Source organism: Notamacropus eugenii, chromosome 1, assembly GCF_028372415.1.
Source record: "Notamacropus eugenii isolate mMacEug1 chromosome 1, mMacEug1.pri_v2, whole genome shotgun sequence".
NCBI classification, from domain to species: Eukaryota; Metazoa; Chordata; class Mammalia; order Diprotodontia; family Macropodidae; genus Notamacropus; species Notamacropus eugenii.
In genome coordinates this window covers 478653271-478941628 of record NC_092872.1, presented here as the reverse complement: position 1 = coordinate 478941628, position 288358 = coordinate 478653271, and the positions used below count along the sequence as shown (strand labels likewise).

At 41.2% G+C, this 288358-nt stretch overlaps 4 protein-coding genes, 2 non-coding genes and 2 pseudogenes across 14 annotated transcripts in view; 5 read left to right on the top strand and 3 right to left on the bottom strand.

The window, feature by feature from the left end:
• Window positions 1–97673, bottom strand: part of STXBP1 (syntaxin binding protein 1) — a 103639-nt gene extending 5966 nt beyond the window's left edge. The window contains exons 1-19 of one of the 4 annotated variants that reach the window (XM_072632502.1): window positions 97430–97673; window positions 65590–65639; window positions 47108–47189; window positions 45756–45832; window positions 44797–44875; window positions 42550–42653; window positions 40382–40530; window positions 27627–27711; window positions 27109–27239; window positions 25297–25404; window positions 15309–15369; window positions 14342–14407; window positions 13561–13641; window positions 11464–11602; window positions 10532–10641; window positions 9346–9447; window positions 7749–7834; window positions 5796–5950; window positions 4011–4134 (exon numbers count right to left, since the gene is read on the bottom strand). In XM_072632502.1, the coding sequence (XP_072488603.1) occupies window positions 4025–4134; window positions 5796–5950; window positions 7749–7834; window positions 9346–9447; window positions 10532–10641; window positions 11464–11602; window positions 13561–13641; window positions 14342–14407; window positions 15309–15369; window positions 25297–25404; window positions 27109–27239; window positions 27627–27711; window positions 40382–40530; window positions 42550–42653; window positions 44797–44875; window positions 45756–45832; window positions 47108–47189; window positions 65590–65639; window positions 97430–97466 (1812 nt within the window). In that variant the 5' untranslated portion in view covers window positions 97467–97673 and the 3' untranslated portion in view covers window positions 4011–4024. Of the gene's footprint in view, window positions 1–4010; window positions 4135–5795; window positions 5951–7748; window positions 7835–9345; window positions 9448–10531; window positions 10642–11463; window positions 11603–13560; window positions 13642–14341; window positions 14408–15308; window positions 15370–25296; window positions 25405–27108; window positions 27240–27626; window positions 27712–40381; window positions 40531–42549; window positions 42654–44796; window positions 44876–45755; window positions 45833–47107; window positions 47190–65589; window positions 65640–73126; window positions 73296–81410; window positions 81578–97429 lie in introns of those variants that run through there. The other 3 variants (XM_072632504.1, XM_072632505.1, XM_072632503.1) reach the window with 3 other exon arrangements.
• On the top strand, window positions 66647–69756 carry LOC140529671 (eukaryotic initiation factor 4A-I-like; annotated as a pseudogene).
• Window positions 97674–133595: 35922 nt separating the features above from the next.
• On the top strand, window positions 133596–237946 carry NIBAN2 (niban apoptosis regulator 2). Its single transcript, XM_072632494.1, has 14 exons — window positions 133596–133861; window positions 192568–192698; window positions 204241–204369; window positions 205956–206061; window positions 208152–208319; window positions 221634–221749; window positions 224657–224761; window positions 225230–225392; window positions 226392–226579; window positions 227413–227568; window positions 229193–229309; window positions 229400–229507; window positions 230616–230727; window positions 236035–237946. Exons 1-14 carry the CDS (start codon window positions 133807–133809, stop codon window positions 236709–236711), a joined length of 2331 nt encoding a protein of 776 aa, XP_072488595.1. The 5' UTR covers window positions 133596–133806; the 3' UTR covers window positions 236712–237946.
• Window positions 237947–241236: 3290 nt separating this feature from the next.
• LRSAM1 (leucine rich repeat and sterile alpha motif containing 1) lies at window positions 241237–274363 on the bottom strand. Of its 5 annotated transcripts, none has more exons than XM_072632495.1 (25): window positions 274282–274363; window positions 272229–272334; window positions 269537–269593; window positions 268494–268538; window positions 267086–267163; window positions 265872–265940; window positions 262410–262494; window positions 260444–260565; window positions 259584–259674; window positions 258856–258986; window positions 258571–258600; window positions 257370–257492; window positions 255376–255515; window positions 254677–254721; window positions 254001–254071; window positions 252969–253068; window positions 252109–252196; window positions 251191–251265; window positions 248798–248878; window positions 246687–246782; window positions 245270–245368; window positions 244451–244582; window positions 243642–243723; window positions 242836–242981; window positions 241237–242609 (listed from the first exon to the last, which is right to left on the bottom strand). In XM_072632495.1, exons 1-25 carry the CDS (start codon window positions 274326–274328, stop codon window positions 242484–242486), a joined length of 2265 nt encoding a protein of 754 aa, XP_072488596.1. In that variant the 5' UTR covers window positions 274329–274363; the 3' UTR covers window positions 241237–242483. The 5 variants fall into 5 exon arrangements, with proteins under 5 accessions (XP_072488596.1, XP_072488600.1, XP_072488597.1 ...); XM_072632499.1 differs by having other exon boundaries at window positions 274254–274346; XM_072632496.1 differs by having other exon boundaries at window positions 274129–274332.
• A 21-nt stretch (window positions 274364–274384) lies between these two features.
• On the top strand, window positions 274385–278548 carry RPL12 (ribosomal protein L12). Of its 2 annotated transcripts, XM_072632500.1 has the most exons (7): window positions 274428–274576; window positions 275586–275659; window positions 275998–276096; window positions 277161–277242; window positions 277527–277613; window positions 278291–278403; window positions 278494–278548. In XM_072632500.1, exons 1-7 carry the CDS (start codon window positions 274540–274542, stop codon window positions 278497–278499), a joined length of 498 nt encoding a protein of 165 aa, XP_072488601.1. In that variant the 5' UTR covers window positions 274428–274539; the 3' UTR covers window positions 278500–278548. The 2 variants fall into 2 exon arrangements, with proteins under 2 accessions (XP_072488602.1, XP_072488601.1); XM_072632501.1 differs by lacking the exon at window positions 275998–276096 and having other exon boundaries at window positions 274385–274576.
• Window positions 277318–277449, top strand: LOC140521848 (small nucleolar RNA SNORA65). Its single transcript, XR_011973128.1, has one exon. It is a non-coding gene; the product is annotated as a small nucleolar RNA SNORA65 (small nucleolar RNA).
• Window positions 277801–277930, top strand: LOC140521849 (small nucleolar RNA SNORA65). Its single transcript, XR_011973129.1, has one exon. It is a non-coding gene; the product is annotated as a small nucleolar RNA SNORA65 (small nucleolar RNA).
• Window positions 278511–288028, bottom strand: LOC140518508 (coatomer subunit zeta-1 pseudogene; annotated as a pseudogene).
• Between the last annotated feature and the right edge of the window lie 330 nt (window positions 288029–288358).

Here is a 288358-nt window from a genome sequence, read left to right as displayed (position 1 = left end):
AATGTATACAATCCCCCAAAACATTTTAGAAGCAGAGGATACAAAATTTTCTCTGTGGCACGTACTCTGGTGGCAGTTATAGATCTCTGTAGACTCTTTAGCAAAAAAGATGTACTCTGCAAATGAAAGGCTCCTTCTAAGACAGAAAATTCTGTCCCAAGAAAATCCATAATAAATCACTATGAGGGAGTCACTGAATTTTCACTTCTTGTGCCCATCTTCCAAAATTCAATTCTCAAAAATTTGGGAGCTCTGATAACAAGAATTTCTTAAATCCTACAAATTGTTCACCACAGCTATAAAGAGCAGCTTCTTTCCAACACTCACCACCCCCAAAATCTTAAAATACAACTTGCAGCAAATGTTATCCACCTACTTGCCATCTGCATACTATATATCTCTGATTAAGAACTCATCAATGTATTTCTATAAACTAGACTTAAAATAATTGCTCCCATTTTCAAGACTACTGGAGGAAAGAGAATTAAGACATTTAGTAACCAATCAACCAATAACAACATAACCATCCCTGTTTTTCAGGATCATAATAACCTATTTCCATATTGTCTATGGTCTTAGAGTACCGCCAAACTTTGCCAGGACAACTGAGTAATAAGAACTGGAAGCTGAACCTCTTTATCTCAAGAACCACCTCACTTCTGAACAGCCTAGAGGTACAGCAGAGATAGACATGCTTGCAATACTTTTCTAACATGATTTACCTGGGGTATAACCATTTTCACTGAAAAGTGATAAATGGTAAGTGGAATTTGATGATAAATGCCAGGTCCTCTGTAACTAAATGAATGAATGAAAGGAAAGTGAATTACAGCAGAAAAGTCAAACATGCAGGGCCCTTGGACCATAACACTTCTGACTGCCATCTGAATCATATTACAGTATAACTGGGATATATTTGAGAAAATAATAAAAATACAGTAGAACGAGATAATGTTAATATATGGTTTTCTAAGTTAATAAGCAACTCACAGAGATTCTTATGGCTGGTAGTGGTCTTATTTTCTATTTTAGTTCGACACAGAATTAAAGCCTGTTAGGGCTTAAAGGGATTAAACCTGGGAAGCACTCCAGAGGTCATTTAGCCCAGCCTTTTCATTTTACAAGCATGGACATTAGGGCTCTGAGGTAAACTGCCTTGCCTAAGAAGGCACTGTAAGTCAGTAGCAAAAACAAGCACAGCCTCCAAGTTTCCTGACTCCCACCACTCACTCTTTGTACTCACTACTCCAGAGATGAGGGCTATTTCATAGCATGCTAAAGCTAGTTAGCTTCCTATACACTATATTCCAGCTGTAATAGACTAATCTCCCCAGCCACACAACAGTGGTTGGAATGGGTCTTAGAGGTCACTGAATTCAACCGCCTCATCTCAGAGGGAAGAGATGAAGGCTCAGAGAAGTGAAACAACTTGCTCAAGGTCATAAAAGTCAGAGTTAGATCCTTGGCCCCCACTGGAAGGAAGGCAACATGAGAGAAGAGCAATTTCGTGTAATTGGATTTTTCATGTGGCTAGAGAACAAAGAAAATATTTTTAATCTTCAAGAAATATTATGGGACAGCTAGGTGGTTCAGTGAATAGAGTGCCAGGCCTGGAGTTAGGAAGACTCCTCTCCCTGAGTTCAAATCTGGCCTCTGACACATATTAGCTGTGTGACCCTGGGCAAGTCACTTAACTCTATTTGCTTCAGTTTCCTCATCTGTAAAATCAGCTGGAGAAGGAAATGGCAAAACCATTCCAGTATATTTGCAAAAACAACAAACCAAAAAATGGAAACATCACTGAAATGACTGAACAACAACATGGAATCAATGTCTTAGCATTCTTCAGTTTAAATCCTCTCTTTAAACATATTCATTCTCTCACTTCACTCCCATCTCCAAGCTCTTGGCAAAGCCTATTGATTTCACCTTTGCAACATCCCCTGGATAAGCCCCCTTCTCTCCAGTGACATTGCCACCACTCTAGTGCCTGGATTACTGCCATAGCCTGCTGAGGAGAGGAGGGGGGTCTGTTTGCTTCATGTTTCCCCAGATTCCAAGCCAACCTCCATTCAGTTGTTAAGCTGATCTTTCTACAGCTAATATCTGACCAATTCACCTTCCCTTCCCTTATCAATAAACTTCATTGTTTATCACTATCCTATCACTTCCAGGGTCAAATATAAAATTTTTTATTTGGCACTCAAAGCCCTTCATAACCTGCCCTTCCCCACAAACCTTCCAGTCCTCTTCCACCTTACATCCCCCCCTCCCCCCACACACATAATCTGTGATCCAGTGACACTGGCCTTCCTGTGGTTCCTTGAACAAGATCCATCGTCCCACTTGGGGCATTTTCTCTGGCAGGCCTCCACACCTGGAATTCTCTCTCTCCTCAGCTCTGCCTTCCCTCAGGTCCTAGGTAAAACCACTTTCTACAAGAAGTCTCTTCCTATCCCCCTTAACTCCAGCGCCTTCCCTCTGTTGGCTATTTCCAATTTCTCTGTATCAACCTTCCTGGCTTGTCTACATGCTGCTCCCCGGTTAGACTGTGCACTCCTTAAGAGCAGGGATTATCTTTTGTCTTTCTTTGTGTTCCAGCTGCTTAGCACAGAGCCTGGAACATAGAAGGTATTTCATAAATGTTTACTGACTGACTGAGTGGTGTGAGACAGATTCCAGAATATAATTCTTCAGTGTTCTGAGGATTAGTGTTGGGGACAATCTCAATCTAGGGAGCTGGACTGTCAGAAAAGCAATCTAAAGCCTTGCACACTGACTACCCCAAACCACGGCCACTGCACAATTTCTTTCATCTTTCAGGACTTGGGAAACAAAGTTCTATTCAACACTCAATTACTCCTATTAATGGAAAGGGGGGGAGGGATGTAGAGACAATTGAAATACAGACAATATACCTCTGCCCAACCCAATTTTATTACAACTACTACTAAGCAACAAGATATATTTGAGTTTCAAATATGTCCTTTTCCATATTTCAGTGAATAACTCAAGGAAAAGGAAAAAAGCAAAGAATCTGGATCATCTACCAAATCAATAATATGCTTATAAATAATTAAGAATTGATTGTGCATCTAGGATTATGCAGGAGGATGAGAATACTTTTCATAACTATATACAGCCAAGAGAAAGACAGACCCTAAGACCTTTAAATCCCCAAAGGCTACTGAAAAATTTTCATAGGGTAGACAAACAAAATGGAATAAATATTGAGAAATTAAATGATTAGAAAAGTACTCCTTTCCCAGAAGAACATTACAAAATGAGAAACTACTACATTCACTACTCAGTATCACCAAACAACATGATGGCTGTACCCCCAGGTTACAGGTTCTTTGAAATTGTCCTTTGTGATACATGTCCATCACAAGAAAATAACATTTCTCTATACCAGCTCTGTCACCTACCTGGGTTCTACTATTTATTCTTTTTAATTCCAACAAACTCACTGGCCCTGTACCAATCTGTCTTATTTTTACTAACCTAACTATCTATTTTCATTGGTTCACAGGTCCGACTTCCTCCTGAATTAACCTAGACTTACACTAACAGTCATGTCACAATCAAGGGGTCATGGATTCTTCAGAGGCCTGCCCTATGCCCATAAACCCAGCCCTCAGTTTGGAGGCTAAGGTATCATGACTCAATTGCTATTACCTCCCAGCTCCCTCTACCAGCACTGGAATTCACATCAGTTAATTTTCAAATTAATTGTCAGTGGACTTCAGCTTTCTAAACTGAGCAGCAGGTAACAAGGTGTGAGGATGTTGGCAAGATTGGTCCCAGAGAGAATTTCATAGTGGGAGTTCATGAAGGCAGCACTGGACACATTTTCAATCGGTGTTAAGAACTGCAAGCATTTTCTAGTTAAAAGAAAACCAAATAAAAAATAAACTAAAAAGGAAAAAGAAAAGAAAAAGAGTGACGGAAGAATCAAAGAAAACCCTTCAGAACAGAAGAGTTTCTTTTCTTTAATAAGCTGCTTTTACTTTGTTCCTGGCTCTCACTCCATTGTTGGAGCCTGATCCTCAAAAGATACCCTAGTGGACTCCCTGAAGTCGGGGTGTCTCAGGTCCATGAGAAATTTGGTGGGAGTAAGAATGTGAGTAGAACCTGTGGGAGAACAGAGGCCAGCTGACTGCTTGAACAGAAGTATGTTACAGGAACATGCCAACTTAGGCCTATATTTTATGCAGCTGATGATGTGTGACGAAAGCAAGAGACACACAGAAATAAGAATACCTAAGAAAATGACACAGCATGCATTATTAGGTGAGCTCATACAGAGGACCTTCTGCTGTTAATGTTAGGCCTCCCCAGAAACTGGTTCAGTCAACCCAAGCTCCCGATTCCCAACTGAATACGTCAACTAAGCCTCTATTGCAAGAAGGAGGATTTAATACAAAGGCCCAGCAATAAACAGCTTCTGTCCAAAGGAATATTATTTGGATTATCTTCAAAGGACACTCATGCAACAATTACACAACAGAATCAAGAGCATGTTATTACTTAAATACTACATATCGATGAGGACATTTACACAATTTAAATGCAAACTTCAATAAGAAATGGCTGATCAGACAAATGAAGCTTTAGAAGGATTAGGAAAAAGGACAGGGAGGTATATAATTTATTTTAAAAGACTATTAAGCTATTAAGCATCTGAGTTTTTCTATCATATAGAACAAGGCACTTTCAGAGATAATTAATATCAGTTTTATCAGACCCCAAAGTGACAATTTACAAGTGAATTGGCCTTCTTGTCTAGTGGTCTGGCTAATACTTGAACTCAATTATCCTGATATAGAAATGCAACATGTATCTTTCCCTATTTTCGTTAAATACCGTTTGCATGAATGTAACTATCAGAACTACCACTAGATGCATAGTAGGAGAGATAAGCTTTACGTACTAATTTAGGTCAGTGTTTACCCTAATCCAACAACTGCCCTGAAAGGTAATATATACATGGACAGTAAGGAAACTCTTCTGAATGGGAGACTGATTTAATGCAACTCCCTTTCTAGTGTGACAGGTATTCCTCTCTCTAACATTTGGAATACTATCTGAAGCTTCATTCTAATGAATATTGCTTCTAGCAGGTGCTCAGCCATAGGCTGGATGGCCTCAGGGAAAAGGAAGAAGTAATTTTAGTGGAGTATATGCCAATGGAATAGATTGCCACTGAAAGGTACCCCAGAGCAAATTCCATTTCATTTTGGTAAGAAAGTGAATTTCGCCAATTTACTGTTCTATACCTGAACAATTCTAAGGGGCTACAAGAGCTCCTGAAAATCTGAGGGAAGAAAAAAATAGTCTTTCCCTTTGGTAAAGGACTTTTTTGCCCTCTGATTTGGGAAAAACCAGCAGGAAGCAGGCCAGTGAGCACAGCTAGGGGACAGTGGTAAAGAATCCAATCCCATGTTTCTCTACATAGATCTGGAAATAGATGAGGCTTGTTACACCTCATACTAATTTATACTGATATAGACAAAGGGAAAACCCCGGAAGTCAAGTAATAATGCTTCATGTCCCATCTTTAACTACAGCTTGCATATTACAAGATGTTTTCCCTTACTGAAGGGTAATGAGGAAAGATAATAGACATCATATGCAACCTTCCCCAAATTGTATTTCATGTACTGTCTTCTAGAAATTAGATTTTGCAGGGGAATTGGAGAAGGAGAGGCTGAATGAAACACAAAAGCATGGGATGGTGTCAGAGAATGCTATGAAAATGCCCCCTTCCCAATGGAAACTGCTACCCTACTCACCTATTAGCACCTCCCACTTTCCATTGGCTTGTGTCACTTCATAAGCACATCGCATCTCGTTCAAGCTCACACCCCCAAGGATGAAAATGATGAGGCGAGGGCCAGTTCTGTACTCACCAGGGGCCTTGTTCTTATGCCAATGTCCATAACGGGCACTACATAAGAGAGGAGAGACAGATGTGTGTGTACATATATGTACATGTATACATATATATACACACACAGTGAATGAGGGAGACAGAATAATAAGTGAAAACAATTAAGTTACAAATCTATCCCACGTCTCATGCTTTAAGAATTAACATGATCTCTCACTATCCCTTATACAGAATTGTATTCAACAAAACATTATCTACACCCCAGCAGAAGGAACAGATTCATTGAAACTGGAAGGTTTTGATGTCAAATTGATTGCTATAACTCTAGATATTACTGGCCTGGACATCTCTGGGCATGTGAAAACAATGGTTACTTTGAATCTAACATCACAGTGGTGTCTCTTCCATCATCCTTTCACCAATGTCCTGGCTGGACAGCTAGAAATATCTGAACCACTCTCTCTACTACTAGCCTGCCTTCTTCTTTTCACACAATTGTGGGTTTTGGTTGTAATCTGTCTAATCTAATTGTGGTACTGTTTGGGGTCTCAGATTCTAATCCAGGATTGGCTGACATAGAAGTTGGAAAACTTTTTAAAGTCAAATAGCACCAGAAAGGGTAAGTAATGCTTTGAGGGCTATGAAAAAACCCAAGGTGCTGACAGAGAATGGGAAAAAAAATAGTAGAGAGGAAAGGAGAGAGGTAAAAAAAGCAAAGACAAGAGAAAAGGAGACAGAGAAAAAAGGAGGTGTATGCGATGGGAAGTGATAAGGTACCACTAATAAGGTGTCAGGGACTAGCCACACTGTAGTATCAATGACATACGTTCTCTACCCATCTTGATTCTTCTCTTGAGATAACTGAAGTTATCATTATTAACAGAAAAAAAAGAAAGAAACACAGCTGCTACAAGGTTATCCAGGGTTTATTGCCTTTTCTCAGGAAAGGTAAACATACTTTTGGGACACAGGAATTAAAAGGCAAAAGAGACTAAATAGATAAGGACAACAGAGGAAAGTCTAGAAATGGTATGTGCTAAGAAAACATTAAGGAGTTTTAAATACTAAGTCTATTTGTCTGGACTCTAGAGCAAAGTAAAAATAGAATACAGAATGTATGAATAGATTAAAAATTAGGAACATCAGAACTATTAAAAAAAATTCAAGGAAAGAGTCATAGAAGAGTAGAACACATACAATGCTCTGAAGAGTCACAAAAACATAAGTAATGGGTCCCTCATTATTTAGGCGTTTGAGCCCCAAACACCAGTTAGTGAATGGAGGTCACTATGACACAAGCCCAGAAAGAAAACGGATAAAGAATGGACCCATAAGGTCCTGAGAAGGACTCTCTTCACCAGCCAGAGTGGCATCCTTTCTGCAGTTTCTAGCCTTAAAAGAGTGGTCTAAACATTGAGGCTAATTTATGCAGGGACACTGAGCCAGTATGTGTCAAAAGCAGGACTTGAACCCAGATCTATCTGGCTTCGATGCCAGCTTTCTATCCACTACATACCATGGTGCCTTTATGTCAGATGCCTATCCTCCCCATACACATATACATGTTAATTTATTTAATTTTGGGAAATGTTTTATTGATGTGTGCGTTTTTAAAAATATCCCTACCACCTCTTAGTGACTTCCCATCCATGACCCAAATCTAATCTATTTGGTTCAGCCATATTTTCATTAACTTTATGTATTCCAAGAAAAAAAAACATGGGAAAAGGACTCCAAGCAGAGGACAATGTCTTACTCTTCATACTTTAACAACAGAATGACTACATAGATGAAATCTCACTAGGAATGGACATTTTTTTTCTCTCCACTTCTTCCTGCAGGTGTTTTTACATACCTGACAGCAGTGGTACTGAAAGAAGCTGATGAGCGGGTAGAGATATAGGGGTAGTGCTTGGTATCAAGTTTATCATCAATAGTGTCCTAGAAAGAGAAGAGACAGAGAAATCAGTTTATTCAACCTGGGTTGTTTGTATTTTAAGTATGCATATAAGCACATATATACTAGCATATCACACACATGTATGTATATGTACAGTTATATCTACTGAACAGTCCATGCTCACGGCCAGGTGTACGGCCATCCTTGTGCAGTCTATGCTGATGTGGAACGGAAAAGCATCATTTTCCCTATTTCTCCCCATCTAAAATGCCTCAGTATTTTTCTTCTTGCCTCTATTCTTCTTTTGCTTCCCACACAAGGTTAGAAGAAACAGAAGAGAAAAGGCAAGGGAAGAAAGGAAGAGGGGCTCCTAGGAACAAATGGAGGAGGAAACAACCCACTCCACCCATGAGATCTCAACAGGTTCTTCTGCGGGAAAAGGGCAGATGAGCAGCTACTCAGGCAGGGAAAGCCTCAGGTCCCAGAAGGTTCTAGGAACTGAATTATCTAAGTGGGTAGACTGTTTAGCGCCTGGTTTTTCCTCCTTGCTGCCCAAAAATCCATACTATTTTTTCTGAAAGTCATGGCACATCTATAAATTCCATATGGCAGATTAGGAGAGGAGAAACTAGTTAACAAAGCAGATCTGAAAATGGAATTAAAACAGCAGAGGCAAAAAGATGGGCAAGGCACATGGGTGCCACAAAAACATAACTTGACCTTCATATAAATTGCTTCTACTTTTAGGGTTAGGATTTTTAAAAAAAGTAGAGTGGCTCACCAGATTTAATTCATTTCAACCAATATTTATATTAAGTACCTCCTCAATTCAGGGCACTGTTCTAGGCACATAGGATATAAAGACAAAAATGAAATGATTGAGGCCCTGAAGAAGCTTAGATTCTACTGGAGAATACAACACATGTGCACAGACACATATATATAAATGAAGCATAACAAGATATAACTAGAATGTATTGTAAAATTTTCTAACCCAAAATGTATGGATCATAATACTCATACTATATGCCTAATTCGCTGGGATGTTATGAGGAAATCACTTTGTAAAATCTAAGGGTCAGAGACTGTATTTTTTTTTCATCTTTGAATTCTCATGCCTAGAACAGTTCCTTGAACATATAGGTATTTACATATCTGTTGAATGAGTGCTGTCAGCTAACAAAGCACAAATAAAACATTTCTCAGTCATACTTCTCTTTTACTACTGTTTTTCTGATCTTGGGAGTGTACTTAGCTTTTTGTTTGTTTGCTGTTTTGAAACTGTCATTATTTGGGCCTCTGTGATTTGAAAGCAAGTTCACATAAACAGTCTAACAGACAAGGAAATCCTAAACAAACATAAAGCAGTATTTTGCTGCTATTCTTTAAGAAAAGAGTAGGTTAAGTGTGAAACAGGTGGAAAGGTTCATGTATCGTTGAATTCAAATCATTGTGAAAAAGATTTCATGTTCATTGGGGTATATAACTTTGCATCAACTACTAAGGAAGGAAAGAAAACTGAAAGTTGTGAACCATGCAGCCCATCACTGACCTCCATAATGTCTTTAATAACTGGAGTCCATCGTGAGAGCTGGTAGGTTTGCTCACTGATGCGTTCCTTCCGCTCTGGCTTGCTTCTGCGACGCAAAGTGGACTGAAAACAAAGTATTAGTTTCTCAGTCAGAGGCCCACTTTTGAATTGGATCACATAGAACTCTATGAGTATAGAGAACTCAGAAAAAGTGACACATTTTTGGTTTTGAACCAAAGACAAGGGTGGTCACTTTTTGCTAGCTGTTATCATTGAGGGATCTCTACAGAATAAATGTCTCTGACAAATTATTTAAAGATGATCAGCCTTCACGTAGAACTGGTAAGTGGCAATTGCTTCAAATGTATCCTTCTTGGGAACCTGTAGGGAATTTGACCCTGATATTCTAATCTAATCATCTAGGTATTATTGAGCATAAGGACCCCATGGCTATGACTTCAGAGCTATGAATAATAAGAAATGTAGGTCAAACACCTAAATCACTTTGTAAATTCTTATAAAAAGCACAAGCTGATAACCAATAATAATATGTTGTCAATTACCTACAAAGATGACACTATTGACTCATCATCAATAAGACCCTTGTTTTCACTTGTTTTTTCCACTGTTGAGGGTAGACTACCATGGGCCAGCCATACCTGGTCAACTGTCTTGCAAATGCATACCATTTGTCATGGAGTGAGACAAGAACAGGAGGCAGTCTGACTGTGGGATCCAATTTTTGTTTTTATACAGTTTACTGACCTTTTGCACTATGCTCTAGCAAACAATGCTAGTCAGTGCACAGAGGTAGATAACTATCTATAAATGTACTACAGGCAAGTCTGACAAGCTAAGTTCATAGGGGAGTTGGTTTTCTTTTTTTAAGTGTTCTTCAAGGTTCCTTGAGATCCAGTGTTTATCTGAGTACAATCTTATTAAGTGCATTCTGAAACCCTGACTTACTTGTGGAGATGCTCTTAAGGCTACTGCCAAGGATTTTCAACAGTTCAGAGGGTGAGAAATAGTATCAGGACCAACACTGGTAAAATTCCTTGATTCTACTTTTCTAGTTTTATCATTCAGACATTGCTGAGCCCGAGCAACCCTCACTCTTCCCCAAAGTGAGCAACGTCACAAAACCTCATTGCTGCCACTCTCAGAATGGGACATCAATCTCTAAGAAGTTGAGCAGCAGGAAACATACATCTGTAATGATGGGCACTCCCAGGTGAGCCATGTTGGTGATGATCTCACTGTCCTCTGGGGGAATCTGTGCATGCTGAATCAGTTTGTTCAGATTTTCTTCAGTGATGCCTAAAAGAACAGTGAGATCCAAACCCAACCATAAGACCAACCATACTGTCTTATAAACACTTTTTAAAAAGGAGACCTCTTTTTACTTCTAAGGTTTTTAAAAACATTAATTGTTTTGTTCTCACAAACTGCCTATGGGGGGAATAGGAAATAAAAATTAGCATACTAGATTTTAAAAAATGAAGTGTACAAAGTAACATACCAGTGATTAGTCAAAACTAAACAGTCTAAATTCCAAGTCCCCCTATTCTACACACTAGGTTAAAAGTTTGTAGGATATCACTACTGTTTCAGTCCAAAAGTACTCACTTTAACCTCTCCAAAATTTTTCACTATTACCATATAGCTCTACTATTTTAATAATTCCTCCTCCTACAGAGACAGTAGCCTAAATCTGGGCAGGACAGCTTTGTTGTGAGTACTTTTATTCTATACTAGGGATACTCAAATGTCGATAAAAATGGTTATATGAAAGCAGAGTCAGAATACATTTGAGATTTAAATTAAATACCCAGTAAATATGGAACTGATAAAGGCCTGATATATACTTCCTCATTCTCCCCCAGTACCCATTTCTCCACAACATCCTTATCATTAATATACACTCAAATTATCAGGGTTGCTTTAACTCTTTACTGGTAGCTAAATCTATAATTTTATTTTCAAAAAGGAAATAATTGGCTATTTCTTACTATTTCCCTTTTCTCTTCCATAGCTGCTGAACTATTTTCTCTCCTCCTTGCTTCCTCATGCCATGGCGGTCCCATTTTCTATTCTCCATTTTTCTTAGAAACTATCTGTTACTCTGCCCCCGACTCCTACCATTTTTCAAGAAGATGTAGAGAAGAATGATGCGGATCTTGTCATAAGTACTGACATTTGCATCCAACAGAATAGGAACGATAGCTCTCATGGGGTCCTTGATCTTCTCCCCTTCAGCATCAGTGCCCATTGCCAGGTCCTACAGAAAATATAGACCTTAATGGTGTTTTTCTCAGTCATAGCTTGAACACTACAATAATGGGGCCTTGGAAAGATAAAAACTTTGTAGTGGAGATGTTTAGTTTAAGTAGCCATGACTAATCTTACAAAATCACACTCTAATAGAATAATCTTTTCCATGGAATTAGGGAAGGTTGGTGAAATCTCAAGAAAAAAGAATAAATGTTACTTTCCAAGGCACTAAGAAGACAAAAATTATCTGCTAAGTTAATTGCTGCCAGTCTTCCATTCTTTCTGCTGAGTTCCAAGGCATTTACGCAGCAGCTCCATCAATCTTAGTTGGGGTTCCTCAAAGAAACCTTTCCAAAAAAGGCACAGAAACGACAGATTTTGTACACAAAGGGATACACTTTTTCACCTGAATGGCTGAGGTGTTTGCTGCTGTGAGGTTGCCATGCCTGTCCTGGTGTGCCTGTTCCTGTTAACTCAAACATTGCTTGACTTTGTGCTTGAAATCACTTTTTTGGGGGGGAGTTTTAGGTGCAGCTTCTATACCTCTAGTCTTTACTGAATCTTCAACTTCTCTCTTTGCAGTCAAGTTCTCTTGCAAACAATGTTTTGCGTGTCTCAGAATAATAGACTGACTTGAAAACGGCTCCCCCTGCCCAATACCTAGCATACACCTCCACCTCTTCTCTGATTGTTAAAACTCTGCTCAGGTAACATCTTCCACATGGATCTTTTCTTGATCCCCCAGCTGTCAAGACCCACCCCTGCCAAAGTGTACCTTGAATTTATTCTGTTTACTTACTTATGTACACATTGTTTCACCTGATAAAATTTAAGCTCCTTAAAAGTAGGGTCTGTTTCATTTTTGCCTTTGCATCCCTAGTACCTAGCACAGTGCTTGGAATATAGTAGTTACTTGACAGATGCTTACTGAGTGGGTGACTGACTGAAAGATCTCGTGTACTTTTGAATTAACATTGCCCCAAAGTCTTTCTGCTTCTTTCACCCATGAGGCTGTCTAAGCAATTTCCAGATGGGCTGGTCTGTTTATAGTATTTGTCTCTGACCATTGCATTCTTTGGGCAGGGTTGGACTCTATGACTTTTGAGGTCTTTTAACTCTAGGATTATGCAATTCTGGGATTCTCTAAATCCTAGAAAATAATGGCAAATGCTACAAGAAGTGATTTCAACTCCAGCACTTTCTTATCTGTGAAATTAGAAAGAGGTATATTTATGAGGATTTAGAATGCTCTTAATGATCTTCTCTTTCCCTGGGATCTCTCCTTGGAAGTCCAGAATGCATTTTGGTTAGGTAGATATTATTTAATAATGTCATATTTATACAGTATATGATTAGTTATTCCATTCCTTGGAAATTAAGACTGCATTTAGGTTAGGTAGGTGTTAACTTAGTAATGTCCTATTTATATGACATATGATTCCATGTAATTCATGGGTAATACAGTCATCCCAATTTTTTCTAAGAAAAGAAATTAGTTATCAATTGGTGGAGGTAGAATTAGAAATCTAATCTCTTAAGTCTCATTCTCAGGCTAAGTGGTCACACAGTCCCTCTAAGTCGCTAGTAGGCTACTTTCTGTGTCTCTCCCTCTGATTTTTTTCTAGTCATTGACAGCAGGTCAGGCTACAACAGAAAGAAAAAGAAAATCCAAATTCATAAAAGAAAGTCAGCTAGCACTATCAGCATCGCTTGCTAAGTTCACTCATCTGGCCATTTGGTAGCTTTGGAAGGAATCAAACATGCACTATCCAAACAGCACAGCACAGCATTCCAATCCAATTCAGGTCCTACCATTGAGAATGGAACTGTATTGGGTCCAAGGAGTAGAGACTATACCATCTAGTCTATTTCCCATGATTCTGCAGAATGTTGAAGGTTAGAAGTTAAGACCCATCTGATGAATGTATAGGATAACGGATTTACCAAAGGCTGAAAAAGGCCTACCTGCTCAACTCGGCAGAGTTTATCCACAGTGCCTTGGTAATGCTTCATACAGTCCTCAGCAAGGTGCAGATGAGTTGAATACTATAAGGAAGAATATAATACTATGAACAATGCTATGTAACTAAATGATTACTATAAACATCCTAAGACTTCAAATACTTGGGCTAGAGAAAGCAGGGAAACAAAACTTCTCAATTGGACACTTGTGTCCCACTTCAAAAGAAAAATGTCATGTTTCATCTTCTAACTTAACTTAGGGAAGCAGACAGAACCATTGAAATGCTAACTGAAATCTAAGGCCTGAACATAACCATGTTATAGCTACAATAAGCACTAGGAAGGAAAATCGTAGAAACTATATAGTTATTCAGAGTTAAGACACTCATTAATATAGATATCATCTACTTCTCTGAATTCTCCCTACCAAAGAATTTATCAAATTCTTTGGCTATATTAACACCATGGTAGGGCAAAGTAACGCCTGGAGGTACCACTAATTGTCACTGGCAGGCCTACTACATACTGCAAGGGAGAGAAGGAAGGAAAGAAAGAAAAAAAGAGAAATGAAAAATGAAAGGGGCATGGAGCAATAGAATATCACCAATAACTGCTTCAGGAGTCACTTTATGACACCTCTGCTTCTCCCCTAAATAACTTCTTACTAAAAAAGCCATAAAACCCAAAATTTCCAAGCATTTCTAACAGAAAATTAGAGTAATGTGGTTTATTAAGGAAAATAGCTCTACTAATGATTCACTTTGGGGTTTTTGGATCATCATACCTTGCTAAGTTCTTTCTGGTATTGGGGCATCTTCTTCAGCATCTGGGACAGGTCTCTCATAGTGGTCTGGAAGGAAACAAAAGCACAGTGTTTTGTCTACATTATTTACATACTATTTCTGTAAAACAGTTTTCTAATATCATACTGGACAACATATGATAATGGTTAATAAGATCCTTTCCTATTTTCAAATTTTGTGATTCTGTGAAACAAAATACATTTTTTTTTAATTTGAGGAAGTTGTCAACTAAAGGCATGACTCCATGAGAGTTTGATTTTTTAGCTTAAAAAATTATATAAATACTGTAGTTATCTTTGGGAAAGGGCTACAGGAACTCTAAAGTCCAGAAATATTTGGTACCAATAAGAAATATTATTTGTGATTTAGGGAACACAAAGTTTATACTTCAATGTATGAGATAATTCCTAATTGGATCATTCAATTCAATAATTCAACAAATATTTACCATTATGTATTACTAATAAATGCTTGCATAAAAGCCTAGTCCCACCCTGAAACATTCATAACCCATGCTATCTTCTACAGAAATGGATACTCTCATGAGTTCAACAGATTTGTCCACTGATATAACCACCAGCTAAAAAGTGGTAAGAAGGCTCAACACCACGAAAATTAAAATTTTTCATTTCTTGTCTTGGCAAGGACATTATACCTTCTCTTTGCTTTCTCTTGAATGATTCAAGGCAGTAAAAACTGGATTACAGGGCAATGAAAAGGAAACTAAACTTAGCCACAGACTGAGTGTCAATCTAAAACTGAAATTCAGAAATTAGTAAAATTAGAGATAAATAAAAGTAAATACACGACTTATCTAACATGATGAAATTCTCACCCTCATTTTCCTAATTCTGTACCTTTGTATCATCCCTCTTTTCTTACTCATCTATAATAAAGAAAAATTGAGGATTAACTTAAATTACATTTGAGCATCACTGATAGTTTCACCTTTTCTCCTGTGTTCATTCTTTTGCTGGAAGAAAAATCTTTCAGGGAACGGGTGACCTCTCTGGAAAAAGAGAAGGTAACTTTTAGAGAATGCTTCTATGTAGGTGTTATAAAAATACTGTGCTCTCTTTTTTTTCCTAACAAAATCCTGTTTGGCATTCAAAGCCCTTTTTACTATGTTCCTCCTCTCCCATCACACCTTTCCAATCTTCTTTTTAAAAATTTTATTTTAAAAAATATTCCAATTTACTATTTATTTTAAACATTATTTTCTTTTTAAATTATGAGTTCAGAATTCTCTCCCTTCCTTCCACCCTCTCCCACTCACTGAGAAGGAAAGAATGTGACATCAATTATACATGTGAAATCATGCAAAAATATTTCATTATTAGCTATATTTCAAAAAAGGCAAGAAAAGTAAAATGAGCAAATTATACTTCAATTTGCACGTAGAGTTCATCAGTTCTCTCTCTGGAAGTGGATAGCATTTTTTCATCATGAGCTGTTCGGAACTGTCATGGATCATTGTATTCATCAGAGTAGCCAAGTCTTTCACAGTTGATCATCATTAAAACATTGTTGTTACTGTACTTATTGATCTCCTGGTTTTTCTCACTTCACTTTGTCTCAGTTTATATAGCTCTTATGTCTTTCTGAAACCATACCCCTTGTCATTTCCCACAGCATAATAGCACTTCATTGCAATCAAATGTTCCAACTTTGTTCACCCATTCCCCAAATGATAAGCATCCCCTTAATTTCCAATTGCCACTATAAAAAGCTGCTATAAATATTTTTGTATATATAGGTCATTTTCATTTTATTTCTTTGGGATACAGACAGTAGGGGAGCCCTTTGGGCATAGTTCCAAATTGTCTTCCAGAATGGCTGGACCAGTTCACCATTCCATCAGCAGTTCATTAGTGTACCTATTTTTCCCTCATCCCCTTCAGAATTGTTATTTCTGGTGTGAAGTGTTACATCAACGTTGCTTTAATTTGACTCTCTAATCAATAGTGATTTAAAGAATTTTTTTCATGACTATAGACAGCTTTGATTTTTTTAAAAAACTGCCTGTTTATATCCTTTGACCATTTATTATTTGGAGAATAGCTCTTATTTTTATTAACTTGAATTAGTTCTATTCTCAGTATATTTTTGAGAAATGAGTCCTTTATCAGAGAAACTTGCTATAAACATTTTTGATATTACTTCCATTGTCTATGATACCTGTTAGCAAAATGTAGTTTTCCTGATTACCCTTTCTCATTAGGTCTATTTTTTATTTTGCTTTATCTGAGATCATGACTACTACCCTTGCCTTTTTTTTTTTTTTCAAATTTAGCTGAAGCCTGTAAGATTCTGTTATTTTAATTCTGTGTGTGTCATTCTGTTTCATTGAATCTCTTGTAAAAAACATATTGTTGGACTCTGGTTTCTAATCCATTCTGCCATCTGCTTCCATTTTATGGGTAAATGCATCCAATGCACATAGATAGTTATGATCACTATGAATTTCTCTCCAACCCAGATTCTTCTGTTTCTTGTTCTTTTCTCTCTTTTTATCTTATTCCTCCTCAAAATTCCATTCTGCTTCTAACCACTTCCTCCCTTAATGTGTCCTCTCTTTTATGACCCCTTTCACCCCACCTCTCCTTTCTCTTATCCCCTTTTCTCCCTACTGGGTAAGTTACATTTTTATAAACAATTGGATGTGCATATCTGTCTGTCTATCTGTCTTCTCTTTGAACCAAATTCTTTTTTAATTGTATTCATTTATTTTTAGATTTTGACATTCATTTCCACAAAATTTTGAGTTCCAATTTTTCTCCCCATCTCTCCCCTCCCCCACCCCGTAATACCTTGCATTCTGATTAGCCCTTTCCTCAATGTACCCTTCCTTCTATCACACCTCACCCTACCCTTATCCCCATCTTCTCTCTTTTCTTATAGGGCAAGACAAATTTCTATATCTTATTACCTGTGTTTCTTATTTCCCAGTTATATGTAATAATAATTCTCAACATTCATTTCTAATACTTTGAATTCCAACTTCTCTCCTTCCCTCCCTACCCATTCCCACTGAGAAGTAAAGCAATTCAATACAGGTTATCCATGTGTCATTTTGCAAAAGACTTCCTGTGTAATACTAACTATATTGCCCTCTATCCTACCCTGTCCTCCCTTTTTTTTATTCTCTCATTTGACCTTGTCCCTTTCCAAAAGTGTTTACTTCTAGTTACTCCCTTCTCCCATTTGCCCTCTCTTCTATCATCCCCCTCACCCCACTTGTCCCCTCCTCCCCTACTTTCCTGTAGTGTAAGATAGATTTTCATACCAAATTTAGTAAGCATGTTATTCCCTCCTTAAGCCATATGTGAAGAGGGTAAGCTTCACTTTTCCCCTCTCAACTTCTCCCTTTTTTCCTTCATTGAACAAGACTTTTCTTATATTTTAAATGAGTTATGGCCTGCCCCATTCCATTTCTCCCTTTCTCCTCCCAGTATTTTCTTCCCTCACCCCTTAATTTTTATTTTATTTTTTTATGGATATCATCTCTTCTGATTCAACTCAACCTGTATTCTCTGTCAATATATGTGTGTGTGTGTGTGTGTGTGTGTGTGTGTGTGTGTAATACCTCCACCTACCCAAATACGGGAAAGTCTCAAGAGTTACAAATATTATCTTTTCATGTAGGAGTGTAAACAGTTCAGCTTTAGAAAGTCTTTTATGATTTCTCTTTCCTGTTTACCTTTTAATGCTTCTCTTGATTCTCATGTTTGAAAGTCAAATTTTCTATTCAGTTCTGGTCTTTTCATCATGAATGCTTGAAAGTCCTCTACATTATTGAATAAACATTTACTCCCTTAAAGTATTATACTCAGTTTTGCTGGGTAGGTGATTCTTGGTTTTAATCCCATTCCTTTGACTTCTGGAATATCCTATTCCAAGCCCTTCAATCCCTTAATGTAGAAGCTGCCAGATCCTGTGTTATCCTGATTGTATTTCCACAATACTTGAATTGTTTCTTTCTAGCTGCTTGCAATATTTTCTCCTTGACCTGGGAACTCTGAAATTTGGCCACAATATTCCTAGGAGTTTCTCTTTTTGGGTCTCTTTCAGGAGATGATCAGTGGATTCTTTCCATATTTATTTTGCCCTCTGGTTCTAGAATATCAGGGCAGTTTTCCTTGATAATTTCATGGAAGATAACGTCTAGGCTCTTTTTTGATCATGACTTTCAAAGTCCCATAATTTTAAAATTGTCTCTCCTGGATCTATTTCCCAGGTCAGTTGTTTTTCTAATGAGATGTTTCACATTATCTTCTATTTTTTCATAAAGTCATTAGCCTCCATCTGTGCCATTCTAATTTTGAAAGAACTATTTTCTTCAGTGAGCTTTTGAATCTCCTTTTCCATTTGGCTAATTCTGCTTTTGAAAGCATTCTTCTCCTCATTGGCTTTTTGAACCTCTTTTGCCAATTGAGTTAGGCTAGTTTTCAAGGAGTTAATTTCTTCAACATTTTTTGGGGTCTCCTTTAGCAGGCAGCTGATCTGCTGTTCATGCTTTGACTTCATGTCTCTCATTTCTCTTCCCAGCTTTTCCTCTACCTCTCTAACTTGATTTTCAAAATTCTTTTTGAGCTCTTCCATGGCCTGAGCCCACTGGGTGGGCTGGGACACAGAAGCCTTGATTTCTGTGTCTTTGCCTGATGGTAAGCATTGTTCTTCCTCATCAGAAAGGAAGGGAGGAAATGCCTGTTCACCAAGAAAGTAGCGTTCTATAGTCTTATTTCTTTTCCCTTTTCTGGGCATTTTCCCAGCCAGTAACTTGACCTCTGAATATTCTCCTCACACCTACCTCGCCTCCTGATCCTCCCAGCCAGCGTTTGGGGTCTGAGATTCAAATGCTGCTTCCAGCCTTAGGGCTTTTGGGAGGGCAGGGCTGCTATTCAGTGTGAGATTAAGTTCAGGTGGTCAGGTCGGGGCAGGGTCGCCTCTCAGGCTCAGTTCCCTCAGGGGGTTTATGCACAGACCTTCCACAATGGATCCAGGCTCCTGCCCCCTTGGGGAGCCCCTGTCTGCAGCCGCCTCTCAGCTTCTACCTCCGGGGGGGGAGGGCCTGAGTTATGGGGGCACCCCACTCCCCTCTCAACCCGCCAAAGAGACTCTCTCACCGACCCCCGTCACCTGTGGGTGGAGGGACTTGTGCGGCCGCTGGAGATCCCGTCCCTGAAGCCTGCTTGGATCTGTATCTCTTGGTGCCGCGGCCGCAGCAGGTCTGGGCTGGGCTCTGCGTCTGCATCGCGACGGACCTTTTGCGAGAGGTTTGCAGGTCCCTCTGTGGGTGGAGGGACCTGCATGGCCGCTGGAGATCCCGTCCCTGAAGCCTGCTCGGATCTTTTCCTCTTGGTGCTGCGGCCGCGGCAGGGCTGCACTCAGCTCCCAGTCCCGGCGCCCAGTCCGCAGCACGAAGGACCCCCCGCGAGAGGTTTGCAGGTCTCTCCGGAAGAGAAATCTCCCTCGCTCCAATATTCCGTGGCCTCTGGGTGCAGAATTCGCCGTGAGTTACTTCCCTGTAGCCGTTCTATGGGTAGTGGGTTCGGAGCTATGTGTATGTGCGTCTTTCTACTCCGCCATCTTCTATCTTCTATTTTTTCAAACATTTGGTTTTGTTTTCTAACTTCTTGGTTTATGTCATAGCCATTAGCTTCCCTGAACTCAATTCTCTCTTTTAAAAAAACTATTTTCTTCAGTGAGCTTTTGAACCTTCTTTTCCATTTGGCTAATTCTGCTTTTTAAAGCCTCCTTCTCCTCACTGGCTCTTTGGACCTCTTTTTCCAGTTGAGTTAGCCTCTTTTTAAATATGTTACTTTCCTCAACATTTTTTTGGTTCTCCTTTAGTAGGCTGCTGACACACTTTTCAAGCTCTTCTATGGCCTGAGGCCACTTCATATTCATTTGAAAGTCAAATTTTCTATTCTGTTCTGGTCTTTTCATCATGAATGCCTGAAAGTCCTCTATATCATTGAATGAATATTTATTCCCTTGAAGTATTATACTCAGTTTTGCTGGGTAGGTCATTCTTGGTTTTAATCCCAGTTCCTTTGACTTCTGGAATATTCTATTCCAAGCCCTTTGATCCCTTAATGTAGAAGCTGCCAGATCCTGTGTTATCCTGATTGTATTTCCATAATACTTGAATTGTTTCTTTCTAGATGGAGGCAGAGGCCTTGACTTTCTCTGACAGTATACCTTGTTCTTCCTCATCTGAAAGGATGGAAGGAAACACCTGTTCACCAAGAAAGTAACCTTCTATGGTCTTATTTTTTTTTCCCCTTTTTGGGCATTTTTCCAGCCAGTTACTTGACTTCTGAATCCTTTGTCAAGAGGAAGGTCCTAGTGGTCCTTCTCTCCCCAGTATCGTGCTCAAGGCTGAGATTCAGATCAGCTGCTCAACTCCCCCAGGGGCTTTAGTTGGGGGTGGGGCTGCCACTGAGGGCTCAGGTTCAGATCAGCTGCTCTATTCTGCCAGAAGCTTTAAGCTGAGCTGCCTGGACAATGGACCTCTGTTCCCCTCTCTCCCAACTAGGAAAGCCCTCCTACACTGACCTTTGGAGCTTTCTTTGTTCCTTGTGGGCTAAAAGATCTGGGACCCTCTCTGCTGGGAATTCTTCCCTGGAAGTCTGTTCAGGTCCTGTTCCTCCCAGTGCCGTGTGGCCAGGGCTGGGCTCCACTCTGCTCAGCATCCTGTGAGATAGACCTTTCCTGTTGGCCTTCCAGCTTACCTTTGGCTGGAAACCTCTTTCACTCTGTTGTTCTGTGGTTCCTGCTGCTCTAGAATTTGTTGAGAGTCATTTTTTACAGGTATTTTGTGGGCTGTGGGAGAAGCGCTAGAGTATATGTGTCTTTCTACTCCTCCATCTTGGCTCTGCCCCCTCTTTGAACCAATTTCAATGAGACTGAGGTTCAAGAATTGCCCAACCCCATCCTATTTCCCCTCCCACTGTAAAAGTTCTTCCTTGTACGCTTCTTTTATATGCAAAAATTCTCCCCATCCTACTTCTCTCTTTCCCCTTCTCCCAGTGCATCCCTTTTTCTCACCCCTTTATTATTTTGGGGGTGGGTGGGAGATCATTCCCACAAAATCAACTCACATCTATGCCCACTATTTAAAATCCTTTTAACTGTCCTAATAATTATAAATTTCTTAGGAATTATATATATCACCTTCCCATATAGAAATATAAACAGTTTAACTTTATTGAGATCTTTGTAACTTCCATAGTTATCTTTTTATGCTTCTCTTGAGTCTTGTATTTGAATGTCAGATTCTCTATTCAGCTCTCATCTTTTCATCAGGAATACCTGAAAGTCCTCTATTTCATTAAATATCTTTTTTTTTCTCCTGAAGGATTATACTAAATTTTGCTGGGTAGGTGATTCTTGGTTGTAATTCTAGCTCCTTTGCCTTCTGGAATATCATATTCTAAGCCCCCTGCTCCTTAACATGGAAACTTTGAGTAATCCTGACCGTGGCTCCACAATATTTGAATTGTTTCTGACTGCTTGAGGTATTTCTCTTTGACATGGAAGCTCTGAAATTGGATTTCAATATTCCTGGGAGTTTTCATTTTGGAATCTCTTTCAGGAGGGGATTAGTGGATCTTTCTAATTCTATTTTACTCTCTGGATCTAAGATATCGGGGCAGTTTTCCTTAATAATTCCTTAAAATAGTCTAGGCTCTTTGGTTATGGCTTTCTGATAGTCCAATAACTCTTGTTATTTCTCCTCAATCTATTTTCCAAGTCTGTTCTTTTTCTAATGAAATACTTCACATTTTCTTCATTTTTTCCCATTCTTTTACTTTGTTTTATTGTTTCTTGATGTTTCATGGAGTCATTTAGCTTCTCATTGCTCAATTCTAAATTTTAAGGAATTATTTTCTTCAATGGGATTTTGTGCCTCCTTTTCTATTTGGCCTTTTCTGCTTTTCAAGTTTTTTTCTTCAGTGAATTTTTGCCTCTCTTTTACCATCAGGCACTTTTTGTACCTTTTTTACCTTTTGTTAGTTCTCTTTTCATAATTTCTTTGCCTCATTGTCATTTCTTTTCCCATTTTTTTCTCTACCACTCTTCTCTTTCTTTAACTCTTCCAAAAATTCTTGTTCAGTTTTGTCTTATTAGCACTTTGAGGCTTTGTAGCTGTTTTCACATTGTCATCATCTTAGTTTATGTCTTGATCTTCTCTGACACTGTAGCACCATTTTATAGTCAAATTAATTTTTTGTTATTCTTTGCTCATTTTTCCAGACTGTTTCTTGACATTGAAGTTAAAGTTGGACTCTGCTCACCTGGGGGTGGAGAGGCACTGTACCAAACTTCAGACTTCCATGCTGATATTTTCGGAACCTGTTCTGGGGGTCTGTATTTAATGCTTCCAAGGTAGTGTGATCCTGGGAGTGTGGTCACTGTTTTCCTGATCAGCACTCTGGTCTTTAGCCAGGATGGGCCCCTGGTCCCCTGCAACCACAAGCACTAGTGCTTTCTTTGCCTTGGAACTGCAACCAGGGCTCCTGTTCCCTTATAACTGATACCCCCATTTCGTGCTCCTCTCCACTCTGGAACTGTGACTCAGAACCGCATATGGGCAACAGTGTTGCCAATCAGTGGCAGCAATGGGTCCCCCTGTAATCTCTTCTCACCAGTTGTACAACCCCCTTATCATCTCTGGGCTGAAAGCAGCTGGGGCCACCCTTGCTGCTGCCTCATGTGTAGGCTCTGGTCAGACTTCCACCCCAATGTCACAAACTTCTGCCAACCTCCTAAGTTTTGTTAGTCCAGAAAATGTCTCACCCTGACATTTTATTGGCTCTGATGTCCCCAAATTTGATGTGAGGTGTTTTTTAAAAGCTGTTTGGAGGGGAGTGTTAAATAATTTCAGCTTGGGTTGCCTCTAATCTGCCATCTTGGCTCCACCCCCTCCTTTCCAGTCTCCTTACACCTTACTCCCCACCACATAACCTTCAATACCTTAACACTGGCTTCCTGACTATTCCAAGCAAAATCAGGCTATTCCATCTCTCAGCTCCAGGCTTTTTCTCTGGCTGTCCTCTGTGCCTGGAATGCTTTCCCTTCTCATCCTTGTCTCCTTGCTTCCATGGTTTACTTCAAGTCCCAAGCAAAATTCCATCTTTAACAGAAAACCTTTTCCAACTTCTCTTAATCCCAGTGCCTTCCCTCTGTTAATTATTTTCTACTTATCCTATATGTAGCTTACTTGTACATATATTTGTTTGCTTACTAGTTAGAATTGTACTGTGTGCCTAGAAGGAAAATGGACAGAAGTTTCCTACATAATGGCCTTTGTCAAGCTCTCTCAGGATCCCGTTCTCAGGAAATACTGTGAGATGCTTGTAGCTAGAACTGCTTCTCAAAAGGAGCAATGGGGGTCAACCAGACATTTTTGATGATCCCTCTCTTATGACCCTCAGAGCTTTTGACCCTCTCCCCGCTCCATAGCCCCAGCCACGGGTCTTGTTGAGGTATGACCTTCTGCAGCCCCTCTCCTTGAGACAACACCTGCTTAGGTCTCAGGCCCCACTCCCACAGCAATTTCTGGGTATCTTCCCCTCTGACCCCTTCCTCTCCCCAGGGGTCAGCTGATCTTTCTCCTTGCCAGCCTGATCCCCTGGCCTTGCAGACTAATCCAGTTCAGGCAGCATTCCCCAGCCCCTCCCTCACAAGAAGTTGGACTTCTATATCTCTAAGTCCCCATCCCCACAGGGTCATCAGGGCTTTTCCCCTGAGGGAAGTGCCTGCTTCTAGTGGGACAATGGGTTTTAGGGACATAACTCCCAGTGCATCCTGGGTCATCTCCAGTCATCCTGATGAATATTTGATCACTGGATTCAGATGGCTCTGGAGAAGAGTGAGGCTGGTGACCTGCACAGCCATCCCTCACTCAAAACAAAGTCAAGTGAAAGTCATGTTATCATTTCTCTGATGACATGGTCTTCTTTGGCAACGAACGACGAACACAACAATTTGCTTACTTGCTATCTGTGCCATTAGATTGTGAGCTCCTGTCTTTTGCCTCCTTCTGTATTCCCAGTAATTAGCATGCTTACTGTTTACTGACTAACTGGTCCACCATAAATAGAGTATATATATTGAGTTATTTTTTCACATCGTTGATGGATCTTCATATACATTCCATCCAGACTCTATTACTTGGACAACAGCATTTATGATATATATGTGATGATTACTCTAGTTTATTAGAAGCAGTCTGGTAAGTGAAGAGTTAACAGATATATGTGGGGTTTAAATGCATTTCCCTGGCCACATAAGCACCATGATCTACTCAAATGGATTAATTACCGTATCATTTTCCCACTCTCTCTTCCTATGTATGAACCTATGTATGAGATGGATTAACTATAGAGTCTGTTATTTTTTACTAAGCAGAATGGACAGGGAGGATTTCAGTAATGGAAACATCTTCAAGGTCTGACATACTTAAGATATATCAGCTACCTCTCAGAAAATCTGAATGGGATAATGAAAGGAATATCATATTTAAAATGCAAGAGATAAAGCAGAACTTAAAAGAAATTTGAATTGTGCTTGTTAACATATGGATCTTTCCAATAAAAATCAGACTTTAGTTATCACTTAATATACTTGTAATTTAATATTATATATTTATAAATCACTTGTCAAGAGCCCCAAATGATTTCTTACATTCCTAATACAGCACCAGTAACCCTAATTTTACAGTTGGTAAAACAAAGACTTAGAAATTCAACAGGCCTTATTCATACAAATCAGCAGTCTGACAGCTCAGTCAGGCAAAGAAGTTATGTTTAATAATTCTTAGCTCAGTGTTCAATCTACATTACCCAGTCTAAATACACTGCTGAAAGTTGATACACATAAAAAAATTCATTTATTGAGAACAAATGGGAAAAAGAGAAACACTTACTGGGATACTTCTGCAATGTGTTTGTGGCGCAAAGCTATCCACAGATCATCATCTTCATCCAGAAGAACTTCTTTCACTCGAGCTTCTCCAATCCCACTTGTTTCATACCTGTAGGAAAGATCTAACTTAGGTGGAGAAAGCTCTCACTCAAGAAATACAACTGTTCTTACAGCTCCTGTTCCCTGCTACCTCCTAGACAGTTTTCTTTCTCTCATTTCAGGGTAAGAATTTCAGTCAGGACATCTACCATACTAAGTTGCATACCCACCTGATATGTCACTTCTGGTCTATTACAGCAACATTCAACATAGGAGATAATCACTAGGGCATGGAGATAAACTGAAGATCCAATGAAATCATGACTTTAATTTTAAAATACCTTCAAAGTGTCAGCTTGTATGTTCTTCACCAGAACCTATTTTTAGCTACTTAAAGAAAACGTAAAAAAAAATTTTTTCTCCTCTGAATTTGTGAATAGTTGCCAAAATGTATGGTCTCCAAATAGCTTTCATTATCTTCCTGAAGCCAGCTCTGTGTACATTTTATATATGAGGCTATTAAGACTTAGTTGGGCAACAAATATTGAACAGCTGAACAAAGATAAACATAATTGAATATTATTCCATATAAGTAATGGCAAATATGAAAAATTCAGAAAAACATGGGGAAGACCTGTATGAAGTGATACAGTGTTAAGAAAGCTGAGACAAATGCATAATATACACAACTACAATTTAAACAAAGATAAAACTATAAGGAAACCAACTCAGGTCCAATGTAACAATGCTGGTACTATCCTATCAAAATTATGCACTCATGCTTTCTGTTAACAATCAGTAAACTAAAAAAATAAAGAGTGAGGTATCATCAGTCATTAAGTCTAATGCTTAACTGTTTTCAGGCAACATAATGCTGTGTATGTTTGGTGTTTCTTGGAAAGTGTGTTGTGTCAAAACAAAATATGTCAACAAAAACTATGTATGTATTTAGTCAAGAAAGATTTTATCAATTTCAAGACAGTAACTGAAAAAGGTAGAAATCATATTTTTTTTATCTCAACCTTCTTTAAAATTTTTATTTAAAACTTTTATTTCAACCTTATTAATTAATGATGGCAAGTAGTTTTAAAATAACAACATTGTAACAACATTCCATGACAAGAAAAGATTGGGTTTCAGAGTTCAGAAAGTCGCAAAGACAGCTTTATGCCTGGAAAAAAAAGATTCCCTTTTTGTGAAGGACAGAACCCCTTTTCTGTACTGAGGAATCGATAGAGGTTAGTTAATACAAACTTTGCTGAAATATTTTAGAGATAGTCCTTGTCCAATAATATTAATAGATTTTAACTAAAAATAGGATAAAACAACATATCATATTCATACAAATTAGCAGAGGACTACAGGTTCACTGAATAAAACACTATCAAATTTCTACTTTTCCTCTAATATGGTAAACATAACATGGTAAACATATGGAAATGCTGATTTTGTAGGCTTTTGGAAGACTCTACAAACTAATCAGCAAAACTGTGTTAGTGTTCCATCTTTTTCCAAGACTAAACATTTTCTTCTCTCTAAGCACTGATTTCATGAGCAAACCAGGAATTTACCAAGTATTAAGAATTAAGAAGGCAAACAGCTGACACAAATAACATTTTAAACCTGTCAGGTAGTAAAGAATATTGACATATCTTAAAGCCTATGTGCACATCAAGAGTATGGGTAGGCTGGCTATTAGTTTTAGTAGAATTAAAAGTTTACCCAGATTATGTGCAAGGCAGTCATACTTAAAGTCTATAATCACTATACTCACTTGTATACATCATTCTCAATAGGCAACAGGTCATAGCTCATAGCCTGAAAAGTCAATTCATGAAGCACAGGAGAACTGGGATCAAAACCACGATCCAGTATAAGGAGCTGGGAACGAGCCTTGTCTGGACCCTAAGAAATGAAAAAGTGAGAAACCTTGTTTTCACAGCCAGTCAAATGCAAAACTAGTATCTAGAAGTAGTATTATGCTTGCACAAAGGCCTTCATTTCAAACTAAGATATGAACCAAGAAGTTAAATCTCCCCTGCTCTTCCTCTCTCTCCTAATTACACCTAATAACCTTTTTGGAGCTTTTCAAAAGGCCAGTAGGTTAAAAAATGCATAAGGAACAATATGAAAATTGCCATTGTCCACAAGTTTTTCATTTATCTGATGTGTAGCATTTACAAGATAATGTGTTACAAGATAACTTACTAATGTAGATCTTTTGCATAGTATTTCTATTTTTCTCTCATTCAGCTTGTGTTCACTTAGGTAAAAAAATCAAGTAACTTTTACCTCCCCCATAGTTGGGTCATCAGCTTTGTAGGCATCTAGTTTGTCTTGAATTAATTGGGCCAACATGGCATTGTCTTTGTAGTCCCTGTTAAACACGGAACAAAAAAATCAGATACTGTTCAACATGATCTGGAACTTTCCTGATACGATCTGATAGAAGTTTCATTAAGTTAGATGTTCTTATAGACACTTTAAGCAAAGAGTTTTACGACTTACTGCTGACACTATTTGACCTTCAAATTCTATTTTGGTCAGTATGTCCCCCAAAAAATATAATGCCAGGGAATAATGATGTTGAAGATATCTCCAATAACTGAACCTCTCAATTCTTTGACCTCTTCCAACCCAATTCAGCCACAAACTAGCAAATACCTTAAATCTCAACTCAGACTGTGCCATCTCTGAGATCTAGAACTTTGAAGTTCTAGTCTCCAACCACAATTCTTTTTCCTTCTATTTACCCCTCTCGTTTTCTTACATTAAACCTACTTTTCTTATTGCAATCTGATTATCTCTTTCCCTATTTTTCCCCGATCCCTATATAAACTTGTCTTCCTTTACCTAATCATAACCTTCTATCATCTTATCTTTCTCGATGCCTTACAACTTCTACCACCGCTCTTCATTTCCAACCATGAGCTCCATTTCTTCAATCCCTCCATTTTTTCCCAGACCATTAGGCCTACATTGGCAACATTCTTCTCCCTTCCCTATCTAGACCATTTAGTGAATTAGTTCAACTCAAAACTATACTTTACTTTCAAACCCTTTATCCTCTTGTCCTATTAATGATCATACTTGGTCAAATCCCAACCCCAGATTACTCCCATCTCCTTTTCTTCTATTCACTTGCTGCTGATTAGTACCAGGAAAATTCATGAAACAGTATAGAGTAGATCCACCACAAATTTGTTACATAATCTCAACTGGCTCTTATTGCAATAAGGCAATCCATCTTTACCTCTCCTAGTTGATTTGCTACCCCTCTCACTATTGCAACTTTTCATCCTTTCTCAAGCTTTCCACCAAAATGCTTCCTCCACCCTCTCAGCTAAGGACCTAAGCACAATTATCACCAAAAAAAACCTGAGGCCATTTGCTGACAGTCTTTCTTCTCTCCTCATCTTCCAACACTCAGACATCTCTCCTATCCTCTCCATTTCTTTTTTTTAAGTAAGTTTTTTTAATGTTTATTAGTTTCTATAGTTACCCCTGGTATTTCTCTTCCTTTCAGAGAGCCATCCCACATAGTAAATAGTATTGTTAAAGACAAAAAAGGGGGGGAAATCAACATAACTGATACATCAAGAGTCTGAAAATATGTGCATGTGTAAACTCATGGATGACCCCCTTCTGTAAATGGGTAGGGTAGGAATGTCTTCGCATAGCTCTTTTGTCACATTCATTTTTGATTGTGTGTATGTCGTTGTTCTTTTTGTTCACATTGCTGTAGATTTTGGGTATATTATTTTCTTGGCTCTGCTGACTTCACTTTACATCAATTCATGTACATCTCTACATGTTTCTCTTTATTCATCACACACATCATTTCTTACAGGACAGTAATATTCTATTATATTCATACTTTATTTCTGATTCTTTGCATAAAAAGTGTTGATATAAACATTTTGGTATGTGTGGGGAATTTCTTCAATAGCCTCTCTGGGGTATAAGTATAGTAATGGTATCTTTGGGTCTAAGGATATGGACATTTTAGTCACTTTATTCATATAATTCCAAATTGTTTTCTAAAATGGCTGGAATGATTGATAGCTTCACTAATAAGGCATGAGTTTGCCTATCTTCTCATACCTCTTCTAACACTGACTATTCCCCATCTTCTGTAACCTTAGCCAATTTTCAGGGTGTGAGATAAACTCTCAGGACTGTTCTGATTTGCATTTCTCTGCTGATTCCCAAGGAATTCCCAAGCAAACCATCATATCTTCAGCAAAAAAGGATAGTTTTATCTCTTTTATATTTATCTTATACCTTTTATTTCTTTCTCTTGTCTCATTGCAACTGCTAGTATTTACAGAATTATATCAAATAATACTGGGGAAAGTGGGCATCCTTGCCTATTTAATGGAAAAAGTTCCAGTGTATCTCCACTGCATATGATACATGTTTTTGGTTTTAAATATACTTTTATGATATTAAAAAGTCTTTCTATGCCTATAATTGTAGGGATTTATTTTTAGTATAAGTGTTGTATTTGTCAAAGGCTTTTTCTGCAGATAATCATGTGATTTTTGATGTTTCTGTTTCTAATATGATTGTTAATTATTTTCTAATGTTAAACCATTCTTGCATTCCTTGTACACATGACTTAGTCAAAATGAATGATTTATTCGATAAATCATTATAGTCTGTCTGACAGTATTTAATTGAAAATTTTAATTCTATTCATTAATGATATTGGTCTGTTAATGATAAAATTCTTTTCCTATGCTCTATCATTCCTTGGTTTGGGTGTCAGGACTATATTTGTCTCATAAGAGGAATCTGATATGGTGCTTTATTTCTTAATTTTTGAGAATAATTTGTGCAGTATGCAGCAAGTTATTCTTTAAAAGTCTAGTAAGGTTTGTCAACCATTGTGGAATGTCTGTATGCTTTGGTATTGTCTGCCATGCACATGTCCCTGAATATAATAACCCATCTGTGAATATCTTAAATGTTGAAATAAGAATGAGAAATGTGCTGTTTATGTGATCCTAGTTTGATCATTTCAAAATAAGTGGGAAAAAGATAAAAGTCTGATAAGAATTTTCCTATGAATCAACAGGATCAGAAGTTTTTTCTTTGGTAATTCGTTTACAGAGGCTTCTATTTCCTTTTCTGGAACTGAGTTATTTAAGGTCCCTGTTTGATCTTCTGTTAGTCTGGGTATATTTTTTAAAAGGTATTCCTCTATTTCTTTGGGGTTCTTGTTTTGTTAGTATTTAATTGTGCATAACAGGTCCTAATTATTCTCTTGATTTCTTCTGGTTTTGTTTGCAATTTCACCTTGATTGTTTGATTTGATTTACTGTCTTCTTTTAAATCAGATCGGCTAAAGATTTATCATTCTTTCCAGACCTTCATTTCTATTTTGTTTAAGATACCCAAGATGCAATTGTTAATGTTGGACTAGAGCTCAGGACAGAGACTACGGCTGGATATGTACATCTAGGAATCATTTGCACAGGGATGATAACTGAACCTCCCCTATGGTGGAGCTGATGAGATTACCAAGCAAGACAGTACAGAGAAGAGAAGTCTAGGACACAACCTTAGGGAATCTGAATGAAGACCTGTAAAGGAGATTGAGAAGGGGTCAGACAGGTGAGTGGGGAAAGAGTGACAAGAAAATTACACAAATGCCTACAGAGAAGTTAGGATCCAGGTGATCAACAGTGTCAAAGACTACACAGAGGTGCAGAAGAATGAAAATTGAGAAAAGGCTATTAGATTGTGTAGTTCAGAGAGCAATCATAACTCTGGAAAGGGCAGTTGCAACCAAGTGATATAGTCAAAAGCCTGATTATAAATGATTTAGAAGTAATCAAGAGGAAGCTGTGAGCTCTGCCACCCAGCGTGCATTCATCTTCCCCCTGCCTCCAGGTGTGGCACCACCTCCTCTCTCTCTCAAGAGTTCAAACTTGCCACTTCAAAGTTCGCCATGGATGACGATACTGCTGCTCTCGTTGTTGACAATGGCTCTGGAATGTGCAAAGGTGGCTTTGCAGGAGATGATGCCCCTCAGGCTGTCTTCCCCTCCATTGTTGGGTGCCCCAGACATCAGGGTATGATAGTGGGTATGGGCCAGAAACACAGCTACGTGGGGGATGAGGCCCAGAGCAAGAGAGGTATTCTGACCCTGAAGTATCCCACTAAATATGGTATTGTCACCAACTGGGATGACATGGAGAAGATCTGGCATCATACTTTCTACAATGAGCTCTGTGTGGCCCCTGAAGAGCACCCTGTACTGCTCACAGAAGCCCACCTGAACCCCAAAGCCAACAGAGAAAAGATGATTCAAATTATGTTTGAGACCTTCAACACCCCAGCCATGTACGTTGCCATCGAGGCTGTGCTGTCCCTGTATTCCTCTGGTCATACCACTGGTACTGGGATGGACTCCAGTGATGGTGTGACCCATATTGCGTCCACGTATGAAGGTTATGCCCTTTCCCATGCCATCCTCCGTCTGGATCTGGCTGGCCATGATCTGATGGACTACCTCATGAAGATCCTGACCAAGAGATGGTACATTTTCACTACCACAGCTGAGAGGGACATCATGCGTGACATCAAGAAGAAGCTGTGTTACATCACCCTAGACTTTGAGCAGGAGATGGCTTCTGTTGCATCTAGCTCCTCTCTGGAAGAGCTGTGAGCTCCCTGATGGTCAGGTTATCATCACTGGCAACGAGAGGTTCCAGTGCCCAAAAGCTCTCTTCCAGCCTTCTTTCTTAGGTATGGAATCCTGTGGTATCCATGAAACTACCTTCAACTCAATCATTTGGATTTGTATGCCAATACCATATTGTCTGGTGATACCACCATGTACCCAAGCATTGCCAACAGGATGCAGGAGATTACAGCCCTAGCTTTCAGCACAAAGAATATCAAGATTATTGTCCCACCTGAGCACAAATATTCAGTCTGGACTGGAGGCTCCATCCTGGAGTCTCTTTCCACCTTCCAACAGATGCGTATCAGTAAGCAGTAGTATGATGAATCTGGGCCCTCCACTGTCCACTACAAATGCTTCTAAATGGACTGTGTTTTTTTTATTGGTTTTTTTTTTTTTTGTCAAAAGAATGTGACATGATAATTGCCCCCAAAAAAGAGATGAGATTGGCATGGCTTTATTTCGTTTTTGCGGGGGTGGGGGGTTGGTTTTGCTTTTTTGGCACTTGACTCAGGATTTAAAAACTGGAACAGTGAAGGTGATGAGCAGCCGAAGTATGTTGGAGGCAAACATCCCCAAAATGCGTCTTCAAGACTCTGATGGTACATTTTTTTAAGTCATTCCAAATATCATATAATGCACTGTTACAGAGTCATGAGCCTCCATGAAGGCTGTCGTCTGCTGGAGCAAAGGAGCTAAGTAACAAATTCAGATGGGGAGGTGGGGAGGAGGGGAGGTACTAGTATTGCTTTACATGTAAATTACTGTAACCCTTTAAAAAAAAACTTTGTATCCTCCGCCTTAATGCTTGTTCCTTTTTTTAAAAATTGTCAGCCATATTGAATAGCCTCCTAAATTCCCTCCCTGCCCCCAACATAGATGTGAATGAAGACTTTACAGTCTCCCTGTGAGTTTTATGAAATTGGTGCCAGTACTTGGGGGAGGGGAGGAGCTTTACCTGTACACTGACTTAAGACCAGTTCAAATAAAACTGTACACTTTAAAGAAAAAAAGGTAAATGAGAGGATAAGTGGAGATTCCTGGGTGAAGACAGCTTTCTCATGGAGTTTACCCAGGAAGGGAAGAGATACTGGAGAATAGCTAGCAAGAATGTCCTACAGACCCAAACTCAACATGTCCAAAACAGAACTCATTATCTTTCCCCCAAATCTTTATCCTTTTCCTAATGTTCCCATTACTGCTGAGGGTATCACCATTGTCCCAGTCACCCAGGCTCACAATCTAAGTGTTATCCTCCACTATTCCTTCTCTCTCTCTGCCTACTCCCATATCTGATTAGTTGCCAAGCCCTGCCAATTTTACCATTATAACATCTCTTGTATGTGTCACATGTCAAGTGTCCTCCCTCTCTCATATGACATTGCCACTACCTGCAGCAAGCCCTCATCACCTTGCACCTGGATTACTGCCACAGCATTCTGGTTGTTTGCCGTGGCTTAAATCTCTTCCCCACTCCAGTTTATGCTCTAGTCAGCTGTTAAAAGCGATTTTCCTACAGAGGCAGAGCCAAGATGGCAGAGTAGAAAGATGGATGTGTTCTAGCTCTCCCCTCATAGCCCATAAAATACCTGTAAAAAATGACTCTCAACAAATTCTACAGCAGCAGAAACCACAAAATGATAGAGTGAAACAAATGTCCAGCCCAAAACAGCCTAAAAGGCTGACTGCACAAGCTCAAAGCACAGTGCAGCCCAGACTGGGCCATGCAGCAAGGACAGAACTGGAAGAGGCTTCAGGGAGCAGAATCATGAGCAGCAGCTGTGGTTCCCAGATTTCTCAACCCACAAACGCCAAAGACAACTTAAAAGGTCAGTAAAAAAGCTCTTTCGACTGAGTGAGAGGGGAGTGAGATCTGGCCCCAGCTCTGGCCCCAGGATGGGCAGCAGCCACTGCTGCAGCATCATCCACTTTTGGAGTCCTTGGCCTAAAGACCCTGGGGGGAATAGAGCAGCTGATCTGGGTCTCAGTCTAGAGTGGTGGTCCTCAGGTAAGGAAAAGGGCATGGTGGAACTGGTGGTGGCTGTGGAGAGCGAATCTTATTTGCAGATCCTGGGCAGAAAGGAGTGCTTGGGGTTGCCCACAGGCTAGAACACAGGCCAGGAGAGCAGTAAACTCCTCTCCCTTGATTATGCCACCTTGAAGGAACTGAGGACTTACAGTTCTCTAGAAATATCTCAGAGAACAGCTGCATAAAACCTCTGAAGCCTAGGGTAGTACACCCGCCACTTGACTCAAAAGTCAAGTAAATGGCTGGGAAGATGCCCAAAAAAGGAGTAAAAAATAAGACTATAGAAGGTTACTTTCTTGGTGAAAAGGTATTTTCTTCCATCCTTTTGGATGGGGAAGAACAATGTTTACCATCAGGGGAAGACATAAAAGACGTATCCAAAACCTCCAAAATAAATATGTAATGGTCCCAGGCCATGGAAGAGCTCAAGAAGGACTTTGAAAATCAAATAGGAGAGATGGAGGAAAAATAGGGAAGAGAAATGAGAGAGATGCAAGAAAATTATGAAAAGCCAGTCAACAGCTTGCTAAAGGAGACCCAAAAAAAGGCTGAAGAGAATAACACCTTTAAAAATAGGCTAACTCAATTGGCAAAAGAGGTCCAAAAAGCCAAAAAAGTGAAGAATGCTTTAAAAAGCAGAATTAGCCAAATGGAAAAGGAGGTTCAAAAGCTCACTGAAGAAAATAGTTCTTTAAAAATTAGAATGGAGCAGATGAAAGCTAATGACTTAATGAGAAACCAATAAATTATAAAACAAAACCAAAAGAATGAAAAAATAGAAGACAATGTAAAATACCTCACTGGAAAAACAACTGACCTTGAAAATAGACCCAGGAGAAATAATTTAAAAATTACTGATCTACCTGAAAACCATGATCGAAACAAGATCCTAGACATCATCTTCCAAGAAATTGTCAAGGAAAACTGCCCTGATATTCTAGTCCCAGAGGGTAAAACAGAAATGGAAAGAATTCACCAATCACCTCCTGAAAGTGATCCAAAAAGAGAAACTCCCAGGAATATTATAGCCATATTCCAGAGTTCCCAGGTCAAGGAGAAAATATTACAAGCAGTCAGAAAGAAACAATTCAAATATTGTGGAAATACAATCAGGATAACATAGGACTTAGCAGTTTCTACACTAAGGGATCAAGGGGCTTGGAATATGATATTCCAGAGATCAAAGGAGATAGGATTAAAACAAAGAATCACCTACCAACAAAACTGAGTATAATACTTCAGGGGAAAAAAATGGAATTTCAATGAAATAGAGGACTCCCCAAGCATTCTTGTTGAAAAGACCAGAGCTAAATAGAAAAATTGACTTTCAAATACAAGAATCAAGAGAAACATGAAAAGGTAAACAGGAAAGAGAAGCCTTAAGGAACTCATTAAAGTTGAACTGTTTGCATTCCTCCATGGAAAGATATTATTTGTAATTTATGAGACCTCTTTCAGTATTAGGGTAGTTAGAGGGAATATGGGTATGTATGTATGTGTATATTATATATGTGTAGGTATGTGTATGTACATGTATGTATGTATACACATGTGTATGTGTGTATACACACACACACACACATAGACAGAGGGCACATGGTGAGCTGAATATGAAGGGAGAATACCTAAAAAATAAAATGAAATTTACTGTTGAATGGAATGTACTAGGAGTAATAGAAAGGGAGAGGCAGAATGTAACAAATCATCTCACATACAAGAGGGAAGAAAGAGCTTTTACAATGGAGGGGAAGAGGAGGGAGAAGAAAGGGAATAATTGAGCCTTTCTCTCATGGGATTTGGCTTAAAGAGGGAATAACATACACTCAGTTGAATATGGAAATCTATTTTACCCTGCAGGAAGGCAAGGGGAAAGAGGATATAACAGAAGAGAAAGCAAATTGGGGAAAGGGATAATCAGAAGCAAACACTATTGTGGGAAGATAGATTAAGGGAGAGAATGGAATAAATGAAGGGCAGGATAGGACAGAGGGAAATGTGGTTAGTCTTTTACAACATAAATATTATGGAAGTGCTTTCCATTGTTATACATGTATGAGCTATATTGAATTGCTTGTTTTCTCAACAAGAGTGGGTGGGGAGGGATACAGAGAACATGAAACTTGGAGCTTTAAGAATGAATGTTAAAAATTGTTTTAGCATGCAACTGGAAATGAAGCTATATAGGCAATGGAGTATAGAAATCTATTTTGCCCTCTAGGAAAATAGAGGGGAAGGGGGATGGAAAAAGGGTGAGTAATAGAAGGGAGGACAGACTGGAGGAAGAGGTGGATGGGAGTGCATGCTGTCCTGGGGTGGGGGGTGGGAAGAGATGGGGAGAAAATTTTGAATTCAAATTCTTGTGAAAGTGAATGTTAAGAACCAAAAAAATAAATAAATTATATATCAGAAAAAGTGATTTTCCTAAAGCACAGGTCTGACCATATCACCCCTCATCCTAATTCAATACTCTCCAGCAGCTCCCTATTGCTTCCGGGAGCAAATATAAATCCTGTTTAACTTTTAAAGGCCTTCAAAACCTGGCCCCTTTCTACTTCTCCAGCCTTCTTACACTTTATTCCCCACTCCACATACATTATGATCCAGTGACAATGGCTTCCTTGATGTTCCTCACATATTCCATTCCCCTTTTCTGTGCATTTTCACTGGCTGCCCCCTCATGCTTGGAATGTTATCCTTTCCCATTTCTATCTCCTGGCTTCCTTGACTTCCTTCAGGACCTAGCTAATATCCCACCTCTAGCAAGAAGCCTTTCCCAATCTCTCTTATTGGTAGTGCCTTCCCATTAAGAGTGTCTCTAATTTATCCAATATATATTTTATTTGTATATTTGTTTGCATGTTGTCTCTCTCATCAGATTCTTGAATTCCTTGAGAGCATGGACTGGTTTTTTTGTTTTGCTTTTCTTTGTATTTCTAGCGCTTAGCACACAGTAAATGTTTGTTGACTTGTTGACTGTAGAAATTTATTAAACTGAGCTGATTTATATTATTACAAATTTTTTACATTTGATCTCAACAGGGTCCTTTATGTTGTTGTTATGTTTGTCCTTCATTCTCGAAGAGGACCATGGCATCAAGATGATGACATGACTTGCAGCTGACTTTGATTTGAGTGAGGGAGAGCTGTGCAAGGTCACCAAACTCACTTTCTTCTCCTGAGCCATCTGGGTCCAGTGGCCTGATGATAGGTGCAGATAGCCCACAATGCCATGTGAGACCCTGGCCCTTTCAGGCTAAGGTCCTATTATAGCATTTTCACTTTGAGTGAGATACACCTATTCAATGAATAGGCTTCTTTAAGAAGTTGCTCAAGGGATGACCCCTTTAATAAAAAAAAAAATCAAACTGGGAGGAGAAGACCCTTAAGGTTCCTGGGTAAAAGAGAAACAATTACTATTTAGTATTTAATGACCTGCTGTAAGTATGGAAGATGAGACTAGGGCTAGGAAAGGACAGGAGAAAGGTTTGGAATATAAAATGATGTATGAGATAGGAAACTGGTAAGAGGAGATTAGGACTGCTGAGCAGCAATGAGGATCCAGCTGAGATTATCTAATAAATCTACTTCAGTGGGAGGACTAAAGTCGTGTAATCAACATGAGATTCCTCAGTACCCTGTATTTCACTATTCAAAACTTCAGAATCATCATCCCCTAGTCTCTCCTCTTCCTTTGGTTTCAGAAGAAAAGGTATCTATGCTAAAGCTAATTCCTCTGTCTGAAACCTAATCTTTCCTGACTCCTTCAGGATCCTGGTCCAACAATGAACCTTTCTTTCTTTTTGTATCTTCAATCTCTCCCTTTCTACTGGCTCCTTCCCATCTGCATATAAACATTAGCAATCTCTAATCCTAAAACAAAAACAAACAAAAAAAACACACCTCTTCTGGGGCCTTTTTCATTCTACCCAATAAATCTAGCTACCATCCCATTCTTTTGGATGTCTTTTACTGCTACTAGATTCCTTGAAAAACTTGTCTATGTCTGATGCTTTCACCCCCTATATGTTGGCTCCTATTCTTATCACTTCACTAAAACTTTTTTCTAAAGGTTCACCAGTGACCTCCTAATCATCAAATCCAATAGTCTTTTTTTATCCTTGTCTTCTTTGATCTCTCAATCCTTTAACATTAGTGACTTACTATTGCAAAAGGATACTTTCTCCCTTCTTTGCTTCAGTTACTCATCTCACTTAGTTCTCTTCTCCCTCACCAGTCCTTCTCTAGTTCCTTTCCTGGCTCCTTCTTCTCTTAAGTGGCCTGCCCAGTCATAAAGCTACTATGTGTATGAAGAAGGATTCAAATCCAATTATTCCTGACTCTATCCACTACGCCACCTAGATACCTCAAAAGCACAGACTTTTAATAGGTATATTCTGAAGTTGAAGAGTGTGACTGTTTTTAGAAGTGAGAAGTCAAGAGTAGTCAGTAACTTTGATGTTTACAGAAGTCTAGGAGATTAGGGAGATGGAGAGAGAGAGATGGAGAGATAGAGATAGAGAGAAAGAGAAAAACAACTGATTAGGGGAAAAGAAGTTTCTCCAGTTTATTAAACAAGTAATATTTAATAAGTGGCACTGAGCTTTGATAAAAATGGTTAATTTGAAAGTGATTATTTTAATCATTTTAAAAAGAAATATCCAAACATACTCCTGGATTATTTTAGAACTCAAGATGATGAGAATGAATATGCTAACAGGTTTAGCTGCAAACTGAAAGCGTGACAAATCTATGCAGAATTCACATGACACTGGTTGACCCTAAGATCTTCCTATATCTATTTATGTGTGTGATTATGTATATATGTAGGCATATGTACATATGTGTATATATATATATATATATACACACACATATTTGTATGTGTATATATACGTATATATACACACACATAAATACAAATATATATAGACATACCTTGATTTACTGAGCTTTGCAGATATTGTGCTTTTTGCAATTTGAAGGTTTGGGGAAACTCTGCATTGAACAGGTCTACTGGTGCCATTTTTCCAACAGCATGTGAGCACATTGTGTCTCTCACATTTTGATAATTCTCGCAATATTTCAAATTTTTTCATTATTATTATATCTATTATGGTGATATACGATCAGTAATCTTTGATGTTACTATTGTAATTGTTTCAGGGTATTACAAACTACACCCATCTAAGATGGCAAACTTAATCAATAAATGTTGTGTGTATTCCGATTGCTCCACTAACTGGCCATTCCACATCTCTCTCCCTCTCCTCAGGCCTCTCTATTTTCTGAGACACAATACTATTGAAATTAGGCCCATTAATAACCCTACAATGGCCTCTAAGTGTTCAAGTGAAAGGAAAACTCAATCACTGAGGCAAACTTTACTGTTTCATTTTAAGAAACTATCACAGCCATCCTTCAGCAACCACCACCCTGATCAGTCAGCAGCCAGCAACATTGAGGCAAGATTCTCCATGAACAAAAAGATTACAACTTGCTGAAGGCTCAGGTGGTGATTGGCATTTTTTAGCAATAAAGTATTTTAAATTTATAGTAAACATATTTTAAAGACATAAAAGTACTGCTAGGCTACAGTATAGTATAAACATAACTTTTATATGCATTGGGAACCCAAAAAATTTGTGTGACTCACTTTAATGAGGATTTTCACTTTACTGCAGTGGTCTGGAACTGAACCCACAATATCTGAGATATGCATATACACACATACACATATACACATTCACATACATGTATGTAGATATATATACATTTGCATGCATACATATAAATAGATAACATGTACACAGATAAATAAATATAAAATGTATGCAGCAAGGTTTTAATGTTGACCACTCTCACATGTAACCTATATAGAGTGGTCACCCCTCAATCTGACACTTGAATGATTACCATATTCATTCTCATCATCCTGAGTTCTAAGGTAATATAGAAGTATGCATGGACATTTCTTTTTTAATTAGTAAATTTGTAACCTTTACCTCATTAACTATTTCTCAGCCCATATTCCTGTTCATTAAATATCATACGTTTAATAAAGTGTAGAAACCTCTTTCCCTATAACCAATTGTTCATCTTTCCAAACTATAGCCATACTTTAAAAAAATATATCATATAGATGTGTCTATGTATATATGTATGTATGTATTATATATACTATAATAATTATCTATATGTGTACCTATGTATATTTATGTATGTGTATATATAAGTGTGTTTGTATAAAGAAAACTGAAGATAATAATAATGAATGGAGAGGAATCCCCTAACTTCCATTACAGGACGCTTAATATGCCATCTTACCCTCGATATCGTACAGCTGGGTATTCCTTCAAAGTGGCACACAGAGTTGCAATCTGTTCTGCAAGTCGTTCCAGGATTGGATTTTTCATCTGAGCCTTGTGTGGGCTGTAGAAGCTTTGAAAAGAATCAGCAGAGTCCAAGGAATATACCTGAAAAAGGGCAATGAATAGTACTTATATCCAGAATAAAGATTATTAGACAACATTCTTTCTGCCAATGGGGAGGAAACCTTAAATAAATAAAGATATATATTCATCCCAATATTTTCCAAAGAGTAAGATTTGAATGGAAGAACTAAAGTAGCCTTTGCATAAAAATGTAACAACAGTCCATACTCTATTAAAAAAAGAAAATAGAATGTAATCAGAACCATATTCTCTGAGCATTTAAATCTTCTCCTGAAATACTTGTTTAGTCTTTTGTTATGTGGATTCCTACTCCCTTATCCTCAGTTACTTAAAACAGATTGCTTTTAGCTGTAAAAACGATTAGAATTTGTTTTACTTTTTCATTTTTTTAAATCCTGCAAAATATATTATGGCTAGGGGCGCTAAAATAAGGCTGTGCTCAACATACTTTGTTTCAGGACTCATGAGTTTTAAAAAAAAAAAAGAAAGAGAGGGACAAATCATGTTGGAGAACAGAGCTAGAAGAAGCTGGGTGCAAAAACAGATACAAAAATTCCCCAAGAGGCTGAAAAACTTGTGGGGCCAAAGCCAGAAGGTTGTAGTGTATGAAATGTGATCAGGCCACAACAGCCTTGGGTAGTGATCTGAGGAGAGACTTCTCTATGCCACAGAGTTTAAAGGTCTTAAAAATTGTCTCACTGAACATGCCAAGAAGTCTTGAATTGAAGTATTAGGAAAGACTTTGTGTCACTAGAATTGAGCCTCACTGCCTATCAACATGAAGTCAGTTACCGATTTTATGATAACACCAAGGAGACAAAAACCTAAAAGTGAAAAACTCTTAAAAGTGAAATGAAAGTTTATTGTTTTTGTTTTAAAAGAAAACAAAATCAACATGATTAACTAGAGTAGTAGTACGAGTTATTTTGCAAACTTTGGACAAATAAAGATTTTGGTTAGAGTAGGATTTAATTAAAAGTCGAAATTTAAATTAAAAAAGAAAAAGAATTAAAGAAAACATGAACTGAATTTGAATGCTGGTTCTGATAATTCACATCTGTGTGACCTTGGGCAAGTAATAACCTCTCTGGGTTTCAGTCTCCTCTTTCATAAAATGGAAGTAACTATACTTGTACTTTTACTTCCCAGAGTAAAGAATGCTTTCTAAAAGCATTCTTACATTAAATTATATTATTATATTATTAGCATTATAATTCTCATTCAAGAGAATAGGTTTTCCATTCAAGACTGATGAGGAAGAAAAGAAGACAGCATTAAATGCCTTACGTTTTAATTTTTTTTAACCTTTGTAAGCAGAGCTTACTCGGTGAATTCTACAGACTGACCTATGGAGATTTAATACTTCCAAACCACTTATTCTGTGGTGTAAAAGATTTCAGAGATCAGTAAATTCTTTTTTTATTGGGTAAAGCAAGCCCCAATAGGAAACCAATTCTTGATATTCTCTTCTAGTACAACTTGACTTCAGTGTTCAACACAGTTATTGTCTCCAACCTCAATGCCTTATTGCTTGGACATCTGGCATTTAAAGAGTTAAGAGAGGGGCCTGATAACTGCCATCTGTTCCTTAGACACGTGATAAGCTGAAATTACTGCTCTGTATAAACAAGATCCTTTGCCACAGATGAGCTTGGTCAGATCCCCCTCTTGCTCTTTCTTATTGGTACTTCAAAAGTAGTGCTGAAGGACATTGCCAATAACTACCAGGAGTGTCTAGGAGGGCTTTGGGCACACAAACAAAAGTATAACGAAGGGTAAGCCTGACTTCAGAAACAGCCTAAGACTAGTAAGCAAGACAGGGAGGAGATGGTTATCTTTTTAATATTATTTCTGTTACATAAGTATCAATTCTCAAACTATCTAAATTATGAACCATGTAACAAATTCACAGGATGACTTCCTCAACTTCTGTAAAAGAATTTTTTTTCTGACATTTTCTGAGAATCTGCCAGAGGCTCTGATGAAGTAATAATCATTATAGTACAGTAGTTTTTATGTATAATTTCTGTTTGTACTCACCTGGGATTCATACGGAAGAAATGCAATGTTGATTTCTGTAAGAGTTTTGATGACCTTGGCAGCTCGAGATTTTACCAGCTCGTTAAACAGAGCATCCGGACAAGCTAAAAGAACAACAATAATTGTGTGTCACAATAATAAACAATAATTTGGGTTCATTCCAGGTGCTTCAAATGAACAGTAACGTCACTCAAGATTTAATATGTCACTTTAACATTTAATATCATTTGATAAACAACTAATATGTTCATCAGACCCTAAAAACCTAACATCCACAATGTATAACATATATCCAAATGGCAATAAAAACTTATCTATTGAGATTCAATGAAAATTGACTAGCATCAAAGATCAGAAAAAAGAACAGAAGGGACAGGGACTGGACCTCTGACGGCACTGGTATAGAGAACTCCTGGATAAGGACAAATACTTCTACCAATGCAGGTCAGCAAGCTCTCTGCAAATTGGTAGTCTTAGAACTAGTGCAGAGTGAAATGAGTAAAGGTACAATTTATGCAATAACAATACTTCTAAAAACAAACAACTTTGAAAGCCTTAGGAATTCTGATCAATGCAATGATCAACTGTGATTCCAGGGGACCAATGACAAAGTATGTTTACCCAAATCCTGACAAACAGGTGATGGATTCAGGGTGCAGAATCAGACATTTTTTTGGACATAGTAAATACAGAAATTTGGGTTTTTTTTTTTTACTTCAAATCTGTTATAAGAATTTTATTTTTATTTTTTTTCCACTGGTGTGAGGGATGAAGTGGGAAGAAAAGAAAATGAACTTTAATTGGGAAAAAAATAAAATCTAATTTAAAAAAACTTGTAGTCTTAGAGAGCTGCCTGATTCAATGAGAAATTAAATGATCTGCCTGGCCATATAACCATATGTTTCTGGGGTAGGACTTGAACCTCTGTCTACCTGGCTTCTAGGCCAGCCCTCTAGCTGCTATTACCAAGATGCAGAGGTAGTACTGGAAGAGGAATAAAGAAAAAATTATAATTTATAAAGAAGTGCCTGGCACATTACAGACACTTTGTAAGTTACTGCTGAGGAATGTCAACACCCAACAGTATTACAACACAGAATGTGGTAACACTTTAGTAATATCATTCAATCATTTCTTCCAAATACTAAAGAGCTAACCACTAAATACAAGTACAATCTGGTATTACTGATTATTGATTACTGATTATTACTGATAACTCTTTTGGTTTAAGTAAAAAATTTTAACTTCACAGAAGCAAGCAATAGGCATATAGATACAATCTGCCTGATGCCTTTCCCACTCATGTTCTGAAATTACCTTCTAACAATATAAAGTTGCTATGAATTTTCCATTTTCTTAGTTGCAGAGTTTTATTTCCCATTTGTGAATGAACTGGGCTAGTTACAATACCATGCCTTATGTAGGGACTGGAATAAAAATTGACATAATGCTTTAATGTAATCTTGGCACTTCATATCTAGTGTCTTCTTTTATCCTCACAATAACTTTGTGAGGTGGTTACTGTAGGTGTTTTTATTCCCACTTTACACATGAAGAAACTGAGATTCCGGGAGATTAAGTGATCTGCCTATGGTTGCAAAGCTAACAAATGTCATTAAGTAGAATATGAAACCAGGCCTCTCCTGACACCAAGTCCAACACTTTTCCTACTACGCCACACTGCTTGATATTACTACCTACCATTAACAGAATCCACAATTACATTATTTCTCCACAAGGCTCCAAGCCAAGTAAAGGAGAACAGATACTACCTGAATCAATGGATGTTCATTTTAGAAAGTTCATTTTAGAAATATCTCTTGTGCAATGATTTTAGAAAGTCTAGAAATAAACCATTAGAAAGTTGTAGTTCAAGGTGACATGGGTTTGTAAAAGAAACAATGAAAAAAATGCCATTAAAAATCAGACTGAGAATCAGGGATATTTGTGTCAATGTTAAATTAAATCCATTATCCGTAGAACTGGTATCCTGTGTATTAGTGCTGTAAGGAAGGAATAAATAATCCTGTTGGTCTCTTCTAACTTTTATGCCTAAGGTATCTTCTGAAGAAAATAAAAACCTAGAACAAAGAATGACAACAATTATCACTTACAATTTTGCATCATTTTAGTATTTTCTCTGCTATACAGTTTTGACATTGGATGAGAGGATTGCTGGTATACATGGTAAAGACAAACATGAAAGGGATTTTTTACTATTATTTCTTTAAGATGTGGCATACTTACAGTCAGTGAAAAACACATGTGCAGCCCTATACTTGGCAGTTGGTGGGTCCTTAAAGTCACTGATGAGTGAATGGACAGACTATGGGCAGGGAAGAGAAAGGTAATGAAAAATAAATTCTGAAGGTAAATAAAATATGTAACCGTCACTATGTAAAATAATAACAGGTCAGTGAATTTTCACAAATAAAGAATATTTAGTACAAAATTTTATATAACTAATCTATGTTAAATTTAGTTCTAAGACAGGGGTGGGAAACCTGCAGTCTCAAGGCCACATGGCCCTCTAGGTCCTCAAGTGTGGCCCTCTGACTGAATCCAAAATTCACAAAACAAATTGCCTTAATAAAAGAATTTGTTCAGTAAAACCTGGACTGGGTCAAAAGGCCACACTCAAAGATATCAAGGGCCACATGTGGCCTCAAGGCTGCAGGTTCCCCATCCCTGTATGATTCTCAAGAAATTTATCAAAAGCACAAAGAAGGCAAAGGCTTTCATTCTATTCTAGAACAATGAGGTCAAGAGTAAAGTCTTCCAATTCTCAAGAGCTGGTTCAGTTCAGAACATAAGAAATGTAAGCTGTGGTATTGTCTAGTAGTGGAATATTCCAGCTAAGGTGGCTTTTACTGCTAATACAACCCAGACAGCTTATACAGAAACTGAAGGAATTTCACCAACATTTAAAAAATACATAGCCTCTCTGAAAAAAAAAAAATTAAACAAATAAACTAGAACTGTGACAGCCCACCTATGGCTTTTTTAAACAGCTGCTAAATCTCATTAAGCTTACTTAAAACATATTACCACCACCCCCACCACCCCTCTTCTTACTCCTACTGATTTGTGGATTGCAAGCTGAATAAATGCAGTATGTTAAGTAGATGCTTAACCTAGAAATGCCAAGTAACTTATGCTGTACAGATATGAGACTTCGATTCAAACTTTTTTTGGGAAAGATTTACCTTCTCAGAGGGAGTGATGAGATACACAGCTTCCAGACTGGGCAGTGGCTCTCGACGCTTGTTGATATCTTCAACAACTAAATGATAAAATATAATTATCCCACACAGGAAATTGATATGACATAGCTTCATCATAGAACTGAAAACATTCTAATAGACTTACTTAACCCCAGTTACCTACCCTTTCCTCCCCTCTAAAAAAAAAAGCTATACTACCCTCTGATAATGTGTGTTTTTTCAAGCTTTATGCCTAAAGAGTCCAATAGATGTGAAGTAAAGGAGCTGTTTTCAATTTCTATCTCGCCTTCACACCTAGTACAACATCTTGCATACAGTCTGTATTTAATAGTTATTTACTGAATTAAATTGTCTCATCTGAATAATTCCTCGTGGAATTTAAGTTCATTTACAGAGGCCCTGTCCTGGATAACACCATTTACTTACTACCATCAAAGGTAATGATCTCAATCCAGAGAATATTATTATCTCTCTATTTCTCTTCCCCATAAAAATAATCCCAATTCTTCTTTAACATTTCCTTGTATAGTTTATTTCTTAACCATTATTTAATAATCTCATTGATCCCCTTTGGAAACTCTATAAGTAATAATCATATTCCAATCAGATTTAACATCACAATATTCCTCTAAGAAGCTCAAAGACTATCCCACCTCATTTTGTTAAAGCTTAAAGTAGGTGCTTTTAGAAGATCCAGCTGTCTCCTTTACCTAAAAGGAAGAGTTTTCTAAAAGCCATCACCATAATATAATGAGAGAGTTTAAGGTCCCATTGTATAGAAAGCAATAGAATTACAACATCAGCGCCATTCTTCACAGTCATATGATTGAAAATTACAGGCTAAATATCATTTTGGGGGCATCTCTCAATTTAAATTTATCCAAGTTTCTTATCCTGAAAAATTTCTAAATTTTCATTTATAATGTTATATATATAATAATACACTATTATATTTTACATATAAAATATTATTATTAAATTATATTAAATAACTGGGTATAAATAAATATTTAGAATTTATGTTATAAATTTAATTAATTTAACTAAATAATAATTTGTTATAAATTCTAAACATTTATTTATACCAAAAACAGTCAACCTGTTGTCTCTGGGCAGAAAAAAAAATAGTAGTTGCTATATTACACCAGTGATTCCATTAGACCTTTTTTAGTGGAGAGGAAAAGTACAGGTTAACTTCTTTTGGGGAAATGATCATTTCAAAATTAATTGCTTTTCAGCACAGTTTCATAAACTATTATACCATACTGCTATGAAGACCTTTACAATTAGAAAGAGACCTATAAATATTACAAATCTGACGTGTATATACTCACTTGTTATCCCTTCAGTCATAATGTCTGTCATCTTACAACAGGATGAGAGCATCCTCATGCTGAGTTGATCAACCACCAACACCTAGGAGAAAATATAAATCTTAGGACTGACTGGTCAAGGAACTTCATGGAAAATGCTATATGATATCATAACTTAGTGAATGTCATTGAAGTCAAAATGGGGCTTCAGAAATACTCACCGACTGCAAGTCAATGAGGTGAATGTTGAGCAAACAAAGTACAGAACGGTTGGTAGTTTTCTCAGAGAGAAGTATTAATCCATAAGTTTCAAGTCCCAAGATATAGAAGAGTTATACAAATTCTAACTGAACTCAACAAAAATCTTACTTTGAGGCATCATTATGGTGTAGAGCAATGTTGTCAAAATCAGTGAGAAATGGGGGGCACTAATCAATACACAGGTATTCCCTGCAAGTTGTATACTGATTTAGTTTTAAGATGAAATGTTATCTATGTTTTATTGTATTGTTATTCATTTTTATTTTTTATTTATTCTGGCAATAAATTCCATGACCAGCAGCATGGTTGGTCATTAAGTAATAAACCCTTAAGCCATAATAACCCATAAACAAATGAAAAATACAGTCTTTAAGCCTTTGTGTTCTCTTCAATAGCAGAAGAATAGTGTGAAAATGAGCAGAAAGTCCTAAGGACAAGACTATTTTTAGATTGGCTACAGTCAATTTAACTGCTGGCACACTAAATATGCGATGTTTGTCCAATATTCATTTGTCCAATTAGTTGATATACTATTAGTTGAAATGACAAAAGGAATAATAGATACAGAGAAACTCGATAAACTTGGCATAAGATCTATGTAAAGTGGTGCATAGCAAAAAGAATAAAACTAGGAAAACAATTTATACAATGACTACAACATAAAGGAAAATTACTTTGAAAAACATAAGACCACTGATCAATGCAAAGACCCAATCACTACTCCATAAAAGCATGTTTCTGACCTCTTGACAGAGGGGCAATGGACTAGAGATACAGAATGAGATACACATTTTGAGAGGGCCGTTGTATGAATTTGTCTTGTTTGACGACACTTGTTTTTTGCAAGGCATAGCTTTTAGCTGGAAAGCAGGGGGAAGCTGTAGGCAGTGTTGTGCTATTAAATGTCTAACAACTAGTTCTCAAAAAAAAAAAAGTATGCATCTATCTATCTACACATAGATATGGACATAAATTCATTATAAATTTTACCAATATAAAGGATGTGTAGCACACAATTTATAAATATTAATAAAACATGTCATATTTTATTATTTTGTTACATTTTATATTTTTATTTTATACTGTATTTTATAATATATACATATAAATATATAACTAAAATAAATATTCTTTATTATAAATTTCATATAGTCAACAGAATGCTTTTGTTGGTCTTTTTCCCCATACTCTTGTACTCATAGCCAACCTATAGGTGCAATTCAGACATGATTTGACAAGTGAAGTTGCATTCCAATCTTCTTACTCTTTTCCCAATAAATTTATTGTCATTAAATCTGACATATGGTCTAGTCTTAAACTATTTCTAGATGTCATACAAATTATACTAATTAAACTGAAAACTCAGTTTTAGCACTAGTGCTTTTAGCATTTTGTATAGCTTGTAAGGGATTGGAACAATGTTTGATTCCACATTAACTATAAAATCCCATAAATCATTCCAATCAATTTCATGTTTTGAAATTTCACTTAAATTCTACAATTTTTTCTTATCAACTATCCATGATTAAGTTATTTTTCACAAGGTGATTTAGACAGTTCTAATAAAATAATCTTAAATGCTTCCATAGTTGTTTCTGTTTGATAAAAGATCTAAGTTAGGTCAAAATGTATTTTCTAGTAACATAATCCTAAGAAGAGCATTCAATTTATTATTTTTATTAAATGGAATCTCCAAGCTTATCTGACTTAATCAAATATTCAACTTGAGATTAATGTTTTCTAGTATCAATCTTAACATTTTTTCAGAGATTTGATTTTAATTTTCATGCTTTCTAAATGTTAGTTGATTTTTTACAGAAATGCAGTTGAAAACAATGAAAATTCTTCAACAATATCAATCATTGAAAAAGGTCTTACAAGAAAATATAGTAAATTCTCAAGTTTTGTGGAGGTAGTGTTCGTAGAAAATGGTGCTAAAGTCAAAAACATAGCTGTTGATACACTGAACCTATGGGAAATAGTGGGTGAGGTCCCCACAATCACCATAAACTAAAATCTTTCACTTGAGATTACTGAAAATCTACTTTTCTACATAAAAGTCTTTATAACAAAATATTAATTCTGATAATATGCACTTTCCCTAACATAGTAACCATGAAATAACCCATAAAATGCACTACACAAAATAAAACTGGTAACATGCAAAACATTTTTTCTCACTAATAATTCTCTAGAGTTCTGTAACCTTTTGTACTATCATCTTATAAAAAATATTTCAGACATTGCTACACAGCTGTAAACCTCTCTACTTTGGCCTCCATCTGAACATCAAGGAAGAGGTTTCTGGGACTTTAGTCACTGCTATTGGAAGATATCAAGACTGGTGAGGTTTTGACATCACCTCCAACACTCCAAATGCACATGAAGTACTCATACAACAGTAGGATGAACAAGACCAGTAAAGCTCTTAATAAGGTACCAGATGCTCTACAAATTTGCATGCATAATGCCATTCTCATTTTTTTCTCTACTGTGCATAGCCATGAATGTGCACAACTGTCAATGCAAAAGTGAAAATGGGGTTATTAATAAAATTATGCAAGTGCTTGAAGTTGTACAAATTAAACACACAAACACTGAGGACTGACTGCAATCTCTTTGCCAAACCAGAATAAGGAAAAAAAGATAAAAAATACATATATAATGTACGGTGTGAGTGCCATACAGCAACAGCAGCTCATAAGCTACATGTTATACATCTAAGTCCCAATATTGGACAAATTTTAACAATTTTAACTTCAAATTCTTTAGCTACAGCTTCTAATATGGTTTGATTTTTTTTAGATTGGTAATAAGAAGAATTTTGTTCAAATATGTTTTAAAAATAAATTTATTCTGTTACAGAAATTGACTCACAACTGATAATTGCCATCAATGATTTTTAAAGGGCCAAATTATTTTAGGAAAAATTTCTAACAACTCTGAAGCTGCTTTGGACATTCTCCTCAGCATTTTATTAGCACTAGCAGAACAAAATGCAATTAAATTCACTTTCAAATATTCATTACTAAAGTCATAATTTAAAATGGACAAATGTACTGAAAATATACTCTGCTGCAGTTGTCACCAATACTTTTAAAGCAATAAATAACACTACTAGTGCAGAAGCTGATAGAACTGTGTTCTGGCTGTGTTTAACAACTGGTTCACAAAATTTCTGAAACAATTATTTCTTGCCAACTAATATGAGCTGGCTCCAGGACACCACTGATTGTAGGGGAAAGTAGGTCATATAATGCAAGAAAGGAAAAAGTATCAATTAAAGATTTAAAAAACACAAAAGAACAGAAGAAAATTTAGAAAAGTCAGATCACAGCAAGTTTTTAAAAAATATATGTAATATAAATTTGTAAATAAGCTGTACATAATTTAAGTTCACAGTGTCATATACAACCCTCTTTTTTTCTATTTTTCTTTTTATTATTTTTAGTTTTCAACACTACAAGATTTTGAGTTCCAAATTTTCTCCCCATCTCTCCCCTCCCCCCATCCCAAGACAGCATGCATTCTGATTACTCTTCCCCCCAATCTGCCCTCCTTTCTATTGTATCCCTCCCTTCTCTTATCCCCATCCTCTCTATTTTTTTGTAGGGTAAGATAGATTTCTATACCCCATTGCCTGAAATATATTATTTACCAGTTGCATGTAAAAGCAATTTTTAACATTCATTTTTAAAAGTTTGAGTTCCAACTTCTCTCCCTTCCTTCCTCCCCACCCATCCCCATTGAGAAGGCAAACAATTCGATACAGATTATACATGTGTAGTTATGCAAAACACTTCCACAGCAGTCATGTTACGAAAGACCAACTATATCTCCCTCCACAGTATTCTGCCCCCCATTAATTCTATTCTCTCTTTTGACCCTGTCCCTCCTCAAAAGTGTTTACTTCTAATTACCCCCTCCTCCCATTTGCCCTCCTTTCTGTTATCCCATACTCCCTACTTATCCCCCTTCCATCCAACTTTCCTGTAGTGTAAGATAGATTTTCATACCAAATTGAGTGTACATGTTACTCCCTCCTTAAACCAAATGCAATGAAAGTAAGGTTCACTCACCTCCCCTCTCTTCCCCTTCATTTGAAAAGCTTTTTCTTGCCTCTTTTATGTGAGAGATAATTTGCCCCATTCTATTTCTTCCTTTCTCCTACCAATATATTCCTCTCTCACCTCTTGATTTTATTTTTTAGATATCATCCCTTCCTCTTCAACTCACCCTGTGTCTTCTGTCTATATATATATATAAAATCCTCGACCTATCCTAATACTGAGAAAAGTCTCAAGAGTTACAGATATTATCCTTCCATGGAAGAATGTAAACAGTTCAACTTTAAGTCCCTTATGATTTCTTTCCTGTTTACCTTTTCATATTTCTCTTGATTCTTGTATTTAAAAGTCAAATTTTCTATCCAGCTCTGGTCTTTTCATCAAGAATGCTTGAAAGTCCTCTATTTCACTGAATGACCATTTTTCCCCTGAAGTATTATGCTTAGTTTTGCTGAGCAGGTGATTCTTGGCTTTAATCTGAGCTCCTTAGACCTTTGGAATCTCATATTCCAACCCCTTCAATCTCTTAATGTAGAAGCTGCTAGATCTTGTATTATCCTGATTGTGTTTTCACAATACTCGAAATGTTTCTTTCTGGTTGCTTGCAATATTTTTCCCTTGATCTTGGAGCTCTGGAACTTGGCTGCAACATTCCTAGGAGTTTTCCTTTTAGGATCCCTTTCAGGAGGTGATCAGTGGATTTTTTCAAAATCTATTTTACCCTCTGATTCTAGAATATCAGGACCATTTTCCTTGATATTTTCTTGATGTCAGCTGAAAGAACCAGAGGCCATAACACACAAAGGCTCAAGTTTTAGGCACAAGCACTGTGGGACAGAGTCCCCTGTGCCCCAGAAGTAGTGATCTACTTTAAAAAGGAAAAGAATGATCATCATGAGTAAGAAGCAAAGAAGAAAAAAAAAGACCACAGAATCTTTCTATGGGCACAAGGACCAAAACACGAATACCAAAGAGGTCAGCATTGAGACTGTACTCTCATCTGAAACTTCAGAAGGGAATATGAACTGGCCTGAAGCACAAAGAGCCTTCTTGGAAGAGCTCAAGAAGGATTTTAAAAGCCAAATTAGAGAAATAGAAGAAAAACTGACCAATGATTTTAAAAATATGAAAAAAGAAATCACAGAAGAATTAAAAAAGGACAACTGGACAAATGGAAAAGGAAGTACAAAACCTAACCAAAGAAAATGACTCCTTAAAAGGAACAACTGGACAGATGGAAAAGGGAATGCAAAAGTTAACAATCTGATAAAAATCAGAATTGGGCAAATAGAAGCTAATGACTCTATGAGACATCAAGAATCTGTCAAACAGAATCTAAAGAATGAAAAGACAGAAGAAAATGTAAAATATCTAATTGGAAGAACAACTGACCTGGAAAACAGATCTAGGAGAGAAAATCTAAGGATTATTGGTCTACAAGAAAGCCATGATAAAAAAAAAGAGCCTGGACAATATCTTCCAAGAAATCATCAAGAAAAATTGCCCAGAAGTCCTAGATCCAAAGGGCAAAATAGTCAACAAAAGAATCCACTGTTCACCTCCTAAAAGGGATCCCAAACTAAAAACACTAAGGAATATTGTTGTCAAATTCCAGAACTATCAAGTGAAGGAGAAAATACTGTAGGCAGCCAGAAAGAAACAATTCAAATATCGAGGAGCTACATACAGTCAGGATCACACAGGACCTTGCAGCTTCTACATTAAAAGATCGAAGGTAAAGAAGCTGGGACTACAACGAAGGATCAATTACTCAGAAGAGTTGAGCATAATATTTCAGGCAAGGAGATGGACATTCAATGAAATAAGGGATTTCCAGATCTTCCTGATGAAAGGGCCAGAGCTCAATAGAAAATTTGATCTTCAAATGCAGGTCTCAAGAGAGGCAAAAAAAGGTAAAAGGGAAAAAAAAACAAACAAAAAACTTGTTATTCAATGTGGGCAAACTGCTTATATCCCCATAAGGGAACATGATACTCGTTAATCTTGAAAATTGTATACTTATTATGATATATAAAAAGGACATATATAAATAGAGGGAGTGGTATAAAGTAAATGATGTCATGATAAAAAATGTGATTTAAGAGTGCGAAGGGATTGTAATGGAAGATGTGAAATGGAGGAGTCAGAAAAAAGTAAATTACATCACAGGAAGAGGCACAAAAATATATTACAGTAGAGGGAAAGAGGGGAGGAAGATGAGCATTGTTTGAGAGTTACACTCATCTGATTAGGTTCAAGGAGGGAACAACAAACTCAGTTAAGTATAGAAATACAACTAGCTCTATAGGCAGTAGCAGGGGAAGGGGGAAAGAAAAGGGAAGGGAGGCTAAAAGGGAGGGAAGAAGTAGCCAGGGAAAAGGGGATTAAAAGGGAGGGGGGTTGAAAGAAGGGAGGGAAGACTGAGGAAGGTGGTGGACAAAAATTAAAACTATTGTGGAGGAGAAGGGAGAACTAAAAGCATAAACGGGAGGAGGAGAAATTCACAGATAGTAATCATAACTGTGAATGAGAATGGGATGAACTCTCCAATAAAATGGAGACATAGAATGGATTAAAAACCATAACCCAATAATATGTTGTTTACAAGAAACACATCTGAAACAGGGGCATACACACAGGGTAAAGGTAAAAGGTTGGAGCAGAATATATTGCGCTTCAGTTGATGTAAAAAAAGCAAGGGTCGCAATCCTAATCTCAGACAAAACAAAAGCAGAAATACATCTAATCAAAAGATAAGGAAAGAAACTATATCCTGCTATAAGGCACCACAGACAACGAAGCAATTTCATTACTAAACATATATGCTCCAAGCAGTATAGCATCCAAATACTTAGAGAAGAAGTTAAGGGAGTTACAGGAAGAAATAGGCAGCAAAACTATACTAGTGGGGGACCTCAACCTTCCCCTCTCTGAACTTGATAAATCTAGCCTCAGAATAAACAAGAAAGAAGTGAAGGAGGTGAATAAAACTCTGGATAAGTTAGATATGTTAGATTCCTGGAGAAAAATGACTTGGGATAGAAAGGAATATACCTTTTTGTCAGCAGTATATGGCACATATACAAAAATTGACCAGGTACTAGGGAATAAAAACCTCACAATCCAGTGCAGAAAGGCAGAGATAGTCAATGCATCCTTCTCAGATCATAATGCAATAAAAATTATATGTAATCAAAGGCCATGGAAATGTAAACCAAAAATTAATCAGAAACTAAACAAATACCCTAAAAATAATTTCTTGAAAGATGATGTCCAGGTTCTTTTTTTGATCACTGCTTTCAGGTAGTCCCATAATTTTTAAATTGTCTCTCCTGGATCTATATTCCAGGTCATTTGTTTTTCCAATGAGATATTTCACATTGTCTACTATTTTTTCATTCCTTTGGTTTTGTTTTATAATTTCTTGATTTTTCATAAAGTCATTAGCTTCCATCTGCTCCATTCTAATCTTTAAGGAATTATTTTCTTCAGTAGCTTTTGGACATTCTTTTCCATCTAGCCAATTTTGCTTTTTAAGGCACTCTTCTCCTCACTGACCTTTTGGATCCCTTTTGCCATCTGGGCTAGTCTATCTTTTAAAGTGTTATATTCTTCAGCATTTTTGGGTCCCCTTTAGCAAGCAGTCAACTCGGTTTTACGATTTTCTTGCATCGCTCTCATTTCTCCTCCCAATTTTTCCCCTTTTTGAGCTTTTCCATGGCCTGAGACTAATTCATATTTTTCTTAGAGGCTTTGGATGAAGTAGCTTTGACTTTGTTGTCTTCTTCTCGTTGTATATTTTGGTCTTCCTTATCACCAAAGTAAGATTCTATAAATATGATTCTTTTTCTGGTTTTTGCATATTTCCCCTGACATTTACTTGACTTTTGAGCTCTTTGTCAAAGTAGTTCTCTTCTTCCAGTAGGGGTGGGAAGGTATACTGTCAGCCACTTGATCCCCCTACACTCTATGGGCCTAGAGTTCCAGAAACAGCTGCTGCTGCTGCTCAGGGTGCTGCTGTGGTTGCTGCAGGCTCCTCTGCCCCCTCTGCCATCCTGAGGCTGGGGCAAGAACACTCTACTCTCTCACATATGTCCCATAGGCTTTTTCCACTGACCTTCCAATTTGTCCTGAGCATTTTGGCGTTGTGAAGTCTGAAAATCACCACGGGTGCCAGAGATTCAGTCCCCCAAGGTCTGCTCAGGTCCTGTTTATGCCAGGATGGCCCACATTGGACTGCACTCTACTCCCAGTGTGACTCAATAGATGCTTCCTGTCAACCTTCCAGACTGTTTTGGGCTGGAGATTTGCTTCATCCTGTGGGTTCTGCAGCTCCAGAATTTGTTGAGAGTAATTTTTTACAGGTATTTGGCTGGGTTTGCAGGGAAGAGCTCTGGCAAGTACATGCTTTTACTCTGCTATCTTGGCTCCACCCTCTTTTTTATGTGAAAATGGTCATGTTGTTCATTAAGTGCATAAAAAAACTTTTAATTTTAAAAGAAAGTCAAGACAACACAAAAAAAGGCAAATAATGGAGTTGGTAGTCATGAACACAATAGTAACAAGAAATATTATTTTAGTGGGTCACTTTGTTACCTGATTTGCCCTGCTTAAGATGGGTAAAAGCAAAAAAAAAAAAAAAAAAGACCATAGGGAAATCATACATTTATGTACCAATACCTGTTGCAGAGGTGAAATAATAATAATGCAATTCTACAAAGATCCTTCAAACTCAGTCAACATACTTTGCTACTTGGTGACTTGAACACCAAGGTGAGCACAAATGAGTACAGCAAAAAGTATACTGGGGCTTGGGATTAAGTAATCTTGAAAGAAACCAATGGCTTAGACACTATTCAGAAACTTCATGAACATATATCATGAATATTTTCTTTAAGACAAAAAGTCTGAAGGCTTTTGACATATCAAGCACTGAATGCCATCACAAAAATGAAATGAACTATTTCTTATCAAGAAAACAAATTTTACTAACATGAATATTTTCAGAATCAGCTTTCAAAATCTGCAGTCAAACAAGAGCAACGTTCAAAATCAATGCCAAATTAGAAGACAGGATAAAAATAACAACACAATACAACATCTTCAACCTGACCTAAACAAGCTGTTAAATCTAAAAAATGAGAAACAGTCAAAGGTAAAGACACTGACTTTGATTACCATTTATCAGAGATGTTTAAATAATGCAATCACCACAATGAAGAGATAAAGAGCCTGGAAAGTGCCTCAGCCAGCAAACACCGACCTCATAGATAAATGGGAACCAGAGACAACATTGTCTTAAATACAGTCCAATTTGCAAAACATTATGGAAAAAGCTGACAAAAGATTATGAGCCATACTGCCTCACAAAACAGTGAAAAGTAGTGGAGGGAAAAGCAAACCTCAAAAAATCTTAGTGTTTCAAATCTAGATAATCTAAAAAAATATTTGCAGATGAAGCTAGAAAGAGGACAAGAAATGGAACAGATTTGTCTGTGTTATTATAGAAATTTATGTTCATCATCAATAACAATGAAACAACCACATCTGAATTCTCCTGTCTCAGTACTCAATGAACTAGAAAGTGAAAAATGGCACATCAAGAAGATGAAGCTACTACCTCCTGCAGATAGGTGATGGAATCAGGGTGCAGAATGAGACATAGTTTTTTGAAATGGTCAATGTGCAAATTTGTTTCCCTTAGTAGGTGGGAGATGAGAAGAGAAAATAGTTTTTTAATTGAAAAAGTTAATTAGCCTCGTATCAGGCTAACAGTATCAAAATTTTATATGAATAAAGATTAATTTTCAAGAAGACATCTCCAAAAAGAGGAAGGTACCAAAAAGTGAGACCAAAAAGACATCGACAACCACCAGTTCACCTGCTTGCTTTCTCAAGAGAGAAACCTGCCTACATTCTTATGAGAATGCTAGCTGAGGATGACGGCACAAACCTATAATTCCTGCTGCCAGGGAGGCTGAGTTTGGAGGATCACTTGAGTCCAAGGGTTCTTATCTGCAGGGGACCATGCCAATTAGGTGTCTACACTAAGTTTAGCATAAACATGGTGAGTCCCTGGAAATTGGGTATGGATGAATAAGGGAGCACGGCTTGAATAGAGAACATGTCAGCCTGCCCAAGTTGGAGACAGAGCAGGTCAAAACTCCCCATTAAGCATTGGGATGAATCAAGACTGGTGAGATAGGGAGTCTCAGTCTTAAAAGAGAAACTGACAGAGGTAGAATGTTTTCTATTCATATTAAGGGTATCCTTCATGAAAATGTGAGACAGTAATAGGCAGTATTTCACAGGTGATTTTCTATAGCAAACCATATCTTCATAGTCATGTGACTGACTGAAATCTGAAGAGAACATAAGATTATGTTGTTTAATGTTTCTTGATAACAAAAATTTAATGACTTAGTACAGCAAAATAAAGCTTTAAAGGTTCTTCTCCAACAAAGTATCTCCCATGCATGTGATAAGATCATATAAAATTGCTTGGTAGATATGACCACCAAAGATTGCTTTGTTTACTAATCTTATAACATTAATATCAGGTGAAGAATAAAGCAAGAAGACATATGCTTGCCAAAGATGTTCCCTTCTATCATGGATCGCATCCTGTACAAAGTACAAAGAGAAAAGAAAATTGTCCAACAATGGTAAGATCGTCCAGGTGCTTGTCTTAAAAAAGCACTGAACAGAATTTAATCACCAACCTTCAGAATACTAGGAAATCTTGTCCCTAAGATCCATAGTCACTCAAAAGAAATCTGCCTGATATTCATACAGGGAAAGCCAAATGGAGGAAGCATAAAGTTGCCAGAAAATGACACACTATTAGATGGGCAGTCCATGGAGTTATTCTCAGTAAACATATCTTAAAAAGTAACTGCAAATGGATAATGAATTAGACAAAGAATTGAATAGGAAGAGGTGAAATAATGATTTGGAAGTGGAGCAGCTGGCATCAAATCCCAACTCTGCTTCTTACTGTGTGACCTTGAGTAAATCATCTCTTTGGGCCTGTTTCCTTGCCTATAAAATGAAGGTCTTAGACTGGCTTAGAGATTGTCAAGACTCCCAAGTGTGGTCCAAGCCAGATTAAAATTTAATTGGGAAATGTTTAACAAAATAAATAAATTTAACAAAATAATAATAAAAATTAATAATAATTTAACAAAAAATATAACACCATAAAGTTAATTTGTGTTTTGAAGACAATATACAGGAATTTAAGTCAACATAGAGGAATTCTTTTTTATTTGAATTTGACACCACTATGCTAGATACTCTCAAATGTCCCTTATAATTCTAAATCAACTATCCTATGAAGAAAGCTAGATGATTTCTGAAGGTGGAACAAGAATAAGTAAAAACTCTAACCTACGAGTCCTCTACACATCTAAAAAATATACTAGACCAAGACTTAATTGGGAAATCCAAGAAAAAATCACAGTAACTGATTTTTTCCAACCCAGGTCGGCATAGGGAAACAGGTAGAGAAGTCTGCAGATGCTGAGGACAGGATGTAGAAAGGAATGGCTGTGCTGAACATCCTGGCACAAAAAAAGGCCATGTACCCTGACAAAAAGTGTTCCCAAATCTAGCACAGATGAGCCTGACATGCAAGGTGACAACCGGCACTCTGTTTCTCACCAGTCAGTTCTGGGTCAGACCCAGATCCAGGATAGGAGGAGGAAGGGACATATATCTAGTGGTGACATTCCAGAGTTAGGAATGTCAACTGCTTGGCTTTCACTCCAGGAGTGGAGTCATCTTTTGGTCCAGTCTATCCCAGACCAAAAAAGAGCCAGTAGCTCTATCACTCTGAACCAGCAGAGGTTTCCAGCTAGTTGATAGTGGCTGAGTTAGTCAAAAGTCTACTGGAACTTCAAATAGAACAAGTTCATATGTGTGTTGCTCAGACCCAAACCCAGGTAAGAAACCTGTGGAATTAAGACCAGGAGTCCAGTGATCAGCTTTTGCCCTAGATCAGATTGCACTAAAAGCTTGCAACCTAAACTGTCCCTGAGAAACTAGAATAATACAACACTCAGTACCCTTACCTAAACAACAGACTCACTTAAAATTAGAATGGACCAAATAGAATATAACAATTCCATAAAACAAGAAATAATAAAACAAAGTAAAAAAAAAAACCCTGAAGAAAATTTTAAAAAATGTAAGATATCCATAGCAAAAATAATGAACCTGGAAAACAGACTGATAAGAAATTATCAAATAATCACTGTACTATCTTAAAGCCATGACCAAAAAAAGAGCCTATGAATCAAATTTCAAGAAATCATAAAAAAAAGCACTTGTCCAGCGCTTTTAGAAGCAGAGGACAAAGTGGAAATAGAAAGAAATCTACCAGTCACCTCCTGGGGTAAAAAAATTAAAACTCCCAAGAATATTAGAGCCAAAATCCAGGTCAAGGCAAAAAAATACTGCAAATGATTAGACAGAAAGAATTCAAATGATGAGGAGCCACAGTTAGGATTATACATAATTTTCCTCCTACACCTATGAAGGAATGGAAAGCTTAGATTACTATATTGCAGAAGGCAAAGTACCCAGGTTTAAAAACAAAAATAACTTTCCCAACAAAACCAAGTATAATCCTAGAGAGAAAAAAAAGATCTTTAATGAAATAGAGGACTTCCAAGTATGCCTGATGAAAAGACTACAGTTGCACAGAAGCTTTGAAATACAAACACAGGAGTCAAGAAACATAAAAAGGTAAAAAAAAAAGTGAGGAATCATAAGGAACTAAAGAAGGATACACTACTTACATTGTAATATGGGGAGATAATACGTGTGTCCTCTCACAACCCTATCATCATCAGGAGTTATAGAGGGAATTTAGACAGAGAGACTGGGAGTGGTTGTGTTACACCTGTGAAGATCTTTAAAAAAGGGAAGAGGAGACGAAGAAGAATACAATAAAAGGAGAAAGGGAAAGGAAGGAGGATGGGAAAAATTATCTGACATCACTGGGGATGCTCAGCAGGGTCTGAGTAGGCCTCAGAGGTGGAATCTCCAGCAGCAGTGGAGGTTCTCAGATCCCTCAACCCACAGGTGCCAAAGGCAGCTTTCAAAGGTCAAGAACGGGACTTTTTCATATCTGTGACAAGGGAGCAGGGTCTTCCTCTAGCCCCAGCCCCAGGCAGCGGGGTGTCACTGCAGGCATTGTTCCATTGTTGGAGTGTTCAGCTTACAGCCACTGGGTGGACTGAGCAGCTAATCTGAATCTCAGCCGAGAGCCAGGCCAGGGAATAAACTCCTCTCCCTTGATTGTGCCACCTTGGAGGAACTGAGAATTTACAGGTCCCCAGAATACACCCTACTCTTGACAAAGGACCCCAAAATCAAGTAACTGGTTGGGAAAATGCCCAAAAAAGGGAAAAAAATAAGACTATAGAAGGTTACTTTCTCGGTGCATAGGTATTCTCTTCTATCCTTTTGGATGGGCAAGAACAATGTTTACCATCAGGGGAAGACATAAAAGACATGTCTCCAAAACCTCCAAAATAAATATGTAATGGTCCCAGGCCATGGAAGAGCTCAAAAAGGACGTTGAAAATCAAGTAAGAGAGGTGGAGGAAAAACCAGGAAGAGAAATGAGAGAGATGCAAGAAAATCATGAAAAACGAGTCAACAGCTTGCTGAAGGAGACCCAAAAAATGCTGAAGAAAACAACACATTTAAAAATAGGCTAACTCAATTGGCAAAAGAGGTCCAAAAAGCCAATGAGGAGAAGAATGCTTTAAAAAGCAGAATTAGCCAAATGGAAGAGGAGGTTCAAAAGCTCACTGAAGAAAATAGCTCTTTAAAAATTAGAATGGAACAGATGGAAGCTAATGACTTTATGAGAAATTAAGAAATTACCAAACAAAACCAAAAGAATGAAAAAAATGGAAGATAATGTGAAATATCTCATTGGAAAAACAACTGACCTGGAAAACAGATCCAGGAGAGACAATTTAAAAATCATGGGACTACCTGAAAGCCATGATCAAAACAAGATCCTAGACATCATCTTTCATGAAATTATCAAGGAAAACTGCTCTGACATTTTAGAATCAGAGGGCAAAATAAATATGGAAAGAATCCACCAACCACCTCCTGAAAGAGATCCAAAAAGAGAAACTCCTAGGAATATTGTGGCCAAATTCCAGAGTTCCCAGATCAAGGAGGAAATATTGCAAGCAGCTAGAAAGAAACAATTTGAGTGTTGTGGAAACACAATCAGGATAACTCAAGATCTAGCAGCTTCTACATTAAGGGATTGAAGGGCTTGGAATACGATATTCCAGAAGTCAAAGGAACTAGGATTAAAACCAAGAATCACCTACCCAGCAAAACTGAGTATAATACTTCAGGGCAAAAAATGGTCATTCAATGAAATAGAGGACTTTCAAGCATTCTTGATGAAAAGACCAGAGCTGAAAAGAAAATTTGACTTTCAAACACAAGAATCAAGAGAAGCATGAAAAGGTAAACAGGAAAGAGAAATTACAAGGGACTTACTAAAGTTAAACTGTTTACATTCCTACATGGAAAGATAATATTTGTAACTCTTGAAACTTTTCTCAGTATCTGGGTAGTTGGAGGGATTATACACACACACACACACACACACACACACACACACGGAGATAGACAGACAGAGAGCACAGGATGAATTGAATAGGAAGGGATCATATCTAAAAAAATAAAATTAAGGGGTGAGAGAGGAATATATTGGAGAGGAGAAAGGGAGAAATGGAATGGGGCAAATTATCTCTCATAGAAGAGGCAAGAAAAAACTTTTCTAATGGAGGGTAAAAGGGGGGAAGTTGAGAGGGGAAAAGTGAAGCTTACTCTCATCACATTTGGCTCAAGAAAGGAATAACATGCACACTCAATTTGGTATGAAAATCTATCTTACACTACAGGAAAGTAGAGGAGAAGGGGATAAGCGGGGGGGAGGGAATGATAGAAGGGAGGGCAAATGGGAAGAGGGAGCAATTAGAAGTAAATACTCTCAGGGAGGGACAAGGTCAAAAAAGAGAATAGAATAAATGGGGGGCCAGACAGGATGGAGGGAAATGTAGTTAGTCTTACACAACATGACTATTATGGAAGTCATTTGCAAAACTACACATGTATAGCCTATATTGAACTGATTGCCTTCTCAGCGGGGATGGGTGGGGAGGGAGGAAGGAAGAGAAGTTGGAACTTAAAGTTTTAGGAACAAATGTTAAGAACTGTTTTTACATACAACTGGAAAATAATAAATACAGGTAATGGGGTATAGAAATTTATCTTGCCCTACAGGACAAGAGAGAAGATGGGGATAAGGCAAGGGAGGGATGTTAATAGGGAGGGCACACTGGTGGAAGGGGCAATCAGAATGCAAGGTGTTTTGGGGTGGGGGAGGGGAAAGTAGGGGAGAAAATTTGGAACTCAAAATTTTGTGGAAATGAATGTTGAAAACTTAAAATAAATAAATAAGTTTTTAAAAAAAGAAATTATGAAGGAGATAATTTCAGAAAAACCTAGGAAGACTTGTATGAACTGATGCAGTGTAAAACCAAAAAGAATAAATCATAAATAAAAATTATATTCTAATGACAGACAACTCTGAGGGACTTAAGAACTCTAATCAACTAAATGACCATCTAAAATTCTAGAGGACTCATGATGAAGCAAGAGACCTACACCTCTTAAAAGAGAGGAGATGGATTCAGAGTAAAGACACTGCCAATGACAAAAAAACTGTTTTATTTAATTATATATATATATTTTAAATAGGTATTTGGTGTTTTTTTTCTTTCTCAATTGAGAAGGCAGGAGGGGGAAGGGAAAGGAGAAAAGGTAGATTTTCATTGATTAAAAAAATAATTTTAGTGAAAAGAAGCTGGCTGAATTGCAACTAAGAAATTGTAAAGTACTGTCAACTATTCCTACCAATTCCAATGCACAAATTCATCTTTTCTAATACTATTCTTTCTTTTTAAAAAAAATAAGGAAAAAGTAGTGTTTCTCCTTCTTGTCTTCCCCCCCACCACTGGAAAAGAAAAAGAAAAACAAACCCCTGTAACAAATATGTGTAATCAAGTAAAACAAATTCCTGTACTAGCAAAGTTCCAAAAAAATATCTCTCAATCTACACTTTAATTCCATCAAATACCATGTTTCAGCATGAATTCTTTGGAATCCTGATTGGCCACCAGGATTGCTGATTAGAGTTTCTAAGTTCTTCAAAGCTGTGCGACTTTACAATACTGTTTCTAACAATACTCCTTCAATAAAACTGTACTGATATTAATTAAAGGACACCACCACATCCAAAGAATTAAAAGTGTAAGAAAACCAAAGGACAACAGAGAGATGCATAGTGGATATGAGTAAGCTGTTGTGTATTACCAACAATGACTTGTACACAAAAAGTGATATAAAACACATTATCAAGAAAATGTATACATTGAAAAGGAGGTTGGATAGCCATGTAGTTAGGGTGAAAGACAACAGCATGAGTGCTGTACCAATACCCACAAAAATAATGGAAGACCTAAAGGAAGGCCTCCAGAGCACAGGAAGAGTTCCTCTATGGATTACACTAAAGGAAAAAGGAATAGAAAGGGTACAATTATAGCAGTAAAGGAATACCTATATCAATAAGTTCATGGGTACATCAGAATATTAAAGATACAACTAATGTGACTTCTTTAATATGGAAATAAACTTACAGAATAAAAATAACAAATATTATTCTCAGTGCAGATTTCTTAAATATGCACATACTCATTCTTGATATTCCAGCTCAGCATCCAAACTCCCCATAACATACCTCAATCCAAATCAGTAGAAGCTTGACTTTTTATTCCTAGGTTAAAATCAAACCTAAAACCTTTCCTGTCTACACTTATATGCTTAGCTACATTAAGCTGCACTTACTGCTATTCTATTTTACCAGGCAGCATCAAAACGGGGAAACCAGGAGGCCCTTCCCCACTTCTAAAAAACATTTAGGTCCCCAAGAGGAGGGCAGAGAGGGGAATCCTTGATCATTTTCTTTCCCTAGCCAGATTAGACTAGTATACTTACTACCTCAGGAAAAGACAGACTATCAGCATTTTCTGAAATAGGGTCCTGAATATTGCTAGAGCAGCATTTCTCAAAGTATAGGCTGAGATTCCTCAGGATACCTGAGACCCTTTCAGTGTATCCTTGAGGTCAACACTGTTTTCATAAAAATACTAAGATATTTTCATTTCTAATATGTAAAATATTAATATACATATAAATAATGAAGGAAAGCTCTTCTAAGAGTCTTCAACAACTTATAAGAGAATAATGGAATCCTGAGACCAAAAAGTTTGAGAACCACTATATTTGAGTACTGTTATTCCTGGCTTGGAGGAGGATAACTGTAAATGGGAAGGAGAGAAGTGAAAATAACTTACATGGAATTCCCTTGGCTGCCTTAGCCTTTTCTGTGAAGGTAACTGTTTTGCTTAGTTCATTTGATTAAAGAATGGTTCTAAGTGGCTTGATTTCTAGTTGTCTATTCTATGGCCACAAACTATAGGACTAGCATCTCACAAATGCATTGTGGATGGCTCTGGGTAAGCACTTTCTACTGAAAACAACTGACCTTGCAGATCTTGTTACCTTTGTAACTGTAACGGTTAGGACTTAGGGCAGGAATTGCCTCTCAACTACCACCTCTGTATAGATCTAAATCAATGAGTGGCACTTCAACCATGATTATGATATACAGTGAATACTCTCTTTTCTTCCTTAATCAATCATATTTTAAATTAGTTTTTAAAAATTAAACATTTTCTATACTTTATATCACCAGTATTACTTTTAATAGTTTCAACATGTATTAATGTATTGTATCTTATTTTACACATAGTTATAATTAGAAAGGAGTTAGATTAGATGATCCCTGTCATTTCTAACTCTATCTCAATACACAAAAAATATGCCAACAGAATGTCTTGTGGACAGTTCTTGAGCTTTTCATTTACCCTCCTCTAGCTCAGTGTCTGTTACAAAGCAGTTTGCTTCTACTCTTTGAATATAGCTAAATGTTTCTTTCTTCCCAAATTGCCCTATATTAACATTGATGTCAACTTACCCTAAGATTTCCAATTCTATTATTCCACTTACCTTCCATTCTCCCTTCTTCTTCACCTTCCTTATCACATCATGCATAATCTCTTTAAAAGAAAAAAAAAGAAAAAACGACATATTAGTTTAAAAAACACACGCAGTTTTCCCAATGACTACTTCAACACTTAACACATGGACTAAGTTACTTATTTTCTTCAAGGGAGAAATGCATGACTCTACAGTTATGCATTTCAGTCTACTTGAGGACTGGCCCATATTCCACACAGATTAAGGAGCTCTCCTTTTCCCATCAAGTTACAGTAGTAAATGAAAGCCAGTTAAGTAAAATGTTATAAAAAAGGAAAAAAAAATTGGTAGATGAATAAAGGTCTCCTTATTTTTAGATGGGGAAAGGGGTGACTGGTGTGGAAGACCCCCCAAAAAAACTTCAACTGCTACAATGCTTGATATAATATCTGGCTCTGTAATTCTATAACTCTTATTATGTGTACAGGTTATGATTTTGTTAGAACTTTTAACTATAAGTGCTATATTTTTCCACCTTGGGGAAGGTGAATGAATCAATATTTCTTGCTATATAAACACATTTATGCACAGTTATATTACTAAGTAAAGTCTTTATTGCCTTCTTGGGATCTGTGGATTAGGAATTACTCTTCCTCCTCAATGGAATATGAGTTAATATTTCACATATGTAATCCCAAGGAAAAAAATGAAGTATCTCTATGAGGTCTCTGATCCTTCATTTTAGAAGCCATTGTCTTTGCAGATAATTGGCATGTAACCTGTTAAGATTAATTGTCCCTTGTTTTTTGTTCTCACCCCTTAAATCAGTGGAAAGTCTTCCCTTTTTCCCAATGATAACCTCATAAAGTTTCCACCTAGACTCAGTCCCATAAGCATCAGGCAACATAGAACTTTTCATGTCTTCCTTGTTAGCCCATCTTTAGTAAATCAGAGAATATTACAATCTCATACTCTCACCCTCCTCAACCAATTACTGGGCACAATGATCCCAATACTAAATCTGGAATCCAAAGTTGCAAGTAACACTTTGCTGCCCACCAATCACCAACCTAGAATTGCCTAGGGCATGTCAGAGATCAGACTTTTCCCATACAAAAAAGGTAATGCTAAGAAGCCATTTTCAAAGCTGTCATATCAACCCAGCCTGGGGAACAACCGCATTATCACCCCAATCTGGACACAGGTTTGGAGGCTCACTGTATCCCACTCCCATTTCCAGACAGTTGTAAAGAATATTTTTTAGTAATTCTCCTTTGGACATATGAGTTTTTTGTAAGTTTCCTCTTCCTTTCCTCATGTAGGTGCTTGTGTTATTCCACAATCACTCATTTGGTGGGGCATCTGTCACCATCTGAAGGAAGTAAAATGAGTATGAGAAACAGCAAGTCTCCTAATTATTAATTCCTCTAATTCAAGGACACCTAGGTGGCTCAGTGGATAGAGCTCTGTGCTAAGAATCAGGAAGATTCATCTTGAGTTGAAATCCAGCCTTGGACACTTACTAGCTGTGTGACCTTGGGCAAGTCACTTAACCCTGTTTGCCTCAATTCCTCATCTGTAAAATGGGGTGAAAGAAATAGCAAACCGCTCTAGTATCTTGCCAAGAAAATCCCAAATAGGGTCACAAAGAGCTGGATATGACTGAAAGGAATGAACAACAACAATAAATTCAAGACATGCTCATTCTAAGTGCTACAATAAATAATCCTGATTTGGGAGGAGGGCTAATTTTTATTGATACCTTTTTTTTTTACATCACCTTCATTTCCCAATTTATTCCTTTCTCTCCCAGAGAACCATAAAAAACTAAAAAGAGGGGAAAAAACCCACAGTTGTGCAAAACTAAACAAAGGTCTGACATATGCAGTACATCCTCCACTTCTGCAAAGGAGGGAGAGGGGTAGAGGCTGCATCTTCAGATGCTTCATCTTCAGATGCTTCAAAGCCAGGCTTCCTCATTATGACTACACAGTATTCAGCTGCAGTTTTCTTTCTGGTGCTACCCTTCCCATGTATACTGCTACAGTCATTAGACATGTGGTTTTCTTGATTCTGATACTTCATTTTGTGCCCATTCTCAGAGGTAACAGTATAGCCTGAAGTGTGCTGGATTTGGAACTGGACCTAGGTTTCAGTCAAGCTTCTCCATTTACTATGACATTGAGCAAATCACTTGATCTCCATAAGCTTCAGTTTTCTTATCTGTAAAAACAGAGGGCTGAACTAGAAGGCCTCTAAGGGTCCTGTCAGCTATAGATTCATGATCCTATGAAGTCTTCCTATTCTTTGCATTCTCAGTTTTGTTTCTTACAATGCAGTGACTACATTCATGTACCACAATTTGTTTAGCTAGCCCTCCAATCTATGTGCATTTACTTTGTTTTTAGACCTTTACCATTACAAAAAAAAATAGCACTGCTATTAATATTTTAATATATATAGGAACTTTCTATCTTTGGGAAATTTAACTAATGGTGGGCCCTCTAGGTCAAAGGACTCATAGCAAATCTGAAAGACAGATGTAAACATCAGATATTTTAAGTGCTGGAGCAGAGTTTAATGGATATTAGCATGTAATAAGCCCAACTTAAGATGGTCCCTAAGCAGCATCACTATTTTTAACATCCAGTTTAAACACTGGAGTGAATCAAATCATTCTTGAGGCTTAAAAAAACACCTAGCAAATTGGTAAAGATGACAACCAACAGTAAAAATCAATGTTGAGATGCTGTGGAGAAACAGGTATACTTAATGCACCGTTGGTAGTACGGTGAATTGGTCCAACCGTTTTTGAAAGCAATTTGAAATTATGTGATTATAAATCTCAATACCTTTTAACCCAGAGATCCCGTCACTAGACAGATATCACAAGAAAACATAAGATTAAAAAGAATGGCTTAGTTCCCAGGATCATATCTGCAAGTCAGGGTTCCTGATCCAGAGACAATGGCCCTGATGGGGTCAAAGAGAGTAACTGGAATGAGACTGTGGATAGCTTTGATGATATGAACCTCTCAGAATCTCTTCTTCATGGTATATATGCCTATGGTTTTGAGAATGTGCAATTATTCCTTGTATCAAGGGTTATGATGTGATTGCTCAAGCACAGTCTGGGACCGGGAAGACTGCAACCTTTGCCATTTCCATTTTGCAACAGATTGAACTGGGCTCAAAGGCCATACAGGCCTTGGTTTTGACACCCCCTAGAGAGCTAGCTCAACAGATTCAAAAGGTAGTGATGGCACTGGGAGACTACATCAGTGTCTCATGCCATGCCTGCATTGGAGGAACAAATGTTAGGGCTGAGGTTCAGAAGTTGCAGATGGAAGCTCCCTACCTCATTGTTGGCACCCCAGGTCATGTCTTTGACATGCTTAACAGGCAATAGTTATCTCCTAAATACATCAAGATGTTTGTTCTAGATGAAGCAGATGAAATGTTGAGTCGTCGTTTTAAGGACCAGATCTATGACATATTCCAGAAATTTGGTGGCAATACTCAGGTGATACTTCTATCAACCTCCAAGCCCTCAGATGTGCTGGAAGTGACCAAGAAGTTTATGAGGAATCCTATCAGGATTCTAGTCAAGAAGGAGGAGAAGACATTGGAAGAAATTCATTAGTTTTACATAAATGTGGAACAAGCAGTGGATCACATACACCTTGTGTGATCTGTATGAAATGCTGACTATTACCCAAGCTGTTATCTTCATCAATATCCACCAAAAAGGTAGATTGGCTCACTGAGAAAATGCATGCCCGTGACTTTACTGTCTCTGCAATACATGGAGACATGGACCAAAAAGAAGGTGATGTCATCATGAGGGAGTTTCACTCAGGTTCCAGTCAGGTGCTTATTACCACTGACCTACTGGCTAGAGACACTGATGTTCAGCAAGTGTCTTTGGCCATTAACTATGACCTTCCCACCAATCAAGAGAATTATATTCATGGAATTGGCCATGGAAGGCTCTTTGGCTGTAAAAGTTTGGCCATCAACATGGTGACAGAGGAAGACAAGAAGATTCTTCAAGAGGATTCTTCTGTAACACCTCCATTGAGGAGATATTTCTCAATGTGGCTGACCTCATCTGAGGGGCTTCCCTACCTGATTTAAGCCAGGGCTCTGCTCTCTGGGATGGGGAGATGAGAAAGCTGGATGAGAGAGGGGAGCAAGGGATGGACACCTTTGTCATTTTTTCCTTTTTTTTTTTTTGACTTTGAATAAATGTAAATTTTTGAGGCAAAAGGAAAAAAAAAGAATAGTCCCATATCATACTAAACATTCACAGCAGCAGAGAACTGGAAACAAACTAGATGCCTATTGATCAAGGAATAGCAAAACAGGTTGTGGTATATAAATATAATTTGATATTAGTAAATTGTATGAAAAATTAATATGAATAAAGAAATATGGGAAAGCTTCTATGAAGGAAGGAAACTAACATGTATTAAGCACTTACTCTATGCCAGACACAAACACAAACAAACAAAAAGAAATTACTGCCCTCAAAGGACTTCCATTCTAATGGGGACAGGGAGAGGAGGACACAATACATCAAACTGAGAAGTAGAAAACTGGGGGTAAAAAATTAAAATACCCTGAGGTGAGACATGTTTTTGAATTATGGAAGCCAGGAACAGGGTCAGGAGTGGAATGAAAACCATACTGGGCATCTCCACAAAATGGAGGCTAGAAAGAACTCACTAATAGGAGAAGAGGACAAGTTTTACAGAAGGATATTCCAAATTGAGAAGGTCATAGGGGAAGGGGTATGTTCCAGGATGAGGAAACTCTAGGTGCTGAGAAATTATAGTGCCATCACTATGTAAAAACGAAAAATATCAACCATTTTAAAATACTGGAGTGTTAGGGGATCTAAGTACCTGGTTAACATTCATAAGAACATTTCAGACACCCAGCTTCTAGTCCCAGACCTTTCACTAACTCCTTAGGTAGTCTTGGACAAGTCATTTTACCTCAATGCCCCTTAAGTCTCCTCATCTGTAAAACATAGTGACCAAAATATAAAACCTCATCTTGGTTTTGCTAGCTCTAAATCTGGATTTTGATTCCCCTTAATATAAAGGAAAATTACATTCCATGAATACTTTCTTAGGTATAGAGAGAATATCACTGGGAAATTAAACAATAAACTGATACAATTTCTCAAGGATTGACCAATAATGGCAGGATTGATAACAATGGCAATCAATAACCTTCCCCACCAACTCATTTCCTTTCCCCACTTCTGAGGATGAAGTCCTGGGTGTTTGCAATAGCCAGTTCTAGCCCTTGCCCTGAGTTTTTCTAATCTAACAATGAAGGAAATAAGAATTAGAGTCCCTTTTAGTTACCGGTATCAAATAGTTTCAATTATTTGCTTAACAGTCATCCCTGGCAACCCTACTTCAAAGTTTCTGGCCCTGATTTATTATGTGAGCTCAAGATATATTCTTCTACAGTCAAGGTAGGTTCCTTGACCTTTCCCTTCAAGTTTTAGTTGTACTACTTTAGTCCACAGTCTGTGCCTTTAAGGAAAAGGTCTTTCCCAAAGCAATTTAAGGGACATGGGCAAAAGTCAGAATCTATTATCCCTATAGCCAAGCATTGTAACCTCAAGCTTGTTACCTTTGCCTACCCAACTTCTTAGTAATCCCAAATCAACCTAACCTCTCCAAAGGGCCTACATAAGACCAAAGTCAAGCCTAGGACTATCTGAGGGCATTTCTAGAACAGTCTAATATTCCCAAAGGACTTAAGGTCATAGAATTCAGTAAAGATCTATAAGGAATAAGAATATTAAAAAAAACAATCATGGTATACTCACAACCTTGGTATTTACTGTTATACACTGCAATGACATATATACAAAGATATCCTCTATCCAGGGTCAAGAATTCCATAGCTTAAAGGAGTTGAGAAAGAACCGAAGATACTCTGGCACAACAAAATTTCTTCAAACTACAAGGGTCTCAAGGATTTTAATTAATTTTTATTATTATTATACCTAATAATTATTATTTTACGCTGATTACCATCATAACTCATTTATAGAGTACATTAAGTTTTACAAAGTCCTTCCCCCTCCCATTGCCCTATGAGGTATTATAATAACTTCTTCTCATTCAGTTGTTTCAGTCATGTCTGACTCTTCGCTAACCCAATTTGGGGTTTTCTTGGTAAATATACTAGATGTAAATATGTATTTCCCTCTCCAGATCATTTTACAGATGAGGAACTTAGGCCAACAGGTAAGTGGGCCACCCAGAGTCACATAGCTAGTAAATGTAAGAGGCCAGATTTGACCTTAGGAAAATGAGTCTTTCTGACCAGGTCCGATATTCTATCCACTGGCTACCTAGCTTACCCTATATAATAACTTACACTTACATGTTTACATTAAGGGTTTTTGGTTGATGTTGTTCAGTCAATCTTCGTGACCCCATTTGTTTTTTTCTCAGAAAAGATTAAGGGTTTTGGTTGATGCAGTTCAGTCATTTCAGTTGTATCTGAATCTTCGTGACCCCATTTGGTTTTTTTCTCAGCAAAGATACTAGAGTGGTTTACCATCTCCTTCTCCAGCTCATTCTAAATAGCTCCAGTTTTCAGTTCTTACCTTAGATTGAGCCGAAATTTGCCTAGTAGACAGGGAACATTCCTAACTTTTGCATCAGGTCATGCATGTGTATCCATTTTAGATACTAAGAGAAGATGAGAGGCTCAGGGGAGTAAGAGAGGACTTCCCATGGATCAGGATCATGTCCAATCTTTGACATACACCAGCTGTGTGACCATGAGCAAGCCTCTAAACCTTTCAGTGTCCCAGATCTGCATCAGTGAAGGAAGTTTCCACACTAGTAATTCCCTACACTGATGAACTCACAGGTGAGAACCAAAAAAAAAAGTTAATGAAATGAGATGCCTCCATCACACGCACACACATATGTATGGTCATACTTTAAAAGCAAGACCTAAGAACTCTTCTTTGCTCAGAATTGACTTGCTGATGCCTGAACAATTTCTTCTTCTCTAATGTTTACAGAGGCCAGAAGTTGACAGCATTTGTAATAACCAGGTGCAGCATAGACAGATAGTGAATATTGTATTCTCTCAGCACCTATTCTTCTAGAAATGAGCATTCTACAGTCCTGTCAACATGCCTTCTGTGAGGGAGGAGGGGGGACACATATACACACACATACACAGAAACACACACACACACACACACACATACACACACACACACACCCCCTCCTGTACTCGCTGCCAAGCAAACACTAGCAATTCTAGCAATTGCCCTAAGACTAAGACCTTCAGTAAATTAGTGATGTGCATTTTTAAAATGAGTCCCCTATGAACTTTATGAAAAAATCTAAAATATACTCTGTCAGATAAGAACCTCTTCTCTGGTTGGTTCAAGACCAAAAAATGAACCCATTTGAGCTTAAATTTTAATACTCTATTTGCACAGACACTAACTTGACAGAGATACAAGCAAAAATAACAGGTTCTCAGAAATTTAAATTAGTTATATTTATACTACCTTTGTTTGGCAGCCTCAAAACTTGAAAATCTTTGCAAGGTCACATCATGTGTATCTAAACTCACATAAATAACAGTTCAGTGAAATCTCAATAATTCCAACTCTTCAGGATTTGGAATTTTTGATAGTTGGATGAGACTGGGCTGAGGATTCCCTTTGCTAAGCAAACCTGCCATGAGAGATAGTATAAGTTAATATAGAGGTTCCCAAATTTATTTGACCTACCTCCCCTTTAAAAAAAAAAATTATTCAGTGCCTCCTTGGAAATCTACTTTCTTTTAACTCTTTAAAGGGTTTTTTTTTAACAAATTTATGTCACTTCAAAAAATATAACTTTCTTAATGATGTATCTTAATTTTAATTAATTTATTGTAAAATTGTGGGTTTTTTCCTGCATTGAAATTTTGATGACAAAATATTGCATCATTTAACTGTATTGTAAACAAGTAAACATGCACATATTCCTGCAGAGGCATGGTGGACTTCCTGACAATGTGTGAGATGCTTGCCTACCATCACTTGCATAAGACCTGTCCTGTGAACTTGATCATTGATTGGTTATAACTTGCATTTTATGTGTTTATTTGGAAAATAATGTAATCACTACAACTTTAACTGTTACACAATAAATAAAACACGTATGAATGGCTTTTCAAAATTTTCTTCTCTTCTTTCCTTATGCTTCCACCACCCCTTTACTTTTATTCAATGTCCCACAAATGCACCCAAGGTACTACCGTGCCCCTCCCCCACACACACATACTGTTCCACCGCCACTCCCCCCAGCCCCCAGGAGGCAGTATTACCCACTTTGGGAACCTACAAGTTAATACTAAACAAAATCATAGGCGTAATATTTAAAATATTTGAGAACAGACCAACATTTCACACCAAATACCAAAATAAGTTCAGAACAGGTACATGATTTAGACATAAAGGATGAAAACATAAGCAAATTAGGGGAAGATGAAAAAAATTACCTGTCTGATCTGAGGATAAGGGAAGAGGTCATGACCAAACAAGAAACAGAGAGGACCATAGGACATAAAATAGGTAATTTTGATTTTGTTAAATTTAAACTCTTTGCACAAACAAAAACAATGCAGCCAAAATTAGAAGAAGGAAAATTGGGGAGGGGCGGGTGGATTTTACAGGAAGTTTCTCTAATAAAGGTCTCATTTTTCAAACGTATAGAAAACTGAGCCAATTAATAAATGGTCAAAGGATCTGAACAGGTAGTTTCCAGAAGAAATAATCCAAATTAACAACAGTCATATTTTTAAAAATCTAATACTTTTTTTGGTTTACTTTTCTTGGTCTGTATTTTCTTTCAAAACATGACTAAAATGGAAATATATTTTACATTACTGCACATGTATCATATACTTGCCTTCTCAATGATGAAGACAGGAAGAAAATTTGAAACTCATAATAAAAAAAGAATTATAATTAGATAATATACATAAATTAGAAAAAATACATGTAATTAGAAAAAATTTTTAAATGTTCTAACTCACTAATAATTAGAAATGCAAATTGAAACAACTCTGAAGTACCACTTCACACCCATAAGATTAATATAACAAAAAAGGAAAATGACAAATGCAAGGGGATGTGGAAAAATAGGTATGTTAATGTACTGTTGGTGGAGCTGTAAACTAGTCCAACAATTCTCAAGAATAATTTGGAACTATACCCAAAAAGGTATAAAACGTGTGCATACACTTTGATTCAGCAATAACACTACTAAGTCTATATCCCAAAGGGATCAAAGAAAAAGAAAAATATCTATGTGTACAAAAATATTCACAGCAGCTCTTTTTGTGGTGGTAAAGAACTGAAAACTGAAGAATTTCTATCAATTGGGGAATAACTAAAAAAGTATATAATTGTGATGGAAATTGTTCAGTCATTTTTCAGCTGTGTCCCACTTTTGTGAACCATTTTGAGGATTTCTTTGCAAAGATATTGGAGTGGTTAGCCATTTACTTCTCTAGATCATTTTACAGATGAGGAAACAGAGGCAGAGTTAAGTGGCTTACCCAGGCTCACACATCCAATAAGTGTCTGAGTTCAGATTTGAATTCAAGAAGTTGAGTCTTCCTGACTCCAAGCTTGGCACTCTATCCACTGTACCACCCAGTTCCGCACCTAGCTGTGATAGAATACTATTGTGCCATAAGAGATGACACAGAGATGACAAAGGAGATGGCTTCAGAAAAACCTGAGAAAACTTGTATGAGCTGATGCAAAGTGAAGCGAGCACTACCAGGAGAACATCATACACAATAACAGCAACACTGTAACAATGACAAACTGTGAAAAAACTTAGCTCTGATCAAAACAATGATGATCTAAGACAATTACAAAGGACTTATGATGAAAAATGATATACACCACCAGTGAAAGAACTCAGAGAGGACTTTGAGTGTATATTGAAGTGTAATTTTTTCACTTTTTCTTTTTTTTTTTTTTACAACATGGATAATGTGGAAATGTGTTTTTTGTAACTTCACATATGTAATGAGTATCATATTTTTTTTTCCCCTTCTCAGTGGGTGGGATAGAGGATAGATGGAGGAAAAGAACATAGAACTGAAAAGAAAAATTTTTAAAGAAAATTTTTAGTATACCTGAGAACACATTTTTGAAGTACTATACTTTTAAAGTACCCAATTATTTTTAAAAACACACATAACAATTACAAATCATTTTTATCCAGATATTAAATAGCTTCCCTAAGGATCTCTAGATGGCCAAGGTTTTTAGTTATTTTGCCTAATTACATAAAAGCTGAACAAAACAGCATTTTATATTTTTCTATAATCCAGACTTCACAATTTGGACTACCTTTTTCCTAGTTAGTTCAAATTAGGGAGATCTCACAATCATAGGTATTTCGCATAAACATTTTGCTGATGATACTAAATGAATTTAACTGATTTTAAGAAAGTTTGGTACAAAAACACTGAAGATGGAGTTAGAGGACCTCAAATCCTGGCTCTGCTACATACTACCCATGCAACTGTGGGCAAGTCACTTAATGACTTTGAATGTCAGTTTCCTCATCTGTAAAATAAGAGGTTTGGACAATGAGAATCCCTACCACTCCAAATTCTCTGAGTTCTAGAGGCAGACTTGACTTTCCTCAAGCCAAGAGAATGAGAGAGTAAAAAGGAGCTTTAGATTTTCCGAATTTTAGTCATGCTCATCTCAAATAACATTTCTTATATCAGGACTTTCTTGATCCCAATAGCAGTTACATCTCTATCAAATTATCTCATATTTACTTTGCACATATCTTGTATGTGTGTGTGTGTATACATGTATATATATATTTTATACGTACTTAGATGTGTATATTATATGATGCTGGGCAAGTCACCTAAACTTTCGGTACTTCTGTACCTCAGTTTCCTCACATGTCGAATGAGGGGATTAAACTCAATAGTCCTAAATTTTTCAAGTTTTAAATCTATGATCCTATGAACTGTACTGAGGTTCCTCAAAACCTACAGAGCAGTTTCTCAATGCCTCCTATGAGAGGAAGCAGTACTGAACACTATCTGGGTCCTGAAGAGGAATGAACAACACTTAAGGTACCCCCTCAAAAAGAAGAACTATCTAGAATCCTCAGTACTACTGCTCAAAACTAGCATGTCCCAGTTCATAAAGCACTATTCTAAAAAGCCTCAATATAACTTTCCTAGAGGTTGATGAGTAGAATGATAGAGCCCTTTATTTTCAGATATTCTAGGAAGGGAATAGTAAGTAATCAATGGCTATTCCTGTCTCAAGCCTAAGGGAATTAGGAAAAGCTTTAACCTCTTCTTTTCAACCATGGTTTTCAGGTAATCCATTAATTTTTAAATTCTCTCATCTAGATCTGTTTTTTAAGTCAATTGTTTTTGGCAAGAGATAACATACATTTTCTTCTATTTTCAATTTTGTTCTAACATTTCTTGCTGTCTCATGGATTCACAGATTTCATTTCAGGGACACCATTACTTGAGAGTTAGGTTTATCAACTCCTGTGATAAGTTGTTTATTGTGCTAACAATTCTTTCCTCCCACGTGCTTACTTAATTTTCATTGTTTGGTTTCAGTTTTTCTAGGAACTCTTCTAGATTTGTGACCAAGTCATTTTTTTTTTCAAATGAGATAATATCTGTAACGTGTTTAGCACAGAGTCTGGTTACAGTAGGCACTTAATTAATGCCTCCCCCTTTCCGGTGAGCTTCTCCTTGTGGTCATTATGGAGTTCTCTCCTGTGTTTGTGTCTTCAATAAAATTTCTTTATCACAGCAGGTATCCTCTTCTGTTAATGCATATTTCCAGCTTTCACCCACATCTCCCTACATACTATGATGGGGCAATGGAGCTCAGTATAGTCCGAATCTGTATTATCTGGGCTCTACCAGTTTACACTGTAAAACTAATGAGACTAAAGATTTTCCCCCCTTTGATTAGGGGAGATTTGTAGGAAGGCCTATATCTTTTGTTAATGAGGCATTGGTTTTCAAGGGTTTGTGATGCTCTCTGGCTCTGAAAAGTGTATAAATACCCTTAGGTGAGGTTTTACTTTGGGGTTTACTCATTGGAAGTGTTTGTTTAGCCAGATGAGACTCTGGACAGCCACTAAGGAGCCCCTTCAGCTTTGAAAACCCAGATGATGGTGCTTCTCTCTCTGGTAACTATGTATGTATATGGTCAGACAGTTATCTGTGATGTATGTATTGCTTATGGTCAGGCAGCTGGAAGCCCTGTCTGTTGATTTTGATTTCTCTGAAGTTCAGTGTGCTGACTTTCCCCCCTGAACTAAGTGAATGATATACGTGTTTGATTAAAGTGATTGTTGACCCCTCAAAAGTTGCTTTCCTTTTAGAAAAGCAGATCTAACAACTTGTGAGAATAGACCCTCCTGTCTATGCTAGGGTCCCTGCAGTTACATAGACTTACCCTGATATATTTGTGCTCAGAGTGCTGGCAGATTTTAGGGCTCTCTATAAACTCTCTTAGTTCTGATTCTAAAAGCAGGCAATAACTCCCCTGAGGGGAGTTATTGCCCCCCCTGTGCTGGAATGATGGGGGAGAAAGGCAGGCTGTAGTAGCCTCAGGTGCAGTTGGGGAGTGTTTAATAAAAATAAGGGTTAGACCCAGGGAGGTGCTGAATAACTTTTTATTTTAAAGAGGGAGGTAAGTCAAATAAGTTTGGGAACCTCTGTTAGATCCTCAAAGGTATCTGAGATCAGTGGTCTATAAACTTTCAGAGCTCCTAAGATAGACTTTGTGATCTCTGTAGAGCTTTACCAGTTTCCATCTTCTCAGAGTACTGAAAGTAACTTGATGCCTTGGACTTTCTCCGTGGAATACTCAGAGTTTCCTGATCTCAGTGTGCAATAGGCTCCAGGTGTCCTTGAAAAGCCTCTGGTCTTCAGTGGTAGACTTCCCAGCCTGGAGTTCAAGCTGGCTCTCCTGATAGGACGCCTCCCTTGGTGCCTGCTGGCTTCTGCCTTTTGTGCAATCCTGGGCTGGATAAAAGGATTGTAGTTTCTTTTTTGATTTCCCAATCATTTGTTCAGTCTGGTGCTCTTTTTAAAATCTTTGTTGGAGGATTTGTGTGAGAGCTGGGATGTTTTGCTCCTGGTTCATGTAGCCATCTTAACCGGAAGTTAAGACAATCTATTATTGTGCAGATGCCTTTGATCCAAAGCCATTTCCACTAATTATCTATTTGTCCTTCCATTAATTCTTACCACCGGCTCATTAGCACAGCACCACCTTTGCTAGAGTATGTATAAAGACTTATATATCAAGGGCAAAAAAACTAAGCCAAACCCTAGAAATAAAATAAAATCTAAATCACTAATAATTAAATGTGCAAATTGAGAATTTCTAGAATATGCTGAATTACATTATCGTATGTTTCAAATCTGTAGAAATAAAGGTATTTCAATTCCTAGAATTGGAAAGTAAGGTTATACACAGTTTGACACATATTTAAAACCCTAGAAATAATACATGTTTCTATAACATAAAAAATTTATAAACATAAAATATTTATAGCAGCTCTTTTTGTGCAAACTGTGCAATATCTTTAATTTCCAATTCTAGAGTTTGAAATATATGCCAAATTGAATACCCTCAAATTTCAATTCCTTGTCACCACAAAGAGAGATGCTATATTTCATATTTATAAATTTTTATAAATATTATGTAAATATATATTATTTCTAGAGTTTGAAATATATGCAAAACTGTGCATACCCTTTGACCCAGCAATACCAGCACTGGGTCTACATCCCAGAGAGTTCAAAGAAAACAAAAAAGGACCTATAAGTACAAAAATATTTATAGCAGCTCATGAGCCCATTGACTTTTAGGTAAAGGTAAAGAAGAGGGGATCATTTCATACAAAACCGTATTAATAACATCTGTTCTATTTGCTGTTTACAGCTCATTCTATTTCACCTTTTTTAAAATATATTTTACTGATGTGTTGTGTTTTTACATCCATATCCCCTATATTCCTCCTTTCCCATCCTTAAAAAGCCATCTTATAACCAAAAAAAATCTCTAAAGAGAAAGAAAAAAATTCATCAAAACTAATCAATACACTGAAAAATTACACTTGATGCCCACCTTGCAAAGGAACCAGAAATGTCTTACTACTTTTTTGTATTTGGAGCGAAGCTTAGTCTTTATAATTTTGCAACATTCAACTTCAGGTGTTTTTGTATTAGCTGTTCTTTCAGTTTGCATTGCTGTAGTCACTATGTATACTGTTTTCTGGGCTCTGCTTTCTCTACTCTGCACCAGTTCAGTTCTCCATGTTTCTTCGTTCTCATCATTTTGTTCCATTCTTAAGCAAGGCAGGGACCATTCAAGGAGCCATCATATTACAAAATGCACTATCTGTTAATAGTTACCTGATTTCTTTGACCTTAGAACTACACAGGAATGGGATTATATATGATAGAAGTGTTGTAACCTTCTGGCATTTAGGACTGGGATTACTTTTCACATGTGGGAGGTAGTCAAAACTTCAGGTCATTCCTATAAATAACTGATAGGTGAAATGCTGAGCCTTAGCATCACATTTACAGAAAAGTTAAACATTATTATAGAAATTATCTTTCATAGATTTATAGCAACTTTTCTCCTTTAGAGGATTTCTTTTTTTAACAGTCCAGCTTCTCTTTTTCACAAAGTTTTAAAGTCAAGAAAAAGGCTAAAAAATTCCTAAAACAAAATCTTTTCAGAGGGGGGAAGCCTCACAAACTTAACACTTAAACAACAGGACTATTAAGATTTGTTCTTATGTTGGACTCATCATAAGCATCTCCCTAGCTTAGATATCCCAGCTATACAAGTGAAGCAACTTTTTTTAGAATCAAAATTTTAGTGCTGGAAATTACCTTGGAGGCCAACCAATCTAGTCTTTTCATTGTTCTTTCACTGAAAATTATTTAAAAGATTCTCACAGTATCTACAAACAGCAAAAATGAGCAAAAAGAAAAAGTGTCACTATCTTCTAGTATCAAAAGTCTGTTATATATAAAAATACCAAAGAAATATTCTACTTGTTTTGAAACAAAATTACAATGTAAATCACCTAAACCATATGTCAAAAAAACTATTCTTCAGTGGGACTAAAAAGTGATCTCTTTGAACAAATATGCTATGTCTATTATCTTTTGATTACTGTAGATTTAAAATATTTCTAACACAATAGATACAGGTATGAACAGGTTAATCTTCACACAAGGCAGTAATTACTGAGATGAGCAGAAAATAGAAGGAGGGTACAGCACTACATATGCATTAGATGATATTAAAAAAAGGATCACCATTACCCATTGACAACGACCGTAAACAAGTTTGAAAGATACCTAGGCACATCATCAATTAACTTCCAGCCTCTTACTTGCAGTTTTGCACCCTTACCATCTGCAAAAGAATGTATTTTTCTTAATGCTGCCCTTTTTAGATAATCCTGCAGTATTTTTCTGGTGTACTGCAGAGTCCAAAAACAGGTACTTTGCTGCTGGCTACAATCCAAGGAATAGCAGGCAAGCTGTCCAGTCAGATACCTCTCAGACTTGCAGATCTGCAGATGTGCTGTCAATAGAGCTATTATTTCATATCAGAGAACCACAAGCCTCCCCAGGTACCATTTACTTACCTATAGGGCTGACAAATACTGGAGGAAGAAAGGGGAGAAGGGTATGGCATCAGGAAAAATGCATTAGAAAAGAGAAAGGGCAGGGAAGTCAGTACTCACCAGCACGGTTGTATGAGCTGATCTGATAAAACAAAACACAGGGAGACTAAGCCTCAGAGAAGCAAGGACAGTAGGTCATCTACTATCAGAAATAACCCATAAAAACAGAATCCAGCTCCTGGAGGGCTGCTTCCTTTAAGCAAATCAGTATGATTGTCAACAATATGGCCACCAGGAAAAGGAAACATCTCTATCCAACTCTTCCAAGTTCAAGTACAGGAAAGAGGTGGAGCACTTTGGCTGAATGTTTCAAAAACAATTTAAAAGCTTTTAACTAGAACACTCAGACCAAAGTTCTTCACCACATGTCTCTTTCACAGGGAATTTGTGGCAATTTATGATATCTAATTTCTAAATTCCAGCACCCCAGTATACTTAACTCCACAGAAAAAAGAATAGTAATGAGGCACTTTTGATCAATGGCAACTACGACGTGGTTCCAGAATCTCTTACCTGAGTACTATTATTCTCATATTACTCTATCACTTTAATAAAGAAACTTCTCACTAATAGAGATTTATTTATTAATTTATTTTTAGCATTCATTTTTAAAGATTTTTAATCTCAAGTACTCTTCTTCCCTACCCACTGAGAAGGCAAGCAATATGATATCAATTATACATTTGAAGTCATATAAACATATTTCTACTTCAGTCATGTTGAAAAAATAAATTTAAAAAATAAGATACATAAAGAAAGTTTTAAAAAAAGGTATGCTGGAGGTGGACAGCATTTTTCATCATGGGTTCTTTGGAATTGTCTTGAATCATTGTACTGATTGATCATTGTATCAGAGTCTTTCACAATTGATCATCAACTAATATAACATTTAAATAACAGATGAATAAATGTTCACATTGCTATATAAGGGATTTTACAAAACTAGGGCCTCAGAAATAGTCATGGGCCATGTAAAAATATAACTGGAAGGGGTAGAAGTTTCCCAAATGGAGTAATGGTCTCAAATACCCCAGGTTCTATTTCTTACTCCTCAGGAATAGAAGTTAACACTTCAGAAAAATTACAATATGAAAAATTCAATCAAATCAAATAATCTTTTATGAGCAACCTGACAGAAGGAAGATGGAAGTAAACTGATTATACATTTTAAATAAAACTGTTAGGTAATCTACTTATATTGAGTTTGTGCATTTAAGAGATCCATATTATCCTAAATGAGGGAAGAAGGCAAACCTAGAACAGTAAGGCCCATTTAAGTTAATTCTCTTTGTAGCTATTTCATAATTTTCATTCTAAGGTAACAGGTCTGTCCTATCATAAGGTTTACAATATTTCTTTCCTAAGAAATAATACAAGATCTATTTTAAAGGCTATTTCACTCCAAGATTTTCTTAAAAAGTGAGACTAACCTAGATGTGATGCAAGCTTTTTTCACAGTACCTGATTTAATTTTCCTCAAAATCATTCATAATTGATAGACAATAATGATATATCCTACAGCTTCAAGAAGGCCTATTTTTCACCTTCCACTTCTCATAGCTATATCACAGATCATTATAGATAAGACAAGCTTAATAGAAAGTACAATTATAGCATATGAAGCAACCTTTGTCCACTCTATCACCTCTAACAAAGTATTGTGAAATCTGCTCAGAGCAAAGGGTTTTCTTTCTTCTCATCTCCCACCTCTTCTGACATGACAGAAGAGATCTTTCTTCTTTAATCTTCTGTGGCACATTAAGGATTCCTCTCATGGTATTTATCACATTTTGTCTTTTACTATGTACACACACACACACACACACACGTATATATTTGTCCTATATCCGTTTTAGAATACAAGCTTCTGAAGGGCAGGGGTTGTACCTAATTCACCTCTATCACAATGCCACACACAATGCTTTTTTTTTGCACATTAGCAAGCACCCAACAAAGTTCAACAAATGAGTAAGAGAATCAGCTCTGGTAATATTATTGTTCAAGAAAGATTATTCATTGGCTCAGAGTAAACTAAAACTAACTTAATTAGTTATTGGTTGAGATTCCATTTAAGCCTTTCCCAGAAAGCAGACTAATTCCTGGCATCTTATGCTTACCATGAGAATGTTCTGGAATACAACGTGGAAACAACACTGTATTCAACATTTACAGACAAGAGACAATCTGCCAACACAGACAGCCCTAGCCTTGGATCACCCCTACCATCTGCGTTCCCTGTTTCTATTCTAGAGCTATCAAGCAGTCCTAGAGAAAGTCTCAAACAACTAAGCACAATGTAAAACCTACAGGATCTTTGGATTTTGATTCTTCAATATTTCTTCTCAAATCATACCATGAATGTTCAACAAGTGGCTAATCTAGAAGACAAGAAATCCTTCAATAAGGTAAATGCCTATGATTTCCAGCCACAGAGAATATAGGTCCAGAATAGAGAAGCTCTGGTATAACACCAGGCTCAGTTCTTACCAAAGCAATTGTTAAATTTTCAGTATGAGTATTTATTTACACCTCAGAAATTAGAACATGCTACAAATTGGTCTTAATTTACTATTTTGTTAATTGTCTAAAAAATGTGACGGATATTTTAAAAGTGTGTCCTGCTGTAGGAAAATCAATTGTTAAATGCTTAAGGCATGCCCGTGGTCAGGGGACAAAACTAGTTCTCAAACTGAAGGATTCTTAGGAAATCAGTCCAATTTTAGGAATTTATGACTCTGCAATACAACCTCTCATTTACAGAATTATATGTAATGCAATCAAATACATATAGTGGTTTAAGGTCTGTATAGAATTTTAGAGTTGGAAGAAAACTAAGAGATCAACTAGTCTGATGCAATGAAATGAATTTTTTCTGAGTTCATGCTTTATTTAATGAATTGTATGTCACATGATGAAGGCAACTTCTCCAGACAAGCAATTTGTTTATGGACAAAATACATACATTGAATGGACTCTATGTTGCTTTCACAGCTGGAGTTTTTTCAGACCTCGGCTTAAAGTAAAGGATGAGCAAAACAACAATCTCCATACATAGCCAGTACTTAATTATTTCTATTGTGTATGAAATGAAATATTTTAAAAATCAATGAACTGATATTGTCAGATTCTGCACCTGCCACAATTGCAATCCAAGTTGTAGCCATTGCCCTTTGTTGTCCATCGACATTTCCCCCTTCCCCTCCCCTGCCACAACTTAGCCAAAATCACAAAGCTAGTGAATTGGAAGTTTTTTTAGAATCTGACCACTGTTCAGGAATAAGACAATAGCGGAAAATTTTATTTTCCAGAGCTTTGGTTCTATTCAATTTAATAAACATACATTTAAGTATCTTTGTTCCAGGACAGACAAGAGTCTGCTGGAGCACCAAACTAAGAGTGATAATTCAATTTCATAAAGCAAAGATTTAATTACCTACAGCTGAACCAGAGATGAACAAGGGCCAAAAGGTTGAAAAAAAATGCCTCCCTAACCAGTTCACTATTACCATCTAGCAATTCCTTATTTTAAATAGAAGAAAAATTAGTAGTTGCCTCATTTATCTGGATGAATCATTTCTACTAAGCAGCATAGCATAAAAAGACCATGTTTGTCAAACATCAGGAATCTATGCTGAAAACAGCCATTTTATATCCCACAGTACCTTTTCCTGAGACCTACATGAGAATGAGGGACTATTTTTTGTATTCTCTCAACTATTCCTCAGTCTTCACCAGGCCTGCACTTTCCCATGAAGAAAAGTACTCCCATGGTTTGGGAAATGTTAAGTCACCATTTGCTTTCAATGGTTTCCTCTAACCTGGTCAACCTTAATGTAAATTATCAGTTACAATCAAAAAGACAATAAGGAAAGGAATACAAAGAACTGACCATTTGCAGTCCGAATCATAGTTTCATATCTTTGAATCATACCTGAATCATACCTTTGCTGTAGCACTGACAGAAATGGAAAGTGAATTAAAGGGAGTAACATGAAATGACCAGAATAGCAGATGGGAACCGTATGCTGAGGACTTTCAACATCAGGCTAAGGCATTTGCAGTATCCTAAAAAGAATAGAGAGTCACTGAAAATTTTTGAGTGGTAGGCTGACATTGTTGGATTTGTATTTTAGGAATATCAGTTTGTTAGCCACAAGTAAGATGTGGAGAAAGACTGGAAGTAGAGAGGACCTATTAGGAGGTTATTGCAGTAGTCCAAGTGAATGAAAGTCTGAACTAGAGAAAAGGTTCAGTGAATAGAAAGAAGGGGACTGAGGAAAGAGATATTAGAGAAAGAATGACTGATTAGAAATGCAGAGTGAAAAAAACTGAAGAATCACTCTAAGGTTAGAAACCTGACAACTGTAAGGATGGTGGTGCCCTTAAAAGAAATAGGGAAACGTAAAGGAAGGATGAATTTGGGGGAAAATATTAATTCCATTTTTGGACATAATGAGTTTGAGATGCCTACTAAGACATCTAGGTAGAAATATCCAGAAGGCAGTTGGCAATACTGAACTAGAATACAAGAGGGATATTAGGGGGCTGGATATAAAAATGTGGCAATCATTTTTACAGACACAATGCATAGGAAATGATCACACTGGCCACCTGCCTATTCAACAAATAAGACACTCCTCTCAGCTCTGAGCAATCTCTGACTGACTCCATGTCTGGAATGCTCTCTCCCCCCACCTCACCCCCCCCCCCCCCCGAACCTGGTTGGCTTCCTTAAGTCTCAACTAAGATTCCACCTTCTTTAGCCTCCCTTAATCCCACTGCCTTCCCTCTGTTAATTAGTTCTTATTTATCCTGTATATAGTTTGCTTCATATATATTTGTTTGCTTGTAGTCTCTCCCATTAGAACGTAAGCTCCTTAAGGGCCAAGACTGTCTTTTGTCTTTTTTTGCATCCCCAATGCTTAGCATAGTGTCTGGCACAAAGTAGGAGCTTAATAAATCTGACTGATGAGATCACCAAGGAAAACATAAATAAGAGGACCCAGAGTCTTGAAGGATGCCTACATTTACTGAGAAGAAGATGATGACATAACAAAGGAGTCTGAGGAAGAATGGTAAATCAAAGATAATCTTGAATCTTGAATCCCTGAATCTCTCCCTGTTTTTCTACTCACTTTTGTTCTAGCTTTACTTCCCTCTCTTCAGTCTTGACCTTAATTAAAGGATTTTCAACAACTGTTCTCCACCTTTGAGTATCTTGCCCTATGGTCCTTCTACTGTTCTATTAATTGCCAACCCTGGTTTGCCCCTCATCATCTGCCTTTACAAAGGTTCCCACAGTGGGCGATACTACCCCTAGGGCACTAGAATGACGGGCAGGGAGGCGGGGAGAAGTATTAGCCTCATGTGCAATTGGGGAACACTGAATAAAAATAAGGAGGTGGAAGCATAAGGAAAGAAGAAAATTTTTTTAAAAGTCTGTATATGTTTCATCTGTTGTATAATAAAATTAAAGTCGTAGTGATTACATTATTTTCCAAATAAGCACACAAAATGCAAGTTATAACCAATCAGTGGCCAACAAGTCTTCACAAAAAAGTGTTGGCAAGAAAAGTGTGTTGTGCATTGTCAGAAGTCCAGCATACATCAGCAGCGATATGTGCATATAATGACTTGTTTGCAATATGATACTATACCATTACATGATGCAATACTGCATCATCAAAATTTCAATGCAGGAAAAAAACACAAATTTAAAATAAATTATTAAATTTAAGATGTTCCATTAAAAAATACTTTGTTTTTTGAAATGATGCAAATTAAAAAAAAAACAAAACTTTGAAGGGTTAAAGAAAGCAGATTTCCAGAGGGGCACTGGGTAATTTTTTTTAAAGGGGGCAGTAAGCCAAATAAGTTTGGGACCCTCTGCACTAGTGCCATCAAGAAGTCACAAACTTAGGTTTGGTATCCTCCAAGTTCATGCTATGCGATCACAATTGCAGCCTCACCAGTTACATAGTAATTTTTCTATTTATCTCTGATTAACTCCATATCACATACCTCACAATATAGATACCATATTTTCTCCTTTCTTCAAGCCCCCCAAACTCCTTATTTTAGCAGATGACCTTGATTTCTACTTTACTGAGAAAAGTGAAAGTCATTTGGCACATGCTCCATTATCTTCCTCCTCCATACCTCAAAATATCTCTTTTCATTCATTCTCTTCTTTTTCCCACCAGCCTCAAAAGATAAGTTGTCCCTCTTTATGTGTATCCTTGACTCCATTCCTCCCCATCTCCTAAAGGACTTTTTTCCACTGAACTTTTCTTCTCTATCTTCAATTTCTTTCTCTTTTCTCTCTACAAACAGGTTCAGATGTCACCAATTAAAATAAAAATCTTCCAGGGATACTCTCTCAATCTATTACCTTTCTTCTTTCTTCCCCTACATCACTAAACTTCTAGAAATGTTTCCACTCATGGAATTTCTGTCTGAAAATGATCTTAGAAATCAGATAATTCAACCCCTCATTTCACAAATCAGAAAACTGAAGCCCAGAGAATTAAACTGATTCATCCAAGGTCAATCAGGCAGTAAGTAGCAGAGCTGGGATTCATCACTTTCACTTTCTCATCACCCAAGCTTTCAACCTTGCAATCTGGCTGCTGAAAAGAGCTGTGTCCAAGGCCACAAATGACCTATTAATTGTGAAATCCAACGGTCTTTTCAATTCAACAAGCATTTGCTAAGCACCTGCTATGAAATAAGGCACTGCTTTAGACACTGGAGATACAAAGACACAGTCCTGATTGTTACCAGCTTTCATTCCCCAAAGGGAAAACAACATGTACATGGATAAATACACATACACAATCAGAATAAGTACAAAGTCATTTGGAGGTGGGATGGGAAGGTGACTAACAACCAGGATCCCTGCAAGGGATGACACCTGATCTGTGTTTTGAAGGAAGCCAGGTATTCTATTAAGCAGAGATGAGAAAAGGAAACATTCTAGCACAGAGGACAGCTTTGCAGAGGCAAATGATAGTCATGTACAGGAAACAAGAAGCCCAATTTGGTTGAAATACAGAGTCCATGGGGGAAGTAATGTGAAATCAATCTGGAAAGACTGATTGGTGCTGAATTTTGAAGAGTTTAAAATGCCAGAGAAGGTTGTATTTTATCCTAAAGATAATAGGAAGCTACTGAAGTTTCTTGAGCTGGAGAGTTTTAGTCAAAAGTTATGTTTTAAAAATATCAATTTGACAGCTTTGTGGATGATGGATTGGTTGGTGAGGGCAAAGGTGGAATACAGGGGGACCAATTAGGAGACTATTTTGAAAGTCTAAGCAAGAATATGTATAACCTATATCAAATTTCTTACTGTCTCAGGGAAGGGAGAAGGGAAGGAAGGAGGGAGAGAATTTAGAACCCAAAATTTTAAAAATCTAATGTTAAAAATTGTTTTACACGTAATTGAGGAAATAAAATATTCATGGAAAAAAAGAAAGTCTAAGCAAGAGAACTACAACAGTAGCTATGTGAATAAAAAGAAGAAACAAATCTAGAGCTACTGTAGAGGCAGAATCAACAGCTATATAAACTAATTAGCTATGGAAAGGAGTTAATGATGGAGAGTGAAGAGCAGAGGATGACTCTGATGCTGTGAACCTGGAAAAATGGTAAAGCCCCTGAGAGAAATATGAAGGATGAGGGATGAAAGGAAAAAGAATGGTCTAGGAGTAATAGATAATTACTGCCATGATCTGGACAGGATGATAAATCTGGATGGAATGACTCTCAAAGGAGAAGTTGCTAAGTGATAGAAGATAAATCAATCAATGAATAGACATTTATTAATTGCCTACTATGTTCCAGGCATTTTGCTAAGTGGGGCTATACGAAAAGAGGCAAGACAACCCCTGCCATCAAGGAGTTTACAATCTAATGGAAGAGAAAACAAGCAAACAAATATAAACAAAGGAAGCTACATACAAGAGTATCAGAGGGAAGGCACTCGAATTAAGAGGGGTTAGGGAAGGCTTTTTGTAGAAAGTGGAGTTTTAGTTGGGACTTAAGGAAGCCAAGGAGATCAGAAGGTAGAGTTGAGCATTTCAGACATGGGAAACAGCCAGAGAGAATGCTCAGAACTGAGAGATGGAGTGTCTTATTTGTTAGAACAGACAGGAGGCCAGTGTCACTGGATTGAGGAATAGATGTGAGGGATGAAGTGTAAGAAGACTGGAAAAGTAGTAGGAGGCTAGATTATAAAGGGCTTTAACAGCCAAAGAGAGCATTTTGCATTTGAACCTGGAGGCAATATGGAGCCACTGGAGTTAACTAACTAGGAGGATGACATGATCAAACCTACACTTTAGGAAAATCCCTTTAGTGGCTGAATGGATATGGAGCAGCAAGAAATCTGAGGCAGGCAGATCCACCAGTAGGCTAAAAAATCTAGGCATGAGGTAATAAGGGTCTGCCCTAGAGTGGTGGCACAGCCAGAGAAGAGAAGGGGGCATATTTGAGAGATGTTGCAATACTGAAATCAACAGGTCCTAGCACCAGATTGGTCAGATATAGTGAGGAATCCAGGATGACTCCTAGATTGTAAGTCTCAGAGATTGGGAGGATGATATTGTGCATTTACAGTAATTAGGGAAGGAAGTAGGCAGGGAAGATTTAAGAAGAAAGATGAGTTGCATTTTAGACATAGTGAGAAACCAGAGTAGGCTTATTTGTCTTTCTGATCCAGTTATATTGGAAGCATAAGAGAAGGAACATCCAATACTTGGTGCTTTTCTTAGTTTCTGTCCTCCTTGACTGTTCTGTTCTGCTACACTTAACATTAACTGACCACAATATCAATACGTTAATTTTATTCAACAAACATAATTTATTAATAATTATCATTTACTACTACCAGGTTCTGGACAGGATGATAAATATGGATGGAATGATGTTCAAAGAAGTTGCTAAGTGATGGCAGAAGATAAATCAATCAATCAATAGACATTTATTAATTGTCTGCTATGTTCTAAACACTATGCTAAGTGCCGATTATACAAAAGGAGGCAAAAGACAGCCCTGCCATCAAGGTACTTACAATCTAATCGGGGAGTCAACAAGTAAACAAATAATTATAATTTATTATTATGTAAAAGCATTGTTCTAGGAGCTGAGGATACAATGATAAAAACAAGACAATCTCTGCCCTCAAGGAGCTTATATTCTCCTTTGTGACACAACAGTATCACAAAAGCCTTGAAGGAAAACACAGACTCTCAGAGGTAAAAATGAGAAGGGAATGCACAATAAGCATAGGGAGTGGCTTGTCTAAGTAATAGAAAGAGAGAAGATGAAGTACAGAGTTTGGAGAATGGCTAGTCATAGAGTTTAGCTGTAATGCAGTATTCATGAAGCGATATAATTTGAAATAAGGCTGAAGATACATAGAAGTATAATTGCGGAAGGCTTTAAATGGCTCCCTGATAGTCTCTCCTTTTTTTGAGTTATATGACATTTTTTCTTCATTCTATTCCTAACTGTCAAACTATTCCTTTTTAATTTCATTTTGCTGGTCCATCTTTCTTTCAACCCCTTAAGGGGTTCATTCAGGCACCTGAATGAACTGTTTGTTGGTGGAGCTGTGAACTGTTTCAGTCATTCTAAAGAACAATTTGGAACAATGCCCAAAATGTTACTAAACCATGCATACCTTTTGACCCAGGGATCTTGCTACTAGGTCTGTACCCCAAAGAGATAAAAGAGAAAGGAAAAGGATCCACATATACAAAAAACATTTATGACAGCTCTTTCTGTGGCAGCAAAGAAATTGGAAATTGAGGAAGTATCCATCAAGTAGAGAAAGGCTGAAAAAGTTATGGTATATGAAGGGATGGAATACTACTGTTTTGTAAGAAATAATGAAGCAGATGTTTTCAGAAAAATCTGAGAAGATGTATATGAATTGATGCAAAGTGAGGTAAGCAGAATCAGAAGAAAAATGTAATAACAATATTGCAAGGCTAATCAACTCTCAAAGATTTTGGAACTCTGATCAACACAATGGCCAACCACAATTCCAAAGGGTCAAACTATCCAGACAGAGAAATAAAAGACTCAGTGAGATCAAAGTATTTTTTCTTTTCCTTCTTTCTTTGTTTTTTTTACATAGATAATATGGAAATTGGTTTTATATTGGTTTTACATATTTGAAATGGGCTTTGTTTTTTCTGCCTCCACAATAGTAAGAAAGAGAGATGAAGAGGGAGAAAAAAAAAACAATCATACCTGGTACAGGTATGTGGGTCCATATGAAAAGGCATCAGACTTGTTTTGTTTGGCCCAGAAGGCAGAACCAAGAGCAATGGCTTTATGTTGCAAAGAGGTAAATCAGATTTGACTTCAGGAAAAACTTCATAACCATTACATCTGTCCATAGACTGAAAGTTCTCCCTCAAGGGAGAAGTGGGTTCCCCATCCTTGCAGTTGGTTATGTTGTAGTGAGGGATTCCTTTCATGTATGGGTGTATAGACAGCTGCTGAGTTCTCTTCCAACTCTCAAATTCTGTGACTTCAAATACTATGGCATATAGCATCCATTCAAATAGTTATATTTTAATGTCTCATTAACATAAAAATTATGAGGTTGAGTTATACATTATAACACCTTCATCAGCATGATGAAAAATGAAAGGACATTGGGACACAAAACAAGGAGATCCAAAAAGCAGAGTCAGGCACTCTGGTTTCTATTCCTAGCCCTACCACTGACTCACTGATGACACTGGGTAAGTCACAATCTCTTGTATTTCATTTTGTCTATTTTAACTGAGAATGATACTTGCACCTAGAAAATTTAATGTCCTCTAAATCCTGTCTGACCCTAAACAAGGGGAAAATTTTACTTAAAAAATCAAAACATAAGCTTTTAATCTCCTAATACAAAACTCCATCCTGACCTTTCCTGGTGTACTATTTAAAATATACAACAACATGCAAAGCCCTTTGGAAAAAAAAAAATGTTAGTTCATGAATTACACATAAAACATCCAAGTAATGCTAAGACTCAACTTCAAATCTCCCAGATGCTTCAAAACAAATTTTGTGGGTGATGTTAATAGCAGTCCCTTTCTTTTTTGCTTGTTGAATTCCTACTAATTCTTTAGACTACAATCTGGATTCTTCCTCCAGGAAGCCTTCCCCTAATTTCTCAGTCAGCAAACTTCACTCCCAGAACTGTGGTGGCACTTTATTTGTAATTCTTTAATGCACTTCTCATTTAATACTGCGTATTCTACTTATCAGTGTTTATGGCTTCCCGTCCTGCTAAAATGAAAGTTCCTTGTGAGTAGAAATTTTGTCCAATCTAAACTTTTCAATCCTCTCAGAGCCTTACCTCAGTTCTCTGTACCCAGTACATGCTTAATACACATTTCTTGATTTTTAAATTGTTAAATAAATTATATACAAATACATACGTGTGTATATACATATATCTGCTAACAAAACCACTGAAATTTTAATCAAAGGTAACCGCTTCTTCAAAGATTCTTTTTTTTTTGGTCCTATAGAACTTCCTTTAAAAATGCTCTGAGGCACTCATTGAAAGTAATATAAATGCAGGGTGAATTTTTTCATTCAATTTCCATTACATGTACTGAAATATTACTGACATATAAAGTTTTAAAAGACATTGCTTTGAAACTGGGCTGAGAGGGATTTATTTTAATCCCTCAGGAAGCATAACATCTATATGACTAAAGACAGCAGAACATAAGTATCTTCCAAAGTGACATGGAAACAATGAGCACTTCACGCTTTTATACTGAAAATTTTGAAAAGATGAGGGAATTATCAGGATAAAATTAGCTTTCTCTTCTTCACCTATATTCACAATGAGAAAGGTCAGTATATTTCAAAAATAAGCCAACAACAAAAACAACCTAGAATGTAAGGGCATGACAAAGCGATTTTAAACAATTAGAAACTGGGGTATAAAAAGAAGAGAAATGTACACAGACCAATAAAAATCCTAACAGAAAAGCATGCAAAGTCAAGTTTTGAAGAGTATTGATTAAAAGAAGCCTCAATTTTAGAAGAGAAATTCAGGAACATGGTATGGTTTACTCACCCAGGAAACAAACAGAGTAGTTTTAGGGGAGGACAGAAGAGTGCTGAGCCTGGAGTTAGAAATACCTGAGTTCAAAACCTGCCTTAGATACTTCCTAGCTGTGTGACCCTGGGCAAGTCTCTAAACCTCAGCAGGCCTCATCTTATTCAATTGTTAAATAGGGATAATCATAGCACCTACCTCCCAGAGTTACAGTGAGGATCAATAAGATAATATTTTTAAAGCACCCAGCCCTATACCTTGCACATCATAGGCATTTATTAAGTGCCTTTCGTCTCCTCCCTGCCCCCTTCCTTCCGAAGGAGGTACAAAAACACCTGACGGTAGAATTTTTAATGGCCAGGGTCTCAGGAATACAATTTGTAGTGCTGTGGTTCCCAACTTTTAAGTATAAGGACCTCTCATATTTTCTAATGTCTACAGATTTCAAGGACCCCCCCCCATAAGAGGATACTATCAGTATCCACTGAGAAAATACATAACAAAAAGTTACTATGAATTCGGTAACACTTTTAAATAAATTTTTATCTTCTTAATCACAACAGTACTTATGCACATTTTAAAATAATATACAAAAATGTAAGAGACATGTATCTACTGTACAAAAGGCCTATTTGCTTATTTATGGATTCACATATGGTTTTATGGACCCTTTACAGCAACTTTGAATGCTCTCAGGTGTTTATACCTCACAGACCGGGAACCACTATTATAGAGGATATGAAAATACAAAAAAAAAAAAAAAAGAGAGAAAGTATATTATATTGAGGGCCTATAAAGAATATTTTAGCATATGATCAAATGTACTGAGAATTAAGATACTGTGGAACTGAGGCACCAGTGAACACATTTAAAACAAGACATGATATAAAATAATTTTCTAAAAAAACAGAATATGAAATCAAGGAAAAGACTCATGAAAATAAGGGTAAAGAAAATATAGCAGGCAGAAAAACTTGAAAAAACATTAAAAAAATGGGGATAAGGGAAGGGAGAGGTGTGATAGAAGGGAGGGCAGATTGGAGGAAGGGGTAATCAGAATGCATGGTGTCTTGGGGTGGGGAGAGGGAAGAAATGGGGAGAAATTTGGAACTCAAAATTTTGTGGAAATAAATGTTGAAAACTAAAAATAAATAAATTAAAGTTTCAAAAAAAAAGAAAAAGAAAAAACAGGTAAGACTTAAGCTTAGTTGGTTGTCATTTCCATTTTCATTATTGATGCTTTTCAATGTAATAAAAACAGACCTGTTAAAAAACAGTAATTCAATGCAAATTGTATATCTTAGAATATTTTAGATCATAGTTACTTCCTGATGTAGCATGTAATTTTTTATTAAAAACACACTGTAAGAATAATAATTACTTAGATTTAGTTCTTTTTGAGAACAGAAAAGGCTAACAAGTTTCCCTCTCATCTCTACAGTTCTATAGACTTTAACCTTCTTTAAAACAATTCAGTATCTGAATTCCAAAACTGTATTCTCTCTGTCACAAATAAAAAATAAGTGTGATTCCTGTATAATGTGAAGGGGGTATAATTAGCAACTATGAAATAAAGTGTAATACACCTGAACTTCATCATAAAATATAAAACTACACCTACCATAACTTCAGGACTACTTTACCCCATCCCATCCCAGGTAACATGATCAGGCTCTAGGCTGGGATGATTTCAATTCTTGTTCCTCACCAGTCACTAAATGCTCTATAATACTGGTTTCCCTACAGGACTGTTCCTGTGAAATCAATTAATAAGTTAGGTGAAGTGTACCTATAAATGTACCCTGGGATCCTTACGTCCTTTTAACACACTGACATGAAAAATAGGTGAAATGGGAAAAGTGCCAGTCTTCAAAATAGATTAATGTAATTAAAATGCCTATGTATCTTTCTCAGAGAAAATTTGAACTTTTTCATTTACTCATGTACAGCCTCAAAGAAACTATATGACTCAGTCTAGGACTATAAGATTTGATACTGAAATTGACCTTAGAAATCATCTATATATCATTGTATAGATGTAGAAACTGGGACCCAAATAGGGGCATAATCTACATGTACAAGGTACTTCACCTCCATGGGCCTGTTTCCTCAATTATAAAATGAGAGAACTGGTCTAGATTATCCTCAGGTCACTCTTAGTTTAGATTTTGCAAAAATAAATCTAATAGAGTATGTCTATATGTACAATCTTGGGTTTAAAGGGGGACAAGAGGAGTAAAGGAGGGGAAAATGTTATCAATTGTAATAGGAATTTTTAATGGCTTGATTTGTCTTTAATTCACATTTTTCTCTTTAGAGAATCTAGAAATTTAAGTAAGGTCTAGAGTATCAAAATATTCTGTGGAATTACTGCATAAATGGAAGAGAAAACTAGAATAAAATAAAAATCTGTTTGGTACCCATTTAAAATGATGACATATGGAGAATTAGAAAGGAAACACTAGACTTCCACCATTTTTATCTCATTTCTTCTCTTCACAAAGATAAAGCTCAGATTCAATTTCTTTATACAGTAAATGTTTCAGGAACAATATAACCCTTATCTGATATCAAGGCTACCAAAATGTTCCCCCAAACGCATTTTCCCACACACTTAAAAATATTTATCACCATGATACTTTGCCTTGCAGAACTGTTTTCCAATGTCACATATCACCAAGAACATATAGCCCCAAATTACTAAAAAGTTATACCTCTTATCCAAATAAACAGTGAAATGTCTCTAATAAAGAAATTAATTTCTTCCACAGAGCCTGTGGTTTGCCCTATCTACAATGTATCCGACCTGCCAGAGAGACTGCAGACTGCAGATCCCCCAGTCAGCACTGCAAGAAAAAGCCACCAAAAAGAATCTCCCTGCTCCTCTCCTACTTGAGCTAATGAAGAGTGGGCACCCTGAAAAGGTGCTTGAGGAGAGGGACAATGGTTTGGGGGGACAGCTTTTTTCTGTTTCTCCGTCGTGCTAATCCCAGGTGGTTCCCTCTGCAACCCTGGGCAGAGATAACGGCAGGCTCAAATGCCCCAGACCAGTGGAAGGGGAAAGAGGGGGAGGACGCGACTGTGATTTCTCTGATCACGATTCTCCTACAATTTTTTTTTAAAGCAAACAGGGGGATGAGGATAGAAGGAAAAGCGGTTCATCTTAGCGGAGCTCAGATCAGAGGATTTTCTCCTATGGAGGTGGCAAACAGCGTTAGGAGGCTGGGAGAAAGATTGGGAGGGGGCGAAGGGGGGACGGTGTCAATCCGAGAAAAGCTCGGATAAAAGAGACCTCTATCTATCCCTAGGAATCGCTGACACAGACACGAATGGACCCGGTTGGGGTAGGGCGGATCCCAGGAGAGGTGGTGGAGAAGCAGAGACGAATGGGAGAGAGAGGAAAGATGCTGTTCCCAGGAAAGCTCGGTTCACAGGGATCTTAGGATTTAGAGTGGAAAGGTATCCCTTCCTCAGGACAGCGCAGACACCGACACGAGTGAGGCCGAGGGGTAGGGGCTGATCCCAGGGTTTTCTCCCGTGGAGACCAGCCACCTCTATTTACGGCCACCCGAGCCGCGGGCAGTTTTATAACGGGGACGCTCCCTGCTAAGCACCACCCATCGCTCTGGCCAGACCAGCAGCACTGCAGGGCTGGTAGGAGCCGCTGCTCAGCAGACATCTCGGATTTCGGAGTTCCGTGGCCCCTCCAGGGGTCGCCGCCCAGCCCCCGCCTCAAATTTTACCCCCTCGTTCCTTTTCGATGGTCCCATCTTCAGAAAAGGGGGGGAGGCGGGCCGGCGCAGCCGCAGTGCCCACCGCGCAGCATCCGAGGAGCGCGCCCCCCCGCCCCCGGCTCTGCGGACTGACCCCCTCCTTCGGCCCCCCCCGCCCCAACCCCGGTCTCGAGAAGAAGGGCAGGAAAAGTGAGCCCTCCCACCCTTCAGGCCCCCGGCCAGTCTCGGACATCGGTGGGGGTAGGGGCGGCAGGGACTCTTACTTTCTCCGACCACCGCTTTGAGTCCAATGGGAGCCATGGCGGAGAGCTGGGGGGCAGCGGGGAGCCGGCAGCCTGGGTCCCCTCTTCACACGGTTCTAGCAGCGGCTGGAGCTGCGGCGACGACGACTCCAGCTCCGGCGGCGCGCTCAGCTGACTGAGGCGCCAGTGCCGCCCGGCAGGATCGGCGCGCGCAGAGGAGGCGACGCCACGCGCGTCACCCGCGCGCCCTGCAGCCAATCAGCGCGCCGCTCTCGGTCCAGGAGCCGGGGGATGCGGCTCGGCCCACCGCGGGGGAGGCGGGGGCGCGGGACCGCGCGAGGCGGGGGCGGATCCCCGAGGGGCCCTGACCCCAAAGCGAGGCTCTCTGGCCCCTGGGCCTGAGCCTGGGTGGGCTGCTCCGGCTCCCCCCAGACCCCGGCCCCCGGCCGGCCCGGCCCCGCCCTCCCCGACTGCCGAGGGCTGCTGCGGCGGCGGAGGCGGCGGGGGTGAGGCTGCCCTGCTGAGATGCGCACCCGCGCCCGGAGCAGCGGCGGGACCGCCAGGACCGCAGCCAGCCCCCTTGTCCTGCACCGCAAGCCTCGCTGAACCGTCTGGAGGGAAGCGAGGCCCGGAAGGCGCGGCGCCCTCCTGTCTGACGTGGGGGCCCGCGGATGACCCCCAAGGACCCTGGCAGCTGGCAGCGCCCTGTGCCTGGGATCCCTCAGGGTTTGTCCGGAGGCACGAGCCGAGCTGTTGGCCCCGGCGACAGCTCTAACCCAGCCCGGTCATTTTATTATGGAATTCAGCAAACATTTATTAAACGTTTGCTGTGTGCTAGGGGCTAGCCCTAGTGCTCCCCACCGCCCCCCGGCTCTCCGCCATGGCTCCCGCTGGACTCAAAGCGGGGGGCACCTTTCTCGCTGCACCTTGCCTCCCCCTCTTTCACTGCTGTGTATTCTAGCCAGGCTGACCTACTTGAGGCTTCCCGGAATGGGCACTGAAATCTCTCCGCTCTTCTCCCCTCCATACATAGCTTCCGTCAAAGCTCATCACCCACCGCCCCCTTGGGTGTTAGCGGTAAGGAGTTTTAAAAATATTTGTTGGATTGGATTGAAAGGGAAAGACAAAAAGAAATCCGCTTGTGCCCTCTGGATGCTGACCTCCTTGGAGAGGGGGAGCATCTCACTTCCCTGCTCCCCAGATGCCCACCTGTATTTACTTTCCACATGAAACCCTTCTACCCACTTCCCAGAGGGCGTCAGCCCTGACCCTGACTTGGCCATAGTATAAACATTTTTGCAAGCTAGCCTTGTTTTGTTTCATCCTTTTGTTCCTCTCTGGCCATCTGGAGAGGTACTGAGGGGGAAGCCCATTCCCAAGTCAGCAAGGACAGTACCCAGTTAACATGGGGTGAGCTCCCAGAAGGCAAGTGAGGCCTGTGTCTAAGTGATTCTGTAGGGAAGACTAGAAATTAGGAGCTGAATGTTGATGAGAAGAATGATGATTGATTAGGAATCCCCTTAAGAGAAATACTATTCTGTGAATACAGCTCATCGGCAGATAGCTTTTAGGGGATCCAGCACGAGGTGTTATGTATAATGTTCAAAGAAAATGCTCACTGTGAAAGTGAGCCAGACCTACTAATGGTCAAGGGACAAAGAATGAAGGGAGGAGGGGGGAGATTTCTGTGAGCTTCTGGAGAAAAGAAAATGTGAAATAATTGGATCTACAGCTGAAAGGGAACATGGACATCATCTTGTATAACTCCATAATTTTACACAGGAGAAAACTGAGGCCCTGAGGAGTAAAAGGCCTAGCCCAAGGGCCATGTGTAATAGAGTCTTAGCTCATAGGAGACAACTGGAAAGGACCATGAAAGTCATTGAGTCCAGGGCCTAGCTTTGTCCAAGAGAAGGAAGAAACAGACCAGAATTTGAATTCACCTCTTCCAACTTCAACTATACCACACTTCAGCTAAGTGACAGAAAAGAGAAGAAGGCTGTCTTGGTTCTTAATTGACATCTGAACTGACCTACCACCCCCACCCACCTCCAGCTCTACTAAAGTATCTGTCTCCAATATCAGTGTACTGCTATTTCTCACCCTTCTGAGTTTCAGTTCATTTTGCTGATTCACCTCTTGGTTCCTGAAAGGACACCCAGAGTATTCCAAATTTGTGGTAGTTTTATGATGTTAATAAAACACTTACTAGGAACCAGGTTAAGGCCCCTGAATCTGCTTAACAAAAGTTTTTTGAAGGTGTTTCTCATCTACTTTGATTCTTGGTTTTATTCTAGTGAAAAGAGCCCTGGACTTTAGGTTCAGAGATCTATGTTCAAATATCACTTGTGACATTTACTATTAGTGTGTCCGTAGGTGAATCACTTACTTTCTCTAAAACTGTTTCCTCTGTAAAATCAGAATAATAATATTTACACTTCCCACTTCACTGGTTTATTTTGGGGAAAGTGCCTTTTAAACCTTTAAGTGTCAGTCTGTTAACAAACATTATTAAACCCTTACTTTATGCCAAGCACTGAGGTAAGCGCTGAGAATATAAAGAAAATTGAAAACATGGCCTCTGCCTTCCAAGGGCTCACTTTAAATGGGGAAGACAACATGCAAACAACTACGTACATATAAGATATAAATTGAGTAAATGGGAAGTAATATCAGCAGGAAGGCACTACCAGTAAGAGGGGAAGATAGGAGAGAGATGAGTAGATTTCTCTTTGGTGGGAATCAGAGAAGTCGTTCAGACGGTGGCACTCAGAATGAGTAAGTAAGCCAGGAGACAGAAGCAAGGAGAGAGGGCATTCCAGACATGAGTGAAAGCCAGTAGAATTGGGAGCTATTAATTTTAGTTACTCTGATCAGGCCTCTCTTTCCCCATGTTTAAAATGGACTGGATCACATGATCCAGAAAGCTGTTTCAACTCAGTGATTGAATGAAATAAAACTCTCTAATTCCCCTGAATATTCCTGATCCAAAGGTAGTTTATGCAACATCTTTGTATTCAAGATACTAAAGCACACTGCTGCCAGATTAATCTTCTTAATATACCACTTTCATCAAGCTATTTCTCAGCTCAGAAATCTTCACTGGCTCCCTTTTGCCTACAAAATCAAATCCAAATATCTTGACTTGGCATTCAAGGACTCCTGTGATCCGACCCTAAGCTTCCTTTCCAGATATCCAGATATTTTATAATTCACCATAAACATGTATTCCCAAATACTTTCTGCAGGACTGGGGCTGTAATTAAAGACGGTTTCCACTTTTAAACCCTGTGTATTATTAGAGATTGAGTATTAAAGGGGATCATTGTGAGAGGAAACCTTGACTGGGCATTTACTATTGTCCTTTTTGGGGGATGTTTGTCATAACTGATAGAAATTGTTGAATGAGCAGGTGAATGGACAAAGTGGATATGAAGGAAGTCCACAGCATTTAATCATTTGTATTTCTCCAGCATTTTGGTTTCTAAAGGACTTTACTTACACTTCAGCCATTGTTAACCCAAGTTAACAGCATTTATTTAGTGCTTACTATGGTTAAAAGGGTAGTGGTAAGTTTAATGGGGGAATATGAGAAGTCCCATATATTGAGTGTGCGGCATGAGCAAAACATCCAGGCAGTTGGATGTATGGAACTGGTGTTCGGGGGAAGGGTGAGGGCCAGATATATAGATCTGGGAGTCGTTTGCAAAGAAAAGATAATTAAAACCATGGGGGAGGAGGGAAGGAGAGGGAAGGAAGAAGGAAAGGGGGAAGAGGAAGAAAACAAAGAAAAGGAGAAGGGCATCCCTATTTAGTGTACAGGGGAAAGCGTATGAACTGGCAAAGGGATCCATACGTAACGATTAGACAAGAGAATCAGGAAAAAGCAGAGTCAAGGAAGGAAAGGAGATCTGGAAGGGATGTTCAATAGTGTCAAATATTCAATTCATCTCAATAAGCATTTCCTGAATACCTGCTATGTTCCAGGCACCATGTTAAGCATTGAAGATACAAGGAGCTTATATCCTCCTGGGTGAGAAACAGCATATGCAGTTAATATAAACAATATTTTTACAGCTCAAATACAAAGTGATATGTGGAAGGTGAAAGGCGCAGAGCTAATAATGAGGAGATCAGGAAAACCGGCCTATGTTGGTTTGTACCTAAGCTTGCTTTTCAAGAAGCTAAGCATCCTATAAGGCAGAGGTAAAGAGAGAGAGTATTCCAGGCCTGGGGGACTAGCCAAATATAATGAGAACTGAGAAAATAACATTAGACTTGGCAACCAAAAAGCCACTGGAAAGAACAGTATTAGTAGAGTGATGGGATCAGAAACCAGATTTCATGGGACTAAAGCATGAGTGGTAGTGAGGAAGTAGAGGCAGGAAATATAGGTTACACTTTATGAAATATAGTGATGAAGGCAAAGATAAGTATAGAACAAATATTTTGAAGGGGAAAGTTTCCCTCAGAATATGTAAGACTTTCTCATATTTGTGGGAAGAGAGAGAGGAGCCAATAGCAAGCAACAGACTCAAGATGAAGCGGAAGGAATGATCAGGCAAGCAGTATCTTGGAGGAGAAGGATTCAAGGGCACATATGAAGAGGTGGCATCAGCAAAGAGGAGAGCCCTTTGAGGCAGGAGCAATAGACGTGAAGGGTCTCTGAGGTGTGGAGGATGGGAAATAAGGAAAGTCATGACAGGGGACTTCTTGGAGTACCAAGAGGGTAAGACAAGGAGACCTTATTATTGTTATCTCCATTTTACAGTGAGGAAACTATAAAGCAGACTGAAGTTGTGTGACTTGTCCAGGGTCACACAGCCAGTAACTCTCTGAGGCTGGATTTGAACATCATGTTTTCCTATCGATCCAGTTCTCTATCCACTGTACCACCTAACTGCTCAGGTAATTCATACATGATTCTGAGATGGGGTACTGATACTTCTTTCTCATATTTCTTTCCATGAGCTATGAGTACAGCTGGCTCAGGAATCCCCTGACTACATCTAAAGATCTTAGAGTCAGGAGATGTCCAGAGATGGATATCACCATATTAGAATACTTGATCTATTTCCAGTCACTTTATACATACAAATCTAGAGAACAATACACATAAGTACGATAATGTAAATTAAAACAACCCTAAAAGACAGCTAAGCTCTGATGAAATCCAGTACTATCGAATAGATGATGAAACAAAACCTCTCTCTTCTCTTAGTAGAGAGGAGAGACTCCTGGTGCGGAACTTGGCACATGACATTAGATGCAGTTGGGTCAAGTGGTTTTGCTTACTCGAATTTTTGCTTTGAAGGGATGGGGCAGGGTGGGGTGGGGCGGCAGTACTGGTTGCCAGAGAGGATTCAATATAGGACATGGAATTACATTTTCAGAAATAACTATGGCTTAAAAACAAAAGGCATCAATGAAACTTTTTGAAAACATTATGATGAGCAATCATCAAACAGTAAAAAGTAACAAAAAGTAACAAACAGTAAAAAAAAAAAAAACAACAAGGTTACACAAAGTATAGACAAGTAGCCCAATTAAAACCAGATCATATTGTGAGCATTTCAGGATGAAACTAGACAGACAACAAACAGACAAAGAGTGAAAAAGATCTGTCAAGATTTCTTTTTTTTTTATCTTAATTTTTAGTTTTTAACACTCATTTCCATAAAATTTTCGGTTCCAAATTTTCTCCCCATCTCTCCCCTCCCCCCACCCCATAACACCTTGCATTCTGATTATCCACTTCCCCAATCTGCCCTCTCTTCTATTACACCCCTCCCTTCCTTTATCCCCATCCTCTCTTTTTTCTTGTAGGGCAAGATAGATTTCTATACTCCATTACCTGGATTTCTTATTTTCAGGTTGCATGCATAAACAATTCTCAACATTCGTTCCTAAAATTTTGAGTTCCAACTTCTCTCCCTTCCTCCCTCTCCACCCATCCCCACTGAGAAGGCAAGCAATTCAATATAGGCTATATATGTGTAGTTTTGCAAATGACTTCCACAATAGTTGTGTAATACTAACTGTACTTCACTCCATCCTATCCTGTCCCCCATTTATTCTATTCTCTCTTTTGACCTTGTCCCTCCCCAAAAGTGTTTACTTTTAATTATTCCCTTCTCCCATTTGCCCTCTCTTCTATCATCCCCCACCCCACTTATCCCTTTCTCCCCTACTTTCCTGTAGTGTAAGATAGATTTTCATACCAAATTGAGTGTGCATGTTATTCCCTCCTTAAGCCAGATGTGATGAGAGTACGTTTCACTTTTTTCCTCTTACCTTCTCCCTTTTCACCTCCATTGAAAAAGCTTTTTCTTGCCTCTTTTATGAGAGATAATTTGCCCCATTCCATTTCTCTCTTTCTCCTCCCAATATATTCCTCTCTCATCCCTTAATTTTACTTTTTTAGATATCATCCCTTCCTATTCAACTCACCCTATGCACTCTGTCTATGTGTGTGTGTGTGTGTGTGTGTGTGTGTGTGTGTGTGTGTGTGTGTGTGTGTAATCCCACCAACTACTCGAATATTAAGAAAAGTTTCAAGAGTTACAAATGTTATCTTTCCATGTAGGAATGTAAACAGTTCTACTTTGTTTGTTAAGTCCCTTATGATTTCTCTTTCCTGTTTACCTTTTCATGCTTCCCTTGATTCTTGTGTTTGAAAGTCAGATTTTCTATTCAGCTCTGGTCTTTTCATCAAGAATGCTTGAAAGTCCTCTATTTCATTGAATTACCATTTTTTTGCCCTGAAGTATTATACTCAGTTTTGCTGGGTAGGTGATTCTTGGTTTTAATCCTAGTTCCTTTGACTTCTAGAATATCATATTCCAAGCCCTTTGATCCCTTAATGTAGAAGCTGCTAGATGTTGTGTTATCCTGATTGTAGTTCCACAATACTTGAATTGTTTCTTTCTAGATGCTTGTAATATTTTCTCCTTGACCAGGGAATTCTGGAATTTGGCTACAATGTTCTTAGGAGTTTCTCTTTTTGGATCTCTTTCAGGAGGTGATTGGTGGATTCTTTCAATATTTATTTTACCTTCTTGTTCTAGAATACCAGGGAAGTTTTCCTTGATAATTTCATGAAAGATGATGTCTAGGCCCCTTTTTTGATCATGGCTTTCAGGTAGTCCCATAGTTTTTAAATTGTCTCTCTTGGATCTATTTTCCAGGGCAGTTGTTTTTCCAATGAGATGTTTCACATTATCTTCTATTTTTTCATTCTTTTGGTTTTGTTTTGCAATTTCTTGGTTTCTCATAAAGTCATTAGCTTCCATCTGTTCCATTCTAATTTTTAAAGAACTATTTTCTTCAGTGAGCTTTTGAACCTCCTTTTCCATTTGGCTAATTCTGCTTTTTAAAGCATTCTTTTCCTTATTGGCTTTTTGGACCTCTTTTGCCAATTAAGTTAGCCTATTTTTAAAGGTGTTATTTTCTTCAGCATTTTTTGGGGGTCTCCTTTAGCAAGCTGTTGACTCGTTTTTCATGATTTTCTTACATCACTCTCATTTCTCTTCCCAATTTTTCCTCCACCTCTCTTACTTGATTTTCAAAATCCTTTTTGAGCTCTTCCATGGTCTGAGACCATTGCATATTTATTTTGGAGGTTTTGGATACAGAAGCCTTAACTTTTAGGTCTTCCTCTGATGGTATGCATTGTTCTTCTTCATCTGAAAGGATGGAAGAAAATACCTGTTTGTCAAGAAAGTAGCCTTCTATAGTGTTATTTTTTTCCCTTTTGGGGGCATTTTCCTAGCCAGTTACTTGACTTTTGAGTCCTTTGTCAAGAGGAAGGTATACCCTGGGACCTGTAAGTTCTCAGTTCTTCCAAGGTGGCACAATCAAGGAACAGGCTCTGGTCTGTGAGCAACCACAATCACTCTGTTCTGCTCAGGAACTGCAAATAGAATTCCCTCTCCACAACTGCCTCCAGTTCCACCACGCCAGCCCTCCTCCTCCTCACCCCAGGGCCACCACTCAGGGCTAAGATTCAAATCAGCTGCTCAATTCCCCCAGGGGCTTTAGGCTGAGAGCTCCAAAAATGGATGCTGCTGCTGCAGTGGCTGCTGCTGGCAGGGCCAGACCACATTCCCTTCTTACCCAGATGAAAGCACTTTCTCACTGACCTTTGAAGATGTCTTTCGTGTTTGTGAGTTGAACAATCTGGAAACTGCCACTGCTGCTGGGGAGTCCACCCCTGAGGCCTGCTCAGGTTCTGTTCCTGCTGGTGCTGCATGACCAAGTCTGGGCTGGGCTCTATGGGCTGTGCTCTGCTCTGTGCAGTGTGATAGACCTTTCCTGTTGGCCTTCCAGGCTGTCTTGGGCTGGAAATCTCTTTCACTCTGTCGTTTTGTGGCTTCTGCTGCTCTAGAATTTGTTTAGAGTCATTTTTTACAGGTATTTTATGGGCTATGTTGGGGAGCTTCTACAGGTCCATCCTTCTACTCCCCAAGATTTCTGTAATAAACTTTTGTCTGCCAATAACAATGAAGTCATCACTTTGGTATTCTAACATCACAGTTCCCAATTTGCCATGTAAGAAAGTAGCAATGGCTCTAAATAAGATTAAGATGAGAAAAAGTGCTGAAGAAGACCAGGTATAAACAAAGGTCTGGACTGGAGCCAAGACAATTGGGAAGATATTGAAAAGATCAATTCTTAAGATATCTGAAAGAGGCGATGAGATAAAATAAATATTACTGAAGAGAAACAATAGAAAATATCCCTAACTACTATCCCTATATAATGAATTTCTCATCTCTTCAAAACTTTCATCAGATTAATCTATAGATGTATTGAGATCATCCTTGGTAAAAATATCTTGAGAAAATAACAGGAAGGCTTTCACAAACAATAGTCTACAACAAACCACATTTAAGTTGTCACACAGTTGACTAAAAGGCACAAAAGTTACAAGAAACTTCTTGTTTCTTGACCATAAAGAAGCATTGCAAAACACCATCTTAAAGGCTCATCTCCAATAAGGGGTCACCTAGCATATGTCAAAACTGAACAAGATTACTTGAAAGATGTATCAAAAGAGATAACTTTGCTTAGTGATCCTCTGATCACTAATATCAAGCCAGATTTAAAACAGGGAAGTATCTGCTTGCCAAAAAATGTTTGCCACTGTCATAGGAGTTGTCCAATGTAGCATCCAAGTCAGATACTGTCTAAAGATGGTGAAATCCTGCAGATACTCCTGTTTTTCAGAGGCCATTGTACTAATTGCACCAAGTCCTAAAATACTGTAGTAAATAAATATACACTAAAGGTCAGGTCTATAGTCATTCAAGAGTTCTGTCTCCCTATGCACACAGGAAAAAAACAAGTGGATAAAAATGCCTGTTGACCAAACTATGACAGACAACCCCATAAAGCTGAGATATGTGTGTATACTTATACACTTACATGTATATATGCGTATGTTGTCTATATGTGTGCATCTGTCACACATATATGTCACATATCACATAGACATTGTGGATGGACAATTAACCTGATATAAGACTGAAGAGGAAGAGAGTAGCCTATATTGTCTTTGGGAACTTGAGATGAGAACCAGGTCCCAAGTTTCTCTTTGAATCAAAAGTCCATCTTATTAGTATCAACATTCTTCTGTTGATCTTGAATGGCCCCCAATTCATGGAATAACTCAATTATGATTGATGAAAACTGAAGGAGCAGAAGTCCAATTCAAATCCTGACCCTGCAGTAAACTAATTGTGTGACTTTAGAAATGTTATTTCCTCTTTCTAAAACTCAATTTTCCCATTAGTATTGCATCCCATTCCATTCCATGAAACAATTATTAAGTCCCTACCATGTGCAATGTTTTATGCTGGCGATTCAAAGAGGAAAATGAAATAGTACTATCCCTACATATTATCAATAATAAATGTGCAGGAAGAGCAGAGTAAAGGAAATAACCAGAAAGACGTGTGATGAGAAAAAGAGGTAAGCAAGCAATGTAGCAAACACAAGAGCTAACTGACACTCTACCTGTTCCTTATTGGTAATAATTTGCTCACACCCATAGTAGATAATGAAAAATTGCATAAGAAAAGCAGTAAAAAGGTTTAATGCACGAGATTCATGAACAAAAAGTCAATTACATAGCTAAGGGGAGAGATAGCTTATTTTATGCATTAATATCTGTGAAATTTTAGGACATCTAGAAAAAGGCCCTCAACTTGGTGAGCCCTCAGTGAAAGGTTTTACAGGATGACATAGGGTAGAGTAGCACAGGCCAAGAAGGTATAAATGGATTCTGACCTCTACCATAGCAGGAAGTATCTACACTGATGAACTCAATTTGGTCATGAAAATTACATACTTTAATATTTCAATAGCAATTGAATTTCAATTCAATATTCAATATCACTCTTTAACTCAGCAGACATTCTTTTAAGATTTATTCTGGTCAAAAGAATCCATCTACACCTTGGCCAACCTCTGATTTAGTCTCTCCTATTTTAGCTAGGCTGGTTCTCAGATAAAACAAATTGTTGTCGTTGTCACTCATCCTTTTTTCTCAAAGAGAACCAACGACACCATGAGAGTATTTTGACCTGTGAATGAATTGGGTTGTAGTTTATCACTGCCTCCTGCCCACAGCCTTCCCAGTTTCCTAGAATCCTCCTGGCGTAGCCTTTGAAAAACCCAGGGTCTCCTCTATACCATGATGAAATAGAATACTAGTGGAGGAATATGAACTCATTAAATGTTAGTGCTAGGAGGGAACTTAGAGGTCATCCAGGTTGTCTTCATGCTCTACCTCCTTTGTGAAATGTTGTTTAATCCCCTCTACATCACTAGGGCTCTCTTCTTTCTCCAACTGACCTTGTATTATATATACCTATATTATATATGTTGCATGCATGGCACACATACACATGTGCACATACACATTCCTACCCTGTCCCAGAAGAATATAAGCTACCTGAAGGCAAAGACCATTTCATTTTTGTCTTTGAATCCCCAATACCAATCACAGAACCTTGCACATGATATATGCTTAATAACTGTTTAATAGAATGAAATAAAATACAATCTGACGCCCTTATTTTACTAATGGAGAAACTGAGTCCTGGATAGGGGAAGTAGTTTGCCCAAAGTCAAGTAACTAATTTGTGTCAGGGCCAAGATTTTAATTGGGCTGTCCTGGTCCAGGATTAATTTCCCTACATCATATTCATCAGGGCAAGTGAATTTGACTAGCTTCTACCTCTTCCTATACTAAGCCCCAAAGCACTAAAGATCACTTTCTCCTTCTCCTCCTCCTCCTCTTCCTCTTCTTTTTTCTCCTCTTTTTTTTTTTTAACAACATGGCTTATGTGTCTCTTTCCTTTGACCTCATTCAGCTCCTTTGCATTAAGAAGTTTATTGATAGCCACTTAGTTGTCATGGAGAATAAGGAGCATTTTGGTAAAGTGTCTTAAGAAGCCAGAGCACCGCACAATCTGCAGCTGTCTCCTTTTATTAGACAGGCCAACGGCATTCATTGGTAGGAGGCTTCAGTTTTCCAGCATCTGTAATCAAGCTATAATCAATCAATAAATATTAAACACCTACTCTGTGTTAGGCACCGTGCTAAGCAGGAAGAGTTAGATGAGAACTCAGGAGTAGAATTCCCAGGGAAAAACTGGCTGAACTGAATTAAATTGAGTTCAGGTTTCTTAGTAAACATAAGGATTTTTGATTTTCTTTAGAGAGAGGAGAAATAGAAACTTCTCAGAGACACCTGAGGGCATCTCTGCCTGGGGCATCTGTCTGGAGCATCTCTGTCAAAAGTTTCATTGTCCACTTCAAAGTATGAATTAAGATCCTTTCAGGAGCTACTGTTAAAATGACTACAGTGAAAGTGACAAGGTGATCTATTGGTCTGATGGTTCAGCTGGGAGGAGTAGAAAGAGCCTTGGACTAGGAGATGCCTGTCATTTATTACTTAAGTGACCTTAATGAGGTCACCTCACTTCCCTAGGCCTTGTTTCTTCATCTATAAAATGTGGATACTAATTCCAGGCCCACCTACCACATAGGGTTGTTGTCAAGATCAAATGAGATAATATTCATGAAAGCACTTTGTAAACAATAAAAGACCATGTTAACAAGAGGCAGCATGGAGTAGTGGATAGAGAGCTCTAACCTGAGTCAGAAAGACCTGGGTTCAAGTACTGTCTGTGATACATACTGGCTGAGTGACCCTGGGCAAGTCACTTAACTTCTCTGTCCACTAGGAAACTCTCTAAAACTCTTAAGTTTCCAAGGAGGTGAGAATCTGTATTGGTAGCATTTCCTAACTGAGATGTTCTATACCAAAAAAAAAAAAAAGGGGGGGGGGGGGGAGGAGGCCGTGTATATAGAAAGTGTTATTTCTTTTCTGAAATACAAACTGGTCTGGTACCTAGAAGCTAAGTCTAGCTTGAGTTTATTTTTATCTTTATAGCTTATGTTAAAGAATTCATTGTACCTCTCTAAGTTTCCCAGTGACCTTTGGTCAAAGCCCCTAAAAATACAGTTTCAACAGCTGAGAGTCCAGTAATAAATTCTAGCCTCCCAGACCAAGACCCTTGGTGGAGGGTGCAGGAATAATAAGAAAGACCTTTGTATTCTTCAACAGAGACATCTGCATCTGGGTCTTTTTCAGGATCATTCTTGTTCCCATCAGAATGCCTCTTCCTACAAGGGGAAAGGCAGTGGAATCCTGATCTCTGCTCAAGAGAAGACTGCAGTTGGAGGCATTATAGACTGCAGCCCAAGGCAATTGCTGAGCACCAGCCTGCCACAAGGTGTCTTCAGGTAATGCAGCAAAGGCAGAAGCATCCAGCCCTCTGCAGAAAATCAATCCTGACCAGATGCTCATGACTATGGGAGGCAGACAGTATGTATGTATGTTTGTGTTTGTATGTGTATGCGTGTGTCTGTGTGTCTGTGTGAGAGAGAGACAGAGGTAGGTGAGAGTGGAAACAGGGAAATAGAAAAAAGGGGGAAACATAAAAAGAGAAAGAAAGAGAGAGATACAGAGAGGGGGAAAAGATTAGCAGGGTGAGGAGAAGGGGTTCCGTGATTCAGGAAGGATGTCACATGGTGGGAGAAAGGGAGCTCTGGACTGCATCAGACAACATCAGGATAAAGGATCTTCTTTGGGATTATGCATGTCTGCACTCATAAGACTGCTAGACTTGTTTACACTGAGTCACTGAAAGGAAAGCTACCTAGTTTGAGATTTTCAAAATATTTCTGCCACTGATTTATTAAATGATAGTACTAGAAGAGATCTTAGAGAGTATATAATCCAACCTCCACTTTGCAGATAAGGAAACTGAGGTTGTGGCATCCAAGAAAATGCTTAAAATGTCTTTTGCAATTTTGTGTCTAGGTTGTGAGTCAAGTGTGTCCAGGGCCTCATACAGAAAGCTCCTTATACTTAATACTAGTCATATTATCACTACCAAAGAAGCGGCTTAGCACAGTACTTGGCATATGGAGGCGTTTAATAAACGTTTATTGATTGACTAATTGATTCCTCCTCTTTGAGACTGTAACCTGGCCCCCAAAGCATCTGCTCTACTCTCAGTCCTGGGAATTGGAGGAGGGGTATCATCCACCTATGACATTTTTTAGAGTCTATTCAGCTCTTTAGAGAATTAAATCTGCTTTACAACAATATGTATGCCAAATATAAAAAAAATAAATTACAGATTCACCGCTTGGTCATCACATGACTTAAGATACTGGAGAAGCTATTCATATTTGAACTTGCTTCCCATCCCAATTGACAGGTATTCTAGATGTCAGTTTGTGCAATACTTGTTCCTCAGGATCTTTATTCCATCCTAGTTGGGCCCCACAGTTGGCCCTGATGCATAGATCCCTTGTACCTCACTGCTTGAAAATCTAGCAGCCCCTGAGGAGTAAAGGGGCCAGGTGGTGAGAGGAGCTGTGATTTTCTTAGGCTCTGAGCACTGAGGAAAACATATGTTGTCACCTTGTCGGTTGCCATCCTCCGCTCCTGCTTCCCATCTGCTCCCTATTCTCCTCCTACCAGCTCCCTTTGGACGCCTTCCTCTTTCTTATCCTTTTATCTATCGATTCCCCTGCTTCCTTTGTCTGTCCTTCCTTTCTCCTCCCCCTCCTCATCTCTTTTCCCCTAAATCTTCCCTCCTATCTAAAATGAAACACAGCAATACAAGAAAAAAAAATTACATGCAGAAAACAAACCAAAAAACCCACAAAGAAAACCAACAGTCATAGAACTGCTGAATATTAGAACAGGAACTGGACCATCAAGAACATCTAGTCTAATTCCCTCATTCCATAGCTTGGGGAAAGAGAGGGAAAGTGACTAGCCCAGGATCATGCTGTGGAAGCCTCCTAGTCCCAGTAGCAGAACCCAAGCTTCCTACTCTATGCAGTTTCCACTGGGCCACATTGTTTCTCATCTCAGGACAGCACAAGAAAGTAGAAAGAGCTCTGCATAAATGAAATGTAAAATTCGTGTGTTCATTTTATATAAAATATAAGCTAAATATAAAATTGAAACTCCTCTCTTTAGCTTTTAAAGTCTCAAGCAGCCTGGCCCCAGTTTCTCTTTCCAGCCTCACTGGCCATTATTTCCCCTCCAACACTGCAATGCAGACACATTGGCCTATCTATCAGTCCACTCACGTTGGCCATCCCCCATGTCTCAAATGCACTCCCTCTTTACCTCCACCTCATAAACTCTTTCTCTTTCTTTAGGATTCAGCTCAAACACTTTCTTTGACATGAAACTTTTCTTTATCCCCCTCCACCTGAACTGCAAGCACCCTCCTTCCCAATTACCCTGTATTTAACTATTTTATATATATTTATGCCATATGTATGTATATATATGTATATATTTTATATATTATATATATATTTTATATCTTCCCCATTAGAATATAATCTCATTATGAGATGAGATTGTTTTATTCTTCATACTTGTATCTCCAGGGCCTTAGCACATAGTTCGCAACCTAATAAATAGTTATTAATTCACTGGTATCCAAAGTTCAAATCGCTATCTTCTGTGAAGTGACTTGAACAAGTCACTTAAAATAAGTTTCCTGGGTCTCAGTTTCTCTAACTTCAAAATAAAGGGGTGGGGGGAACACTAGATAATTTTTTGTTACTTTCAATATTTTTCTCAAGTACATGTAAAAAAGTTTTTAACACTCATTTTTTAAAATTTAGAGTTCCAAATTCTTTCCCACCCTCCTTCCCCCCTCAAGATGGTAAGCAATTTTAAAATATAGGTTTTACCTATGCAATTTGCAAAACATATCGCTAGATGCTTCCTAAAGTCTCTTTCAATTCTAAAATTCTTTCTTTGTCATTCAGTTTAATAACCTTTGAGTCATTCTTGTCTCTTCCCTCTCTCTCACCTCTAATATCACATCAGTCTCTAAGTCTTCGTCTATTTCAGCTCTCTTGTATCTGTCCTCTTCTCTCCACCAATACATGCTCTAACTTCATTCACATCATCAATACCTCCTTCCTAGATCATTGTAATTGGTTTTCCCACTTTATAATTTCTATGATTCCAATCTCTGGTCCCAAAATACCATAGTCCCAGTTTACTGTTAGCTCAGGATCAGCTCTCTGAAAATATTTGCATCACCATTGATACATATGATGGGAACTTTCAGAGAGGTGCAGCAGCAAAAAAGATATACAAGGTGAAAACAGAGGTAAAGCCAGGGTCCCAATCCATGTTACTGGAAAACTAGGGCTCTAGCTTCTTGGAAAGAGAGGGATCCACAGTTACAGCAAAGGAAAATCCAAGTCAATTAAACAAACATTTATAAAGTGTCTTCTATGTGCAGGCACTATGCTAGACCTTGGGGAGACAAAGTAAAAAAAAATTATCCCTGTCCTAAAGGAGTTTACATTCTATTGTTGAGATATAACATGTGTACAGATAAGGAATTATGAAATACAATAAAATAAATATAAAATATATTCCTTTTCAAGAGGAGAAAGCACTGATACCTGATGAGGGGAGAGAAGAGGGGATTAGGAAAGTCTTTATGTGGGGGTTCATATTTGAATTGTGCTTTGAAGGAAGCTAAGAATTCTAAGAGGTGGAGATGAGGAGGAAGAGTATTGTAGACAGCTTGTACAAAGGCCTAAGAAATGTAACATCATTACCAGAAACAGCCAAATGGCCAGTTTAACTGGCATAGAGAATTGTGAAGAGGAATGATACAGAAGTCACATCATGGAGTTCTTCAGATTCCAGGCTGAGAATCTACATTTTATCCTAGAGACAATAGGGAGCCAATGAAGGTTTCTGAGTAGAGGTATAATATGATAAAATCAGTGTTGTGGAAATATCAATTTGGCAGCTATGTGAAGGACGGGTTAGAGAAAAAAGAAACAACAAGTGTGGAAACCAATTAAGTGATTGTTAAAATGGTCCAGAAGAGAGATAATGATGGTCAGAACTAGGGCGCAGTATGTGTGTATTCATCTTTCGTTGCTGAAGAAGACCATGCCATCAGAGAAATGATGACATGACTTGTACTTGACTTTGTTTTGAGTGAGGGAGGGCTGTGCAGGTCACCAGCCTCACTTCTCCTCCAGAGCCATCTGAATCCAGCGATCAGATATTCATCAGGATGACTGGAGATGGCCCAGGATGAGGCAATAGGGGTTAAGTGACTTGCCCAAGGTCATATAGCTAGTGAGTGTCAAGTGTCTGAGGCAAGATTTGAACTCAGGACCTCCTGACTCCTCCACTGGTGCTCTATCTACAACACCACCTAGCTGTCCCAGGGACCAGTATGTATTAGTGGAGAGAAGAGGATAGGTAAAAGAGATATTATGGAGGTAAAATAGACCAAGACTTGTCAACTAAGATGAAATTAGAGAGAACAGAGACAGAAGAGTCAAGAATGACTTAAAGGTTATTAACCTGGATAACTGGAAAAATGTTTAGTACCCTCAACAGAAATAGGGAAGCTTGGAGGGAAATATGAATTTCATTTGAACATGTGAGATTCCAACAGTACATCTAGAAGAAGAGGTTCACTAGTATTTGATAATGTGAGACTGAGTTAAGAAAAGAAATTAAGGTAGGATTAATAAATTTAGAAGTCATCTGCCTAGAGATGATAGCTGAACCTATCTGATGACATCACTAAGGGATGGCGTGTAGCAAGAATAGAGGGCACAGGACATGGCTTTAAGGAACACTCACATTTTGTGGACCATAGCAAAGTAATAATCTAGCAAAGGAAAATGAGAAGGAATAGTCAAACAGGTGGGAGGAGAATCAAGTGACAATAGTGGTATGGAAGCCAAGAAAAGAGATAGTACCTGGGAGGAAGAGGATGACGCTGTCAAAAGCTGTAGAGAGGGTAGAATGGGGAATGAGAAAAGCCTATTGGATTTAACAATTAAGAAAATTGTTAAGAACCTATGAGAAAGTAGTTTTGTTTGAGTTTTGGTATCAAGCCACATTGCAAAGGATTGAGAAAAGAATGGGAGATGAGGATCAGAGATACTGAATGTTAATGACCCTTCTTAAGCACGTGACTGTGAAAGAGTGGAGAGATATAAGACTATATTGAGGGGATGGGTGGTATGATCAAAGAAAGGTTTTTGGGGGAGACCTGAATATGTTTTCACACAGTGGAAAGGAAGCCAGTAAATAAGGTTTTGAAAATGAGAAAGAGAAAGAAGAGAAAGAGAGAAAGAGAGAGAGAGAGATTATGATGGGCAGACAATCTGGGATAGTGGAAGGAGATGAAATCAAAAGCATAAGTGGAAGGAGGGTTTATTTTTGTAAGGATTAGAGCTATCTCTAATGAGAGACTGAAGCAAAAGAGAGAACAGGGTTTGATGGTGAAGGGTTTGGATATGCACAGTAGGAGAGAAGAGAATGAACTCATGATGGATGATCTCTAAATTTTCAGCAAAGTAGGAGATGAGATTCTCTGCAGACAAAAAGAGGGAGATGAAGAAGATCTGAGGGGAAAGAAGAAAATTTGAAAGAGCCAATGGGGACAATCAATCAGGATAGATTAGCAAGAGGATTGTTGTCTGCAATGTGGACACAATTGAGATTAGATCATATAAATTTGTAGGACACACTTAGCACGGTTACATGATTCATTGCATTTAGCAATGTGAGAATGGAGAGGGTAAATGGTTGGGCAAAAAGATAAGGGGGCAGGAGTTTGAAAGAGAGTTGATAGTGTGGTTAAACAGTTAAGCAATGGCATCCAGGTTATGAAGGGAAGGAAGTAAGGCCAGAGCAAGGATGAAAGGAAGTCTGCTGGGATTCTCCTCTCTCCCTACCCTGGGGTAGAGATGTGGGCTAGAGTGAGAATCAAATGAAAAACGCTATCATAGAAGGAACACTATAGTCCATTGGGTTCAAATCTAGGTGTTATCATTTACCAGTTCTATTGATGATGGGTTTTGTATGATCCATACAAAAATATGGATTATAATACTTGTGCTACCTATCTCATAGGGTTGTGAGAACTTAAAGTTCTATGGAGGGTAAGCTGTTATTATTATTATATTAAGCTGCTATTATTATTATGTGAAAACAGCCAAGTTTTTCCATCAGTCATAATAGTCCCAAAGCAACAAGGCTTTCATAATAAAGGTAAGAATTTAGTACAGATAGATGGAAAATCTTACCTTATTAGTATACCTTTTGCATTGGTTCAAATTCATTTGCATGCTAAACCAGAAAGGATTTGGGGACTGTCTAATCCTAAATTAGGGGACCACTAGGTTATCTGTTGATACAGTGCAGGCTCTGGAGTCAGGAAAACTTGAGTTCAAATCTAGCCTCAGACACTTATTAGCTGTGCGACCCTGAGGCAAACCTTCAGCTATCTCATCCATAAATATGACATGGAAAAGGAAATGGCAAAATTGCTTCAGTATCTGCCAAGAAAAACCACAAAATAGCATCACAAAGAGTCAGACATGACTAAATAGCAATCTTAGATTGTTATTTGTAACAAAGAAATGTCTCCTAAACTTTGAAAGAAAAGACTTAAATCTTAGCTTGGATTTACTCTACCTGCTTTTGTTATCCGGGTATAGCATTATGACTAAAAAGACCTGTCACACTGCCTTTATGGGAAAAAATTATTGGCACCATACCCTAAACTAACTACAACCAAATAGTCACAACACCCTAACAGACTAAAGGTGAGATGAGTGGTGGATAATGTGAGGAGATGAGCTCATGAGATAGCAGGCAGCTATGTTCAAAAGATGTGAGACCCTCTGAGAGCAGGAGAGCTACTCCCATCATGATCCCAAGGATTAATTAGCAGTCAACACATAACCAATGGTAGGGCTACACACCTAGCAGAGAAACTACACCTGGAAGGGAAACAGAAGAAGACACAGATGGTCCTGAAATATTTCCTTCTTAAATCCAGCAGTCAGAAGCATGAATTGCTCCTTCCACATGTGTATCTTGGCCATAATCCTATGTGTTTGCCCCTTATTATGATCTCTTTATCTGCCCACTTTCTCGTCTGATGATGTATATATTTGTGGGAGGTTGTATCCTAGGCCTATATTCTCCAGGTGTGGAATATACTCCCTCCTGAATGCCCTCTGCCTCCTGGAATCTTTCTCTCCTTTTAAGACAACTCAATCACCATTTACGTAAAACCTTTCATGATCTACCAAAATGCTAGCACCCTCCCTTCCAAACTATCATATATTCAATTACATTTATACTATATATACCAACACATGTACTTTCTAATTAATAAATGTTTTGGTTATTAAGGCTGAGAATGTTCTATTGTTATTTTTCTTACTGTGCTATTTCATTGAATGCCTATGCGTTGAAGTAATTGTATCCAGAGAAAAAATAAACACGTAGTAGGAGCTGGTAAGTATTGGTTTTTAGTGGATATGGATCCACCTTGAGCCTGGGGTAAATATTCTACTAAAATATTTGCCGATGAGAGATAGCCCTACGTATGAGAGGAGGGTACCCCAGGTGCTATGTTAGTAATAATTGTTGTGGTGGTTGCTTAGTCATTTTTCAATTGTGTCCCACTTTTCAAGACCCCTTTTGGCATTTTCTTGGAAAAGATACTTGGAGTGGTTTGCCATTTCCTTCTCCAACTCATTTTACAGATGAGGAAACTGAGGCAAATAGGGTGAAGTGACTTGCCTGGGGTCACACAGCTAGTATCTGAGGTCAGATTTGAACTCAGGAAGATGAGTTTTCCTGATTCCAGGCCCAACACTCTAATCACTGAGGCATCTCATTGCCTGAAAATATTTTGAAAAAGTATTAAAAAAGAGGTCAGATATTCTAATGTTGCCCTTGATTCATCTTCTTCCTCTCCCTTTTGTGTAACATTTGACAAATGATTCCACCCTTCTAGGTCTCAGCTTCCTCATCTGTAAAATGAAGAGGTTGTGGCCTGGATGATCTGAGGTTCCTTGTAGAATGTAACATTTTACATTCTTAAGGTCCTGATAGCTCTAACAGTCTATGTTCCATGTTCCATCTATGCTTCTAGGTCTTACATTCTGGAATCCTATTCCAAATGCCTATCATGACTCAAGAGAAAAGAAAAATCTGCTTCCCCTTCCCTCTCCTCAATACATGTAGGTCCATCCCGCTGCAGAAGCACGTGTTGAGTGGCAAGTACTGAGTCAGAAAGGGCCAACTTCTTACCCCACCTCAGCTAGGTATCAGTCATGTGACCTTGGACAAGTCTCTTAATCTCAGGAGAGGGGGAGTTGCATGAGAGAAGAGACTGGTTTTCATGTCTTTCTATCTCTTCTGCCTGCCACACAGCAAGTTTTTATTAAGTGTTCACTGAATGACTAAATATAAAATGGAAATAATAATAGCACCTATGTTGTAAGGCTCGAATGAGATAACATTATATAAAACACTTTATAAATCATAAAGTATAATATGTGAGCTATTACTATAATCTTTCCAGGCAGTATGTTGGTAAATACTTAACAACTGATTTTCTGGAAAGTGTGTGTGTGTGTGTGTGTGTACCTGATATACTTTAAAGTTTAATCTGCATTACTAATATTTTTTCAATCTAGACTTTCATAAATCTAGAGAATCAGTAAAACAATAAATCGAACCTGATTTATAGTATTTGCTGATTTCAGGGTATAAATGCTTACTCTGAAAATTTAACAATCAGCTCTCTAGCACATCCCCACATTTTTACCCTTGTAGACCAAGGAGAGGAATGAATCTAGATGTCATTCAAAGCATGCTGGGCCTGGAGTTGGAAGATCTGCATTCTAGTTCCAGCTCAGCCTCTTTCCTTCTGTTTCCCCACCATAAGGTTGTTGTGTGTAGCTTAAATTAGAATCTGTGTGTGAAAATGCTTGGAAAAGTATAAAGTTTTCCATAGATATTGGTTGATGGGACTATTTTTTCCCACAAAGCAAGTTTTTAAGCAGACTCAGGGCCAGTAATAGGTAGGCTGTTTACTACCACTAGAGGGCAATCAATTTCCACTAGAGAAATCAAGAAAGTTCCCTGAGGTCAAGAGAGGAAGTAGTCACTGAAGACAGCCCAGACAGTGTCTTAGAATCCAGACCTGGAAATTAAGGAAGCAAAAACCAGAATTCTTGGACCAGGCTTCTAGGAGACCCCAGAAGAACTCCTGTTCATTGACTCCTGTGGAGATGTTGGCTTGGTCTCAACATTTTCTTTCACTTTTTCATGTTGAAAATTATAAACTTAATAGATAGAGACCTTCTAATGTAGAAAGAAAAACAATAGAAGATTGTACCTGAAACCATGAACTTCTGTTAGGTACAGTTTGGTTTTGTAAATAGACATTAAATTTAATGAGGCAGCAACAAAATCGTGCAGTTTTTGTCCCCTTTGGAACTTTTCTGTTTTGTTTTGTGTATTTTTCATGTTTTATTGATTTTTTTTCTGTATCTTCATCACTTCCCACTAACTTGTGCCCCACCCTTTACTAAACTAAATAAAACAAATCAATTGGCCAGGTATGGAAAAGCACACCTCATTCTACAACCTTGATCTGTCTCTTCTTTGTCAGGAGTTGTCCATAGGCATGCTCAGAATGATGGGGCACTAACCTCTAAATGGAAAAGACCATATCTTTAGGACCTGGACCCCAAAGCCCCTGAACCCAGATCTCTGGTATCCACCTGAAGCACCCACCCATCCCAGTCAATAATCCTTTTAAGTGCCCTTTCGAGGTGGCTCTCTGGCCACTTAACTCCCTCAACTTGGACTGAAAGAAGGCTTGAGTGTTCGAATTCTTTTGAGGCAGACCCGCAACCTATACCCTTGAATTTCAGGGTTCCCATAACCCCTAGACCACAACAACAGGGCTTGGCAGATAGCAGGGGCATAATAAATGTTTTTTTATTGACTGATTCATCATCATCCTTCTACAGCCACGATTGCTCAGTTCTTTGGAGTTCTGAAATCTTTCCAAGTTGTTTTCCTTTACATTATTGTGGTCCTTGTGTAAATTATTCTCATAGTTCCTCATTTCATTCTGTATTGATTTATGCAGGTCTTCCCAAGTTTCTCTGAATTCCTCATGTTCAGCATTTCTGATAGTGTATTGATAATTTATTATTCATATAACACAATTGTTCAGTCATTCCCCAATTGATGAGTATCTACTGTTTTTAGTTTTTTGCTATATAAGCACTAAAATAAAAGTCTTTGCATGTATGTGCCTTTTCCCTGTCTGTGACCTGTTTGCATATATACATCTACTAGTGATATTGCTGGGTCAAAGGGTCTATACAATTGAATGACTCAGTATAGTTCCAAGTTGTTTTCCTAAAATGGTTGGAAGAATTTACAAGTCCAAAAGCACTCTTCTTTTTTTCCTCTTTTTTTTTTTTTAACAAGACCATCTGCTACTTTCAAGGTTCTCAGAAAATTGAGGAGAAAAAGAAAGAAGGAACTTGGAGGTCTACCTAGACCAGGGGTTAGCAACTTTGCAGAAGTGTAATGTCAAGGGGGGCAGAGCCAAGATGGCGGAGTAGAAAGACACACAAATACAGGCTCTCCCCACACAGCCCATAAAATACCTGTAGAGAGGGACTCTCAACAAATTTGGGAGCAGCAGAAGTGGAGAACAACAGAGTGGAGGAGGTTTCCAGCCAACGGTGACCTGAAAGGCCCATGGGAAATGTCTGTTGCACCAGCCCAGCCTTGGCCACATGGCATGACTCCCAAACAGCTCTCGGGGGCAGAATCTCCAGACCCTGGAATCCCCAGCCCCAGCAGCAGCGGGTTCATAGATCCCTCAACCCACAAGCCCCAAAGGCCAGTGACAGGGTTTTTTTCAGCTGGCCAGGAAGGGATAGCTCTGGCCTCAGGCAGCAGCAACAGAGGCCATATCAGGAAGGCAGCAGCAGTTCCCACTGCAGCCCCTACAGCAGCTGCATCCATTGTTGGATCCAAAAACCCCTGGGGGCGCTGAGGAGCTGACTTTTACCTCACCCCAGTGTAGAGGCCCTGAGGGAGTTGCTCCCAGACCAGTGTACACGCTTGATTGTGCCACCTTGGAGGAGCTGAGATCTTACGGATTCCCAGAGTATACCCTACTCTTGACAAAGTACCCAAAAGTCAAGTAACTGGTTGGGAAAATGCCCAAAAAAGTGAAGAAAAAAAAAGACTATAGAAGGTTACTTTCTCGGTGAACAGATATTTTCTCCCATCCTTTCAGATGAGGAAGAACAATACTTACCATCAGGGAAAAACATAAAAGTCAAAGCTTCTGTATCCCAAACATCCAAAATAAATATTCAACTGTCTCAGGCCATGGAAGAGCTCAAAAAGGATTTTGAAAATCGAGTAAGAGAGGTGGAGGAAAAAGGGAAGAGAAATGAGAGAGATGTAAGAAAAGAATGAAAAGCAGGTCAACACCTTACTAAAGGAGACCCAAAAAAATGCTGAAGAAAATAACACCTTGAAAAATAGGCTAACTCAATTGGCAAAAGAGGTTCAAAAAGCCAAAGAAGAGAAGAATGCTTTAAAAAGCAGAATTAGCCAAATGGAAAAGGAGGTTCAAAAGCTCACTGAAGAAAATAGTTCTTTCAAAATTAGAATGAAACAGATGGAGGCTAATGACTTTATGAGAAACCAAGAAATCACAAAACAAAACTAAAAGAATGAAAAAATGGAAGACAATGTGAAATATCTCATTGGAAAAACAACTGACCAGGAAAATAGATCCAGGAGAGACAATTTAAAAATTATGAGACTACCTGAAAGTCATGATCAAAAAAAGAGCCTAGACATCATCTTTCATGAAATTATCAAGGAAAACTGCCCTGGTATTCTAGAACCAGGGGGCAAAATAAATATGGAAAGAATCTACCAATCACCTCCTGAAAGAGATCCAAAAAGAGAAACTCCAAGGAACATTGTGGCCAAATTCCAGAGTTCTCAGGTCAAGGAGAAAATATTGCAAGCAGCTAGAAAGAAACAATTCAAGTATTGTGGAACTACAATCAGGATAACACAACATCTAGCAGCTTCTACATTAAGGGATTGAAGGGCTTGGAATATGATATTCCAGAAGTCAAAGGAACTACGACTAAAACCAAGAATTACCTACCCAGAAAAATTGAGTATAATACTTCAGGGGAAAAAATGATCTTTCAGTGAAATAGAGGACTTTCAAGCATTCTTGATGAAAAGACCAGAGCTGAAAAGAAAATTTGACTTTCAAACACAAGAATCAAGAGAAGCATAAAAAGGTAAACAGCAAAGAGAAATCATAAGGGACTTACTAAAGTTGAACTATTTACATTCCTACATGGAAAGACAATATTTGTAACTCTTGAAACTTTTTTCAGTATCTGGGTAGTTGGTGGGATTACACACACACACACACACACACACACACACACATACACACACACAGAGAACACAGGGTGAATTGAATAGGATGGGATCATATCTTAAAATAATGAAATTAAGGGGTGAGAGAGAAATATATTGGGAGGAGAAAGGGAGAAATGGAATGGGACAAATTATCTCTCATAAAAGAGGCAAGTACAAGACTTTTCAGTGGACAGAAAAAGGGGGGAGGTGACAGAAAAATCATGAAGCTTACTCTCATCACATTCAACTAAAGGAAGAAATAAAATGCACCCTCATTTTGGTATGAAAACCTATCTTACAATACAGGAAAATGGGGGAGAAGGGGATAAGCAGGGTGGGGGGGATGATGGAAGGGAGGGCAGTGGGGGGAGGGAGCAATTAGAAGTCAACACTTTTGGGGAGGGATAGGATCAAAAGAGAGAACAGAAAAAATAGGGGGCAGGATAGGATGGAGGGAAATATAGTTAGTCTTACACAATATGACTATTATGGAAGTCATTTGCAAAACTACACAGATATGGCCTATATTGAGTTGCCTGCCTTCCCAAAGGGAATGGGTGGGGAGGGAGGGATGAAGAGAAGTTGGAACTCAAAGTTTTAGGAACAACTCTTGAGTATTGTTCTTGCAACTAGGAAATAAGAAATACAGGTATTGGGGTATAGAAATTTATCTTTCCCTACAGGACAAAAGAGAAGATGAGGATAAGGGAAGGGAGGGATGTTAGAAGGGAGGACAGATTGGCAATCGGGGTAATTAGAATGCTTGGCATTTTGGGGTGGGGGAGGGGAGAAATGGGGTGAAAATTTGGAACCCAAAATTTTGTGGAAATGAATGTTGAAAACTTAAATAAATAAATTTAAATACAAAAAAAAAAGTGTAACGTCAAGTCAGGGAGATATTTACCCCAAATGGACAAGAAATGTGGGGAAGTTCTCTTCCCTCCCTCCCCCTCAGCTATGCATTTTACTAATTAAAAACTCTTTCAGAATAACAAGGTCCTCATAAAAATCCGGATTTCCCTTTGATGGGCTAAACATACCAGCTATTCATATTTGAACAAGTATTTACTGAGTTATTATAAGCAGGAGTCACTGTGCTAGGAGAGTGGGGATGCAAAGATAAATAAAGCATAGTACTTACCCTCAAAGAGCTTATAGACTAGTATTGGAGACAAGGTCCGTATAGTTAGGAGACAAAACAATATATAAAAAGTACCACAAGAAAGGTATGAATAGAATAAAATGAGAGTCAGGTTTGTTGATAAAGAAATTACTTCTTGGGATGGTTAGATGGAGGTAAGTGGGCCCTGAAGGATAGGTAGGATTTCAGGAAGCACCCTTCAGTAAGTAACCTGGTCCCCATGCTCAAATGCATCTGCTTCATAGACTCCTTCCCTTCCTTCAAGATGCCATTCAAGTACCACCTTCTGTAAGATTTCTTTTAATCAACTCTGCTACTTGCTTCCTTTTTATGGGCAAGTTCATCCCATTCACATTCACAGTTATGATTACTGTGTATTTCCCTCCATCCTATTTTTCCCCTGGTTTATCCTTTTCTCTCTCTTCTTTCACCTTGTCCTTTTTCACCAGTGTTTCACTTCTGACCATTTGTATTGATAATACATTTTTTGTTTTAGTGCCTTTGATTAAATAATGCAATTAAAGAAGATCTTCCCCACCCATTAATGGGCCTGGGAAGATTTATAGGAAGGCTCACACTTTTTGTTAATGAGGCACTGGTTCTCAAGGGTGGCGATGCCCTCTGGCTCTGAAAAATGTATAAATATTCCGAGAAGAGGTTTTGCTTTGGGGCTTAGTTTTTGCAGGAAGGTCTCTGGGCAGCTACTAACACCCCCCACTTTGAAAACTCAGATGTTGGTGCTTCCCTCTCTGGTAACTATGGTCAGACAGTTGGATCTGTCTGTTGATCTGTGATATATGTGTTGCTTATGGTCAGACAGTTGGAAGCCTGTCTGTTGGTCTTTATTTCTCTGCTTGTAGTTTTCTCTTTTGGTGAATGATATATATGCTTGATTAAAGGAGATCGTTAACTCCTCAAAAGTTGCCTTTCCTTTTAGAAAAGTAGATCAAAGAACCTGTGATAGTAGACCCTCCTGTGTATGTTGGGGGGCTTGCTTTTACATCATTGCCTCCACCAATCTGCCCTCCCTTTTCTCAGTCTCCTTTCACCTTTTCATAACCCCCTCCTCTCCTTATAGGGTAAGATAGATTTTTATACCCAACTGATAGTGTATATTATTCTCTCTTTGAGCCATTTCTCATGAGAGCAAGGTTCAAGCAATTCTTCAAGCTTTCTTGATTCCCCCCCATTACTAGTACCCTCCTTCCCTAATTTCTTCATATTTATTTTGCATTTATTCTGATATACTTAGGTATGCACATGTTGTCTCCTTTGATGGAATACAAGCTTCTGGAGAAAATGGACTTTCATTTTTTGTCTTTGCATTCCCAGTACTGGCACATAGAAAGTATTTAACAAATACTGGTTGGTTGATTGTTTTGTGGCTGGTTGGATAGAGGGCGGTACTTAGAATCAGGAAGATCTCAGTTTGGAGTGTCTCAACTCAGACTTTTAATGGTAGTTATATGAGCCCAGACAAGTAAATTAACCTCTTAGCTACAGTTCTGGAGAACCTACTTCTCAGGTTTGAGAGGACCAGAGGAGAAGCCAGATCCAAGGAGATAAGATACCCTGAGGAAAGTGCATTGCACTTAATGTTGTTGTATACATTATAGCTGTTGGGTGGGGAACAGGCAACTCACTGAAAGGAACTACTAAGAAAGCAGTAGATGCAGAAAAAAAATCACAAAACATGCCACTAAGGGATTTAGATTATAACAAGAGTCAGCAAACTACTGGGAAATCCTTAACAGGCCTTAAAAAACAGTCCATGGGCAGGATTTGGCCTATAGAGCCAGGAATAGTTTGCTGACTCCTGAGCTGCAGGGAAGAGTTTCTATGGGTTAGTAGTAGGAAATAAGGGTAGAAAAATTAGGTGGGGCCGGAATGCAGAAGGCTTTAAATGACTGAGGATTTTGGACTTTAATCTATAGCCCATAATCAGCCCTGGATATTTGAGCATCTTCTGGTAGTATTTTAGCTGACAGCACAGGGGCCAAAGAGTAAAGGGAAGAAAGCTCTAATAGGCTGAGAAGCAAAAAGTCTTCAATAAGCTGACAATGTAATGCTAGCCTGGATCCCTTCCCCCTACCTGCCTACTGCCCCCCCATCTCCTATTCTGCTGGATGCAGGTGATTAAAAAACCTCAGCATTGGGCTTTGTATTTTTACTTCCTGCTCTGTGCAAAGCCTCGTCTCCTTTTTCTCATTTGTCAGATTGTACAAAGTAACCAAAGAAGCCATGATCCCTTGTACTTACTTCCACAATAGGGTTTTACCAAGGAAGCTTCCTCTCAGTCTGTACCTACCTCCTAAATTTACTTTGAATTTATTTTATCTATACTTTCAATTTACTAACTTGTATACTAGTTGTTTTCCTGCAATAATGTAACCTCATTGAATGTAGGGACTTTTGTTTTTGTCTTGGCATCTTTGGCACCTAGCTTGGCATCTGGAACAGAGTAGGCCTCTTGAAATAAATTGGCACACATGGTAAAGAGCTCCCACACATCACCCAGCCTCATACCTTGTAAGAGAGAAAAAAAGGGATTTTTTTTTTCCTTTTCTTCATGAGTTCTGGGGCTTCAGGTGCCCATGCACCTATCTTAATGGGTTGAACTGGGGAGAGAGGAAAAACTTATTTCCAGCAGTCACAGATGGTTTGGGGGAAAATTTAGAGACTTCTGAAAGGAAGAATTTGAATCCTATTGTCCTGGTTCCCAGTCCTGTGCTCTATGTACCACTCTGACGCTTCCTCAAATTTCTCATTGTCTTATTTTGCTTGAACATAGTAAGTGCCTAAATTTTTTTTGCTCCAATGAATTGGAACTCTACCTTCTCCCTATCCCTACCATCCCCACACTCGACAGCATACAGGTATATAACGTAGTAGAAAGAACACTGGAGTCAAAAAACGTGGACTTTAGACCTGATTCCACCACTGACTCACTGTATGATCTTGAGAGAATCACTTAATGATTTCTACCACTTTCTCTGTGTGCCAAATGGGCATAAGCATATGACTGCTAAGGTCCCTCCTTCCTGCTCTAACATTCTGTCACCTGGTATATCCATAAAATCTTTGAGCAGGAAAGTTATTACGTACCGATTGTGCACTATGCCCTAGGCTGATGGGAGAGAGGAGAGAGGCTATAGAACAGGTTCCCTGGATTCTTGGAGTTCAGTACATAAGTGAAAATCCTTTGAAGGTCAAAGCAAAACAAAAGAAACCATGTTATACAAACAGAACCAAACATTTTGGATCTTTGCTATTATAGTATATAAGCAGGAGATAGGGGAGTATGTAGCTGGACTCTAAGGGTCTAAAAGGAGTCCAGAGAGCCATGATCCATTTTGAAGTCAATAACATAGCCACAGGGAAGAAAGCCATCATAACAATGTTTTGGATTCTCCCTGCAATGGTTTTACCCTAAGGAAGGAGTTCTTAACCTAGGGTCCGAGAATTTTTTTTAACTCTTTGGATAGCTGTATTTTAATATGATTAGTTTTCCTTGTAATTTTATGTATCATATTTTATGCATTTAAAAATTTCATTCTGGGGGTAGGTAGATGGCAAAGTGGAGAGAACACTGGCCTGAGTTCAAATCCAACTTCAGACATTTACTACCTGCATGACCCTGATCATGTCACTTAACCCCAATTGCCTCAAAAATTAGAACAAAATAAAAACATTATTCTGAGAAGGGATGCATAAAAGTCTTTGGCATAGACTGCCAACGAGATCCATAACACAAAAATAGGTTAAAAATCCCTGTCCTAGGGCCTGTTTTCTTACTCCCTTTGTAGCCATGATCTCTGTTCTTCTCAATTTATTTTCTCTACCCTACTCATAGCCTTGACCTTCCTCCACCACTCTTCTCTGTGCTTTATCTTTTTATCTAGAAAGGGAGAGAACAGAGGTCAGATGTAAGAGAAAAGCTAGGGGAAGTATATTGACTAGATGGTAAGCCGTAGTATGTTGTAGTGGAAAGACCAGTCGACTGGAAGTTATTAGACCTGGTCCTAGTCCTTGCTGTGTGACCTTGAAAAGTTATTTTAACTCTTTGAGATTTCAATTCCCGTTCAGTAAAATGAGGGCGTCAGTCAGTCAATAAACGTTTGTTAAGAGCCTACTTTGCACCAGGTACTATGCTAAGCCCTGGGAGTACAAACACAGGTTTGTTGGTTTGTTTTTTTTTTAAAGGCAGTTCTTGCCCTCAAGGAGTTTACAGTCTAAGTTTACAATCTGTAGGAAGCTACAGATGATGGGGGCAGGAGGGAGAAGTCTACTAAAGGCCAAAGGCAGTGTAGCTGATGGAAAATGGGGAGAAATCCAAGCTGAGTGCCTTCTTTAAACAGAGGCCTGGAGCCCAGGGCTTTGCCCTCCAGGCAAAGGGTCCAATTAAAGGTGCAGAGGGCACTTATGAAATGGGAGGACCAGGCAGATTCAATTTTGCAGCATAATGAGATTTCTCAGCAAAGAGTTTCCGGGGAAAGGAAGGAAATATAGAGAGTTCCAAAGAAGACCCAAAAACCTTGTGAGTGGTAGGAAACAGAGGAAGACTCGGTGATTCCCAAGATCCCTTCCTCTTTCAGCTCTGAGTCTATAACACTGTGGTTCTCCAAGGACCCCAAACTCCCAAAACAGACAGTTGATGAGCTGTTCTAGATTCAAAGCCATTCAGTTTACTTTAAGGAGGAAAAGAAGCCTGGAGGAGGCTAGTCTGCTTTACTACCTTTGTGACTCTGAATCACCACTTTATGAAAGGCAGCCAGGGCAATGACCATAGGTGTCCCAGCAGGAAACCATGTGGTTTGGTCTTGAAACCAGGGAATTTGGCAGAAGACAAAAATACCTCCCCATTAGCACAGAGCTAGCTCCCTGCTGTGTGAATGAATGTGTGCTCATGTGTGCATGCTTGCATCAGAGAATTCAGATTAGAGAATAAACCTGTAGATTATTCAACTTCACATCTAAGTTCAAGGTATCATGCTTTATGCCCAGCAGATAATAAGTGATTTTGGTTAAAAATAAAAAGGCAGCTGGGCACTGTCATGGCCAGAATGCTGGGCCTTGGATCAGGAAGACCTGAATTCAAATCCAGCCTCACACACTTACTAGCTGTGTGCCCCTGGGCAAGTCACTTAACCTCTGTTTACCTCGGTTTCTTTGATAGGAAAATGGGGATAATAACAGCACCAATCTCATAGGGCTGTTGTAAGGCTCAGATGAGATAATATTTATAAAGCCCTTTGCACAGTGTCTAGAACATAGTAGGCACTTAATAAGTCTTTCTTCCCTTCCCCCTTTCATTTATGTAAACTGAATGCATTTTTTCTAGGGAAAGCTCGATCACTGGAGCCTTCAGTTCCTCATCTGAACACCTAAAACAGTGATTACCTGTGCCACCAATCTGACAAGTAATCATACACTGTCTTGTTGCTTCACTTGTCCACGTGTCCCATCTCCCTCTGCCCCTAGACTGCAAGTTCCCTGAGAACAGGGCTTTCTTGTTTATCTTTGTATCTCTCAAAGAAACTAGTAAGGGGCCTTTCTAATAATAGCGAAGTTCTGGGAATCAAGAGCCTGGGGCTTGGTCCCAGATCTGTGACTCCATGGCTGAATGATCTTGGGAAAGCATGAAAGCTGCTTCTCTCTGGCCCTCCCTTTCCTTGTCTGTAATGGACAAGGGCTGAACTAGGAGACCCTGATTCCTCCCAGCTTTGGTGCTCAGTCTCCCTACCAGCTCTAACACTCTATGACTCGATAACTAGTAAGAGCTTAATAAATATTTGTTGAATGAACAATGAAAGAGCTTAAGTTCAAGAGACTGTGCCAGGAATGAAAGCATATCAAACTGGAGCCCTCTCAGTCATCATCATGGGGGCTGATATATAGGCAGTGAGTTCTGGCTGTGGGCCAGGCACTCTTTGAGGTCCTGCGCAAAATGTCCTGAAAACACATTTTTTTTCCTCCCTGAGCATGGGGGAGGAGGGAAGCACTTCTTACCCAGCTACCCAGCTGTTGATGACACCAGGAAGATGTCAATCCCCTAAGTGGCACGAAATGGGCAGACTGGCACAGAATCTTTTTTTTAAAAAACACTCACATGTTTTGCTGTTGATTCTATTCTTTTTGACAATTTCAGGTCTGACAGGTTTGTGGGGGCTGAGCGCCAACAGGGAGGGGAATGGGGAAATAATGGGGCAGGGGGGAGGGACTCCTTCCAGCTCTGCCCCTAACGCTGTCTCCTGCTTGCTGCACATTGAGCTCCCTTGTTTCAGGGTACCCCAGCTGCTTTGTTCCTGGAGGTAGGGTGGGGTAGGGCTGACTAGGCATGAGGAGGAGGAGGAAGGCTGGCAGAGGACACTTCCTGTTAGGGAAAATGAGTGACTCAGGGGTAGTAGGTGGCATTTTCACAGGAAAATGTGGGGGTGGTGAAGGAGAGGAAAAATGAGCTGTGGTGGTCAGGCCTTCTCTCCTCTCCTTCGTGGGAGGGGGAATCTGTTTGTCCAGACACAAATCTGTAAACATATTTTCCTTCTTCCCACTTCTCTGGGCACCTTGTTCGCTCCACCCAAAAAACCCTCACTACCATGACATCAAGAGTGGAAGGGAGAGCACTAGGGGGAAAAAGGGAGAAACTGCTTTTCATAGAAACCAAGGAGCTAGGACAATATTTTTCTCCATCTCCTGGAATAGAGATCCTCTGTTTCATTTCCTGAGCATCTCCCATTCTAAAAGTGCTGTATGACATTTAAGTGAAAGAAAATTGAGAAGTGGTTTTTTTGTTTTTTAGAAATTCACAACCTTCCCCTTTGCCTACTGAATAATATCCAAACATCTTAGCCTGGTATTCAAGGCCCTCCACATATGGGCTTTTTTTAATCTTATCTGACTCAAGTCCTTCACTTGGGTCATACTGGCTTATTCACCATCCCCTTCTTAAAAAATGACTTTTTCTTGTTCCTTTTGCCATCTCTTTACCTCTGTCCTCAGTTTAAAATATCTCCTCCCCTCTGAAGCTTCCCCCTACCAACTACCACCTGCCCTCAGTGGTTCTCTCCTAAAGCCAAGTGGTGAAGTGGAAGAAATGCTGGACTTAAGAAGGTCTAGGTTTGAATGCTGCTTATGACTCTAACTTACTATGTAACAAAAGGCAAGTCATACCCTCTTTCTAAACCTCACTTCCCCTACAGACAAGATGCATATGATAATCCTTACGCTATCTTTCTCAAAGGGTTGCTGTGAGAAAAGCATTTTGTACATTTTACATCACTATAGAAACATGATTTGTTATTTCTCCTTCCTCTGACTTCCTATAATGCTCATGTGACCTATATTCATATGACAGAATATTCTGCTTGGTACTGTATTTTTTTGCGTACAATTCCTATTTCTTCTACTAGTTTATAAACTCCTTAAGGGCAGAGATTGTCTTATATCCACAAAGTGCCTTCCTAGCACAAAGTATGGTCAATAAATATGGAATGAATGAATGAATGTTCAGCCTCCCTAGAGATTACAGGGCTGGGGAATGAAGGAATTAGCCGCTATCTCTGATGGATAGGTGGATGTACTCCACCCCAATGCTAACCTTGCATTTAACTACCATTTATTGTGGGTAAAGATAACCTTGTTAAAGAATAAAATAAAGGAGAGTAGTATGAGCTCTTCTCCATCTTCAGTTTCCATTTTTGATAGTATTTTGTATTGAACCAGATAAAGGTCTAGCTAGATATACAGAAATGGACAATTTCTTTAGAATGATGGTAGCTGGAACCATGAAATCTGAGAAAAGATGGAGAGTTTCTTTTACCCCCATGGTTAGCATTAAAATATCCCATCTTTTACATATGAAGATAACAATAACCCTTCCTTTGTACAGCATATACATCCAGTTATTGTTCAGTTATTTTTCAGTTGTGTCTGACTCTTCATGACCCTATTTGGGGTTTTCTTAGCAAAGACACTAAAGTGGTTTGGCATTTCCTTCTCTAGCTCATTTTATAGATGAAGAAACAAGTAAACACGGTTAAGTGACTTGTCCAGGGTCACACAGCTAGTAAGCTTCTGAGGCTGGATTTGAATTCAGAAAGATAAGTCTTCTTGACTCCAGGCCCAGAAGTCTATCTACTTTGTCAACCTGGGTGCCCCCACTTTAACTTACAAGAGAGGGAAACTGGGGATAACAAAGGTTATATGACTTTTTTAACATCATGCCAGGAATAACTAGCAGAAGCAGAATTTAAACCCAGGTCTGATGACTCTCCAGAGTCCACTGTTCTTTCTCTTGCACCCCTACCTCCTACACCTAACCCTGCAGGACTCCCACCACATCTGACCCTTTTGCCTGGTCCACCTGGTGCTAATTCATTTTCGTGCAGGGTCAACCCAGAACTGCTCATTGAATACTTACATGCCACACCTGCAAACCAGTATTGTAAATTTTATAAAGAATCCTTCCAAGAAACTCTGTGTGGGGCTAGCTAGCTGTCTGACTGGACTGTGTTATGTGACTTGCTGGAAGAAGGATGAATATCTATAAATCTAATACTCAAGGTAGAGAGCCTTATACTTAATAGGAAAAGATTCATTCTAAGCCCTCAATTGTTCAACTTAATTTTAAAATTCCCTCAGCCCCTAAAATAGAGGAACTTAGTTTTGAAGAAAAGAGGGGCATACGGGAAAGACAAAGCTTTGGTGTAGTGGGTTACCTTAGTGGGTGGTGGGTTCCCTGGAGAGTTTCAAACTTAGGCTGTTTCAGAATGACTGTTAGAGCAGATGACCTCAAGGTCCTTTCCTATTCTATGGCCTGTGACCTTGGGCAAGCTATTTCCTGTTTGTGAGCCTCAGTTTCCTCATTTATAAAATAATAGCACTACCTATCCTGCTATTTTGAAGAGCTGGGTGAAACTCAAGATAATATATGTGAAGGTACTTAGAAGATTGGAAACCACTGTACACACCTGCATGGAAACATTAGGATATTCCAGTAGCTTAATGATCTCATCAAGGTGTGTACTCTCTCCAGAGGAAGATCACAACCCATCCACACCTCCTTATATTGGAGCCAGGACCAACCAGGTTATCCTTCTTTTCTCTAATATATTGCCATTTCAAACTGACTCTTTATTGCCATTTCTTTTTTTAAATCATTTTTATTTATCGTGTTAACTATTTCCTAATTACATGTAAGAAAATTTTTAAAAATGATTTCCAAGTGATCTTCCCCGTTTCACCTCCCCCTCTTCGAGAAGGCAAGCGATTTGATTTCAATTATACATGTGAGGTCAACTTCATTGGCTTTTCACCTCTATTCCTGATCCTCTCTCCCACGTGAACTGCCCAAATCAGCCCAGTAAGAGATGGTTTACCTTGAGCCCCACACAAAGGTGGTAGCTTGGTGCCAGAGTACCTGCTGGGTGTTCTGGCCACACCTTCCTTCTGGGCACTCCCCGATTCTCTCTGATGCCCCTGGAGAGTTTTGTAAGACAGACACACCTTGGGAATCTGGGAGGATAAAGGCCGAGGTGCTTCTGAGCAGTGGGTGAGGCACAGGCAGGCTCAAAGGGAGGATGTCATATACTCAGGGGAAGGAAAGTTTATACAAATTTTTTAAAATAAATTTGAAAAATCTGCTTCTCCCTCTCCCCAACCCTGCCTGTTTTGGGGATGGGAAAAATCCCACCCAAGGGAGTGACCTTAACAGACTGGGTGGGCAGATGCCCCTCCCAGAAGCCTCTGTTAGGGTTGGCAGTTCTCTCGGTCCCTCACCCTCCAGCTCAATCTGGCAACAACTTGGGCAACATACATGCCAGCTAGTGGCGTTGGTATTGTTATGCAGGAACAGCCCTGAGGGGTTATGGAGAAGGGGCCCAAGGCTGTTAAACCCCTTCCCCCCGAGGTCCTGAACATCCTTCACCCTCCGGCACCACCGCCCCTCTTTCCACAACTTGGGGAATGCGGGAAATACCAGACTCCGGGGCGGAGGAGCTGGCCTTGCTCAGTGGCTCTCCCTCCGCTCTCCCCTCCTTCCCAGCCCAGGCTGTCTCAAAGAAAACGGCAGAGCCCCGCCCCTGGGCTCCGGGGGTGGGCCCGGGCCGGCCGAGGGCGTGTCGGCCGCGGGGCGGGGTCCCACCCGAACCAGCTTCTCTCGGCCGAGGCGCCTCGGGCTTCCCTGGGCTAGCAGGAGGCGGCCGCCGGACCCTGGACGCTGCCCGGTCTATGGAGAGAGCCAGCGGACGCTGAGCCCGCGGCGCGCAGGAGGCGAGCTCGGCCCGGGCTTGGTGGGCTGTGGTCAGCGTCTGGGGGCTGCACCAGCGCCGCGCGGGTGCCCTGGTCTCCGCCATGGGGGACGTGCTGTCCACGCACCTGGACGACAGCCGGCGCCAATACATCGCAGGTGAGCGCGCGCCGCCGTCTGCCTGGGCTTCCCTCGGGGGTCCCCAGGACAGCGCCCGGGGGGGCTTAGCCCTAGCCGGGTTTCCGCTCCGCGTCCTTCCCATCCTCCCCTCCCCATTCTCCCGCTCCGTGGCTCCCCCTGCCCCCCGCCCCTCTGCCTCCGCTCGGCTCCGGGGCTCGGGAAAGAAGAGGAGGCTCGCTTCGGGAGCCGGGCGCTAGGAGCCGGGAGCCGGGCGCCGGGCGCCGGGCGCTTCCTCTGGTGTGAGCGCTTAGCCCCAGAGGGGCAGAGTTAAGGCTAGCCCCATCCCGGGGCGGGGGGGCAGTCCTGCTGCTGGATCTCCGGGTGTGCGCCTCCCGGGTCGGTGGCAGCGATTCAGGCCCAGCTTCGACTCCCTCCTCGGAGGCTCCAGGCGTTGCTGGCTCGTGGGAGGAGATTGGTGATTCCTACCAACCTTTCCTCGCCCCGTCCGAGTGCCACCTCCTCCCTCCTTCAGCCTTCCTCTCTTGCCAGTTTGCCCTTAGAGAATGCCATCTACTCTTTGCCCTGTATATCTGAAGCTGCCAGCTCCCTGGCAGACTCTTTGCAGTCACACACACACTCCAGAAGGGTCCCAGAGCAGAGCGATTGAGGGAGGTTTAGGGTAGCATACTTTGTAATAACGGCCAGCGGGGCTGAACAGTCTTCCTGGTCTCACAGTTCCATTTAACTCTGCCATGCTTCTTCATTCCTGCCCCTCCTCCTGCTTAGCGGCAAGTCTCCTCTCTTTCCTGGAGCCTTCCCTGACCACTTCCAGCCCTCATTCCCAGGAGCGATCATCTGATAAATCCTTGTCCCTTTCGATGCCCAGCACAGGATTGGACATTTATAGTAGATGCTCAGTAAATGCTGGTACAGTGATCTTACAGGTCACTCCTCTTCGATGGATCCTACACTCAGCATATATTTGGGTCTTTACAAATACTCCAGACTCCCCTAACCAAGTGTCCTAGAGGGCGAGGATGGGGAAATAAGGTAAATGAGTGTTAGCTACTGTGTCTCTGCTCCCGTAGATTAGTTTTCTCCATCTATTAATAAGTATTAAAGAAGAATGAGGGTGTGGTGAGGCACAGGGCAGGGTGCTTTTGGGTGCCACTTTGGGTTGGAAGCTGGTTTGGGGCCTTTGAAGGGTTGAAGGCTGCCTGCTAACAATCCAGTCCCCAGCTTTTCTGAAAGTCCGGAACACATACTCAGGGCACTGGAATGTGGGACGGACACCATCCAAGCAGAACCCCTTAGAAATTCCAGTGTAGGTGCTTTTTGCTAATCTACTGTAGATACTTTTTGTTAATTTATTATAAATGCATTTCCTACTACTCTGGCCCATAATATTTACCTTTCCTTCAGTAAACTACTTACAGAGTGCCTACAATGTGCGCCTACTATCCTAAGGTCTCTTGAGGAGCTTGGAGGAGATGAATTGTATGATACCAGAGAGAAAATGATAGTGCCACAAAAGAGGTATGAACAAGGCTCTGGGAAACAGAAATCAGGTTCCCAAGACCTTTCTTCTGTCCAAGCTGAAGGGATTTTTGGTGAGGTCCAGCTCTATTGAGAGCTGTTTATGCAGATTCTGCTCTGAGGAGGTGTAAAGGAAAGACAGGGTTGATCTCAAGCTCTTACTCTCTATCCCCCTATCCTATGTCCTGCTTGCCTACCCCACACCTCCATGATACCAGTTGAATATGCTTTGCTGAAACCAGGGTGGAGTGTAGGGATGCCTTCTGCAAAGGCCTGCTTTTTTTCAGCACTGTTAATAACCCTCCTTCAAATGCCTTAAATTCCTGATCCAGCCCCACCTGGGGCCGAAGTCTGAAAGGGGTCAGGGGAACGTAGGATCTAATGCCTTACCTCCCACTGACCTAAGCAGCCTTGGAAATGCTGCTTCCAGAGACTAGGGGTCATTTTATCCTCTTAGGGTCCCATAGACTCTGCCTCTCTCCTTACTTCCCCTTTGGGGACATTTTCATTTCAACAATGAAACTTCAGAGATCCTATATAGTACCTCCTTTTCTAGCCCGTTTAGAAAGTCACCTTTAGGAGCATTCCTTCCCACAGATGCCAGGACAATATTTGTTATCCTGAAATTTAGTTTCCTAGGGTAGGCTTTCCCCCCATAAACCTCAGAGCAGGTGAAAGCAAGGTAGCAAGTCCTGGCAGAGGTCAGGAGCTTTCAAACTGTTGATAATGTTTTGTTTATTCAGTCTCTTTCATCCATGAGTTTCAAAGCAGCTTGCAAGCATCAACTTGCTTACCCGTCAGTATCCATGTGGGGTAAATGGCAGACCTGATCCCTCTTTTAGGATCATGGAACCAGGTAATGAGGCCACTACTTCTCTAAAGTGTGGTTGTCCCAAGCTCCCTCAAGCTCTCCAGCCTCTCCCCTACTCCTCCAAAAGCTGGCACTTCAACCTCCATAGCAACATAAGACTCTCAGTGTTGCCACTTCAGAGATAGCAGTCCAGCTTTTAACTTTTATTATACCATAGAACTTGAAGAATGGCCACTTTTCCGTATTTTCTTGGACAGGATAGCATAGGGAGTCTGTAGCTGATAACTAAAAAAAAACCTCAGAACAAGCTTATGAAGTAGGGGTTGTATGCTCCTGCAGCTTCTGGACCAAGTAAACTGTCTACATAGTGGTGGTAGTGAGGATCACTGCTCAAGGCAGTCTTGTATAAGAGAAAATAGTCTTATTCGGTATAGCATTAGAGGGCAGAAGTAGGGCCAGTGAATGAAAGTAACAGAGAAACATTTTGGCTCAGTGTAAGGAAAGACTGTCCAACAGATCTAAAATAGAATATGAACTACCCTTCAAGGTAATGAGTTCCCTATTACTGGAAGATTCAGTAGAAGCTTGAGCTACAGAGCCTCTAATGCATCTTCTGACTCTGAGATTGTGTGATTGTAATTTAGGACCCCTTCAAGTCAATTGGACCATAGTTGGTGAGGGAATGTAAGGAGAGACAATGCTGTAGATAATTAATAAGTGTTACATGCTGATGTATCTTTGATACTTGAAAGTATAACAAGTTTTAAACTTTTTAAAAAATCTTTTAAAAAAAGTTTGTAGTTATGGGGTTGTCCACAGATTTCTCTTGAGGTAAAGGAGGCCTGTGGTTTTTAGCTTCATGTTTATACTACCCCAGAGACATGTAGGTGCCTAACTTGTCACTTAGGACCAGGAAACCACAGTGAACAGGAAGTGATACCCAATGGACTGTTCAGTGGGTGCAGTGGGGCCAGAAGAATGTGGTTTGGGTATTTGCCTTGTGATGAAGGCTTCACCATCCATGCCCAGATATTGATACCATCTTAATTTTGTGTGGTATTGCTTCTATCACACAGCATTGTCACACAGTAGAGGTCTGTTTGATTGGTGATCTGGGCATGAATATGGGATAGGATCAGTCAATCATCAAGCATTTATTTAAAAAGCTCCTATGGGTCAGACTCTGTGCTGAGGGCTGGGTATACAAAGTACAGAAGGGAGAGTTCCTGGCTTTGAGAACCTTACATTCTGTTGGGGAAGCATTTGTCCTTGCTTTCAAGTACATGGGAATCACAAATTTCTGTACTATTCTGTATCCTATAAAAGAGCTTCTTGACCTGAGGTCCATGAACTTCAAAAAAAATACTTTGATAACTTTTTCAATCAATTAGTTATAAATGAATTATAATTCTCCACATTTTATTTTATATATTTAAAAACCTTATTCTGAGAAGGGTCCGTTGACTTCACCAGATGACAAAAGGGGCCTATGTTTTTTTTTTTTTTCAAAAAGTTGAAAACCCCTACTTTACAGGATGATAATTCTCCCCACAAAACCATAGAGTTTCAATACCTGTCTTGCTGTATGTGAGAGCTAGGATATATGTGGTTTGCCTAACAGAGTTAAGAATGAAAGGATCCAAATCACCATTGAGCCTTGCACATAGTAGGTGCTTATTAAATGTGAAATTGAGTTGAAATCTCCCTCTTAATAATACCTTTTTTAGAAGGAAATCTTTAATTAGTCAGATGTTTCAGGGTTATAATAGTCTTTTAATTTTTTTTTGTCTAGTCACTTTAATTGCCAGAGACACCATCTTTCTCATTCCCACATCCCTTCCCCTACTCCATCCCCCGCCCCCAACTCAGAAAAACTTAATTCAGCTTAACCAAGGCACCCTGCTCAGTGAGCAAAATTGACTTTGGAGCCAAGCCAGATGAGATGGTTGTACTGAAGGAAGAGGAGAGTATTAAGGGATTTGTCCTTGAGCAAGGAATTGCTAAAGCTGCCTGACTTTGACCTCCCAAATGTACAGCTGCATTGGGAACAGATTGAAGGATTTGTAATCATCCATTCCCTGCCCTTGACAGCTCCAGCCTTGACCAGCACAAAGTATGTTTGGGGAGCTTCACGTGATACCTGAGATCCTGAATCTAGAGGAGAGAGAGGCCATTCCATCTCCTGATCCATGCCCTATTGGGTGCTGTGGCTGGATAGATGACAGGCCTTGGAAGATAAAAAGATAGGCCTGCAGGGGCTGAGTGAGAAGGGGAGAGGGAAGAGATCGTCATGTGTCAAAAGCTCTTGTATAGGTTGCACCAACACATCACTCCCCTTATTACTCATGTCTGAAACTCATGAACAATCTCCCTTTGACCAATGCTAGTCTCCTAAATAAGCCTCCTCCCCTTCCCCCTCCACTGTAGCTCATGACTCATTTAACCTCGGGTCTCCTCTAGCATCATCCTGTGGTTTCATAAATTCCTGAGCAACATTTTAGATGTCCCCCCCACCCCCACTTCGCCATTCCACTTCCCTGACTAGGGGAAGAAGGGTTTCTGTAGAATGGGGTGGGCACAGCTTTAGGGAAGGATTAGGGCAGATGCCAGGGGTTTAATACCTTGCAGGTGTGGCCATTCAAGTAGTTGCTGCTCATGGAATCCTAGAATCAGGGCTAGAGATCTTAGAGGAGGGTGGAGAGAAGGGAAATGGGATGGTGGTGGCTCAGGACCCTAGGGGAGGAAGATAGGAAACGAAGGCAACACCTCTAGTCAATAAATGCTACCTAGAAGTGTGTGTGTCTGGAAATCCCAGAAGCACCTACAACAAGTGTGCTCTGTACTTGACTTCAGATGACTTTAGATCATGGGACACTCAGAAAGAAGGGAGGAATGATTTGCTGATTAGAAAGCATGAACCTCTTTCTTAAGCAAATATACTACACGGAGCCCAGATCAGCACGGATACAGTGAATGGAAAGAACCTGAGCTCCACTGGCAGAGATGAGGATAGCAATAGGGTCCACACCTGTGACTTCACTCCCCCTAGCAATCAGTGCAGGGTGGTATCTCCTCTGCAGTTTAGTCTTAGAATACTGTGCAAAGTGGTTCAAAGCTATGTGACTTGCTCAGGGTCCCAAAGCCAGTATGTGTCAGAGTCAGAACTCAAACCCATAACTTTCAGACTCCAAAGCCTCTTAGGGAATGAGTAGAGAAAGTACTGACTTCAGAGCCAAAGGACCTAGGTTCTAACCTCACCTTTGACACTATCTATGTGACCTTGGACAAGTTACTTAATCTCCCTGGGTCTCAGTTTTCTCCTCTGTAAGTCAACAAGTCAACAAGCATTTGTTAATCACTTATTATATACCAGGCACTGTGCTAAGTCATCTGTAAAATGAAGGGGTCCTTGAGGGTCTCTTTCAACTCTAGATCTGTGATCCCAGAATCCTTACAGCTCCCACCATGGTTTGAAACTGTTGTGTTGTATAGTCAAAGAATGGGTATTATCACGAATTGGAGACTTTTACCAGCAGGAAACATCCAGTCTCTTTATTTGGATGGTAAGTGTTTATCTTCTTAATCTAACGGGCTGCTGGTGATAACTTGGTGGCTAGCTGGCTTAGCAAGACTAATAAGAGTTGACTGCCCAAGATATTCCCAACATAATACAGAAAATCTAGCCTATACATAATTGTAATATCCTAACTTGACCCCAGTGAAGAGATATAAGAATACGTCTCCTCTTCTTTGCAGAGGTAGGGGGCAATGGTTTGGAACACTGCATACGCTGTCAGACTTGGTTGATGCATTAGTTTTGTTTAACGGATTCTCTCTCTTTTTTTCTGCTTTCTTTCTCCCTCCCTTTCTTTCTCTCTCATTCCTAGTGAGTAGAGGAAGGGATGTATTGAGAAATGGAGGTGATATAAAAAATAAAAATAAAAGTTCTCAATAAAGAGGACAAAAAAAATCACAGTGATGTCCATTATCGTCTACACATTAATAGCCACATGTGTAATTGATCTACTTGCCTTAAGCAATATCTATCCATATTTGGGGGTTATGGTTCTTTCCATTTTTTTTCACACTCTTGCTTTGTGTGACCTTGGGCAAATCACTGATATCTATATATGTCTGGGATGGAGTCTGTAGGGGATAGTGGGGGATAAATGGAGGCACTGAGCTGAAACATGGCTGGCCTTCCTCTGCTCAGGCAGGAATCTTTGGGGAAGAAGGACACAAAGAACTCCAAAGTGGAGCTCATCTGCAGAACACCCACCTCCTATGAGCAGTCTGCTCTTGTGAAAGAAGTGCTAGGCAAGAAACTCGGAAGATTGACTAGCTAGTACCGACATTAACTAGTTATGTTCATTTGTGTGAGTCGTTAGGCTTTGCTTCCCTCTTCTGTAAAATGATTAAAGGGGCAGTATGAACCATGCTCATGGACCTGGAACCAGGAGAGGTTTGGATTGGTATTATACCTCTGGTAGTCAATCAGCAAGCATTTATTAAGTGCTTCCTATGTATCCAGCACTGTGCTAAACCTTGGGAATACAAAGAGAGCCCCTTCCCTTAGAGAACTTACATCCTAATGGCAGAGAATGCATGTAAATAACAAGATACATACCAGATCTATACAGGGTAGATGAAAGGTAATCTCATAGAGAATACTTACTAACTCTGCAACCCTGGGTAACTCATTTAACTTCTCCAAACCCCAGTTTCCTCATCTGTAAAATGGGGGTGATAATACCTTTCACAAAGTTATTAGGAGGATCCATTTAGATGCCTGTAGAGCCCTATATAACAGAGTAGTAGGTGAATGTCAGCTATCATTATTAAATAGATATGGTCTCTGTGGAGCTCATAGTCCTATTGGAGAGAAAAGGAGTAGATGCATAGAAAGAGAACTAACAATAGGAAATATTTTGTGCTGGTGGCTCATTTGTATGTAGGACAACACACTTAAGCGCTGCAGGATTGTAGAAGAAGATCTCCCTGTGGGCTGAGGCTGTCAGGAAAGATTGCATTGACGAGATCAGATTTGAGCTGGGTCTTGAAGGATGGAATGCCTTCCTAGAGGTTGGAGGAAAGAACATTTCAAATAGAGGAAAACTGCCAGAACAAAGAAAGGATAACTGTGCAAGAGGTAATAAGAGGACGATGAGCCGACTTGTCTGGCTGGAGCAGAAGTTTCTCATAGGGTTACAGTGGGAGGTAAGTTGGAGCCAGATAATGGAGGGCCTTGAATGCCAGGCTGAGGAGCTGAGATTTAGGGATCAAGCAGGCAACAGAAATTCACTGAAGGTTTTTTAGAAAGGGCCACCCCACCCCCTAGCCCCCAGGTTCTGTTCTGGGCTCTGTGGCTTGGCTTTGGGCTCTTTCTTTGAAATGTCCTAGCTTGTCTCTTCCTGCCTGAACAGTTCTGTCTGTGTCAGACCTACTACTGGTGCAGGAGGTGTGTATGGAGGAGGGAGATTGGGGGGGTGGGGGTGGGAGGGTGGAATGATGGTGGTGTTGGTGAAAGATCTGATTTTCTGTAAACTCACCACAGCTGTTTTTTTCTCCACAAAGTAGCCTTTCTCAGATGGACCTGGTTTTAACCCATCCAGTGCTTTAGCACGGTGCCTAGCACACTGTAAGCACTTAATAGGTGCTTGTTGACTGATTGACCGTCTTTGGACCCATTCTCTTTTGGTTTTGTTTTTTTGCCTGTGATGAGGTCTCTCTGTCTCATTCAGTATTTACTGTGCCGCTATACTTACAGCAGCCATTCTAGCACAGATGGCACCGACATGACCAGAGACATCACCTATAATTGGGCTACAAAGACGCTTTGACCTGCTCTGTTTCAGACCTGGACCCCCCCCTCCTTAGGCATGCTGGTGGTCACCCCCACCCACTCATCCCCACCATCTTGAAAGTGAACTTAGTGAAAACATTCAATCACTTTAATCTTACTGTAGCTCAGAACCCTCCAAATGTCCTACCAGCCTCCATCTCCCAGTAACAGGAATTTCAGGGGTATGCCACCACGCCAGATAGGGTTTGCCTTTGGACCCTGTACCCTTCCCTCCTTTTGTGCCTTTCCTTTACCTCCCCCTCCTCTCTCCCCTCACCATGCAGGCTCCTATTGCAAGACAGAAGGAAAATGGATGGTGGGACATGGGAAAATTCTTATCTTCTCCCCTCTGGCCATACTGGTCAATTCATTGTCTCTCACCCCAGCACATCCCCAAATTCCTCTTTAAGGTTTTTGCTGCAGTCATGGGGATCCCACCCTACTAAATCTTCTTTCCTCATGGAGTTATAAAATCTTAGTGTTAGAAGTGACCTCATCTAATAACAGGATCTTAGATTTAGAGCTAGAAGAGACCTCATAGGCCAGTGACTCCAACCCCATCATTTTACAGATGAGGAACCTGAAGGAAGGCTCTAAGATGTTAAATGACTTGGCCAGTCACAGTCCCACTAAGTATCTCAGGCAGGATTTGAACTCAGATCTTTCTGACTCCAAGGCTATTGCTCCATCAAATATACCCCATTATTTTAGAAGTGAAGAAATAGAATCAGAGTTTCAGGTCAAGTGGTTTGCCCAGGGTCACACAAGTTAGTGGCAGGACAGTGACTGGATAGGAATTTAGGCCTTTAATTTGTGCTGAGTTGGATTTTTCCCCTGATCTATTCCATGTTCCTTAAAGGTAACTAAAGGTATTCCACGTGTCTTTAAAGTTATAGTCCCTGATGTCTCTTCTAGCTCTGCCTTATGTTCTGTTATTCTTGTGATTCTAATACTCTATGATTCCAATCTTCGATGAATTTCTGATAAAACCCTTTGAAGGCTTTGGAACTCAGGCCCCCCTGGGGTGGAATGCCCCTGGTGTTCTGAGATGTGGACGTTTACACTCAGATCCCAGACACTCAGCTTGTTCTAAAATTGCTGCTTTAGTTTTGCTGTCTTGGGAAACAGCAGAACTAAAAATCAGGATGATGTGGCCAGCAAGCCAAGGGGGAGAGGAGAGGGAATGATTAGTTCTCTAGGCCCAGAGGTGGGGCATATAAAGAGTATAATTTAAAAACCAAATAAACAAACAAAATACCCACAGAGCTAGGCTCTGTGTTGGGCACAAAGATCAACCCTGTGTCTACCCCTAGAGGGACTCACAATTTGCTGGAACCAGGGCATACAGACCTGAGCACACACTTATGGGAAGGCATTTTGACAGATTAACTGTATATACAAAGAACTTCAACATCTGAAGCTAGGGCAGTGCTTTTGGCAAGTTGGAGGAGGAAGCTTAAGGAAAGAGGAGAGGGAAGGAGTGTGGGGTCAAAACTGGTGATTGGGTTCTCTTTTAAGAGATTTACAGGGTAGAGAAATATTTTCTGACTTGAGAAATTCACCTTGGGTTTTGCCAGAAGGTAATCTTGGCACTCTGCCCTGGTTCAGGGTGTGATGTCTCCCTCAAGGTCCCATCGGCCTATCAAGGTACATTCTCTTAGGCTGGGTCACTAGCCGTGTGACTTTGGCTAAGCTACTTCTCATCTCTGGGACTGATTTCCTCATCTGCTAACAGTGGGCTTTACAATGGATGAGCACAGCTCATTCCAGGGAGATTGGAAAATTCTATTTTCATCTGCCTTCTTGCCCCCAATTTGGAAAGGAGCAACTATTCCCTGTGAAACTTCCTGGACCCCAGAGATGATTCAACAGATGATTCAACAATATTCAGTAAACATTTGTTAAGCATTTACTATGTTTAAGGCACATATTACCTCAGAAATATGGGTTCTGATCCTGGCTGTGCCATTAGCTAACTAGCTGAGTGATGTGGAATGAATTACTTAACTTCGCTGGATATCAGAGTCCTCCTCTGTAAAGTGAAGGGCTTGGACCAGATCACCTCTGAAGTCCCTTCCCTCTCCAGCATTCTAGAATAAGTCTGTATATCATAGCTCAGAACTTTCTAATCAGAAACCAGCTGAAAGGGACCAAGATCATGAAGTGTTAAAGCTGGAAGGGACCTTTAGAGATTACCCTGTACAGTGATTGTCACACTTCTTTTGCCCGCAGTATTATTCTTTTACAAGATATTGGAGGGTAGCATGTACTTGGAAGTGTAAGGTCTAAAGAAAAGGCTGAATCTTGTGGTCCACTCATGTGCCTGCATACCCTTTGAGTCATGTTAAGTCAACAAGTATTTATTTAGCATCTCTCATGTTTCAGGTACTGGGCTAAGTGCTAGGAATACAAAGTCCCTGCCCTTAAAGAGCTTATAGTCTAATGGAGGAAACAACTTGCAAACTATGTATGTAACCAGGAAAAAACTGGGGGAGATAATCTTTGAAAACCACTGATCTGGCCAGCCATTCAGTTACCTGGTAGGTATGTGTTGAGCACCTATCGAGTGACAACACTGTGGGGCTTACAAAGAGGTATAAGATGTGGCTTTTTGCCTTCCAGGAGTTTATGGGGTAGCTTTAGAGATGGCACTTACCCAGAAAACAGTAAGAGAGTAATGAAAGGCTGAACTGTAGCATTCAAAATACAGGAGAGGAGTATAGAAAAGAGAGAGCAGTGAGGCCTGGAGTCGTCAGAGGGTAGAAGGATTTAGGCTGGACCTCAAAGGACGAGTATTCCAATATTTCTAGATTCCATGATTCTCTCAGCATGGACCCTCCCTCTTCCCATGCAGATTGAACAGTTGATCTACAATTTAAGAGATGAACATTGAGAACATCTGTGACTGAGCAAGGCCTCTATCCCTCTACTCCACCAAAAACTAGCCTGGTGATGAAGAGTGTCTCTGGATCCTCAGACAGAATTTATACAATCATAAATTGAAATTCTGGTTCTGCCACTATATGTCCTTGGACAAATCACTCAACCTCTCTGGACCTCCATTTCCTCAAGTGTAAAGTGAGAGGGTTGGACCAGATGATCCCCAAAGGTCCTTTCCAGTTCTGAATCTATGACCCTTTGCTTAGTAGAACCATACTTAAGATTTTCTAATCTAGTAGGAGCTCCCAGGATTTATGCTCTGCTACAGCATAGATAGGTTCTTCAGGAACTTTGGAGTACCTCCAAGTCATGGTAAGACACTGGAGTAAGACAGATCTCTATAGAATAGAGCTGTCATGATAACTGGAGTGCCTAGTTGTGCTGACCTTAGCTCAGGTGATGTTTGGGCCTTCTTGTTGCTTGTATGTAACCTTCCATCTCTCATCTCTGTGCCTTTGCACTTGGCCATCCCTCATGCCTCTCTTTACCTCCTGGTTTCCCTGGCTTCCTTCAAGACTCAGCCCAAATCCCACTTTCTTCGAGAGTCGTTTTCTGGTCCCCTCCATTAGTAATGCCTTCTGTCTAAGATTACTTCCATTTATACAATATGTATCCTATATGGGTAATTTTTTTTTGTATCTTTTCTCCCCTATTTGAGGTCAAAGACAGTATTTTTATCTAGTGCTTGGCTCAGAGTCAGCACTTAAATATTTTTGATTGTCTGGATCTTCATCTGTAAAATAAGGGCATTGCTCTAGATGACTTTGGAAGTCCTTTTCAGCTCTAAATCTGATCTTATCAGTTTAAAATGAAGTAGAACAGAGCTGAGGTGGCTCTTATTTTGGGCTCAGGGGACCTACTCTGCTAAATCCAGGAATCTTTTCCAGGTAGTAATGGTAAAGGGGAGCAGCAGCTTGGGTGCCGCCACATCTCCTGTGTAGTGGTGGGGATCTTTGAGAACCTTCCCTGGCTTCCTAATTAAAAAAAAAAAATGAAGCATGCTATCTGCCATTAAGTGTGCTGAGAAAAGGATTCTAATTCTGGTGATGCTTGGGTTGGGGAAGAAAACAATTTTTTTTTTAATCTTTAAAGTATTTGGGGAAACAGGGGACCCGCTTTCCCATAAACATATCCCAAGTAGGTATGTGTATGTGGGGGACCAAATCTTTCTTAAAATTCTTTCTAAAAGGAAATATCTGTATTGCAGTGTAGACACAATGGTGTCTTTCTCCTTCCTTGAAATTATGCTAAGAGACTAAGTGTACCTCCCAGAGTTTTGTACAGAGAAATGGGCCCTTTCAGCCATGTACAGAGGATTAATGACTAGAGGAAGAAAATTTCCTCAGTCATAAAATTCTGGGTGGGGGCCTACTGAGCAAATTCAAGGGTTCGCTGCCCTTTTTCCCTCCTTTCCTGTTTCGCTGGCAAAGTTGCATCAGAAGAAGAAAAAAAAATTGTTCCTCTAGTTTAGGTCCCAAAGTGGAATCTTGTTCCCCCACCCCCATTGCCTTCCCTCCTCCTCTTCTTGCCTTTCTCCATCCCCCTTCCCCCATCGACATCCCTTTCTCTCTTCTTCTTCCTTCCCCTCCCCCTTGGGAGGAGTCTCTTTTCTTTTTTCATTTCCCCTTCTTTTTTTCTCTGTACTCTCCTATCCCATTCTTTCTCTGCTTCTCTCACCCCTAACCCTTAAGGGTTTTCAAGTGACCTTCCTTGGCTGTGCCAGCTCTACCACAGACAGACTTCATTCTCTGTTCCTCCCCAGAGAAGCAGAATGAGAAGGAGCAGGGCCCTAACACTAAGGAGAGAACAGAAAGTTTCTTTGGTGTGTCTGCTTTGTCTGTGAGCGCTTTATCCACTTCAAAGTTGGCTTTTATACAGATCCAGTCCTACTTCCCTAGCATGTAAGAGCTGGAAGGGACTACAGACTATCTAGTCTAACCCTTTACTTTATAGGAAAATTCTAGGAAATTAAGAGTCCCAGAGACTGAAACCTGAATCTCTTGTTCCAGGGATGAGTTAAATCAGCAGTCATTTATAAAGTGTCTATTCTACGCCCAAGTCTCCTGTTAGATGCTGGTTTACCAAGGCAAAAAAAAAAAAATGGGAAAGAGGATAAAGTCCTCTAAAGTAGTGTTTAGATGTAGTGGGTGGGATAGACATGAGAATTTGGATGACTCTAATGGTGATTTTTGACATCTGCTTACATCTGGAGGGTGCAATGATCCAGACTTTGTGTGGGCCATCTAGCTTGAAAACCCTTAATGTCTCTGTCTCTTTCTCATATGTGTGCATGCATATTTTGTGTGTATGTATATATACATATATGTATATATGTATACATATGTATACATATATGTATATATACATACACATGTGCATCTTATATGTGATTCTGCCTTAGGAGAGACTGACAGTCGTGTGTGTGTGTCTGTGTGTGTGTCTGTGTCTATGTATATGCAGCTAGGTGGTGCGGTGAATAGAATGCAGGGCCTAGCGTCAGGAAGATCTGAATTCCAATCTGGTATCAGATACTTCCTAGCTGTGTGACCCTGGGCATATTATTTAACCTTGTTTGCCTCAGTTTTCTCATCTGTAAAATGAGCTGGAAAAGGAAATGGCAAAGTCCAGTATCTTTGCCAAGAAAATCCCAAATGGGGTCAGGAAGAGTCAGACACGGCTGAAATGACTGAACCACAACAAAATCATATGCTCTAGTTTCTCCCAGCTCTCTCACTAAATTACTGTGTGACCTTGCTTCATCTCTCTGTATCTGTTTCCTCATCTGGAATATGAAATAGGAATAACAATTCTACCTTGATAGGTTATTGTGAGTTTCAGAAGAGACAAATGAATAGTAATAACGCTTTTGCAAGCTTTCTGGTAATATATAAATGTAAGGTGATTTAAGTAAAATCTGTACTGTCAGACCTAAATGTGCCTATTTCTTTACCCTCCTTGATTTAAGTCACTTGGACAATTCTGAAAGCTCACACGGTGTTGATTATTAACATTGTGACACCTGGTTTTATTGTAGCCTTTGCAAAAGTTAGTTTCTCCTCTCCTAAACTCCTCTAAGGAGACTACTAGACCCAGTGCCAAGGTTGGCCATGAGGAAACTATAAACCTTTTCAATCCAATAAGCAAAGCACTGTACTAAGAAGGACCTAGGGATCCACATACCAAATAAAACAAAACAAACCCAAAAAACTCACAAGCCCAAGGAAGGAGTGAACACTAGCTGATAATGGGACTAAGGAAAGCTTCCCATAGGAAACAGCATGAGATAAACCTTAAAGGAGGGAACCAAAAGGCAAAGGGGAAGAGGGAATACATTCCAGGCATTAGAGACAAGTGCTTTGCAAAGGCATGAAGCTAGCTGCTAGATTGAATGCCAAAATTGAACTCATTATCTTTCCCCCTAAACCCTTCCCCCTCCTACCAGAGGGCAAACACCATCCTCCCAGTCCCTCAGGCTCCCAGCCTAGGAGTCATCCTAGATTCCTCCTCATCTCTCACCCCCTCCATATCCAAGCTGTCCCCAAGGCCTGTCCACTTCACTTTAGCAATATCTCTCAAATGCTCCCCCTTCTCTCCTCTGATACTATCCTCACTCTGGTACAGGACCTCATCATCTTACCCCTGGATTATTGAACTAGCCTGCTGGGGTGGGGAGGTCTGCCTGCCTCAGTCTCTCCCCTCTTCAATCCATCCTCCATCCACTAAGGTGACTTTCCTAAAACACAAGTCTGATGGCATTCAAAGCCCTCCATAACCTAGCCCCATCCTACCCTTCCAGTCTTCTTATACCTCATTCTCTCACACATACTCCTTGATCCAGTGACACTAGCCTCCTGCTTGTTTGACAAACAAGATGCTCCATCTCTAGGCTCTGGGCGTTTTCTTTGTCCCTAATGCCTGGAATGCTCGCTCTCCCTCCTCATCTCCACCTACTGGCTTCCTTTAAATCCCAGGTAAGATCCCACCTTCTATAGGAAGCCTTTCCCCAACCTCTCTTAATTCCAGTGCCTTCCCTTTGTTAATTATTTCCCATTTATCCTATAGATAGCTTGTTTGTACATATTTACCTTCTTGTTGTCTCCTTAATTAGATTACGAACTTCTTGTCTTTTGACCTTCTTTGTACTCTGTGCTTAGCTCTGAAGCCACTGGCATGAAGCCATTCTCTGCCTCATTTCTTACCTAGCCTTAATCATTAAATGGATGTTGCCTCAGTCAAACAGAGACCTGTTAAAGACCTCAGCTGAAAAAGGTCAAGGTCTTTCACTGCATTGGGGTCCATCTCCAGTTGTCCTGATCTGTATCTTGCCACTGGACTCAGATGGCTCCAGAGGAAAGAGTGAGGCTGGTGATTTTACACAGCCTTCTTTCACCGCAGTCCAATTCATTTGTCATGGAATCACCTTTCTGATGTTGCTGTCTTCTTCGAGAATGAAGGACAGGCAGCGACAACAGCAGCTTAGCACAATGCTTGACACATAGTAGACACTTGATCAATATTTATTGGCTGTCTAACTGACCAAGTTTAAAGAAGAACACATAAGTCAATTTGGTTAGAGTATAGGGTACAGGCAAGGTAGTAAGGTGCAATAAATAAGATAGAATAGAGGAGCCAGATTTTTGAAGGACTTTAAATGCCAAGCTGAGGAGTTCGTATTTTAGCCTAGAGAAGTAGAAAGCCATTGAAGCTTTTTGAGTAGGGGAGTGACATGGTTAATTAAACTAGAAGATTTTTTTGGCAGCCAAGTGGAAGATGCTTTGAAGAAGGGAGAGACATAGGAAACATGGGACTAATTAAGAGTCTCTTGCAATAGGCTGGTGAAAAATAATGAAGGCCAGAACTAGGGGCGGGAAAAAAAGTGAGAAAGGCCACAACTAGGGAAGGGGTGGAGAAAAGGGGACAGATAAAAGATACATTAGGGAGGTGGCAAAATCAGTAAGACTTAGCAACTGATTGAATATGGAGAGTGATGTTTGGAGAAGAGTCCAGGGTTATGAACCTGGGTGATTGGAGCCTAAGTGAGGGTGGTGCCCTCAACAGAAAGAGGGAGATTTGTGAGAAAGTGGATCTGAGGGAAGGAGATAATGAGTTTCATTTTGGGCAAGTCGGAGCTTAAAATGCCCATGGGACCTTTGGGTAGAGATGTAGAAGAAGCAGTTGGTGAAGTGGTGCTGGTGCTCAAGAAATAAATTAGGGCTAGATATCTAGATCTGAGGAGTCATGGCTACTGGCTCCTCTTTCATTGGTGAGTTCCTGCCCAGGACCCCTGTTTCATGAAATACTTATTTCTGAGATCTATCCTGACTCTCCAGATTTTCTCCCCTGCCCCACCACTTTCAAGCTGCCTATTAAGTTTTTATGTATTGTCTTCCCCCTCCCCCCATCAAATTATAAGCTCCCTGAGGATATGAACTGCCTTTTTGGTTCATATTTATAGTACCACCATTTAACATAGTGCCTGGCACACAGAAAGCACTTCATAAAAGCTGAATGCTGGCTCTGGCATCTACATAAAGGTGATAGTTGAATCCATAGGAATTAATAAAGTAACCAAGAGGAACAATGTTGAGAGGCAGCTAGATGGTGCAGTCGAGAGAGTGTTGGGCTTGGAGTCAATACAGCCTGAATTCAAATTCCATTTCAGATACCTACTATCACCCTGGGCAAGTCACTTAACCATTCTTAGCCTCAGTGTCTTCATCTGTAAAATGGAAGTGATAATCATAGCACTTGCTTCACAAGATTATTATGGGAACTGAATGAGATGATGTGTAGAGCGCTTAGCAGACATTAAAAGACATAGAAATACTATGATAGTAGTGGTGGTGATGACCATGATGGTGACGGTGAAGATGACAGTGATGACAGCAGTAACATAAGAGGGCTTTGAACAGTCCTGGTAGCCCAGCTGTCCATGGTTAGTGGCAAGACATAATGCTCTAGGAAAAGAAACTTAAGAAGCATCATTAAGATAAGTAGGAGGAAAATCAGGATTGGGAGTGTCACCACAACCCAAGGAAGAGAAAATAACCAGGAGGAGAAGGACATCAACGGCATCAGGTGCTTCAGAGAGGACGAGAAGGAGAAGGACTGAGAATGGACCCTCAGATATAGTAAGAGATCATTAGTAACCTTGGAGAGAGAAGTTTCTGCTGAGTGGTCAGGGGGGAATGCCAGATTGCAAAGGGCTTGAAAATTGAGTGGCAGGAGAAGAAATTGAGGTAATGAGGATAGATTGGTTTTTATTTTTTCTTTCTAGTTTAACTATGAAAGGAAAGATATAAGGATATCTGGAGGGAGGATGGCTGGGTCAAGTGAAGGCTTTTTTTGTTGTTGTTTGTTTGTTTTAAGGATGGAGGAGACCTAGGCATGTTTGTAGGTTGCAGGGAAGGAAACAGTAGGGGCACCTGGGTGTCACAGTGGATAGAACACTGCCCTGGAATCAGGAGCTTCTGAGTTCAAATCCAATCCACAGCTTACTACCTGTGTGACCTTGGACAAGTCACTTAACCTCAATTGCCTTGTCTTCCCCTCCCCCGAAAAAAGAATTCAGTCCCTCCTCTTGTGAGAAAGGTAATATGTGGGTTCACAGTGAGGCATACATTATCAGACATGATGAGTAGGTTGTTTTGTTTTGCTTAACTGTACCCCTTTCTTATAAGGGAGGGTCTTGTTAGGGTTGAGGAGGTAGGGAAAATTATTGGGAAGTGTAGTGATGTTTTTTTAAATGCATCACCAAAATGTTTATTTAAAGAATTCTGAGGTACGCTGGGGCAGCTTAACACTTTCTGTGACCTTTTATCAACCCCTGGCTTCTTGCCTGTAAACTTACCTCACTTCTTTTGCTTGTCTGTCATTTATCTCTGAAGTAGGATACTTGGTTTTGATCACCAACTGACCAAGCAACCTTCACACACAAAGAGTTTCTGTGACTCTTATTCCATCATATGCAATTTAGGGATTGCATTAATGACACATGCTTTGCTGGAGATAATTGCAAAGCTGGCAGCCTGGCCCTGGGCAGAATCTCTGCTAGGCTAATGAGCAGCTTACTGCTTAAGCCCCTGAAGTCACTAGTTTGTTCCTGTTGTCCAGGAAGCCATAGTAACTCGTGCTTCAGAGGCAGCTCAGCACCAAGGGAAGAGCTTGGGGTCTGATTCCTGCTTCTACCACTTAGCCATCATCTAACTCTGGACAGATCACTTAACCTTTCACGGTTCCAACTACACATTCTGTAAAATGGAGATAATGAGACTTACCTGAATGGGCAACCTGAAATCTGTTTGTAGCTGTAAAACTGTGTGGTGACATAAGTTGGTGTTACCATTCAGTAAGGACAGTTCCCTTTGTTGAGTGAGGAGGTTGAAGTAGATGATCTTCAAGGTTCTTTCCAGATTTTAAAAACTGATCTTCCTAAAGCACAAGAATGACCGTGTCATATCCTCTACCTAATCCCCATTCAGTAGACTCCAGTGGCTCATCATCTTGATGATTAAAGAGAAAACTCTCTGTTTGGCCTTTGAAACCCTTTACTACCAGGCCCTTCCTACCTTTCCAGCCTCCTTCTACCTTCCTTTCCTCCATGTATTCCTGGATCGAATGACATTGGCGTCCTTGCTGCTTCTGGAATGAGACACTTCATCTCCCAGCTCTCTGCATTTTTTGTTGCCTGTCTCCCATGCCTACTCCTTCCTCATCTTCATCTCTTGGTTTCTCTGGCTTGTACCCTGTGCAAAAAGCCTTTCCCCATCTGCCTTAATGCTGGGTCCTTCCCTCTGAAATTATCTCTAATTTAGTCTGTTTATAACCTATTTGTACATAGTTGTATGAGGGCAGGAAGTATTTTCCACCTTTTTTTTTCCTCTTGTATCTCCAGCCCATAGCACAGGGCCTGACACATAGTAGGTGTTTAATAAATGCTTGCTGACTTGTTGCCTAGATTGACCCTGAAGTTCTGTGATTCATTGTGGCAGGTTACCTTTGCACAGGCTGGCTCAGTATGTGAGAAGCAGTCCCTCCTCATTTCTATCTCACAGAATCATAGGTTCCGAGAAGTAAAACTGGAAATTTAGGCATTTACCTTGCTTTTCTACTTCCCTTTGATATATTCACATCTCTGAACCTTCTCTGAACCAGAAAGCCTTGTTGTCATGTTCTAAGTTTATTGATAGAAGGGAGGGGTAGGGTGGGAGACCATGACATTTTCTTCGGTATTAGAATTTGACTGATTGAATGACATGTGGACTTTCCCAACAATCCCTTACCTTTAACTTCCCAAGGAAGTGCTTGACTTGAACTACTACAGGAAATGTCATAACTTAAGAATATTAAAAGAATGCATTATACTGAGCTTAATGTAAAGTAAAAAATGAGTGTAAATGTTATTGTCCTTTCTTCTTTCCTCCCCTCCCCAAATAAACATCTCTTCTCTCTGTGGTATCATAGAATTTCAAAAATTTAGGCAGACAGAGGTTAAGTGATTTGCGGAGGCTCACATGGCTAGCTGTCTGAGGCTAGATTTCAGCTTGGGTCTTCCTGACTCCAGGCCCAGAGTTCTGCCCACTGTGTCTACTAGCTGCCTCCCCAGTGTTCATCCAACCATAGCTTGAACACCTTTTAGTGACAGGGAGGCAAATCTAGGTTTGATGTTGTAAGGGGTTCCTAACAGAACTTTCCCCAGGGGTAGTGGACTTCCTTAGGAGCTGATAGGCTCACCTTCTCTAGAGACCTTCAAGCAGAGACTAGGCAATTGCTCTTTGGGGATGTCCTAGAAAGGATTCCTGTATTCCTTGATTGGACTGGATGGCCTCTGGGGACCTTTGGATCTCTTGAGTTTTGCTTGGAACCTCCTGTCTCATGAAGCTGTTCCTTTATTGAATAGCTCTGGTTCTTCTAGAGTTCTTCCTCATACAGAGCTGAAATATGCCTTCCTATAATTTTTGCCCATTCATTAGTCCTGATATATCCTCTGGATCTGTGCAGAAAAAGTGTATTTCTTCTTCCACATGGGGATAGGGCATAGAGGGACTGGACCTGTGACTTCTGTGTTATAAAGAACTCCCAAGTGAGGAAACTGCCTCTACCAATAGAGTTTTGTACCTCCTCTGCCAATTATGCTCTTAGAGAGTTGCTTAGAGTACCAAGTAAGTTCAGAGAGGGTCACACAGCCAGTATGTATTTGTTGTGGGATGGAAATTTCCATCTTCTTGACTCCAAGGCCATCTTTGTTGCTCTGGGAACATAGGCCATGCTACGTGTGTTCCACACGATAGCCCTTCAAATAGTCCAGTGAGGTAAACTTACCTCCTGCCAGGTGAGAGATGAGATATGGTCATTCAGGGTATTGAGTGGTTTTGGAAGAAATACCAAGAGCTGGTGAAGGAGTAAAAAAGCAAGAGAAGTGAGTGATATCTAATGCTTGGGAGGAGGGATACAAAGATACATTTCTTAAATGCTGGTGGGAATAGTTTCACATTTCATTTAGCCTTTCACGTGGCAGAATGTTTTAAAATTTAACACCCCATTTCAGCAAATCTTTTGGAGGAGGATGCTGAGGAATGACGGGGTTAAGTGACCACCATGGATCAGATGACAAGGTGGTGAACCTTTAGCTACCTTAGATTCCAAGGCTTCTGATTCCTAGGTACTTGAAAAGGTTTCTCATGGACCATCAGTGCTTTGGGAGATATTTGGGTCATTCCTCAGGGGAAAAAAAAAATTCTCCTCTACATCTTTAAAACTTGCAAATGGATCAGAGGATTATTGGGCAAGGAATTTTCTGAAGGCCTATCTATGCCCAGTATTCATCCTGTCTTCTGATCCCAGCCCAGGAGCAAATAAAGCATCCTGCCCTCTTTCTACCCTACCAGACCCCTTTGTCGATGAGCAATGATGCAGTAGCTCTCTCCCTTGCTTGAAGGGGAAAAAAAATTCATCTGACCCCCAATATCAGGAAAAAAGGAAAAAAATGCCCAGTACAGCCTGGGAATGAGCTCTCTCCTTATTTTAAACTAAGATGTCAGTCTTGCAGGGGAAGGAATCTGACTCAGGAGGTAGAGGTAGGCTCTCCTCTGGATTTCCTCCCCTGAATCCAGCAATTCAAGACGGACCCCAGGGCATCTTAACACTTTATTTGACCCTGTACTGACAGTAGAGTTACTGAGGCAGGTAGTGGAAAGATGACCAAATTGTAGATGGTAGGATCATAAAAGAAGAGCCAGAAAGGACCTCAGAAGGCATCTAGTCCAACTTCCTTATTTTTACTAAGGAAAACTAAGGCCCAGAGAAGTAAAATGAATTGCCCAAGGTCACATAGCTTGGTGTGTGACCAAGTAAAATTAGATGATTTGGGTTTGAATCTTGACTTTTCCCTGTACTAGCCATGTGACCTTGAACAAGTCACTTCTTTCAGAATCCCATTTTCCCATTCGTTAAAGGAAGGTTTTGGCCTAAATGATCTCTGAGCTCTTTCCTAGCAATTCTTACGATTCTATAAAAGTCCCACGTTCAAATGTAGGAAAGCCTAAAAGAGCTGCAGTGTTACTAGCATTTGGCTGTAAAAATGGATCCTTTTGGGGTTCACTGTAACTTTTGCTTTCCTCATGGTGGTCTCTTTGTTTCTTCTTGCCAGCTCCCTTTCCTTTCTCATTACCTGCTCCAAGCAGCATGGTCTGTAAATTGGGGACAAGAAGACCTAGATTATTTGAAAGCATGGGTCTAGTCTGAGTATCTTTTGAAGTCTGTAATTACTATAATAGAAAATTGTATTCCCTCGGGTAGGATTCTAAAACCTTAGGATTTATAGTTAGAAAGAACCTGAGATTATCTGGTCTAACCCCTTATTTTTATTTTTATTTTTTTTATTTTTTATTTTTTAATGTTTAACAATCACTGCCACACAATTGAAATTTTATCCCCCCCACACCTACCCCCCACTACCTCCCTCCCTCCCCACGACTGCATACAATTCTGTATAGGTTCTACATATACTTTCCTATTGAGTACATTTTCACTATAGTCATGCTATGTAGTTGGACTAAAATAAATGGAAGAAATCATATAACAAATCAAAACATGATACACAAAAACACACACACACACACACAAACATGATCTGCTACATTCTGCAAATGACTTCCATATTTCTTTCTCTGAGTGTGGAAGGCATTTTTGCCTTGAGAACCACCATTGGGATTTTTTTTTTAAGAAGTTCTTGCGTTATTACGAAATTCCAAGTCTACCAGAAAAAACTCTTGCACACTGTGGTCGTTGTTGTGCACAAAGTTCTCCTGGTTCTACTCCTTTCACTCAGCATCAGGTCATATAAGTCCTTCCAGGCCTCTCTGAAGTCTTCTTGTTCATCATTTCTTATGGCACAATAGTACTCCATTACATTCATATACCATAATTTATTCAGCCATTCCCCAATTGATGGACATCCCCTTGACTTCCAGTTTTTGGCAACTACAAAGAGTGCTGCTATAAATATTTTTGTACATGTGGGACCCTTTCCCATTTTTATGATCTCTTGGGGATACAGTCCTAGTAGTGATATTGCTGGGTCAAAGGGTATGCACATTTTTGTAGCCCTTTGGGCATAGTTCCAAATTGCTCTCCAGAATGGTTGGATGCGCTCGCAGCTCCACCAACAATGAATTAGTGTTCCAACTCTCCCACATCCTCTCCAGCATTTATCATTTTCTTGTTCTGTCATGTTTGCCAATCTTATAGGTATGATGTGGTACCTCAGAGTTATTTTGATTTGCATCTCTCTAATCAAAAGTGATTTAGAGCATTTTTTCATATGATTATAGATATCTTTAATTTCTTCCTCTGAAAATTGCCTGTTCATATCCTTTGACCATTTATCAATTGGGCAATGACTTGTATGATTATACATTTGAGTCAGTTCTCTATATATTCTAGAAATGAGGCCTTTATCCCCAAGCTTAGCTGTAAAAACTATTTCCCAATTTACTACATCCCTCTGGATTTTGGTTGCATTGGGTTTGGTTGTGCAAAAGCTTCTCAGTTTAATGTAATCAAAATTATCCATTTTGCATTTCATAATGCTTTCTATCTCTTCTTTAGTAAAAAATTCTTCCCTTCTCCATAAATCTGATAAATACACTATTCCTTGCTTCTCCAGTTTATTCATGGTATCAATCTTTATACCTAAATCATGTACCCATTTGGACTTTATTCTTGTGTACGGTGTCAGGTATGGGTCTATGCCTAATTTCTGCCACACTGTTATCCAGTTTTCCCAGCAATTTTTGTCAAACAGTGAGTTCTTATCCCAGAAGCTGGGGTCCTTGTAACCCCTTATTTTTAAAGATGAAGAAACTGAGACTTGGAGAAAGGGAGCAAACTACCCAGGGTTTCAGAAATAATAAGTAACAGAGCTGGTGGAACATGAAGCGAGGCATGCTTAGGGCTCCAGGGGACCCAAATTCAAGTCCCATCCCTACTTCTGACTACTTAAATGATCCTGAGCAAATCAGTTTACCTCTCTAGACCTCAGTTTCCTTTTCTATAAAATAAGGGGTTTGACATAGATGATGTTTGCAGTGTCTGTAAGCTTAAAAACAAGGCTCTTCTAAACTTCTACTAAATATGGGTGATAATGGTAAGAAACAGTTGACATTTATAGAACATTTTAGAGTTTACAAAGCACTGATCCTCAGCACCATGAGTGGTTTACAGGTATCTATATTTTTCTGAAGAGGAAACTGAAAGGCAAAGAGGTTGTGACTTACCTATGTCAAGAAGTAGGATTCAAATCCAAGGCTTGCCTGGCTCTGAGTTCAGGATTTTTTGTACTCACTAAACTGATAGTTGAGGTGTTCTCTAGGCCATATCAGTTTATGTAACTTCTAATAACAACAACAACAAATAGCTTGTAAAATATCAGTTGTTAGAGGAAAGACAGTTTTGGGACAAGGATTTGTTTGGTTGACTTTCCATAAATGTCAGCTCACTTGTTTGAGAAAACGCCATGTTGAGATGTATGCAATAGAATGATACCCAGATGTCAAGGTAAGACATGGCTCCCTTCTAGGCAACGCTGGCAAAGCATCAGCCATTTTCCTCAACTACAAAAATTGGAGTTCTGATGTAAGCCTGTAACCTGGGCATCTTCTATTCTAAGTCTCCTCATTACAGTGACATCTTCCCTATCACATCAAGCTGAAATTTAACAGATTCCCTTTCCTGTGAAGGGAAAGACATGCCTGCTGTATGAAGGTACCTAACATAGTAGGAGAGCTTGCCCTGTGGTTCCCCATTGGACTTAGAAAGCCTTTACAGAGGAATGCCAGGCTTATGACCTGGCATTGCCAGAGTGGGAGAGGGCTGGACTCCTTAGAACCATAGACTAATCTTGACCTATTAGGAAGATCATCCAATCCAGCATGGTCATTTTATAGGAGAGGAAGCAGACTCCAAGTGAAGGGACTTGCCCAGAATCACTCAACTAAGTAGCAGCAGATCTGGGGCTAAAATCTACATCTTCACACAATCAGTCCAGGACCTTTTCAGTTCTACCATGTTGCTTCTTGGTATCAAATAAAAGATGTTGGGTTTTTTTAGGGTTATATAGGATAAGTTATATGACTTTAAAAAGTTATATAAGCTGTTATTATAGTTCCTTCCCACTGAACAATTTTTTAAAAGAGAAATAAAAAAATATCTCTGCTTTTATGTCTAGGAGAACATAAAGAAATAGAAGATAGAATTTCTGCCTTCAATGGGCTTACAGTCAGGGTGTCTCCATAAGGCCCACATATGAAATAATTAGCTAATAGCACAGAATTAGAGAATAATACAGGACAGGCTGTGATTGAGTCAACTGCGCAGCATCGGCTGTGTGGGGGATTGGGAAGAGATCGGTATGGGTCCAAAGCAGTCAGGGGAGTTTTTCTGAAGGCAGTGGGACTTGAAATTGAGTGGACAAACAGGAATACCATTGAGGCACTGGTGAGGCCCCACCCTGTTCTCCATCCCAAAGTGAATCTTGGTATTACTGGGCTCTGTGCAATAAATCCAACCCAATGACTCTCAGTATGGGGGAAGGGAGGAGGCAGGAGGAGGCCAGCAGCCAGCTTGACTGAGGGTGAGGGCCCAAGACCTCTTGCACAGCTTGGAAGGATAGGCTGGAGGGAGTTTTGTTATTTGAATAAACTTTCTTTCCCATATGCATAAAGTCACTTTGTTTGTGCCCACATTCCAGAACTGAGGATTGGGTTTCCTGCTGGCAAAACAATCTAGAAGTCGGAGTTTGTATTCAGGCAGGTCAGGCATAGATGGAGAAGCTCAGATTTGGGGATGGGGGGAGATAACAACTAAACACAACTGTTGGGCCTTTCTAACCCCGAAGAGGTAGCATAGTCTTGAAGCTTCCATCAGGAGAAACTAGGGTACAAAGAATATCACTCAGATTCAAAGAAGAGCCAGGGTTGTATTGGGATTTGTGGGAGAGATAGGAGGGAGAAGCCTGGCCTCAAATCCTCAAGAGAGAAGAAACTGGGTTCAGGACCCAGAGAACATGGCTGGGCCTGCTGCTTTCCTCTAAGCCAGAGTGAGATGCTAACCTGCCAGTGACATCAGGGATGTCCCAGAGGGAGATGGATGGAACTCAGCTAATGAAAAGCTCAGGTGGTTTGGATGAGAGAGAGAGAGAGGAGAGAAAACACCATTTTTTCAAAAAGCCTTTAATGTGTTTGTACTGGGCTTACCTCTATCAGTCAACCAGCAAGCTTTTATTAACTATATACTATGAGTCAGGCACTGTGCTACTTGCTGGAGATACCTTGAAAAAGCAAAGATAATCTCTGACCTCAAGGAGATGATGTTCTAATGAGGGAAACAACAAATACATTAACTGGTACCTACAAAATAGCTGCAGAGTAGCTGGGTGGCACAGATGTGACAGTGCTAGGCTAGGGGCAGGAAGACTCATCTTTTGAGTTCAAATCTGGCTTCAGACACTTAGTAGCTGTATGACTCTGGGCAAATCACTTAACCCTGTTTGCTCCAGTTTCCTCATCTGTAAAATGACCTGGAGAAGGAAATGATAAACCACTCCAGGATCTTTGCCAGGAAAACCCCAAATGGGGCCACAAAGAGTCAGACAGGACTGAAACGACTCAACAACAATAAAACTAGAAAGTAGCATTAGAGGGGAAAGGCCCTGGTAGTTGGGGGAATCTAGAAAGGTGTCGTGGAGTAGGTGGCATTGAAAGGAGTCCTCGAGGACTGAGCTTTCTAAGTGCAGGAGACAACCAGGACAAAGACACAGAGCTGGAGGATGAAATAGTGTGTGTGAGGAACAACATGTAGGACCGTATATAGACTCTGGGGAAAACTGTGTTAAAATCCTGAAAGATAGGAAGGAGCCAGGTGGCGAAGGGCTTTAAATAGTAAATAGAGGAATCTATGTTTGGTCCTAGAGTAATGGAAAGCCACTGGAGTCTATAGTCATGGGGGAGGGGTGTCCTGTTTATTAGTGGTCCCTTTGGCATGTTCTCATGCCTGGAGCTTTCCCCGGGGTAGGGTGAATTAAGATGATAAGCCCAGGTGCCAGACTCTAGAGAGCTTCCCCACCACTTTGGGGACCAGACAGCACTCAAGACCGCAGCAGATGGTGGAAGATGTGGTACTAGTCAGCTGATGTCTAAAACCTGACTGCAAAAAAGACCCGAAAGGCAAAGATAGATTTGATCAGCATGCAGAATCCCCTGTATTGACAACATCGTTTCCCTGGTAACAGTGCCTTCTCTCTACTTTCCCCAAGGCCCCCTGCCTGCCTTTTTGTGGCTTTTCTCTTCAAGGTTGTCTTATATGTGCACAATAATCTTATTTCATCTGTATACAAATATAATTTGTTTTTGCTGCACAGCCTCACCAAATGACCTTGCATAAGAAGGGAGGGGGAAATATGCTTAAAGGTCTGCCTCCTCTAAATCACTGGAAGCTTGGTTTTTCTTTTCACTGTGTTCCCACGGTGTGAGGCAGCTGTGTATGAACTCAGTCAGATGGTTCCTCCCTTCCCCTCCCAACCCAAGTATCCAGGTATCCATTTGTTTTTTTCAAGCTTCCTTTAAAGAAGGGAGTGGCAGTGGTCTGAACCCCTTGAGATTCTACCTGAGATATGTCCATTTATCTTTAGGACAGGGGTGGAAGTGGGGGAGATGTCCCATCCTGCCAAATCTCATCTCCTTCTCCTTAGTCACTGACTCTCCTCTCTGTCTCAGTTGGTAATGACAGAGAAGGAGGTGGTGGTGGTGACTATGAATGGATGGGGACCTGGATCATCCATACACTGGATCATCATCCCCTGAATAATTGAGAGTTGGTCACTTGAATGCTTTTGGTGACTTTTTAACATTTTGATTGATCTTTCCATTTCTTCTTTCTGTGTAACCTTTGAGAAAAGTGGGGAAAGGGGTATGTGAGCACATGGGAAGGGTGTGAAAGTGAGAAACCAAGATCTCTGGTCACCAGGTGACATCTTTCATGATTTATTGTACTGGGTGAGAGTTTTTATATCACTCACTGAGTGACAGGAAATCTGATTCTCAAAGCTGTCCTTTGTTCAGCCCCCTTTCCAGTCCATATCGTCTGATACTAAATGCATCACCAGAAATAGAAGTGAACACCTGCACAGCAGAGAGAGATGTACACCGTTTGACCCCTGTGTGATGTAAAAGTCACAGGACTTGTCACTAACAGCATCCCCTTATTTGTTGTGGAGATTAGGTTACAGCTGGTGGGCAGGAGGGGTGCCCTGTGGAGGGTGTTCTGAAACTATCTTGGACATTGAGGGGACCATTCTGTGGGAAAAGATCAGTTGCCTGGTATTCTTTGCTGCTCCACCAGTTTCTGGGCCTCAGTCCTTCTGGTCTTCTCTGAGCTCTGGTGGTTGAGGGTTCCAGTTCCAAATTAGGTATGACATCTAGCACGAGGAACCTACCTCTGCCTGCAGTGCAAGTATGTGAGCAGTGGGGGAGGGATGAGGAGGCTACCATTGGACTGCTCTGCTGAATGATTGTTCTGTGAAAGATACCCAGGTGGTAATTGGAGACTCCTGTGGGAACCAACAAGAAATAAAACAAGTATTTCATTTGAGTGTCCCATCTCGGAGGCTCTGGCATTGTGTTAGGCATCGTAGGGTATACCAGACCAGCACATGATTTATAAATCCATTACTTAGATAATAATAGCTAGCATTTATGTAGCACTTTAAGGTTTGCAAAATGCTTTATAAATATCATCTTGATTGATCCTCACAATAACCCTGGGAGATGGGTGCTGCTATTATCCCCATTTTACAGATGAGGAAACAGGCAGGTAGTGAATATTCATCCAAGTTCACACAGCTAACAAGAAGGCAGATCTAAACTCAGGTCTTCCTGACTGCAGGTCTAGCACTCTATCCACTGAGCCACTAGGCTGCCTGAGTCTTGACGTAACTGAGATGAAGAAACTGAGGCCCACAGAAGTTAAATGCCTTGGCCAAGGTCACCCAGCTAATCAGTAGGAGAATTGCACAGTACCAGGCACATAGTAGGTGCTTAATATCCTATGTCATTATAGCAATGATGCTTTCATTGGGATGCCTTCCCTCTGTGATCTAACAGCCCAGTTGTAAGGAGGTGAAGAGAAGGCTGAACTGAGGCTCAGGTAGACCTGCGTAGCAGTAACGTGTGCAGGTTGCAGCGAAAGAGGCAGCCACAGCTGGCCTCTGTCTCATAGCAATGGGGCTGCAGCAACATTTCATATTCAGGTCATTCTGACCTCCAGAGGGGGGCTGCTCATAGTCGCAAAGACAGACTCACTCTTTCTCCGTCATCAGGGGGCTATTTAGTTCCTATTTTTTCTCTCAAGTTGTTTTTTTCTGGGCCTGGAAGATTAAGATGGAATGTAAAGGAAAGAGTTTCCATGTGAGGGACTGAGACTGACCTTTTTCTTGATAACAGCACCTCCATTATTTCTTTGATTTCTGGCCCTCCTGGTGGGGACAGGGTCATCTGACCAGAATGTAGTTAGTGAAGACAAGTGTTGGGAGGAGGGGAAAGGAGTTTGGAGTCCTGTAGTCATTCTGAGACTCCTAGACAAGTGCTTCCAAGGCCTTGCTCTGTAATGCTCTGAACATTCTTATGGGTTAAGACTCAGTGTCGATGTGGGAGATAGAGCTGCTTGGGAAGTGCTGCAGAGATGGGAACCCACTAGACTGGTTCATCTTCTATAAGCTAGTGCTAATACTATGCCATTCCATCTCTACCCTCAAGCATCTCCCAATCTAGTTGTGAGGAGGCAGAGTTGGGCATGGTGATGGTGCATTAAGGACATTGACTTGCGGGTTAGCAGGTATTGGTTGACTCTTTCATTAACTTGCTATGTGACTTCAGTCAAGTATTTTTCCTCTCAGAGCCTCAGATTCTCTCTCTGTCTCTCTCTTTTTCTTTCCTTCCCCCTCTCTCCCCTCTGCCACCCTCCACTTTTGTGGTTTCATCTTATTGGTGTCAGACTTAGTATGGACACCCAAGCAGCTATGGCCCTACTGCAACTCAGAACTCCTGAACCCAAGCAATCCACCAATCTCAGCCTCCCCCAAACAGGGTTTACAAACATACATCTCTATGTATGTTTGTACATAGTTTCTTCATCTTCATCTTCATCCTGACTAGTTTCTTCATCTCTAAAATAAACTACATAATCTCCAAGTTTCCTTCTAGCACTGACATCCTATAGGTCTGTGATTCTCTGGTTAGTGTCTCCGGGGAAGTGAGAGGCAAGAGGTAGCTTAGAGGACCCAAGATTGAGTCCCGCCTCTTTAAATTACTTCCTGTGTGACGTTGGGCAAGGCTCTTCTAGCCTATGAAACATGATTGTCATATGCTAGGATTTCTTCATTCACTCATTCATTCGATGGACTTTAAGCACAGTGTTTAGTGGTAGGGGCATAGTGTGGTAAGGTAGAATGAGCACTGACTGTGGAGTCAAAGCATCTGGGTTCCTATATCAGTTCTGATTCTTACCTCTGTGACCCCAGGCAAGTCATTTAACTACCCTTGACCCTACTTTGCTCATCTCTGAAATGAGGGTGTTGAACTAGGTGGCCTCTGAGGTCCCTTCCAGTTCTAGAGACAAAAATGAAAATGTCTCTTCCCTCAAGGAGTTTATCTTTTGTTGGAATATAATTTAGATTTGGAAGTGACCTCAGAGAGAATCTATAGCTCAACCTATCCAAGGACCAGCCTGATTTGGAATAAGGGGAGACAAAATAATAGCAGAAACCACAGGTACAGGCTTGTATTCACCTCCTGATTAGAAAGAGGAATTCCTTCTCAAGCAGCAAAGACTCAGAATTCCTCCTGACCTAGAAAAAGCAGGGTAGGTGTCCCAGGTCTTGTGACAGGGATTGTTTGGGTAAATGCTTTAGGTGGCAGTAGGTGGTAGAGGCTCAGGCTGGGTGGGTGTGCCTGGGAGGCCTTAGCTTGCTCTGGAGTTGACACCCTCTTGGCCTGGGCGCATCTGGGGGTCTTCCCATCTCTTCTTCAGTGTCATAGTGCTTGTGAGTGATGAGGACACCACCAAGGGCAGGAAAAGATAGCCCTTTGGCTCCAGAGCATAGGTATGGTTAGCCGGGTTTCTGGGGGCAGTCGGGTGGGAATTGGGGAGGGGGCCCAGAGGAATGGACTGAAGTGGAGAGGATGAGAGAGCTTTTGTTTCACTGTTTGTTTTAAGATGGGAATCAACTTCCTCCCATTCAAGAGTCCTCAGAGGTGTAAACTGACCGGCCAGGATGTGGGGCAGTGGCCTGTCCTCTATCAGCTCTGCCAGCCCTACTTGTTTGTGCCTTTTTTGGCATTTTCTCTGGATCTTCTACTCCAGTTGCTTCCCTCCCACCTCTAGGCGCACTACGTTAGGGGACCTGTTGTTGCTGGGTGAGCCTTAGTTAAATATTTGCCCAACAAGAATGGCATTAGCAGCTTCAAGAAATCCTTGCTCCTTCTACCCATGGTGGTAGGTGGGAGGAGGATTTGGGTCTCCCCTCTTGTCCTCCCCCTGCAAATAAAACCCAGAAAAAACTGTTTAGAGAAGGATCAGCCCCAGATATGGTGGTCCTTCTCCTCTTAGCATGAGCAGACACATTGTTGACTGGGGTAGAGCACCCAGAAACGTGTTGGGTGGCCAACTTGGAATTTAAAATCTCATTCAGATCATCCAGAACAGACTCTTAGTTTTCCAGTTTTCATAGAACTTCCATTGAAATTCCATCACAATTTCAGTGGTCTTACCCCATGTTCTCCCAGTGTTTCCCATCTTCCAGTTTTTCTTACCATGGTCTCTCCTCTCTCTGCCCATCCCTCTCCCTCCCCATCTCAATCTCCATTGATGTCTAAAAGTCAAAGCCAGAACCAAGGGAACTAAGACAAAAGCAGGTAACATGCTGCAGAAAGAGCCAAGGGGGATAAGATCCAGACCGAAAATATTTGTGAAAACTAAACATCAGACTGGAACAGTGGGTTAAAGTAAGGTAAGCAGTGCAGTTAGGGCAAGAGCAATATACAGAGACAAGAGATCCTTGAAACTATGGCAAAGTATGCCTCAGACAGGAAACAGCTTGGATTCTTCCTCCTGGAACCAGTGTCCACGGTGTGACCAGCCCAAGGCTTGGATGTTCCCATGAAATTTAAGGAAAGAAAAGCAGAGAAAAGATCCTAAATTGACTTTAAGCCCCACTGTCTGATTTCCATGGCTGAATATATCTATCTCTGAAGTGTTGAGTTACTTGTTGGTAAATGCTGGAAAAATTCCTCTTGTGGAAAGCGTGGGGGGTGGGGGAGCCTCAGCTTATTCCACAACATCAGCATGGTTATCTGAGTGTTTATTAACAATCAGCTCTTTAGTTCCACATATTTTTAGGCTTGTTACTGTGAGATTGCGTTTCTCGACTTGAGCTCTTATGGCCTATCATAAGACACTTAAAAACATCACCTTAAACTTCAGGGGTGTTTACTTGTTAGAGTTCCCACAGGTAAATGATCTGAAACCCTGGCAGCTGAGTCCGAATCTAATCTTTTTTTTTTTTAAATTCTCTTTTTTCCCTGGTTTTTTAACATTTTTATTTAGAGTTTTGAGTTCCAAGTTCTATCCTTCCCTCCCTCCTCCATCTCTCCCCTCCCTGAGACAGTAAACAATCAGATAGGTTATACACGTGCAATTGTGTAAAATATTTCCATATTAGTCATTTTGTGCAAGACAACTCAAATAAGAAATGTGTGTGCAGAGATTGCTTCCCAGGGAGCATTTACAATGTCTCTGCTACTTCCCCTTTGATCCTGAGTTTTCTGGCTTCCAGAGGGCTCTTGGTTCTTGCCCTGTGTGTGTAACAACAAGCCCATAGGCTTAGAAACTGGGAACCTGGGTTCCATTCTGGGCTCTGCCTCAGCTGGTTCTGTGACCCTTGGGCCAATCATTTCCCAGCTCTGAGTTTTGGTATCCTCATCTATAAAACGAGAGACTGGAAGATCAACTCTGAATTCTGTGTTCTTAGCTCTTGACCACTGCTATTGTTTTGTGACTGGAGGACTCAACTCTTGACTCAACTCTTTGCCTTGTAGGAAGTATGCTTTAAAGAGTTCCCTCCCTCCCAATTTTACCCCTGCCCCATTGCATTCCCTGGGGGTAAAAAAAACCCTTTTTTTTTAGACTGAAACCTATGGTCCTGCATGGGACTTGGTAGAGGAGTAATAACATTAGGCCGCACACTTGTTTGCCTCTCGAATGCTCACACTTGGGTGTGTATGAGGTAAAGCACAGGTTGCACTTTCAGGAAGCTCTGATGATCTGTTCTAGACCTTGTGAGCACAGAAATCCACAAGCACTGATAATGTTGCAGGCGATGTGCTGAAGTTAGCTCATATACCTCTGGGGAATCCGTTGTTCAATTTTCAGTGTGAGCATTTACAATTTGGAAATAAGCAAAGGATACAAATTGGGGCTTTATCTCTTGTTTTGCTGATTGTTTAGACTTGAGAAAGTGGTAGAGAAAATATCAATAGTGCAGTTTAAATTTTAAAGTGAGCTAGTTGTTAATTGGGGGGGGGGGGGTCGAGGCAATTAGGGTTATGTGATTTGCCCAAGGTCACACAGCTAGTAAGTAACTGAGGCTAGATTCAAACTCAAATCCTCCTGTCTCTAGAGTCACTGTTCTATCCACTGCATCACTCAGGTTCTTCTGAAAACTGCGTGTTCAGCTATTTTAGTCATATGAAAAAATGCTGTAAATCACTATTAGTTAGAGAAATGCAGATCAAAACAACTCTGTCACACCTGTCAGCTTGGCTAGCATGACAAAACAGGAAAGTGATAAATGTTGGAGATGTGAGGAAATTGGAACACTAATGCATTGTTGGTGGGGTTGTGAATCTGGAGAGCAATGTGGAACTATGCTCAAAGGGCCATAAAACTGTGTAAACCCTTTGACCCAGCAATACCACTTCTAGGTCTGTATCTCAAAGAGATCATAAAAATGGGAGAAGGACCCACATGTACAAAAATAATTATGGTGGCAAAATATTGGAAATTGAGGGAATGCTCATCAGTTGCGGAATGACTGAACAAGTTGTAGTGTATGAATGTAATGGAACACTACTGTTCCATAAGAAATGATGATCAGGCAAACTTCAGAAAAACCTGTAAAGACTCATATGAGCTGATGCTGAGTGAAGTGAGCAGAACCAGGAGGACACTGTTCACAGTAACACCAACTGTGATAGGTCTTAGCAATGCAAGGATCTGAGAAAATTCCAAAAGACTCATGATGAACAATGCTGTCCTCATTCAGAAAAAGAACTATGGAGTCTGAATGTAGATTTAAGCATACTATTTTCTCTTTCTTTTTTTTGTTTTTGTTTATTCATGGTTTTTTCCTTTGGTTTTAATTCTTCTTTACTACCTGACCAATGTGGAAATATGTTTAATATGAATATATATGTATATATATATATAGACTATATCAGATTGCATGCCATCTTTGGGAGAGTGGAGGAGAAGAAGGGGGGAAAATTTAGAATTCAAAATCTTATAGAAGTGAATGTTGAAAACTAAAACTTAATTAATTTTTTAAAAAAGAAAACTGCCTGTTCATATGTTATGAGCATTTATCAGTTGGGGAATGAGTTGTGTTCTTATAAATTTGACTCAGTTCTCTATATAGTTGAGAAATAAGGCCTTTATCAGAGACACTTGCTATAAAATTTGTTCCCTAACTTTCTGCCTTCCTTCTAATCTTGGCTGCAATTGTTTTATTTACCTTTTAAATTTAATATAATCAGAATCATTCATTTTACATCTCGTAATGCTGTCTCTTGTTTGGTTATAAATTCTTCCCATATCTGACAGGTAAATTATTCCTTGCTCTCCTAATTTGCATATGGTATCACCCTGTATGTCCAAATCATGTATTCATTTTGATCTTCTCTTGGTATATGGTGTGAGATGCTGGTCTTTGCCTAGTTTCTGCCAAACAGCTTTCTAATTTTCCTTGCAGTTTTTGTCAAATAGTGAGTTCTTGTTGCAAAAGCTTGGATCTTTTGATTTGTCAAACAATAGATTGCTGTGGTCATTTACCACTGTGTATTATATACCTAATCTAATCCACTGATCTACCACTCTGTTTCTTAGCCAGTACCAGATTGTTTTGATAATTACTGTTGTAATACAGTTTGAAATCTGGTATGGGTAGGCTATCTTCACATTTTTTTCATTAATCCCCTTAATATTCTTGACTTCTTGTTCTTCCAGATGACTTTTGCTATTAATTTTTCTAGCTCTGTGAAATAATTTTTGGTAGTTTGATTTGTATCTCACTGAATAAGTAAATTAATTTAGGTAAAATTATCATTTTTATTACATTGGCTTGGCCTACCCATGAGCGGTTGATATTTTTCCAGTTTTTCAGATCTGACTTTGTGTGAAAAGTGTTTTATAATTGTGTTCATATAGTTCCTGGGTTTGTCTTAGCAGGTAGATTCTTAAGTATTTTATACTGTTTACGGTTATTTTAAATTTCTCTATCCCTTCCTGCTGGACTTTTTTGGTAATATATAGAAATGATAATGATATATCCCACAAGTTTGCTGAAGTTGTTAATTATTTCAACTGGTTTTTCAGTTGATTCTCTAAGTATACCATCATGTTGCCTGTGAAGAGTTATAGTTCTGTTTCCTCACTGCCTATTACAATGACTTCAATTTCTTTTTCTTCTCTTACTGCTGTAGCTAAAAATTTCAATAAAATGTTGAATAAAAGTGGTGATAGTGGGTATTCTTGCTTTATCCCAAGCTTATTGAGAAGACTTTTAGCTTATTCCAGTTATAAATAATGCTTGCTGATGGTTTTAGATAATGTTACTTATCATTTTGAGGAAAGCTCCATTTATTTCTGTGCTTTCTAGTGTTTTTATGAGGAATGAGTGTTGTATTTTGTTAGTCGTTTTCTGCATTTATTGAAATAATCACAAGATTTTTGTTGGTTTTGTTATTGATGATATAATCAGTTATGCTGATAGTTTTCCTAATATTGAACCAGTTCTGCATTCCTGGTATAAATCTCACCTGGTCATAGTGTATGATCCTTGTGACATATTGTTATAATCTCCTTCCTAGTGTTTTATTTAAAATTTTTGCATCAATAGTCATTAGGGAAATTAGTTTATAGTTTTTTTCCTCTGTTTTTGCTCTTCCTAGTTTAGGTGTTAGCCCCATATTTGTGTCATAAAAGAAATTTAGTAGAACTCCTTCTTTGCTTATTTTTCCAAATAGTTTATATAGTATTGAAATTCATTGTTCTTTAAATGTTTGGTAGAATTCACTTGTGAATCCATCTGGTTCTGAGTATTATTTTTTCCTTAGGGAGCTCATTGTTGGCTTGTTCAATTTCTTTTTCTAATATTGGGTTATTTAAGTATCATATTTCTTCTTCTGTTAGTCTGGGCAATTTATATTTTTTTTAAAGTATTCATCCATTTAACTTAGATTGTCAGATTTATTGGCATATAATTGGGCAAAATAGCTCCTAATAATTGCTTTAATTTCATCTTTATTGGTGGTGAATACACCCTTTTCATTTTTGATACTAGTAATTTGGTTTTCTTTTCACCAAATTAATCACTGATTTATCTTTTTTATTGGGATTTCCCCCCATAAAACCAGCTCCTGGTTTTATTTAGTGGTTCAATGGTTTTCTTATTTTCAGTTTTATTAATCTCGCCTTTGATTTTCAGGATTTCTAATTTGGTTTTTAATTGGAGATTTTTAATTGTTCTCTTTCTAGTTTTTTTAGCTGCACACCCAATTGTTCTCTTTCTAGTTTTTTTTAGTTGCACAACCAATTCATTGACCTGCCCTTTCTTTATATTATTGATATTTAGTAAGTGTTTAGAGATATAAAATTTCCCCTAAGTACTGTTTTGGCTGCATCCCATAAATTTTGGTATGTTTTCTCATTGTTGTCATTCTTTTTAATGAAATTATTGTTTCTATGATTTGTTCTTTGACCCACATATTCTTTATGATAAGATTAGTTCGTTTCCAATTAATTTTTAATCTATGTTTCCATGACCCTTTATTAACTGTAATTTTTATTGTGTTATGATCTGGAAAAGATGCATTTAATATTTCTGCTTTTCCACATTTGATTGTAAGGTTTTTATACCCTAATACATGGTCAATTTTTGTGTAGATGCTATGTAGAGCTAAGAAAAAGGTATACTCCTTTCTATTCCTATTCAATTTTCTTCAGAGATCTATTATATCTAACTTTTCTAAAATTCTATTTTATAGTTAAATTTATCTAGGTCTGAGAGGGGAAAGTTGAGGTCTCTCACTAGTGTAGATTTATTGTCTATTTCCTGCTATATAATTCATTTAGCTTTTCCTTTAAGAATTCAGATGCTATGCCATTTGGTGCATTGTCTATGGTGCCTTTTAGCAAAATGTAGTTTCCCTACTTATCTCTTTTAATTAAGTCTATTTTTGTTTTTGCTTAGTCTGAGATCATGATGGCTACCCCTGCTTTTTTTTTTTTAATCTCAACTGAAGCAGAATAGATTCTACTCCAGCCCCTTATTTTTATTCTGTGTGTGTCTCTCCGTTTCAAGTGTGTTTCTTATAAACAATATATTATTGAATTTTGATTTCTGATCCATTCTGCTATGTGCTTCCATTTAATGGGTGAATTCATCCCATTCACATTAATAGTAATGATACCTTATTTTCCTCTCTCCTATTTTCCGCATTTTTTCTTCTCTCTCTCTCTTTTTACCCAGTCCACCCTCAAAAGTGTTTTGCATTTGACTATGGCTTCCCTTAATCTACCCTCCCTTCTACTAGCCCTACCACCTTCTCTTGTCCCCTTCTACTCCTACTTCCCTGTGGGGTAAAATAGATTCCTATACCCCACTGAGTGTGTATGTTATTCCCTCTTTGAGCCAATTTCAATGAGAGTAAGGTTCAAGTGTTGTCCCTACCCCCATTTCCCCCTCCACTGTAAAAGCTCCCCCTTTTGTGCCTCTTTTATGTGAGATAATTTTCTCCATTTTTCCTTTCCCTTCTCCCAGTGTATCCCTCTTTCTAACCCCTTAATTTTTTTTTTACATTATCCCATCACAGGCATCTCACATCTATGCCCTCTGTCTTTTTCTACTACTTCTTACTGCCCTAATAATGATTAAGTTCTTAGGGGTTACAAGTATCATTTTCCCATCTAGGAATGTAAACGATTTAACCTTATTGAATCCCTTATTACTTCTCTTTCATGTTTACCTTTTTATGTTTCTCTCGAGTCTTGTATTTGAAAGTCAGATTTTCTATTCAACTCTGGTCTTTTCATCAGGAGTGCTTGAAAGTTCTTTATTTTATCAAATGTCCACTTTTTGTAGGTTATTTTTGGTTGTAATCCTAGTTCCTTTGCCTTCTGGGATATCATATCCCAAGCCATCTAGTCTTTTAAAGCTGCATATTCTAGATGTTTTAGATTATCTTGACTGTGACTCCATGATTTTTAAGTTGTTTCTTTTTGCTGTTTGTCATATTTTCTCCTTGACCTAGGAGCTCTGGAATTTGGCTGGGAGTTTTCATTTTGGGGTCTCTTTCAGGAAGTGGTTATTGGATTCTTTCAATGTCTCTTTTACCCTCTGATTCTAGAATATTTGGGAAGTTTCCTTGATAATTCCTTGAAAGATGATATGTAGGCTTTTTTTTTTTTTTTAGCATGGCTTTCAGGTAGTCTAGTAACTCTTTTGTTTATTTATTTTGTTTTGTTTTTTTCTTTTTTGAGGCAATTGGGATTAAGTGATTTGCCCAGCATCACACAGCTAGTAAGTGTCTCAGGCCAGATTTGAACTCATGTCCTCCTGACTCCGAGAGCTTTGGTGCTTCATCCAGTGCATCACCTAGCTGTTCCTGTACAATAACTTTTAAATGATCTCTCCTTGATCTATTTTCCATGTTAGTTGTTTTTACAAAAAGATATTTAACAAGATATTATTCTTCTGTTTTTTCATTATTTAGATTTTGTTTTGATTGTTTCTTGATGTCTCATGGAGTCATTCATTTCTACTTGCCCAATTCTCATCTTGAAGGAATTATTTTTTTCTCTACAAGAGCTTTTGTACCTTGTTTTCCATTTGGCCAATTCTGCTTTTTTAAATTCTTCTCTTCAGAGGATTTTTGTGCCTCTTTTACTATTTGGCCGAGTGTTTTTTTAAGGTGTTATTTCCTTCATTATTTGTGTATGTGTGTGTGTGTGTGTGTGTGTGTGTGTGTGTGTGTTTTGAACCAAAGCATTAACTCTTTTTCATAATTTTCTTGCGTCACTCTCTTTCCCCACTTTTTCCTCTACCTCTCTTATTTGATTTTGAAAATCTTTTTCAAGCTTTTCTAGGAATTCTTTTTCTACTTGTGTCCAATTCACATGTTTTCTTTGAGGCTTTGATTGTAGCTGTTTTGACATTGCCTTCTTCTGAATTTGTGTCTTGATTTTCCCTGTCACCATAGTAACTTGTTATGGTCAGGTTCCTTTTTTTGTTGCTTGCTCATTTTTCTAGTCTATTTCTTGAACTTTATGTTAAAGTTGAGCTCTGCATCCTGGGTGGAGAAGGCACTGTCTCAAGCTTCAGGTTTTTTGTGTTGCTATTTTCAGAGCTAGTTCTGGGGATCTGTAAGTTTTTGGCTCTTCCAAGGTGGTATGGTCTGAAGAAAAGTGTGGTCACTGCTCTTTTGACCTGTGCTCTGGTCCTTACCTGGAAGGGACCTTGTTTCCCTGTAGCTACTGCATGTGCTTGCACTCCTCTGACCCTGGAACTGTGACCAGGGCCCCATATCCCTGTGGCTGTGTTAGTGTTCCTTTCTGCTTTGGAACTGAGATCAGGGTTCCTACTCCCCTGTGCCTGACCACAAGCATTCTTCTCTGCCCTGAAACTGACCAGGTCCTCTGCACCCCTACAGCTACCAGTGCTAGTGCTCCTTTTCACCCTGGGCAATGCAACAGAGTCTTGAACCCGGTGCCAGCAAAGAGGCCTCTGTAATCTCTTTCTGAACAGTTGTCCAACCCCCCTTACCATCTGGGAACTGAGAGCTCCAGAAGCTGCTGCTGCCATTGAAGCATACCTCCAAGGCCTGCTTTTGGAATTTCAACCTCTGAGCTTCTGCACTCCAGGCCTCACAACCACCCTAATGAGATAGACCTTTTCTACTGACCTCTTAAGTTATCTTGGGTTGGAAAATTATTTTTCCCTGACCTTTTGTTGTCTCTGCTGCTCTAGTACTTGATTGGAGGCATTATTTTAAAGTTATTTAGAGGGGAATTGGGGAAAGTTTGGATGAGTTTCTATTTCTACTCTACCATCTTGGCTCCACCTTAGAACTTGATTCTTTAGCCATTCCCTGGGGATCCATGGAAGATTTTTGAGCAAAAGAGGGACTTGATTACCATTGTTTAAAGAAGATGACTCTGATAGCATCCTATATGTTGTGTCTGAACACTGGCTTCATAATTTTGGCCGGACATGCTGTAACTATTTGAAACTGAATGGTAGTGATTTTTCTCCTGGGTATTGAATGCTCAGTTAGCCCAAAGGACATTTTAAAAACAACTACTAGACTCTACAACTCCTCGGTGATGAGAGTACAAAGTTGAAGTCTTTGTATAGTCTTTTCCCAAGAAGAACTTCCAGTCTGCTAGGGAATCCAACAAGTATTATACAAAGTCAAAGAATAGGGTTAGACAAAGCTCAAGACAAATACTTCCAGCTCGTGTCCCTTGAATGTGTGCGTGATGATTTGGAGGTCAGCTTCAGGTTTGGAACTTACTAGATGCGTGACTGTAACTTTGCTGGACCTCATATTCCCATCTGCAAATTGAGGTCGGACCAGATGACCTCTGTGATTTTTTGTAGGTCTAAATCTGTGATCCTGTGGCCCACCTGCTTTTTGCTTGATTTTTTGTTTCAAATAACTCAGTTGTACTTTCCAGCTCTGAAATTCTACCCTTTTGAGTCTGGAACCACCCTGTAACCTCAGATTAAATACATATGTGTATATCTCTATAAATTGATATATGTGCCTGGAAGATTTATTTTAATTAACTTCAGATTGGCAGTTCATATGACATTGTAAGCAGATGATGGAGTTTCCTGGGCATAAGGTAGTGGAGGAGATGGGGTAGCTGGAGAGGAAAAACAGCTGATGCTTGGGGTGCAGGGGACCTTCTGGAAGAGAGGGCATGACCATGGGAGTATAAGCATCTTACACATCAAAGGACTTGCTATTTCTCTTCCTTAATCCATGACCAAGCTGATATTTTGTGGGTTGTTCATAAGCATACCTTTCGGTTGTGAGGGTCCACACAAGTCCTTTCAGGAGTAGGTTCAAATCAGCACCAGTGAGCCTCCTCCCAGGATTGGAGCACTCTGGGGCCAGACTTGTGGGTACCATTTATCAAGATGGTGAATGTTCCCCTCTGTAGCTTCAGCTCCCCTGAGTGTCTGAGAAGGGGAAGCAAATGCTTGCCATTGAAAAGCATGTCAAGAAAAATGGCTGAGGTTCCTTCTTGACATCTGGGATTCGTCCAGGTCAGAACTCTAGTCCAGGGGTCAAGTATACAGTAAAAACCACAGGGCACAGAGATCAGGTTCTGAGGAGAGACAAGGGAAAAGGGGTGAGAACAGCAAGTGAGGTAGGCTAGAGCAAGCAGCAGCCTGGAGAAAAGCTTAAATTCCTGGGCATCTTGTTAATTAATGAACTGGAACTCAGGACTCATGGCACCTAATGCAATGGTATTTCTACAGTACTGCTTCCTACACTGAGTTCTCTTTCTCCTTCTCAGCTCGGTGGTTCAGTACTTAGAGTGCTGGATTTGGAGTCAGAAAGGCCTGAGTTCCAATCCTGCCTCAGACCCTTACTAGCTCTGTGACTGTGGGTAAGTCATTTAACCATCTCTCAGCCTCAGTTTCTTTATCAAAAAAATGAGAATAATAGCACCTGCCTTCCATGGTTGTTGTGAGATTCAAATGTGTGAAATAGACTTTGCAAACCTAAAAGTGCTATTGTTATCCTTATAACGAGGGGACATCCTGGGTGCTCATTAAATTTAGTCCTTTTTCACTCTAGGTCAAGAGAGTGGGACTCTGATAATACTCATCGTTCCTGGAACCTCCTTGTGCCTCAGGAGCCCCATACTTGAGGTTTCCTTGGGCACTGCCCTACCTGGTAATAACTTTTCAGTCATAAAAGATGCCAGCCAAATCTCTCTCTCCCAGGCTCCTTTTCCCAACCCTGCCAGATAACTCAAATTGGCAGGACACCCACAAGTTCTTGCTTCTTTCAAGTACAAATCCTGAATGAAAGGCATTTTGACCAGATTGAGAAGGGCACACCCCACCAAGAGACAAGGGCTGCCAGTTGATCAGGGGTTATGGGGTAGAGATTATGAAGTCAAATAACAGTAACAACAATAATGATAAACAATAAGGTTTGCACACTGCTTTACATTCTCATTTGTTCTTCATAACAGTTCTGGGGAGAGAGGGTAACCACTGTTGTCTCCTTTTTACCCATGAGGAAACTGAGGCAGATCCAGGTTAAGTACAGCTAGTATGTGTCTGAGGCAGGAATGGACTCAGGTTTTACAACTTCCAGGCCCAGCAATCTATCCACTTTGACACCAAACATAACATAGCAACCGTTGTAGTTAAAATTTATATTGCATTTAAGTTTTACAGAATAATTTCCATACATTAGTGGGCAAGTGATCCCTGAGGGCACTCCACTCCCATAAGGGGAGGGGCTTTTCTCTCTGGTCTTCTGGTTGCTGAGACCCTGGTTCTTTGGGGCCAACCGTGAGGAGTCAAGGTTAGAGTTGTTTTGTTCCCGGAGGCAGGAGGCAGGAAGGAAAGGCAGCTAAGTGTGGTCTGGTGGAGAGAGCGCTGTATTTGCAGTTGGAGGACTGAGTTTTGGATCTCAGCTCTGCAATTTAGTGTCTGTTTTGGGCAAGTGGCTTCACCTCTTTGAGGCTGTTTCCTCATCTGTAAAAATGAAGTGATTGGATTAGCGGGGCCTTTCCCGCTCTAAGTCAATGATTTGAGTTTAAGGGACCCTGTTGTCCTTCACTCTGGGCTACCACAGTGGTCACTAGAACTGGTGCAAGGGCTGGAGCTTGTGTCTCCAGGGAAAGGCTAATACCGGTTTTTACTTCTTCGGCCACACCCTGGAAGAGTGAGGAGTAGGGGTGGACAGAAAGAAATCCTCCATGATTTAGGGAAGCTATTTTGAAATGAGTAATACACAGTCATACAATAGTAGAAAGAACTCTTGTCACCAACTCTGCATGACCTTAGGCAAATTGCTTAGTTTCCTTGGGCCTTGGTTTCCTCTTCTCTAGAATTAAAAAGTATTGAACTAGCTGATCTCCAAGGTCCCTTCTCACTCACATCTGGGATTCTGTAAGGGAGATAGAGAACAAATTGTTCTCACGCCCTAGCTGACTGAGTTGACTGTGACTTCCAAGAAGGTAATTCATTCTCCTCCCTGCCCCTAGGTCCCTGGCTTCCTGCACTGCCAGAGAGAATGGTCTGGGCTTCTCCTGGGCTGCCCAGCAGGCCCTGGTTCTTTGCCTTCCATTTTCTGGGGGTCAGGTTTGGTTTGCTCCCAAAGCACTCTTAAAACCAGCTAGTCCAGTTGCTGGGGCAGCCACTCCCCTGGGGTGTGCCCACCTGGTTTCAGTCAGCAAACCTCTTAGGCTTGAAACTGGTCCCAGAGGACTGGGTGAGGGCCTCTTGGGGTTGTCTTTGTTTGGTTAGGTGTGTTTAGGGAACATAGGAATGGGAGGATGGGGCATAACTGTGGCTCCCTCTGCTCTGACTGAACCGGGTCCGAAAACCTGATGACAGCCACTCCTATAAAAAGAAGGCAAATAGCTTCCTAGGCTGCATCATCCAGCTTGTCTAAGTTATTCCAGGAGCTTGTCAATAGTCCCCACCTACTGTATAATAACGGGGTATTTGTTCTCAGCTGTAACTTGTACATTCTACAGTTAGGGATGGTGAAAAATAATTGCCTTACCAAGGGAGTTTGGAAGAGAATTTAGAAGTCTCTCTGTCTCTGTTTTTCTGCCTCTCTCTCTTGTCTGTTTGTCTCTCTCTGTCTCTCTCCTCTCTTTATCTGTCTGCTTCTCTCTCCCCCTTCCCCCAAGCACTCCCATTGGCCTCTGAAGAACTCTAGTTTAACTGTCTTTTCTCAGAATATGAGTTACTCAGGAGGAAGTAGCGTGATCTTCCATTTTGTCGGTTTGGAAAATCAGAGATTACTACTTTTTCCGTTGGTTAGCTTGGCCCCTGATCTGGAAGCCTCCTTCTGCCTAAGAGGGGCTGGAGGGGTCTTAGATTTTTAAATTTAAATAGTCTCACCCCATCTTCCAATTTAAAAGAATGTAAGCTTCTTCCAGTGATGAAATGTACTGCCTACTTTCTGAGAGAAATGGGATAGACCCAGAAAAAGACAGTTTTTGGACATGGCCAGTACAGGAATTTGTTTGTTTGTTTTCCTTTTTCCAGTGGGGTGGGGGGGGAAGGAGAGAAGATAGATTTTTTGTTCATTGAAAAATAAAAAGTGTTTTACATGGAAGGCGGCAGGTACTGTTTAACTCTTACCTTTGTTTCTCCAAGGCTTAGTACTGTATGCCACATAGTAGGTGCTTAATATATGCTTTTAGATGGATTTTTAAAAACGTAGAGTGGTGAGAAGAACAGCAGATTAGCACTCAAGAGAAAGACTCTGGTCCCAGGCTGCTGTTGCTTTTACCCTGGGTGTCTGCCTAGGCACTTAACCTGTGTACACCTCCATCAGTGGAATGGGGCAGGAAGTGGAGAACACTGATTAGAGGTTCTTTCCAGCGCTGAAGATCTGTAATTGTATTGTTCGTCCCCAAGATGGGCCACACAGACTCGTGCTGTCCCTTCAGTTGGTCTTTACACAGCTCTCTCATGTCTCCCCTCTTTGGGATTTGGCCTCCCTGGTGTGGAGCTGTGGTTCAACCCCTGCTTCAGAAGGGGCTCCAGGTGTGAATTGGGCCCAGAGGGAAGGGAGTGAGGCCTGAGGTTAGGAAAGGGCCGAGTGTTTGTTTGCCCCTGAGGTATGGCCAGGAGTCGTTTTTTTTTTTTTTTTTGAGGGGGCTGACTGGGCTAGAAGGCAGAGCTGATTAGGGTAATCTGTCAGGTCACCCTGGAAGCTGTGGGGTGTGACTGGCATCCACGGTTACTATCACCAGTGAGTCCTTTTGTAGGAATGCCACACGGGCTCTTTCCAGGCCAGGAGATTTGTCTTGGGGAGCCCTGGGGCAACAGGTGTGAAAACCTCTGTACGTTGACCTTTAATTCTGTGACATTTCATCCAGCAAACATTTACCAGCCCTTCTGCCTCCTCTGAGTGCCTGCATGGACCGTCAACATGTCAGAAATCAAGCAGGAAGTCTTCTTCCCCAAACCAGCTCCTCGCTGCCTTCCCCTGCGTCTCTTAATGGTTCTACAATCCTCCTTCACAATCTGAATTATCTGTGACTCTGACTTCTCTCCCTACGTCTGTCGGTCCCTAATGCCTACTGAGTTTTCTTTCACAGTGCTGCTCCCATCTCTCTCTTCCTTTCTCTTTCTTCTCTTCCTTCGATTCCCCTGCCTTGATCTATCCCATACCTCACTGCCCTAAACATACAGTGATCTTGTTGCTTCTCTACCTAAAAGCTCCCATCCACTATGCTTACTTACCTTGCTTGCCCTACTGTGTATACTATATGTTCCTTGAATACATTGACCCTTCCACCCCCCATTATTCTTCATCTTGAAATGCCCCTTGATACCTTTATTTCTCCCTTTCAAAAACCTACTTTTCCTGCAAGGTCCATCTCATGTTCTGCCCTCCAGCTGAAAAGCTTCTGTAAGCATAACCAAGCAGAAGGGATCTCTGGGCAGTTTTTGATGCTTATTCCACTTCCTGGGTAATCTGCTTTTCTTTGGCTTTGGTAAGACTTCTTGCTCTTTCCTGGTTGTCATCCTACCTGTCATATGATACCTTCTCTGTCTCTTGCTAGATCATCACCTGCATCTTTAGTGTAGGCGTCCCCTGGGGCTGTGAACTGGACCATCTCTTGTTTGACACTCTCCTTTGATGATCACATGAACTCGACGGTTCAATTATCTTTATGCAAGGGATTCCCAAATACCTGTATCTATGTATTTCTATCTTATCTGTATATGTAAACATATCCATCTGCATTTATCTTCATGAAGAAAAAGAAAACTTTAGTCCCATGTTGTCAGCTACTTACCGGACATAACAACTCGGATGTCTTGCGTCACTCAATATGCCTCATAGAGAACTCATTATCTTCTTCCCCTCAGATCTGCCTCTTCTCAGAACTTTGGCATTGCCTCTGAGGGGGGCAGGCAGCCTAGTCACCCAGGTTTGTGACCTTGAAGTCAGCCCTGACTTCTAGCTTTCTTTTCCCCCATTTCCCATCTAATTGTCCATTCCCTCTCCATGACAGCTTTCCCGTTTCCACTCTCTTTGTTCCTCTCATTCAGCCACTATTTTAGTTCAGCTTTTCCTCACTCCACCTCCCTCGTAATTACCACCTAATTGGTCTTCCCACTTCTAGTAATTCAGCAGTCCAGTAAAAATGCATTACATCCCTAATATGCAGAAAGCATTCTGCTAGACCCCTGGATTCATAGACAAGCACAAAGGAGTCCCTGCCTTCAAGGACCTTCAATCATAGGTAGGGTGGCAAAGAGAAGATAGAAACGTACAATGATAAGTAAATACAGTATTTGAAATGGGATACTGAAAACTGAGGAAATCAAGGAAGACTTCAAGGAGAGAGAGAGAGGGAGAGGGAGGGAGAAGGAGGGAGAGGGAGAGGGAGGGAGGGAGAGAGGGAGGGAGGGAGGGAGGGAGAGAGAGAGAGAGAGAGAGAGAGAGAGAGAGAGAGAGAGAGAGAGAGAGAGAGAGAGAGAGCGCACGCACATAAGCTAATCCTTGAAAGAATGTAAGGATGCTGAGGGTTGAAAATAAAGAAGGAGTATATTTCAGACTGCTGGGAAAATTCCTAGAGGTGGTAGATGGAACGTCTAGTTTAGCTGGAATGAAGTGAGTGACTGTGTGTGTGCATATGTGTGCATGTGTTTGTGCATGTATGTATGTAATATGAAATAAGGGTGGAAAGGTAGGTTGGAGCCAGATTGAAGAGGGCCTTAAATGCCCATCCATCCAATACTCATCCATCAAAATAATCTTCCTAAGGCACAAGTCTGACCATGTCACTCTCTTGCTCAAGAATCTTCAGTGGCTTCCCATTGCCTTTAGGATAAAATGCAAATTTTTCAACCTGGCATCTAAATAAGCTCTTTAAGGACAGGGGCTATCCTGTTTTTACCTTTGTGTACCCAGTACCTAGCACAGTGCTTTCCACAACATAGATGCCCAGTAAATGTTGACTTGAATTCCTTTCAAAATGTATTTTTAGGATATTTATCACATTCTACTTTTGTATTTTAGTTATTTGTAAAAATGTCTGGTCTACACTGCTATACTATAAGCCCCTTGAGGCCAGGGCTTCTCTTGTTAATTAAAAAAAAAAAATCCTTGGGTCAGCGGCACAGTGGATAAAGCACTAGCCCTGGAGTCAGGAGGACCTGCATTCAAATCTGGCCTCAGAGACTTCATGCTTGCTAGCTGTGTGATCCTGGGCAAGTCATTTAGCCCTGATTGCCTTGCCAACACCTCCATCTCCCCTCCTAAAAATCCTAGTAAGACCTAGCAGAAAGCTAGAATTTTAGAAGTTATCTAGTCCAATCCTTTATGGATGAGGAAATCCAGAGAAGTTAAGTGGCAGAGCCAGAATTTGAACCCAATTCCTATGCCTCAGAATGTGGTGTTCTTTCCACAGCAACACAGTGCTCAATAAGTGTTTTTGAAGGGATAAATGACAAAGTCTCTTGGCAAGACACTGTGTGGTATACAGAGAAGTATGAGACACTGTCCCTGGCATCAAATTATTGATAAATTTGCAGGGAGAGAAGTTCTATGTTTATACACCTGACCAAACACTTTCCTGAGGCAGGTGAACGTGGTTGTCTGTGTCCTACATGGGCTGTTCCATCAGAATGTGGGTCAGATTTTTTGTTTGTTTATTTTAAGATGCTCCTTGCATCTATGTAGAACTGGATCAATCCACCTCACGTCCCCTGAAATAACTTCTGATATATATTTGCTAATGTATTGTTGTGAAATGTTTTTCATATTTGACCTTAATGTCATAATTATTACCATAAGGGCAATAATTTTCCATATTGTCCTTAATCTTTAATCACTCCCTATCTACTGGCTGCTTCCTTACTGCTTAGGAACATGCCTATGTCTCCTCCATCCTCAAAAAACCCTTACTTGGCCCATTCATCAGGGCTATCATTGTCTTTTATCTCTCCTCCCTTATATGGAAAACCCTTTGAGAAGCTGTTGATAATTGGCTTTCCTCTCCCTTCTTACCTCTTTGCATTGTCTCTCTTAGTTCTCCTACCTGTCCGACCCCTCCTCAGTCTCCTTTGCTGAATCTTAATCCAGGTTCTGTCCACCAACACTCACTGCCACCCGAAGCTCTCTTCTGGGCCTCTTCTCTTTTCCTTCTGTAGTATTTCTCTTGGTGTTCTTGGCTTCTGTGGATTCAGTGTTCATCTCTACATAGATGATTCTCGGTTCTGTTTGTCTAGTCCTAATGTCTCTCCTGCCCTCCAGTCTTACATCTCCATCTGCCTTTCAGATTCTCAAATTGGGTGTCTGTAGATATCTTAAACTCAACAGGTCCAAAACTGAACTCATTTCTTCCTCCAATTCATCCCTTCCGTCTTCCTAATTTCTCTATTACCGCAAGGGTGCCACTATCCTCCCAGTCGCCTAGACTTTTTCAACCCCCCCTTCCATATCCAATCAGCTACCGAATCCTGTTGTCTCCACATGTATAACCTGTCTTGTATTCACCTCCTTCTCTCTTATGACACTGTGACCCTCATCAGCTCACACCTGGGCTATTGAGCTAGCCCGCTGGTTGGGCTCCCTCCCTTTGGGTCTTTCTACTCCAGTTCCACTTCTACTCAGTTATCAAGCTGACCATTCTTAAATATGGATCTGACCCTGTCACCACTCTATTCAGTACATTCCAATGGCCTCCTAGTCCTTCTAGGATAAAATATGAAATTTAATGACTTTTAAGACACTCCATCTTCTGATAACTAACATTTTCCCTGGCCTTCTCCCTGTTCTTGGAACTTTCTTCCTCCTCCTTTCTGCTTCCATACTTCCTTGGCTTCTGTAAAGTTTCAGCTAAAGTTCTACCTTCTGCAAGAAGCCTTAGTCCTTAAATTTAGTACCTTCCCTCTGAGGCAAACCCCATTTTATTACACACACACACACGCATATCCATGTCTACACGCATACAGATGTACACACATTTACAGATTTGTTATTCAGTCATTTCAGTGGTGTCTGACTCTTCCTGATCCCATCTGGGGTTTTCTTGGCTGAGATACTGGAGTGGTTGACCATTTCCTTCTCCAGCTTATTTTACAGATGAGGAAACTGAGGCAAACAGGATGAAGTGACTTGCCCAAGGTCACACAGCTAGTAAGTATTTGAGGCCAGATTTGAACTCAGGAAGATGAGTTCTCTTGACTCCAAGCACAGCACTCCATCCACTGTGGCTCCTAGGGATCCACATATAATAGATGATATATATTATACATATCTATATATAATATAGACTATAGTATATATATTTATATATATATATATATATATATATATATATATATATATATATGTATGTTGGGGATGTGTGTTTGTATACATCTCATTTTGTGCGTGTTACTTCTCTTCATCAGACTGTCAGCTCCTTGAAAATAGGGACTGTTTTTTCTTTCTTTGTAGCTCCAGAACTTAGCACAGTTCCTTACATCTAGTAGTTGCTTGATTGATGCTAGTTGACTGACCAACCATAAAGCTATAAATAGTTTGAAGAATCTGGACTTTGCCCTAGGGCACAAATTTTAGGAACACACATTTCCCCATAGCAGTTGTAATGTGGGCAGAACTGGGGGAAGGAGAGCCATGACCTCCATCACTGTTTTGACATGCACCTCCTTTCCCAGACCTGACTTCCCTCTCCCAGGCCCATAGTGCCTAGATCACCCCCTCTTCTGTCAAGAGTCCACCGGTGACATTCCCATGCAACCCCAGGTGTTTTTGTTTCATGACAAAATTATGGTACAGCTCTAAAGTTGAGAGGCCTTGGAGAATTTGGGAGAAGAAGTAGTTCATGGAATAGACTAGCTCTTCCATGGAGGGCCTGGAAATACTGTTATAGACTAGTATGTTCATGAAAAGCTCTACAGTTATGAGGGACATGGTCTAAGCCCTCCTATTTTACAGACACAGAAACTGAGTACCCGAGAAGCAACTGATTTGCCTAAGATGCCCAGTGAGTCAGTTCTAGGCAGAGCAGTGACAATTACCCTATTCTCTGAATTCACAAGTCTAGTGTGATTTCTAATAATATTGACAAATTAGGACCTGTTGACTCCTGGATGACCTTTGGACAAGTCACTAAATTCCTCTTGGCCTCACTTGGTTCACCTATAAACTGGAGCTGGTTAATTGCCTTCTCCATGCATTCTGGGTCTGGGCTGCTGCACAGGGACATGGCAGTGAATTGTTCTTGCAGCTGTAGCATGTGGATCCTGGAGGATGGCTTTGGGAGCAGCGTGACCCCTATTGTGATGGGGTGAATGGAAAGTGATCTGGGGATTTAGTCCTCCCAGAGAGAGCAACCCAAGTATGCTCAAATGACAGTAGGCATGATTTATGCAAGGAAGTAAGATGAGGTTAGAACTTCAGATGACCCAGCAAAAACTGGAAATAATTATCTCTCACCAAGCCTTCTACTTTGAATAGATTAGGACAATCCCTGCATTCCTCAAACATATCTCATGCTCTCCTGTCTCTGTTGTACCATTATTTTGGCCTGAAATACCCCTTCCTACCAATTCCCACACAATGGAACCTGTCCATTCTTTAAGACCCAACTTTGATCTACCTCTACCTTTGATCTCCATTTCCCTTATCCCAAACCAAAAGCTGCTATAACTATAGCTACTTAATTCTGTCTTGTGCCACAGTTGTATTCCTATTCCTTACCTCCTATTAAGGCCAAAGATCGTGTCTTTCTCATCTCTGTATTCCTGAACAGTGCCCCTGCTGCAGGATAGATGGTCAGCAAATCTATGTTGAATGAATTCATACTAGAGTCATTTGGAAGTATAAGGTTTGTGATACCCAGCCAGTGGATGGAGCATTGGGCCTGGAGTAAGGAAGACCTGAGTTCATATCCTCCCTCAAAAACTTTCTGTGTGATCCTCAGCAAGTCACTTTTCCTAGCTCTGCTTCAGTTTCTTCCTTTGTAAGATGGGGATAAAATAGTACTTACCTCCTAGGATTATTGTGAGAATCAAATGATGCAATTTTTGTAAAGCACTTAGCATAGTGCCTAGCACATAGTAGGCTCTGTATAAATGCTAGCTATTATTATCAACCCTTTCTGTCTCCTATTCCATCCCATAGAGTTTTATATTCATACTGATTCGATACCAAATTTTTTATGTCTCTTTTCCATCCACTTTTCCATCCTACTCCTTGCTCCTGATATCTCTCAGGCCATTATGTCTTGATTCTTCTATGTTCTTAATAATTTTCCAATTTAGATTACAATTTACATACACACCTCATTTTCCCTACTGGTCTGTAAGCTCCTTGAGTTAAGGAACCTTTGTACCCCCAAAACCAGTCCAGAGTCTTGCTTGTAATAGACACTTAATAAACGTTTTGTAGTTGAATTAAGAACTATAATCCAAAAACTTGGGCTTGCTTTCCAGAAAAGGGCTTAATACTCTAGAAAAGGAAAAAAATGAGAGGAAAAGATCTGATCTCCTCTGATTCTATTATGGAAGTGGTGTTTTTAGATGAAACTCATATTGCAGGGGAGAAAGAACACTGGCCTTGAGAATCAAGAAATCTTTTATTCTCTTCCAGGCCATGCCATGAACCAAGTGACCTTCAGCAAATCACTTTAAATCTCTAAGTCTCAGTGTCCCCATTGGTAAAATAAGAGGGCTGGTACCTTCAAAGGTACCTTCCAGCTCTAAGACTATGAAAATCTGTGTTGTTTTATTTTTTCCAAGATCTTTGGAATGGAATGAGAAATTATAAGGTGTCTGGATGAAAAAGACCAAAGGAGAAGGCTAATAGTTGAGTTATTTAGAAAAAAACTTATAATAAGATTCATCTTTCTGAAAGAACTTAGCAGATGTTCATGCAGGGACCATGTGGTAGGAATTTGAGTAATAAAATCATTAGGGTTGATTGGCTCAAAGGGATACGTAGACTATGATTCAAATTTGGAGGATGAAAGAATTGTGAAGAGAGTTTTGAGTTGTTTCCTAGCCCAGGATTGCATTTGAGGGGGTGGAGTGGGGTGAAAGAGTGGGGAAAGGACAGATTGTACAAGCATCTTGTAAAAGGTGAATGAACCTGGGGATGTGTGCTGGACCCTTGGGACAGTGGACAAGGTGGATGTTGCTTTGTAAAGTCAGTGGCCTTGCATCAAAGCAGACACCAGTCAAGCAGAAGGGAAGAAGGGAAATAGAAGTTAAGCATTTGGACCAAGTAAAATTAGTTAAGTGCACACTTCTTACCTTAGAATTTCAAGGTCTTCTACACTCTAGCTTCAGCCTACCTCTCCTGCCTGTTCCATGACCCTCCCTGAGGATCCACTCCTACCAACTACACCATGTGCCTTCCTGCACCATACCTCTGCCTCTGCTGCCTTCCTTGCTTAGCATGCCCTTGCCCCAGCTCCACCTATCCAAATTCCACTCTTCCATCGAGTCTTACTTTCAGTTCCACTTCCTGCATGAAGCCTTTAGGTAACATGGCAGCCCACATTAGCTTCCAGTTGCACTTATTATATGTGGCATTCATTTGTTAACCAATGCCAGGCTTTTTTCATGTTCTCTACAAACAAGCTTTCATTTTCTTCCATCCTAAAAAAAACGCCCTTCCCTCAGCCCATTATGCCCTCAAGCTGCCATCCTTTCCCTCCTTTCTTTTACTGCTAACTATCCCCAAAAGAGTTGCCCATCCTCATTTTCTCTAATTTCTTAGTGCCCACTTATTCCTCAGAGCCTTGTGATGTGGCTTCCTCTATGGAAACTGCTATCTCAGAGATCACCAATGACCTCTTAATCACCAACGTCACTGTCTTCTTTTCGGTTCTCATCTTCTTTGACTTCTTTGTACCATTTAACATTTCAACTGTGCCCTTTCTAATTGGAATTCTTCCTTGGGTCCCATGACACAGCAACACTTTTCTGGTCTTCCTCCCACTTCTCTAACAGATCGTTTTCCTGTCTCCTTTGCCAGTTCATCTTTGTGCTCATATCCTCACAGTTCAGGCACTTCCCAAAGAGTACATTTCTCTCTTTTCTCTCACTGGCCTTATCTGTTCCTATAGCTTGAACTCTGTCCTCTCTGCAGACTCTCAAACCACCATTTCTAGCCTGACATCTCTCCTGAGCTGTTGACCTACATTTCCAGTTGCCTGGCTCCTCACTGATAGTGCCCGACCCTCTCCTTCGAAACAACTCTGACTTCCCTATTTCTGCTGCCACCATTTCATAGCATTGCCATCTCTCAGTCTTCCAGCCTCAGACCTCAGAATCATGTTTTATTTCTCCTTTCCTGTCAGTGCCTGTATCCAATTCCATCTAGCAACCTTCCCCTAGGTCGTTGCCCCTTCTTGGGGCAAGTACGGCAGGAGCAGGATTAGAGTTTCTCCATAGTGCTTTAATGAGTGGACCATCATAGAATCCCAATCCTTAAAGGGCCTGAACTGCATCACTTTAGGTCACTAACACCCAGTACAATGGCTTGAACATAGAAGTCCCAACAAATATTAACTGATTTGAATTGTAGGGTTTGGAGCCTTCTCTTGGTTTCTAGGTCCATTGTCTTTGCATTCATGCCACAAACCTCTTTGTGGCTGGCGAGAAGAAGGGGAAATCAGAGAGCTCCTACAGGAGTGTTGTACCTTCTGTCTGGAACAGTTCCAGGGCTTAACAGCCTAAGGACTCAGGGACTAGCTGGGCACAGAACTGGAAGCTGCTCTTGCTGTGGTTGAAGGTCTTGTCGCTGGGCTTGTGTTGAATGGGGGTGGGGATCAAAATGATTCCTGAGATCTTAGGATCATAATTCTAGAGTTGGAAGGGATCTCAGAGGCCGTTTTATAGATGAAGAAGCGGAGGCTCAGGGAGGTTAGGTGACCTTCCCAAGGCCATTCGTATTGATTGCTTTCATTCTTCCATCTTTTCAGTCACCTTCAACTCTTTGTGACCCCATCTGGGGTTTTCTTGGCAAAGATCCTGGAGTGGTTTGCCATTTCCTTCTCCAGTTCATCTTATGGATGAGGAAACTGAGGCCAACTGGTTAAATGACTTGTCCAGGGTCACACAGCAACAAAGTGTCTGAGGCCTCATTTGAACTCAGGTCTTCTTGACTCCAAGCCCAGTGCTCTATCCATATTTATAATCACACATATACTAAGTGTCAAAGGCAGGATTTGAACCCTGATTCTCCAACCCCCAGAGTCAATGCTGTTTTCATTATACCACTTTCATTATATCACCTTGGGCACTCTACACTTTCTGAGCCTCAGTGTCCCTATCATGCATCTCCCCCCACCTTCTGCCATCCCAACCTGTCTCAAAGGGGCATGAGAAAGACAAAGACTCAAGGTGTTTTCATAAGATTTACTAGCCTGGAAGGAACACTGGACGTGGAGGTGATGGTGGTGGTGGCAGTAGTCTTAGCAGATCTGATCAGATTCTGTCTCTACCCAAAAATCTTTCCTTCCCTCATCCACAGGGCCCTCTGAGAGAGGCAGTGATGGTGAAGATGTTAAGGGATAATGTCTGAGCTGATTATTTGATTTTGTTGTTGTTTTATTTGCTACCTTTTACTTGGAAACCACAAACACCTTGTTTCAGCTCCTCTCGAAAGGTGTTGTTGCTATTTCTCCTGTTGGATCAATGATAGTTTCTCTTAAAGCTCCAGGGTAGCTGAGTTTAGGTTTAGGGAAGATTGGGAGGCCGGAGGCCTCCTTTGGCAAGGGCTTCTGGCTTCCTGCCGAGCCCACATGCTGACTCCTGCAGGAAGGGCCATTGATTTCCCTCTTGGCCTGATCCTTTGTAAGTCAGGACTTTACAGGTCTGTAGAGTCTCCTGAGGCCATTCCAGCCAGGAAGAAATAGCACACAAACACACACAATCTACCCACCCATCTGAGGTGCCAAGTGGGAGTGTGGTGGCATGAGGATGGTAACTAGGATGGGTGAGAATTCAGCTGCTGGTAAGAATGAGAGCCAGCCCGTATCTGATTAGCCCTGTTATGTTATCCCTCTCTCTTCTTCTAACCTAGCAATTAGTATATGAATGCCTACTCACAATCTAGAACTCTTTCCACTAGATCCCAGTACATACCTATAATCATGTCAACAAGTGTTTGAGTGCCTACTGTGTGTCCTGCAAGTCCCAAGTAAAATCCCACCATCTACTGGAAGCCTTTCCCAAATCCTCTTAGTACCTTCTCTCTGATTATTTCCAATTCATCCTTATATAGCTTGTTTGTACGTACTATTGCATACGTTATTTCTCCCAATAGATTGTGAGCTCAAGGGCAAGAATTGTTCTTTACCTTTCTTTGTATTAGTGCTTAGCACAGTCCTGGGACATAGTAGGGACTTAATAAATGTTTATTTACTGTCAGGAGATGGGCAGCGTACTTCCCCGTTGGTATACTGGAATCCTAGCTGGTTGTTAACTGATCAGAGTTCTTAAGTCTTTCAAAGTTCCTTTTCTTTCCATTGTTATATAAATTGTTCTGGTTTTGCTCATTTCACTCTTCTTCTGTTCATATAAATCTTTCCAGGATTCTCAGAAGCCAGCCTTTCCAAGCTATCCTGTATATCCATCCTTGTGGATGTACTGCACTGGGGACAGAAGGAGACACAGTTTTTGCCCTCTTGGGGATCACAGTCTAACTAAGGAGACAAAGTATTGAGATTTAAATACTTATGCATTGAAGGAAGTGTCAGACGTTCCTGAATAACACAGAGACAAAAGTTAACTGGGCCTTAATAGTATACTGGATTAGCAGAATCATAGACTTAGAGCAGTAAGGAACCTCCAGGGTCATCTTGTATACAACCTCCTACTACAAAGAAATTGAGGCTTGCCAGGCCTAGAGGCCTGAGGGCTACCCGAGTCTTACCTTACCTGTCCCAGGTCTTCGGTTGGCCAAAGCGGATAAACGTATGAGAGAAGAGACTTTCCGGAGTCGAACAAGGGTTAGGCTTTATTCAGGGTCCTGGTTACATGTGCAGGGGGAACTCTTCCTTAGGAGGGAGAGAGAAGTCTCCCAAGGAGGCAAAGATCTTACAGTAAGAGATTGGAAGCAGAAGTATAAGTGGGGAGAGAGGGGAGAGGGGAGAGCGAAGAGAGGAGAAATAGAGCCTTCTGTCCTGTCAGGGCCCCTCCGCGCTAAGAGCGCCTTCAGGCTTTCCTGACCCTAATTAAGCTCTCCGGCCGTGTAGTTTGCACCTGAATACCGTGCCTGTTAGATAACAATAGGTGTGCCCAGATCCGGGACAGTCTCGAGGGTGGGGATGCTCCTCCCATCACGTTTCTCACGGGAAGAGGCGGAAATACACGAGATAGCTCGGTCTCACTCCTCGATTCCCTAGTGTTTCATGGGGGGGCCTCATGAGAACTCTAAGATTTAGAAGTTCCCACCTTTACCCGCCCGAGACTGTCCACATGGAATTGAGCTTCCATCCCCAACAGAGGCTCAGGTAGGTTAAGTTTAGGAAAACTCCATGGAAGGAAAGGATCTTGAGCAGATATGTAGGCATTGGCTACCTATGCAGAATTCAGAGAGAAATTTGATTAGAGATCAGGACATTGGGGGTCTTCTGTGGCTGCTTCTATGGATCTCAGCTGTTTGCCCTGTGTTGGCATCCAGTCTGGGAGAAGAATGTTGTCTTTTCCCTAGATTTTCCAGTTTCTTAAGGGCAGCTGTTTCTGCCCCAGTGCAGAAGCTGCCTGTGAGTATATGTGTTCTCACAAAGAATGCTAACTGTGCTTCTGTCATCTCACTGCTGGCCATCTGGCCACCTGGCCTTGGCCAGGACTGACCAGTGCTGAGCTTTGCTTTTGGCACTGGCCACTTGGCACTCCTTGGTGGTTGGTTGGCTCGTATGCTGATGACTTGGCAACTTTTGTGCTCAATATAGGGTAACATCCTGTGCTCTTATCTCGCTAGCCCCTGACAGAAGAGTGATTGGGGGAAGAAGTTAATAATCAGATAAATATTTCAAATCAGCCCAAACAAAAACTTGTGCATAAGAGAAATGGGGAATAAAGGGGTCATGTTGGTCCACTTTATTAGATGACTCCAAAATGGATGCCCTCTCTAAGGAAAATCCCCACGATGTTGAGCTATCAGGCAGTTTCCAGTGAGAATTCTCTTTTCACTAAGAAAATGACCATATTCCTACACATGACATATTTGTTCCTGTCGCCAGACCTTCACTTACACAGTTCCTCCCTCCTGGAGTTCCCTTCCTCCTTCAAGGCCCAGCTCCTCCAGGAGGTTCTCGCTGATTACTCCACCCTACAGTGAGCCTTCCTTCTTCAAGCTCCTCAAGCCCCTATTGTCAAGCTCCATCATTTAGAATATGATTTACTATGGTACTCTCTAGTCTGTAGTCTTGTCTAGGCAGAGCTCACTAGCCCAAGCTAAAGAACACCTAATCTTCATGAAGTCAGGGAGCTGTGTTAAGGAATCTCTTGAAGGTTTTGTAAGTTTTAGGAAAATGGCTAGCCCCTGGCTTCACTTTTCTTAAGAATGGAAATGCCTTGATTCAGAGCTCTGTTGCTACTCTGTCTTTGCAGTCTTTCTCTAGCTAATGATTAGCTTTTCATACTTCTGGGATTTGGAATAATTCCTCCCTCTTTTCACACTCACCTCCCTTTCCTCCCTTCCTCAGCAATTCCATAAACCTCGCCTTTCTTTTCTTAGAACTGTGACTAATCGTGACTGAGTTTCCTTCTGTGAAAGAAGTACCCCCTTGGAGACCCACATGAGGTTGTTTAGATTGGACTATGTCCGCTTGGCTGGTCAAAGCCCTCCTCTATCTGTGGTACAAGAGGGGTCGTCCTTCAGGCCTGCTAAGGCAGGATTGCCAGATGGAGAGACAGCTCATCTTCCACGTAGCTGCCAAAGTTATTTTCTTGTAAATGCACATCTAACCACGCCACCACCCTACTCAGTAAATTTCATTAGTTCCCTATTGCCTTTAGGATGAAATTTACATTCTGACTTTTAAAGTCCTCCGTGACCTGGCCCCGACCTAACTTTCTGGACTGATTATACATTATTGCCCTTCCCACATACTACATTCCAGCCAAATTGCGCTCTCTGGTCTTCAGTCACAATATTCTATCTTCTGTCTCCATGTCTTTCCTGTCCCCCCAGCTCCCCAAACCCCAACTTTCTGTTTTGGTGTCTTCCTTGCATTTTATTTAATTTTTGTTGTTGTTGTTTACTTATTTTAGTCATGTATGACTCTTTATGACCCCATTTAGGGTTTTCTTGGGAAAGACGCTGGAGTGGTTTGCCATTTCCTTCTCCAGTTCATTTTACAGATGAGGAAACTGAGGCTAACCAAAGTCCCTGACAGTGCTCAGACCTGAGAAACACTTCAGAAATCCACCCATTTCAGTGGATGAACCCATCTTATTTTAGTCCACTCCAAAACACTGTTTCTCCAAGCCAACAACTAAATACAATTCCTCTTATTTATTATTTTTCCCTATAGAGAAAACTGGGAAGATCCTGAAAGATTTCTTCCAGTTCTATGAAGACCAGTATGGAGTCGCTCTCTTCAACAGCATGCGCTATGAGATTGAGGGCCCTGGGGGGCCCCAGGCCCAGCTGCTCTGGCGAAAGGTAAGAGGGTACACTGTATGTCCCCTATTACCATCCACAGCTTGGGCATCAGTACTGTAGACTCTGGCATCTTGTACTTTTAACTTCCTACCGGACCCCTCCAAGGAGATCTTACTTCTTTCAGTCTTGGTTTTTAAAATACTGCTTGGAGGTTTAATTTTTTTTTTAAATGTCCTGTTAAAGTTCCCCCCTCTTTTTATTTACATCACTGTAAATAAACTCTCCCTACACTCCACAGGGACAAATAAGTACAGACAAAACAAAGGAATGTGTTGGCTATGTCTCAAAGCATGTGCCTCATTTGGCACCTATAGTCCACTACCCTTTCTTGCTTCCTTGCATCTTGCAAAACCAGTTGTGATGGAGTGTTGCTTTGTGGTTCCATTTTTGGAGTCTCACAGCTCCAAACGGTATACCAAAGAAGCCAGATACCCAGGACTTGGTGTCGGGGAATCAGCTGGACCATTCCACAAACCTTAATTGAATACCTACCTATTCGGTAGTTCATAAAATGAACATTAATCTAGTCCTTACTACAAGCAAGGCCTCCATGCTAGGCACCATGGAGAACTAGACATAAGTCCCACCCTGAAGGAAGCTTATGGTTTGTTAGGGGAGACAGCATGGACTGGCTAATTTTGCTAGTCATCTTTCTGTCTGTGAGAGGTACAGACTTAACAGCTCCACAAGATCGGGAGCTGGAGAGACTATGTAGTTTCTAATATCCTTCCCCACTGACATCACTTGGTGTCAACTTTGCATCTCCTTTGCTTTCTGAGCACCTGTTGTCTCCTTCAGTAGAATACAAGCTCCTTGTGGACAGGGATGCTTTTATTTTTATATTTGCATTCCTAGCACCCAGTGAGTGCTTCATAAATACTTGTCAAAAGACTAGAGAGCTCAGGAAAGGATTCGTGGAAGATGGGAGACTTAACTTGGGCCTTGAAGAAATAGGCTTAAAGATTTGTGGGGGCAGGACTCTGACTCCACCACCAGATACAGCTGATCCTTTGGCCTGCCAGGTTGTAAACTGTGTGTGTCCCTTTGCCATCCCTCTGGAAAATCTGATGTGCTCAGACTAGACAGCCTAGAAATGAGGAGAAAAACCAGGGAGGCACATTGAGGCCAAAAATATTAGGAATTTGGAGGGGTTGTTTACTCCTCACTATTCAAGGGCTAGAGAGTCAGGTCTCAGTCCTTGTTCCTCCTCTTCCATCCTGTCTCCTCTCTTTGACCCATTCTGAGTTTACTGGAACCAGGAGGAAGCTGGAAAATTTGAAACATGCAAGCCATGCTGGTCCCTGGGGGTCTATGCTAGTAAAAAGCTGTGTACCTTTCCAGTATCCTTTTCATTGGAACCTGCTGTCTTTTTAAAAAGTATGTTTCCCACCTTTCTGCGCTTATGGTCCTAGCTTTGGTTTGTTATCATTAAGAGAATGACATACCAATTAGCAAATATTTCCTGAATATTTATTCATCTCTCTGCTAAGCTTTTTTGGGGAAGGAGGGCAATAAGATGCATTTAACCAGCAATACAGGCTGGGCTGTAAACAGAAGTGTAGTACAATGAATGTTATGGCAATATTGAGGAAGGGTAGATCACCACTTAGGTGATCAATGAAGAACTGGGTTTGAAGGAGGAGAACGATTCTGACTGTCAAAGAGTTACCAAGAAGCCACTTCCAGGGTAGGGGTGAGAAATGGGAAGGAGATTATTTGGAATATAAATGGGGAAAGAGATCAGGCTGTGAGAGCAGAGGGTTTTTGTAAAGGAATGATGGGGAGAAGCGGTCTGAGGAGAAAATTGGGGCTCAGATTGTTGAGGGCTAAGAACGTAGAATGTAAGTTGGGTTCAGGAGTTTGGACTTGATCTTATGTGCAGAGGATAGTCGTGTGATGTTTTGGGACAAGAGAATGGCAGAGTAAAGGGAGTTATTATCAGATAGAGGTGGCTCACAGAATCTAATGACATAAGGAAAACCTGTGCTACTAAACTTTTGTAAAATCTCTCCCTCTTTATAACAAGACAGCCAAAAAGGCAGAACTTTCTTAGGCTATGGTGGGAGACATAGTGTTCTGGAAAAGGGACACGATAGTTCCAGCTGTATTTTGTTTTGGTCAGACAGCATCTGGAATATTGTGTGGAGCTCTGGGAGCCACAATTTAGGAAGACTAAACTGGAACCTGTCCAAAGGAAAAGAACCAGGATGGTGAAGGGAATTAAAGGTCATGCCAAAAAATGATCATTTGAGGAAACTGTTGATATTTGCTTGGAGAGAGAAAACTACAGCGTAGTCATTAAAAAACTGTCTTATAGAAGAGAAATCATACTTAGTTTCTGCTTTCCATACATATCAATACTAGGACCCAGTTGGGTAGAAGTTGCAGAAAAGTGGGTCTTTAGGCTCCATTTCATGGGGGAAAGATCCAACCATTTCAATTGTCCAAGAGATGGATATTATTGAGTTACCTCAAGTGGAATTCTCCATAGAGGAGGTCTTCAGGCAGAGTCTAGATATCCATTTGGTGTTGTCATAAAGAGAATTCTTGTTCCAGTACAGATTGGATCAGATGCCCTCTGAGGTCCCTTGCAACTTGGGGATTCTGCCATTTTGCATCAGTAAGATCTGTAGGAAGTATACCAATGGCAGAAAAGGACAATGAAAATATAGACCTGGAGCCAAAACTAGAAATCACAGTTGTTGGCTTTTGGAGAGCACTTTGACCTGCATTTTGAACCTCCTGGGAGAAGAAAAGAGGAACCCATTGCTGTCAAGCATAAGATATGGTAGCTCCTGTTCTCCTGCCTCTGCCTGTGTGCTTCACTGTGTGCACACTCCTTCCCCAGAGGGATGCGGAAGAAAATGGCAGTCATGAGGGTGACTAATCTTGTCAAGTGCTTGTGCAGCACATTTTCCTGAGAAGTTCCGAATGCATCACTCTCATTTATCTTATCACCTTATCAGTAAGAGAGTGAAAGAAGGGAAAGCTATCATTATCTCCATTTTACAGATCAAATGATTGAAGCAGATTACAGTGTGGAGAGCTCTAGCATTGAATCCAACCCAGCTTCTACTTCCTTGTGTCTAGCTAATGGAAAACTTGGGAATTCCAAAGCTACCCTTTGTGGTCATTCATAGGCATAGCATCTCAGAGCTGGAAGAGACCTCAGAGGTCAAGTCCAACTTTCAACCCATTCCCAGAGTCCTTCCTGACAAATGCTCATCCAGCTTCTACTTGGACAATTCCAGTGAACTTAATGCTTAAAAAAAATGGCAACGCTTTCCATTGTTCAAAAGCCTTAATTCATAGAAAGTTCTTCCTTATGTTGAGCTGAAGTCTGTCTCTCTATAACTTCTATACACTGGTCCTCGTCCTACCTTTTGGAGTAGGACAGGACACAGACCAATTCTAATACATCTCCTGTATGACAGCTTCTCAGGTAGTGGAAGATGGCTGTCATGTCACTTCCCACATTAAATCTTCCTTTCTCTGGGGTAACCCCCTTATCCCAGGTCCTTGACTTCAAAAATTCTTTACCATCCTGATCCCCTTCCTTGTATGCTGTCCTTCACTTTATCATCTTCCCTATTAAAATGGGATGTTTAGACCTGAATATGATATTTTAGTTGTATCTCAACCAGTTGAGAATATAGTGGGACCATTCCCTCTTTTGTTTTGTTTGTTGGACTTCTGTTCCTGCAGCCTGGTGCCAGATTACTTTTTGGTAGCCATGGCCCATCCTGACACAAAGAACTCTCGTTCTTTAGGATTTCCAGGTGCACCCATGATTTGTGAACAGGTGGTATGGGAGATGAGGCTAGAGATGTAGACAGGGCTCAGGTAGTATGTGACAGCTGATGATGCTGGAGGCTTCATTCTCTGCTGAGTCCAGTGCTTGGCCTTATGAGCACACAGGTCAAGAGCTTCCAATCTAACCAGTTTTCTTTTCCTTTTTGCTACTTCTTGTCTTTCATTTAACTGTGGGATTGGGCAAATCACTTAACTTCTCTCATTTCCTTTATTTCTTCATCTAGAAAATGAATGAGTTACACCTGATCACCTATAAGGTCTTTTCCAGCTTTACATCTATGATCTGATGGTACCTAGATGTGTCACTGGGGCCGTGATCCCTTTAGTAGGAGCCTTGGCTCATGGTGCCTCCAGAGGGAGTTCAAACTGGTTATGACAAATTGAGATAATGGTTGTAAAGCACTTAGTATAGTGCCTAGCACATAGTGGTATATAAATATTCATTTGTCCAATCACTCAGTGAGCAATTAATAAGTACCTATGTGCCAGGCACTGTGATGGCACACACGGTAGAGAGATACAGATACAAAGAAAGAACCAACCCCCTTTCTCAAGAAAACTTACATTTTCCTGGAGAAGACAAGTTCTCGTACAAGTTTAGAAGACCCGCTGAAGGAACGGGCGGATGAGAACAGTTTGTTTCAAGGCCATGAAGATGGCTACAGCAAGCACTACAGAACATTTAGAATTTGGTTAGACACCAAAGACTCCAAGGTCATCCTCTCCATCCCAGGCCATCACTAGTCATCTTGACTTTTGTCCTGCCACTGGACTTTGATGACTGGGGAAGAGATCATGAGGCTAGTGACTTTTCTCCACTCTGCCTCACTCAAATCCAGTTTATGTGCAAGTCAAGACGTTACCTCTTAAAAAAATGAAGGACAAGCGGACATAAACCAAGTGAACAAACAAAGCAGGTGTGGTGTGGTGCAGTAGGAAGGAGTGAATCCTGAATTTGAAATCGAAAGACTCAAATTCTAATCCAGACTCTGCCACACGTATGATGTTGGGTAAGACATTTAACCTCTCTGAGCCTTTGTAAAATGAAGAGAATAGATTGGATGACCTTTAAGGTCCCTTCTGGCTCTAAATCTCTGATTCTCTGACCCTGTGAAATGGGAGGGAGAGGGAAAGGCAGGATAGATTATTGTTAAATTAACAAGAGAGGACTGTAGCCTTCTAAATCCAGGTCATATTGCAGGCCCAGAGGACATAGTGATGAGACCTAAAAATGATGAAGACTGAGCATAGGGCCCTGTGTACTATAGCATGGTGACCATCATTTATTTTTATTTTTGAAAATTTTAGTCATTTTTATTTGCATAATTTCCAATTGTTTTCCAGAATAGCTGTGCCAATTCAAAGCTCAACCAACACAGACTGTTAATCATCTTTTGTATGTATGTGTATGTGTGTGTGTGTGTGTGTGTGTGTGTGTGTGTGTGTGTAGTGTATGTATAAATATATAAATTCATATACAAATATATATACACACACAAAATTGTTATACTAACATATTATGTAGTATATTTTACATTATATTATAGTTATATTTATTATATTTATATAAATAATATGTTAAATATATATATATATACACTTGGAGATCTTCCTTCTATTGTTTTACAGAAGATGAAACTGAGGTAGAGAGTAGAAGGGGTGAGGCAGGAGGAATCAGAACTGTCCAAGACTTTCCACAGCTCCGCATTTTCCCTTGATAATCAAACGCAGAAAGAATTTTCATTCATTCATTCTTCCAACACATTACTGGCCATGTGGCCAGCACCACTAGTATCTCGTGTCTTGAATGCCCTTCTCCCTACTTCTGACTCTTAGGATCTTTCCTTTGCTTCAAAACTCTGTCCAAGTGACAAGTGCCATGGTATCTCTACCCTCACTCCCCACCTCCACCATACTCCCCCAAAAGCATTTACTTGGAATTTATTTTGTACCTTTGTATTTAAATTTTTATTAATTGATTGATATGTCCAAAGTACTGTATAAGTACTGAGGATACAATGGCAGACAAGACAGGGACTTATTGTTGGAGGAAAGAAAACACAACTGACTTTGCTGTAAGGCAGAATGTATTGATTAGAGCAAGGAGTGATCCAGGCATAGCACTAGACCATTATTTATTTGGCTTTTATATAGTACTTGGCCCCTAAATAACTCTCCAACCTAATCTCTCCCTACTGCCTATGTATAAGATTGAAAATCTAAAGCTAGAAGGGACCTCCAGTTGGTCAGCTCCCTCATTTCACAAATGAGGAAACTGAGACCCAGGAAGATTAAGTGCCTTGCCTAACATATTAACAGATGATAAGCATCAAAGACATGATGTGAACCCAAGAGCCTCAGAATCCAAAGCCTGTGCCTCCCTAATTGGAGAAATGAGGACTGCCAGCAGGCTCTTATCGCAACCCTCAGCCCTTTTCCCATTGCCATATCCACTTTCTCTCTACCCAGTTCTGAGATTTATCAGAGGATGGTATACGGGGAGTCGGAGACAAATATGTGTTTCTTACAGATAGTTGGATGGAGGTCTTTGTTCTATTTCCCTTAGATCCAAGGGGACAAGTCTTTTTCTTGAAACCTTAGCAAAACAGTCTTTCTTTCTTTTTTTTTTTTTTTGGTTCATGAAGGGTTCAAGAATAATTTTTTCCCAAACAGGAAGATGATAAATGTTGGAGAAGATGTGGGAGAGTAAGAACACTAATTCAGTGTTGGTGGAGCTGTGAGCTCTCCAACCATTCTGGAGAGCAATTTGGAACTGTGCCCAAAGGGCTCCAAAAATGTGTGTACCCTTTGACCCAGCTATGTTGCTTCTGGGACTGTATCCCAAAGAGATCGTAGAAATGGGAAAGGGTCCCACATGTACAAAAATACTTATAGCAGCTCTCTTTGTGGTGGCCAAGAACTGGAAATCAAGGGGATGCCCATCAATTGGGAAATGGCTGAACAAGTTGTGGTATATGAATGTAATGGAATACTATTGTGCCATAAGAAATGATGAACAAGAAGACTTCAGAGAGGCCTGGAAAGACTTATATGATCTGATGCTGAGTGAAAGGAGCAGAACCAGGGGAACTTTGTACACAGCAACAACCACAGTGTGTGAGGAATTTTTCTGGTAGACTTAGTACCTCATTGCAATGCAAGGACTTAAAAAATTCCCAATGGTTTCTTGAGGCAAAACACCTTCCACATCCAGAGAAAGAACTATGGAATTGGATTGCAGAATGAAGCAGACCATTTTCTTTTGTATTATATTTTGTTTTATGGTTTCTCCCATTCATTTTAATTCTTCTATGCAACGTGACTAAGGTGAAAATGTATTTAATAGGAATGTATGTGTAGAACTTACATAAGATTGTACACTGTCTCAGGGAGGGACTGGGGAAGGAGGGAAAGGGAGGGGAAAAAAATCTAAGATGTATGGAAGTGATTGTAGAACACTGAAAACAAATAAAATAATTTAATTTTTAAAAAAAGGATAATTTTGTCCCCTTAATGATACATCAGTTTCCTGAGGCTTCTAGGGTGAATCCTGGAAGTGATGGTGATGCATTTTCTTAGCCTGTGTTTTTCCATATCTCTTTGCATGGAGTTGTAAAAACCAGAGGATAGAGGAGCCTAAGGACTACGACAGAAGTGATTTTTCTCTGGGACTTTGGGAGATTCCAGAATCCTTGAAGGGATTTAATCAAATATGTATTGAGAGTCTGCTACTGCGTACCTACTCTATCTTGTGAGGGGCTCTGTGAGATGTGCAGAAAAAAAAAATCTAAGATACGGTCCCTACTTCAGGTAGCTTACAAGAAGGAAGGTATTTATGCACTGAACATCTAAATATGTGATGAAATCTGATAAAGATTTCACAGTGAAATGCATGGTGTGGAAATAATATAGGAGTTAGGAAAAGGAAAAGATTATCTCTAACCAGAAAGGCTTCCTTGAAGGAAGAACATGATCTGGGCCTTAAAGTACTGAATTAGGGGAATGCATTCTAGGCTGTAAGAAGAGTGACTCATAATGGAATGCTGCAGGACTGATAAAGAGGCCATTGAGAACTCCATTAGATCCAAAGCTAGAATGAGATAGGATTGTGTGGTGGTGTGATGGTGAGCATCCTAGAGTTGGCATATGAATTCTGACCCTAACTCTGCCACTAATGATATTTATTACTTTTAATCACTATATCCTTCTAGTCCTTGTTTCCTCATCTATAACATGGACTTACTTGTGTTCGAAGGTCCTGTTGCCCTCCTATGAAATTCTTATTCCATGATTCTTTGAGTCTATGACTCAGTCTCTTTTCCCACTGGACAGTTGAGAGAGGTTAGGGGAGAAGTCAAGGGCAAACGACTCCATTCCTTGGGAATCCCCAGGAGAGATGCCTGCGTCCTACAATGGAAGGATTTATTCAACAAGATTCTTATTCTCTTTCCTGTCTTCTTCTTTGGCTTCTGAAGCCAGCAGGGGCTCTTAACTAGTTTTCATTCCTATCTTTCTCCTTCTTTTCAGAATCTTCTGTCTTAGTGATTCTTCTTTACTGTAGCATCAGAGAGTTCTAGACTTGAACTGGATCCTCAAGATCATTTAGATCAATCCTTACATTAAGGTAATACTTTAAGTATCTGGAAGTGGAACCCAAGTCTCTTGATTTCCAGTCCCATGTTCTTTTTAACTCCATCATACTGACACCCAGAAGACTTTCTTCACTTCCATCCTTTAACTTGGTCCATTTTGCTTTCTCTTTTTCAGAGTTTGAGTTCTGTCCTCCTTCATAGCTTTATATTTGTGTGGAGGGGAAATGATCTTTCTGATTTCCTCTCACTTCAGCAGTCTATGATTCTGTGTAGCTTTTATGACAAAGATGTTTGCTTCTTCTAAAATAATCTCTGCCTAGAAATTCAATTTTCTTTTCCTTTTGAGTTACTAGGAGAGTTGTCACTCAGTTGTTTGATGACTATAAATAATACCAAAAGCAACAAACCTCCCAACACACACCTATTGTAAACTGCATAAGGTCTGGGGAGGTAGAACCAGGGAGAGGAAGCCTGAACCTAGATCTTTCTGGGAAAGTCAGCCCTTGTAAATATATTGTCATGATTGAGAGAGCACTCATGGGCCTTCTGAGAAGTTTGCCTGACCAAGTTCTGAAGAGGGGAAGGAAGGAGAGGGGGATGGGTGGATCTGAACCAAGGAAAGGACCTCAGTTATGGAGGGTGGACACGCCCCAGAAGAGGCCAAGCTGAGAGATGAAGAAAATAGATCCTTCTGTGCCTTACTAGAAATGGGGGAGAGATGTGTTTGCCAAATTTAGCGTCTGTTTTAGATTCTAAATATAGACCCTTTAAGCTTCCAGTGCTTTGTGACTTTGCAAAGGCGCAATTCTGAGTGGCTGCCTCCCCCTTCCCCCCCCCCACTTTTTTTTTTTTTGGTAAATATTTTTAATCCCTGGGTAGGAAGCAGCTTAAGAGGCCCTATTGTTTATGTACAATGGGTTTTCATTTGAAAAAAGAAAAATTTATCTGAGCTTCCCCCTTGAAGAGCAGGAGGAAGTGATGTATGGTGCTGAACAGGAGCATCAAATCACGTTCAGATTGTACTCTTGCGGAGAAAGTCTTAGGGGGTGAACAATGGCATAGGTCTATGTCCTAGTCTTTGCAGAAGCACCAAATAAATGAAGCATTGGTTCACTTTTGAAAAATATTTTGATATTCCAGTTCAGTAGTCTCAGAATATTTGTTTGGGTCTAGCTCCAGCTAGCCTTCAACTAGGTTGCTTTGTGAGATGTTTGGGTTTGGTTTGTGATTTGACAAAAAAATAGTTAAATTTCCAGTTCTTTCAGGGCAGGGGCTGCCTTTTATCTCTCTTTGTGTCCCCAGTGCTGCTTAGCAAAGTGCCTGGAACATAGAAGGCACTCAGTAAATGGTCAATGAGTGACAGGCTGATGAGTGAAATTCACACCCTCCCCTTGACCACTTTTCAGAATCTTTTTTTCCTTCCAGACTCACCTCAGTTGTCACCACCTTCTTGGAGCTTTCCCCTGATGTTGATTTTAACCTTTTCCTAGCTAAAAGTGTCCTTCCCATCCTTATATTTTCCTAGAAAACTTTTATTTAGATCTCTCTTTTGCTTTCATCACATTCTACCTTGTATTGTAGTATATGTCATACTACCCCTCCATCAGAATATGAGTTCCTTGAGAGAAGGGACTGTTTCATTTGTATCGTTGTACTCCCAGAACTAAGTAAGATGTACATCAGAGCTGCTTTAAAAAAATTTGTGGCATGAATGAATGGTCCATTTCTACTTTCTGTTCATAGTTTAGTGGTCTCATCAGGGATTTGAAGGCTATATCATAATGGGCAATTCTTTGGACTTAATGATTCTAAGGAGTAAGATGTTATTCCCTCTCCACTTCCAGCCATTAAACAAAGTTCTTCCCCCCCCCCCAATGTTTTATTGATGTTCTTTTCCTTTTTTACATCACCCTTGCATTCCCAAAATAGAAGCCTCTCATAATGAATAAGTAGAATCATGGAAATTAAGTCAGTACATTAGCCAAAAAGAATTGGAAATCTAGGGGATACCCACCAGTTCGGAAATGGCTGTACAAGTTTTAGTATACTAATGTGATGGAATACTGTAAGAAATAATGAAAGGAACCATTTCAGAGAAACCTGGGGTGAACTGATGCAAGGCAGAACCAAGAGAACAGTTTATGCAGTAACGACAATATTGTAGAGACAAATAACTTTGAAAGAATTAGGAACTCTGATCAATACGATGACCAACTACAATTCCAGAGGCTTCATGATAAAATATGCTACCTACCTCTTGATAGAAAGATGGCGGACCCAGAGTACACAGAGACTTTTTTTTTTGGACGTGACCAATTTATTTTGCTTTATTATATGTGTTTGTAACAAGAGTTCTATTTTTCTTGTTTTCTCAGTTGATGTGTGTATGGGAGAGAGAGAGAAAGAGAGAGAGAGATGAAAGAGAGAGAAGGCAGATCTTTGTTTGAAAATGAAATTTAATTTTAAAAAAATCAACTGAGTTGGAAAATGTGTACCTCATTTCATACCTATGATTTGCATCTGTTTGCCTAGAGGTGAGAGGTATGTGTCACTGTCAGACCTCTGACATCAAGATTAGTCACTGTATTGATTGGAGTTCTGAATATAAAGAAGAGTTCAAGGGAAGTCTAGTGAACAGATCTTGATCAAATGAAAGCATCAGAGAAGAACTTCGGTGTTAGCAATTCTCAGGACCCTTCTTCTTGTAGCCCTGGTAATGTGGAATTGGACAACAAGAAAATTTTAAAGTTAGAAGAGATCTTTGAACATAGAATGTTAGTGCTAGAACAGAACTTAGGGACCATCCAGTCCAACCCCTCTCTGAGCCCAAAGAGGAGACATGACTTGCCAAAGGTCACACAGCAAATCAGTGTCAGAGCTAGAATTAGAACCCAGGTATGACTACTAGTACAAGTTTCTTTCAGTTTATGGATGTGAAATAGATTTTTTTATTGCAAGTAGCCTGTGTCTTGATTGAACTTGTAACTCAGAACTCTTTGTTAGCACCGTAGTGTAACCAGTGAGGAAAAGGGCCAGATCCTGGGTACCCATGAGTGCCTTTGTGTCAGACCTACCATTCACCCACTGAGGCCTGCTGCAACCCTGATTCCCAACCTGTTCTGTGCTCCCTCCCACAGGTGCCATTGGACGAACGAGTCATCTTCTCTGGGAACCTCTTTCAGTACTTGGAAGACAGCAAGAAGTGGAGGAATCGCTTTAGCCTCGTGCCACACAACTATGGGCTCGTACTCTATGAAAACAAAGCTGTAAGTGATGTGGGAGCCTGGGACTAGACTGGAATGGGCACAGAACAGCTGGCGGGGGAGGACTTAAGTCTGCTTTCTTTCCTTGTCATGAGATCTGCCCTCACTCTTGAGTAAGACAGTGGTAGTTTTTCCTTTATCTTCTTAACTGCGCTATTATTACTATTACTAATTCCTGGATCAGAGTTGTCAGGTAAGCCTTGCTCAGTCCTGCTACTCATCCCAATTCTGACACCCTAGGCCGACACCCAGCCTAGGCCTTCCCCTTTTTCTCCTCACCTCTGCCCCAAGATGTAGTGCCCAGTCTCACTAGTGTTACTATATGCCTGGTGCATAGTAAGGGAGAAGAAAGGCAATGAATTTGTGGTTTCACTGGTATGGAGAACTCCTTGGTAAGGAAACCCCCTCCACCAATGCAGATTAGTAGCTTCTCTGCAACTTACATCTTACCATTGGTCACATGTACTTTTTCCATTAAACTACACTTCATTTTGCAAATTTCTTCCCGTTTTTGGATATGGCACTGATTTTGTTGTTGCAAGTAGCCCATGTCTTGATTAAACTTGTAACTCAGACCTCTTCGTTAGCACCATGGTGTAACCAATGAGGAAACAGCCAGATCCTGGGTGTCAGTAAGATGTAATGTGGTCTTAGAGATTTGCCTAGAATACTGGGAGGGTTAGCGACTTGAGGTCACACAGCCAGTATGTGTTAGAGGCAGGATTCAAACCCAGGTCTTTCTAGCTTCAAGTTCAGTTCTTATATACCACACTGTCTCTTGGCACATGGTAAGCACTTAATAAGTGCTTATTAACTGACTGATTCAATTGCCGTTCTAGGAAAGAGAAAAAAAAGAGTAGCTGGGGTAGCTATTAAAAAAAAACAACAAACATCTCTTTTTTTAAAATCTGCATCCCTGGGTGAGAAAGTGGTGGTAGGGGTAATCAGAATGGACAGATAAGGTCTGAATTGATTGTTGCCCTTGGTTCCTACTTCTTTCTCACCAAAACCTTCCTCCAAGCAAACTTCAAGCTGTTAAACTGAATTTCATCCCTTGGGTGGTATCATGTCCCTTGTTTAAGCAAACATGATATACAGCATTGATAAAAGTCAGGCTCTGGTTCATTTTATGTAATTTGGAGCTTTATAAAGGCATTTTAAGGATGGAATACTTCACATATTAGGTGGTGGCACCTACTGGTAGAGGGCAAAATGCCAGCACAACTCTGTTAACATGACCTCAGCCTTGGAAGGGATCGTAGAAACCATTGATCCAACTCCCTGTCTGGTACATGAATTCTTCCTACAATATCCAGACAAGTTCTTTGCCTAACATCTATCCGGACATATTACCAAGTGACTTCTCTTCCTTTGGTGTTTTGTAGGAAGTCGTTACTCTCCTGTCCTCCTCCCTCAATTCTTTTTCTGGCATACTCAGGAAAAGAACCATTGGGTTGGGTTATGGTGTTAAGAAGTGTTAGTACTACTTTAAGTAGCCAGAATTGCATTGGGGGGGACAGGAATTGGCGTATGGTTTGGGATTCAGCAATGGTCTCTGTCTAGGTTGACTTTCTTCTCAATCCCTCCAGGCCTATGAGAGACAGATCCCACCCCGTGCCATCATCAACAGCGCAGGCTATAAAATTCTCACCTCAGTGGATCGCTACCTAGAACTTGTCGGTAACTCTTTACCAGGTAACATGCTGCCCTGGGTGGAAAGAAATGACTGCAGGGTTAAAATACCTTTCTTATAGTGGAATGGATTTGCGCAGAGCTAAGTGCCCCAATGACCAGTAGCACACATTTGTAGAAGAACCATCTGGGCTTTAGGCTACAGGCTGGATGTGGAGCAGGGTATAAATTCAGTGGCTTTGATGAATGGCCTCAAACACCAGGCTCTAACCAACTGAGGTGCACAACCAAGGTGACACACAGCCATGCTGCAAGCTTTAGCTTTATCCTGGCAAACTAAAGCAAGGAAAATAAGAGGCCAATACTCAAAGGGAGGTCAAGAAAAGGATGTGGGCCAAGGTGGATGCCAGTTCTGTTGTGCAGGATTCATAGTAAAGTCTTAGGATCCAAGATATTCACCATTTTCCTTCAATCATCTTTGTTGTGGTCTAGTCATTTTTTAGTAGTGTCCCACTCTTCGTGACCCCATTAAAGATTTTCTTGGTGAAGATACTAGAGTCATTTGCCTTTTCTGTCTCCAGCTCATTTTACAGATGAGGAAACTGAAGCAAACAGGGTTAAGTGACTTGCCCAAGGTCACATACCTGAGAGTCTGAGGCCAGATTTGAATTCAGGAAGACTCATCTTCCTGACTCTAGACCTGGCACTCTATTTACTGTACCACTTCGCTGCCCTTAAATTATCTTATAGAGTGTTAGAATTAGAAGGAATCTTCAAGATGACCCACTTCAACCGTTTTCTTAAACCTGAGGAAATGGGAGCTGAAAGAGGCAAAGAATTGCTGCTAGTTGATGTCAGAGGTAGGATTAGAACCCAGGTTTCCCATCTCCCAGCCAGTACCTAAATTCTGGCTCTCCCTTACCTTCTTATTTTCTTCTCTTTATCACCCCCATCCCTGCTTCCAACTCCTCCCAACCCCCCCACCTCACTTCTACCCTATTTCCCTGAAAAAATATATGCCCCCCCCCAAAAAAAGGTAGTCTGCCACTTAGAGGATCATCCTCCCTCCTCCCTGAAATATAAGGGTGCTGTTGTGATCTGTAAAGTCTCTAGGCTCTTAGGTAGACAGCCTCCCTCCAGAAGGGACAGCTGCAGTGTGTCTGCGCTCAGCTCAGTGCTTGTGTAATCTGCCCCAGATCTGTTGTGTCTAAACAAACACCAATGGATTCAAAGGTTCCCCCTTTGCTGGCCTTCTGAGTGAGAGGAACGCTGTTTCCATAGGAGTCTAAGGGGATGAAAAGGTCTTTGTCTAGGATATAGCAGCCAAGGAAGGCCTGGCTTCTAGAGGACTCAGCCTTCATATAGTGCCAAAGGAGCTGGATTGGGAGGCACAGGACCCAGTTTTGATTCCTGACTTTGCCACTTACTATTGGTGTGACTGTGGGCAGGTCACCATAACCTCTGCATGCCTAAAATGAGATAGTTAGACTAGATGGTCTCCAACATAGCTTCTAGCTCTAAATTAGTGATCCTCTCTTAGAAGGAAGAGATTTGGCCTGGGATAGAGGTTCTGCAAGAACCAACCCAATGATGGAGATGGGTACGTGTCATGGATATTTTACTCTAGAGCAGAGAAAGATAGGTGAATCCAGATGGATCTCATTGGCATTGGGAGGGTGGATACACAGAGGGCCTCTGGCCTGCCATGCCCCTGAAGGAAAATTAAAAAGCCTGGGGCCCCTAGAGTGGAAAAAGATGAGTTGGTTTTCTAATCTCACCTTCACCAACTGGCAATGACCTTGGATTCAAAGTGCAGAAGAAAAAAGGCTGACGGAGAAGCCCCAGGAGCTGAGTAAGAATCCTGGATGTGCTCTTTTCTATGTGAGCCTGGGCAAGTCACTTAGCCTCTGGTCTCCATTTCCTCATCTGCAAAATTAGAAGGTTAGAATAGATGGCCTCTGAAGTCCCTCTCAGCTTCGGATCTGTGATTAAATGCAGTGACTTGCTCTGGCTTCCTCATCTGTTGAAGGGGAAATAATATTTACCTTCCTTTGTACCACAAACAGTTGTTAAGATAAAATACGATGTGATAGAGATAGCATCCCTGTAGGAATGCAACATGATGCTATCATGATTTCATTTCTCATCAACAGGGCCAGCCCCCAAATCTGGTGCTGCTCCAATTCTGAAGTGCCCTACCCAGTACCCTCTGATCCTCTGGCATCCATATTCTCGACACTATTACTTTTGTGTGATGACAGAGCCTGAGCAGGAGAAGTGGCTGGCTGTGTTCCAGGACTGTGTCCGGCACTGTAACAATGGTGAGTGTGGTCTGCTCCAGGGGTAGCCTGGGTCCCTGCAAGAGGGGAAGGGTCCCAGACAAGTATTTCTGAAGGTGAAATGGAAGGGAGTGAGACCTTTGTGGGTTGGAGCAAAAGCTTCTTTCCTTCTTGAATTTAATTCCATGAAATTCATCAAATCTGAAAAAATAAATGTGTGTTAGTCCCTGGACTGTTGGTCCTGAGTTGAGCACCTTCAGAAAGCAATGGAACAGTAGCAGGTATCAGGAGACTGGGGTTCAGGGCCACGCAGCCCTATCACTGAAGAGCTGTATCATCTCCAGCAAATTATTTCGCTTTTCTGATCCTCAACTTAAAATAGAAACCCAAGCTGTAGTCCCAACTCTGCTCTTATTGTAGGACCTTAGGTGAGTCACCTTACCTTTCTTGGCCTCTGTTTTTTTCATCTGTGAAATGACAGACAGTTTCTAAGGTCCCTTCTAGTGCCAAAATTCTGTGATTCTTTTAATTTTCCCAATAACCTATAGGATCACAGCCTCCCTCCTGATTCAGAGGGCTCACTAATGTCCTGACCTCTTGGACTTTTTAACCTGGTGGCCTCTTATATCCTGGAGAAATTCTCCCTGGGTTCTGGGAAGATGACTTCCTTGGTTAAACTTTAAATGTGAAAACCTGGAGGATTACTGTTTTCAACTCCTTTGGCTTAGGAGAGGCTGAGTTAGAGGTGAGCTCATCGCCCTGTTGCTTCAGAGACACACCAATGAGCTCCCCTTCCCCCTCCTGTCATAGCATGCCCCGGCACAGGTTATACCTTGCATGTCTCTGCAGGCTGAGAATAGAGACCTGACAGGGTTGGGTCCTGGCACAAGGCCCTGGACTCCAGGCATTTACATATCACTCCACCCCATCCTCCCTAATCTTTCGGCCAGTTCAAAAGCTATTTCTTGAGTCCAAGTTAGGCTGAAATTTGGGAGCCAGGGGGGCAGTGGGAGGATTTAAAGGGCTCCTTGATGAGAAGCAGGTCATCAATCACATCTGAATTATTTCTGGCACCTTGAGCTGGGCACATTGCCCACCCCACAAAAGGCCGCCTGTTCAGCTGTTCCCCTGGGGGCTAGTGAAGCATGGGAGGAGAAGGAAGAGGGGCTGGGAGTGCCATGTTTCAGATGCTACTGTCTGCTGGGATTCTAGCTGCCTCCTGTTAAGTGTATACTCCATACTCTTCCCTCCTTCTCTAACTCTGAATTGAGTTAAAGGTTTCAGGATCTTGAGAAAAAGAGTTGTTGAGCAATATTGAGGCCAAGCAGCCTGACTGTTCCTAAAACCATCACTTTCTAGGCCATGTTATAGTAGGTAAAGTGCTTCACTGTCACCATCTGTACAATAAGGGTCATCACAGTTTTAGGAGATACTTCAAACAACTGAAACCAGCTGTGCCCTCAAATCCGGAGTGCTCTTGGGAAAAACAAACCTGGCAGATGGAGAGTTTCTAGCCCTTTGTGAGTGGTCTAGGTGTTATGGAGCCTGGCATTGAGTAATGAAGATGTTGGGAAAGGTAGGGCCTTGGGAGAATGGATAGCCTGCTGTGTTAAACGTTGGCACCTGCAATCTGTGAGAAGTAGAAGGTTAGGGATAAGATTTGAACTGTGACACGGGTAGAATTGCCATCCCTTCTCTCCCCTCCCACATATGCATGGATCCCTATCGATCTGTTATATTTTTATGCTGAAGAAGTTAGGGAGCAATTATCCAGGTTCCCAAATGGGGTAGGGTCACAAGGCAAGTCAGAGATGGAACTATGGTTAGCTAAAGATCTCTCTGATCTGACAAATCTGTTTCTTTAGAGATCCCTTAAAGGCCATTCACAGTTCAGGAGCTCAAGCTAAGGCTGGGGAACCAGGAAGGGCTTCTGACACAGATTTGCTTGGAGGTGTAATGGAGAGTAGTAGATTTGGATTAGACCACCTGGATTCCACCTGCCTACTTTCCTATTAAGCCTCTTGGAACTTCAGTTTCTTCTTCTAGAAATTGTTAGAATTGGACCAGATAATCTATGAACTCTCTTCCAACTATGAGTCTATGACCTTTCTGTCCTCAGTCTGGTAACATTGGTGTAAGAATAGAATTCTAACCTCTGAACTGTTAAGGCCCTTTGGCTATTTGTGATCCAAGTAAAGTAGCCTCAGAGGTCCTCATATAGATACGTTTAGGATGAATTTCCTGCCCAGAAGCATATCCAGGGCAGAGTTTTCATCCCAGGTTGACTTATTCCCTGACCTTCAATAGGCAACTAGTATATTTTACCTCTCTGCCAGTTCAGATTCTCAGGGAAGACAAACATGTTAATGGTAGCCTATAATAATGATAGTGATCTCATATTCATATAGCACTTACATCTATGATTCTGGCTACATGATTGGTATGGTGGTGGAATGGTTGTTTTCCACAAGCCTCAGCAACCCAGAACCTCAGAAAAAGAAATTATGCTCAAGTTGAAGCCCCAAGATAAGAGACAGAAACATTTCACAAGGTAAAAAACAAAACAAAACACAGAAAACCCTATGAAATAAGAATGTCAGTGTCCCCATTCCAGCCTCTAAGCCATTCTACATGGCAGACACAAGCAGTACAAGGAACCTCATCTTCTTTTCCTTCAGAGTGCAGCATTTGGGAACCTGAGTGACTGTGGAAAGTAAAAGAGGGAAAGACCAAAGAATGAGGAGTGAAACTGGAGACAATGACCTGTCCTTTGACAAATCTTTCAGCCTGAGTAAAAACCTAGCTTGAAAGTAGATAAGCCAACTGGAGAGGATCTTGAAGACAGAAAGAAGAATAAATGAAACTCTGGCCAGGAACAGTCATTATATTATGAAGGAAAATGTACCAAAATTTCACGACCAAAAAGATAATTCTGTAGACTCCCCAGAGATCATGAAAAAACAAGAAGAAACTCCAGAATAGGTCAAAATAAAAATAAAATTGTAGAAATGAAATGAGGTCAGAAATTAGAGTTCTTACAGAACTTAGAAGATTTGACTGATTTAGGACACAGAAACACAGAAGCTGAAGAAAAATTGCCAGAAGAAAAACAAAAGGCAACCATGTTGAACAATAAACACACACATTCTGTATAATTCTAAGTCATTGACCTTGAAGATAGGATATATACAATGATAATATAAGGATCATAGCTCTCCCCAAAGAATATGACAGATTAAAAAGTCTGAATATCATACTGCAAGAAATAATGCAAGAAAATGGTCCACAACTGTTGACTATTGACAACAAAGCATTAATAAATTGAATCCTCAGGTGGCCACCAGGACAAAAACAATAACTAATCTTAAAACTAAGGGATGTAAACTTCACAATTTCAAGAACAACAAATTGTTGTCCAGAAAAAAGACTTTTAAATATGAAGGATTGCCAGTTAGACTATCACAAGGTTACTCCTCAGACACAAGAAGTCGAGAGAAGAGATGGAGTAGGATGTTCCAAAAAGCAAATGAACTCAAGCTGCAACCCAAAAAAGAGGTATCCTTGTCACCAGTGATATGGATCTTTTAACACAGGAGCTATTTGATACATTCCTACTCCAAAGGCCCCATGATGAAAAATGCTATCCACTCCAGAGAGAGAATTGATGAACTCTGAGTACAGATTGAAGTGTATTTTTTCACTTCATTTTTCTTGCCTTTTTTTTTTTTGGCAACATGGTTATTATGGGAATGTTTTACATGACTTCACATGTATAATGGGTATTATATTGCTTGCCTTCTCCATGGGTGGGAAAGGGGCTGGAGAGAGGGAGAGAATTTGGAACTGAAAATTTCAAAATGAATGTTTGGGAAAAAAAAAAAAGCTATGGGTGTTCAAGACTGGAGGACCGCATGCTGGGACTATTATAGTGAGGAATTCTTTTAATGGTCTATATAGCTGCCAAAGCGTCTTCAAACCTAGCCCAGAAGAGGAGATGTAGGAGCCTTCAGTGGTAGCCAGGACCCAGAGTAAAGGGGTAGTTTGGGATGAGGTATGGTGCCATAGCACTGGAAATAAGACAACCTAGCCTTTGGACCTGGGTATGATCATGGGAAAGACAGGAGGTAGTACTAGGACTTGGGACACAGAATGATTCCCACATGACTCTGCTTCCCCTTAACATTGCTTCCTTCATGAATTGATATTTCTAAGAGTGGAGCACACCAAAACTTAGAGAGAGATGGAGATCTATAAATGCAATAACTTCGAAATGTGATAAAGAAGTCAAAATTCTATCAGAAGCCTTACCCTCATGAGGGCCCCAAGAAATAAAGAAGGAACAAGGAAAGGAGAGCCTGTAAATCAGAAAATAAAATTTAGGGTAGACTAGAAGAGGAGTAATGAGAAGAACAGAGCAAAGGAAACATTCTTCACAAAGATTCAGCAAAAGAATTCTACTTAAAATAAGCCACTAGAGGGGAGGAAAAATTTTTGAACCACACACTTACTTAGGGTAAGAAAGAAGAGGGTGAAGAGAAAAGGAGAGGGTAAAAGGAAAGATGAGAGAAGGAAGAAAGAAAGGGAGAGAGTAGAGGAGAAAGCCACTGGAAATAGACTAGGGTCAAAGAGGCATGACCTAAACTAATCACAAGGATAAAGTCCTAATAAATAAAAAAAAAGAAGGAAACACAAATTAAAACCACACCTGACCATCCTAACCTTAAATATGAATGGATTAAACAGTCTAATAAAGCAAAAGAGTGGGAAAATGGATGAAAAAACCAACAGTTAGCTGTGGACAGCAAAGACAATGACACAGAATAAAAAAAAGATAGACTAGAAGAATTTTACTTTGCATCAAGTGATCCCTCAAAAAAGCAGGAATTGAAATCATGCTATCAGAAAAAATAAAAATTAAAAATCACATTGTTGAGAGAGAGAAACACGGAAACTAAATTATGAACCATCAACAATGAAACTATCAATACTCCAAAGTCTACAAAGTGCTTTCCTCGCAACAACTTAGTGAGGTGGTCTTTCTAAAGCATTGCATTATACCCGTTTTACAGATGTGACCGTGAGAGGTTAAACCTAATATATAACTGAGAAGCGTTGAAGCGGGCATTTGAACTCAGGTCTCTTTGACTCCAGGTTCAGTTTTTCCATTCACTACCCTGTTCTGCTTCCTCACAAAGGCAAAATCTAAATAAGAAGATTAATCTACTGAGGACAAACCAGAGCTCATCCCCAAACTCAATAGAAAAAATTTTGGATTCTCTTCACTTTAGATGAATGACGCCACGATTCCTTTTTCATCAGAATAGCTCATTGAGTTCATTGTGATATCAAGAAAACCCAAGCTGACCAATGAACCACACACCCCTTTCTACAAAGCAACTTGTATTTGTATGGGAAAGGCTGCTAGGGAAAGAGCCCTTGCCCAGGAGTTAGAAAACCAGAGTTCTGGCCCAACTTCTTCCAGTGACTAGCTGTGTGACCTTGGGCCAGTCATTGACTGACCGTTCATTTCTTCATCTGTAAAACCGATATAACAGTACTGTTGTGTCTTACAGGATGCTTGTCAGGGTCAGATGGGATGATGTATGAATGTATTTTGTTAGACTGTAAATCATTGTACGTATAGAAGGGATGGTGGGGTTTTTTCTCTCAGGACTGAAAATATAGTAGGTACTTAGGAAATAATTGTTGACTATTTCACTAATCTGTTTAAAGCTGTTGGATAACTCAGTGAAAGTTTTTGCCAAAATCACTGCCCTATCTTTTCTCCAGTTTGAAGACTGTGGGAAATTCTCTTTTTGGGATGTTCTTGGGAACCTCAGACAGATGATGTGTCAGTCCAGAACCTTTAATTTGCTCACATTGGAGCCTGCCAGGACCAAGAAGGAAGGGGAAAGCTCAGAGGCCCAGCTTAGCAGGAGGTGGCGGCAGCAACCACGGTCACAGCCTAAATAAAATCAGCCTGATTGCCACTCACCCCCAAGTTGCAGGAGCTGAAGGCTGTTGGCTCCTAAGACTCGTGGCTCTTGAGAGAAGGGCATGTGCAGAGACACTCTCATTGTCACATCAGGCTCCAGGTCCCTTTCTCCCTGCAAGCTGTCCTGTTTTGGCAAAGTTTGGGCCACGAGCATTCTAGCAGCCAAAGGCAAGAAATGTGGCAAAAGCAGGAAAAACATAGGCGCAAGAAAGACTGTGCCTGCTTTAGTCCAAACAGTGTGGCCTGGGAGTCATAGCATCCTGAATCTTGAGTTGGAAGGGACTGGTCTAGAGAGGACAAAGGACCACTAGTGTCAGTGAGAGCTGGGTCATTTTCCTATTCTGCCACTTACTGGATGAGTACCATCTTGGGCCAAACTACTATACCTCTTTGGCCTATAGCGTCCTCATCCATAATTTTTTCCCCGAAGGGAAGAGGATCTGGGGCAGGGGGAGACGGAATGGGGGCAAGATCTGAACGAATGATTTCACTGCCATGGAAAACTCCCTCAAACAATGCAGATTATCAACTTCTCTGACACTTATAGTTATAAAGATTTTCCTGTCACTGAGAGGTTAAATGACTTGCTTACTGTCTATACTTACTATACTATTCTGTGCTTGCTATAGTATGGGTCTGAGCCAGAGCTTGAACCGGAGGATCTTTCTGACTCCAAGGCTAATTCTCTAGCCACTGTTACCTTACCACTCTTTTCGTCCATGATATAGGGGATGATAGTCTCACTCTACCAGCCACACAAGGTAATTGTGAGGAAATAGCTTTGTAAGCAATAAAGCGTGGAATAAAGATAAGTTACTAGTTTTATTATTTTTAATACTAGTCCTGATTCTCATTAAGTGGGTGACCTTGGAGAAGAAGGCTTTGATGTTTTGGCCTACGGTTTCCTCGTCTTTTAGGTGACGGTAAAATTAATCAGTGTTTCTGAACTCAGCCTGGGCATGGAACATTCTGACCTTGAATAATATTGATGAGTCTGTATTGACGGACCCCACAGTTGCTCTTCCTGGCAGTGGGAGGTTGGGGGAGAATGTTCTAGAGCAGGGGTTCTTATTTTGTGACATAAAGCCCTTTGGCCATTTGCTGAAGCCTATTGACTCCTAAGAGTCATGTTTTTAAATGCATAAAATAAAACAAATAGGATTGCAAAGGAAACCAATTTTATCTAAATAAAGATAGTTTTTCCCATCCAATTTGGTAGATCTCCCCCCAGAATCTATCCATGGATCCCTTGTGGGAGGGCTTCTCTGGGTTAAGAACTCCTGGTCTAGAAGTGTGGCATATCCCAAAAGGAAAGGAATGGGGGAATTGTTGAGTAAAAGAGAAGTCAGGCCTGTTGGCATTCCACTCCAAATTCACACACATACACACATCCCTCTAATTTTTTTTTGTTTCTCTCTTAATCTCTAGTCCAAGGGTAGGAAACCTGTGACCTCAAGGCCACATGTGACCTTCTAAGTCCTCAATTGGGATCTTTTGACTGAGTCCAAGTGTTACAGAACAAATCCTTTTATTAAGGGCATTTGTTCTGTGAAGTTTGGGTTCAATCAAAGGGCCACACTTGAGGACCTAGAGGGGCACATATGGCCTTCCCCACCCCCACTCTATAGTTTCTTTCACGCTCTCACTCTTAACTCTCTTTGTTCTCGTTAGCTCCAAGCTCCCAGCCAGAGACAACACACCAACAACATACCTCAGCATTAAATCTCTGTCTTCATTTTCTCTGACCATGCTTCCCCTCAATTCCCCTACTCCCTTGTAAGCCTGTTAGATACGAGCATTTCCTCAGTCGATTTTGCTTAACTTTTTCTGTTACAAGTTCAGTGACTAACATGGAAATATGTTTTACATGACTGCACATGTATAACCTATATCAAATGGGTGGGGGAGGGAGAGGAATTGGAACTCAAAATTTATTTTAAAAGCAAGTGTTAATTGTTTTTACATGTAATTGGGGGAAAAATAAAATATTAAAGGAAAGAACAACCAGGTGTAGTTCAGTAGGCCTTTGTGGAGGACAGTCTACATTGTAAAATGTCCAAAGGGTTTGGTGAAGGTCATTCACTCCACTTCTCAGATAGGGGAAACAGAGGCCTAGACAGAGTCTGAGAGAAAGAGAATGTAGAAAGAAAGATGATGTATGTGTTTTCCATTCCCTCTGCCAGGAGGACAGCAATCTTTTGGCCAGCAACCCTGAGGGTCTTCCCCTCCCAGTTTGATTTTTTTTTTTATTAAAGGGGCCATTCCTTGACTCACTTTTTAAAGAGGCCTATTCACTGAATGGACACTGCCTCGCTCGAAGTGAAAACCTGAAAAGACTTTCGCTTAAAAAGGCCAAGGTCTCCCACTGCATCCTAGACCATCTCCAGTCATCCTGATGAATGAATATCTGACCACTGGACCCAGATGGCTCCGGAGGAGAAAGTGAGGCTGGTGACTGCACAGCCCTCCCTCACTCATATCAAAACCAGTTGCAAGACATGTCGTCATCTCCCTGATTTCATGGTCCTCCTTGAGAATGAAGGATAAGCCACAAGGACAGAAATGAGATAAATCTGGGGAGGGTAAGGAGGATGACTCCCTAGCTCTCACTAGAGGGACAAGGGGGGAAGAACCAAGTAGCCACCAAATCACTACCTGGTTTCTTTATAAGGTCCAGGGAAACTGAGGAGGCTGCATGGTACCCTTGATGTCCCTTGTCCCCAGGACTCTTCCTGATTTAGGGAGCAGTCTAGGACCCCCCTTCCTTCACTGGCTCCAGGTAGTACATGCACTGATGCATGTTTTATTCTGATTTTTTTTTATCCTCCTTGGAGCCTGAGCTTTTTGAGCATAGCATGTAAATGTATGGATTTGTATATAATGACATGCCAGTAAAAAGCCTGCATGACCTAGAGTACAGGAAGCCTGCCCAAGAGTCAGGAAGACTTCAGTTTATTTCCTGCCTCTTTCCAATACTGAGATTGGCTGTATGATGCTGGGTAAGTCAGTTAACCTCTCAGGGCCCAGATAACTTTCTAAGACTATGTATTTACAGAACAGTTGCAGATCTGCATTGATAGGGGGAGTTTCTTCACAGGGGTTCTCTACACCAATAAAAATCACAGGTTCACATGGAAAATAACACTAGCAAAACATGCAGGCAGCATTTCATTGTACTAATGAATTAAAATCCAACAGCTTTAACCAAGTTCCTGCCTTCTTCCCATCTCCACCCTCAGACTTGGACCTCTGCTTCTCCCTTCCAATAAGCCATAGTTATTGGACTTTCAGGGAGCCCCACCCCATTGGTTCCACACTGCTTCACCCATAGGAAAAGTGTGTGTGTGGCAGGGAATCATATGTTAGAAGTGGAAGGGTCTTGTTAGAGATCCTTTAGTCTAGGCCCTTTGTTTCCATAAATGTGGAAGCAGAGGCTCAGAGAGGGCCGGGGGTCTTGTCCAAGGTCCCAAACCAAGTTCATGGCAGAGCCAAGGCCCACGTCTTTTGACTTTTGATTCAGTATTCTTTATACTCCACCTTGCTGTTTCCTTTAATGAAGTTGCATTGCCTGGGAACTGAGCCCAGATCTCCTTTGTAGGAGACAAACATTCTGCCTGCTGCTGAACCAAATTCTGAGAGGAATTTGTGGGAGCAAGACTGGGGTTTGAGGTTGGGACTGTCCTGAGAGCCGCCTCCTTCCCTCCCAGCACTCAGAGGCAGATTGTACTTGGAGGAGGGAAGGAGAGAGACATCCAGCACCTTGGCTGAACCTGAATCAAGCCTTGCAGAGAAGGGGGACAGCATGGGTATCTCCCCCACACCTCTGATCTGGAGTCTAATGAACCAAGAACCCCAGCTCTATCTGTCAAACTCTGGATAGAACATGTAAATAATTTTACTTATTGATGTTATTAATATTATTACCACCCAGCTCACTTGCTTCTCTCTCTTCCACCAACAGGAGTCATGGGGAAGGATAATATGGTAGAGACAGGGGGCTGTCTAGCACTCCCACCCCCCACTCCCAGCAATAGTTCCTTCCATCCCTGCCCCACACCCCTCTTCTCTGCCTGGCCAAGGGCCTGGGGCATCTGGGACTCTGCTGCCTGGCCAGGGATGCCAGCTCGCCCACTCCTGAACCTTCTCTAGCTGATGGTTCCCACAGTGCAGGAATCCAGCTGTTCTCTGCCAACACAGCTGGGCCCAGTCAGCCTCCTGCTGCTGCTCTATTTCAATGGGGGATGGGAAGGTTGGGGGAAGGAGCAGATAGAGAGGACCCTGTGGGGAGTGGAGATAGTGGGGAGCAGGTAATCAAAGCCTCTATAGCTCAGAGTATCTTTTTTGAGCTGGGGGTGGTGATGTGATGGTGGTAGTGGGGGTGTTGAATCACTTTGCAGTAATCTCAGTGGGAGCTGAGGTTTCTGAAACACAATGCATGTTTCCCCTTTTCCTCTCCTTGCTTTTGCATGTGGCTTTCTAGACCATGTGTTGGTGATGACTCAGCCACAGCCTTATTTGGTTTTTCTTTTTAACCACTCTCTCCCCTAGGTTGGGTTTGGCAACTTCCTGCCTTTCCTGTGCTCCTGGGTTTCTGAGACTTCAGCCCAGAGATTCCCTTCATGATGGGAAAAGGAGGGTTGTTAAAGGTCTGACCAGTTCCACAGGACAATCTTATTGGGCAACAGGCCCACCACTGGAGGCTCTCTATTCTCTTTGTGAGTGGGGAAGGAGGGGAGAGCATGCCATGTGGGTTCTGTTGGGAGCCCCAGATGAACAACAGCTGTCAGTATTTACAGTTCATCAGGCATTTAGTAGACACCTACTATGTGTCCTGACTTCCCAAGTTCTGCTAAGGGTGCCTTAATACTCCCAGTCACCCAGGCTATGAACCTCAGGCTGTACTGGGCTCTCTCTCCCTCTCTGTCCTGGCATATCTAGTTAGTCACCAGGTTATAGCAATTCTTTTGCAATCTTTCCTGTCTGTCTCCTGCTTTCCATGCCTACTTCCACCACCCTGGTCCTAGCTCTGTGCTGTGCTAGGCATGGGGGAAATGAAAGCATTAGATAACAACAGCTAGCATTTAGGTAATAATCATGCTTTTAGATAGCATTCCAAGCTTTACAAAGCACTTCACAAATATTAGTTCATTTAACCTCACAACAACTCTGTGAAGTAGGTGAGGTTGTTATCCTCATTTTACAGATGAGGAAACCGAGGCAGACAGGGTTTCAGTGACATGGCTAGGGTCACATAGCTAGTCAAGTGTCAGAGGTTAGATTTGAAAGTCAAACACTTGATCCACTGGGCCACATACATAAGACCTGTCCTCACAGAGTTTCCAGTCTTTTGGGGGGATGTGACAAAAGCAAAAATAACTGTAACGCCAATGCATACACTAACAACCATCCAAAAAAAAAAACCCAAACCCTGTAATACAGTATAGCATAGTGGATAAAGGACCAGAGTTCAAATTAGGACTATCATGAGTTCAAGCCCCACTTCTGACATATATAAGCTGCGTGATTTTGGGCAAATCAGGTAACCCTCAATGCCCCCAGGCAACTTTCTAAGGCAATAGTTTACAGATTTGCTTTGATAGGGTTGGCGTTTCTTGACCAGAACCTCCCTACACTGATGAAATCATAGGTACAGACAAAATGAATAACATATTCATGTTTTTAATAATATTTTATTTTTCCAATTACATGTAAAGACATTTTAACATTCATTCTTAAAAATTTTGGAAAAAAAATTTTGAGTTCCACATTTTCTCCCTCCCTGTCTCTAAAAAGGTAACAATTTAAAATAGGTTATACATGTACAATTGTGGAAAACCTGTTTCTATATCAGTTAATAATATATTCATGTTGGAGCAGCATAAGCAAGGTGCTGTCTGAGTCCTAAGGAAGGAAAAGTCACGACTTGGCGGAAATTACTGGAATCAGAGAAGGCTGCCAGGGGAACCTGGCTCTTCATTTGGTCTTCAAAGCACAGGTTAGAATTCAAAAGGCAGAATTGGAGGAAAGGAGGGGCAGGCATGGAAGACGACGGTGTGCAGGCTACAATCCAGGTTGAGCCTGAAAGACCACCCCTCTCCTCCTTCTTCATCTTCCATTTTCCCTTTACCTCTGGAATGGACCTCAGTACCTAGGACAGTGCCTGATACAAAGCAGGCTCATCATAAATGCTCATTGCTCCATCGATAGCAGCAATAGAAATGCAAGACAATAAATACTTAAGCTCAAAATGAGAGGAGGATCTAACTTTGACAGACTTCGCTCTTCTCGGCAATGCAAGGATCCAGGACAACTCCAAAGGACTCGTGATGGAAAATGCTATCCACATCAGAAAAGAGCTATGGAGATGGAAGCAGACTATTTTGTTTCTTCTTTCTCGTGGTTCGCTCCATGGGTTCTAATCCTTCTCAACAACATGATTAATGTGAAAATGTTTAATATGAATATATATGTAGAGCCCATATCAGATAGCATGCCATCTTGGGGAGGGGAGAGAGGGGGAGAAAATTTAAAACTCAAAGTTGTAGAATTGAATGTTGGAAACTAAAAATAAATTTTTAAAAAATGTTTTTAAAAAAAGATGAGAGAAGGAAAGGCGTCAACGTGAACTACTCAGAGAGGAGATCAGGAAGTCTTTATGTAAGTGATGGGATTGAAGGATGGATAGGATTTCATGAAGAAAAAGTGCAGGTCCTGGGAAACATCTGAAGGGAGGGGAGAGGTGGGATGGCATGCCCATGGAATCTGGCACATAGACCATTCTGGAATGGAGGGTTGGGTGGCAAGTAGAAATATGAGTTTGGGAAAAGTAAGTCAGAACCAGATTATGGAGGGCCTTGAATGCCAGTTAGAGTTCAGACTTTTTTCCCATAGACAGTGGGAACCCTGAAGGTGTTAGAGCAGGTGAGGTACTTTAGGAAGGTGCAAGAAACCTCAGGCAGAGATGCCAACTAAGAGACTATTTTAGTAAAAGGTAACAAGGCCGAGGACCAGGGTAGTAGTTTCTTTCCATGCCATGAGAACATGAAAAGCAGGAAACCCATGAGAGATTACAGAAGAATTGATGGGACTTGGTGACTAACTAGTTGTGGTAGGACAGAGAGAAGGGGGAAGAATCCAGACAACTTGAGACTGTAAGCCTAGTGACTAAAGTATGGTGGATACCATGACTCAGCAAGTCAGGACTCCTGACTTCAGACTCCTTCTTTCACTGGCTCAGACAGAACCAGACTGAACCTGAACCAACTCTCTCAGTCCCCCTGTGTCTTCCCTACTCTCTCAGCCTGTTGAGTGGGAAATGTTCCACTGCCATTCTTTGTTGATCTTCTGTCTCTCTCGGACAGGCATTCCTGAGGATTCCAAGGTAGAGGGCCCAGCATTCACTGATGCCATCCGCATGTACCGTCAGTCAAAGGAGCAGTATGGTACCTGGGAGATGCTCTGTGGAAACGAGGTGCAGGTAAGGCCCAGGGAGATCTTGGAGGTAGACAGGACTTAAGGCTGTCTTTGAATGTGTATCAACTAGGAAGAGTTGTGTGGATTTGGAAGTAGGGAGAATGACAGGAGCAAAACATAATCATTATTGGTATGTCAGCATGGTCAGAAGTCTGCCGCAGGGATTTGTACTTAGTCTTGTGCTGTTAATGTTGCTGTTTACCTGCATAAAAGGCACAGAAGGCATGGTTATCGGAGTTGCAGATGACACCAAGCTGGAAGGGATAGTTCAGATACACTGGGTGACAGAGCAAGGATCCAGAAAGACTTTAGGAGGGTAGAACACTGGGCTGAATCTAATAAGAATTGTAATAGGGGCAACTGTAAAGTCTGGAGGTCACAGCATTAACTTCACCAGCATGAGTCCAGGGAGGTATGCTTAAGTAACAGTTAATTGGAAAGCCTGGGCAATTTAGTGGCTTGCTTGGTCCCACAGTGTTTGTGTGTGGTCCTGGGATGAATGAAGGTAAGCCTAAGAGGCAGTAGTCACACCTTGCTCTGCCCTGCTCGTACCACATGTGGGCCCTTTCGTGCAGTTCTTGGGGAATTGAGACTAGGAAGAGCATTGCTAAGCCAGCCAGCATCCAGAGGCAGGCAGGCAGAATGGTGAATGGCCCAGTGCCCCAGTGATATGAGGAACGAGGATGTGGAAACTGGCAAGGACTTGGGACAAGATCACAGTCTTCAAGTCTTTGAAAGGCCATCATGTGGAAACAGAGTTCGATTGTTTCTATTTGGAAAGAGCCAGGAGCAGTGAATGGGGAGAGGTTGCCAAGAGGCAGATTTAGGTTGAATGTCAGGAGACACTTCCTAACAATTGGAGCTGTCTGGGGTCTAGGTTCCTATGGGCTACTTTGGTTGGGGGGAGGAGGGAAGCGCTCTCTCTCTGGGCTGGTCTTCAAGCACAGGCTGGGTGATCACTGGTTGCATAGGTTGTAGTGCAGAGTCTTCTTTTTCAGGTATATGATAGGAAGTTGTTGAGGCCCCTTTCAGTTCTAAAATTCTGTGGTTGTGTGATATGTGAAAGAGAACCATGTGAGATGAGGCTAGAAAAGAAGCTTGGGTCAAGACAGAAGTTAGTAAGAAACTACTGGAGATTTCTGAGAAGGAGAATGCTTTCACATTGTTAGGAGAATTGGAATTATGGTGCAGTGGATAGAACACTGGATCTGGAATAAGCAAGAGTCATCTTCTTGAGTTCAAATCCAGCCTCAGACAATTATTAGCTATGTGACCCTGGGCAAGTCACGTAACCCTGTTTGGCTCCATTTCCCCATCTGTAAAATGAACTGGAGAAGGAAATGACAAGCCACTTCAATATCTTGGCCCAAAAAACCCTAAATGGGGTCCTGAAGAATGACTCAACAGCAACAACAAATAAGAAGAACTATGTTGGTAGCCTGTGCAGGTTGGATTGGAGGGAAGGAACACTAGAATCTGGAGCCTGATTTGGGGGCAGTTGCAGTAGGAATCCTGAATTGGGGTCATAGTGGGGTTGAAGAGAAAGAAGAGATCCAGTGCATCACAAACGGAAAGGTGGGAGCAACAGGAGATCATGAGATGTGGGTGATGTCAGAGGAGACTCAATGAATGAGGATTCCAAGGTTTTGAGTTGTGGTCCAAATGCCTAGGAGGAACCTGGGTAGCACCATGGAGAGAGCCCTGGGTCTGGAATCCAAAAGACCTGAGTTCAGATTTAGCCTCAGACACTTCCTAGCTGCGTGATCCCGAGCAAGTCTTTTAACCCTGTTTACCTCAGTTTCCTCATCTGTAAAATGAGCTGAAGAAATGGTAAACTCCAGTATCTTTGTCAACAATTTGTCACAAAGAGTGGGATGAGACTCTTGTATGGTGACAAATGTATGGTGATGGGTCACTGAATGTGATGCCTGAGGAGCTCTCTGAAGGCTTCTCTCACCTGCCAGTGGTGAAAAGCTGACATGTCCCTTGTTCCCCTGAACACTTCCTGCCTTGGTGGAGCTTTTTCCTCACCGCTGCTTTTACTGCAGTCTGCAATCTTGCTGTGTTGCCTTCGGGCTTAGGCTGGATATATTGCCAGCTCAGCAGGTCAAGCCAAGCTTCAGTCATAAAACAAGCATTTATTAAACACCTAATGTGTGCTAGTACTGAAGATACAAAGAAAGACACAAAAACCACAACTAAACCCCCCAAAAAACAGTCCCTGCCTTCAAGGATCTCCCATTCTAGTGGAGAGACAACATGCAAATAACCAATCATGTACATACTAGATATCTACAAAGCTGGTGTTGTTCAGTCATTTTTCAGTCATGTCCAACTTTCCTGACTCCATTTGGAGTTTTCTTGGCAGAGATACTGGAGTGGTTTGCCATTCCCTTCTAGAGCTCATTTTATAGGTGAGGAAACTGAGGCAAACAGGGTTAAGTGACTCGCCCAGGGTCATATAGCTAGTGAGTGTTTGAGGCCAAATTTGAACATAGGAAGAGAAGTCTTCCTGATTCCAAGCCCAGTGCTCTGTTCACTGAGCTACCTGGCTGCCCATATCAAGGAGATGGAAGGAAATCTCAGAGGGAAGGCACTAGGAGTGAGAGAGATCAGAAGAAGACCTTCTGCAGAAGAGGAGATTCTGCTGAGTCTTAAAGGAAGCAGGGAAGCCAGTAGGTGAGGGTATAGAAGGCATGGGACATGGGGGACAGCCAGTGCAAAGCTGTGCAATCAGTATTATGTGTGAGGAAGAGCTAAGAAGGCAGGTGTTGCTGGTTCTACAGGATGTGGAAGATAGTAAAGTGGAAAAAGACCTGAAAGCTAGGAAGGAGCCCTTTGAGGAAGTCCGAGCATTCTCTCTGATTGTCTTTCTCTCTGTCTGTCTGTGACTTTGCTTCCCACCATCCAGATCTTGAGCAACCTGGTGATGGAAGAGCTGGGGCCCGAACTGAAGAGTGTGATAAGCCCCCGGATGAAAGGCAAACCCCAGGAGAGACAAAGGCAGTGGATACAGGTAGGTATGGGGGGGTGACTTGTAGAGTCTTGCCTCTCTGAGCGAGACTCCTGAGGAGCTCTCTGAAGGCCTCTCTCACCTTCTGATGGTGAAAAGCCGACATTTCCCTTACTCCCCTGAACCCTCCCTGCCTTGGCGGAGCTTTCTCCTGACCGCTGCTTTTCCGCAGCCTAGGACCCTGTCGCTTTATTTCCTGGGGTCTTTGTGCTATAGAAGCTTGGCCTCATCAGGTAATGAACCCCTACGGGGGCCAGGCCTGAGTCTTTGTTGTATTCCTTCACCATCGAATCCTAAGGATTGCATGAAGATATAACAGCATGCCAAGCCTTATGGGATCCGTTAGGAACAAGATGTCGAGATTCTCTTTATGAACCAGAGACCACCTTTACCTCCATGCAGAAGGAGATAAAGGAACCTCACTTGAGGCAGATTTGGAGAGGAAAAGTGACTGTTGTTTTGCTCCTATAGATCTCGGATGCTGTGTACAGGATGGTCTACGAACAAACCCAAGCCCACTTCGAGGCCGTGGCCGCCAAGTGTGCCATGACCCGGCCAGCTATGGAGAGCATCATCCGCACAGATATGGACCAGATCATTACCTCCAAGGAGCACTTGGCCAGCAAAATCCGAGGTACAGCAGGACAGCTTGAGCCCCAGAACTGCATACAGGCCCCCTCACTCCATCCTTGCCACTTCCCAAGTCCTTTAGCTCAGGGGGTCTCACTCAATTACATTGCCAAAGCACTGAGCAGTGTGATCGAGGCAAAAATGAAATCCTGAAGGGCCCAGAAAGCATTTAGTTCCTAATTTTGAAAAGCTGATCATTTTTGTGAGTTTATTTGATATCCTGATACTTTGCTATGTAGCTCCTGATTCTTCGTCAGTTCCATACCCTGAAAACCCTGAAGTGTTTTGAATAGATCTGCAGGGTCCCTAGTCATAGGACCAGGGATCTTGAGCTGCTGGGGATCTCCTTCTGGTTGAACGTCCTCTTTCTAAAGATGAGGAACATGAGGTCCAGGAGGTAGAGTGATTTACCAGGTCCTAACCTTACTACTCTTTGGGACTTTTCGTGCCAAGAAAGGATATGGATGATTCTAGTTTCAAGGAAGATTTCCTGGAAAGAGGGTGGATTCAAAGAAAGACTTTGACAGAAGGGTAGGGGGAAAGCATTCCAAGGTGGGGAGGGGGTAGAATCACTTTGTTTTCTTGAGTTAGTCCATATCCAGGATCTACCAATGAAATAAGAAAGGCAGGGCAGAACTTTGTCACCCTTGCCCAGGGCCTAATCTTAATCTTAAACTTTAACAGCTGTTCTCCAGCCCCAGTTTGGGGTCATAGACTTCTCTGGCATCTAGAAGTCCATGGGTCCCTAATCAGAGTCTTTTTAAATGCATAAAATACATAAGATTACCAAGGAAATAATTTTGAAATACAGTCATCAGAATTAAAAAACAAGTTCATGGATCCCCAGTTAAGAACCCCTGTTCTCAACTAATGAAATTCTGAGAGAAGTGATGGGTAACTGCGATGTGGGTGGGGAGGACACAGGCTGAGGAGGAGTTTGACATTGTCATTCTATTCTAATGCTGACATTTGGGTGAATCCCATCTCATCCTTCTTGGCCTAGTCTTTATCCTCCCCAAAGCTGAGGTCTGTGTCCGAAACCATGTGCAGCCTTACATCCCCTCTATCCTGGAGGCCTTGATGATCCCCACTAGCCAAGGCTTCACTGAAGTTCGGGATGTCTTCTTCAAGGAGGTCACAGACATGAACCTGAATGTCATCAACGAAGGAGGGATCGATAAGCTTGGAGAGGTAAAAGCCCATGATGCCCCAGTCAGTGGTAAATGACCTAATAGGGCTACATCTTTGATAGAGTCACAGAGGCAAAGAACGTTGGAACTGAAAAGGGCTTTAGAATGCAGACTATTAACACAGAATTACAGATCCCAGGGAGTAATTGTGGGGAGAGGTAAGAGTCTTAAAGAACATAATATGGGAATGAGGGTGAAATGTTTTTCTTGCGTAGGGTATGGGAAAGGTATGGTATGTGTGAGAAAAGCATTAGAGTAAGAATTATGAGAGCTGGTTTCTAATTTTGGCCCAGCCATCAACTTGCTGAGTGACGTTGGATAAATCATTTCATTGGGTCACAGTTTCCCATCTATAAAATGAAGGAGTTGAGATAGATAGTGTCTAAGCTATAATAGCTATAGTCTAGCTATAATGGCTAGAACTTATATGACATTTTAAGATTTGCAAAGCACTTTTCAAATTTTATCTCATTTGACCTTAAGCAACCTTGGAAGTAGGTGCTGTTATTATCCTCATTTTACAGATGTGGAAACTAAGGCAAACACGAGTTATGACTGGCTCAAGGCCCCACACTTAGTGAGTAACTGAGGCAGGATTTGAAGTCAGGTCTTCCTGACTCTAGGTCTGGCATTCTATCTGCAATGCCTCCTTCCTTAGCCTTTTCCACTCACATTCTGGGAGTTCAGGTTCATCTTGTATGAGATCCTGGTAGTTTGTGTCTATCATATTTTGAAACTAAGCAGGCACCACAAATAGCCAAAGTGGTGGAGGGTGTCAGATGCTAACCTGGGGAAGGCAAATACATCACATTCAAGGCATCTTTGCCTTCCCAGTACATGGAGAAGCTTTCTCAGCTGGCATACCATCCGGTCAAGATGCAAAGCTGTTACGAGAAGATGGACCAGCTGAAGCTTGAGGGGCTGCAGCAGCGATTTGATGTCTCCAGTGCATCTGTATTCAAACAGAGAGCCCAGATCCACATGCGGGAGGTAGGAGCCTCAGAGACCTCAATCCACCCCAAAATCCTCCCTACCCCACCCCCATCCTTGGAGCTTTGGAGAACAGGGGTCATAACAGAGACCGGAGCAGCATGTAACTCCAGATAATGCCTCTGGGGTAATGGGGACTTGCAGGGTAATTACTCTGCACACTGATGCTACAAGTTGTAATTGGTTGAGTCTGCCTAGTGACTCTGCCCTGGACAAGGAGAAGAGAAAAAGATAATCCATATTAGCTGGTGATTAAAAAAAAAGATAAATACAAGTAACTAAACTGTAATCATGTGCCTGGCTCCCAAATAAACAGTCACACTCTTATTGTCACCAAGGCAACATGGACGAAATTTGTTTTGGCTGCCTCGCAACAATCCTTGTCCCTTATCGCAACAGACACACACACATGCACATGCACATGCCTCTTCTTCTACAGACCCTACTTCTCCCCTTGAAACATTTCCTCTGCTACTAGCCCTAACATTTCTCTTCTACTTTCTATGTGAAGCCTTCTCTCATTTCCCCTCACACACACATTTGTTAGTTAGTGCCTCCTCCCCACCAAAAAAATTACCTTGCTTCATTGTCTCCCCGATAAAAACGTAAGCTCCTTTGTTTCTGTGGCCTTTGCCCTTAGCAGAGTCCATGACATTGTAGGTGCTTAATAAATGCTGGTGGCTTGATTAGTAGAGATGCCCTCTGTCAAGGCTGCTTCACCTTTATAATGTCATAAATCCCTCCGGTTGGAGTGTGGGAACCTGCGGCTCGAGGTCTCATGTGGCTCTCTCTAGGTCCTCAAGTGCTGCCCTTCTGCGGAATCTAAATTTGTGAAGTTTGGATTCAGTCAAAAGGCTGCACTTGAGGACCTGGAAGGCCACATGTGGCCTCAAAACTGCAGGTTCCTTACCCCGCTGAAAGACATTTTCTCATATCAGGGAATGTTGGTGGGGACAGAATTTAAGGGAATGTTATCGTTTACCTTGGGCTTTATAACAACATCCCAATTAGTGCTTTCCACCACTTGGGCATGAGGCTCTTGTCTCCCTGCTTTCCCCAGCAGCATTTCTTGTGTGAACCCTCTGCCCCCACCTATCTTCTATAAAGGTCTTGAGTGAGAGATGAGAGGTAGTATGAGAGGAGGGCTTTGAACCCTGGAGAGACAAGGGACTCAGACTTGGAAGCTTTAGTCAGTCCACAAGCATTTCTTTAAGCACTTACTAGGTGCCTGTCACTATGCTAACCACTGGGGATTTAAAAGAAGGTAAACAAACAAAAAAACCCAGTCCCTGCTTTCTAGGAGTTTCCATTCTATTGTAGGAGACAACATGTAAATAGTGAGATCTATGAAAGATATAGACAGGGCAGATGGGGGGTAATCTGAAATGGAAAGGTATTTGTAGCTGAGGAAAATCAGAAAAGGTTTCCTACAGGAAGTGGGCTTTGAGCTAGGTTCTGAGGAAAGTTATGAAAACTACCAGGAAAGGCATGAAGAGATAAGTGGGCAGAGGACATCAGTTGGCAGGGAGTTTAAGTGTTAAACTGAACTGTTTCTTCCATGAGGGGAGATAGTCCATTGACTTCCAGTAACAACTTCTCCATGGGTCTGTGATTCCCTCCTTAGCAAATGGACAACGCTGTCTATACCTTTGAGACGCTCCTTCACCAGGAGCTAGGGAAGGGACCCACCAAGGAGGAGCTGTGCAAATCCATCCAACGCATCCTGGAGCGTGTGCTGAAGGTAAGATGGGACTCCTGCTTGGGCCTTGGTGGAAGATCCTCCCCCCTCCCTTTCCCCTTGGCCCTAATCAGTGCTATTGCTCTCTGGCAGAAGTATGATTATGATAGCAGTACAGTACGGAAGAAATTCTTCCGGGAAGCCTTGTTGCAGATCACCATCCCATTCCTGCTGAAGAAGCTGGCCCCTACCTGCAAGTCGGTGAGGCCCTGAGCTGGGGGGCAGGGGCTGAAATGGGGGGAAGACTAGTCTCCTAGTACTCCGAGCTAGAAAAGTACCTTAGCAGTCATCTTGTTCAACTCCATTTTAAAGATGAGTTAAATAGACTCAGAGAGGGGAGGTGGCTTATCCAAGGTCACACAGATACTAACAGTAGAGTTATCAGTCATTAACTCCCTTTTCCCAAATCCACAAACTGTAGCATTGAACTTGTTCATTTCTGAAATGATAAAATCATGAATCTTAGATTATTTGCTGTGACTGTTGGGCAGCATCTTAAAATGTTAGTGGTGAGGGAGCTTGAAGATGCTCTAGTTCAGTGCCATTGTTTTCTAGATGGGAAAAAATGAGGCTTGCCCAAAGTCTCGGAGCAAATCGGTCATAAAGGACTAGAATCCAGGTGTCCTGACTCCCAGTCCAGGGCTTTTTCCACGGAACTCTACTGCTCCAAGCATACTTCCTCCGTGCCCACCTCAGGGCAGGTTCTGCCTGACAGAGCCACAGCCCTATAGAGAGAAGAACATGGAGTGTCCTTTTGAAACAGGGCATCTGCTGCCTCAAGATAGTGGCCCTTGCCTCTGCTGAGCTGAGCCACCAGACTGGCCCTACCTATACTTGGCCTCATGTCTTTCTTTTTCAATGTTTAATGATGCCCTTTTCTCTTCTTTTATCACTATCACTTCCCAACAACTCTACCAGCTCCCTACCCTCACCTCCTGCCATAGAACCCTTCCCTTATAATATAAGTACATTCAATCAAAGTTAATCAACACATTGGCCACTTGAGAAAATCTGTGCCCCAGTCTACCCATTTAATCCACCACCCAATCTGCCAAGACACAGGAGGCACACATCATTGTCTGACCTCTGAAGTCAGAATTGGCAACTGTATTGATCTGAGCACCCTCCTGTCTCAGTGTCAATTGCCTTGATATTGTTGTTTTCCTTGTATAAATTGTTCTCTTGGTTCAGCTTCTTTCATCGTGTGTTGAATTCATCCAGAAGTTCGTCTGAATTCTTCATATTCTTTAAGGTGCAACAAAATTCCATCAATTCCGCAATTTGGACTTTGTCCTTTCCACCCCTCTAGGAGCTCCCCAGGTTCCAGGAATTGATCTTTGAAGACTTTGCCAGATTCATCTTGGTGGAGAACACATATGAAGAGGTCGTGCTACAGACAGTCATGAAGGACATCATGCAGGGTAAGAGCCCCTGCTGACCAGGGACGATCATCTGAGCAGCTTTCAATGGATTGGCCCATGGGCTCAGTCTCTCTCTCTCTCTCTCTCTCTCTCTCTCTCTCTCTCTCTCTCTCTCTCTCTCTCTCTCTCTCTCTCTCTCTCACACACACACACACACACACACACACACACACACACACACACACACACACACACACACACACACAATTGGGCACTTAACTGTATGGGTTTCCCTGGGGAGGAAATCTTGAGTTTGGGAAGGGCCTTGGCACTACAAGGCAGTGGTTAGAACATCCTTAGAGCTAAGGTCTGTTGGACAGAGACCACAGGGAAATGACTTCCATGCCATCTGGGGACATAAGATGAGCCATACAAGGATGAGTGAGCGTGGGATCCTACGACACCCTGAGGAATGAAGTTATGGAGGCAGAATGACAGAGCAGTATGTACTGGCATGTAGAATCCTGAGCCCAGTTTTTGTGCTACAGCTTGAGTGACCTTGAGCAATCCCTTTCAACCACTCTCTGCCAGCTCCTGTGTCAGCCACTCTCTGCCAGCTCCTGTAGTACACACTGCCTCATGATGTCTCTTGTACTGTTGTCTTGAACTGTTAAATCTTTTTTGTGTTGTTCCTGAACTTTTCATGGTTGTAAATGTCTCACCTTCCATCTTAAAAGACAGTGAGGTGGCATAGTGGAAAGAGTGGTGCGCCTAGAGTCAAGAAGACCTGTGTTCTGATCCTGCCACAGACACTGGCTAGCTGTATGACCCTGCCCAAGTCACTTAACCTCTGTCTGCCTCAGTTGCCTCATTTGTATGATGGGGATGAGAATAGCATCTCCTTCCAGGGTTACTGTGAAGAGAAAATGAGATAGTGTTGTGAAACACTTTGCAAACCTTAAAGCTTTCTATAAATGCTGGCTAATTTTTTTTAAGGCTAAGTTCCTCGAGGGAAGAGATCTAAGGTAGTGGGTAAGGCAAGGCAAATAAGAGAAAGGGAAATAAAGTAAATGAACATGACATAGTAATTATTGAGAGAAGGGAAAGGAAGTTGGTGTGAGTGTCTAGTAGCTGTGGAAAGAAGGGAAATAAAGGCGTGACTTGACGAGTCATTACAAGGGAATCCAAAGGAGTAAAGCTAATATAGACTTACTTGAGCACCTTCCCTGGCCCTTCTGGACACCATGTGCTCTGCCACGTGCTGGAGGTGCACAGGGATGTGCTAGGGCCTTCTGCACCGTGGGCCCTTTTAGCAAGGCTGACTGCCCAGCTCCGTCACCTTTGTTACACTCTAACGTTGAAGGAAGCAGAGATAAACAAAGGTGACGTAAGGGCGTAAACTACAAGAAGGGAGGGTAGAGAGCATTTTGCTGGAGCTTGAATTGAATGTATAGTATTCATATTTCCAACCTAGCCAAATGACTGCTATTTACACAGGCTAGAATCCCTTCCTAGGGAGACTAAAGGAGATTGGCTATTGGAAGGACCTTCTGGGATACCTCTCCACCTTAGCACAATGACACAGTCCTTAGAAACATGGGAGGTTTCAGTGTGAAAAATCAAGAAGAAAAAAGGTTTTGACGTTTCAGAGAGGAAACTGTTCCCAGGGGTCTTTCATCTAGAAAAGGAAGGGAGGAAGGACTGCCAGGCCCACAGGGCTAAGAATTAAATTTGAGGTTCTTTCTAAAGAAGGATGTGTCCTCCAGAGAGTAATAAAATGGCTGAGTAGATGCTTTTAGATTGGATATAATCCAGTGTTCTAGGAAAAAAAGATGAGTGCTAGTACTGGTGACTTCCTGCTGAAGGGAACTGGGAACTGAGGCAGATACTTGTTGACCTGATAAGTATGAAAGAAAGATGTGTTTTTTTCCTAGGTGACATGAAGGCAGGGAGGTAGGGTAGTGAATGAAGTGTTGGGCTGTAGTTCAAACTTGAAGTTTAACTATTGCCTCAGATACTTGGCAGCTGTGTGACCCTGGGCAAATTATTTAACATCTGTCTGCCTCTGTTTCCTCATCTGTAAAATCAGAATAATAACAACACCTTCTTCACAAGGATGTTCTGAAGATTAAATAAGATAATATACTTAAAATGGCTTGCAAAATTTAAAACCTCGTATAAATGTTAGCAATTATTTTTATAGGAAACCTCCAAGGATTTGTCAAAATAAGCGATTACTACCCACTTCTGGTGGTTCATCTGGGCACAAATCAGACACGTGTGTGCACATGCACACACATGCACGCACGCACACACAGGAAAGCATTGACAATGATTTGAAAGTCTTGGGCAAGAAACTGAAGAACTTGGAGTCCTGCTAGCGTTTTCATCACTTCTACCCTTTCAAGGCCAGGGATTTAGAAGATAAAAAGGTGATTGGAGAGGTGAACAACTGGTTAAGAAGATGATGTCTGAGAACAGGATTAAGATTTCTGGACCACATCTTAAAATACAGGAATGTGACAGACTTTAGGCCAAAAATAACTAACTAAGGCTTCTCAGAATGTATTTGCCTGCTCTCTGATGACACTAATCACATGCACTTTTGGCTGAAAAGGAGAGAAGAGGAGGAAAATTGACTACCTATATCTGTCAAACTAGAGACAATAGAGAAAAGTGACAGTGCAAGAAGAATAACTTTTGAGACACCTAGACACTCACAGGAGACAGCGACAAAACCCATGGTCCCAAATGTCAATATACAAATACACAATGTTTGGGCAATAAGTAAGATAAAAGAGAGTTTCTAATGCAAGGAGACATTTCACTCCATAGGTGTCACCAGACTTGGGGGGAATGAGACCAGTGACTGGTGTGCTTTATTCAAAAGGAGCAAGATCAGTAAAAAGATGGTTAGGAGGTAATGTACACTAAGAAGAAATACTTGTGTGAGGACATCCAAGGTGGCTGTGGGTGTGGTGTGACCTAGAATGACAGCATTTGAGTGACTAAGTCAGCAAGTATTTAATAAATATCTGCTGCATCCCAGGCACTATGCTAAGTGCCAGAGATACAAAGAAAGGCAAAAAAAACAGTTCCTTACTCTCTAGGGCCTCGCAATCTAATCAGGAAGACACCATGTAAACAACTGTGTACAAGCAAGATAGATACACTTGGAGGCAAGGTAGTCTCAGAGGGGAGGCCTCCTACTCAAGGTGGGCTTTGATCTGAGGCTTGAAGGAAACCAAAGGAGAAGATGAGAGGCAAAGGTGAGGACACCAAGTGTTCCAGGCACAGTTTCCATGGAATTGGGCCGTGGAGTGTTGTGTGTGAGGAACAGCAAATAGGATGGTATAGCTGGGTCATATGTAGAATACATAGGGCGGAGTAAAGTTTCCAAATGACTGGAAAGATAGGAAGGGACTAAGTTACAAAGGGCTTTAAAAGTCAAACAACTTTGCGTTTCATCCTGGAAGTTTTCAGGAGCCATTGGAGCTTATTACGAACATCAATCAAAGGACAAGCAAATGATTTCATGACTGGTGTATACTATAGGCTACCTGAACAGAAAGAAGAAATGCCTCGGGAATTCTGGAAACAATCACTGACCTGACACAGGAGCATTATAAAATAGTAGAGCAGGCTTCACTTATCTAGCTCTCTGCTGGATTATTGAGCTCTCCAGAGCTCTTTTTAGGCCAGAAGTATATCAACCAAAAAATAGATCAGCCCTTGCCTGCTTATCTTGCCTTGATGATAATTTCATCCTTCCAAAGGTGAAGGAAGCAACAAGGGGGAGTTCTGTTATGGATCTGATTCTCATCAACATTTAAAAGTATCTCACACTAATCTTATGGAAAATAATGGAGCAATATGGGTTCATTCAGAAGTGTGCAACTTGAGACCTGCAGAACTCTAGAGTATGGAGGAACCAGATTAAAATGTAATTAAGAAATGTATAACAAAATAAATAAAAATACAATATAACATAGATTGTTAATTTATAGTTTTCTAAGTCAATATGCCCCCCCCCATATCCCCACTCCCTTCATTTCTATTTGAGTTTGATACCACTGAGTTGTTGTTGAGTCATTTTAGTCATGTTCCCCTCTCTGTAACCCCATTTGGGGTTTTCTTGGCAGAGATACTGGAGTGGTTTGCCATTTCCTTCTCCAGCTCATTTTACAGATGAGGAAACTGAGGCAAACAGGGTTAACTGCCCAAGGTCACACAGTAAGTGTCTGAGGCTGGATTTGAATTCAGGTCCTCCAGATTCCAGGATTTTGGGGGGCTCTCCACTGCGCCATCTAGCTCAGATAGTACAATAGGATGCATTCAGAACTGGCTGAATGGTTGTGCTTAAAGAGTGGTCACTGGTCAACGATAAATTGCTTTGGTTCCCTAGGGAGACAACCAGGTCTAAGATCCATATCAGTGATGTGGATAAAGGCCTAGGTGGCATACTGGGCATATCTGAAGATGACACAAAGCTGGAAGAAAGGATAGAAGTGGAATTAGGGTTGGGTAACCCATGGAATGATAGTCTGACAGGCTAGAATACTGGACAGAAATGAAAAAGAAGAAACACAGTAATAGAAGAAAATATAAACCTCTTAAAGCTGAGTTCAGGAAATCCACTCCACAAGTAAGAGATAGGGAAGACATGGCTGGAGAGCAGTTTTTCTGAAAAAGATTGGGGCCTTTTCATGGATCTTAAACCAAGTGGACACAGCAGCCAAATAACTCCAAGAATAAGGAGGCGAGTGCCCAGCTGTGTTCTGCTCTGGTTAGATCACCTCTGGAGTATTATTGTGTTTAGTTCTGGGCACCACCATGTAGGAAGGTCATGGGAGGTTTGGTAAAAGGGATTAGGAATGTTTAGCTGGAATGAAGGAAAGCTCGAGGGAAACATGATACCTGTCTTTCAAGTATCCCATGGAAGAGGGGCTTGACCTGTAGTCTGACCTCAAAGAGAAGAACCAGGAGCAATGGGTACAAGCTGCAGAGGCTTGTGGTTAGGAAGAAGTTACTAGCATTGAAAGTCACCAAAGAGAGAATGGGCTGCCCCCCCCAAGCAGTGGATTCCCTGTCACTGGAGGTCTTCAAGTAAAGGCTGGAGGGCCCTTGTTGGGTGTGACAGAGGAAGTTCTTTCAGGAGTGTGGCCAGCAAGGTCCCTTCCAATTCTAAAATTCTGCAGTTCTGGGTTTCTTCCCTTACTCATCTTTGTCTCTTTCACCTCCCCCAGGAGAAGGTGCTCAGCACGTTTGTTAAATGTCTGTGGGATAGGCCCAGCTGGAGGAGTCAGGGAAAAGAGGGAGGATATTGAATGAATGTTGAACGAATAATCCTTCGTTTTTGTGTTCCAGCTGTGAAGGAGGCTGCGGTGCAGCGGAAGCACAACCTTTACAGGGACAGCATGGTGATGCACAATAGTGACCCCAACCTCCACCTGCTGGCCGAGGGTGTCCCCATTGACTGGGGAGAGGAATACAGCAGTGGCAGCCCAGGGGAGGCAGACCTGTCTGCTGAAAAGCGACGCCGAGCCAAGCAGGTGGTCTCGGTAATCCATGATGATGAGGCTGGGCTGCCCTATGAGCCATGCCCAGAAATGCTGTCCCCAGGAGTGCCGGAGAAGGAGCCAGTCCCCTACCCTGCATCCCCAGACAGCGTCACAGAGCTTCGGGGCCTGCTGGCCAAGGAGCTCCAGGTGGAGAACCCCCAGTCTGCTGCTGAGCCCCTCACTAATGGCACATCCCCTAGAGAGAGCCCCCAGCCCCTGGAGGCTGAGAGGGAGAAAAGTCCTAGCCAACAGGCATCTCCCCTCAACCATACCCACCATGAGCCAGCACCCACCATCCCAGGTGAGGAGGCCATCTCCCCTCCTGATACTCCCATTCGACACTTGTCCTCTGAGGAAGAAGCAGACAGTGATCACCCCAAGCCCAGTGACCAGGAGACCGGGGAGGAGGTATCTGGCCAAGGGAGTAACCCCTATGTCCAGACCACCACAGAAGACACCACAGGTGTGCAGACTGAGTTTTAGGACAGAGCCTCTCCCCTCCCCCCATGGATTCTGGATTCTGGTCAGGTGTGTGCATGATGTGAAGCCCTAGCTAACCCACAGCCCCCATCTCCAACCCACCCCCAGCAGCGGACACTTAATATTGCTCATCTTGTGGAATGGAAGCAAGCCAGGCTGGACAGGAGTCAGGGGGTGTTCGCTCACTATCTGTTGCAAACACGTTTTGTTCTGGTGTAAGAAGGGACTGGAGGGTAGAGGGGAAAATGGGACCCATGCTGCCTACAGGCCTGGCTCACTTCTCAGCCCTTTCCCGGCCCCTGTGTCCCTTTTTCTTTTTGAGATTGAGAGGGAGATGGAAGGCACCGCCTGACCACAGCAGCAAGACTCACTGTCAAGATTTTCCCTTGTTAGCTGAGGGCAGAGGAAGGTGTGAGGGAGAGTGAGGGGGAAGCTGGTGCCCATCCCCCACTCTTTCCCTGGGCCATGCTCAGTGCCCCCCATTGACCTTATGCTGTCGGTCCCATTTTAAAGATTGCAGCCTAGTTGGAAAGCTACCCTTTTCTGGCTGTTCCTTTCTTCTACTTCCCATCTCCCCCAAAGGAGGAGGAGAGGCGCAAGAAGAAGTTAAAGTGTTCTAGAATCCATTTAAGGCCAAGTGGTTCCTGAGAATGGAGGACGAACGGCTGACACAGCCTCCTTGAGGATTGAGCTGCCCTATCTTAGCCTCACCTCACCTCCATCCAGGAGGGTTTTCCTTAGGCACATGAAGCCTCTGGCCCACAACTGTTTCCAGCCAGAGGGACTGGCCATGAATGATGTTCTCAGTGGCCATTCTTCCCAAGAAACGTGGGGATGGTAGTCATGGCAGCAGCTGCTCGATCTGAACCAGCTCCCCACCTGTCTTGTTAGGACTGTATTGCCAGGAGCTATTGATCTGACAGGGAGAGAGGCCCGCTAATTCTGGCATAGATGTATATGTAGGGGGTAAGGATGGACAGGGACATAGCCTTGTTTTCTAGTTCTGGGGGATAGGGTTTTGTTGCATTCAATCTTAGGTGGGAGGGAGAAATGTTATTGTCTTGGTCCATTCTGATGATTCTTAAGAAAACAATTCATCCATTAGAGTTATCAGGAGGAGACTTTAGGCCTAGGGTTGGGGAAAAGAAAGATTGTCTAGTGCACGCGTTCTAAAGCAAGGAGTGTTTAAGATGCTAGGTCTCATCCCAAGGCAAATGTCAGTTGTCTTGAAGTTGGGGTTGTAGTTGAAGTGGTGGGTTAGGTCTTACCATATGATTTGGGAGGTTGAAGGTGGCAGTTAAAGTGTTAGGTGGGAGAAAGGGATTTGGTCAGGGATGGAAGGAGTTGTTTCTACAAGGCTTGAGTTAGGAGAAGTTAGTTTGTGTGACATAGGAATGAAGCCAGGAAGGCAGGTAAGGATGTGAACTAGGAAGCTTCAGGAGGATATGCAGAGAGTGGGTCACATGGGACCTCAGGAAAGGAGGAAGCCTTGGGTACAGGGAGTAGCTCTCCTGGAGGAATGCAAAGAGAGGAAGACTATGTTTAGGTGGATGTCTGATCAGGAGCGGAGAGAATTCCAGCCATCCTGGATTGGGGAAATAGAGGCAAGTGTTATCTGGAATTCCATGAGGACAGACCTGTATTGTGTTGCATTGAGAAAATTGTGTAGAATCACTTGTCCCATCTACTTCCCTTGGTCACTAAGTCAACCTCAGCACCATCCCCATCCTATTTTTGGAATTTGGGGTTTTGTTTTGCATGTGATCAATTCTCTGGGGTTGTCTCTACATGTTTTTCCCTTCCTCTATGCATTCTTGTTTCTTATGGGGAAGAGGCCATGGTCTCTTGCCTTTTAAAAAAACTGGCCATGGTCAACTGCTTTTTTAAAAAAGAGGAAAGATCAAAGAGTTGAATCTGCTTGGACAAAGGGATCTTTTCTATATCTCACCCCCTGCTAATCTGAGAGAATGATGCTTCATGCCTTCCCAATACCCAGATCTCACATGTCCACACAAATAAAAATTGACTTTTAGGGAGCCATGGATTTTACTGACCATTCCAGGAGCCTACTAAATGCTTGTGGACAGAGCCTCCTAGGCTCCTGCTGAAATTTTTGCATCCCAGGCATGTGACTCAGAGGTTCTCAGTCTCAGCTTTGGTCTGGCACACACACACACAGTACACTCACCAGGTGATCTCAGCCACTGCATCCATTCAGTCCAAGCCTGCCTGTCTTTTTTTATACATCATCATGTGTTAACACTTGGCATTGCAGTTGACTTCCGTTTTTATCAGACCCTTATTCCTAAAAAGTTATTCTGGATTTAGGAAGAGTGAGATCATGGTGAGTCCTTGTGAGCTGTGCTAGAATCCATCTGTGCTCATAGACACCCCCTGACCAGTGACCAATGTATTCTATCACATTCCCCTTCTGATAAAGAAAACCAAGGAAAAGACTGGCCTCTTCAGGATGTGGCTTGGATCCAGGCCAGGGAAGGAAATTCTCCTCCTCCCCCCCTTAGTCCCTCCCTTCCCTCCACCCCCTCCCCCAGACCCATCACATCCTGTGTTGGAGCAAGCCAGCTTCCTGAGGCTGGGGGCAAGTTAGGGGCTGGTTCACATTTCCATCCTGGGCAAAAGTCTTGGGAACATGGGGAGGAGCCAGAGGATCTTTTCAAGGGCAGTGCAAAGCCATGTGGTCTAGTGAGCCCTGAAATGCAGGGTCCTGGAATTAACTCCCTGAAACGGACAGCTGATACTTCTAAGCACACTATGAATCTAACCCGATTCTTCTACAGACATTCCGTTTTTAAAAATGCCTTGTAAACTTTGTTTTCCTTTTTCTTACTGGGGATCCAGCCTGAACCACTCAGGACCCCTTTACAAGTGCCTTCCTTTGGATTATTTCCAATCTGCCTCTTTCAAGATATGATATTGAAAATATTATACAAAATGTTTATGCCTGTACTAATTAATAAATGCTTTATTTAAAGCCAGCCCCATTGTCTGCTGCTTCAGAGGAGAGATGTTCAGATTGCCAAACTGCCTTTGGGAGGAGGAGGGGAAAATGGGTCAGGCCTGGGTCAGTTCTAAGTCCTGACCTGCCGTTAGAACAGAACCTGGAACTGCACAGGTGGGCGGGGGGCCTTTAGTGAACAAGGAATGAATGGACACTGCACCTCCCCAGGGGAGCTTACAAACCCCAAGCTTGCTTCAGGAAGAGGACGGGCAAAATGAGACCCAGCTCTGAACTGCTACGGGATGAAATAGTTCATCTACTTGTATTTTTTAAAAATACAATTTTTTTATTGCTATTTTCGCTTTCTTACATCATCATAGTTATCCCACTATCCTTCCCTCTCCCTCCCAGAGAACTATCCATGTGACAAATAGTACTTTTAAAAAGAGGGAAAAATCAACACAATGGATCTCTACATTTTAAAGTTCCAAAAACGTGCAATGTGTAACACCTGTGGCCCTCCCACCTCCAGGAAGGGGGTGGTTTAGGGGTGGGCCCTTGCATCCCTTCCTTCAAGGCCAGCACTCTTCCTAACTGTGTGTTCTTTTGTTGTTGGCGTGTGTACAGTTTTCAGGGAGAGCTGAGGCCCAGTGCCTGGCTGCTGAAGGCCGGGGGCTGGCCTCCTCCCAGGATGCTAGTTAACCTCCACAGCGTGGCTCCTCCTCTTTGTGGGCAGAGGGGCGGAGCTGTGTGCCCGGCCTTTGGCACTGCAGCTATGGGCGAGCCCAGACACCTGGAGGCCAGTCCCTCACAGATCCTGAGGGCCTGGCACCCCCTGGTGGCCACAGGCCTGGCCAGGTTTTTCATCCACCTTCATTCCTAACCCTCCAAAGCCAAAAATGCAGAGGAAGAAACGGTGGTAAGTTATGTCAATTATCATGCAGAGGAAACTGAGGGGAGAGAGGGTATTGTCTTCTCAGGCCATCATGTCACTATTTCTGCATAGGAGGAGCCTTCCGGCCCTCAATATCTATAAGTCTGAGCTTCCAGAAATCCAGGGCCTTGAACCCAGCCCTTCCTTCTGGCACCAGAAAGCCCCGAGCCACCCTGACCCTCCTCCTAAACAGAAAGTCTGTGCTCAAGGCTTCCACTGCCACTCCTCTGAACTGCCCCCAAGCGGGCCCCTGGCCAGCTCTGCCTGAGGCAGCAGGAGGGTCCAGCCCATGACAGCATCCCCTCTTCCTTTTAGGCTAAGCCAACTCAGTTGAATGAAGTTCAGGCCAACTCTCAGGATTCAGATGGGACCAAGGAAGGGGGGTGTGGCTTCAGCAGCACACCATGAAAAGCACCAGGCCCGGAATCAGTTGGTGAGTGTTGGGCCTGGCTCAGCCAAGTCAGCTCTCTGGGTCTGGAGCATCCTTCCTCTGAGAGCCCTTCTGGCTCTCGATTTCTTCTCCCCATCCTGTCTGGAGTCTATTCTCACTATTAGCTCTTTTCCCATAGGAAAAACAGTCTCCACTTGCCCCTTAAGCATGACCATTAGCAGGTACGCAAAGACGGCTCAGGCACTGAGGGTGGGAAAGCGGAGATTTATTTCTGTTTTGAGACTTAAGAGCTCAGCCCCTGATCATGCACTACACTAGGGATGTGAGGTACGAGGACAGTACAGCGGCTTGACCTACTACAAAAGAAAGGAACAACACAAGTGATGGATTTTGCTGGGTGTGCCCAGGTGTGGCCCCTGCTGGCTGCCCATTCTCAGTCTGCAATGTAGGCAGCCACCCCCCAGATGTACCCCAGATAAAAGAGGAGGTACACAGCACTGTGGAGGAGCCTCATACGGAGCAGGCTGGGCTTTCGGGACTAAACACTTCACCTTCTACTTTGGGGAATACTGACCGTTCCCCAAGGGGCCCACGGTGCAGAGGATGCCTGTTCACTTTAGCACCTAGCTCAGCTGTCCATGCCCAGGAAAGCATTCCCTGGAAGCAGAGACAGTGAGCAGTCAGACAGACAGATAACAGGGTGTCATTTCCACATTGGGTTAAGACCAACAAGGAGTCTTGTCCACAGACCCTCCAAGCCTTCACTGGGCCTTTGTATCCCTTTGAAGCAAAGACATAGAACAGGCAGACATACAAAGGATGTCACTTCTTCCTCTGGGCAAGACCAAACAGGAGTCTCTGCCTACGAGGTCCCCTGCCTTCACTGAATCTTTAGCCCTCCCTTCCTCCAGTGACTCTTCTCTATTCTTCTAAGGCTGGGCTTTTAATACCCTGAGGAAAAGGCCTATACTGACAGCCAGTGGGAGTAAACCCCAAGTTTCTGATGGCACACTTGGCCAAAATCTTGACCTCCTCAATCTGTTCTAATGTCCCTCAGCTCTAGTACAGGCAAGGGAACAGGTAAGCTGGTCCTTTTCTGTTTCTTCAGTCTTTGTGGGAACTATAAGGAAGTGTTCTGCTTCTGTTCTGAGATGAGAGTATGATAGTACCTTGTCTCCCAACACTACACTCACCTCTGACTCCTGTTTCTAGAAGCACCCTATATAACCAACCTCATCATGGGCCTGGTGATGAGGGAAGCATGTTAAATTACCTAATTATTTATCCCAGGAAGAAAAAAAGTGCTTGGCAATCAGAGCCCATCCTCCCAGCTGGTGAGGAGAGGAGCTGTGAGGAAAGGGCCACATGCTATCTCTGAGAGGGGATTAGAGGAAGGAGAAGCAAGGCCCCTAGTCTTATACCAGCAGCTTGGTGTAAGCCAGGAAATAACTGTGAGCCATTCTGGGGTCTAGGAACAGTCTATTCCCCAGCTTAGCCACTGTGGTAGATGCGGAGACACTGTACAATGTTCTGGCGACACAGTGGGCAGGTTCGAAGGGGCTGGCAACAAGACTGGCAGCAGCAGACGTGACCACAGTTGAGGAAAATCATCTGGGCCTAAAAGTTAGAGAAAAGGATAGAATGGACATTCTTCTAGGCAAAAAAACCATTCCCAGATTTCCCAAGACAAAAAGACAACTTCCTACGGGAACAAAGCTGTGAGGACAATCTAGGAGAGTGCCGGGGCAAGCTGGTGTTGATGCCAATAAACTGGGACTGAATGAACTGTGATGTGTGCGTTTGGGCTCCTGCCCCCAGCTCCCACCCCAGGGTAAGCCCTTACCTCTCGCTCCAAGCACACTACACATTCTGAAGCCTGCACGTCCAGCTGTTCTGGGGGAGCTGTTGGAGTCACAGCCTCAGGAGACTCTTGGGCAGGGCCAGGTTCCAGGGCCTCCAGGCCCTCATCTTCAACAGACTTCAGTAACTCTGCATGGCACCAGAGGAGACAGTGAGTGTTCACCATCAAAGGTGCCCAACGATTCACAACTCACAAAGTGCTTCCACATCTATTATCTCACTTTATCCTAACAATTTTGAGAGCTGGATAGAAGGCAGAGAACAGAGCTCCAGTTTATAGGTAAGGAAACTGAAGCACCAAAAAGTTAAGTGAAGAAATAAGCAGGCTTCCTGACTCCCAGGCTGGTGATCTCGGCTCTAAGCCATTTTTCTGAGGAACATGAGTTCTTAACTGAATACCACTGTAGTGTGGGAGTGATGTTCAAGGCACCCAAGACCTAGATTCTGGTCAGAGCTCTTTCAAAGAAGTTTCAGCTAGGTGATGCCATGGGTACAGCACTGGCCCTAGAGTCAGGAGGAGCTGAATTCAAATCTGGCCTTAACTAGCCATGTGACCCTGGACAAGTCACTTAATCCAACTACCTCAGAAAAAAAAAAGTTTCAGACCTTCCTCATTCTACAACTCAGTTTACCACTTTGCAAAAGAGGGATAAAAAATCATTGTTCATTCACCAAACAACAGTCAAGAGTTTGAAGAAAAAGAGCAGAAAGGCTCTGTAAAATGAGACGCCTTCTCCTGAGGAATTTTGGTGTGACATGTTCTTTTTCAGGATTCCTGGTTGTCAGTACCTGGCAGTGTTTTCGCCATGTCCAGCAGCTCTTGGGCTCTCCTGATCAGTGCATGCTGCAGGCCAGTTTCAGAAATGCCCATCTGAAGCACAAGCAGTCAGAGAATTGCAGATTTGGAGGTGACCTAGCGCCTCCCCCCACTCCCCACCCCCACTTGCTAGCTGAGCACGTGCCTGGGAACACCACAGCACTGCAGAAGAAGCGTCCATGGAGAAGGTCTAAGCCTTGGCCCCAGAAAACACTGTGGCTCCCAGCTCTGGCTTTCTGCAATGTTTCACCCAAAGCATGGAGAGGATAAAGAGAGGGGAGGCAAAATGCGACCCCTGCAGGCTAAACCTGGCCACTGCATCATGACAGTTTTTGGAACAGCAGTTCGTGAGGCATTGTGGAAACAAAATATGGCTTTTAAATGAAACTGGACCTATGGAGAATCAGACTGTGTCCTGGAAAAGACTGAGTGTTAGAGATTCCTGGTGAGATATGGAGGTTGTCCATGTAAATAGCTGGGAGAAGGAAGCCTGATCTGGGTCAATGATAAATGCAGATTTGCTTGATCCTGGTAGAATTTTAGTAGCCTGTGATTTTCTAAAGATAATACAAAATCTACCAGGCTGGTTGAAGGTATATTCCATGGGCCATGAGGAACCCAACAGACATCTTATTCAGGTAAACAGCCCTGTACAACTATAAGACACTTATTTAACATTAAGCCTTGTTAAGAATTTTTGAAGAAGGTGAAAGAAGGCAGAGTCAGAATGATCATTCTGCCTCCCCACATTCCCCAAATTACATAATGTTCCATTCCCTACCTTGGCCAAGTCACCAGGGCTCATGTGGCTCAGCATGCCTAGGGAGACTCGATGGTGAGCAAAGATGGGCAGATAATGTTCGGCTGAAAGCTCCACCAGCAGGGTTACCAGCTGCTGCTCCAAGCCCTCTTCCTGGGGAAGGCAAAAAAAGGCCAGTTAGATTGGTGGGCTCAAACTCAAAAGACCCTCGCTGGCATCATGCTGACTTAGAAAAAACAAATTAATGTCATCTATGTTGTACCGTATCTGTATTTATTTTGTTAAGCCTTTCCCCATTACATTTTCATCTGTTTCAGCCCGCACTCGAGATTTGTGGGCAGATATCTCTGATTTGGTTCACAAAGGGGTATTTACTTTGCAGTGGCTACTAAAAAAAAGTGGGAGAGGCAATGGAAGAAATTTTCATTTTGTAACTAAGACCCCCCCAATCTCTGTTGAGTGGACATGTTGTGAGAACAAGAAAGAAAATCCCAAGAATTCCTCTATCATGATCAGCACAATAAACATGAGTTGATACAATCTCAAGGCCAAAGGGAAGGCAAATTCTAGTACACGTTGTCAAGGCTAGCACAAATTTGGCCTCTGTCAGTGAACACTAAGAACTACTACCAAGGCATCTGATGGGAAACTTTTGCTCCTCCCATCCAATTAAGGCCTGCGTTTGCCAGAGAAGATCTAACCATGTTGGCAAAACTCGGCTGCAAGGAATCTATAGAGGGAGTCTGCTCCCACTTTAAAGAATATGGCCGTTTAAAAATAAGGAAAAGCATGCTCTTTGGACAGGAGATCTCCCCTTTTCCAGGTATTGCTGGTCTTTACCTGCAGCTTCAGAGACAAGGGCTTCTGATTTAAAAGACGTTGATACTGAATCAGCCAGTAGTTTTCCTGTGTGGTTTCACTTTTGGCTTCCATCTCCAGCTGCCAAGAAAGAAACAGACTGTGTTAGCTCCAAATCAAGGAGCTAACTGATCTTTCGACATAGGAGTACTAAGGAATGGTCACAGGGAGTTTTCAAGTACTCATCTCTCCAGCTCATAGGAAAAACATCTGCACTCATTCAGGCTATGGACCTGGGACAGACTGAACAGAGAGCTCTGTGGCAGTAGAGGGGCCCCAGGAATGCTCTGCTTCAGCCTCTGGTGCTCGCTACAGTAGCCTGCTTGTAAACCGAGGAAGGAAGGTCTAAGGGTTGTAAGGGTGCCTTTAGTTTCTAGGGAAGGCAAAAACGCTTGGACCAAGATGTTAGACACAGGGATCACCAGTTTGGGCTTTTACAAAGACGAGCCAGAGGCAAGCATCCACCTGACTTCTTTGAGAAGAAAATGGCTCCTTTGTCCAGACTAGTTTTCCTTGAAGGACTCATCCCAAAATTACTCACTTCAAATTGTTGAGCAGCCCAACACACAAAACACTAGTTGAACCATCAATATACAAAGTTATCCCTGGAGGGAGGGTGGGTCTTTTTGCCCACTTCAGATTTTTTTGAAGGAAAATGTGGTTAAAATGAACACCAAGGAGCAAAATACTAGAAACAAGGTGGGAGCCCATTGATGGCTGAATAAATTGCGGTATGTGGATGTTATTTCACTCAAAGAAATGGTAAATATGAGAAATTCAGAAACCTTACATGAACTGGTACAGAGTCAATTAAGTAGAAGCAAGACATCAACAAACATAATGACAATAATAATGAAAATAAACACAACACAAAAAAAATCAATTTTCATAAATGCAATGAACGTTTGACTCAAGAGGTCAGACGACTAGAGATACCAAATGTGGCATACACAGCTGTGGAGGTCAGTTTTGCATGAATGTTTTTCTTTTCTTTTTGTGAGGCAATCAGGGTTAAATGACTTGCCCAGGGTCACATAGCTAATAAGGGTCAAGTGTCTGAAGCTGGATTTGAACTCAGGTCCTCCTGACTCCAGGGCCAATGCTCTATGCACTGCACCACCTAGCTGCCTCTATTTGGTGCGAGTGTGTGTGTCTCTCTCTGTGGATTTCTTTGTTAGAAGAGAGGGTTTGTTGAGGTAAAGAAGGCTATACAGAGCAATGGCTGTAATACGTAGAGAACAAAAAACAAAGATATTAACAAAAGTTACAAAATGAAGGGACTGCTGAGGGCAGCCTTGATCAGTGTGCTTCCTCCCTGGTGCTAATGACCTGGCCTGGGGAGCCTCCTACAGCAAAGCCTCTGGCGAGGCAGGCAGACCCACAAAGCTCAGACACTCACCAAGATTCCTTGCAGCTCCTCTTCTCGCTGGCTCTTCTCTTTCAGGAGCTGTTGCAGCAGGGAGCTGAGGGCCCGGCGCTGTTCAGAGATCATTTCCTACAACGTACAAACAGACTCCTTTTCCACACTGCAGAAAAATGCCCTGGCTCAGACTGACACCTGCTTATACACGGGGAATAGAGGAGGTGAAGGGTGTTGTCAGAACCCAAATCAAAGATAACAAGAATTGCTGACAGGAGCACCAGACACCCCCATGGCTCTCAAGTTGTGACCCCATCCACCTCTCCCTTCTCCCAGTAGCCCCTGCTCTAGCCTGAGGTCCAGCTGGGGCACAGGTCCTGATAGGCTGTGGGCTGGAGGAGGTCCTGCTGGTCTCTGCAGCCCATTCATCCCCTCCCCTGCTTTTCTGGGATTCTAAGCACCTCCCATGTGCTCTGAGGGCTGCTGCTAGGCAGAGAGGCTAAGTGATGGATAGGCTTATCACTGAGAAGGGGCTGGTGAGAATGAAAAACACAAAAGGAGAAATGACGACTTGCAGAAAAGCCAGCATCACCTTGTCATGTGGTCTGACAGCAGAGTAAGTCTGTAGGTGGATGCAAACAGGGGGCAAACCTGTGACCACTGTCTCATGGCTCACATGCTTCTCAGGCCTGGAAGTGAGCCCTTAGGATATGGCTCAAAGAGGCCCCTGGCCTGAGCACACATCAGGCCACAAGCAAGGCCTCTTTACGGAGCTGGTGACTCTGCCCAGGATGGGGACATCAGGAACATCTTTTTTTCCCCTTCATCACTCTTTTCCCTTCTATCACACAGAGCCATAAAATGTTAGATCTGGAAGAGACCTTAAAGATAATCTAGTCCAGGCCCCTCATTTGACAGATGAGGAAACTGAGGTTCTGAGCCAGAAAGTGGCCTGTGAAAGAACCTGTATTAGTCTAAGAGTTGGGCCTAGAACCTAGGATTCCTGACTCCTATTCCAGTGTGCTTTCCATTGGGCCAACAAGTACTTGGACACCTGGCAAAGGGGCCTAGCAGGAGATTTGGAGGGCCGCTTTGGATTCATGGTTACTCCAGTCACTTCCCAGGAGGCCATGCTGAACAGAGGGTACATAAGGGTCAACATTCAAAAGGGCAAAATGATGGAACAGGTGAAAAGATTAGTTGGTTGGTCACAATTTAAGGAAGTCCTAGTCTCCCTATAGAGAGATGCACCAGTGGGATGGGGCATTTGAAGATTTTCCCCCCAGAGGGCATTAAAGAGAAGGATGCCGGGGTCACATCCCTTGAGGCTGGCCTGAGCTTGCCCTGCTCTCTCTTCTCCAGAGTATCCTCCCAACATAAAAAGTGCACCCCTAGAATGACAGGGTGGCAACAAGGTGAGCAGAAGCTGCAGGCCCAGAAGCATGAGTTCAACACTTGGAGCGCCCAGGGGCAGCTCCATCTTAAAACAAAAGAAACACAAGATGATGATGACAACGACACATTTCTACAGTATCTGAAGGTTCACAGAAGTGTCCCCTGGGAAGGGGCTTTGAGACAGAAACTCACCCAACTCGTGCACTTCCAAAAAGAGGCCATCCATCCCACCTCTGCCTGAACTGGGCCCAGAACAACCCTGCAGGTGGTGTTCTCATGCCTTCCTGGGGTCACCAAATCTACCTAAGCTGAGTCACAGTCATGGTTTGGGGAATTATGAAGCATTAGGACTAGAAGGGACCTTGGAACATCAAATGTTAGAACACAGAACATAGAATGGTAGAACTGGAGGGGGCCCTAGGACACAAAATGCCAGAACATAGAAACATCAGACCTGGAAAGGATTTTGGAGATCATCTGGTCCAACCCCCTCCACTTTACAGAGGTGGCAGCTGAGGTCCAGAGAGGATAAGTGACTTGGCTAAAGGCACACAGTGAGTAAGGGGCAGATCTGGGACTTGGACCCAGGTCTACTCACTGTTGGTTCAATGGCCCCAGAGTCATTCCTTGCTCACACATGGACTGATTTGAAGGCTGCAGAAAGCTAGAAGTGAAATGCACGGGGTTGAGAGATCCCCCAAGCAAGACCCATTGCAGGTGGAAGGGATGGAGCCAGACCAAAGAACCCTACATACCTGCAGTGCCTCTGTGTCCAGGGCTTTCCTCTTTAACTCCAGTAGTGTCAACTGCAATAACTCAGTTTCTATTAACTTAATCTAAACAGAAGATGAGACAGTGTTTTTAACTTACATTGATAAAGGATTGATTTGCTCTGCTGTAGAAAACAGCCCTAAAGTGATGTTCCAAATCAGCCCTTCTGGGAAAGGCCTGAGTTTCAGGATGACGGAAATTCTAAGTCCTTTTAATGACCCCATAACCAGGTATTCCTTTGGTTACTCAGAAAAGATGTCCCAGAAGCAGTAGTTTTACTGGGGCTCTTACTAGCTTTCTCTCTACCTGTCAAACCATCCTGCACTCCCATTTTAGCTAAACTGTCCCCCCAAACAGCTGATAGAGTTCTAGGGAAAGACTCATGTTCTGCTAAGAAACACAAAAGATGCTTCTTGGCTTTTCCCATAAGGCACCAGCTGAGGAACTGCTAGGAGACAGCTGGTTTGGAATGTGAAAATCACCCATACCTACAACTTCTCAAAGTGGAAGAGTCTCCTTTCAAAGCCCCCAAGGGGAAGCTTGGAGTTCTAAGCCAGTTAGGGGGGAGGGGAAGTGCCATGTGAGACACAGGGCCCAATTCAGCCAAGGCTACTCCTAATTTGTCACTCCCCAGCCAGCCATGTGAAGTCACACAAAAGAGTTTTATGTTGGGCAATATGGAATTTAAATTAAATTGGTAAATAAAGAAGGAAGTCACGTCAGAAAAAAGAAAAAGTCATGCAAGAATGTGAAATTTAGATTATGCTTAATGATGATGCAATGAGATTTTCCAATAATCAAATAATCCCTTGCACTTTACAGTTTACAAAGCACCCTGCCATCTATGATCTCGTGTGATCTTCCCAGCAAACCTGTGGGGTCAGCAGGGCACTATCCCTATTTTACAGAAAAAGAAATGGAGGTTCAAAGAAGTGAAATCATTTAGCCAAGGTTACCTTGTTATCAAGGACAGAGCCAAGACTACAACCCAATGTTCCTTCTTTTTCTCTCTTTCTATCTCACATGATTTTCTTTCTTTTTTAAAAGTTCTGTTGATATCCAGTGTTCTTTCCAATACCCACACCAGGGATGGCAAAGATTTCCTGGCTCCAGTTCTCCTGGGTAGGAATCAGAATGAATCCCAGAAATACCTCTGGAATTTTATCAATGGATAGTTTTAAATGAATGAAGAATTTTCTCAGCTCACTAGAAGATCTAATGGGCCTCAACAAAAGATGGCATGAATGATGTAAGGGATGAGCCTTCACCATCTATATTATACAGCAGACAGACTTTGCAATCATAGACAAGTTCATTTTCAGAGCATTTCCTTCCCACACAATATCTGGTAGCAAACAGTCCTTTATTGCTAACAGGGAGATGAAGGCACTAACCACCGTGCCCGTGGTATCCCAGTGAAGTTGACTATCTCAGAGGAAGAACACTCAGCCGTATCTCTCCCTCCCCCTTTAGACTGGGCCCAGTTTTGGGGTTATCAAGTGAAAAGGGGAGGTGATGTATACTTTGGAGGTGCACCTTCTTTGGAGCAGGCCCTGGGAGGCATTATTCTTTTCCCCATTCAGGCACAGAATCAGACTCTGAGAGTTCGAAGGAGTCTTAGAGATCTAGTCCAACTTGGCCAATGTGAGAATGTTTTACTTGGCTATACACATTTATTACAAAGATTTGTTTTCTAATTCTTTCAAGGGGGAGAGGGAAGATGAAGGAGAGAAGAGGGATTTTTATTCATTGAAAAAAATTAATTTTAAATCTATTCCAACTCCCTCGTTTTAGAGATTAGGAAACCAAGTCACAGAGAGGTTAATGGGTCAGCCAAAGTTACCCAGTGAGCTAGTGGCAGAGCCAGGACTAGAAAACTGACCCCTAGTTCAATGAAATTTCCATTTACGTTATACTATCAAAAGTCATGACCTTTCCTTAAGATTTTCCAACAAAGTCCTGGAAAAATCCAAAAAAACCAATGTGATGACGAATTTAGAATCATATAAATATTAAGTCTTAGAGATAGAAGGGACAAGAAGTCATGAATGCCAACCTGTCACTTGGTTCTACAGTATCCCAGGTGGTCATGCAACCTCTCCTCAAACAATGCCAGTTCTGAAGAACTTCTCAACAGTTCTTGATGTATAGAATTTTTTTAAAATTCTGAGTTGAGAAAGTGACCCCCTATAATTTACTCTTCCCTCTTCTCTGGCCCTCTGGAGCAAGACAGTATGAGTAAGTTCCCTCTTGAACATGAGGATCCTTCAGACATTTGAAGACAGCAATCAGGTAAGGCTCCTCTCTGCTAAGTGAGAGGGTGTATGCAGTATTTAGAAATCCCAAATGAGTTTACCTCTGGTGACCTGGAGCTCACCTGGTTTCTGATCTGCCGGTGCATGAGGTCTTTTTTGACTTGAAGGGCTTCAAATGCAGCTTTCTGCATTTCACTCTGTAATAGAGATTGCATTCTGTTTAGCCAAGTGGTAGAACCTTTTTTCCACTGAGAATTCTAGGTCCAGAGAAAAACTGAGGGCCACATGCAAAAAAAAAAAAAAAAGAAGAGAATTTAATTATTTTTCTTGGAGAAAATGAAAATGCTCAGTTCACTGGCTTTTAAAGTTAAAACCAGGGACCAGGAAATTTCACTAAGACAATTAATACTAAAAAATATAAGGGTAGTAGACAAAATGGTAAAAGGACAAAAGAGAAACACAATAGAAAAGATGTTTAGAAAGAGAGAAGAGATAGAGGTAGGAAGGAAAGGGAAAGAGAGAGACTGAGGTAAGGAAAACAGTATAAAGAGTTACTTGTGAGGTTTTTGAGGCCAATTAGCAAGTCTCTGGGGATGTAGAGGGAGAGTATTATCACCTGCTAGCTCCTGTCCATTGCACTGGTGGTTAGATAATGAACCACTGCTCATAACTCTTCAACTACCCTAACCCCAGCCCTCAGAGAGCATCCATTTTACAAGGGACAGCAACAGCATCCCAGCAGGAGGTAGAATTTGTGTGGGGATATAGTGAATAAAAAAGCAGAACCCAGAGGCTACTGGTAGGTTCTCCCTCCCTGTTGTTTAACTTAGATGTAGAAGTGAAAAGCTTAGCTATACAGTCTCCAAATCCCTCAGGGGAGAGTTTCCTTTGGGGGACAGGTTTTTCCTTCCTAACATGGACCAGCTGGAAGCCCAGGTTTCTGGCACCTTAGCTTTCATCAGAGCTCTGGATTCCAGACTCATTTTCGGCCTAGCTTTCAAGCTGCAGGTGACAGTTGTCTGCTTAGCAACCCAACCCACCTCCTGCAAAATCTGGCTGATGGCTTTGTTTTGGTCCATCTGCTGCCAAGCCAGGATCTGCTGGAACCTCTCATCCATTTGGGCCATACTGCAAGAGAGACAGGTGAATGAGCCTGGCTCCAATCCAAATCCAAACAGAAAGGAGAGAAATGAAAAAATAGCCTATGTAAGTCAGAGAAATTGCAATTGTGTTGCTTCTAGCAGAGGAGTTAAAAGTTAGGTTTCTGTTTTCCTCTAAATGCTGGTCATACTGTTCAGTCTGCTCTCTAGGACCTGGTTCTACCCATCTGTCTGCCTTGACTGATTTGACTGGCCGTGTCCCAAGACTCTGAAATGCTACTCACAACTAGGAAGAACACAACCTGACCTGTGCCTTGGGTACTCCCACTCCAAGTTTTGTCTGTAGCTTCCAAAGGACTTTCCAGAATTAATACATATCATGGTCATGCATACAACCCACCAGTGTAGGCTGGACAGACAAACTGCGTGCCTTTTCACAAGTAAAGAAACAGACACTGAGAGAGGGATTATAAGACTTTGAGTAGGAAGAAATGTTCAAAATGATCTAATCCAACCCTCATTTTTGGAAGTGAGGAAACTGAGGCCCAAAGATGGGCTAACACTGTTACTAACTAGCAGGACAGGAATCTAGACCCAAGTCATCTGAGCCCAAGACCAGTGCTCCTCTCACTACATCTCAGCCTCCTTCCAGGAAACAACTTGCTCAAGATCACACAGCGAGTTTATAGCAAAAGAGGGAAGAGAGACATTTCAATCAATAGCCGTGGGATGCTACCAAACTCCTCTGCCCTGCACGGCCCAATCCCTCTTTAACAGGCCTAGGTTCCTTCGGACCTTACCTGGAACAGGCTTGCTTGACCAGGTTTTGCTTTTGAGATTCATAGGTCATTTGAATGAATCTGTTCTTGCAGCTCTCTGTCAACATCCGCTGCATGGCAGCTGGGTAAAACATCAAAGACCTGTCACAATCTTTCAGGATGAATTGGGGATACAGGAATCCTAACCTTGTCAGCTAATGATTCAGTAGCTCCCAAAGACCTACCCTGTTACATAATTCACATAATGTTGGTGTGGATAATCCCAAGATAGAGATGTAACCATTACATTAATAAATACAGTATTTAGAGAAGCCAGGCTAATTGTTTTTCAAAAATTGCTTGGTCTCCAAAATTCTAATTAGCCTGGAAAAGTGTATACTCATTAACCAGTCCCTAAGTCATTCCAACCTCCTTTCAGACCCCACATTTAAGCTTCTCTGGACCAACCCTTACTGGCTACCTCAGACAGTAGGAAGGAACTATCCCAGTAGGAACACCAAAGGGTGTATTCTAAAGAGTCACTGCCCTCAGAAAACCTAAACATGAAATAGCTCCAATGACACAACATAGAGCAAGAATTCGAGAAGCAGATGCTCCAATAAAGTAATATTTTTAAAAGGATTATATTAATGTCTTCTCCACTGCATTGCTTACAAATTTGAAAATATCAGCTAAGTATGATATTCTGCCCTGGCCAAACAAAACTATGCTAGATGCTGGATTCTAAACTGAAAAATTAGTATTTTAGATCATAAGTAGTTGCCTCATTTGCTAGATTAATTTCTAATGCACAATTTGTATATTATTTCAATTAACCATGTTTCTGACATTGGTAGGCTTTCTTCCATTACCCTGAATAATAGAGAGTAGGTTATATCTCCCCAGGAGATGACAGAAAGAGGAAACTGATCAGCCTCAGAACACAAGAGTATAAACCACAGCCATAGATTTGCTAAGTAAATCTGTGCCAGTTGCCCAACGTAGGTCTTTCTATTCCCCATGTAACCAGAGGTTGCATCGATGCAGGACTCAGCCCCTGACTCTAAGACTTACAGGCAATCTCTCTTTGGCGTAGATTCTCAGTCTCCTCCTGGGTTATAGCCATTAGTTGCTCCATCTTTATCCTGGAAAGTTTTTATTCATTAAAAAAAATGTATAACATTAAATCTAGTTATATCAGATGAAGACACTCATTGGACATCCTAATTAAGCACCTATGTCCCCAAAGCTCCATCAGGAATTAATTGAATTCCCTTAAGGAGTGAGAGGTGTTGAGGAGTCAATTTTCAAAAATCTCACAGTAGGAAAAATGCATTAACTCATGGACAGAAAAGAGATCCTGTCAATTAATTATAACTACTAATGATGGAGAGGGCCAGATGTTGATGTGAATTGGTTGTAGCAGTCAAAATGTCAGTGGATGGTCCTTGATGGTATTTTGGGAAGCCAGGTGACCTTAGGAAATAAATTTCTAGTGAGTATTTTAAAGTAATCTGAGGCTAGTAATTAATTTATAATCCAATCATTTTCCAGGGGAAATGGATTTTCAGTAATGGATAAAATGAAGTAGACAGCCATCCCCAATATTTTTGGGAATTTTTTGGTAAGAGGCTTTGATGTAATTCTCACAGTTCATAGGAAGTAAAAAAGAAAGGAAGGGGTACCTAGGGAAAAAGAGCAGCTTGCCCTACGCTAGCTCCAACAAACTTTTGATAAGCTAAACACTTACCTCTCATTTTCTAGTGACTTCAAGATTTCAGAATTTTTCCTTTGTCTGTGGAGAGGATCAAAAGGTTCTTCAGAGTCAGATCACTTTATTATTGCAAGAACCTGCTCCTGTATCCCTGATATACCTGAGGAATTAAGACACCTGGCACCAGGACAGGGCACTTCATCAATAAAGACTTGTTGCCTGAGAGGGCAAGGCAAAGCTAGATTTCAGCACAATGGTGAAAGAGAAATTAGTCTTCTGAGGTCTCTCCTCCTCGGGAGCTATGCTCTTGTTTTGTCTCAGAGGTCCACTGTCTTCATACTAACCCAGACCCACGATAGCTCCCCTCCCTTATAAGAATAAAAATAAAACCTGCTATCAGATAGCTGTCACTTTGGAAAGGCCTCAATGAACAAATCACCCTAAAATGATACTGATGATGTGCAACTCTTCCAGGGCAACTGCATTTTAAAGGGCTGATGCCTTCCCCCAAAGAATGAATCTTGAATGGCAGAATCTTAGGCATCCATAATTCCTGATGGGGGATATTTTTTGACAGGGGGCCTTCCCAGTGCCCCTCAAATCAAACTATGGAGATAGCTGCCTATATATAATGTTGGCTTGGATGCTAAGACTTTTCTATGTGAGCAGCAGGCTGCCCACTGGAGGCCAGGCACGTATTGGGGAAGGATGATTCTGTGGACCCAGGAGGCTTACTTCTGATTATCTTCCAGGAGCCTCTGAATCCGGCTTGAAATGCTCTGCTCTGTTTGTTTCAGTTGTTCTTGTAGACGCTGACGCTCTCCATCCAGGTAGCGTTGATGCTCACACAGGCCCTTTTCCAACCGAAACTGCTCCTGTGGCAGAAAGCAGAGCACTTGAGGCAGGAAAGCTTACAAATCTAAGGAGCTGGAGCTCCCATTCCTCACTAAGCTGGGATGCAGATTATGGTCAAGGCTGAGAAAAGGCCAGAAATGAGGTACAGAAAAATGTCCCTGTGTTCACAAATCCCAAACAATGGCAGGGAAAAAGAGTTAGGAATCTACCTGCGGTCCACCAGAGATTCATAGGATCTTAGTAGGAACTGGGATCAGAAGGGATCTTAGATGATTTGGTTTAACTCCTGTTTTTTTAATTTAAATTTTTCAAGTTTAATCAATGTCTTTTATTTTTTACACCAGTCATTTCTCAAAATGCTGCCACCTGACTGAACGCTCTTTTGTACCAAAGAAAATAGTTTGGCAGAACTGACAGATAAAACAGGTGGCGTGATGAAAGAGCGTAGGCTCTGTGACCTAATGTCATTGCTTGTCCTGGACCGTGACATCAGCAAATGAAATGGATTTAAGTGAGGCCAGGAGGTGCACAGTCACCAGCCTCACTTTTGCCTCCAGGGTTATCTAGGTCCAGATACAGATCAGGGCGACTAGAGATAAGTCACAGTTTGACTGAGGCAACGCCCATTCAGCAAAAAGGCTAGGTAAGAAAGGAGACTGAGATGGTCTCTTTCACCATCACACAATACAATAAATTATTGTTTAACAAATAATTGTTAAATTATGAGTCAAACAATAAACAAACAAATAAATAAATCTGAAAGGGAAATCCCTCAAGGTTTCTGGTCAAAATAGAAACAATGAGCCAATCAGGGCACAAACAATGACCAGGTAGGGCTTGGCCTGGGACCTATTGTTGGCTAAACAATGAGAGCCAGAGTGATTTGGATTATTGTGAGACCTTGGAAAAAAAATGATTCATCTTTCAGAGCCTCAGTTTCCTTCTCTGTCAAATGAGAGGATGCAACTGGATGACCATTAAAATCCCTTCCAGCATTACGACTAAGATCCAAATGACCCCATCTGGCAGCCACAAGGCACTCCCTTAATCCCTCAGGAGGAGAGAAGTGTGTGTCATCCAGTCTTCTCACCCTTCTCACATACATTATCAAGATTGGTCACTGAAATTAATCTAGGTTTGACTGCTCCCTCCCACACACATTTTGTATGATGAGGAAACTGAGTCCCTAAAAAAGTGAAATGACTTGCCCAAAGTCACCCCAGGTCACACAGTAGAGTCCTCCCACTCCAAGTCCAGCACTCAGGGCATTCTATACCTTCATCCCAAATCAAGATCACTCTGAGTTAGGCAGGCAATTCATGTGATGTCATGGAAGGTAATGAAATTTGGAATATCCTAAACATAAACTTATGTTTGGTAAAGAGATCAGGAAGTCTAACCAAGTCTAATTAGTGCTACAGTGGAATGATTTAAAAACTCAGATGTTAGCCAGAGATATGGGCAATCTCTGAATGATGTGACTAGTGACTGCCAGCCAAACCATGACAGAATCTGCCCCGTCCCTCCCTCCTCACTAAATAAAGCATGTAACTGGAGATGTAGTCTCAAATGCTGGTCTTGGGGAAAGTCTCAGGAAATAAAGGCACCAGGGCAGTACTCACATGCCACAAAAAGCTAGCTTATCTCTCAGTCATCTGGAACTCATATGCTAGGGTAAAAGTAGACCGCAGAGGGGAAGGAGAGTCTGATCTCCAAGGGTCTCAATCATCTGAGAACAATGGCCTCCATATAGTTCCCAACTCTGGGTCCTACCTCACTATGCCAAAAATGCATTGGGAGACCCAACACAGTCTGGCCAGTCCCATGCTAACAGCAACTACTGGTTGCTCCTCATGGGCCTAGCAAGGACATACCTCTTTGACGGTCTGCAATATCTCATCCTTCTGACTGTTGCTTTGCTGGAGAAGTTGGGCATGCTCCCGCTGCCCAATTTCTAGGCGACGTTCAAATTCTAACTTCTCCAGCATCTTCTGTTCCTGAGAGAACAGGGATCCAAAGGGTCACAGCAAGAAAATGGAATGAGCTGCTCCCAGATCTTGCTCTCTTCTTAATCGAGACCAGAGGGCTAAAGAAGATCAAACCCCAAACCTGAATATCTCTTGAAAACATGCAACTTTTCACAGTGAAGAAACCCCTAAAGGTGGCAGTGCACCTAAGTGGGTGACAGACACAGATGCCAAAGCAGAGTATACAGACTGACAAGGATTTCTGAGGCAGTGAACCAGAACGGTTAATGTTCCACCCTGTGAAAATCAAGCTAAAATATAACACATCACTTGTCCTAGTTCTTTCATACCCAAAAAAAGGTCAGTGACAAAGTCAAGGCTACAGGGAGAAAAACAATACCTACACTTTTACAGCCCAACTTCTTAAGAATCACTAAGAGAGATAAAAAGTCTGTAGGGGATAGAGAAATATTTGGTTTGGGTAGTGCATTAGCTTCTCAGTTGAAATGGCCAGTTTGTTTTAGCAGAGGGCCAGGTTAAAGCTAGTCTGCAACAGGAAACCTTTTCTGCCCTGCCTGATAAAAGGAATTTATCAGTTCTTCAAGAAAGAGACCCCCTTCTCTTGTCAGTGTCCATGTGCTGAGTGGAGCCACTACAGCTCAGTTCTTCCAGGAAACAAAACAATTAAAATAAAGCTAATATTTATGTAGTTTTAAACTTTGCGGAGCATTCAGCATACATTCTATCAATTGAATGCTACTATTAGGCTCATTTTGCAGATTAGAAAAGGGAGACTCAGGAGAGTTAAGTGACTGTCCACAGTGCCATAGCTAGTAAATTCCAGAGATGGGGAATTGAAAGCAGGTCCAAGATCAGCGCTCCCATCAACTCTGGTGCCAACCACCAAGATAGCACAAAGGAACAGTCATGCCAGTTATTCTCAGAAACAGTTCTGTTATGATTATGATTATTAAAAGGAAAATTGTAGTTGAATTCTCTTCTCAGAGAGAATGAAACATTGGGTTTTTCTAACATGTCCACCTCAAACCCTCCTGTTTTTGCAGGCTTCCATTTTTCAAAGGTTTAGGACTTCTCCATGTTTACTCACCTTTCTCTTCTCATAATCTAAAAATTTATTCTGAAAAACAAAAAAAATAAGAGCAGTTGAGAGAAAGAGGAGTTGGCCCAAGGACCCCAGCAGACCCATCTAATGCTATTTTACAGCAGTCTTCAAAGTACTGAGGATTCACTTGTAGGAATAAAGTCATGACAGGACAAGGAAGTATTGGGGCTTCGTCTATGCACCCATTTGGTACCAGAAGCCAAAGGTCACGAGCCCCTGAGTCTTTATGTCTCAAGGGGAATGTCTCTGAGGCAGCCTGTTGATCCTCACCTGCCACTCAGTCTCCTCCTTTACATAGCTGCAAATTAGTCCATCAGTGCCATCCACCGAAGTCTCTCCTCCATCTCTTTCCAACACTGGGAGCAAGAACTGGGAGGGTGGGTAGTACTCAAGCCCAGATTCTGCAAAAGAGCAGGGCCAAGCCTATCCAAATGACAACCAAAAACAAAGGACCCGGGCCAGAACAGAGCCCCCAGATGGCTTTGAAGCTAAATATCTTCTCCCACCACTTTCTACTCTCCAAGATGGATTCATTTTCTAATCAGAAGAACCTTCTCTCAGACAAATGCAAGCTTTCCCATGAGAATAAGCACCTGTATACAAAGAACACAGAAGGAGGCAGGGCCCTGATTTTCCCAGATAGAGAGGAATAACAATGTGGATAACAGAAGCAGGTAAAGCCCAAACCTCCAAAAACTCTTTACAGTATTTAGCTCTGGAATAGGCAGTGGGTGGGTATCTGTCTGGCAGGAAGGAGACCAGGCTCCAGGAGCAAGCTGGAAAGGATCCCAGGTCCTGGAGTGGAGAGCATGATAACTTGGCCCAGGAACTCATGACTTTGCAGAAAGACTGTGGGATCTGGCTCATCAATGCAATGAAGTCAACCTCAGGGGCTCAAAGAACACTCTGGACATATCTGTCTTCCTATCTAATACCTCTACTCATGTTTGAGAGCTTCATATAGTAATAAAAACAACACCAGAAATCCTAGATTTTACCTTTGCAGAGAAACTGCTGAATGGCCTCCGTACCCATACTACACACAGCCTCAGGTGGATAGACCATGGACGCAGCATCGAGGCTCACAGTCTGCAAAACATCAAGGGTGGAAGCGAGCCTCCAACATACCTGATATCACCCCTTCTTCCAATATCTGTCAGCCTGAAGCTAGCTCCCTAGAACTTTAAAAAAAACAAAAACAAAGAAACCTTGCTCTACCAATGAAGAACATCACCCAGTTTTTAATTCTTGGGACTGTCTTGTCATTTCATATCACATTCCTCTATTCAATAAACACTAAAAGGCTCCTGTTAATGCTATAATCAAAGATAAGCTCATCTGTCTGGCCCTTAAAGTCCCTGCCAAAGCCCTCACTTACTTTTTGCTAGCCTTATTCCCCTTTAAGCATTCTAAGGCCCAAACAAACTGGCCTTCCAGCTGTTCCTCACAAGCAAAACTCTCTCACTTCCATGCATTTGCCTGGAATGCACTCCTTCCTCACTTCTGTTTCTTAGACCTTCAAAGCTCAACTCAAAAGCAACTTCCTACATGAGGCCTTTCCCAACGTCCCCCACCCCACCAGCTGACAGAGCCTCCCCCTCCAAATTACTTTGTGTTTATATGTGTACATGTTACCTCCCCTAAAGGAGAGATTACATTAACATTACAAGAGATTGTAAACTCCTCCAGGACAGGGGCTGTTTTGTCGCTGTATCCTTGAGGTCTAACACAGCGCCTGGTACTTAGTAGATGCTTAATAAATATTTGTTTCTTATTTTCCTAAAAGAGAGAGCTGTCCACTTTGCCAATGGGTAAAACAAAAGGAGTGCAAGCTATGATGAACATGGCTCTGATTTACCTCCAGGGTCCGGACATGAGCCAGCATCGGGGGCAATCTCTGTATCAGATTTTCACTGATGTCAAGAGTGCGCAAGCTATGAAGTTCCCCCAAGGTGTCAGGCAGATCCTTCAGTTTGTTATCTACGGAAAAATCCCAAGCACACAGCTCAGTGCTCAATCTAATGACTGAGTGATTTTTAACTTGCCTGAGTAAAACTCCTGGGTCAGACAGATCTCAGGGGGGCTCAGTGGGGTCTTCTGTCACTTATTCCAACACACTCAATACATTGAGCATGATCCACTCTCTCTAAAAGATTTTGACAGCCCTAAGTGGAGACACTAAAGCGCTACATGGAGAAGCAACCTGCTTAAGATCAAGTGATCTGAAAAAGTGAATAGCTGAGTCCCCCAGGCCTGATTTCCAACTCCATCTACTACTTATATCAAAATGCGTTGAATATGAGAAGCCATTAAAACCCTATATGGGAAATATGGAAATGATCAATTGGGGAAAACAATCTTTGTATCAAATATCTCTGATAAGGGTTTCCTATCCATGAAATATAGAAAATTAACAGAATATATATAATACTGAAAGCCATTCCCCAACAGAGAAGGGGCCAAAAGAAACCAACAAACATTTTTCAAAAGATGAATTGCAAAGTATTAATAACCATATGAAAGAAGGATCAAAATCACTAATAATATGAGAAATGCAGATCAAAACAACCCTGGCATTTTACCTCATATCCAGCAATTAGGCAAAGTAGATAAAAGATAGAAATTGTGTTAGAGGAGTTGTGTAAAGATAAGGCATGTACTGATGATAGAGCTGAGAACTGGTATAACGACTCTGGGAAGCAATTTGGAATTATGCAAATAAAGCGACTACAATGCTTCTACCCTTTGACCCAGAGATTCCACTGAGAGGCACATGCACCAGAGATCATTGATAAAAAGAAAGCTCCAAATGCACCAAAATATGAACAGCAGTACTTTTCATGGTAGCAAGGAACTGGAAACAAAACAGATGCCCACGCAATGGAGAATGGCTAATGGTACCAAATGTAATGGCATGTTGCTACTGTGCCATAAGAAACAACGACTAACAAATACAGAGAAACACAGGAAGACTTAACTGAATTGATGCAAAGTGAAGTAAATGGAGGCAAGAAAACAGTATACACCATGGCTACAGCAACGTACATAGAAAGAGCAACCACAAATCAACCAAAACAGAATGTGCTGAAAACAATAAATAGCAAGTTTGGCTCCAAAGAAGGGAGATGGGAAGGAACGTCCCCTGGCTTCTCTGCAGAGGCAAGAGACCCACAAGCGTAGAAGACATGGAGCATCGGAGGCGGGGTTTGTTTTGGTTTTTATATATTCACTTGGTCTATTTTTTTCTCTCCTCCTTCATTTAAGAAAGATTATTTGTTACAAGAGATAGCTCTCTGGGAAGAGCATGAGGTGGAGATGGGAAGAAATCTGGGCAATGGAAAAACGAGATATCAATTTTGAAGTGTATCTTATAAGAATAAAATATATTCTTTAGGATATTTGTGGTTAACCTTATCTCAAATCACTCTTGGGCTCATTCATGACCACAGCTCTTCCTTACAGAATCCTTTCACTCTTTCCATTTTGACATCTGCTCAAAACACACTGTTCTATTGTTCAGTCATTTCAGTCGTGTCTGACCCTTTGCGACCCCATTTGAGGTTTTCATGGTAAAGATATGGGACTGCTTTGTCATTTTCTTCTCCAGTGGATCCATTTTGTCAGGCAGAGGTAAAGTGAATTCCCCAGGGTCACACAGCTAGGAAATGTCTGAGGCTAGATTTGAACTCAGGTCTTCCTGACTCCAGGCCCAAGTGCTCTGCTCACTGATAGACCAGTTGTACATGTTATCAGACAGCTCAGGTCTAACTGTTCTTTACTCAGATGAAGAAATCAATACTGAGAAGTCTATCTTGCTCTCATACCTTTCACATTGAGAGTCTGGAGCTGGGCCAGGTCCCCAATGGACTGTGGAAGACATTTCAATTGATTTTTTTCAATATTCAAGACCTAAGATGGAGAGAAAAGAGAAGAAGAAGAAACTACAAGTTGTCTATACCACAGCCTCCCCAGAGGAACAACAGACCTTCCATTGGAGGGGTCCTGGGAGCCCCACACATACTACTGAGAGGACATGCTTAAAATTCATCCCCCAATTTCTCAGTGATGGACTGAACAATTATTCCAGTCCTTCACCACACACTAAGGACTTCTCCTTGCCCATTTCATTAGGCATTAGTACCTTCGAAGAAGGCAAGGGAAAACAAAGAGATTCAAACCAGTCTGCTCTGCCACTTCTTGGTGACTGCCACCTGTGTTGCCTTCTCGTGGTTCACATGGGTCACCACCCTGGGGCAGGCCCTCATCACATCTCACTGGATCATGGGTAGCTTTCCTGCAGTAGATCATCCTGCCTTCTCTGATCCATCCCCACACTGCTACAACCTGGTATTTCTAAATCAAAGTTCTAATCATGTTACTCCTCTGCACCAGAAACCTCAGGGTCTCTCCACTGCCTCCAGCATGAAACACAAACTCTTTGTTTGGTGTTCAAAGTCCTTCACATTCTGGCTCCAAGCCCTCTTTTCTGAGGATGCTCACGTTAGCTCCCTTCACGCTTGTTTGCTCATGTGCCTGTCCTCTCTCCTTCTCTGTCTCTCTATACCCACACACTCACTCACACTCAGACGTACTCTCCTTCCTTCTCTCTCTCTGTTCTAGTCAAATTGACCTATATCCTGTTCCTCGTATAAATTCCCTATCTCACCTCCATGCCTGTGCCCAGGAATGCCTAGAATGCCATCCCTCCTCCCTCTGCCTCCCAGGGTTCCCTCCTACAAAAGGTCTGTCTCCATTCCATCTACTGTTGGGTTCTCATCTCATGGAAAATACTTTGCATCTCTTTTATAAATCATTTGTATTTACTTATCTGGGTACTTGCTGTTTCTCCCCAGGACAGGGCAGGGAAAGTTTTGTTTTTCTTTGTCTATCCCCAGTGCCAAGGACAGCACCAGGCACTCACTAGGTGATTAACAAATGCTTTTTGAACTGAACTGAACTCTCCTAAAGAGGATTCAGTGATTAATCCCAAGGAACTGAGCACTAGGCCATCTTGGGGCTTAGTCAAACACATGTCACCAGAACCTTGACCTCTGTAGTAGGGGCATGAGAGCTAATTCAAAAGCACCACAATGGCCTGAATCACCCCGTCCTGGTACCACAAGCCACCTAGCCCTCAGCTCCAGAGAAGCCAGAAGAGCCAGAAGGACAAAAGAAAGTCTACCCATGGCCTGGAAACAGAGATCCTGCTGAGCCTCTGCTGCAGCTAGAAAACCCACAGTCTACTATGAGGTACCTTTCAAGGTGATCAGGAGAAACACTTTACTAAACCTTATTGTATCGAACAATGTGCTTTCCCAAACTGTTCTATTTCTGTCCAGAGTGCCGCCATCCTAATAGTCCCCTGGTTCACAAGCTTGATGTCCCTGATTCTTCCCCTCTCCTGGATACTTCCATATCCAGTGATCACAGTCTGGTATTTCTACTTCCACTATGTCTCTCATACTCCCACATTTCTGCCTTGTCTTCCCTCTCATGGCCTCCACCCTAGCTTGGGCCCTCATCACCTCCTACCTGCACTATCCCCACAGCCTCCTATTTGGTCTTCCTGACTCCAGTCTCTGCCCACTCCGGTCCATCCTCCACACAGATGCCTTCTGATTTTCCTTAAACAGAGGTCTGACCTTCAGTCAGTAAATTCTGGTGGCTCCCCATCATCTGCAGCATCAAACACAGACTCCTTTGTTTGGAATTTAAAATCCTTCACGATCTGGTGCCAGTCTCTGTTCCCAATCTGCACACTAGAGTCAGTCAAGTGGTCTCCTTACTCTTCCTCACACAGGACCTTCCATCTCCATCTCTGTGCCTCTGTCTCATGCACAGAACACACTCCCTCCTCACTTCTGCCTCTTAGAATCCCTCACTCCCTTTAAGCCAACTCAAGCACCACCTTCTACCTGAGGCTTTTCATGATTCCACCGGCTGCTAACACAGACCGTAGAGCAAAGGTATCAAAATCCCAGGCTGCAAACTCCCTAGTGAAGTCCAGATTAAAATGTAATTGAGAAATTACAAGTTGTGGACCTACCACAACTTGTCCCCCATAGTAATCCAACACATATGATTATCTTAATTTTACAGAGAGCAACTGATTTATCATGAGAGGTAGCAGGGTCTAGTGGACACAGAGCCAACATTCAGAGTCGATGAGCCTGGGATTCAAGTCCTACCAACTGGACACATAGCGGCTGCGTGATTCAGGGCAAGACACTTAACCACTTGATTCCTAAGACTAAAGAGTACAAAGTAAACATCAATCTATTGGTGGAGGAAGTTTTCTTATCAGTATTCCCTATGCCAATGAAACCACAGATCTGGTATTTAAAACCAACCAACAAACTATTTATTCAGGTCCTTGAGGTTTGCAAAATACTTTTATCACAAGAACCCCACGTGGGAAGTAATGTACAAATTGTTATTTTCATTTTATAGGTAGAGAAACAAAGACTTAGAGCCATTAAGAAAGTTCTGCACAATCTCCTAGCTGGTTTATCAGGGCTGATCTGAATCCAGACTTTTTGACGCCAAGTCACATACTACAATATAACCTTCCAACCTTATTTTCCAATATTCTTCTCATACACTCTATGCTCTAGTGACATTTTGTTGTTCAGTTGTGACCCCATCTAAGGTGTTCTTGGCAGAGATGCTGGAGTGGTTTCCCATTCCTTTTCCAGCTCATCTTACAGATGAGGTGCAGAGGCAAACCACGTGAAATGACTTGCCCAGGGTCACACAGTTAGTAAGTGCCTAGGGCTGGATTTGAACTCATGAAATTGAGTCTTCCTGACACCAGGCCCAGCACTCTATCCACTGTACCACCTAGCTGTCTGGATTCCCCAGACATACTCTGTGTTCTCTCTCCTCTGAATCTCTGGTCATGCCATTCTGCTATTCTCTCTGAGTACAATGCCCTTCCCCACCCACTCCACCTAAGTCTAACATCTCATTCAAGACCACTCCTCCAGTAACCTTCCCTGATCCCTGGAAGTAGCCTCTGCTGCCTCTAAATTCCCACAGCACTCCAAACCTCTCCAATTCTGCTGCCATGATCTGTCTTTGCTGAGAGGCAATAAGACACCTCCTAACCAAAGCACAGAGACCAGGACTGTGGCCAAGAGGAAGGGGCCGGCCCCTGGGGCCTTTCTGATACTACAATGACAAAGCGCTGAATTAAAGGAGTGCAGTGCCCTTCCTTCACCTACTGGCCAAAGCCCAACAGCCCATTCGTCAGTCCCAGGGACCACAGTTCCGAGTGTGGATCATACCTGAAGAGCTGTCAGCTGTCCAAGAGCATCGGGAAGAGCCGTTAGCTGGTTATCATGGAGGTCCAAGACCTGCCAAAGGAAGACAGATCCTTCACATACCACTGGCCAAAGAGCTGAAAGGGCTTCCATAGACTAGAATGATCCCCGGAACCTCTTGTAAAGGTCAGGTGGGGGAAAAAACATTGGATGGAGACTTTAGCCTGCTCATTGCCATCCTTCAAGTTCCAGCTCAAACTGTATCTCCATCATGAAGACTTGGCATGCCCAGAATAATTTCTCTCTCCTCTGAAATCACTAGGGTTGGTAATCATTCATTCCACATTGAATCATGCACTGCCTTGTGCTTCATATACTCTTATTTGTGTTTGTTTTTTAACTTTTCATGTGATGTTTTTCCTTCCCTACTAAATTGTAAATTCTTTATCCTTCAAGATCAGATCTCTGTTATCTCCTTTTTTGTATCCCCGCACAATGCCTGGTACACAGCAGACCCTCAAAAAACACATAATGACTAACCATAAAGAATCAGTCATAGAACCTCTGAGGAGAGAGGGACCTCTGAGGTGAGAGAGACCTCAAGTCACCCCAGCCAACTCACACCTGAATAAAAAATATTTCTGCCACATCCTCAACAAGTGTTTCCTGGCCTCTCCTGGGACACCTCTGATAATGAGGAAGCCCCTGCCTCCTGAGGAAGCTCGATCCCCTTTTCTACAGCTCCGTTTTTTAGGAGGTTTTTCCTTCGGTCTGACTGAAATCTGTCTCTGCAGCTTTTAACTGTTGCTCCTTATTCTGCCCCTTGGAACCAAGCAGAACAAACAGCATCCTTCCACAAGGCAATTCTTAAATGACTATCCCATCTTCTTTCCACAGCTGCCCATCCTCAGTTCCTCCACTAGAGCCTTTGCCGGCACTATCCCTCAGCTCCTCAGCATCTATATTATATAGACAGATGTCTATATCGTACATTATCACGTTTGGGGAGAGAGAATAAGCAGACTGCGTGATAACAAGCCCAACTAGGATAGGCTTCCACTGCATTTTACTTTTAAATCACCCACAGATTTAGTTCATTCCCATTCTTGTTGCCAGTCACTATAGCTTGTACCACATATATGTGGAAGTTGGCAGAGCTTTATTAACAGTTAAATAAATGAAAAAGGACCCTGGTCTCGGGCCAACATCAAGGTTCTAGAGGAAAACTGGCATGTTACCTTGATTGTTCCAAGGTTCTGGAGGCTGCAAGATTTGGGAACCAAGGAAGTGAGGAAATTTGTATGAACAATCAACACCTGCGAGGAAAAAGGTGGAATAGTTTTACAGCCTGAAGGGCTTCAGGAAAAAAACATCAGTACAGCCTAAGATGGAAAAGAAAAGTATGTGTCCATTTGAAACCGATATCCAACCTCAGCATCCCAAAATTTAGCACTAAAGGGGCTTTGGAAACTATCTAATCTAGTGGTTCTTAACCTGGGATAGTCCATGAACTTGGTTGGGAGAAAAAACAAAACTATACCCTTATTTTCACTAACCTCTAACTGAAATTGAGCATTTCCTTCAATTATTTAAAAACACTGTTTTGAGAAAGAGTCCACAGGCTTCACCAGACTGCCAAAGGAGAACAGGACACACAGGGGTTAAGAAGCCCTGATTTAGTCCAGTCTCCACACTTGACAGACAGAAGAGGAAACAGAGGCCCGAAGGAAGAAAGGGGTTTGTCCTAAATCACAAAGCAAATTAGTAGCAGAACCACAACTGGAATCCTGACGTAGAACGCTTTCTCCACTCTACTACACAAAACCACACATGCAGCATGATGGAAAGGGGACCAGACTTGAAGTCAGAGGATCCAGGTTCCAATCCTGGCTCTGATGTTTGTGTGACCACAGGGAAGTCACCGTGGCCTAGACCGCCATTTTCTTATCTGCCACATGAAGGGACTGGAATGGGTCATCTCATACACAAATCAGCTGGAGCCTTGACCTGCGCTCCTGGAAGGATGACCGTGATCAGCAACTTTACCTCTGTAGTCAGATGTTCCCACAAATAAGCCACCAAACTAATGCAGAATTTCTGTCTCTGGCAGACCTGAATCTCTGGCAGCTCACTCAATCTCTGCTTAAATACCTGCCACGGTAGGGAGCTTGCTGCCTTGTTTCAGTTAAAGAAACGCTGAATTTGGACCAAAGTTAGGTGTGTTTTTCTGAAGTATCAATGGCTTTGCTCTGGTCTCCTTTAGGAGATGCTGCTTAAGACAAAGGAAAAATTTAAAGAGGAATGACTCAGGGGCAGGTGTCTGGGCCAAGAGTTGAACTAGGAGAGGAAGCAGTACGAGCACTAAATTGTAGTTAAGAAACCTGGATGCAAATCCTGACTCTAATATACGTTTGTCATTCACTGGGTTTCAGTTTCTTCATCTGTAGAATAAAATAGTGATATTTGTACTACCCACTTCACAGGGTTGTTACATTCGAGAGAAGTTCGGTATAAACCTTATAGACCAACAGAAATGTGATTTACTATTATAATGATTATTGTTAATCATAATCAGAATAACATAAACAGAATAACAATGAGGTTAAAAATCATATTTAAATACTACCAAAATTAAGACTTTCTCACCTTCTTCTGAAGTACTTTGCATGTTGAAAAAACCCCGAATGGGATCTAATGAAAAATCAAAGGAAAGAGTTAGCTCCCCACCAAACATCCTTCCATTTAATTTACTCTGTATACAGGATAGTAAGTATAGTATGCGTGCAGGAGATGAAGCTGAGAAAAGAGTTCACTTGGGAAGGAAGCAGCCAAAGGTCTCAGAGATGCACATCTTGAGAGAGTTTGGGGCATGGTGCAATTGTTGGACATGTGTCACCAGTGATCAAGCATTTTAAAAACAGCTTATCTGAGGGGAGGAAGGAGGAATGAAGGGAGAGAATCTAGAACTCAAATTTTTAAAACTAATGTTAAAAAACTGTTTTTACATGTAACTGGGGGAAAATAAAATACTAAATAAATAATTTTTTAAAATAAGATAAAATAGGGGAGAAATATCTGTGTAGTTAGTAGCTTAACATGAAGCAAAATTATTGATCGATATGACAAAGCTTAGCATGCTGGCAGAGTGTCTTTATTAATAAATTAATACTCCTAAGGCCAACCAAGGAAACCCCAGCATACATTCCCTGAAGCTTATTTGCAGGAAAAGACCTATAAGAGCTCTGGTCTAGACTTCTTTAGTTTCACCTTAAGAAAAGCCTTGAATGTCTCTTTTGTGACTTCCAAACTGCCTGTGGGAGCTCTCTCTCACCCTGGAGTAAAACTGTAAAGGGTCAGAAGGCCTCCAGTAGTCTAAGGACAGAGCAAGGGTTTCTTCCCACTTTGGAAAGGATTTGCAAAGGCCTCCCAGAAACAATCCATGTTCTTCCAGAAATCCAAGAGCTTAAGTATAAACTCTTCTAATTTTGTGGTCATTTTAAAGCATGTCATTGTCAAAGTATCACCTCTAATTTTTAGTTGAGGAGAAAATTACCAAAGTCTCAAGATTCCTATCTCATTTTGGCAACTTCAAAAAAAAAGATTAAGTTCACACCTGTCCTTATTGTAAACATCAGATCCAAAAAATAAGTCAGATAAAACACATAACTCAAACACCACCACCACATTACCTCTGAGAGCTCACATCTAGAGATGTCCAGAATGTCGTCTGCACCAGCTTCTTTTGCCTAAGGGAAAAAAATTACCAAGCAATCCTTCAATGTTAGCTCATTTCTGACAAAGTTTAAAGCAAATTGGAAATCTCTCACAGAATCATAGAATTTTGGATCTGGAAAGGACTTTAGAAATCATCTCCCTAATGAGAAGAAGGCAAGGCAAGAAGTCAGTGCCCAGGGTCACATAGTTAGTCAAACAGACCAGAAATTATAACAAGATAACTTTCAAAGGGGTAAGTAAAACAGTAATAGAGGTGAAAAGAACTCATGAATTATATGCTATGAAGTGATGGGAAATAAGGAGTTATGTATAAATATTATTAAAAATACCTGTGATAAAGTCAACCTTTAATTGAACATCATCTACCTTTGCTTCTGTAGTACCTAACACCGCATAACAGGGTCATAGATTAAAACGTGAAAGGGACCTCAGAGATCACCCAAGCTCAAGCTCCACATTTTAACAGAAGACAAAAATTTAATTCAACTAATATTTGTCAGGTGTCCACCATGAGTAATGCCAGGGATAACTCCCATTTACAAGGTGTGTTACAAAGTGCTTTTCTCACAGTAAACTGTGTGTGGTAAGTTTTGCAAGTATTATTTCCCCATTTTACAGGTAAGGAAACTGAAGCTCTGAGAGGTAAAACTGTCTTGCTCAGAGTCACACAGCTAGTATGTGGCATGGTGGGCACTGAAACTCCAAAACTGGTACTCTTTTCACTGCACCATGCTGCCTTCTTATATCATCCCAACTCACGGGGCTGTAGTGAGGAAAGCTCTTTAGAAACATTACCCTAGCTTCTCTTTCTCCTCTTCAGACACTCAGAACAAAACCAATCCATTCCCAAGACCTTCAATTTTCTTATTTAGTTCCTTCAATACCATTTGAAGATACTAAGGCTTTAAAGAAAGGGTACTTGTTCCTTCTTCCCCTATTGGAATGTTAGGATTTCATTATCACACAGCTCTTTCCCATTGCTCAAATAAATGTAGTTTTCTAAGTTTCTCTGGATTCAGGTATTTGTATTTCAAAGTTCCTATTGAGCTCTAGTCTTTTCATCAGAAGTGCGTGAAAGTCTTCTATCCCAATAAAGGCCAAATTTTTCCCTTTAGGACTATACAGAGCTTCATCTAGGGTAAGTTATTCTTGGTTGTAAACTGTTATCACTTGCCTTTTGGAATAGCATATTTCAGGATCTGTTGTCTTGAAGGGAAGCTGCCACGTCTTTATAGTTCTTTGGTATTTTTTAACTGCTTCCTTCAGGATGTTTGCAATGTTTTGTCTTTGACATTGGGAGCTCTGGACTTTGGCTATAACATTACTGGGACTTTATCTGTTGGCATTCCTTTCAGAAAGTGAGAGGTAGATCTCTTTACTTTGCCCTCTGGGTACAATAGATCTTTTTTTTTTTTTTAAATCATGGTTTTCAGGGAATCTAATGATTGTTAAATTCTCTTTCCTTGACTTGTATTAATAATCTTACACTGTTTTCTATTTTTTCAATCTTTTGATTTTGTTCCAATATTTCTGCTGTCTCATGGATATGGATTTGATCTAGTTTAGTTTTTAAAGTCCACTTCTGAGACAAAGAAGTCCCCATTTCACTTTTAGATAACTCAAATTACAAAGGAGCTTTTCCTTATATCAAGATGAAATCTATTTTTCTGCAACTTCTACCCACACAAAATTCTAGTACTATCTTTCTGGGGCCTTATTAAATAATTCTAATCCTTCTTTCACATAACATCACAGATTTCAAGCTGGAAGAGACCTTAAAGGTTATTTTTTCCCACCCCTTTATTTTAGATGAGGAAACAGAAAATCGGAGAGCTTTAGAAAATTGCCCAAGGTCATAGCAAGTGACCTTGGCAACAAGTAGCAGTTACTGAATTAGAACCCAGTCCTTAGACTTCAAATCAATTGGGCTTTTCACTATGCCACATAAAGCCATGATCTATCCCCCACCCCAACAAGTCCTTCCTTCTCTAAGCTAAACATGATGGCTTCCTTCATTGATGCTCAAGCTTATCAATGTTCTTTCCAAAATGTAATGCCCCGAATTGAACTCAATAATCAAGATGTGGTCTCACCAGCAGTAAATTCAGTGGAACAATCACTTTTCCTCATCCTGTACATTGTACTTCCATTAATAAGGGAAGGGAGAAGAGGGAAGAGAATAAGCATTCATAGAGGGCCTCCTACATGCTAGGTACCGTGCATATGACCCTCACAGTGATTCTGTGAGGTTGGCACCATTATTATTCCCATTTTACAGCTGAGGACACTGAAGCAAACAGAGGTTAAATGACTTGCCGGGTCTGGGGCCAAATTTGACCCTGAGGTCTTTCTAACTCCCAAGTTCAGCTCTCCATCCACTGTACTACCTAGCTACCTATTAATGCAGGGAAATGTCTACTTCCTTTCTTTCTTCCAAGCTATGAACAACTCTAAATCCTACTTGAAGACAGCTACCAAACTTATCACCCCACCCTGCCCCAAGTCTTCCATTCTTCAAAGGAAATATCCCCATTCCTTTCAATTGAGGCTCATTCTCTCTAGCTCACTGCAGAATCCAAGTCATGGCAGAGTAACAGAATATAAGTCTGACCAAGAGGAAATAATGAGATCAGAATTCATACTCACCAGGCACATCTGGTATTCAAAGCGTTTCCGAGCTTCATCATTGGGTTTTCTTTTTCGGAAAAAGAGAGGCATTCTTCCCTTTCCACCAGAAGTAGTCACTGGATCTCTATGAAGTGATTAGAGAAATCAATAATACAGAAAAACATTTTTAGCTAATTCTGGTCCCTGAGAACCATTTATATGTGTCTGTTGTCTCACTGGATAGAACTGTCAAACAATAACTTCAAGGATCCTGAAACTCATCACAGTAGGATTCTGAACTCAAATTAACAAATATTAAGTAACTATTATCTGTATGGACCCTCAAGCTCATATGCAAAGTGTTCATTGTCCAGTGACCATCAGCCAAAGGGGTGTCTTGTACATAATATGTTCATAATGACAGTGACCTCCACTGGAACCACCAAGAAACATAAGAAACCAGTCTAGCTAAGGACGGCCAGGCTCAGTACCAGGTTGGCCAAGGTAATTTATTTTTTGGTCAAAAAAAAAAAACCTCAGGAAGACTGTCTGCTAAGGATATGAGGATTGCAATCTATGTCAGTAGAGGGACCATCCTCACTTTAAAAATTATGGATCCTTGAAGTTGAAGACAACATGACCATGATGTATTAGGCTGGTTCATTCATTTATGAGTTCAACAAGTATTTGTTATCTACTGTGTGTAAAGTGCTCTGTGTCATTTGGAAATGAAGAGTAAAGACAGCCAAGTTCTCTAATAAGGTGGAATTAGATTGTCTCTGAGGTCGCTTTTAGCTCTATTTTTCATCTGGGGTTTTCTTTGCAAAGATTTTTTCTTGGCAAAGAGTGGTCTGCCATTTCTTTCTCCCACCTGATTTTACAGATGAGGAAACTGGGGCAAACAGGGTTAAGTGACATGCCCAGGGTCACACAGCTACTGTCTGATGCCCCCCCCTGCTGTATCTACTTTCTACAGCTAGCTGCTGCCCCCTCCCCAGCTCCCCCCCTTACAATCTGTTAAGGAACTGACTGAAAACTCCGATCCTACTCATTCTTCACATCTCCTCTACACCCCATTCAATCAATCATTCAATAAACATTTAGTAAGCACCTTCTCAGTGCCAGGCACTGTGCTAAGTACTGGGAGATACCAAAAGGGGCAGAAGAGAGTCCTGCCCTGCAGGGTTCACCATCTAACCGGGGAAGGCAGCAAATCCATACAGATAAGTTACATCCAGAAACACAAGGCATAGACGGGAATGATTCACAGAGAGGGAAGGTACTAGAGTGGAGAGGGGCTGGGAAAGGCTTCCTGCTGAAGGGGAGACTTGGAGGAAGCCAGCAGCTGGACTAGGGAGCGGGGCCACAGGACAGTCTGCACGGACGCCTTCTTAAGAGGACAGGTCACAAGTGGACAGACGAACAGGGACCACCTGATCTGGCAGAGGAAGGGACAGGATCTGCCCAGGGTCAAAGGGTGGGTTAGTAGCCGAGGAAGGACAGCTCTGGTTTCCGTACTGCGGGGCTGCAGCCCCCGCGTCTGCTTACAAAGGTAGGAAGGACAGATCGATGCTGCCGAGCACCCCCCACCCCACCCCACCTAGGGGCTGGCAGCGGCGGACAGCCACACCTAGGGATGTCCAGACAGGTGCACAGGCTGGGTGGGCACCGGGGCAAAGCTCCACCATCTGGGTTCTGGCTAGCCCGGCCCAGGAAGCAACTCCCGGGTGCGGGGATGGAGCGAGACTGCGGGGTGTCTGGGCTGGCCCGGGGAGAAGGGAGGACCCCGCAACTGAGGAGAGGTGCAGGGGGTGGGTGCGGAACCCACGGCTGGAGGGGGCAGTAGTGGGAGACACCGGGGCTCGGAAGAAGGCAAGGACCGCCCCGTCAAAGCCCCCCGCCCAGCCCACCAGAAAGGGGGAAGGGGTGTAGCCGAAACCTGGATCTTAGAACCCCCGCCGTACAGGAGAACGAAACTCCCAGATAAGAGCGGGGACTAGATCTCGGGGAGCTGTGACTCCGGGGACTGGCGGGGGAAGGGTCGGTCCCCGCCTCCCCTCCTACCCCGCGAGAGGCAGCAGCCGTAGCTCACCGCGATCGCCGGCTTCCCAGCCACCAGCTCCCGCCCACAAGCAACATGGCCGCCGGAGCGTCAGCGGCAATGCTACGGCGGTTCTCGCGACACTTGGATCTTCCTATATCCGGCGCTACTCGGCTCGCTTCCGGCCTTTTGGCTCACGGCTCGTGGTGGTGAAGGTGCAACTTGTTTCGGTCGTCCCGAATCCGGGTTCATCCGACACCGGCAGCCACCCCGCAGCGTCCAGGCCAAGTCTCCACTTTCGTCGCCGCCATGCCGCCCAAGTTTGACCCTAATGAGATTAAAGTCGGTGCGTCTCAGGGCCTGGGAGGGAATGGGAGAGCCGGGGCCTGCTTCTCTCGGCCAGAGTACCCCCAGCCTCCCGCCGCGCGTGCGCCCGGCTCTCCTTGTGCTCCGGTCAGTTTCTGCCCCTGGGCCACTCAGCCTTCCTTCCCCGTGGGGCGCTCCAGGTCTGTGGGACCCCCTCCCCTCTTCCCTCCTGCCCCTCGCCTCCGTCTCCTAACCTGAGCGTCGCGAGCTGGAGTGGCGAGGGTTCGAGGGCCTGGCTGCCTCCTCTAGGGCTTGTTGTATTATGAAAAGCTGGGGGTGGAGAAGAGGGCTGGGTTTCTAAGCCCACACCTGGAGTGGACAGGATGCCGCTTGGGATCTCCCCTTTCATTCCTTTCGATATTCGCCCGGTTATTTTAAGTTAAGGGCACTTGAATCCCCGCTGGCTCTCGAGCCGAAGGAGACCCCAGAGCTTGTCTCGTCCCTTGTTTAAAAGATATAATTCAGCAGACGTTTGGTCAGTGCTGAAGATAGCAAGGGACACGAAGTCATCTTTGTCTCTAAAGGCCTTGGGATAAAGCTCCAAGTGTGGAGTTCTACCAGGACACATCTATCAGATTGTGAGCTCTGAAGGGCTGCGTACCTGATACGCATGTAATAAATGCCCTCTGAGCTCCGCAGGGCTGCGGGCCTGGTGGCAGCCTGGTTTGGGGGTCGGGCCTGTACCTTACCTTTGTAGCTATCACGCAGGCTATGCCTTACCTCCGGAGTATGGAATGGGAAACGCTCTAGAGGGAATTTCTTTTAAAGGCCACAGTCCAGACCTTGGATATCCTAGAGGAAGAGGTCTAGAGTGAGTAAGGAATCTGCTCACCCAGGGTAACATGGCTAATGCCAGGAGCAAACTCTGTCAGACCGTCCTGTGTCTAACATGCTGTATTGTATCTGGACGCTGCAGAGTCTTGTAAGTCAGTATTATAAGCTCATCTTTTTTAAAAGGTCTTAATCTTTGTTTTTGTGTTTTTACCTAGTGTTTTTAAGGTGCACTGGTGGTGAAGTTGGTGCCACATCAGCTCTGGCCCCCAAAATTGGTCCCTTAGGTTTGGTAAGTCATTGTAAGGATATTTTGTATTGGATAGAAAGCTTCTTGTTAGTTTGATGATTAATAGTCATAGACGGCATCTGATGTTAGCGTCTCAAAAGCACATGCCTTTGTTTGTAAGAGAGACTGAAACAAAGTAAACTGATTACTAGGAATCTTTTCTTATTGAATCTTATTATCTGTCCATTTTAGAACATCATGTGATTTCTTATGGTTATAGAACAGAATAGGCCCTCCATATCTTCCCACCCACCTCACCCCCTCCCAGTTTATATCTAGGCAGGCTATTATGTGAGTGTTTTAGGATAGTATAATCACTTGGTTCCTTTTTTTTGCTTTAGTCTCCCAAAAAGGTTGGTGATGACATTGCCAAGGCAACTGGTGACTGGAAAGGGCTAAGAATCACAGTGAAACTTACCATTCAGAACAGACAGGCCCAGGTAATTATTTTGCTAGGTAATTTTCTCTTGTTAATATTGAGCATTGTAAAGGATATAATCAATTCACAAATGAACAATAGCCCCCTGCAACAATACCTCTGAGTGGTAGCCACTGAGAGGCCCCAGTCCTGATGGATATGGGTAGTTTAGTGAACTTTAATGTGATGGCAAGCAAAAAGTTGATACTGTCTTAGACACGGTTTGGAGAGGCATTAGCTTTTAGGTTTGAAGAGATCCTACAGGCCCTATTCTAACCACATCTGGATTACTGTGCTTAAAGGCAAAATTGGCTTGCTTTTCAAGTAATGAAAATATGGAAAGATTACATGAACATAGATGACAGGACTAGGATCCAGAAAGAATTTGACAAGCTACATGTTTGTAAAGGTGAACCAATGTAAAGTCTAACACTTGGACTTTTTTTAAAAATCCAAGTCTCAGGCTTTAGATCTTTCTCTATTAAATGGAAGTTTGGGGGGCGGGGGTGGAGGTATGCAAGTCAATGCCATGTTGGGCTGCATCCAGGACTGTGGAGGTGATAGTTCTATTTGTTAACCTTTGCTTTGACTGGAATCATTCTGGTATTTTATGGTCAGTTCTACCTGCAACGTTTTGTCAAAGATAGTAAGCTAATGAAGTTGTCTGGAGGTCATAGATTCCCCCTCACTAAGGCAAAATCTAGGTAATTGTTTACCACATGTAATGGAGAGCTTTGTTCAGGTGTGCCTTGGCCTGATATTCCCTGGCCATTTATGATATTATATGTGAATGAGGTGGCACAGCACAGTATATTGAAGGGAATCAGGAAATCTGGGTTTAAGTCCAGCTAGCTGAGGCAAGTTATTTAACCTCTTAACTTCGTTTAATAGATTCTTTGTAACCTTAAAACCTGATAGGGGTGTGAGATAGGATTCCTTCCTTGGATTCATCCATGTTAGTGGAGACTAAATTCAGGCGTGCCCAAGAATATTGCACTGACTGATGACAGGATAGTGACTGATGCTGGGGAGCAAAGTGTTGGAAAATATACATTTGGAAAAATAAATGAATTTGTCTTTCTTTAGATTGAGGTTGTACCTTCTGCCTCAGCCTTGATCATCAAAGCCCTAAAGGAACCTCCTCGGGACAGAAAGAAGCAGAAAAATAGTGAGTTGCTTTTCTTCGGGAAAAGATTGAAGATATTCCCTGTAAACTTGTGGGTTTTGATTTTGCCTTCAGCCACCCGCCACTGCACCTGGTTCCAGTGTTATGTTGGCTGGTGCAGTCCAGTGGTGAGCTGAGAGAAAAACCCAGCTTAGGAAACAGGGTTATTCTGCTTGTGGGTGACTCTGTGCCGAAAGCTTGGGAACAACAAGCTTGCATGTAAGGATTCATATCACCTTAACTGTATGGTGGGACAATTAACTGAGTCTTGTGTGTGTTTTATATAGTTAAACACAATGGAAACATCAGTCTCGATGAGATTGTCAACATTGCTCGACAGATGAGGCACCGATCCTTGGCAAGAGATCTCTCTGGTAAGAAAGCCATACAGTTACAAAGAAACACACCTTGGGTGTTGGTGTGCTGTTAGGTACTGTGAAGACTTAAGATACGCGTGACAAATTTTTAAAATCAGTGCTTTGTGTTTTTGAGCAAGTATCTAATAAAGTCATGCTGGGGAGGAAAATCCTTTGTATTTGTGTGAATGTTTGCCTTCAGCCACCCGCCACTGCACCTGTGTCCAGGTTGTTGGCTGGTGCGGTCCAGTGGTGAGCTGAGAGGAAAAACCCAGCTTAGGAAACAGAGTTATTCTGCCTGTGGGTGACTCTGTGCCGAAAGTTTGGGAACATGAAGCAGCAAGAAATTGTGTCTACTCAGGGCTCCAAGACACAGGTCAGCTTTGTCAAGTATTAGGTGTGGATTTATTAGGAACATTATTAAAGAGTGGTTTGTAAATGTATTGAAACAGAAGCAGTAATCTAAGTCTGTTTAAGGGATGAGGGTCTAACTGGAAAGGTCTTAAATTAAGTAGATTTGAAGATTAAGCCATTTTTGAAAGTTTACTTGTAATAAATGATAAATTATTGGTGGTTAAATTTTAAAGCAAGAACTCAGAGGGCTTTGTTCAAGCCTTGTTCTCCCTGCAGAACACTAGGTTGAGTGAATTGTAGGCACTGGGAGCTTAATATTTTATTTTCTCTTTTTGTTTTAGGAACCATTAAAGAGATTCTTGGAACAGCTCAGTCTGTGGGCTGCAATATTGATGGCAGGCATCCTCATGATGTCATTGATGACATCAATAGTGGTGCTATTGAATGCCCAGCAGTAAGTATTAATTTAGCTCCTTAATGATATTTTAACATTATTGGGGGCAAATTTGATGTAAAACTGATGCCATTTCTCTTCTTTCCACAGAGTTAAAATGCTACAAAGGGGAGACTATTGCAATAAAGTTAACATTTGACAACAACAGAGACTCTTCGTTTTTCCATCCAGAAAATTTTTGTGTCAGAAGCTACCACGAATTCTGGGAAATAACTGTTAATTTAATTTCTTTACCCCTCTTGCTCTGCAGCAACTTTCAGCTACTTTGCAGTTCATTTGGAGGAGGGAAAGTAGTGTTAGAAGAGCAGGAAAGTTGTTGAAGCATCTTAGTGGGACTGAAAATTGAGGGAAAGGACTAGTTGGACAAGCCAAAATTTCCCCAAAGGTGAGCAAAAGTTGTCATCTTTGCGAACTTAGTAGGAAAGATTGTGCCTGTTTGCCTTAAAAACCTTGAATGTGGGGTATTGGGTATGAGGGTACCCTTAATACAAACGCAGGACAGTTCAGTTAATGGCAGTAATAGCTAGGATTCAGGAAAAGAGATGTTAAAGGAATAACCTTTGGCTCGAGGTTTTTTTCACAAATCGTGTGGCTTTATTCTAGGGTAATTTGTACATGGTCAAAAATTGCATAAAAGTTTTATATTCTATTTCTTTGTGTTTAAGAGTGAATATTGCTGTGTAGTGCCTTATAAGTGGGACTTGGGAATCAGGATAGAAGTTTCTGGGCCTAAATGGCACTCTACATACTATTTACCCCATGGTGAGCTGTGTTTGGAAATGTACAAGTCTAGATCTGACCGAGCCTCTATAAGTCCTTGGTCCTGATATCAAGTGATGTTATTTCTATTCTCTCTGCCCCGGGACTTTGTTTTAGGGGAAGTCATGTCTGCCTGACTTACAGCCTCCCATTCTCAGGATGGTCTTTTAGAGCTGGGATGGATTTTAAAGATATTTTATCAGCTTGAACCTTTTCATTTCACACATGAGAAAACTGAGTGAGCAGTGCCCATGATATTAATATCCTAATTCTTGGAAGAGTATTTCTGAAGAAAAAATAAATTTGTCCCTGTCTGCAACCATTATGTATATTATAATTAATAAAATATATATAAAATAAAACCTGACATTGCAATTTCAGACATGACCACAGGGTGGCAGCACTTGCTCATACCTGTTGACTTTAGTCAGCAATATCAAGGATGGAGGCTTCCTTCTGGTTGTTGGGAAGTTGAAACGACTGGAGGGTAACATTCTCAGCAGGTGTACCCCAGGATTGTCAACGTATCTGAACCTTGAAAAACAGCAGAAATTAGTGTAGCACTCATTGGGGATTGATATGTCACTTATGTAGGCTCGAGTTAATCCCTTTTGCTAAGTCTGGTGGGTCATGGTAGGCCATGTCTGCATCCTTTTTTCTTAGTGCCCATGTGATACATAAGACCATACTTCAGGTTCACTTCTGACTCGTGGGCCCCTGAAGGAAGAGACTGGTTTCTCTACCTGGAGTTGGTAGTCAAATTGTGTGGATTCCTACCACTAAAACAAGATAAGAAGCTTCCACAGGTAGATAAAGAGGAACTTTTAAGTCATTTGGTCTATCATAAACCTACCCCCAAAACTTAACCTTGTTCTTAGTTCTGCATTTTGGAACCAAGTAGAACAAACTGCATTGTCAATTATTTCTTAAATTTGAAACTGTTCTTAGGAGCCCTTGCCCTTCACCATGCAATTCATGTTCAAGCTATGTATCCCACTGAACAGGTTAGTTTTTGTCTTCATGGCGTTTTTGTAATAGATGTGTATTGAAATAAACAGACTCATCTGTATCCAGAAGGATCCTGACCCAACTCCTCCATTTTATAAAAGAGGAAATAGCTCTAGGGAGTTGTTAAACCACAAAGGCAAAGGTTCATTGATTTCAGAAAGTGCTAGTGTTAGCTTTGCAGAGTGACCTACTTTATTTCCTCAGAAAACACTTGGCAAAAATAGAGCAACATTTACTACTGAACAGGTTTGACAAAGGTTAAATAACATTTTGAGCTTTTCAGAGGAGATAGTAAATGCATGATCCTAACCTGTCTACTGACATTCATGGATCCCAATTCTTTCAAACAATGTGTCAATGCTTCCCACCCGTCCCCACCTTTGGGTTTCTAAATTAAGTATGTTCATTTTTCCTTCATCCACATAACTGATTTTTTTAAAAAGTGAAATCGCCCAGAACCAAGTAAAGATCTACAGAGTGCTCCACTACCTACCTCCAAGTCTATAACTGGCTACCCTGGATCTGATGACTCAACCAATTCTTAATTCAGCTAATGTCATCTGGCCACATCTCCATCCTGTCCATAATGGTGACTGCTAAAATGTAGACACTATAGTGTGCATTTTTCATCTTCTAAGATAATGAGTATCCAAAAAAAGATTCTAATTGAGCAATATTTGAGTCAGACACTACAGCAGATGTTGGGGATAGAACACAAAATAGTCCTTGCTCTCAAGGAACTTGTATTTTACTGAGGAGGACACAAAATGTGGTTATAAGTACATATGGGAAAAATAACCATGTAGAGGAACCCTGGTGTCAGAGACAAGAAAGATGGCAGCATTTGAGCTGATCCTTAAAGTTTACGTAAAAGTTCCAAGAGAAGTGTAGAAAAAACATTTTGGGGAATCAGATAATTCCTGCAAAAAGTACTGACAAGGAAATGGCAAGATAGAGCAGTTTGGAGCAGTGTGCATGAGGGAGGGGTGATTAGGTAAAAAAACCTGGAAAGAGTCTCGAAGGCAGATTGTCAGTAAAAATTAAGGGGCTACTATGTGCTGGGCCACAATTCAAGAAGAGGCAAAAAAGGTCCCTGCCTTCAAGGGGCTTAAGATCTGAGGGAGGCAATAAGAAAGATACAAGCTGTGTACAGGATAAATTGGAGATAGTAGAGGGAGGGCATTACACTTATGGAACTGAGAAAAGCCTATTGGAGAGAGGATCTTGGATTGTGAAGGACTTTAAAAGATGTGTTTATACTAATGCAAGAAAACCAGTGAGAAGGCTCTTGTCTAGGAGAGATGATGATCTAGATCAGGATAGGGAATCAGATAAAAGAGATGTGGAGATAAAAGTCAACCGAACTTGGCAACTGATTCGATGGATGTTTGTAAGAGCAATGGGAAGCTTGGAAGAAGGGAAATGAGTTCTTTCTTATGTGTGTGGCAATATTGGATTGGAGATGTCCCAACGGTTAGAACTGCTGTCAAAAGAAGTGGAAAATAGAAGGAAAGGTAACAGGATGAACAGAGCAGTCCTACAAAAATAGTGTTAGAAGCTTGAAAAGTCATAGAAACTAGTTGGGGTTTGTTTGGGGGGGAGGGAAGACCACAAAGTTATACTGGAGGAAAGAGAAGGATTGAACTGATTGCCGTGGTGAGCACTCAGCTGCCTTTGAGTTACCAGGTACAAATAAACTATGTCCCAAAGTACTGAAAGAGCACATGACAGGATTGCCGAACCACTGTTGGAAGCAATACTTCACAATCTCCACACCTTTTCATTGATTGTCCCTTGTCACCTAGAATGTTCTTTGTCTTTATTTCCTCTCTTATTCCAATATAGCTGAAATACCATCTTTTGCACATAAACTTTCCTGATCCCCACCCCTACAACTACTCACAATTACCTTGTACTTTTGTGTGTATAGTCTTCCCCATTAAAATATAAGGCCCTTGAAAACAGGCTATTTTACTTTTGTCTTTTTATCCCCTGTTCTTAGGCACAGTGCCTAGCACATGTTTGCTCGGTCGTTTTCAGTCCTATCTGACTCTTCATGGCCCTATTTGGGGTTTTCTTGGGAGAATCATTTCCCATTTCCTTCTCCAGCTCATTTTACGATGGGGAAACTGAGGCTAACAGGATTAAGTGATTTGCCCAAAGTCAGCATAGCTAGTGTGTGATGTCAGATTTGAACTCAAAAAGATGAGTCTTCCTCAATCCAGGCCTAGGACTTTATCCCCTGTGCCACCTAGATGCCCCTGGCTTGAATATTTAAGATACATTTAAAAAACTTTATTTCCAGTTAACCCAAAACTGCTTTTTCTTTACCTCCTTCACCACCACCAACCTCCACAACTGAAAAGGATAAAAAAGCCTTTGTAATAAATATGTATAATTAAGCAAAACATTCCTACATGTCCAAATTATATGTCTGCCTTCACTCTGAGTCTGGAAACTGTCTGGGGGTGTCTACCACGTTAAGATAAAATTCAAAAACATTTCACAGAAGGTGGGAGAAAGAATTTTGAGCAATTTTTCTGAAAAAGATCTAAGTATTTTAGCTAACCAACAGCTCAGTATCAAAATCTAATAGGGCAGCTCCAAAAGGTAATGTGAAGGGCCAGCAAGGTGGTACAGTGGATAGAGCACCAGTCCTGGAGTGAGGAGGACCTGAGTTCAAATCCTACCTCAGATACTTACTAGATGTGTGAGCCTGAGCAAGTCACTTAACCTTGACTGCCTCAAAACACACACATAATCCAGCTAATGTGATTTGGGTTCACATTAAGGAAGGCATCATTTCCAGGAATGAGGAAGTGGTAGTCAAATTGAACTGCCCTGGTCAGACCATCTGGAATCATAGGTTTGGTTATTGTACTTCATCCTCTTCCCCCAAGTTTAGGAAGGACCTTGAGAAAATATCCAGGGTCAGACAACCAGGATGATGAGTCCACATCATATGAGGGTCAGTTGAAGAAACTGGGTAGTTAACCCGGGGAAGACAAGACTAGGGCAACATAAGAGCTGTGTACAAGTCTGACAGTCTGTTGTATGGAAGAGGCCCTCAGGGCAGAACCAAGAGCAGTGGGCAGAGCAAAGCTTATCAACAATTGAAACTATCCAAAAATGACATTGTCTGGCTTTCTCCTCACTGGGGGTCTTCAAGCAGAGATTTGAGAATCATTTTTTAAGTTAATGTTATAGTAGGATTTCTTTTGTGGATGAATTAGACTAGAGAGCTGCTGAGATCCTGAGATCAATTCTGAAATTCTATGAAAAACATAATTAAGTGGAAATATGGGCAAGGCAACACCAGTGTAGAGGATATAGGTGGCTTTGACATCCTGGATGATGAAGTTCTGGAGCTGCTGAAGGATACCACACTAATAAGGATGTAGTTGGAATGAATATTGTGGCCTCTGAATACTTCCAACCTGAGATACATGACTTGGACTTCAGGTCTCCTGATGACCCTAATGGATACATCACCCTGATGAGCTTGGGAACCTGGATAAGACCTCCCTCAAGGATGTCCTGATGATATTTATTGAGATCCTTTTAACCAGGATGACTGGGGAGCGTGGAAAGTATTCACTGCCACCGTAGCAGAGAAAAATCTCAAAGTGACCAACAGAAAGCAGGAATAAAGCTGTGAATAAAAAATCCTGCAACTGCCTGCAGCCCAGAGTTAACAAGATTGGCTCTGTGGCTCTAAATCTCTGCAGGCATGCAAGCTGACCCAGTCTAATGGATGGGGTGTAATGGTTTCCCATTGCTCTGGGGAGACCAAAGATACTATCATTGTAGACCTAGTGGTGAATCTCTTCATTGGACAAATCAAGACTGGTGCCTCCAGCCTATATGAATGTCTGGCTACGTATAATTAGATTCTCAGAAAAACTGCTTCTCTAGGCTAAATTCACTGGGAGTATTTCAGAAACCCTCAGGCTAAGTAAGTTCTGTGGCCTGGAGTGACTGAACCAATTTGACATCTGTTCCTCTACTAAAATGGGCAGTTCCAACACCACATCAGTTGTATTTGGGAAGGAAGTGTCATGGGGCTCTACTACTTAACTCCCCTCTCATTTGTGGTTCCGTGACTACGTACCTGAACACCTGGAACTCTGTTGAAAACAGTTTTGTGGTCTTATGACTGGGATAAAATGACTGTTTTTCCTCACCCTTCTTCCTGAGATGCTCATGTGCTAGGTCCTTTGTGGCTTTTACAGACGAAAGTATTTAGTAATCTGGAGGGAGGGGGAAGAGAAGGAAAATTCGGAAGTTTTTTGGGAGCCTTCATTCTCCCTTGATTGAAACTTTCTCTCAGACCCAACAAGAGACAGGGGAGCCCCTGTCTTTTTTCTTTCTTAGTTTTTTTTTGGAGGGGAGATGCTTTATTCCCAGTCTTTTTGCAGAGTAGGGTCCATGGGCAGCTGCCCCACCCCCATTTCCCACAAGCCTGCCTCTTCCCCCATCTCTTCCTCCAGGTCTTGTTTTCTACTCAGAATGTGGCAAATTGTGGGTGGAAGAGGATGGTAGCTTTGAATGTTTCAGACTTAGGACAATGACACCAGAAAGAACAGAAGCCTGTTTCTTAAAGGGAGCCAATGATATATGGAGTCAAGGAGAAAGGTCTCACTGAAGGGTGGTGGTCGATCTTCCACCTCCCCAGGGAACCTCAAAGCTCACTGATTTAGCCCAAGGTGACTGTATTTGACAGAAACTTCACAATGGGAAAACAAAGCTCAAAACCAGCCCCCTCTAGTGTCCTTGAAGACAGATCTTCACCTTACCCGAGCCAAGTCTCATAAGGGTAGTTCTAGCTTTTTCTCATTGCCTCTACCCCCACATACACACCCACACACCTCAAAAAAATCCTATATCCTGCTGCCCAGCAGACCTGAGGAAAGGTCAACAAGATGGGGAAAGGGTCTATAGACACAAGGCTGAAATATTTGTCCCAAATGTGTGGGATCATGATGGGGGCTAAAGAAACCCAAAGAATGAGAGCCATAAATCTAGCCCCCACCCAAATTCTGAGCAGAAAATCCATCTTCCAGAGACTGGAGGCTGAACTTCCTCATCCAGGAGACTGGTTGTATCTCAGAATTGTGGAACATAGTGTACAAGACCCCATTTGTGTAAAGAGTGGAGATTTACGGTGGATTGACTAGGAAATAAGGACCCCCAAGATACACTCTCTCCCAGGCCACAGAACAGTTTGGGTGTATAAATTGGGCCTAGAATTGGGGTTAGGGAAAGTTATAGTGAGTAACTGAGGAAAAGCAATGTTCAACTCTACTGCCACCCTCCTCTCCCAACTACTATCCCATCCCAATTAGAGTTGTCAGTAGCTGTCTTGCCTGCCTTTCCCTCCCTAAGCTGCTTTCCTCCTTTCTTTAAAAGGCAGGAATAAGAGGAAATACATGAGAGATTGATAAAATCTGGAGGCCTCCAGATACAACTCTTCCCCTTCTCCTTGTCTCAGGATGAGGGCCAGGGAACATACAGGATGAGACCAGGATGAGGAAAACAGCATATTCTTCCTAAACCTTTGATCTGGGGGCACCATCCTTGTCCCCCTGTTCTATTCCCAGCTTCGTCCCATAATGCTACTCTGTGTACCACTTCTAAATGTCACTCTGTAGAATCATCCCTCCATCTCTGATCTCATCTACAGCCAGGAAGAGTCCTTCCATGTTCTCTAGCAGTACTCACTCCTCAACATCTGGCTCATAGAATGAGTGGCAGTTCAGAATAGCCATTAGCGTCAGCTCATTTTCATAGGAGCTGCCAATCAGGTAGAAGTAGAGGTCAATGCTGCCTTTGTATGCCAGTCAGTCCTTCCAAGAGGGCAATCTCACTGTCAGTCTGGTGGGTCTTGTTGGAAATGTTCTTCTCAAAAGCCCTTTGCTCCTAGACACTGGAGTAGGTGTCTTCATAATACTTGACAAAGAGCCCCTCTCCACCATCGTCCAGAATCACGATGACTTTGACTGTGTACAAAGTAAACCCTCGAAAACAATAGCACTTAATAAAATCCAAGATGCAATAAGAGAAAGGGAAATTCTATTCCAAATAACTACATAATGCACAAAATATCTGGCGATCAATCTACCAAAGTACATAAATTATTTGCATAGATTCAATTACAAAGTACCCCTTAAAGAAATAACAACTTAATTAGCTGGAGGAATATTTAGTGTTCATGGCTGTACCATACCAATATAACAAAAAAGACAATATTACCAAATTTAATTTATAGTTTTAATACTGTACCAATGAAATTGTCAAAGGGATACTTTACAGAACCCAATAAAATAATTTTAAAATGTATTTGGAAAAATAAAAGACCTAGAATATCAAAGGAAATAACAAAAAGATGTAGAGATAAAGGAGGAATGGCACTTATGGATTTCAAATTATTCCATAAAGAAGCAGTCATCAACACCATCCGGTATTGGTTAAAAAATAGAGATAGGTCAATGAAACAGACAAAACAATAACCCAGTGTTCCATAAAATGGAAGACATAAGTTACTTAGGAAAGCTCCTTCATGCATTGAAATGAATTTAATTTTAAATGGTTATCCCACAAGTTAGTTGGTTGTATTGATGTTCAATGTTAAAACTTCTAATAAAACATTTAACAAATTTAATTTTTTTTTAAGATGGGATTTTGTTTTAGTTAAAGAACCTTGGGATCTTTTAAAGAGTTGTATGATTTCCAGTCTCTAATACACAGTAGCTATGTGACCCTGAGCAGATCACTTAATTTGTAAATGCTCTAAGACTAGTGGCTGTTGCTGTTGTTTCCAACTCTTCATGACTCCAGGGACCATACTACCCATGGGCCTTTTCTTGACAAAGATACTAGAGTGGTTTGCCTTTTCCTTCTCCAGCACATTTTACAGATGAGGAAACTGAAACCAACAGGATTAAGTGACTTGCTCAGGGTCATATAGCTGGCAAGTGTCTGAGGCCAGATTTGACCTCAGGTCTTCCTAATTTCTATCCACTGCACTACCTAGCTGCCACATTTCCCTTTCTACCCATGCTATTTTGATGGTCTTATTCATTCTCAGGCCTTTTTCTAGCATCTTCTATGCAAGTAAATCCCAAATCTACCTTCTTGCTCTAAGTTTTGGAAGAAGTCTAGCTAGTATAGGAGTTAGCAGAAATGATGTGTGATTGCATTTAGAATGTGTCTTTTTTCAGGACAACTATGTAATGGCCCATCTGATTATTTTCTGAGATTGATCTGGTTAGGTTATGAATTTCTTGTTTGTTAATTTGGTGAGTTTCTGTGGAGCAGTAGCAGCATAGTGCTCTTAAGAATTATCTGTGATAATTTTCTGGATTTCTTTGATCTTCATCATGATCTCTCTCTTCTAATTTCTAATTTTGATGACTTGGACTCACTCTCTTTTTATTAGCCAGAGTAATTGACAATTGTGTTCATCTTAAAAAACCTCCTAGATTTAGTTACTACTTTAAATGTTTTCTTAATTGTATTGTATTGATCTCTGATCTAATCACATTTATTTCTCTAATGTTTTCTCTTAGTTTGTTGTTTTGTTCCTTTTCTGAGTGTATTATTGACAGTCAGTTCATTGCTTTTTTCTCCCTCTCTTATTGATATAGGCTTTAGGAAGTTGGAATGTGCCTCTGAGTACTGCTTTGGCTATTTGCCAAAGATTTGGATATCTCTTAGTGACATTATCTGTGAAACAATTTTTAAAATTCTTTTTATAATTGTGTTTTCTTTTAGCTATTACACTCCCCTATACTCTAATCCAGTGACACTGGCTTCCTTGACTCCTCCTAACTGGCAATTCTCTCTCACTGTCCTCCATGCCTGGAAAGCACTCCCTCCTCACCTCTACCTCCTGACTTCCCTGGCTTCTTCCAAGTCCCAGCTAAGATCCCACCTTCTACAGGAAGCCCTTCCCAATCCTTCTTAATTCTAGTGCCTTCCCTCCATGGGAATCCCTCCATTTCCAATCCAGTCTGTAGATAGCTTGCTTTTGCAGAACTGTTAGCATGTTGTCTCCTTTACTAGACTGGGAGCTTCTTGGGGTCAGCGACTGTCTTTTGGCTTTTGACTTTTTTTGTATTCCCTTAGCACAGTGACTGGCATATAGGAGGCAATTTTAAAAATGTTGACTGACTGTCTGATAGTCATT

What these genes read in the sequence shown, in the direction of transcription:
- NIBAN2 (XM_072632494.1), top strand. Translation starts at nt 133,807, where the DNA reads ATGGGGGACGTGCTGTCCACGCACCTGGACGACAGCCGGCGCCAATAC. An exon ending in CCCAGCTGCTCTGGCGAAAG is followed by an intron (nt 192,699 to 204,240) that starts GTAAGAGGGTAC and finishes TCCCTCCCACAG; the next exon opens with GTGCCATTGGACGAACGAGT. An exon ending in TCTGTGGAAACGAGGTGCAG is followed by an intron (nt 221,750 to 224,656) that starts GTAAGGCCCAGG and finishes CCCACCATCCAG; the next exon opens with ATCTTGAGCAACCTGGTGAT.
- LRSAM1 (XM_072632495.1), bottom strand. Translation starts at nt 274,328, where the DNA reads ATGTTGCTTGTGGGCGGGAGCTGGTGGCTGGGAAGCCGGCGATCGCG. An exon ending in CCTTGTCTCTGAAGCTGCAG is followed by an intron (nt 244,583 to 245,269) that starts GTAAAGACCAGC and finishes TGCCTTCCCCAG; the next exon opens with GAAGAGGGCTTGGAGCAGCA. An exon ending in CATGGCGAAAACACTGCCAG is followed by an intron (nt 242,982 to 243,641) that starts GTACTGACAACC and finishes GGTGCCATGCAG; the next exon opens with AGTTACTGAAGTCTGTTGAA.
- RPL12 (XM_072632500.1), top strand. Translation starts at nt 274,540, where the DNA reads ATGCCGCCCAAGTTTGACCCTAATGAGATTAAAGTCG. An exon ending in TTCAGAACAGACAGGCCCAG is followed by an intron (nt 276,097 to 277,160) that starts GTAATTATTTTG and finishes GTCTTTCTTTAG; the next exon opens with ATTGAGGTTGTACCTTCTGC. An exon ending in CTTGGCAAGAGATCTCTCTG is followed by an intron (nt 277,614 to 278,290) that starts GTAAGAAAGCCA and finishes TTTTTGTTTTAG; the next exon opens with GAACCATTAAAGAGATTCTT.